This window comes from Botrytis deweyae (genome assembly GCF_014898535.1).
Source record: "Botrytis deweyae strain B1 chromosome Unknown BDEW_048, whole genome shotgun sequence".
Taxonomy (NCBI): Eukaryota; Fungi; Ascomycota; class Leotiomycetes; order Helotiales; family Sclerotiniaceae; genus Botrytis; species Botrytis deweyae.
In genome coordinates, this window is record NW_024066255.1 from 1 (window position 1) to 271,105 (window position 271,105).

The window sequence follows — 271,105 nt, forward strand, 5'->3', positions numbered from 1 at the left end:
AACCCTAACCCTAACCCTAACCCTAACCCTAACCCTAACCCTAACCCTAACCCTAACCCTAACCCTAACCCTAACCCTAACCCTAACCCTAACCCTAACCCTAACCCTAACCCTTAGGTAGTATTCTTATTAGTATTTTAGTATTATCGACGTTGTGATCATGTGATTCAGTTACCCCACATCACTTTTTGGTGGTCACTACCGCTCTCACCACCTATATATTGAAACCTTTTTCGAATTAGTACAGATCGATCAATTTAAAAGATAATTAAAATCTGTTTTCAGAATTCGATAAATTCATTAAAATAAACCCTAGCTTTCTATAAAATATTTATCAATTTCCTATTATATATTGAATTTGAAGTGATAACCAAATTCCCTTATTTCGCGGGTCACCACTACCCTGTTTTCGAAAATTACCATAGCTTCCATTCGACCTCTCCAACCCTAAGCTTTAGGGTTAACTGTACAGATCGATCAATATAAGGAATATCGAAAAAGTAAGATCAGATGTGAATAATTCAATTGAATCTCTATCGAACCCTTTTTTTAGATTTTCGAAAAGCCCAAAATTGGAGCGTGGAGGAGTGGTGACCAAATGGTGACTTTTTGGGAGGGTCACCACCCCCCTTAGGGTAGTGGTCACCACCGGTGCTGACCACCAAAAAAATCCTTAGAATAATAGTTAGAATTAAATTTTTGAATAATTAATTTTTGGTTTCTTTTAAGGAAATTAGATTTTTGAACAATCAGTTTTTAATTCTCTCCAAAAAAACCAGCTTTTAAATAATTAGATTTTAATCCCCTCTAAGAAAATTAGATTTTTGAATAATCAGTTTTTGATTCTTTTTAAGAAAGTTAGCTTTTAAACATTAGATTTTAGTTTTTTCTAAAAGAACTATTTTTGATTTCCTTTAAGAAAAACAGCTTTTTTGATTAAATAAATTTATTAAAACAAAAAAAAATCTTAATTAGAAAAGTAATAAATAAATTAGTAATAATATCTATTATATAGATAAATTTATTAAAATAAAAAAAACCTTGATTAGGAAAATAATAAATAAATTGGTAATAATATTTATTATATAAATAAATTTATTAAAGCAAAAAAAACCTCAATTAAGAAAGTAGTAAATAAATCAATAATAATATAAATAGAATAAAAGAATATTTGAATAAAATATTCTTTTTTTTTTTAGAGTTATAATATATTTCTTAAATATTTTAAGAAATATATAATATTATTTTTTAATCAAAAAGCTATTTTCTAATAGTTTTTCGATTATAATTATTAATATATAAATATAATAAATTCTTTTTTTTAGAAGTTTTTAAATAGCTTGATTTATATAACTAGAAAAGTTCTAGATAATTTAATTTATATAATTAAAATACTTAATATAAGATTATACAAAAATAAAAGAATGTTTATTTAAACTTATATTTATTCCTTTATAATTAAAAATCAATTTAATTCTTAATTACTTTATATAATACCTCCAAAGAATATTTTATAAAAACAAACTGTTTTTGTTTCCGGTTTAGATTCCGATTCTTTATTCATATTATTCAAAAGATCTTACTAATCGATATTAATCAAAATAAAGCTTGTTATTATATATTATATTATTATAAATAAAAAAGAGATAAATAATATTTTGTGTAATGTTAAAGTAGAACTACAACAAAATATAATAAAAAACAGATTCAAAAATAAGTTAAATAATTAGAAAACAGAAAGTTAAATAATCTATTAAAGAATACTAAATATATTATAGCAAATAAGCAAGGGGTATAATTAATATTTTATCAAATAAAGCTAATCTTATATAAAAAAATAATATCTATAAATAAATAAAAAGAATAAGTGAATAGAAATTAATTTAAAGTTATAATAAAAGTTCTTTTAAAATATGTAAATTCTAAAGTTAATATCAAAAATTAGAAATTAATAAATAGATATTTTGTATATTTAAAAAAGTATTAAAATATTTCTTTTTATAGTTTTATTAAAAAATAATTATAAAAAAAAATAAAAAAGCTATTGAAAATAATAATAAATCTATTTCAATATATTCAAAAACAAATATTAAAAAAGGTTGAAGAGATTTTGAATTCTAATAATTTTATAACTATCAATAAGATTTCAAATATAAATTATATATTGAATTCAAAAATATATATAATTAAAGGTATAAAAGAAATTCTTTATATTTTAAATTCTATATATAATTTCAAATATATTATTATTTATTCTTGATATAGGGATAGAGTTTAATATTTTAAATCTATTCTTATCTTTAAGCCAAATTCTAATATAATTAAAAAGAATTAATATATTAAGAAAATATAATATAATCCTAATTATATTATTTATTAATAGATTAATTATTTTATTAATAAAAAGATTTTTGAAAATTAATTGAATACTTATTAGAATTCTATAATTACAGTAAATCCCAATAATACAATATTATATATATATATATCAGATGCCAGCTCTATTCATAATACTATTTTTATTAAAGAATAGTTTTATAAAATAAATTATATTAATACTTTAATTCTTACTTCTATTATTTCTTTTCTTCAAATTAGTAATATTTAATTTCATACTATATTAAAGATCAATCTTTATAGTTATAAATAAAAGTAGCTTATTATAGATTCGAATATCTATAAATTCTATTATAGCGAATATATTCTTAATAAATAATATATATTTTTAATTAAATAATAATTAATTATATATTAAGATTTTTATAATAATTATTATAATACTTTAAAAAAAACATTTCGAAAATTAAAATATATTTTTAACCCAGCCAATACTAAAAATAACAAATTAAATATTATTAATTATTTAAATATAAAGAATTATTTAAATATTAATATATTAAACAAGAAGTTTCAAAATAATCCAATAATAAAAGAAGCTGATGAAATAAAAAAGAAAAAGGAAATATAATAAAAGAAAATTGATTTTCTTAACAAAGATATTATTAAAAAAGAAAAAATGGGTAGTAAAAATAATAATTTTGAAAGTTTAGAGATTATTTGATTATTTGATAAAAATAATAATAAAAATGATAGTAAAATAATAAAATAAAAAGATATATAAAAAAAAGGATTTAAAAAAGAAAAAAAAAAAAGAAAAAAATCATTTATAACTCAATAAAAAGGAAAAGGAACAGCTAAAGCTTTTTTAGTATTTGATTAATAAATTCTATAGTTTTTTTTTTAATAGATATTTATTAATATAAATAAAAAAGGCCTCAAATTTTATTTTATTATAAAAAGGGTTTTATAGTAATCCTTAGATATAACAATATATTTTCAATTAAATAATTAACAAACTTTTATTATTATTAAAAGACTAAAAGTTATTAATTCATTTGAAATAGTATATAAATTAATGAAGATTCGATTTGGAAAAGTAGTATACAAAAAAAACCTCGATTGGGAAAAGGGTAAATAAATCGATAATATCAATTATATTCTACATTAATAAAATTGTCCAAATACCAATTGCTTTCTTCAATATAATATTAATAATAAAACCAATACAAATCCTTCAATTTAAAAGATATTTAAATTTTGAAAAGATATTTGAAATCCTTATTCAAAACAAAATTAGAAAGCATATAATAATATATATATAGCTTTTAGGATTAATGATATAGGTGGTATGCGAAAAAAACCTCAATTGGGAAAGGTGGTGTACAAAAAAAACCTCGATTGGGAAAATCGGTAATATAAATATTTCTTATATTATTAGCTTTATTTTATTTTACTAGCTTCTACAACACTTTTATAATAATAATAATAATATTATTGAATTCAGCGAATTAAGGTATATCGAATGTATTATTTAACTTTCAATTTTTTTTCCTAATCTTAACCGTATATTTGATCTTTATATCACATATATCTTTCCGATCAAAACCCTTTTTTTCTAATCCCAAAAAGTTTAATAATAATTTCCAGAAATTTGATACATGATTACCTTCAATTTAAACAAAACTATAAATAAATAGTATTATAATCAGCAATTTTACAACTCAATTTTACTATATTTATTTCAATCTCAAATCTTATATACAAACTATAATTTTATTTCAGCTTTCTTTTTTTAATCAAAACATTTTATTAGATTATATAATAATCCTAAATCAACTCATACATATCTACAATAATTTAAATAAAATTCAAAAAGCTAAAAATAAATTATTTAATCTTAAATAAAGAACTGATTTTTTATATACTTATATTACAAAATTTAAAAGAATTTTTTATAAAATTAAAGAATAGAATTAATTTGATTCAAATAAGATCTCAATCTTCCACAATAGATTCAATATAATTCTTAAAAATTGTTTTTTTCAATAACTTTCTTTATTTAATTCTTATCCCAATTTTATTCAGATTATACAACAACTAATTATATATACAGTAAATAGATTTTTTACATCATTTTACTCTAATAAACCTAGAACCCCATATATTCTACAGAATCTATTTTATTTTTGTAATTACAATTTAATAAATATTAATAACCTTAATATTATTAATACCTTTAGTTTTTTTAATACCCAAATCAATTCTACCCCAATTTCACCCCACTTTTGCATACCCAAATTTTCTTTTATTAAAAGAATTTTTTTATATAAATAAAATAAATATATTCAATATAAAAATGCTTTCTATTAAAAATACAATCCTATTTATTTGATTCATATTAAAACATCTAAAACCGAAAAGAATCTATCCTAATTGTTATAATTACCTCTACTAACTTTGAATATAATAATAATAAAAATAAGGATCTAGAAAAAATTATTAATAACCAATATTTTGAAAATCACTTAAAAAAGATAGATAATTTCCAAAATACTTTTTATTTAATTATTATATATTTAATATATTAAGAGTTTTTATTAAAAAATAATAAAGAAAATAATAATATTAATAATAAAAAAGAAGATTAATAATTATATTTTGTACTTAAATTATTTATTTAAAGCGAATTTAAAACAAACTTTTCAAAAGGGAGAGATAATATTACACTATATATATAATTATATTTGATCAGGTTAATACAATATTAAGCTTCGAGCCAATCGCATATATAATTTCATAATATATTCTTTTTTATTTTATAGCTTTTAATTCTAAGATTAATCTCTAAACACTTGTTGAGTTCGTTACAGTACTAATATAGATTGAAATTTAATTAGTTTATTAATAAATTCCACCTTATATATCTCCCCATCTATTCCAATTAGGGCATATAATCCAGTCTACTTATCTGACGTATTATCACTTTTATTTTCTCTTTATATTAAAACTTATAAATTAAGTAATAAAGTAAGGACTAATATTATAAATAGTCTATTTCTTATTCTAAGTGTCTCTGTAATCTGTCTCTTAGCTTGTATAAGTCGGTTACCCTACTTTCGGGCCAACAGGGTTTTGGGCCACCCTTTTACACCAAAAATCACTTTTTAGGCCTATTAATATCTCTATCAATATATAATATAATTCAATGAAAATTTGCATATATATAATTTAGATTGATTTAAGCTTATTCTGAAATTTTTAGATTTTTAGGATTTTTCTGTATTGAGAGCTAGAGCTTCAAAATGTCGATTTTCAAATTTGTATGGGAATCACATACAAATTTAGAATTTTTATAAAACCTTTAATAACTTTTTAACAACAATTATTAAAAGAAAACTATATATATTTCTGAGATATTTGAGCTTGAATCTATATAGAAATTCAAAAAAAAATTCAAAAAAATTAACAGATATAGAGATATAGTATACAGTGAGTTTAGAGTAGTATAAATAATCCCTGTCATTTTGAGGGTACCCCTTTAAATATTTATTTATGAGAATTTTTTTATTTTTTCTGAATCTATTATATGAAATATATTATAAAGTGATAGTGAAATTTTACAATATATTTTTAGCAATTTTTATTCGAAAGTTATTAAAGATTTTATAAAAGTTTCAAATTTGTATGTGATTCCCATACAAATTTAAAAATCGATATTTTGAAGCTCTAGCTCTCAATACAGAAAAATCCTAAAAATCTAAAAATTTCAGAATAAGCTTAAATCGATCTAAATTATATATATACAAATTTTCATGAAATTCTATCCATAAATGAGAGAGTTAAAATTTCCATTTTTGGTGTAAAAAGTGGCCCAAAAGGGGGGTGGCCAGAAAGTGGGGTATCCGACTTATAACGTACTTCTGTTATAATCTTTTTTGTGATTTTTATACGTTAAATAATTATTAGGGTTGGGGGATTGATATTATTTAATCTGGGATACATTCTATAAACTAGTAATGTAGAAACAAGCTTATTAGGTTTTGCTATATTATTCACAGCTTTCACTATTATTTATAGAATTATTAATTTCGTTAAATTGTTATTCTCAAGTTTTTTTATTAAGATTTCGTATATATAATATAGTAGATAATAATATTATTCTATAATTCCTATTAAATTATATACCTTTATTGATATATTCTTGATAGTAATTAATATGGATTTTGTATTTTAAATGAATTCTTTATTTATAAAATTCTTTCCTATATTATAAATAATATAATCCAATGATTTTATATATATATCAATCCAGTATTTCCGGAGGTTATCGAATATATACTTAATTAAAATGTTTTTAAGAAATCGAGTGGCTTAATATTATATTGTTTTGTTAATAATATATAGAATTGATTTTTTCGTAATATATATAATATCAATATATATAGTATAATTAAACTCAGTATCCTTCAATAAAGTAAATCTAAAACGTTTTGGTGATTTGCTATACATTTGATAGTATTTACAATATTTAATAAGATACTTGATAATATTATTACTCTCATTATAACCTACTTGTTATAATATATAATAAAAGCATTATATAAATAAATAGTCAAATTAATAATATAAACATTATAACTCAGTAATTATTAAATAATAATCATTTTAGTAAATCAACTCTTAAATAAATTAATCCATATTTATCTTTTATGTCAAAAATGTATATTTATATCTTTTAATAACAGAGTATTAATCAATTGGATTAATAAACTTATTAGTAATATTATTATAAAATACTTTAAACTGATTTATATTCTTAAGTTCTAATAGAAATGAAATATTAGTATCTATAATGTAAAAATTAATATATTCAAATAGTATATTGATATAAAATGATTTTATTGATATTACAATTTCTTTTCTAAAATGTATATTTGTAGTTTTTATTATTTATGGATTATATATCACTAAGTATATTTATTACTATGTATAATATTATTTAATCCCAATTATAAATTTTCTTATACAAGCTATATTAATATATATATTATAGAATTTTTTACTTATATAATTTATATAAAAGATGTTTATTAGGTTTTTTATAAATAAAATAATTTCAATAGAATCTCTAACAGTTATGTATAGAAAAATATTGATTAATAATTAATTGAATATTTTCTAATTATTGATAAGTTTTGAATTAATAAAAAATATTTTTTCTTTATTATCATTAACATTAAGATTTATAAAGAATTGATTTATCTCAATTTCTAAATTAGATTCTATATCAATAGCCTCTCCCTTATATTTAATTAATTATTAATTGTAGTATTTATTATATATACTATTACTATTAATCTTAATCTTTTCTTGATATTTATAATAGTTTTTATCTTACTCCTCCTGAATATACTTTATTAATTAATATCCCTTTTTCTTATATATCTAGTAATAATTATATTAATTTGAAGAATTAGATTATTAGAACTTATTATAAATATTACCCTTAAAGCTATTATATCTGAAACTATTATTACTTTTAGAATTCCTAGAATCATTACGATTAGTATTATTACAAAATCTCCTATTGATAAATAGTACTCTATTTTTCTTATTTTTATATAATCTTTCCCATATATTAATGGATTATTACAATTAATTAATTAAATTGAATATTTCCTTTTTGAGATTAAAACAAGCCAGATTATACACCTCCATATCCTTATATACAAGTATAAGCTTATTATATAAATAGAATATTTGCTGTATAACAGAATCAAATTAATATTATAGCATATGTAATTCCTTAATTATAATAATAAAATATTTATTAAACAATTTATTTTTATACTCCTTTTTAATCGATTTGAAAATAATATTATTTTATTTGAATAGTATATTATATTAATACTCCTCTCCCTCAAAATTACTTTATATATAAATATAAAGTTTTTTAAAAATCAATAATAATAAAATATAATTAGTATAAAAAAACTAAAATATATTATTTTTAAATATAATTGGGAATATTTTATATTATAAGTTTATAAGTACTTTTGTATATTATAAGATTTTATAGAATATTAAAAGTTTAAAATCGAAATTATTATTATCCTCATTATATTTCTTTTTATTAATATAGAATTTTAATAGATTAATAAAAGATTAATTATTGGAATAATTGAGATATATTAATAGTTTTTTATTTCTATCATATTATCCCTTCTTTTCACTATTATTATTACCACCATCATTATTATCAGAATCTCCTCCTCCATTACCATTTCTATCATCATTTCTATTATCATTTCCATTACTATTTCTATTACCTCCTTGATTATTATTATATTTGAAATTGTTTTTAATAAATCTTTTAATCATTCTGAATTTAAATTTAGAATTCTTAATATTAAAATTCTTCAAAACTTTTTAAATCTGGTTTTTTGTTTATATTTTTATAATAAACTTATAAGATTGATTATATAAAATCATATATACTTTAATATCTATCTTTAATATCAATACTCCTTATATACATAATACTATACATAGCTTTTATATATCTATTTAATAAATCTTCAAAAACTATTTAAATATAAATATATTGAAATCATTATAAAAGATCTTGGTGAACTTGTTATTATTAATATCCTCATAATTATATTATTTACATTTGAATTTGATATATTTAGTAAACTCTCTAACATTAAACACAACATCTTCCTTATCAACCTATTATTTCTTTAATAGACTTAATTACTTCTTACAATGCTTCTTTTCCTTCTTTATATATAAATCCTTATTAATGATCTTCTTAGAGGTAATCAGATTAATAATATTATCGCTGTTCGATATAATAATATATAAAAGTAAATATTTCGAAAATTGTAAATATAAATATAAATATTTTTAAAAGAATATTTGAAAGAATATTTAAAAAGATATTTAAATAAAGATTTATGAATTGCCCTATACAATATACAATACAAAAATCAATACATAATAGATATAAACTTGATTTATTATAATTAATAAAATTAATCTTCTTAAATATATCTTTCTAATACAATTATTCAAAGCACACTTTTTAGTACAACAAAAGAAATAGCACATTATATTAAGTATAATAATATTTTCCTTATAGTCTCTTTAGAATTTCTATCAATCTCAAAAACCACCTTAAAACACCTAATACTTTATAATAAAATCCAAAACCCTAATTTATAATATTACTAATTAATATTGATATCAATTTGATTAATAAAGTATATAGTACTTCAATTTATTATGATTTATTCGTTTTTAATTATTATTACTATAAGAAGCTAGTATTTAATATAATAAAAGTACTAGCGTTAGTATATATGCTAGTACATACGCTAGTTGCAATACAGTGCCCTCTTAGATCACATGATCGATATCCCGACACATACTCATATATAATTGTGACGCGGAACTGAAGATTCTCATGTACCGGCTCCTTAACCTGGCTCCCCGATGAGTTTAAACATAGTAACAACCTTAAATGTGAAAGTTACTTAATCTTAAGCCTCTAGATCTACAATCTAGAGCTCCTTGAGTTTCTTAGCTACGTTTGTAGAGTCTTGGAAAATGCAAGTAGAGATTTTGTTCACAAAAAGCTTAGCAAATATTGAATATTCCACAAATCATGAAACGTCAAACCGAATCATACAATAAAAAGCACAAACTCCAAGGCGTAATTCAAAGTATCAAATGTGAAATTGAGGAGAACCCCGCATAAGAAAACAAGGAGATTCATGTTCGGGCCTACCTGTCACTAGGCTACGCAATGGATACCCGCAGAGCGGACAATGACGCTACCGAGTGATCTACAGATAATCCATTGTAGAAAAGATGATTCGAATATTTGAATGAATACTCGTGCGGCAGAAAGTATACAACACTACACCTAAATATAAACCACTAATCACCTTACATTTTATCATCTTATGAGACATGTCCGCGAGTAGAGTGTGATATACTTTCTGATCGCACAAGTAACCTATAGAGTGTCTGATTATTTATAGATAACTATTTATATATATAAAAATCATTTGGCTATACTTGTATAATTTGAAAGTATACAACTCCAGCGTTATGAGAATCGAATCAGTCCTCGTATAGTTTATTATCTTTTGATGTATACATCTAGCATTAGAGTCGTATACTCCCTGGTCGTATAAGCAGATAATTGTCTTATGTATACAGAGTAGATAATTTTCAAGGCTCTATAGATAATCTATAATGCGGTCAGAACCTCCAGCGGGTAACCTGCAGGGCAGATTGACTGTAGATTAAGAAGGACTGTCCTGTGATAGCCATATATTATGTAATTAGATCGATCTCAGAGCCCTAAGGGGTAAGGCTGGTCCAATGGTAACCATGTCCATTACAATAAAATCCATTTTTCTGAAGCATATACATTACGCACTTCGGAAGACACGGAACCATTGAAGTGGGTCTCCATCACAAGGCTTCACCAGGGGAAGCACGGTAGCGCCACGCCCTACCATTCCCGCGCCCAGAACTACAAGTACCGCGTACTTTCGCAGAATTGGCCGACGCTTGTAAGGATTAATAATTTTAGGGCCAATTGGCTTGCCTCTGAATGAAGTAAACGCCCCAAAATAGAAGTGTTTAATAGAAATACAAGGCGTTTAATGAATAGCCCATCGACTGATCAAATCACACAGCTCCGGTGTTTACCGCAGCCCTAACCCATGATAAGCTTAAATTATTAATCCTTGCAAGCGTCGGCCAGTCTGCGAAAGGACACGGTAAGTGAAATTGTGGTCCCCTGGTTCGGTTGGACATGGGCCCTCCTCCAGCCATCCAAAGTCTGAAGGGTTCACCAACCGAGCCAACCTACCGGGGTAGATGAACCGAGGTTTACCCGAAAAATTAAAGATTATGAAGCACGATTCCCTCTTCATCTGCGGATTGTAGGGCATACATAACTTTAAAACTGCCAAGTAGTAGGGCAAGGTAACAAAGAAATCATCCACGCTGCACAGCATGAACGAAACATCTCAGCAACAGCTCCCGCTGCAAATTCGCACTAACAATGACACCACTATTGTCAACTCGATCAACGACCATAGTAAACCATTGTCAAGATCAAAAGACAGTGATTCAACAGCTACTGTTCAATTTAATACCTTCAAAGACCAGCAGTCGAACAATCTCCCGCACAAGAAGCTCATGCAAGTATTCCCACTCTTGGCTCTAGCACAGTTTACAGCATACCTAGACCAGACGTCTATCTCAGCAGCCGTGCCCACCATCGGAGAAGCGCTACACCTCGGCCCTCAGCTATCATGGGTGGCGACGTCGTACCTCATGGCAACGACGGCCGTACAGCTACTCAATGGACGACTTAGCGACATTTTCGGGCGCAAGCAGTTACTGTTGATGTCGCTTGGCATCCTTGCAACTGGTAACTTGGTATGCGGGTTTTCAAACAGTCCGGGCATGTTGTTTACTTTCCGTGTTGTATCTGGGCTAGGGGGTGGTGCCATGTAAGCCGTCCATATTCTTACTCAAGTAGCCTTCTTCCTTTTTTCGGTTTCAATTAACTGATCATTTCACAAAAAAAAAGAACGGCTCTAGTCCAAATCATTGCCAGCGATGTTACGACGCTACAACAGCGAGGCAAGTACAATGGCTTCATCGGTCTAGCAGTTGCCTTTGGAAGTGGATTGGGGCCTTTGCTTGGTGGTACTATGGCGACTAAGGTTTCTTGGAGATGGACGTTAGTATTTCCACCCATTATGACCACATTTTAAGTGATATAGACTGCTGACGACAGCTCAAGCCTCTGGTATGATGTACCATGGCTAGTTATCTTGTCTATTATGCTCTTCGTGGTGCTTCCAAGCAGCAAAATGGCCGCTGGTACCAGGGCGAAACTCGGTATGATCGACTGGATCGGTGTTGGTATGAGCGTTGCTGCTATTGTTCTATTGTTGGTAAGTCCTCTCATTTTAAAATTTGCCGTTTGTTTTGTCTGATCCAAGTCAATCAGGTACCTTTGTCTCAAGGTGGCTCGACCTTTGCGTGGGACAGCACCCTCGTCATCGCTATGCTCGTGGTCGGAGTCGTCACTTTTGCTGCTTTCCTAACTGTGGAGTGGAAGGTGGCTAAATTGCCCATCATGCCTAGTGAGTGCTTGCTATCTCGGCTATTGTGTTCCTTGGCATCTACTAACATGGCAAAGTACACCTCTTCCGGAATGGTCTATCCTGCAACATCCTGCTCGTCCAAAATGTCCTTTACGGTATCGTCTTCTGGGGTAACCTCTTTTACATGCCCATCTACTTAGTCAATGTCCGCGGTTACACGGCTATCATGGCAGGTGCTATTATCATGCCTATGGCAGGATCTCAAGGGCTGGGCTCCATCTTATCAGGTCTTATCATTTCACACACGAAGCGCTATAATCCCGTAATGGTCCTGGGCCAATGGTTATGGGCTCTACTCCTCATCCCACAGGCCTTCTACTCACGCACCACGCCAATTTGGGCCATCTGCGTTGTGGGCTTCTTCCAGGGCCTAGGCACAGGCTGCTGCTTCCAGCCCAGTCTCGTAGCTCTCCTGGCACACTCGCGCCGCGCTGATCGCGCCGTGCTCAACTCGTTGCGCAACTTCCTGCGCAGTATGGGAGGTACGCTGGGACTGACGCTCGCAAGTACTATCTTGAACAACGTGCTCAAGGCGCGCCTACGAGGCGTGGTAAGCTCATCCGTCGCCGAAACAATAACGACTTCTATCAATCAACTTGACTCGCTGGGTTTGTCGGCTGCACAGCACAACGCGGTCCTGGACGCTTACATGGCTAGCGTACGCACCGTCTTCATATTGTACGCGCCGCTGATCGGAGCTTGTGCTTTGGCTGCGTTGCTTGTTAGCGATAATGGACTTGAGGAGAAGGATACGAGTATGACCTTGTCTCCTGGGACTCCAGCACTGAGATCTTAAATCAAACCTATATACATTGCCTGCTCAATTGTGGATTACAGAATAACGACTTCGGCGGCGAAGAGAGTGGCGATTGCTGCCTGGTCGTCGGCAACTCATCAGTGGGGTTCTTGGTCACCTTGAAGCTTAGTTTCGATCAAGTGTTAGGACAGTTCTGGAATTTCTGAATGGCCTACATTTACAATAGGTCTACCGGAGGTCTATATTTGTATCGAAATGTTGTATAGATGTGTTAGGAAGTCTTTCAATTTTATATTTACGATGAATCTAACGAAGGGGCTCAAAAAAGTTATACCGGCGCTACTGAACTTCGCTAATGATATCTCGTCAATACTATCAATTATCCCTCACTTTGTAGATTATAATAATAATTTTCTACTATAAATATAGGGTCGTAATATTCCTCTAACGTTTTTTACTATTCATTCTATGACATATATCTTTCCATCGTACATTACAGGTATATAACTTTACCGTATAATATACATATTATAAACAAGTATGATTTTGATATATAATAACATTATATTCAGTCGTTATAATAGAAAAATAATTCCAAGTAAGATATATAAGTATAATAGATTACAGTATTCAAACCGTAGTATTTCTATAAAGTAGTTCAAAGCTTCTATTATGTCTCTATTTCTTTATTAAAATCCTAATTATATATCTCTATATTATTAACTAGTTGTCTCTTAATTAATATACTCATGTTATTATTATTAAACCTCTCTGACTCTAGAATAGTAGTATTTCAATATATAGTATAGTAATCTGTTATTGCTTTAGAGTACTTACGAGTGTCTCTAAGATAAAGAGCTGTATATTAAATAGAGCTATTAACTAGTACTAATTACGACTATCTCTCTCTACTCTAGTATTATATAAATTATAGTTTTAATATGAAATTAGAAAGAATATTTAAAGGAGGTAATAGTTTTAAGATGAGTTACTTTTTATACTAAGAACTAGATCAAAAGTTGGTGTCTCTAAGAATTAATAGCTCTAAGAAAAGTTAAAGTTTCTTAATTTAAGTTTAGATTCTATAAGCATAGTAGAAAAATAGAAGTAGATAAACAGACAAACAGACAAATAAACAAATAAATAAACAAACAAATAAACAAACAAATAAACAAACAAACAGATAAATAAAGAAACAGACAAATAAAAAAATAGACAAACAGATAAACAAACAAATAAACAAACAGATAAAAAGATAAACAGAAATCCAGCAAGGTGATAAAATAGCTACAAATTTTCCCCTCTTAATATACCTTCAAAGAATGGCGATAATCCAGTAGGCAGACCTGAGCCGAACCCGCTTCTACAACTCCAAAACAACAACTAAACTGAATCAATCCAATATTCCTATCTCCATGACTATTGAGACTGTCTGCAAATTCTCGGACCAGTGCCCTCGGTAAGGGTTGTGGCTCCGGTTACACTCGAGAGAGTTATCGCAGTTGTATCCGTAACTTTAATTTCAGCGCCGTAGATAACCACTTTATTGAATGTGAAGTTGGGCTTGACGGCATCGATTCCTTTTTTTGCTTCAAGATATTTTTCCCGAGTTTGGGCCCCGATAGTGACACTGTCAGCGCCAATAGCAGCCTGCATTGCAGTTTTGGCATCTGTTTCCTCATTACCGCACAGGATATGGACGGCGCGGACCTCAGTAGCGGCGATTTTCAGCGTCCCAGTTTGGGTTGGGAATGCAGCAATCCCATTGAGGAGAAGGGAGGTTGAAATGAAGAGTTTCTTGAAAGACACCATAGTGAATGTGTTTTCAATTTTTATATAACAAGAATAATGAGCGAATGAAAGCGCAAAAGAATGTGATACTAGGTGAAGATGAGCTGACGAAAGAAAACTGACACTCGTAAGAGAGTTTTTTTGTTGTTGATGGAGCTGGACAGGATGACAGAGACCGGAAACAAAGCAGACTGCACGACTTATATACTCGCAAATTGATAGTATCCCACTTTCTCTTCTCACGCAGTGATGGCTACGTTGGTAAACATCATGTCTGGATTGTACACGCCGTAAGATTCCTCCTTCTAATCTTTCTATTTGTGAATTCTTCATCTGTAAGTCGTGCCATAGTCTACAACATCTACCATCCAAAAATGAAACATTGGAACTTACTCATGGTTGGGATGGCGGCGCCGGCGGCACAGTCCTCGTCTGCTCGTACGAATGGCCAGCTTCCGCCCCACCAATCCTACAACTGAGATTTGATGATTGTACTAATGCCTTGAGTGGCACTGTTTCAATCCCGTGGGGTCTTCTGCTTACTTACATGTGGCACGGCATAGGGGCTTGGTGCTCAATCTGATACGCTCCTGTGAAAGGTTCAAATGCTTTTAAAAGTTACTCTTTTGATGGATACTTAGAAGATGGAAGCAGCTATGGAGTACGCTTTATGATGCAGGCTATCTCAAAACATTCCGCTAAGTGCGATGCCTTTGCACGAATCAGGAAATTTAACCAAGAAAGCCTACACTATACTTAGCTAATATCATGTTTCTGAAGCAGTTTATGAAAACACAGTTTTGTAGATTTGATTGAACCAGAGATTCTTCAAGCGTAACGAAGTATCGAGGCCTTGGGGGCTCATTCTTACAAAAATAGAATATAGGAAATTGTGGTGTGATGTGGTATTATGGATATTTTTTTTTACTATTGAAATAAATTGGGGGCTTCCCCTACGACCTCACTCCACTCGAAGAATCTTACAGGTAGAGACCATAGAAATGGACGATAACAGATGTAGACGTTGGAGAGCCTACATTTGCATCGTCTGTAAAATCGTATCATGATACAAGGGATAGGACGATAGATATGTGATATTCTACAAGGAGAGAAGGAAGTTCTCAGGAGAATGCTGACTATCTCGAGACCATGTGTGGACACCTGAGGCATCTATACTACTGAGCCCGTGATAATTGGAATGTGAAATTCGATTCCAAGTACCTAGGTAGGTAGTTGAAATCATAATTTGGAGCAACTATATATAACCGTGTACCGTACCTCGAAAATGTATTCGTCGAGGCTACTAGTTGTTTAAGGTTAAGCCTCGTCGATTTCTATTACTACTTGCACGGTTACTTGATTTAATGATTAGTTTAATAATTGGGCAAATAATAAACCGTTATGAGGTTTCAATCCTACATAGGAAGATACGATGTAGAAAGGCACAATGCAAGGATATACGACGTGGGAAGGTACGATGTGGGAAGGTACGACGTGGGAAGGTACGACGTGGGAAGGTACGACGTGGGAAGGTACGACGTGGGGAGGTACGACGTGAGAAGGTACGATACCATTGCATCAATCAGAGAGTTTGACTAAAAAAGTCTATGCTATACCTATCTAGCTGGTATAATATTCCTTGCGCAGATTGTGGAAACAAACTTTTGTAGTTTTGATATGAATTGGGATGTAAATTTTGATTTCAGGTAATACAAATACTAAGAATACCTAGGTACTGAGATTACTATCCAGAAATGAAAATAATTGGCTTAACAACAAACCGCTACAGGGTTTCAATCCTACGTGGGAAGGCGCTGTACCAATCATGTACCGAAGCACGAATTCCGGAGTATTGATACAGTTATAGCGTGGCATCAGCGCCGTGTTACTTTGCGGTTGGCTAAGCGCTACTCTGCATTTGACTAAGCGCTGCCTGGGTAAAAGCCCCAGCCGAGTACCGTTATATCAGATGAGCTTTCCTTACATCGACTGTCAAAACATACACTCAAATAGTTACTCGTTGAATTTGGAAAGAATCGGCTTTACTAGCCTACTGTGTCATTGTTTCAACACAGGTTGCATTTAGAGATTAATATCTCGACTTAGTCTCAATTTCCTCAATTATAATTGTCACTCATAGTACACAGTACCCACAATTACAAGCGCGACCAGGATGGCTTTTCTTTCCTTCCCACTCGAAGTACTACAAAATATCGCAGTCTTCCTCGAAATAGCGCATCGGCCTAGTCTCGACGCTTTTACCTTGACAAACAAGGCCTGCCATGCGGCCGCAATCTTTCTCGTCTTTCGGCAAATTGTAATCACAGTTGACGATCGCAAAGAACTGCGTCGCGATGTTGATGGACTTATTGAGACTCTCTCTCGCACAGATTCATTTCGTCACATCCGACGCATCACTATCAAAGGGGCTCTAAGGCCCAGCACCAAGAAGACAGAAGGATTTGGTCCACAAACGTGTTGGTTGGCTCAAACTGGCCTTGACGAGGTACTAGTGGATGAGGAAGCAGTCCAGTATGGCGGCTTATATACGGTGTATGATGGGGGCGTTATTGAAAAGTTTTCTGAGGAGGATATGGCATGGGCTCCCGTTGTGAACTTGCTCCAAGCTAAAATTCACCTGGAAGATCTGGTCTATGACTGCCAGAGTCAATTTCCGCCAAGTCTTCTCAGAACACTTCACGAGCAGCATCCTCAATGCAGGCTTCATCACCTCACGTTCCGATTCCGGACTCTATTGTGGGGCATCCCCTATTCTTACGAGATGGAGCTTGCTACATCACCATCTTTGTATAGAGTAAAGATTACTTGCGCTTTACGCGATAGTGAATACGACGATGATTTCAACTTGGAGGCTATGATGGAGCTTACATCTGGGCTTGCTCCCAACTTGAAGGAGGTAGTTGTTTTAAATCTCCTTCCAGGACGCTCTTTAAAACCAGTCCGTCCCCGAGGGTCGTGGCAAGGCCTTCCAGGCTTTACTGGCGAGAAAGTAGGATCCCTGACATCACTGTCACTCAAGGGATATTCACGTTTGGATTCCCCAAAAATGCTACAGAATTGGGCCAGATATACAGACTTTGCTTTTCTGCGACACCTTACCCTCGGAGGTTGCTACGACGCAAAGATGTCTGGGCTCAGTGGCGAGACAATGGAATGGGTTGCCCAGAACCATTTCTTTCCCCGAGTCAAAACACTCAATGTTTATCTTACCCGCAAAAATTATTTTCACGGTGACCCGAACTACAGTGAGCACGCAGTTTCCTTTTTCCGTGCTTTCGAATCTCTTGAGGAACTATCCATCGATGGGTCGATGGACTCACCAATCCTGGACACTGTTCTCTCCCATCATGGACAGACACTTAAAAAACTCAGCTTTAATCCTTTTGAGAATTTTTTTCGAAACGCTGCTGGTCACAATCCACTGGATCTGCCCTTAGAGTTCACCCATAACCGTATTTTGCAAATCGAAGCTCAGTGTCCGATACTAGAAGAGCTTGCTGTTCCAGTCAAGCGCAACAAGTCCAGTGTATCCGAAGCTAAGATGTACAGATGCTTCGGCAGGATGAAACGCTTACGATCCCTCTTTCTTATCCTGGATTGTTCGAATTGGCGGGTTACTCGGGACAGTACATACAATCCCGAATTCGATGAAGAAGACCAAAAGCCTATAGACAATAAGCCACACACCTTTTTGAAGAGGGGTGAACTGAAGGAGACATTTATCAATTGCGCAGTAGACGAGGCGCTAGCTCGTTCAATCTGGGAGACCATTAACCAGAACAAATCCGGTAGACGGCTGGAGCGGCTTAAATTGTGGCCTACGGGAGCGGGCGAATACGGCGTCAGCGACCGTATGGGGAGCACCTTTAACGCGATGGCTGATAGTCTGATTCGATCATGGCTATTTGAGCGCGTTCCGCGAGATGATGATGAAGAAAGCTTCACTGTTCGGGAACTGGGGCGACATGGGAGGAAGGAATTGGATCAAATGAATCAAAGCTATTTGTCCTACTTTCATGATCCTGAGATTTGGGAGGTACTCCGTTCTATTTGGCCAGCCAAAGAAGGTAGCAGGGATTGGCTAGATGACTGTTCGAGCTTCCCTCTGCAGGTAGAGAATTTTTCTCACTAGTTATAAAGCATGGGGGTCTAGGTGTAAGTTTGGCCTAACATTTTATCATTGTAATCACGTCGTAATTCATTTTTTGCTTTGTAATAGAAAGATCGAAAGACCTATAGAAAGCATGCTAAACGCATTAGGCGTATTAGATAATCATCTTGATTGATATATTCAACTCGATCGTATATAGCTTTCAATAGAATATATACTATATGTCACGGTGTGGATACACGTGACCGATAAGTGGGTAAGCTAGGCCCTGTTGGGCTAGCTTACATCTGAAAACTCTATATATCTTTACTCTGGAAGATCCTATATCGTAGCTCTTCGAGCTACGTCTTCGTCTACACCCTGTACCTACTGTTATTAGCACTATTTATTATAGATTCCTGATCCTGCCCGCCTGCCTCGTAATACTATACTAGATACTAATAAAATAATTCTTCTTTACGTCTTTTCTCCTATACATAGCTACTAGAATTATTAAACTCAGTTATATAATCAATACTAAGTAAATATAGTTTGAACAACTTTTTTCTTTTTCTCAAATCAATTTCCTACTTATAAAGATATCTTGAATTCAATTTAGATTCTAAAATCTTATATCAAATAAACATTAATTCATTATAGAGTAATCAATACTATAAGATTATCAATTTCTAAGCGAATTAAATTCATCGATCGTATTATATTTTCCGTCGAGTTATTACTCCTTTATTAAGATTAGTTACTTATTATAATTAACTTACTAACTAAATCTTACTAGAAGAATATTATTTTCTATAGTCTTCTTTGAGATTATAGAAAGTTATTTAATTATTTTCAAATCTAAATTTTTGTTAATATAAATTTTTTCTAGAAAAAAAAGATTATTCTTATATAGGGAATTCTTATCCCCTAGAGTACGAGTAAATAGTACATATTAAAGTCCGTATAATATATCTTATATAAAGAAATATAATTAATTAGATTGACTTTTGTAATGCTTTTTTAATCACTCTATTTATAAATAGGAATCTTGATTTCAAATTATAGTTTTTTAAAAAAAATTCACCTTTTGAAAGACTACAAATTAATATATATTATTCTCTTTAAAGTTTTAAAATAGAAGTAATATTAAAAAGATTTTATATTAAAGATTGTATATAAATATATAATTAAATTCTTAGTTTTTTAATGTTCTAATTGATTACTAAGATACCTATTAAGCGAGGGCGCCGAATTTTCGTACTCTAGGGGATAGCGAGTTGTAAAATTTAGAATAGATCTATTAATATCTTTATTAGGAAATTGAAGATACTTATATTAGTAATTCTATCGACTATTAGATTAATAGTTAATTGATATTAAGAAAAAAAGAGTATATATAAGAAGGGAGTAATAAGTAAAATTAATAAATATTTAGAAGGATTATATTAAGATAGATTTCGTTTATATATAGAGATAAATATATATTAGTTTGAAAATAAATAGGTAAATAATAACTTTATTCTTTATTTATAATAATTCTTGATTTTCTTTTTTAAATCAAAGAAGATGTTATATAAGCGGATATAATAGGAGTTGTAAGCTTTACTACTATACTATATACTCAATCTGTTCAAAAGATATAGTATTAGGGATCGCTTCCTAATAGCTTACTACTATATATACCCTGTAACAGAAGAGTTTGAAATCATCTTACTGCTTATTAGCTATTTATAATATAATCAACTACTAGTAAGTAATTGATAGTGTGAGCGAAACTTGGTACTAGTCACGTGACCTCTTTCTGTAGCTAGTATTTATAGGTCTTCTTTATATAGTTTAGAGAAAGTAATCAATTCCCACCCGTCTTTTCGTATATTTTGTAATACACTATGTAGAGCCTACTCTTCCTCTCCTCTACTAAAAGTACTATATCTCAGTAACTTATTTGTAGTATTTATAAAGAATAACTTTACAACCCTCCTACCTTCTACTCTTTTACAATAGTATCAACTCTAATCTATAGCAATTCTAATATAATGAAATTGTTTTATAAATCAATAATAAATCAACTATATAATATATAATATTAAATTTTAGTATAGATTATAACTTTAATCAATCTTTTAATCAAACGTTAAATTTCTAATAATATGTAATTGATTGAAAGTTGTTATTATAGTTTTTAGTAATTCGTAATATGTTAAAATATAATATTTTTTTATCAAATTTAGTTCGTAAAATGAAAACATTATTTTCTTAATCCTAAAGCTTGTATTATATAGTTATATAATATTATATATTTTTTAAATTGATTTTATAATAGAATAGAATGAAATAAAAGTATATAGAAAACTATTAATAAAAAATAAATCAAATTGATTGATATACTTTCTTTTTATAATATAATATAATTCTATAAGATATAATTTAAATCGATTTTATTTATAAGTATGAAAACTACTAGAACTTCATTATAAGTTATATAAATCTATATAATTCTTTAAAGAAAACCTAGGAAAAATCAAGCAATTTCATCTTAATTTAGCCTAGTTCTTATAAATTGAATCCAATTTAACTCTTATATTATATGTTCGATTCGTTACTAAGCTTGAATTGACTAGAGCTTTCACTATTATTATTATAAAAGCAAACCTTCAAGAGTAACAATACATCGTGGAGCCATGTCCGCTGAGGGTGTTGTTCACAAGAAATTTGAAACATCCAGGTGTTGTAATTTCCTAGTTACAGGATGAGGTTCATTATTATATGTTATTTGATTTATTTGCGGCTGTATCCATTGACGAGCAAGTCGACTGGATCCCTATATATCCCCTGATACTTCTACCAGATCCGAAGGGTAATAGGGCATAAATCAAAAAATTCTATATCTAGGTATAGCCACTTCAAATACTCGGTCCTCCTAGCTTGGTTTCTAGGGCCAACCAAGCTGGTGTTGAAAGTGTTGCAGACAAGTATTATGTCAAGAATTTTCACAAATCCGGCATAATTCTGTCTTTGCTATAGAGAACCATACATAGCCTGACGTCTATTCAAGAACCAGAATCTGTTCTTGAGCAGGTTCGATAACTGCCAACAATCTGCTTCACTTTATTTCCGAAGAGGGGCAAAAAAGGAGCACCAAGAGATATAAACTTAGCTTCCCATTACAAGCTGTTTGAATATTCACATTTGCGAGCAGATTTCAGGTGAAGCGGATTTTTTGCCGATTTCCTTTGAAGCTATTATGTAAATCTTGAGAGACAAATTTTTCTTCAGCTTTCCTGACTTGATGTTGAATCTATCCCAATACAAGATACGATAAATCCGATATTTTGCCATTTGTCTGTATGCACGTATATATATGTATACGTTAATCAGTGACTTCGATCATAGCAATCCTCTTCATCAATCTGCCTATCCTCATTGGCCAGAAAACTTGAGAGTGCCGACATCATGTTATTCAACACCATCACGCTTTTGCTCTCATGGGCTTCCGCTCCTGCTTTAGCACTTGCAAATCCACCACACCAGAAACCAGAAGCATTTTCTTCTGGAAAAGAAACAACCGTTCGCCTTCTTTACGAATACCCACTCGGAACATTCGTCGAGGCTATCGCAGTTCGCCCTAATGGCGAGCTTCTTCTTACACTGCCTTATAATTCTTCAGTCCATAGCATTGACCCCCTGTACTCAAACTATACCCCGAAAGTTGTGCATGACTTCGATGGCCTCACCATATTTGGCATCACCGAGTATGATCGTGATATCTACGCCGTAAATGGTGGCGGCTTCTCTTCGAGTACAGGTCCAGTCATTGGCACTTATCGTGTCGATTCTTTAAATTTAACGCAGACCACAGCAACGTCGTCCACCATTGCAAACATTTCTTCAGGTTAATTTCTCAACGGCATGACTTCCTTGCCTCGGCGGGGCGTTGGGCCGTCTAATGTGCTCGTCAACGATGTCGTCGCTGGCGTGGTCTACAATCTAGACCCCATCTCCGGCAAATATTTCATTGCCATCAACAACACCTACACACAGGCACATCAACACACCAACCTTGGGGCTGTAGGCGTTAACGGCATCAAAACTGAAGACGGAATGGCTTACCTCACCAATACAGGTCTAGGCATGCTTGTACGTTTTCCCATCCACGAAAACGGCACAGAAGTTACAGGTGGAGCAGTTGAAATCTTGTCCCACGAGGCAAACTCTACTTGGTTCTACGACGATTTTGCGCTCCGCGACACCATTGCTTATATTACGACTGGCTCTGGAAATTCTATCGAGCGCGTGGTTGCGCCTGCGGTAGATTCACGGGGTCCGATTACTTCCGAGATTATGGCAGGTAGTCTCAATTCTACGATTGTAGCAGGACCAACAGCTGCGGCTTTTGGACTCACGCCATGGGATAGTCATATCTTGTATGTTACTACAAGTGGGGCGTCGAATGTACCTGTGAACGGGAGGGTTAGGATTGGCGCACAGGTGCTGGCTATTGATACCAAATTATGCTCATGGTCTTAGATAATTTGGTGTTAGAATCTTGACACAGATTTTATAAAATTTATATATCATGAAAGAAAGAGAAGGGAAAGAGACAATAGGGAAAAGTTGTACTTTCTGATTTGTACATTGATTGTCGGCACACGACTTCATGTCCAAGAATATTGAATCTCAAGCAACGGTTAAATAAAAAGAAAGGAAGGAAGTAGATATCGGTATAATCGTACGGGTGTAGTAGTTGTATGATATTCTATTGTACCGAGTGTAGTATTTTCGCTATATTTTAGTCTTAGAAATATTATCTAATCATTTCCTACTATATAATTAAGAAACGATAGTGAATGTCAAAATCCTAAACATACAAGTTAAACTTTAAAGTGGGGTTTCAATTGAATGATACAAGGAATTGTCTTCATTTTTATAAGTAAGTAGAAAAGCTTCATAAAGTAGTTTAATTATGATCTACGTCAATTATCGAAATTGGAGACATTTGAGCTTAATTCCCGTTCTAACGTGAATGTGAGGTTGGTCGATCAAGATTCAATCTGAGACAAGTCGTCTGGGGAAACAACATCACAAAATTTATTTTCCCTTACAGTCGGAGAATTTCCAACTATCATATTTGTACTGATCGTCTATGATCAGAGAATTTCAAGTCTAGATCACAACTCTATGACATCTTCTTGTCATTGTACTGATTAATATTCTCAATGAAGAAACATGTCTACCAAATAATTCTCTACAAACTCCCATTAAGACTGTATCATCATAAAATGTCCTATATCTGACTGATAACAATCTTATGGTTACTGTATATATTGATCATCGATCCATAAAGAAGTACTAGAGCATGGTTCTAAATGGAGGTGAATTCTCTAATTTCAGTCTCACCGCCTTCGATTTACCATCAATCGACTCATTCTGCGCATACAAATCAACATTGAAATTCGAATGCGGTGAGATAAGATTGGTAGTATATACCTCCGTGTATGATGCAGAATTCATGATAATCATAGATTACAGCATTATCATATTTTCTTGATGGAGGTATTCTCAAATGAAATATGAAACACGGTACATTAGAGCCAATTTTCATTTCGTCTATTTCCGCCTTGTGTATAGTCGTTGGACGATCGCCACCCGTGTCTCAAAATGTCAGAAAGCTTATACTGAAATCATCTGTATATAGTTTACACCTGATTATCTTCACCTCAATTAGGAGAATACTAGTGCCGAAACGAAATCGAACAAAGTGAGGCTCATTCATGATTACCTTCAAGTTAATGTGTATAAGAAGGTGCTTATATCTTCTTATTTTTTCAATCATTCAAGTCGTCCATACATACCATCAAGCTTTCTTTACATACATTATAACAGTGCAAGCCTACCAGCCATCAATAAATCACCACCATGAAGCTCCTCTTTGCAACTACACTATTCTTGGCTTCGGTCATGGCCATGCCCAGTCAACTTGCAGCCGCGCCTGATGCCACTACTGAGATCGGATGTATGTTTGACGTAATCTCACCCTTTTCCCGGCATTCCAGCTGATACCGTTACAGATGTTCAAGGAGCTAGAAGTGGGCCTCAAGATGACCTGAGCAAGAGAGATCTCGTTAAAGAGAGTAGAGAGGCGGCGAATGAATTCTGTTCAGGAATATATGGTAAGTCACAAAATCATACGGCTTCTTTCACAGCTTGTATTTTCATATTTCGACAAACGAGACTGACCATGGGGGGTTTGAACAGGATATTGCTCAGATACCGTCAAGTGCTGCGATGGCCGTGTCTGCACACGTTGCGTAGGGGATACTGCCCCGATAAACATTTGCCATCCTGCTCAATGCGCAGCCTTTAAAGCCTAAATGGCTACATTAGAGCCATAACGGTTGCTTGAATACTTTGTCTAGGTGTTGGGAGTTGTATCTGTTGGCAAAAGATGTTTGATTTGCATGTGGTTAGTATACAAGGTGGTAGGCGGCGGTGGGGCAAACAAGAATGGACTTTCACAGTTGTAATCTTCTATAATGTAAGGTACTTGTCTTGTATCATGGGACTCTTTTAATCAAGTACTTTGTCACTGCTTAATTCAACATTTTATCATTGCATCCTCTGTTTATTCCATGCAAAGTGCACGAATGTAACCTTGCTTCTTGCGATATATGATAGAACCCAATAGTCCCATTGCCTTGTAAATCTCGTCTTCACACAAACAAAACGCGGGGAGTTGGTTGTACATGTCCCATTGCTCAATCGATCATGGACCTATATATCTCAAACGAATATAGACCCGAATTAACACAGCTTAATTCCGGTAAGCCCCATTATTGATAGATCCAGGACGCAGAATCCGTTGCTTTGATCCATAGGGAACCATTTCACTCGAATCCACTCCTTACACCGCGAATGCGGGTCTATTTAGTAGCTTGCTATCGCGACGAGACTACTGCATTACTACTCTTCGATGCGACTTGATGTTTCTCCAGATTCCAAAAAATACCAGCATACGGCTAGGTGTAGTGGAGTGAGTCGTAAAAAGTATTCTATTGCACATACAAGATAACATACTTTTCTGTGTTGGAAGATGTTGAAAGATGTTCAAATAGGAAATTTCACTTCAATGATGAGGAAATTAACTGCTATGTGGTACATGCTGGTTCAAAATGACAGAATGGGCGCCCACTTTGAGCATTTGACAACTAACCTTCATTTTCAGCCATTAACCATACTATCTCAATGACATTGTTTCATTCATCAAAAACTACTTAAATAGTGAAAACCCTGACCGGCCACCGTTACCAAAGAAACGCGCGCAAATTTCAGATAAAGGCACCATCTGAAGTCCTACATCTTGAAAACTGGTTCGACTGACAATGAGCCACGATTAAACCTTTTCTTTTGGTCTAACTTCTTGAATAGCATCACCAGTCCTAATTGGCTCCCTACGTTCCACCGTCGGTTCCTCACCCAAAGTATCACCGACGCCACCTCTAACATACTCATCGTCATCAAGGTGCCTATACAAAAAGTAGAACCAGATTGCCATTAAAGTTCCCAATACCGCTGGTGCAACATAAGGCCAAATCAAATACGGGTCCACTAAACTCGGGGTACAAGCTTGTGCAATTGCGGCAGAGAGAGCTGTAGCAAACAAGTACATGGAAGTGACAAGACCTTTCATATTTGCAGGAGCTCTTGAATAGGCGAGTTCGAGGGCAGTGACATTGCAAAAGCATTCAGATATACCTCCAATCATCCATTGAGGAAGTTGCCACCAGATACTGAGTGGAGCAACACCGGTTCCTATTTCGCAACCAGTGGCATAATACCCACACGGTGATGTTTCATAGATTCTCCATTGAGTGATCGCGCCAATGGCAGATGAAACCGCGGCAATAAGAAAACCAAATGTTATTCTTTTGATAGGACCGAAATGAATCTTATGGCGACGGAGAAGTGGATAAACTCCGTAGGAAAGAATGGGGATGGAAACGATAACAGTAAGAGCATTGAAATTATTGAGAATATCATTAGGTGCATCGTTGGTTACCATTGCTGAGCCTTGGGATGTCGTAATGTTTCCTATACCTCCATCGTTCAAGATGTAGATTGGGAAGAACAAGAAAATAGTGCAGGCTTCCAAAGATCGTTTGACATCCTCGACAAAATTGTCATCCCAGTCTACTGGCTTACCATTATGTTCACCAGTGATACCTTCTGCAGCGAGAACGGAAGGTTTTGCAGCATCGAGATAACCCTTGCGCCCGAATTTCTTCAGACCATTTCTTCTCAGGGAGGTACCGATAACTCTGAAAAACTTTCCGAGATCGCTTCCTTGCGGTGGATATTTGACCAGTCGTTTATTTATTGCCCATAGCAATATCGGAAGTAAGAGGTAAAGAACCATTGGTAATCCATAAGCCAGCCAGAACCCAACTCTCTTCTCGGAATATGTTGTAGCAAGACCAAAAAATGCGCCAACATTGACCATACCATAGAAGGCTAGAGCGAGTCTCTGAGCAGTAACTTCAGGGTCAAGAATAACACGCTCCCCATCGGGGAGAGTCTTGACTATGAGTCCCTTTTGTGTGTCCTGGTCGAGAAGCATGGGAGAAACGTTACTCTTGAATAGACCTGAGGTTTCACTCAGCATTATACTTTTAGATGCATCTCATAAGACATACCAGCTCCCAAAGCCAAGATCAAAATTCCAATAACAAATGGTGCCATGCCGTGACCAGCTTGTAATACACTAGGTAAGGCTCCAAGAACCAAAACAAGATGCGCAACTCCGAAGACAAAAACTCCGATACAAATAGTTTTGAAACGTCCTAATTTTGTATCTGCGAGCCATCCTCTGTAGGTCTATGTAAGCAAGAGATAACCAAAGACGAAGAAGTGCTGAACGAACCCAAAGACAGGTACTGTATATGCTAAAAATTTGAACAAGAGACCAAGGGCAGATGAAACAGTAAGGCCTTTACCCAAAGCGCCTGGTGTAAGCTGAGTACCTTTGGGGGTTGCGCCAGCTCCATTTCCTCCTTTGCTATTATTTCCGTCAGCAGTGGACGAAAGTTAAAAATCTTCGTGGAGATATGGAGACATACGGGAGTGGGAATTGAACAAAGTTCGAGAAGACAAATTGGCAACCATAATAGCTTGCGCGCTCTGCAAATTCGATGAGACAGATCATATAAGCAGTCCATGGAATTGAGCCAGAAATTCTGCGGAGTGTAGTTCTCTCTTCTTCAGTGGGACGTAATAGTCCATCCTCATCGAGGGAAGGTTCATGATCGAACGCATGAATTTCGCTTGAGATTTTGGCATCAAGGTTATCTGGCGCATTTGCCAACAGACCGGTCTGATATACTGGAGCACTGGTGAGCGCATCAGTAGTAGTAGCCATGGAAGCTAACAAATTTTGTGTTAGTAGATGGCGCCTTATCAATGGATTTGATGTGATGAGGAATAAGTACTCATGTTTTATGCCTTAGGTAAAGAGTTTCGCAGTAGAGTTCGAGATGGGTGTCAAAATGAGGTTCATGAAAGCCAAAATGCAGTACGATCAAAGTAAAGTACCATCAACAAGTGACTCTTGAGTTCATACAGCCGAGGGTAGAGTTCGCAGTGAAAAAGCTTGAATGAATCACAAGTATGATAACAATGAATTAAAATGGGATGATATTGAGGGGAATCAGGAGAATATATCATGGGTAGCACGACATGGTGTCAAAATTCACTAACCATTTTCATGTCACCCAATGCAACACTTGGCATGATAAATATTTATTTCCATTCCTTGGTATTTGAAGTCGTATTCACATGCAGCATCCCTAAAGGTTACATTTCCTGCTTATTGGGTCCCGATGATAGCCTACCATCATGATTTTTGGTTGAGGAGTCTCGACACCCTACCCTTCATACTGCGATATACGACAACCTCAATTCAGAGCCCCAAGAGCTTTCTCGGGCCTGTACCTGAATTTGGAAAATTAACATATTCTCGAGATGCGTGCCGTGCCTCATGATCACTGGGAGCATCCGCCCTTCTTGATGAGGAAGGTGGTTAAGAGATGAGAGGCGGTTCTCGAAGTTCTTGTAGTCTTAGGTCTTTGCGCCGATGTCTTGTTGCAATCCAGAATGATCAAATCAGAATTATTTGTGGTACAATATTTCACACTTGTGATTGGTACAGCACATTGATGGCTGCGCTCCAAGGCTCCCAAGTCCTGCCAAGGGCGAGCAGACGAATCACAATTCATCGTCCTATCAATATCGCATTTGATGCTGCTAGGAACTCAGTGATAATATACGCTTGTTAACGTCGAGATTCTTGCGGCAAATTCTTGGTAGGATTATTGAGCCAAGTGAAGACGGTCCGCATCCCCTCAAAATATTCATGATAGGGCAACATGAGCAATAAGCAAGCAGTCAATGCCGAAGAAGGCTTCACGCTCTTGGCCATCCCGTTTCCGCGACCACAGAGATTGAAACAAACATTCTCGTCCTTATTCTTGCGTTGCCATCTTTCTTGCAAGGACCTTCTTTTGAAGAACGATTCCAGAATTCTGGTCGTAAGAGTCAAGATCAGCTCATCTGCCCACGAACTCACAATTGATATTTTTTGAGATACTAAGTGGTGGACTTGGTAAGGATTTTTAATGCTATGAAGGAACAACACGATTCGTAATACTGCACAATGGCTTGTAATGAAGAGAGGATCTGGCATTTGCAATTGGTAAGACTGTGTGATGCACAAGTGGAAAATTACTAGTACATTGCGTGTAAAGTCTGTATCACGTACCGTACCCTAGCTACTAGGTGGTGGTGTGTCGAAAATCAATCTATTACGGTAACTTGGTCGCGCTAAGATAGAAATCTTCGTGTTTTTGGCAACGCGACGTGGAATTTTTGACGACTCCTGAATTTATGCCCCTCCAGAGTAAACAACAACAAACAATTCATTAATCAACCAACCCACTCGCCATTCCTTCAATTTTAGCACAATATGGCATCTGTAATGATGTCCGATGCGCCAACACCAGACTTTGGAAATTCTTCAAGAGCTGGAACTCCAAAGGCTCGTAGACATAGGGGGTCTTCAGCATCTGGTAGACCAAGAGGTCCCCCATCTGAGAGCGCTGGTGCTATGAGTGATGATGAAGGTTTCGCAGATGATGCTATTCCACAAAATACTAACCGTCCGAGGAAGAGTGATAGGCCAATACCAAGAGTGGAGGATGCGATTGGGCAATATGTACAACTCACATTTGAAGAATTTCTTGAGTCGTGAGTTTTGCCCTTGTTTTAACCATCGCACATCTAATGCCTTTACAGATATGTTGAAGATCCAATACTCTCCGGCGCAACTCCTTCATCTGCGATGACCACCGATAAATACTATATTGCGCAAATTCATGGGCTGAGAACATATCAATTGTCTACTTTATATGTCGATTATACACACCTCTCTTCATACAAAGGTGGCGCATTGGCAGAGGGTATCGTTGAAGAATACTACAGATTCCTACCATTCCTTACGAAGGCTTTACACAACATGATCGCCAAATACGAACCGAGATATTTCAGAGATCATCGTCAGCCCACTGCATCGAGTAATCAAACTTCATCTGGGGCAAGCAATGCCGCATCTGCAAGTCAATCCGATTTCCAAGGAGACAAGACCACAAATCAACAAACGGATAAATTGTTTGCATTAGCCTTTTATAACTTGCCTTTAGTTACTCGAGTACGTCATTTGAGAACTGCAAACATTGGACAACTTCTATCTATCTCTGGCACCGTTACGAGAACTTCGGAAGTCCGACCTGAACTCTCTCTAGCCACTTTCATATGCGAAAACTGCAAAAATGTTGTACCAAATGTCGAACAAACCTTCAGGTATACCGAACCTACACAATGTCCGAATTTGGAGTGTAACAATCGTCAAGCATGGAGACTAGATATCAGACAGAGTACATTTGTGGATTGGCAGAAAGTTCGTGTGCAGGAGAATAGTTCGGAAATCCCTACTGGAAGTATGCCAAGAACTATGGATGTTATTCTTCGTGGAGAAATTGTCGATCGTGCGAAGGCTGGAGAGAAATGTATTTTCACGGGTGCTCTTATTGTGGTTCCCGATGTTAGTCAACTTGGTTTACCTGGTGTTCGACCAATGGCGATTAGAGATACACAAAATCGAAGTGGCGATGCAAGCGGTGTCACTGGATTGAAAGCGCTCGGTGTAAGAGATCTTACATACAGACTTGCTTTCTTGTCATGCATGGTTACACCCGATACTTCCACCCAGGGGGCAGCAGCAAATCAACAACTCAACGGACAATCCAATAATATTCTCGCATCCCTTAATCAAACGGCTCCTATTGACCCTAACGAGCCTGGAGATCATGCCCAGGAAGCTGTTCTTGCATCCATGACACATGCCGAAATTGAGGATCTCAAAGAAATGGTTCATTCAGATCACATCTACTCACGTCTCGTCAATTCACTCGCTCCCATGGTCTACGGACATGAAATTGTTAAGAAAGGTCTTCTCCTTCAACTTATGTCCGGTGTTTCCAAAGTTACCCCGGAAGGAATGCAACTTAGGGGTGATATCAATATTTGCATTGTTGGTGATCCCTCCACCTCGAAATCTCAATTCCTCAAATATGTTTGCTCTTTTCTTCCTCGAGCTGTCTATACATCTGGAAAGGCCTCCTCGGCTGCGGGTCTCACAGCTGCTGTAGTCAAAGACGAGGAGACAGGAGAATTCACTATTGAAGCTGGAGCACTGATGTTAGCAGATAATGGTATTTGTGCTATTGATGAGTTCGATAAAATGGATATCAGTGATCAAGTCGCCATTCACGAAGCTATGGAACAACAGACCATTTCCATTGCCAAAGCAGGTATCCAAGCCACGTTGAATGCTCGAACCTCGATCCTCGCAGCTGCAAATCCAGTAGGAGGAAGGTACAACCGAAAGACGACATTGAGAGCTAATATTAACATGAGCGCTCCTATTATGTCGCGTTTCGATTTGTTCTTTGTGATTCTGGATGAATGCAACGAAACTGTGGATCGCCATCTAGCAGAACATATTGTAGGGATCCATCAACTTCGTGACGAAGCAGTGCAGCCCGAATTCACGACCGAGCAACTCCAGCGCTACATCCGTTTCGCCAAAACCTTTAAGCCAGAGTTCACGGATGAAGCTAAAGAATTACTGGTACAAAAATACAAAGAACTGAGGAATGATGATGCTCAAGGGGGCGTTGGTAGAAACAGTTATCGCATTACAGTCAGACAATTGGAGAGTATGATTCGATTAAGTGAGGCTATTGCAAAGGCGAATTGTGTTGAGGAAATCACCGAGCCGATGGTTGTTGAAGCCTTTAATCTTTTGAGACAGAGTATCATCAGTGTTGAGAAGGATGATGTTGAGGTTGATGATGATGAGGAGGAATTACCAGCTCCAGCTGCGAATGATGATGCAGATGACGCCATGGATGAAGATACCCAGGACGTCAATGAAAGTGTACCGCCAGCTGAAGGAGATGGAAGACAAAAGACAAAGATTACTTATGACAAATACATTGGAGTGGTCAACCTATTGGTTAGGAGGATCAATGAAGATGAGTTGGGTAGCGGTGAAGGGGTGGAGGGAGAGAAGTTGGTAGAGTGGTATTTGGAGCAGATCGAAGGTGATCTAGCTGATGAAGAGGCATATCATGAAGAAATGAAATTGTGTAAAAAGATTATCAAGAGGATGCTTAAGGTTCGTTACTATTTTCATTCCTTTTCTACTCCTCTTCGTGGCTTCAGCTCGTTGTACATGAAAGGCTCTGTGGATTTTGGACTAACATTTGATTCTACAGGAAAATATTTTGATGGCAATTCGTGGGCAAGGATTGGTTGATCAGGATAACACGAATGGGGAGGGCAGTTCGAGGTCAGAGGAATCAGTTGTTTATGTATTACATCCTAATTGTGCGGTGGAAGAATTTTAACTTTCGACTCTGGGTTTAAGGAGCATGTCATAGTATGTGATGATGCATATATGAAGGCGTTAGGAAGAATACCTCAAGGTGACAATAGTTTATCCACAAATGAATTGTAACATTCAGAAAAGATTACACGCGGTAATAATGTACCCGTTTTCGTATCAATGATTATCCATTCTATTTTCTATTCGTATCCTAGTGCCATGGCATGTGCAATGCTTGCCCTTTTCTAATCCATCAATACGCTATTCTGTGGTGATTCAATGTACACCACAAGACCTACCATGCAACTATCCATTCATCCGTAAACCCCCCTTGCAACTTCGACCAATTTATTAGATACTTCCCCAGAAAAAATTGCGACTCCCAACTCCTGGCTAGTCACCCAACTCGCCCGATCCATATTGCCACTCCCAAGAATGGTTATTTCATTGTCAATTATCGTCATTTTGAGATGAAGTTTGACTGGCTTGCTCTCCTTTCCCATGCTCTCAAATCCTCTCGCCAGTGTTCCATCAGTCATCGTATTCCGGTTATGGGAATCACTCATACGAACGAGAGCGGGATTGAAATACACAACTTCTAAAGCTCCTATTCTAGAATTACCGGCTTCAATGTCATCGACCCTCCGTGATGAGCGAGATACAAGCTTACGATATCGACGTTTCATCTTCCATACCTCCCATTCAGTGATCGTGCCGGCTGTTACTAATTGCTCTAGGATCATCAGCCTTCTCGAGACCACAATGCGGACATCAACACCTTTATCTAATGCTTCGAATATTGAATTTATGACTGGTGTGTATGTAATATTTGGAGTGTAGATTGTTATTGATGTTTTTGCTGCTGAAATTTGTGATAGCAAGAATTTATTGAGTGGTGTTGAGGGTATTTTTGCATTTGGTCTAAAAATAACAGAGAATGGATTATACGCAGAGTGAGTATGTGGAAGGAGAAGTGTTTCGGTATTTTGCGGAAGGTTTGATAAGTCGACGACACTTAACAATGATGAATCTGGATTCCATAGCTCGGCATGTATCGATGGACTTCTCTCTGCTAGCTGAGTCGACGTCCACGACATTTCGGGAATTGTCATTTGGCCATCGCCGTTCCAGATCCTGCTCCAATAACTCCGCAGATCTTCTACCAGTTCCCCGCGTTCAAATCCAATACATCCTTCTCCCCATGGTTCCCAACTCACATTACAACTTGGAAACCAAATGCGTCGAGTATCTTGTATGATATATTTCCCATGCAAAACATGACATGGACGGAAAAATATCGACTTGACACGTAGATCTAATCCCGGTATATCCGACTCAGATGGAAGTCCAAGTGAAGGATACTGAGATGATGGGTACAAATGTCCGTCAGGGGAAGGGGTGTGAAATATCTTTTGCGATATTGAGAGAGATGAAAAACAAATCCGGATATGGATAGTTTTCTGATCTGCTACCGCACGTTCCGATAGTCTCAGGAGGAGTTGACAAATCTCGTGCTGGCTAGAGGAAGAAGCCCAAAAGCAGGTCACGAGAATGAGTTCGTGGTTTGTGGAAAGGAGTTGTGGGAGGAGAGAAGACCATATTGAAGTACCGGTGCCAAGTAGGAAGGTGGTGGGATGTGTTGTGCTATGAACATAGCTAGGGAGCTGGGTGGTCATGTGCCTGAGATGATTAAAAATCAATAGTAGGCAATGGCAAAGAGTTGGAGGGGAGATAAGATTAAGAATTGAATGATGAATTATTGATAAAAATGAATTTAGGAATTCAAGCTCGTTTGATTGTTGATGTTCAGAGGATACATTTGTGATTAAGAGTAGTAGATCACATGATGAAGGTTACCTTGCAATTACCTTTTGGCCGGGGTCATTCATTTTACTCAGCTTGGCACCCATGAATTTTATCACATCACTCAAATTCTGGAAGATCACAGCAGCCAAACCATTTATTCTGGATCTTTACATGTTTCCATCAATCCAAGTCTGACTGAGTAAATCTACTCTTGCAAACGAAGGCCCAATGGATTCTCATTTCGATACAATTCATCGTTTTAATGTTCGCGCTAAGGTTACCTTCTTCTTTGCGGTTGCTCTCCTTCCTCCTTCCTCCTTCCTCGTTCACGATAGTAACTGTGAATATCTTCTTCAACGCGGCTTTCTCTCATTGATAAGATCTTTTCAGCAAAACTCCCATCTTATATCAAGTGATATATGGCACTGGTCTGAGAAGTATAGCGACTTTCACGCCCTCAACAGTTGCATCTGTGCTACGTCAAATAAATATCTTGTGGGAATTTAATCTGGTTTAAAATGAAAGACATATAGGCCTGGAAAGTTTTCTAGTCTTGTACACCAAAGCCCTATTGTCATCATTTTTCGGCATTCTCTATTTTCTTAAATTTCTAGATCTAGTGGATGGAAAATAACTTTCCTTGAAGTTGAATGACTTCTTTGGAAGGCATCACCATTATACCATCACTCTACGATTGATTTAAAATAATATTTCAATGATGTAAAGTAATGAAAGATCTATAATATATTTAATATACAAATTCTTAATGTCGTCAAAACTCCACTGTATTCAATTCAAATAGAAGATCACACCAACAGCATTCCAACCAGAAAGGAACTAAAATATTGTTTACGTGAAATTATACGAGAAACTGACCCTTTCAAATTTCACACTGCTGTTCCCTATCTCTGATTAAATACAACATATAAAATCTCTCGTTTTGTTCGATATGGATTGATCGCATTAGTTATTGGATTCAAACAAAGACTTATGATATAGAGCAAAGTCCCATCTATCTTTTGCGTCATCCCGCGCAACTATGCTTTGTCTCCATAGGTGTTCAGATTGACTCAACCTTTCCTCCGCTTCGCCTTCCTCCTCCCTCAGAAAGCTGAGATTATACGTGTCGTCAAAGGAAAGAATATTGTAGTAAACACTTTCCAATGCCTGTCCTAATACCTGCTTTCTTTGCTGAGTATAATATAGACTTCGCGCGCCTACCCACTCTTTCTGTCGATATATCCTATGATTGACCTCTTGGGTGGGATCAGAAGGTAACCTATTGTATTCCTCAAGGCTAATTATATGATCGAGCTCGCGATCCATTACCTCCAACCTCTTCACGTACAGCGATTGTTCATAGCGCTTGTATGTTTCGCTTATCGGTTCCTTTCCCTCGCCTAAGTTAACAGCCATGCGACTGTTATGTTCGTCCCACTCAAGGTCACTTATCTTCGACGCCTTTTCTTTCATGCTGTACTCACTGCCTTCCACTTTGAGTCTGGCATTCAAAAGATCTTGTTGATTGCTCAACACACTCTCGTACAACTCTGCAGTTCTTTTTTGAGTTTGATTGAAAGCCGCCTCTAATCCACTTATTTCCTCATCTGTAGGAGGAGGCTGCGCAAGAAGCTCTTCCTGCACTCGTGGGCGTTGAGGAGGAGCGATCGCTTGTAACCATTCTGGCCATGGGCCATCATTCTCTACTGATATATCAGGCAATGGACCACGGCATTCATCTCTGCAGATGGCGCATCCCTTGAACTCGGCCATCAGTGCAAGACAATCTTTGTGGTACGTGTGGTTACACTTCAATTTTAGACACACTCTGCTATTCAACGATTCCAGGCATATCATGCATCTATCAGTTGAAGGATTAACGCAGACTTCTGCAATGAGCGGGGCGTCCGCACCCATCGCTTGTCTCCATTTTCCTTCCTCTTTCTTCTCCTTGTAATTATTCTCTGCAGAGTTAAATGCAAGATCTCGAAGTATAGCCTGCCTTAACTGCAATATTATAATTCTATGCTCTCGGGGAATTTCCTGTGCACGACCAGCTCTAACAGTGAGCCAAAGATGAGGTAAAAGTTGTTGGAAAACGAGGAGATGAAGATGACTATAAACGTCGAGGTTGAGTCGCTTGTTGGAACAAAAGATATCAAGATCATATCTGACATCTGGCTCAAAGTTCATATTTACAAAGGTACGCGCTCGATTCAACGCAGCATTGGCTTTCTCCGGTAAGTTGGAGTCTTCGAAATGAAGTCGATCAAACTCATACTCTTCGCCGAATCTTTTAACCGCAACTTGATTGGGAAGGGATGCCGTGGGATCTTCCAACATGAAACATTCGGGGCAGAAGTCGACGACAGAAAACCTCTGAGTGAGTATCCTTTCGCAAATTCCAAGAGGCTTGCATGATTGTATAATCCAGGAGTGTGGCGTCTGATCACACAAAAGGTAATGGCACATCGTTCGTAAGCACATGTTTCAATAAAGGATAAAACTCCGCAAATGTTTGAAATGGAAGTCGGTTTTCAACTCTCAACGGGTAATATGAAATTGTATGAAATCTTCAAAAAAATAGAGTTGTCGAACAGTCACTGAGAACGTTGATATGACAGGCTATCTCACTCCTTTGTCTTACAATGTTAGCAGTAACATCAGCCAATCGTTGACCGAAATAAAGGATTTCACGTTGAGGAAAAAGACATTCGCTAGTCCGTCCCTCTTTGTTTTACTCAACAGTTGAGAACAAACAGAGTGACAATTTCATCGAAATACTCTTTCATTGAGTTCCGCTATATACCAAAGCTAGAATAATAAGCTGATAACTAACATCAAGCAGGATCATGAATCTTTATATCTCAGTATAAAGAATTTGACGAAAAAGTATTGCTCTGGGTGACAATGACTAAGTAAAAAGAAACTGAGGAATCTAGTTCAAGGTTACAGTCAAATCAATTCGTCGAATAATACTGCTTGTATGATTCCTTTGAGCCGACTCATCTTGTTCTCCTCAGTGCTCCGGACTCCAGTCAACTTCAACTTTCTACCTTTGAGGTTCCGACAATAGGATTATAAATCTCATGAATCATTTCAATGTCTAATAGAATTTGAGGATCCTAGAGGCTTTCAAATGATGAACTGTAATCTGAACTATTGGATATCCTGAGTTATCTTGCAATAAGACTTCTAATGATTCTCTTATAATCATCTACACCTTTAGCAAGCCCATCAGCAGTTATACATTCATGATCCGAATGTGCCGAAATTACAGATCCAGGTCCGATTAAATAACGCTTATGATTTCCTTTCAGGTTTGGAACATCAGTTCCTCCTCGCTTTACATCCGTCTCGAAACCTAAAATTGAGTATCTCAGCACCGTCCATGTCTTGGGAAGCTTTTGTAACAAACCATCTATATCAACGTCACAGTCCACAGGACCGAAATGACGACCAAGCTTCACCTCCACACTCCCCTCATCGATATCGAGGCTCGCGATGATAGATTCGATCCTTTTCATAGCTTGTTCCGGTGTTCCGGCTGCCAATCTTGTCAAGACGGAAGCTGATGCTGTTGCCGGAATGACGTTCAATGCCACACCGCCTTGTATCATCCCAATACTTGTGGTCGTTTCACCCAACTTGACACTCCCAGGTAGTCTCATTCTATCAATCTCGGCTAGTGCCTTTATCAGAATACTAATTGCGTTTATTCCCAATTCTGGATAGGAGCTATGGGCATCCTTCCCATGAGCAAGTATCTCAAACGCTAGCGCACCTTTGTGTCCAAGAACGAGTTTGTGCTCCGATGGTTCCCCGAAAATGACACCCTCCCATGTAATGCCATCTTGCTGGAATATCTCACTGGCTCTTCTCATACCAGCACCGTCTGTTTCCTCCCCGACCACAAACAGTAATGCGATATCACCCTCATGAATTAAATCCTCAGCTATCAATTCTTCAACGGCCATAATTTGAGAAGCAATACATCCCTTGGCGTCGGTACTTCCTCGACCACAAATTTTATTCTCGTCTCCATCTGAGGAACGTGAATATGGAATGTATGGTCCGACCGTATCCATATGACTTGTGATTAAAAGTCTAGTATTTCGTGTTGTCCCTTTATATGCGAAGATATTGAGTCGTGATTTGTCATGCACGTTCTGGACATTGGATACTGACTGGATGGGAGAGACATGTTGAGTTTCAACTGTAAAATTGCGGGATGAAAGATAAGAATACAAATATTGACCAATATCATACTCATTGCCAGTAATGGATTCGATAGAGATGAGATCTTTGTGAAGCCCAATGAGGTTTGATTCAACTTCGGTGAGGCGGGGATTTTCTGCGTTCGGATTCATGGGTATTTGAGAAGGACTAAATGAAGAGCTCTTCACATACGAAATGAGATGTAAACTTCCCAGAAGGAAAGGAATTAATGAATTAATCATCATGAATGTTGATTTGTTGATGGTAGCAATACTTCTCAAAATCATGATCTAAGAACGTTGTCGTCAAATTCCTTTTCGTGTTACTCTTGCTGTGTACTCCGTAATTAATCAGCAATTAACCTATCAGCCAACAGCTTTGGATTGAAAGTTAAAATTCTCGATATTTTCACAACGCTGTCGTCACGTCATTGCCTCGATAAAAGCGATGGCGGCATCTTTATTTTCTACGGTCACACAACTCGTGAGGTATTTTAGGTCAAGACTTTCAAATAAGGTATATGATTATGCTTCAAATTTCGAGTTCATTTCTAGAAGATTATGAGAACTGCCATAGCTTTTGCTGAGGCCCTTTCCTAGCTATAAAAATCACGCATCTCTCACACCAAAGATATCTCTCCTTCGAAAAACCCATTGCCAACATGGCAGATCACAATTAATATCAATCCCCGAAAATTTCTCTTCTGTGCTCAGAATTCTTCCACAGAAATTCCCACCCCCCTCACAATGCTGTTGAAAACTTGCTTTGCAGCTCTAAAAGTTAAAATACTTGCTCGGTATCGGTAGGCAGAAATAACCTCATCGCTCAATCCATAGGGGTTGTTCTTTCGCAGAAAATCGTCAAATACCTGCAGTGTATTTTCAACAATAAGGTGTCGTCGTTCCTGGGTGCTTTGGCTTTGCAGAAGGTCACTGCCGATAGCAATCGTCATACATTTTACGGCCTTTTCTGCTGCCTGGGAGACACTCTCGTACCAGCTTTCGACTTCCTTCGCGGTTTGCATCTCCTCCAAAGTTGGTTTATTGAGAATCTCAGAACCACTTTCTTTGGCGATAATCCAAGGAGCATATTTCAAAGTCTCGCCATAATTGTTGAGGACTTTGTTGTTTATGCAGGCCTTACACATACATGTAAATCCGTATTTAGATAATAAGATCTTTCGGCGAGCGAGGGTGGTGCCAAAAGGTACTTGGTAGAAGGTAGTCAATTCCTCGCCCCGCTTGATGTCCCGTACAGTAGTAAAGACCAATTCTCCATTCTTAGTGTTTCCTCGAGCCATGTTAGGGAGACACTCGTGGTTAATGCGTGATGCAAAGTGGTAAATGTAGTTTGTGCGTTCCGGTTTGTCATTGATGATATCGAAGCTATTGACATCGTAAATCTTCATGAGTGTTGTTTCTCGGCATGGGTTCTCGTTGCAGCTACAATGACTATGAAGAGACTTCAAAACATTCTTCTTCTCCTCATTGAGGGACATGAAAAAGGCCTCTTTTAGGAGCCAGTTCAGACCACATTTCATCAAAGGAGCTTCCCTCAAAACCTCTGTTTCTTTTTTGATATCTTGTGCGGCGAAAACCCCAAGACCTTTTCCGGGGGTTGCCTTGATTTCGAACATGGCGTTTGAGAAGTATACTGAATCAATGTCAGTATTTGCTGTGTGGGCAGAAAAAAAAGGCATCTATTACCTTCGGTCTTTTCCTGTGCCAGAACGGGGCTTCCAACAACACAATCAATGCTACTGCTGCCATCGAAGCAATCACTTGCAAGAGACTTTGAGACCTTTCCACTTCCAACTGATGATGGAATTTTAGTGTCTTGACTCGCGCTTCCCAACAATTCTCGTTCTTCGAATTCTTGTCGGGCTTTCTCAGCCTTGTTCTTCCTAGCATTCAATTTCTTTCGTCGATTACGTTCAGCTTTACGCTTCTCAGCCGATTGATCTGCTGCATCATTGAGTTCCAAAGTTGCTATTTCAGACAGCTAGAAGTTTACCATAGTTAAATAAAGTTTGCACACTCAAGCAGAAGGAATGTTCTTACAATAACACTCTGATCAACCTGGACTTGGGGATCATCTGCCCGGTGTGGACCGCCTACTTTGCCTGAAGTCATGATTTCTTGTGGATCTATCGAAGAAAAGAGAGGCTGTTCGAGTTTCTTGTTTGAATTAGTGTTGAAGTCTTTGGGTCAATCTTGAAAGAGATTGGATTGTAAAAGAATCGGAAGAGCTTGAGGATCTCGGTTGTACAACTTGTACCTCAAGATTTGTGATCGTGATCAATAGGAGTGGATCTCGTTGGTTATATTCACTACAGGTTATGTGTAAAGGTGAAGTCAAATTCAAAGCATTATTACATAGTATTTCAATCAAATAAAACCCCTCTTGTTTAAACTAGACAATGGAAGATTGGTCTACATCCAGAGATTCTTATTCTCCTCTGCAAACTCATCAAAGGTTTTAGGTTTGTGGCCTCCAATCTTTTCTACCACATCATTTCGTCTCACTTCCCCGCCATTTGCAGTCATAACTTCCAATGAAGTCAAATAACATGCAAGACCTTCAGGCAACCCCATACTGACATAGATTTGTATTCTCTCTTCACCTGTTACTTTGACGTGGGTAATTGTTCGTCCTAAAATTTTGCTCAACTTTGCAGCAATCTACAATTGATAAGCCATCGTTTTATTGAGCTGGAGGATAACATACTTACCTCATCATAATTGAGCAATTCAGGGCCAAGAACTCTGTAGTCGTGATCTGGGGGGTTCTTGCTAGTGAGTGCAACCATTGCTACTCTGGCAATGTCACTCACTGATACAAATGGAGCTTGGCCATCGCTCATTGCGGAAACGAATTTGTTTTCTTCTTTAATGCTCTGAACATATGGGCAGATGATGAAATTGTCTTCAAGGTGATTAACAACACTAGATCATAGTACTACACGATGGATCACGTACCCATGACCAACTGGCCTTCAAAACTGAGTATTCCACGCCAATATCATCCAAGTGCTGCCAAACACCTCCAGTACCATCTCCACCTTTCTCCGTATCGCTACCACTTAGTAAGACAAATCTATTAACGCCATTCTTAATTGCGACGTCAATAAAGGCATTCATGACAGGCACTGGGTCTGGAACTTCTGGAGCCACTAGATACACGGCTTTGATGACTTCATCGTGTGGAAAGGAATGAGTAAAGATAGCCTGATAAGTTGATGGATCTGCATAATCAAAGTTGATGGCTTGCATTCCATCAGGAGCAGTCAATTTGGCTTTTCGAGAAGCGAGAAGGAAAGGGATGGAGGCGGACTGAAGATGGTGGGCCAATTGAAGAGATGTTTTGCCTGTACCGCCGGTGACGAGAACTGCCATAACGAAGATGAGAAAGGATTGCTGTAATTATAATAAAATAAATTTGAAATGAAATAATTAGGGGAACTCTAATGAAAGACATGTAACAGAGAAAGGTAGCTTAATTTATAGAAATTGATGTGGTCAACTCAGAACCGTGATACTTCACCATACATCATCTGGAGGGTAACAACTATGGACCATGACGTGTAAAAGTGCTGATTCTTCCCAAATAATAAAGATGATTCCGGATCTAGAATGAGACATGTCATTTGAAACTATAAATCCAAGACTTTTGAGGGACTTCATACTTCAAAGAAGCATCTGAAAAAATGAAGAGTGATGCGGGGAAATGCGGGGAGATGCAAAAACCTACAGCTTGGCCTTATAAATCAAGGGCGATGGCAACATCAAAATGTTGTGTGGAAACAAAGCCAAAGCAGTCGCGTCACCAAATACTCTACTATTGAATATTACTTAACACAGTCAAGAATCCAACAGTTCTCAAGTATTGAGTTCTATGCATAAGTTCTTGGATCGATCATTTGTTTATTGTTCAATTTCAATGATATGAAGCTAACTTAGACTTACAACACGTCATACCTAGGTAGTTGGACTTCATTGCCCCCTCTGTCCAAGGGCAATGCTGTATCACAATCATGTACTCCGCCTCCAGACTATTATCGAAAAAATCTAAGTCCACTAGAACCTCCAAAACATGATACTTGACTTACTAGGTATTTACTATACGTAAAATAGCACCCAGGAAGAAATTGAACATTCACAGGATATTTCACAGTACACAGGCACAATTCTCAGCATCCGGCAAAGTAACCACCACAACAATGCCACCACGTTCCTCCAAATCTATCGACAATGTCCTGCCTTCTCCCGGTCAATTCACCCGTCCTCCTCCATCGCAATATTACACCTATCGCATTCGACGAGGAGAACAGGGAGTCCTAACGTATGAGCCTTACAAATCCTATCTCCTACCTCTTTGGCGATTCCGAACTCCCTCGATTGCAGAAAAGTCTTCGAACGCCTTGTATGGAGAATTTCTACGTTTTTACAAGGAAGATGATTTTGTAGGTATGGATATGAGTAGAAAATTTATACAAATGGGTATGACGCGATCGAAACGCTATGCGAATCATAAAGGGGGACGAAAGTACGATATTGGAAAGGATGGGGAAAAAGTGGAAATAGAAAAGAGTCAAGGGCATGAAGGACAGGAAGACAAACTGATTGCTAGTGGCATATTCAAAGAAACGTGGGCAAGGTGCCGGGGGCATGAAGGGTACAAAGCTTTGAAGGAAAAGTTTCAAAGGGAATTGAAGGACTGGATTAGTGTCCACGGAGAGAAAACATGGAATGCTGAAGAGGGTTTGGAAGTAAAAGAGCGGGAACAAAGCGAAGAAGCAAAATATATAAAACAAGAGGGCAAAGGGATAGGGAACCTGAAGAGGTGCAGACAACGAAAGAGGCCACGGAGTGAAATAAAAGAGGAGCGAAAGGTTAAGAAGGAGGATAGTGTAGACGAAACCTCGAGCAACCCAAGAACGAAGCGAAAACGAATCGATCTTTGATCTGGCGCTATATGTATACCTTTCGATTTGATTGTAAATCTTAAAACATATTCCCATTCGATCTTTGAAGAACCGAGTAGCCTTTCAACCCTTTCCAATGTACTCCAGCAATGAAAACTTTGACTTGATGTTGTTTTGTAAATCCTCGCTCAACACAAATTTGTGTGTTTGGTATGATACTTGATCCAACATAGAGTAACTATCGATGCATCCTTTGTCAACGCCATAGAACTCCCCTGTATCCCATTATAAAGATGTAGAGATTCGTTTATTAATTTGACTTTTCATCCTCCTTGCTAATCTCGTCCTCGCAGCTGTGGATCTATGGGCAGAAGACAAGTTAGCACAATTCATTCGACATAACTCCCGAGCACAATTTGATCATTCCTCATCTCCTGCGATTCCACTACCAAAATGATCGAAAGAGAAAAACATACCACACTCGCCCATGCCATCCACTCTTCCATTCCTCTGACGACCATATCACCACTCGCATCAACCAAACACTCATGCCCCCATACTGTCAAGTCATCAAAAGCACCTTCTTCATCAACTATCTTCGTTTCGATTTCCTTTTCTGCCACTTCATCTTCATCCTCTTCGTCTTCTTGTCTCTCATCCTCAGCACTCGATTCTCGTGGCATAATTTCTTCGCCCACTCTCAAAACAACACCCCTCCATCCTTCCGGAACCTTAACCTTCCTTCCAATCAATCTTCTACCTCTGAAATATGACACCAATTCTTCCTTTCCCCTTTGATTCTTTGTAATTTTTGGATCCCAATATCTCTTTTCGATCTTAATTGGAGCCGTGTGATTTATGCGACATGGGATGAGATTAAGTGTGTATTTTTTCGAGGGTTTCGATGAAGATTGACTAGATGGTGGACGTATCGCGAGCATGATGTTTAGGTTCCTTTATCTTTTGCGATCTGTATGCGAGGACAGTTTCTTGTGATTGAATTGTGCAAAGTCGGGTTGAATGAATTGAGTTGATGTATACGAATTTGCAGTCCAGAATTAAAGTTTTTGGTAATCTGTATGAGTGTGGCCGTGAGAGACGCGACTTTGACGCGTGTGCGATAAAGTGCTTGCGCTTGGATCTCAGACTGCCTCGCCCCACTTAAGCTAACATCATGTTACAGATCGAGCTACCGAGTGGTTCAGTAGCATTCGTCTGAATTGGATCCAGATTTGAACGAAGCTTGGCTTTCTGTTTGATATTTGTAGGAAGGTTGGAAGGGTGAGTATTGTAAAATACATCTAAATGTGTTCGCACTTTAGGTTTTTGAAGTTGATAAAAAGCCAAAAAAAAGTCTCAAATGTTGAATTCTGAAGAGGAATAATTCACCATTTATTCAAATCGTTTAAAGTGGTCCCAAAATCTCTAAAAATAGCAAGACCTCAGTAAAAGTGGGGTTCATAAGACTTACTCTTCCAACCTTCGTAGTCTACAATGCTTTTCAGTATACATACAGAGTGAGATCTCAAGGGAAAGAGAGATAAAAAAAATTACAAAACTTCAGGTCGAAACCCTAATGTTACAACTCTCCCTCAAACTCGTCTAACAGGGCACCACTCGGTAACAAACGCCCAAACACAGACGAAGGCAACCGGCTCACCAATACTGCCAAACTACTTTTCAGTCATTTGAATTGATGGAGGTTGGCGAAGTGTTTGAAAATATACACTCTGCTTTCTGTTATCTTCTCCATACTCTGATTCTTAGCATTCCTTTCGAATGGAAGGAAATTTCCTACTAGGTAGTAATCATTTCGATCACCCATATGCCACCATCTCATGTACACTCTTCTTTCGGGTTATTAGATCCGTCTTGAATGTTGTGATGTTTAATTTTCAGTACCCAATACAAAAGAGATTACACGATATTTATATCCACGAGTATGTAGGTGCTACATATATATTATCGTTTCTTTCCTTCTCTCTCATAAATTCCACTCATCTCTGTGGTTCAAATCATCCTCTAGTAACGGGGTAGTATGGGTAAAGACCATGATACACTCCACCCTTTTCACATGCAACATGCAAGATGCAACATTATCTTACCAATACAAACCTTCTGCACCTTCTACACCTCCTACTAATATGTTTAAGGTATATCCTCCGTACAGCAATAGAATCCCTCATGTCTTCTTCCCTACCAAAAGACAAAGACTTTCCCTTCCTGGCCAATTGAATATAATCCGATCCGCATAGAGTGGCTCGGGACGTTCTCAATCGGAATTTACCCCTGGCACATTACATAATCACCCACATTTTCTTTCAAATGCCATATCCCAAGGTTACGTTTCCCGTTTCCCATTTCCCATGCCTTCCACTCTTGACACTCTTACACTCGATCCGGACTTTTTTTGGGAAGAGTGGAAAAGATGTATTCAAATCGTTTCACGCCGGGAATGTACGGACTCCGAAGATACCGTTCGATAAGTTTCATTGGGAGATATCCATTGGGAAAGATATACCTTGTTACATATCCCATAGAACAATCGATTCAAGATACGGGAAAGGATCAATTGATGATGTCAAGACTTTGATTTCATAATCAGATGGATAGTAGGTGCACCACTCACATCAACTTACTACATCTCTCTCTTTTCATACTAGCTACTTTTCGCTTTGTCTCCCTGCGCTGAGCCTTATACGAACACGTTAATTATTGCACGCAGGATACAAGTTCATAGCTATGGCCATAGCCACAATAGGTACTCATACTCATACGTGCTTGGGGTTAGCTACTTACCAGGTATCGTAGAAGTACAAGTACAAGTAGGTATGGTATGTGCAAAAACAAAAGAAAAGGTCTAAACTCCTACCTCCATAGCTACCTCGGCAGAATAACTCTGTTGGAAATCCTTGTGTGTAGGTACCTAGTATATCCATACATATATACATCCTGCATGCTTTGAGAAGAGAGGTATCGACTATCCATGTGTTCGAGTATCCTAGATACACGCGAAGCAGTATTTATATTTACATGTTAACGATTCAACCTGTTGTCCTTCCAACTTCCTTTTCTTCTTACAAAAAAAGCTTGATCAATTGATGTCTGTGTTCAAAGCCCAAGCACATCCTAATATCGATACATTCCACACAGATCTCCCGACAGGATACACTAATAGCGGGGCTCCCCATCTGCATGAACTATTTTCACCCCTCCCTAAACCGTATTCTTACTAGCCCTTGTTTCCTTTCCATGTACTCAAGCATTGAATGTTTGGCGGTCTTCGGGAAACATCGTCATCCGGGTCTTTCATGCTTCGCTCTCTCTTTTTTTTTCCGTTTTGATCTAGATTCACAATGTGAGTATTGCCTCTTTCTTTATATCTCTCTCCTCAACTTTGTATTGTGTCGTCTGATGCTGATACTGCAACAGTGACAGAAAGATATATACCAATTCCTCTGTTTCCTTCTCACTCCTTCTTGAAAGCAATCCCAATTAAACCAGTGGTTGTGCACAGCTCAAGCTCAACATCTAGCGTGGTGATAGCTTAGTCTCCACTGCAGAAAAGGTTCCCACCCACGGCACTACCCATCTAGTACCTCGACCGAGTAAATAGTTTTCTCTATCTTCACCTTACTGTCCCTTCAATTGATATTTTCATACCTTCCCCTCTACACGCGCAGGTCGTTAATGCAATAATTTCCGAAGTTTGTCATTTGAGTATTTCCAAACAAGCTTCCCTATCACCATAATGGCTTCCTACCTCCCCGACGCCATCACCGCGCCCATAACGAGGAGTACCGATTATCTCAAGAGTACAATCGGTGGTTTAACTTGGGGCCCAGCTCTATCTGTCTCAAAAGCTGCTGTAACTTCATTGTTTGGACGAATCGAGCGTGGAACACTACTCGTTACCGATGCCGAAACTGGAAAAACAATATGTTATGGAGCGAAGATTGCAAAGGAACACAAGGCCAATGGAGTGAATGGCGTGAACGGACATCATAACTCGCGCAAAGCTGGTGCAGCAAGAAAGATAGAATTGAGAGTTATCAATCAAGCATTTTGGGTGCGACTCTTTCTGTTTGCCGATATGGGTTTCGCGGAAGCATATATGTTGGGAGAAGTCGAATGTGATGACTTGACTGGGTTCTTCGAGGTATTTTAAGCTTCCCCCATGCCACGCAATTTCACAATTTCATACTAAAAGTCATTTCTAGCTTTTTATCCAAAATCGGAACCAGCTCGCAAATGCCACAACTCTCACCTCCTCTATCGCCGCCACTATTACAGGACTGGCCCGGAGTACCAACACTTTGTCCAATTCTCTCCTCAACGTCTCCGCGCATTACGATATCTCCAATGAAATGTTCGCTGCATTCCTTTCCGAAGACATGACATATTCATGCCCGATATGGAAATCTATTTCTAGCGCCTCATCCGAATTGAAGGAGGAGACACTTGAAGAAGCGCAGAGAACAAAACTCGATCGATTCATAGACGGGGCAAAAATCAAACCCTCGGATCATGTATTAGAGATTGGTACTGGATGGGGCTCATTTGCCATTCAAGCTGTTAAACGAACAGGATGTCGTGTAACAAGTTTGACCTTGTCCGTTGAACAAAAGGCCTTGGCCGAAAAGCGCATTTTCGCAGCCGGTTTTGCGGATAGAATTGAAGTGAAACTTATGGACTATCGAGCACTACCCATCCCAAAACAACCTTACGATAAGATAATTTCCATTGAGATGCTCGAAGCTGTTGGGGCAGAGTATCTCGAAACGTATTTCTCCTGCATCCATCGATTACTGAAACCAGATGGAATTGCCGTGTTCCAATGCATTACTATGCCGGAGGGTCGATATGAGGCATATGCAAAGGGGGAGGACTTTATTCGAAAATATATCTTCCCTGGAGGCCATCTTCCTTCTATTACACAATTAATTGATAATATCACCAAAGCCTCAGAAGGAACATTGGTTGTTGAAAAGGTGGAGAATATCGGAGGTCATTATGCGAAAACGTTGCGATTATGGAAAGAAAAGTTCTTGGCAAATTTCGAGTCAAGGATTAGACCTGCCTTAATGGCGGAGCACAAGGAAATGGGTGAGAGAGAGGTAGAAGTATTCAGAAAGAAGTGGGAGGTACGTAGTTCCACATACATCTCACAAAGTTATCCCAATATCGCATGCGCTAACATGCTCACACAGTACTATTTCACATATTGCGAAGCAGGGTTTGCAACAAAAACCCTTGGAGATGCAATAATCACAGTGGGCAGAGAAGGAGCATTGGAATTGATGGACGGTATTCCCTTATAATCTCGAGATCTCGGTTCATATTGAGGGTAATTTTCTTGGAGTACTTGGAGTCGATGGATGGGAGAGGTAATGAAGTTCTCTTCTCTCTAATTTTCAAAAGTCATAGAAGAATTGGCACTGCATTAGAGTGGCAGTGTGTTAGACCATAGACTTGACTTTTTTGTCATGGATAAGCCATAGTATATTATTAGTGCTGGCTGGCTTTTCTTGTCCTTGCTAATGAAATAGTGCCTAGCTGGAATGTAATTGTTTTATTGATGCTCGTGAAAGTGTTTTTGAATTTTTGAAACCATAGCTCGAGTTGATGCGTATCTCTCTTAACGCCATCCAAACTCCCAACTCCATTGAATGCCAATATTTGCTTGAAAAATATACGTGTCAACCTATTTACAATAAAGTAGAGTCCCTACACCATCACCATTCAAATCGTCGTGACCCTAAAAATCTTCAACGCTTCCCTTTCTTCTTCTTCTTATTTGGCTTGGACTTCGAAGACACACCGGAGTGCGGAGGATGGTGCTTTGCATGTTCAATATCGAAAGCCGATTTGTGTTTCCTAAACAAAAGTATAGTTGCTCTTGCATCCTCAATACTAGAATGTTCACCACCTTGTATATCCACACCCAGAATCTCCTTTGACAACTTCTTCAAACTCGGTGTCCTCCCATTACTGTATTTTCTGAAGCCTGAAAATTTCGACGTATCTCGTATGTCTCTCTTTGGATGGCTCAGTATCATGGCTTCCAAATCATTCTTTATCGCATGTCCCACCAATATCCTCCCCTTCAAAATCTCGGCCACATCTCTCTGCACCTCATCAAATTCCCTCGCCGTCGCCATATTTTTCGTCGATACACCAGAAACATGAGTTCTCCAATCCGTAACAAACTCTTTGGGTCGCACAAAAGAATCGTATATCTGCGTGCCATGGAAATTGACAATACTAACTCGAGCCAATACCGATCTATCTTCGGAACCCCCCACACCTACCATTTCACAATCAATTCCAATGTATTTCCCTATGTCGACGTCTTCTGAAAGCCCGCCATTGATTTTGTCGGCTCGAGCACCTTGAATGGTGGTATCTTTCAAACTTCCTCCATAAGCTTCCGCAAGATCTTTCGCCGATATATCATTGTCTTCCGCCCAAAGGGCCAAAGAAGCAGACGGTGCATTCTTTGGGAGTGGTGTATCATCTTCTGTTGAATCTAAAGCTGGTGAACTCCCCATTGCTCCCATCTTTCCCTTCCTCGAAGTTCCCTTTGCGTCTGCAATTGGTCGAGATTTTACTGCGAGGCCTTCTAATCTTCTGCGCTTTGCGATACTATCTTTCGTTCTTTCCGAAGGTTCTGCAGCTTTTCGTTTCTTCGCATCTGATTCTGGTTTGGGGGCTTTCTTTAATGCTGCTTGAAGATTTTTCCAATTACTTGATAAAACAGGAGCCATGACTTTTTCTTTGCATATTCCGTTGTTGATGTTGTCAATATGGCTGCCAAAGAAATAAAATTTGAGGGTTGGGTTTTCACAAAGTAGGTAAATAAAATAAATGTATTCCGATAAGGCAAGGCTCTGGCTGATAAAACTACCTAGTACCTACGATACCTACTCGAGTACCAAGTAAGGTTATCGAAGGCTAAAGAAAATGCGAGAACATTATTTTTACAGCCTCGTTCTATCAATTTTGCCCCTCCAAGAAAGAAGAATCAACCTGCAACTACATAGTGATAAATCAATCAAAATCAATCCAAAATCAATTCATAACCATCAAAATAATTATTTGATTCCATCATGACAGGCCCGTCGCAAGATAAAGATAGTTCTGTAGGAACTCCAGTACCTAAGCAGAAGAGTAAGGCGACAATTGATACATTGGGGTAAGTTCCAATACCATTTCACGGTCGCAAGATTGATGGTGCTAACTAATGCCTGTAGGGTAGGATGTATAGCAATGGTACAGAAGGTTAGTAACCACATGCATTTGCTTCACCACTTGAACGTCAATCATCCTTTTGTGGCCTTTACTGCCATTTCTCCATCCTTTTGGAGACAAGGAACTTATTTATTTGCTCTACCCAAAAATCGATGTACTAATTCCACATCAGGATGGTGCGCTTAGAAGAGCAGAAATTCTCAGTATAAAAGAGACGAAAAGTGGTCGTCAATTTTATTGCAATTTCGATAATTTCAACAAACGTCTAGATGAATGGGTTCCAGCTATCAGGATTGATTTTACTCAAGATGTTGAATGGCCAGCTCCAGAGAAACCAAAGGAAAAGGCAAAAGCTCCTCCAGCTGGGAAAAAGACAATCGTTGCCAACAAGAAGAATCAAAAACGACCAACTCAAGCAAGCAAAAGAGAAGATTCTGTAGTTTCAGAATCTGGTTCAAATGCTCCTCCATGGTCTGAATTTGCGGAGTCTCAGAGACAGACACCAGATGCTGATGGAGATGCAAAACTTACCATGGCATTAGATCTTGATGCTACTCCTGAAGCCAATGATCCCATGGATGTCGATGAAGCTGCAACTGAAGCTGCAAATGCAAAGAATGAACCTGCTCAACATTTCAGTCCAAAGGAAGAAATCGAAAAATTACGAACTAGTGGCTCAATGACTCAAAACCAAGCCGAAATCTCACGTATTCGAAATATTTCCAAAGTTCAATTCGGTAAATTCGAACTTTACCCCTGGTATTTCTCTCCTTACCCGGAAGCATTCACTCAAGAGGATCTCATGTACATTTGTGAATTCTGTTTATCTTACTATGGAGACCTCAAAGCTTTCACTCGTCATCGAGGCAAGTGTACATTACAACATCCTCCTGGAAATGAAATTTATCGGGATGACTACGTCTCTTTCTTCGAAATCGATGGTCGACGTCAACGAACTTGGTGTCGAAACTTATGTCTCATATCCAAGATGTTTCTGGATCACAAGACTCTTTACTACGACGTGGATCCTTTCTTGTTTTATGTCATGTGTTCTCGAGACGAAAAGGGGTTTCATTTGGTGGGATATTTCTCAAAAGAGAAAGAAAGTGCGGATGGTTATAATGTAGCTTGTATTCTGACACTTCCGCAATATCAACGTAAAGGTTATGGACGACTTCTGATCAATTTCTCCTATGAGCTCTCGAAAATCGAAGGAAAGCTCGGCTCGCCCGAAAAACCCCTATCTGATCTTGGTCTCCTCTCATATCGACAATATTGGACCGAGCGAATTGTTGAAGAGCTTTTGATTCACAATGAAAGGGACGAGAGAATTAGTATAGAAGGTTTATCGCAAAAGCTCAATATGACGAGTGCTGATGTAGAACATACACTACAGGCGCTGAAGATGCAGGTTTACCACAAGGGAGAACACAAGATGGTTTTGCCGACGGCGTTGATCAAGAGGCATGAGGCGATGAGGGAAAAGCAGAAGTTAAAGCCGAAAAGGGTGATTGATCCATCAAGGATTGTTTGGAAACCGTTCAAGTTGGTGGATAGAACGTGGGGGTGGTAGAGTGGGTTCAAGGGGCTGATGGACGCTCGATAGAGAAGCTCTTGGCTCTCTATGGAGAATTGGCGTTAAAAATCTGTGATGCATATTATTTGGCGTGCGATTATTGGAGAATTAATACATTAATCATTAGATGCAAGGCCTTGGGACATATCTGCAACTATATGCGTGAGACATATCACTTCGAAGTGTACGAAACTTACTCCATTCCATGGCACTGATTATTTAAAGGAATCACATGTGTAACAGCACCAAAGCCAACAAGGTAAATTATCTCGGATATCGTATTGATGAACGACGACAAGGTTCTCACAGACAATTCCAAAAAATCCAAATGCGGGTCTCAGTCCATAAAATGAAGTCTCCATAAAATAAAGTGTTATGGATCAATTGACCTGGGTATGTTTGATGAACGAACTTTATTTACAGCAAAACCTCTCCATAAGGATACCGGTTTTTGTAGTCTTTTTTAAGGATATAGAGAGGTATCCTTATATAGAGATTCCAACTAATCCCGATACAATATTAATTCACTTCCGCTTAATCCCAATCAGACCGTTTCCATAACATTTTTTAAAATTTCAATTAAATCTTTCGAAAATCCTAATATATTTATTATATAATAACTAATTCTAATGATTTTATTAGTTCAATAAGAATATATACATGATTTTGAAACCAAAAAATATAAGGATATCCTAATAAAGGGGTTTTAAGGATATAAATCATTTTTAACCCTGAAAATTTTTGGGACCGAAAAATATATCCTTATAGAGAGGTTATCCTTATAGGGGGGATCCTTATGGAGAGGTTTTGCTGTATAATGTTATTTTGACCATGTGGTGAATATAAAAGAATGATTAGTACGAAGATAAGAAACGAGCTTTAAAGAGACGGGATGATGCTAGAATTTTATATTGGCGTACGGATGGGTTTGGTGGTGGAGGAAATTTACATCGTGGGAATGGAATTCAATGAATTGGCAATGCGAGTATTTCGACTTTTTTCCCTATGATGTATTTCACAACATGCGACCTCATAAGCAATAGAAGTAAAATAATGTTGTAAAAAAGTTGGTTCAATTCATATTTGAATTTGGCGATTGGGAAAATAATTACAAGAAGGTATCTTTCATCATCTTTAGCCAGGCTCTCTACCCAGCCATCTGATTCATATCATCTATCTCTACCTCTACCTCTACGGTTCATCAAACTCCATTCCATGTCGAAACTCCTGGTTTTCGTAATTTACTCGGCATCGCAAGTATCATCGTCATCGCCAGCCGAAGCAGAGGTGGAATGAGGAGCGGCGACACTGGTCTTTGCGGATTTAGTGGCGGAAGAGTGGGAAGTAACTGCTGGGGCAGAGGAAGCCTTGGAAGAAGGGACAGCGATGTGAGGGACAACTGCTGCAGAAGTGCTTGCAACTGGGGAAGCGGATGCACTTCCCGAGGCATCTGGAGCTGGCATGCTTGAATCATCGGCTCTCTTACATCCAGTGCTCTTGGTCAATGCTGCTGGACATTCGACTTGTTTGAAATCGACGGTTGGGTTATCGGCACCTTCGAACCAATTGAATCTGAAGTTGCAACCTGGCTGAAGGGCAGCTGGGAAGGTTGAGCAGGAAGAAACGGCGGAGACACCACCATATTGTGAACCCCATCCAGAGGAAGGAGCACCAAATTCGGTTGTACAACCATTGAAGATTCCAACACCTCCACCTGGGATAGCCAAATCAAATTGGTTTGAGCCAAGATCACCACCGGTGTTACTATATTCAGAGTAATGTTAAAAGACGTATTTAGGGGAAAAGGGGGTGAAATGAATGGGAAAAGTGTTAACGTACGTAGCTTGAACGATCATCTTCTTGCCAGCAAGAGCAGTGCTGGTGAAAGTCAATTCATAACAAGCACAACACCATGAAGCCTCGCTTCCACCAGCGATGTTAACGGCAGCATAACCATATGCCAAATCATCGCTAACTGCCCAAGGAGATTGGTCTGAGCACATGTAAGAGTTTCCACCGTCGCATCCAGAAACAGCAACTGCGGTAGGGTCTGAAAGAGGTGAGTCGTTAACATCGCAGGTTCCGACTGGTCCAGAGCCAGATTCGAGAGTAGCTTTGCCAGACCAAGCGCAAGATGGCTTGCAACAATCCCAGTAACGAGTGGTGGTGCCGGAACCAGAGGCTTGAGCACTAACTTGAAGGAAGAAAGGGAGGAGAGCGACGAGAGTCTTGATTGGGAGCTGCATTTTGAATTTGTTTGTGTGATTGAAACGGCGGGAGAAGAATTCTTATTTTTATTTGGTCTCGGACCGGAAACTTAGATATGTGCTTGAAAATAGTGAATAAACTCGACTTGGAGTTATGTATGAAAGGTGCGAAAGGCTTTCGAAAAGAGCGTGATAATCAACAATGAATGTGAGGAGCAAAGGTGCTTGAAGGAAGAAGAGAAGAAGCGCTCATGATAGAGAGGGATTATTCCTTATAAACATATAGGCATACTCCATTAAATTTGTCTACGGTAGAAGGCTTTCCAATTAATCTATTCATCTCTCCGATTGTATATTGGAAACAGTGGCGTATGAAAGGAACGGTAAGCGACTTGAGCTTCAAATGAAAAACCAATTGAATGACGGCCAAAATGAGTATACCCCTGATCGCAATCCTTGATGACAGACAAGGAATTAGATGATCGTTTGTTCGGTTCATTCGGATAGGATGAATTTGTTTTAACCGACCCAGTAACATCTAACCATATTTTTAAAGGTTGGGTCTCCTTAATTCATCTCATCGTTCGTACCTGCATATGATTTTTGCGGACTGTACCTTTCAAGTTCCAATCAAGTCTTTTTTTGGAAATTGGATCACGCCAAGTGATAGGGGGAAAATCGATTGGCTTTCTAGACTGCAATGTTTTCTTGATTTGCTTAAAAGTAAAAGCAAATTGGGAGATTGAAGTGGATTTGTGATAAGCTGTACATCCTGTATCATTGCTCTTTTAATATAAATCTAGACTGACTCAGGATTATCCGTATTGGAATTGAATTAGACGCTGCTTCATCCTGAACTTTTCAATTCAAGAAGAAAATACCAACAAGTACTTTTGTTGATACCCAAACTCAGTCAGGTCATTCCATTCCAAATGAAAGATAGCCTGAAGGCTGAATTCGAAGTGGATGTAAACTTCATCGTTGCCTCCAAAATGAGACTGAATGTAAATTCTGTGGCACAGTACCTAATCTCGTTTCTTGACCCTTAACATAACAAAAGGAAGCCGAGGGAAGTTTACATTGTACTCTTCGTTAGCCCCACCATCAATAGGCGCAGCAACAAGTAAGGTAAGCACCTGAATGTAACAATATATCCATGTATCCATCCCATCTACAGAGGTTGACGGCGTAAGTATTGTAAAACACACCAAAAAGCGACCGAGCTTTGCCCCATTTTTATCATTTGGACCAATCATATCATCACACTGATTGAAAATTTATATAATAAACTCCAGATAATGAAAATATTATAAATTTATTCTACCCCTAACAAAATTACTCAAATTTATCGAAATTCATATTTTTCTTTTTGAAAATACTATTCTGAACCTATCTAAAACCTATTGAAAGCTTTCAAAGCTTTAAAAGCTTTCAAATTCTAAAAATTGAAAATATAAATAAAAGAATTCAAAATTCAACATTTTAAAAAGGATAACTAAATATCCCTAACATATAGGATTTAAAACACAGTTTATAACTAATCCCTAATATACAGAATTTAAAATACAATTTATAACTAGAAGCTGATTGGTTGAAAAAAAGTACAAATATCCTATATACAAACATTAAAATACTTTATATCAAATTAATCAATAAATTAAGAATAAAGAATTTATAAAATAGAATCAAAAGGAATTTTAGAATTCTATAAATTGAAAGCTTTTTAATAATATAATTTTTATATTGATAAGTTATAATTAATAAGAAAAATAATTAATTAGAAAATAAATTGAAGATTTAAAGAAATTAAAGATTTTGAAAAATTGAATAAATATTTCTGATTAATTCGGAGGTTTGGGATTTGCAATAAAAGAAATAAGGAATTAGAAAGGGAAAGAGATTAGAAAAAGGAAGGAGAAAAGAAAGGGGATTAGAAAGAGAAGGGGATTAGAAAGGGAATAAAAAGGAAGGGGGGGGAATAAAAAGAGAAAGGAGAAAGGAAGGGGGATTAGAAAGAGAAGAAAAAGAGGGAAAGGGAGAAAGAAAAGGGAGAAAGGGGAAGAAGAGAGAGAGGAGTATTAGAAAGGGGAGGGAGAAAGAAAAAGGAAAAAAGGGAAGGGAGAAAGGGGAAGGGTATTAGAAAGGGAAGGGGTATTAGAAAGGGGAGAGAAAGAGGGAGGAAGAAAGGGAAGAAAGAGAGGGAGGGGGATTAGAAAGAGGAGGGAGAGAGGGAGGGAGAAAGGGAAGGGAGAGAGGGAGGGGGATTAGATTTATTAGATTTATTAGATTTAGGCTTAAAGACGCCTTCGGCGCCCTTATGCGAGCTAGAAGCGAGAGGCTAGCGAAATCTATTTATTATTATTATTATTATTATTATTATTATTATTATTATTATTATTATTATTATTATTATTATTATTATTATTATTATTATTATTATTATTATTATTATTATTATTATTATTATTATTATTATTATTATTATTATTATTATTATTATTATTATTATTATTATTATTCGAAGTTCGAGGTTGAATATACTCCATTTAAGCCTGTACACAGACTATCACTCTAAAAAGCTTATAATCTCTGAATAGTTTCAAAATTTATATTTTAATTAGAATTCTAAAAGCTACACAGCATAAGTATAAGCGTAAATCTTGAGTAGCATTAAAAATAATTATAGAGAGTACTAACAAGGCCATTGTTATTTTTAGCTATGAAGGGCTGAGAAAAAGCTCGTCTAATAAAATTAGTAAAAGTAGTATTGAAATTTCGTAAAACAGCAACTTTTATTAAAAATAAGGCTTACACGACTTACGCCTTCAACCTCCATACTGTACTTCGAATTAAAACGGCTAACCTTGGCCATTTGATTAACCGTCCATCCGAGATTCCTATAGTCAGCCTTGAGATCTTCGATCCACCATTGAATGGATTAAGATCCTAGATGTTAATTGTTCAACTGCTTGAAGTCTGTCAGATTATTCTGTACAAGTAATCGTTCGTATGAAATGTCAAGTCCGATGATTTCGACTATGGGTGCGGCAGCAATAAACTTAATGTCTATCCTCAGTTTGTACCACTTCGAGGAACTAGAAAACAGATATAACACTGCAAGATTTCTACACATTTCATCACTTCTCTGTCCGAAGGATTTCTTTTAGTATCGTGGATGTCGCTGTGTATTTGATATATGATTGTGAAGAAGCGAAGTTGGTCAAAAGATGTTAGGATTCGAACATCACTTTAAGGGGGGAGGAAAGAAAGAAGGACTAGAGTGAGCTAAACGTACTTTTGATACTTTTTGCTGTGAGTGTTAGATGATCGAACGATCTCAAATCCTTTGGAACCATGCGATGCATATGCACAAATAAGATCTATGCCAATGTTTCATCGTTGGATATCATCCATCGACTCGAATAGTATTAAATGTTAGTATATCTCACAATATATGAACTGCTGTTAACCTTTCATTATACGATGCATAATGTATAGAATCTATCAAGACTGCAAAATGAGATGACGCTCCGCTGGCTCTCCGAGGGCCACTGCCGTGGAGGCAGACTATTTAGAAAGAGATATAAAGAGTTGAACGTTGCCTACCTACCGACCTACCTCCATATAACTAGTACTTACATAAAGACATACTTTGTAGATAATAATGAATATATAAATGATATCATGTGAATGGATACCAAAATAGGTTCGAAATTGGAAAAGCGGAAATAGATACGCACGTGATCTGACAGCTATCTTTTATCTATTTCCAATCCCTTATCTCTATCGCTTCACGCCTTCTCATTCGTCAATTTTCTCGATTCTGGGGTAAGTACGGGTCTAATGAAGATACTAGCTTCAATTGGTGATAGCTCGCGTGCTTTTTCAATCATGGTACGAGCTTCGAAGCTTATGAGGTCAACATCGAAGCATTTAACTTTCACTTCTTCCGAGGTCTCCTTCATCCGTTATTCCAAGTATCAACCATCAATCCGCTCACCGGCAACTCATTTGTGAAACCATCTACTGTCCATTTTTTATATTCAACTCAAGATCCAAACCACAAGAATAAGATTGAAGAGAATAGTACAACACAACATAAAACAGCGAGAAAGCAGCAAAATGGCGCCACCAGCTCGAGCCCTCCTCTCGTATGTTTATCTCCCCCAGTCTCCCTTCAATTCTTTTCTGCCTTGTTATGTACTCGATACTTGATGTCTATAACTCGATCGTCTTTATTGGCGAGTGCTACAAATATACACTTGTTCTAACTTCACACTCGCAGACGTCAAAGATTGATCCTTGGTACCTTTCTTGGTGGCGGAGCTCTTTTCGTCAGTATGAAATGGAAAGCCGTCATGCAAAGAAGTGAGGCCGCGAAGATTGCTGGATCAAAACAGAACTTTGCTGTTGCTGCTGGTAGAAGCGGTGAGACTTTGCAATAACCCTGAATTGTTGATTGTTTGCTAACTGACGGTGAAGGTGGTGGAATTTGAACTGTCTAATGGACTCGATCGACAACTGGTCAGAATTATAAATTGGGAGAACATTGGCACACACGGAATCGGACATTACATGGCAGATATGATAGATGATAAACACGCATATACAAATGAGGCTGCATTAGGTTCACGATGAAACAGAGGAAGCATAGTCTGGGGCGTTTGGGAATCATTTTGGTGACGAAGAGAAAACCATACAGAAATGCCTTGAGCTGGATGATAAGATCATATTACTCCCAATCATGACATTTAGCTAACATGCTCATACTGATAAAGATTCTCAACCTTCTCAGATACCATTTCATTCCAAGACTTCACCAGTAGGTTTCTTTTGGGGTTCGTTTTTGAAAAGGAAATTCATGTCAATCAAGTGAGAATATGAGAGCGTTTCAATCATTCAATTGAAATGAGAGAATCAGATTCTGTGTTGAAACAACACAAATTCTGGTCATCTAAAGTCTACCTGAGATCAAAGAGAGGTACGCTCATACACAGTGTAAAGTTAATTTCATCTCAGTGACAAGGAGCTGATATCTTTCAATCCCATCACACAAGTCTGTCAAAGACAATCCGTTATGATCTCTGTCTCCCTTCCCTCTTCCTCTTTCTTTTCCCCTCTCTCTTTCTCTTCTCCTTCCTCTTCCTCTTCCTCTGTCTCTTTCTCTGTGTGTATGTGTAAGTATCATTCAAAGATTCTTGAATGTGAATTATTCATTGACGCCTAAGGTGTATGAAGGTAAACGTAACAGTTTGTCATATTAACTCATGATTGATTATGTTCTGACTTAGTAAATGCTACTTGGCAAGTAGTACATTCTAAATTCTGCTGAGCTGATGTCATTAGCTTGGCGCACAAATCCAATTATCCAAATCCTCTGGGTCAAATCTACTTCTACTTACATTTCATATATTGAGAACATCATCAAATTCACGTATTTCCCTTCTCTCTTCAGCATTCTTCCTTCATCCTTCATTCATTCTTGATCATTCCTTTTATATCCAGTTTTCTGTCTTTTATTACACTATCATTCTTTGACCTACACACGATCAATCTCATCGCACAAATTTTCTACACTGTTCATTTCTCTCCAAATATATCACTGAGTGATTAATTGGCTCTTTTCCTCTACAATTACTTCTCATCATTCTCATCATTCTCATCATTCTCATCATTCTCATCATTCTCATCATTCTCATCATTCTCATCATTCTCATCATTCTCATCATTCTCATCATTATATTCCTCTTATATATCACCAACATTCGAACATTACCAAAATAAGCGGGCACTCGAAAGTGGTCTCTTATCATATTGAAACCTCATCAGAAAATTTCAAAATGAGCTTCAATCTTCCGGCAGAGATCTTGTTGTCAGTGTGCGATTACTCATCTTCTGTATCGGCAGCTGCTCTCTCCATATCCTGTAAGGCATTTTATCATAAGCTGAATGGTCATTTTACCAGAGATTTGAATGAAGAAGATAAGTTGGCATTACTGGATCGATTGGCTACTGAGGATGAAATTGGTTGCCCATACTGTCTTCGTCTACATAGTATGTCAAATGCAGCAAAATATAGCTTGGGATCGGTAGAAGATAGACGCCAGTTCCAGGAATTGACACCATGTGTTTTATCTTCCTTCAAATCTCTAAATCATAGACCTGCCAAAATTTCTGGTGTTATCTTCAAAATGGCCATGAAACGTCATCAGTTCAAGCCAGAATGCAATGAGCTGTTGAAGTTATTGTCAAGAAATTCACCAACTCCAGAGATCGACAACAGTGATGGTGTCTCTTGGCAGATTCGGACAGATTGTAAGATTACACAAGGCTTGATGATCTATCGTAGACAGGAATCAGTCCTTTTCTCAAATTTCATGGTTGACAAAAGGTCTTGGCACGTAGATATAGAGGTTTGCGCGCACCTCACTATATCTTTGAACGCAGAGCGTGTACGACTTATGGACTTGGGCAATAAGAGACTATTAAATTCCTTCTCGGAAGTATTACCACTGCCACTTTCACAGCTCCCAGGTTACATTCAAGCACCACAAACTCCCGTACCAGCAAGACCAACATGTGTCAGATTCCAGGCGATGGCTGATCAGGTCAATGGTAATCCTGATTTCAATTGGCCCGTTCACAGCACAAAAGAACCTTTGAAATGCGATGATTGTCCCACCGAATACTGCCTCGAGCTTGACTTCAATGACAGTCGAGGAGTTTTTGCAACAGTCACTACTTGGGCCAATCTGGGAAGCGGGCCTCATGATTGGAGGTATTTGATGAGAAATGTTGAGCCACATGCTGCACATAAGCGTACTTTGAGTCAAGGTAGAAATTGCTATGACTCCTCGCATCAGAGGCATTGGTCTGCTTTCCAGATTGAGGAGGATGGAGAGGCTAGCTTACTTTCATCGGAGGAGAATAAGGAGAGGATGTATCAAGCACAAGTTGACGGCGCTACGTCTTCTGACGAAGAAGGATATTAGGCGTTTGGTGCCAGAGATTTCTACCATATAATGTTTGGATCTATTTGGATATTTGGACGCGGATCATGGCATATTAATGAGGTTGTTTTGGATTTTCAGGATAGACGGGCATAGTGACAAAAGCGGTCATTCTATGATAGTAGAATAATCAAATGTTTAATGTAATTCCTCGACTTCCAATATCAGGCAGTGATGATAAATAGTCTGAATATAGGGCACATTGTTTCCGCCTCAGAATCAAGGACAATTCTTCCGTCCACCAGTCAGATTGAGTATACGAGACAAAACTATATATGTCTATATGTATTTAACTAACTTCTTGGACAACACGGACATGTTATCCAACAGTTTAGACTGAAATACTGTATATAAATTCTTATCATCTCATAAATCAAGCTGTTTCACGTAGTAAAATTTGGGGTTTCATTCACTTGGAAATAGTCTAATTGTTTATGGTAATCTAAAGCTTCCGATTGCCGAATTGCGACCCGAGTCACTTTAAACTCTAGATAGAGAGATAACAAAATGATCTAGGTGCTCAGGACAACAGCTTACAAATGAAATATCATGACGATGCCTCACCCTTCCTGAACGACACCCTGCAAGGAAATCCATCTGCAGGATGGGCAGCTCCTCCATCAACCTGATATGATCTTTCTCCGTCTATTTCTTTCATCCCCTTTTTATCACCGAATTTCTTATCCCATTCTCCATAAGCATCCTGTACATCCAACTCTCTGACGACCATGGACAATATAATTTTCAATTCCATCATCACCAAAGCCTGCCCGATACAATTCCTTGGTCCCAGCTCAAATGGCCTCCAAGCTCCCTTGGTATCACAATACAATTCATCGCCTGGCTGCGCAAGCCATCTCTCAGGTAGAAACTCTTTAGGACGTGCCCAATATGTTGGATCATGTTGAATTGGCAAGTGGAGCGTGTATAACATACAATTTTCAGTCGGATAGATGTTTCCCTCTTCATCAACCAAGTCCACATCTTTTAGTCCTTGTCTAATACTCGATGCGGGTGGGAAGAGACGAAGAGTTTCTTTGATGACGGCGGTTGTATATGGCAATTGATTGATCAGAGTTGAATCCTCTTTGATAAGTTTCGGAACAGCGGTAATATCAGTTCCGAATACTGAATCGTGTTCTTGGATGAGTTTTTCGAGGGCGGAGGGATTTTTAGAAAGAAGATAGTAACACCAGGATATGGCACTACCTGTTGAATCATGTCCGGCGAAGAGAAGGAGTCGGATGTTGTGGGTAGCGATAGTGCGGAATTCTTGGTCAAGATTGGTTGCATTGACTCGAGCAGGATCAGCCATGTAGTCCTCGATAACTAGATCAATGATTGATTTAAAGGGTTCTGCTTTGTCGTCTGATTGGCCATTTGTCTCGGAATTCTTAGATAGCTTGTAAGCCTCAAAGCGCTTATCAAGTTCTACGTTGATATACGCATCCATTTTCCGACCATTGCTCCACTCTTTAATTGGACGTACGAAATTGAGCCATTGGACAGGATTTACTTCTTGATTCGCAAGTTTACTCTTGATTTGATTCAACATGGTATCTGCAAGAGGGTTGTATCCTCTCTGAGCGTTGAGCTTTGCGTTCCTAGATTGTGTTAGAATTTCTCACTTCGCCTATTTTGACTCTCCTATTCCACGCATACCACCTTGCAGTGAATGTAGCGAAACGAATTGACTTACAAAGAAGTATTCCCAATCAAATCAATCATAAATCTCAAATTGATCCCATCTAGCTCAATCATCTCTCCCTTTCTTGCCTTTTCTCTTAATCCCTCCGTGTAGATTTCAACCTCATCTGTAATACCGGGAACCAAATTCATTAGATACTTGTTGCTGAACCCCCTGGCAAAAAGACCTCGTAGATTTTTCCACTCATCATATTCCGCATCAAACATACTGATACCACCTGCGATGCTCCAGAACCAAGTTCTCAGAGCATCAGGTTTACGATATGATATCGGAGTAGATTGTACAGCTTGATTTGCGAGAAACGGAGAAGTGATGATTAGGAATGGGGCAGCGAAGGGATACAGATCAAGGTAGAATGCGCCATTGCGGGAGTATTTACGGGCGAGAGCAGCAAAAAGGTATACTTTTAGTGCATCTGCTGGGAAACCTTTGATGACATTGGCTAGCTCGATAAGATGGCCAGCGAGGAAATTATGAGGTGGCATTGGCTGAGGAGAATGTTAGTGTAACAGATCACGTTTGACAAGGAAAAGAACTTACCAAGCCACGAGTTGATAATTTTGTGAAAAAATTCCGCGCGGTATATAGTTTAGGTAGAAGCCATAGCATGAGAGTAAGAAAGAACAATAAACCCGTGGTCAATATGAGGCCCATTATCGCGTTTTGTCCCAAGTAATTGCAAGCAATCTGGAAATTTTGGACTTTGTACTTCGGAATGCTTGAAAAGATGGAGAAGAAGACAGTTTTAAGGGTGTTGACAGATTGATTGGATGTGATTGGGTATAAGTACTGGCAATGTACGCACAATGTCGTTCTTTAAGCGCCAATGATGCTCTTATCGCCCTAGCGAACCATGAAAACCGTAACCCCTGAAAACCGTAAACTACGATTTTTAAAACCGTACTCTTTACATTTGCAACGCCTGTAGGATACAGTCACACTGCCCGTATCTCTCAAATATTTGTCTGATTTAGCACAATAGGGTTGAATGACTAAGCATGACCCCCTTCCAGTTGAACCTCGTTCATATATGTTTTCTAGCTTTATTGTTCGTTCTTCTGACCTGGAGGATCGAAAGATCCCGATATCATATATAAAAATTATCAGAAATTGAAGATATACTATACATTAACTGATATATCAGTCAGAGAGGGGGGGGAAGCGAATAGAAAAAGAAAAGAAACTTAATCTTGGTTTGAATTATTTACTTTAGTAAATTTCATTTGAAACTTCTTTTCTTGAGTTGTGTAGAATTCGATAAGATATAAGGTGTATTAATTTACATAGTAAGATCTTATATTCTTAATATCGGACTATGATTTGGTAGTATAGATTCCTCTATCGAAATCATAATATTCGGCTTTTGAAGTTTTATAGGATAGGATGGTGATGCCTCACTGAGTGTAGTGACGATCACAGTGACTATTTATGAGTAACACTCAAGTCACTACATTTAAATATCTTTTGCAGGAGGTGAATGAGTTCAAGGTAACATTCTTATCTTACTGAGTCTTCCAGAGCATAATAGAATGTAATCATATCGTCGCCAGAGTGTTCAGAAAAATGCGGATCTGACACGTTCCCAATGGTGATCTGCTAAAAATGTCAGAATGGAAATGAATAACCCTGTCTTCACGTAATCGAAAAAACGGGCAGAAATTGATACCCCTAGGAAGGACTTCAACAACTTGGGGGTCTCTTCAAGATTGTTATGTACATATGATCCCCATTTTTGATATTAAGAAGGCTCAAGTTTTCGTTTGGCTTCTTCAGATTTTAGTATTTAATTTGAAATGAATTTATAATTCAATTAAAGAGGTTTGTCAAAAAGGTACTTAAATTCTTCCTGTTTTTTCCGCGTACCTAGAAGAAGAGCCTGTCTGTCCTGTCTGTCTACATTCATTCCCGATGACAATATTATTCATTGGTCCGACCCATATAAATCTGACAAAATCAAAAATTTGACTGGATAGATACTCGTGCCACTAGAAAGTGTGCAACTCCACTGCTAAGGAAACCAGGCTCGAGCCAGGTTCGTCTTCTTGTACTCTGTAATTTACCATCTCGGCACAGTGCTTCGGAGCTGCGACGGTTACATAATTTCTGGCCCCACGATCGCGAGATTCTAGATAAGTTTAAACATCATGGAACTGCCAATCCGACTTATGCAGGGCAAATAGGTTACTGTCAAGATTAGTGGTTGATTCAGGTTGAAGCTTCTTTTGAAGCTTATACACGGACTCCGGAGGAATGAGAACTGCACTTTTCAAGCATGGGAAAACTGCGAACTCCATGTACAAGCTAGAGTTTACCCTTATCTCGTATAGGTGGACTTTTAAGGTTCATCCATAGCCATCTCTTGTCGATCTTGTACACCGTATGAGTATGGTTTTCAGATTCTAGATTCAAAAAAAATCTCAAAATTCACCACTCACGGAGTCACGGCTGGATCGACCTTTGAATCTTATAACCCGATCCGTGAGGCCATCAAGTTTGGTTGATACATTTTGACTGGTGTTTGACTTCAAGTTCGAGAACAACGCCATCGACCTTTGTGGTTCTATCCTCTATCTTTACAAAGGTAGGTCATTATTTGAATGAGCTTTATCACACTTCGCCGTGGAACTGAGTAGGTCAATAACTCAAGAATCAGTACAAATAACGTTAGTCGATCCCGAAAATCCAAAAAAAAAATCAAATCGCATATTGTATCTCCCGACTCTTGTATAACTTCACGGCATGTGAACGATATGATATACTAAATCACTCAAATCGGATCGTCTTTTGAGAACACTCACGTTTCAGTATCCTCTAATGAAATTGATTCATTCCAAAATGTAGATCATATAATCTTCATAACAAACTAAAGGTCATCAGATGTAGTTGTTTCGTTTTTGATAACAATTAATGTTTGTTGTCGAACATTGAGAAGGGTGTGTATTTTTAGTATCCCAGTCCTTCGGTCCTGCTGCAAGGCACAGAGTCAATATAACTAGAGCACACCAGTCCACATAGCAATTCATCCACGGCTGAACTATGAACTATGGACTTCAAGACTCAGCTGAGAACACTCATTATGAGAGCATGCTTTGTTAGACCCAGTAGGTATAATCAGGGAACGAAAAGTTAGGATCTGCCGGAAGTTGCCATTGGACGGGTTGTGGTTGACATACGTTCTGGAATACAAGAATACGATGTCCGATATGAAATTTTTCTATTGTAGATGAGATTGAGTACCTTTTCGCCCCTAGTTCATCTGAGAGTTGGAATTTATCATGTACTAACGTTAGTTTGAAGTGGACGGTAACGTTAGTTTGAAGTGGACGGTCGGCAAACAATCAGTGGAAGTTATCATCCTCGAGTCATCATCATTGGACTCCTCTCTATTCACTAGGATGATACCACTGGAACATCAAATGATTACATATTCCTTTTCGGAATCATACATCAAATAATTCTGTATATTTTTGGGGAATGATCTGGACAGGAATTTTTGCAAGCTCACAATTGATAAACCTTGAGTATCTTATTTTACAAGAAATATTCGTTCACATCGCCTTGGTGTAAAACAAAGGTGTTCTTGAAAGGGGGTCGATTTTGACGAGTTTGATGCCCCGCTCTACCGGTTTTAATGTCCTTGTTGGAGCTCCTATGCACTCCACACTCACCAAGCAAATCTTCATAGAACACTAGAAGCATAATAGACCCTGCACTGCGGCAGACAATATACACTATGAATCAACAAATATGTCTTGACCCCAATTCAAAGTGGACGGTGAAGTGGAAGTGCATTGGCATTACTTTGCCAAGAAAAGAAGAAATTCATCTAGCGCAATGAGTTGCACTTTTTTGGTACTTGAGAGTATTGGCGAATCTTGAAAAGAGATTACTCCATATAGTTTGGGTACTACTAACTATATACAGTCGGATCCTGCGATGGTACTGTTAGGGTTAGGCGATTTGATGATATATAATATTGTATATTGCTTAGTCAAATATAATATATAATATCGTTCAGATTGTATTATATTATAATTAATTATAAAATCCTATAAAACCTTATTAAAACTTTATATAAGGCTATTTTGAAGCCATTTTGAAAAGAAGATAATTAATATATAAATCATATAATTAGTATCTGACTTTTAGATCTAATTATATATTAAATTGAAAATTAGAATTTATCAAAAACTTTTTCCAAAAACGATTTACTTTTATTTATCCTGATGATCTTATTGGCTTGAAAAACATGTGTATAAATTTGGCATAATATTTTATATGCCTCAAAAAGCATTATAATATAAAATTATATAATCGACCCCTAAATTGTATAATTCGCCCATCCCTAGGTACTGTAAACGATTCCGTGTATTGCGTTCTCTATCCCAACTCGTTCCTGAATTGATTAAGCGGCCACCTGGTACTAGGATATACTGGTTCAGTTAGCTCCATAATCTCCAGTGGCTGTCATTACCAACTGCCTTCAGATGAACATTCCTGTTAAATGGCCGAAAACTTATTTTTCTCTGTCTATCGGCCAGCGTGGAGAATAATTCAGCATGGATGAATGGAGAAATGGTGATGGTGGATCTCGAATGTCACCGTCATACCAAATAACTTCAGTGAGCTAGTTATTATTATAAACTAAAGAATCTCTTAGCTGCATTTGTAAGTACTTGCTTTTCAAAGATATAAAGACAAAGTTGAAGACTCAAAGGTAGTTTCTTTCCCATTCAGATTCACTTCGGTATCTAAGTATCCGTTCCATTCTTTATCCAAATTCTCACATTCGTTCAAAATGCGTGTCACTAAAGGTCTTATATTGGCTGCTACTCCTTTGGTGCTAGCTGCTCCTACTCCCTCCTTATTCGGTGATATCCTCGCTTTAGAAGCTGGTATCGCCAAAATTATTACTACTGTCGTAAGCACAGTCAAATCGGATATCGAAGTTGCTGTTTCCAAGCTCGACGCTACTCTTCAAACCAATGCCGCAAAGCACGGTTCTGTCTGGAACTATGGCAGTATCTCTTGTCCTGAGGTTGCATTGTCTATCCAGCGATATCTCCATGACATCTCTTGGACCAAAAAGTCGACCAACTACGTCGATTGGACCACTTACAAGGCCAATGGTGTTAACTTTGGTGCTTGGTTAGAACAGTAAGACTATCCCATTTTCTTCCCCTTTTACGTGCACAGAAAACTAACAGTGGCCTTAGAGAACAAAACTACGATCCTGACTGGTGGAATGCTTATGCACCTGATGCTATTGATGAATGGGGGTTCTGTGAGACTTTAGGTGATAAGTGTGGCCCAGTTCTCGAGGCTCGTTATGCTTCATGGATTACCACCGCCGACATCGACAAGCTCGCTGCTCAAAATATCAATACGCTCCGCATTCCTACTACATACGCAGCTTGGATCAAATTCCCTGGTTCCAAATTGTACCATGGTAAGCAACAAACCTATCTCCGAAATATTGCCCTCTATGCTATCCAGAAGTATGGAATGCACGTCATTATTGGTCTCCACTCTCTTCCTGGAGGAGTTAACTCCTTAGGTATCGGTGAAGCTTTCGGACATAGCGGATGGTACCAAAATGCCACAAACTTGGAATACTCCTTCCAGGCCATTGATGCTATTTTGTCTTTCATCCAAAGCTCTGGTCAACCACAAGGCTTCACCATTGCACCAATCAATGAAGCTTCAGATAATTTTAGTGGCTTTGCCACGGCTTCAGGATTGACTGCTAACGGTACTAACTGGATTAACACGTACATCAATGGTGTCCTGACCCGTATCGCTAAAGTCAACAAAAAAATCCCCCTCATGTTGCAAGACTGCTTCTTGGGAGAAGCTTTCTGGTCTCCATTCTACGCTGCTGGAACAAATCTCGTCATAGATTCCCACATCTACTTCTTCGCCGCTGCCGGTATATATTCACAATATGTTGCCCCAGCCATCTGTGGACAAGCGCAATACACCGCAGGCGATGGCAAGTTCCCTGTTTTTATCGGCGAATGGTCTCTTCAGACTCTTTATAATAACACCCTTGCTGGACGTAAGGTTATACACGATACTCAAGTCTATGCTTACCAGAAGCATGTTTCCGGTAGCGCATTTTGGAACGTCAAGATGGTTAACAACACTGCTGCTGTTGATGGAGAGGGTATAACTTCTGACTACTGGTCATGGGAGCTCTTAGTTGATCAAGGTGTTATTACACCCACAATCAACGGGTCTTATTGTTAAATGTCTGAGTATCTTGTGGTCGGTAGACGATTGATACAAGTCCTCGTCTGACTTCTTTCACATGTATATATAAATTTAACGGAAGACCAACTTAATGAAAGTAACGAATTCAATCTGTAGATACAAAGTTATGTATTACTGATGGTAAAGTGGAAAGTGATGACCCAAATTCGCGACCGATCATCCCCCCCTTGACCCTCTCGGGTAATTTTTGTCTCGTTCAAAATATTCCTGTTTACTCGGGACTGCCGAAATACTTGCCGTATCCTACAAACGAGAGCTATCACTTTGTCATTATCGTTATATGGTGCGTCACTTTGTAAGCAATCTACCACAGGGCTCACGATACAGCTTCGTATTCGATAACAAAAATCGGTGATAATGATAAAGAGTAAAGACATCTCTAATAAGAATTCTCATTTCAACACTATCTCCGAACTCTAGAATACTTTCAGGTTGTCTCTATCCCGAGGATCCCTATCACCCCACACTCGAAACGGTTACACGTTGACGATACCCCGCTTGCCCCGCACACTATTCCGCCCTCATTCCGCACATATTTACTGTAAAAAACATATGTGCAGCAAATACCTAGGTATTTATAAACCAGTTCAATTGTTATCCCAATATTATTGACAGAATTACATACTCTCCCCTATTCCTCTAATCTCAACCACATCTCAAGCCCCTATATTATCCGAGTCTAATATATAACGTCCCAGAAGCTATCCTTGACAAGATGGAAGGTGAATGTCTCTGCGGCGCCATCACCGTAACAATCAACGACTCGGAACTCTTCTCTCGTCCAAGAGGCCATTTATGTCATTGTCTGAATTGTAGAAAGACAGCCTCATCGGGTATGTGGAACTATCTCAACTCATGAGAAAGCGATTAACAATGAGACTAGCATTTGGGAGTAATCTGGCAATCGAGAGTGAAAAAGTGACGATTAAAGGGGCGGAAAATATGAATGTGTATGAAGACTATGATACCTCGAGCGGAAAATGTGTTAGGAGACACTTTTGTAAAACATGTGGAAAGTAGGTTTACCATTTCATTTTCCAATTCATGCCTCCTGACATTTATTCCTTGAAGTTGCGTGAAATCGTTAACAAGATCCATAGTCCAATTCAATCAATCGCCGAAGCATATCCTGGTAAGACCATTTTGAAGATGGGAATCTTCGAGAAAGTAATGACGCCAGAATGGGAAAGTTTCGTGAAGGATAGACATCCATGGGTACCAGCATTGGAAGGAGCGGTGCAATTCAAGTCGGAAAGTGGTGGAGAGAAAATGTAGTGATGTTGGGTTGTTTTGATATTTCGAGTTTAAGATACACCGTATATGGCTATGGTTAAAATGACAATAGTTGGAAACGGTTCATTTGCTATAAAATGTCGGTAATCTTATGTTAATTTGAATGACCATGTATTTCCTATTTAAAATTTGGTAAATTTCTCAATGATTGATCTCAGCAGACATACCAACCAGACCCAAAGTTTTGCTACGAGCTTCCGTGGATTGCCGCCATTTAATATCTTGAGCAATGTACTGAGTTCCTTTTCAGACGTGCGTTCAAACTCTGCTTTGGTCGGAGTTCTACGCATCCTAGAGCAAGATGTAGTGCAATAATTCAGCTCTACACTAACCTTTGCCTTGCGAATATGAGACCTGGGACGAGTGCTGCGACACACAATCGAGTATACTACGAGTAGTAAGTATGATCGTTCAATATGGTCCTTATCCAACCTCATTTTCATCTTCAAGCTCATTCTCCTTTAAGTGAAGCTGGGGAAGGCGCAATCTCAGGCCCAAAATGATCTTTGAACGGTTTCCTAAGTAGTAAATCTTGCTGTAGTTAAGATATTAAAGAATCACTTACATTACATAGATGATTAATATATTCAGCAATTGTTAAAGATCGAGGTATGACTTACTGTCCCAAGGGTTAAGGCATTATCGTCGTCGGCTGTTCTTCGAATGAAGCTAAGGTACTGCTTTCCCCAAACAATTTTTTTGGATAGTTAAGATGTGACCAATCCGGCCAACCTTACTGTAATACCAAGAAGACATAAAGGTTTAATTCGCAGTCAGATTCCACCCACTAGATGGAAACCTCTTATTTTTCATCGTATGATCAATCGCATGACTTTTAGTACTTAGATCGAGGTGATATTTGGAAGGATCGCAGAATGCGACTTCTTCATTTGGCGAAACCTGCGATATCACCAAGCACTTGTTTCTCCTACAGATAATGTACCGTAAATATATCAATCGTCCTTCAGAGCTCAAACACGACATCATAAAATGTCCCCTGGAGGTATCAAGATTATTTCATTATATCACTGCATTTCCATCTAAGCTAGTAAAACCCCATAAGTCTCCATATTGTACAATCAATAGATAAACCCAGTCCTTAACCCCAAGTTCCACCTCCACCGCTCCTACCCTGCCTCTTTTGCGCACTCAATCTCCAATCATCTTCTGCTGCAAATTTATTATGAAGGGGTTGAATTCTCTCTGCCTTCTTTCTCTTTGACAATTTCCCTGCATCCGCCACCTTGAAAAAACTTGGTGCCGCACTCACCAACCACTTAGGATCAATAGTTGTTGTGCAATGCATGTATTCTTTCGTCGTCATTACAAGGGTATGATAAATGACCCATTCGGCTTGTTTACCGAAAAGAGCTGACGAAGGATGTAAGTATACAGGCGTGCTTTCGATTAATGTTTTGTATCCTTCCTGAGGATCCTTTCGAGCAGAATTTCGGAAGAATCCAGAGCACAGTGCTTGTCGAACTTTATCTGTGTTACGACCACAAGATACAATGGGATGCTTGTATCGTTCCATAATTTTCAGTAATTGATCGCGAACATCTTTTGCGCGCTTCATACTTCGTGCTTGAATGAAATTTTCAAAACACCACGGACTTGCAAATTTATTCTGCTTCCAACTGTTGTAAACATTCAAAAGTGTGAGATGATCACCATGAGGATCGTGAAATTTGGCCTTCTTCTGATCGGCCTGTGCTTGTTTTTCCTTGGGTCGATAAAAGATAGTTGGAATAGAAATCATAGCAACAATACTGAGCAATTCATCAGAGCAACCGAGGTCAACAGCCGCAATAAGAACTTTTGAAAGAGATGGTTCCATGGGAAAATCTGCCATCTTACGACCCAAACGAGTAAGAAGTCCTTCGTCATCCAATGCCGAAAGGGCATATAGTTCTTCCAGGGCTGTCAACATAGTATTTGTTGGAGGTGGATCCATAAAGTCGAAATGAAGCAAATCATTGATGCCCATAGCCTTCAACATCAAAATAGTCGTGGATAAGTTTTGTCTCTGAATTTCCGGTATACTAGTAGGTAACATCTCGGATTGGAAAGCTGCTTCTGTGTAAAGACGGAAACATTTTCCTGGGCCTGTTCTTCCAGCACGTCCTGCACGCTGTTTGGCCTGTGCTTGGGAAATTGGGGTAACTATCAACGAGTCCATACCGAGTTTTGGATCGTAAGCATTCTGCTTGACAAATCCAGGATCGATAACGTAATAAATATGATCGATAGTAATAGAAGTTTCGGCGATGTTGGTGGCAATAACCACTTTTCGAGCTCCAGGGGGTGCGGGGTCAAAGATCTTACTCTGCAACTCTGTGGGAAGTGAGGCATAAACAGGAAGGATAATCAATTCCGGAACACTAGGTCCAAGTGCTTTCATACGCTCGTAAAGAATTTCACAAGACGTGTCAATTTCCTCACTACCAGTTAAGAAGAGTAAAATATCTCCAGGAGGTTCTGTCAAATGAATTTGCATAACCGTGACCAGAGCAGCATCAAGATAATCAGATTCGGGCTCCCTTGAGTACATGACCTCTACAGGGAAAGTTCGACCAGGAATAGAGAAAATGGGACACTCATTAAAGTATGACGAAAATTTGTCAGCATCAAGAGTCGCAGATGTGATGATGATTTTCAGATCTGGTCGACGTTTGATAGTTTTCTTCAGTAATGCAAAGAGAACATCTGTAGAGATGGTACGTTCGTGAGCTTCGTCCAGCATAATAACCGAATATCGCTTTAAATCAGGATCCATCAATACTTCTCTCTGCAACATTCCGTCTGTCATGTACTTGATCTTCGTGGCTGGGCTAGTACAATCTTCAAATCGAATGGTGTATCCAACCTCTTGACCAAGCTCACAGCCAACTTCTTCCGAGACACGCTTTGCAACAGACATAGCAGCAACACGACGAGGTTGGGTGCAACCAATTATGCCATTATTAGCAAAGCCAGCCTCCGCTAAATATTGAGTCAATTGTGTCGTCTTTCCTGAACCAGTATCACCAACCACGATCAAAAGTTGATTCTCATGAACAGCCTTGATTAACTCGGAGCGGAACCTGAATACTGGAAGCGACTCTCTTTGATCTTTGATGGACATATCCGTGCGGCGACCTAGAGGTTCATTCTTATTTTGAGTAGCCTTCTTCCAAGCAGGTACGACTTCACTACTGGGTGCTTGTTGTTTTGCAGTTCTAAGATCACTAGCAAACTGCCTCTGGTCTGGATTCGCCATCGGATCATTCCATTGTGCAGAAAGATCAACCTTTGCTCCATCTTCCGTAGCTTTGTCTTGAGCTTCCTGTTGTTTCAATTCCCTACGGTCTTTAGCTAGAGTCGTGCCTGCCATAGCAGCGCGATTAAGTGAGCCATCAGGAGCCTTTACGACTCTGATTGGAGACAACTCCAAAGACTGCTTCGTTTGCCCAGTCAAGAAAGGAGGCTCTTCTTCCCGAATCTCAATATCAACATCTTCTTCGAGCTCCATTTCCCCTTCGCCGTTCAGTGTCGCATTATAGTCTTCGTCTAGATCTGGGTAATCCGATGCTTTTACCACGCCGGATGCGATCAGTTGACGAATCTCCCATCTTTCAGGAGATGTCATTCTCTTCTTGTTCTTCCTCGAATTTCGCGACATTTGCCCTTCGAATACCGGCACAGGCTCGTCAATTAAACCATACTCGTTCTTGCTACCAAGAGGAGCACTGTTAGCCCCAGAATGAAACTTCTCTTGAGGAGCTAAATCCATCCCAGTTTCTTGGTCAACCTCCTTCATTGAAAGTCCGATTCTGTTACCCTCCACTTTAATGACTTTGACCTTGACGGGTTGATTTCGTGAGACTAGATCCGATGGGTGATTTACTCGCTGCCCTTCCACTAATGCCGAAATATGCACAAGTCCATCAACCTTTCCCTTTACACCGTGTATATTAACGAAAGCACCGAAATCCTTGACACTAGTGACATGGCCGTCATAAATTTTCTGTAAAACAACTTCATCGTCAATTTCGGGGGTGCGTGGTCGTTTGTAATCATCATCTTCTCTTTTCCTTCGGCTACTTTTGTGACTCTTTCGCGTCCTCCCAAATTCGTCTTCTTCGTATTCGTGCTTTCGACGCCTCCTTGGTTCATCTCCGGACCGTGATCTAGATCTACGCCTATCCCTGCGACTTCGTCCTCTATCGTAATCTTGATCTGGACTCCTGCTTCGTTTTCTATTTTCTCTCTCAAGTTTCACCGGTTGCGACTTGGGTGCCAAACCTTCTAATAATGCCAGGGTATCATCGACAGGTTGCGCCTTGGGTGCCAGACCTTCTAATAGTGCAAGGGTATCGTCGATCGCATCAGTTCCATTCATTGCGTGACCGTTCGAGGATTCGTCTTCGTCTTGCCATGCCGGTTTCTTGTCAGGTAATGCCAGACCTCTAAAGACCTTCGTTTTCTCTTCGACTTTGAAATTCCCATTTTCAGTCGATGCGCCATTTCTACCTTTGCCACCTTTGAACTTTGGATGCATCGTCAAAACCAGGCGATCTACACTCTCGACTAAACTTTGAGGAAAATCTCCGCCAATTGCCTCGAGCTTCTTCTGGAATTCTTCGAGGGAACTGCATTCTGTACGTTGCGCAATAACGAATTCGGCGAGGGTTTTATCACTTATTCCAAGATGATTATGCAATTCAGAGGCCACTCTCTGGACCAAAGAAAGGATTTCGAGAGATTCGAGGTCGTCCATTTCGAAGATGGCAAGGTAGGTATTGCTGCTTGTCGATAAACTTTCGAGATTCAGCAATCAATAAGACGCCGAGGCGCGCTTAAACTTATCTCGCTAGTGAAACAAGCGCCAATCTTAGAGAGCCTCAAACTCCACTTCCTTCCACTGTCAATTACTATGTATTTTGTAAAAAATCTAGTGAATTCACATGAGTATACCTTGATGGTCTTCTTTTTGAATACTCACGGGTATAGAAAGTATGAATTAATTGTATTACAGGAAAGTTCTTAAGTCATCCAGGAGCCGTAGGTAACACAAGATGGGACGACTAAAAAGAATTACTTTCTGCAAGGTCAAATCTTTATCTCGCTACTTGGAAGTTTCAGGAAATAGAATTTAGTTGGAAGCATAGTGTAGTACCGATCTAGTGAAAGCAGTATCTCAAACGATTAGGTAGTGCCTATTCATTGACACTAAAAACTGAAGGGAGAAGTTCAGGAACATCTACATTTGCATGAAAAAATTCCAAGCACGTCCGAAATCCAAGTTCATGGCACGACTTTCGAAGGGAATGATATTATACCACAGCTAGCATACTCCTAAGTCTTGCTTGTTCCGCAAGCAGGAAATAAATTCGATCCTTCACGTCAACAAGAATGGATGTGAATTCTTATTTGAAGACTTTTATGTCAGTGGCTTGAGTTGACGCTTGATCGTATTGAAAATAAGGAGGATGCAACGCTGATCTCCTTGTCTCATTCCAAGTTTGGTACCAAATGTACATTCCACCACAGAGTCACTGCGCACAAAATTGTTATAAGTTTTGAAGGCCACAATTTCAGGGGTGGCTATGGGAAATGGAAGGGCAATCTTCGAGATCCGGTACAACACATACCAATTTCTACTAGCATTGATGAGGTTTCGCCAAAAACTTAATATCAGTTCGTGCATGTTCACTAAACAACTGTGTCGTCTGTCCGTTCCACTCACGACATATTTGCAACGATCATCGATAAATTTGAGCATTTTCTTAAATCTAAGCCCGGAACTTGTATGTGCATCAGAATTACTATTGTACGCGAATGTTTCTGTCCCAAATATGCTTTTAGACCAACACCAATTCGCAAGAATGACACATGATCTTTGCTGCCTTCACTGGTTGCTTATTGATTTGCCACAGAGCTGTTAATACCACTAGTTCTCTTTTCCTTCTTCTCGCCAATGTATAAAAATATGACGATGAATTGTGGCCACACCTCTACAGCCAGCTCACAACATTTCTCACTGCCCAAGACTCCCTTCCAGCATGGACTTCAATAGTGGTTATTTTTGAGTTTGAACAGCTGTGTCTTTTTTGGAACCGGGTTAAACAATGAAAACATCCAATGGTCAAGGTGGGACGTATATCACGGATATTGACGCTGTGGAAGAAATTAGGATTTGTGAGCGGGGGATCGAATGCGGGGTTGTCAAATATGTCATCTTTCAACAACACCCTCTCCGTGAAGGATAGTATTTACAATTTTTGAGAATGAGAAAGATCTTTCCATGTCAGTAATTTCTGCGGATGCAAGAGTTAACTTCAATATGGACAGTATAAGTCATGAAGATATCATGGACTATATGACAAAACACGAAACTAGTTACTTTGACAAAGATGGCTCATGTTAGAAGAGGCAAAATAAATCGAATGTTCGAATTCTAAAAATTTAGACTACTTTTTGATTGCATCAAGATTTCTGGCATTATTAATGTGTCAATTTTAAATGGCAGATGGCAATCGACTTGTTTTCGAGAATCCGGTACAGTTGGGAGTTTATCATAGATGCTTGATGCTGTATCTCACTGCACAGTATAATATTCAAAACTTGGAAGGTGCGACAAATGCGGCTAATGTTTAGATGATTTACCTGCCTCATTCAAGACACTATAGAAACGACGGCCATACCTTCCTCAAGTTACATCATAGCCACAATAATTATCCAGATACACCACGTTGACAACCCCGAACGCATAAATATCAGATATGTTTGCACAATCTACCCAGTCAACGTTCACCCTTTTCGAATTACTGGGACCCATTCTCATGCATCAGGCCTGCAATTTGATTTCTTCTGCTCGACCTTCATATTCGAGGACAAAAGATCCTATCACAAATTCTTTACTCATTGTTATATTCTCAAAACTTGACTGAATCATGATGCTGCTTCTAAGAGAGTACAGCATATTCAGCATTGACTTGAACCGTGGGAATATGAAATGCACTACCGAGAATGATATTTATGAAAATTTGCGATATGCAACAAACTAATTTCTGATATCACTAGCGCTCATTAAGGTTCTTCACTTTTTGGCTTCATTTGATGACCTGAAATTTCTATCATTTGTCTTCAAGGACGAATGTCTACTTTCTTGCTCATCTGTTCGTGATGATTTTAGATTAGAATCCTAATTTTTTGCTTATGGTTAATCAACCTATAGGATTTTGGGATTGTCAGATTGCCTTGGAGTGATGATATATGAATCTGAAGAAGCAGTTACTTTAAAAGGTGCGTCGTGCAACAAAACTATTCCAATGTAGCTGGCGTTCTTTTAACCTTTTCAATGAAAACTTTATTTCACATCTGCCAAACCGCAATGTTTCACTTTGAACATAGATTTTGAAGACCATACTCAATATGGCGGTTTGATTGATATAGAATGGTGTAATTTTGCTTTTGCCCATACCATATATGTAATTGTTAAGAGGACTGAACGTCAGTAGAATTTTCTATATGGGTTCGAAAATCGGGTCTCATTTCAAAGTGCGATATGCAACAAGACAGACGTTGTCCTCGCTTGAGAAAACTCTATTCCCGTATTGAAGAAGGTTCAATCATCTATTCTGTGTTTGAAATCAATTACACATGAACCGGGTGTTACATACTTGTAGCCTTTATATTATAAATTTGTTTTGCGTTTTCCATTGACGAGTATTTCGTTTGGAACTTTGCAGATAATTTTGCGAGTCTGAAGTTGGTGGTCGAAAGGGGACCTAGCTTGGGAAATGCGATATGCAACAAAACTTATTCCCATGAAGTAATAGAACTCACTTTAACCCATCTTCTAGTCTGGCTTTGGTAGCGGAAAATGAGTATCCTTCTAGGGAGTCCGAAGTGAGAAGAATCATGCTGATCAGGTGAAAAGGTCTTCTCGACTCACTTCACTCTTGATAGTTTCCTAGTAGTAGAGAAGAAGAATTTTATGTATGAGTAGAGAAGAAGTCATGAAAAAATGCAATGTATTGGGGAATGATGTCTGGTAAAGAGCTGCGGGATAACGCGCGACATCAAGGACATCAAGCTCCAGAAACAGTAGGACTGAACAAAAGCCCTGGCTGGCAACTTTACACCACTCATGTATTTGCATCAAAGTATGCGCCGTAGCCAGTCTATGTTCCTCGTAGTCGCTATTTCGATAGAGTGAGGAGAATCCCAATGCTTTTCACCACTTTTCGCTGAACGAATAAAAATTCAATCATAAATGCATCTTCAATTCAAGCAGCTAAACATGTCTGCCTCGCTCATCCGGATATGTACAGTCCCCCCCCCAGGCCCAAAGTTTCTCGTTTAATCTCGCCATGGATCCTCTACTTTGTCCTAATATGCTTCAACTTCTTATCACTCCATAAGAAATTGTTTGCATATGCCTTTGGCGCAACCTTCCTAACATTTGGCTCTTGAACGAAATACTCATAACCCTGCTTCTCTGCAAACCTAATCGCATCCTCTTTGGTTTTGAAGTTTACGTGTGTGCCTTGCATGAAATCGGCCGATGATTGCCAACCCATAAGAGGATTTTCCCAACGGTGGCCCTTGGACAAAATATCCCAGTCCATACGCCAGTGATGACCATGCCAATCACCGGATTGTGTGGCGGTTTTAGCAGGTCGATAGATACTAGATAAGTTTGTATTAGTTATTTACTCGGGAGTTTAGACATTGGTGTGATCGTTATGTTATGTAAGGCTTGGTGTTGATGGCGAACATACCGAACTGTTCGAGCTTGCAACTCGATAGGAGCACCAGATAAGACTGCAGCTGGCAGAACATCTCCCTCTTCGCTACCATTCATAACACGCTTTGGGATTGGTGTGAATAATCTGCCAGTTTCCCATCAGTAACTGTCCTTCCTTCCAATACACAATCTCCTATTCCCTTCCCATGGAAAACTCACGAAGCAGCTTGGTCAACCTCCACTCCATAATCTGGTTGGTTATGCTTAACCAGCGTATCCTTTGATTGTGGGTGGTTGATCATCGATGATTCTCCTTCTTTACGTTTAGGGTTTGGCATGTTCGTAGGTGTGAGCGGGACACCAGATTCGCATCTCACTCCATTTGGTATGGAGCGCAGCCCAGTAGGACCTGCAGCGCGCAGTAATCGCCCTGCGATTGAAGGACGAAGGAGTGACATATTGTGTATAGTAAGTCGCAATTGAGGGGAAGATTATTGGATGTTTGAGTTCGAGGTTCCTTGAGGCTCCGGGATGTGCTTACATAAGCGCACTAGTGGAGGCTTTCGGAACGAGATTTGAGGGAAGGTTGAAGGCAACATCAATTCACCGTTCCCAGATTTCATCACGACGTCAGAAAAGGTATGTTATTGCAGAGCATATAATTAATGACATTGCTTATTGCGCAAAGATCAATTGGGCTGATTTTAAGTGGTAGTCTCCAAGATGAGTTTCGTTACACGCAGAGCTCTTTCCACCCTCATCCCCCCCAAGGTATGTCCTCTATACCCCTCCACACTTCTCACTTATAAACCAAACTAACTCGAGACTAGGTTGCCTCTCCATCTGTAAGTCATATCTATCCGCCAACGTCTTTGTTTCCCTGTCTCTGGGGCTCTCCATCGTCCACCACAACCCCCGAATTACTAGCCGCACAAATATCATGTCTAACGATGGGCTAGGGACTCGGAGCTGCCAAAGATGCTGCCCGTATGCAACGTGTAGTTAGCTTCTACGAGAAACTTCCCCGCGGACCAGCACCAGAGGTTAAGGCCAAGGGATTGTTGGGTAGATACCAAGCCAAGTACTTCGGAAAGAACCCTTCTGCCACACCTATTATTCACGCCTTGATCTTCTTGGTTGGTATTGGTTATGCTCAAAACTACTACTTCCACTTGCGTAAGCCTTTACATCTTTGAATTTTTATGGATTACTAGACAACTAATAATACGGCGCAGGTCACCACAAGAACAATGCTCACTAGATGGATGATTAAGGAAGGAAGAAGGTCGATGGAGAACATACGCGGGCATTGTGTTACTTGGGTGTAAATAAGGAAAGGAGTAGATGAATACCAGACAAGCCGTTAGTTGGATCTCATGCATTGTGGTCATTATAGAGGGTGTGACGCAATTTGTGCCCTTAAGCAACCCTACCAATGATTACCCTGTGTGGTGGAAGAACCCATTTCAACTCGACAAGCCTACAGTTACATAGCACAATCATAATAGGCAAGGCGATGGCTACCACACATACCCAATTCGAAACCTCTTGAGATTCATTCCATGTTTGCATCCCCTCTATCGAAGTTTTGTGGGGTTTAACAGGCGATGATCCCTCTAGAAGTATGCAAGACTGCACCCTTCATTTCATATCATTGCCTTTACTATCACAGCCATACCTTATGAACAGTCTTTGACGTACTAAAAGTGAAGGAAATGTGCCGTGGGAGGAAATGAGTTCAGAAATCATTTAAAATCTCATTACTACATCACGAAAATTGACTGGCTCATCGCTTTTCGCAATGTAACAGTCGCATGTGTCACCCCGAGTTTGTCCTACCTTTATGTTTTGGGTTATCTCATGGATAGAAGAGCCGATGTAGCTGTGACTCCAAGACCGTAAGATAGCCCCATTGGAGTTGTGAACATAGAGAGCCTTACCACCTGACTTTTGTTCGATATCAAAACGATGAGGTGAGTATATTTCATTTGGAAGTATCTATGTGTGTTATTGTATATTCTGTACTGTATTGATCCAAATCTGAAATTTATAGAAATTTATCATATCAACAACGATAAAGAAGTGATATATGACTGATTCACAACATGTCATTACCAAGGGTGCACACACACACTGACCTTTTTTTTGTTCATGTTAAAATTCACTTCAGCCTCGAGGAGATTCAAACGCTAACGCTTAACATTATCACGCTACTACTCAAATAGGTTAGAGTCACATTTTGAATGGCCCGTACCTTAAACTTCGACATGATACATAATAGTGTCCGTATCGTATGAAAGTCTCCCGCAAGAAGATAAATCAACTTCAATACTTCCTCCCATTGTCTCCTCCCTTCTTCTACTTCTCCCGATTTCAGTTACTTAAGATATTGCGACCGCCTTTATTGAGGATATCGTACCTAATTTGTCGCAAGCCAACCTCACATTTACGAAAACGAATGCCCCCCACCATATTTACATCTCCAAGGTTTAGAAAGCTTGTACATTCACGGAATACGATCGGGTCAACGTATGCGCAGTTACTTCGATACCAAATAAACATTTTGAAGACGTATGATGGCAACTGAAGCCACTCCTCAGAACTTCGCGACGTCATCTATAACTCCTGATCATGAGCTAGTTAGTCTAAATATTCAATGATCCCTTGCAGTTAATCGGAAAATGCTGACATGCGCCCAGAACACTACTGAAGCTAAGAGTCAAGATGTCCCCTCCGACAAATTTCTCTCTGTAGATGGAGCGACTGCCGATAAAGATGGAAGTAAACAAGATTCAGATTCTGTCGAAGTCACCAACAATAACTCGGCGGAGGTCAGTGTTAATGGAGGATCGGATACTGAAGCTACAAAAGCGGAAACCTCGAAAATTGGTGATGACAAAGGTAGTCACATTCGAACAACCTCGACCCTCAAGAAACCAGTCCCATCTTTCAAGGCAGTTTCAGTAAACAAGACATTTTTGGCATCGAAAGCTTCCACGGCTGCAGTCCCATCGAAGGTTGGAGATAAAGGTCCTGCAGTTTCTAGTACTGCGCCAGCAACTTTGTCGGCTTCAACCTCAACCACCCCAAAACCTAGATTGGTCGCGAAATCAGGCAGTGGCCTCCGTGATTCAACTCCACGAGCTTCAACTACCGCAAATGGTGGAAAAGCTGGTGGTGCTCCGGATGCAAGTGCCGTGTGGAACAAAAATAGACGTATGTTACACAATATGTTGAAAGGTGGAATATTCTAACATAAGACAGCTGCTGCCCCACCAGAGCCAAAGCGATTTACGGATGAAGAACTCAAGCAACGTTATGGTATTCATTTAGCGACTAGATTACAATCCGATGACCCGGGTAAGCAGGCAAATTGGGCAGATATCGACGATGACGATGATGATTGGGCACCCGAATCGATTGAATGGACGGATGGCACGAAAATTACTCTGCCGCACGCAGATGATGCACCCCCTCCACCTCCCGAACCCGTACCAGAGCCTGCGCCAGTCGTAAAGGAAATTAAAAAAACTGAACCCGCACCAAAGCCATCAAAATCACCAGCACCTCAGGCGATAGCTGCTCCTGCCCCTCGACTTGGGTCCGGAAAAGCTGGGTTGGTCCTCAAAGGTGCTCCCGAAAAACCTACTCTCGTTGCAAAACCACCTGGACCTCCAACACCTGTCAAATCTCCATGGGCTCAACTTCCTCCAGTCGAAAAAGTGGCCCCTGTCGCAATTGACGTTCCCCAACAATCTCAGCAAAACAGATTTAACCAACGCGATCCTCATGGATTTTCTGGTATGCCACAACCACCTGCGAAGGAAATTGCGGCCGATGATTTCAGCCGAACGTGGAGAGAAAGCAACGCACATGCTAATCGGGAGCTCTATAATTCGCAATCTGGTCGGTATGAGCCTGTTAATGAGGGTCGACGTGGAGTTTCTAGATCCGATGGACAATCTCGTGGTCCTGCAGTCCTTCAACGACCATCGCATCAAGATGGGCCTGCAGAGCCATCTGCCGCTTTTCAAACTCATCACACGAGCGCGCAACAAGGCAATTATGGACGCCGTCGCACTTCTTCTAATGTTAGCGGGGGAAGTGGAAATTTTGCTAGACGTATGAGCCGCGGTCATGATATGCCACCACCTCACGAAATGTTAAACGCACGCAGAGGCTCATTGGCAGCTTTAAGTGATGCGCCGTCTTCGCCAAGAAATTTCTCCCCATCTGGTCAAAATTATCCAAACCAGCAACATCAGCAACGAGGTTATCAAAACCAAAGTCAACCATGGCAATCTCGCGCATCGCCAGCTGTTAGTCATGCGTCTCCTCATTCTACTTATGGACAACTTGCTTCAGGTTCGGGTGATATGCACATGCATGGTCAAGGTCCGCCACAGGGCCCACCAGTGGGCACTGCACGTGACGATGATGCTTTGGAAGAACAAAAGATTATCATGAGACGAACCCGTGAACTTGCGATTAAGAGAAGACAAGAGGCTGAAGCCAAAGAGGAGGCTGAGAGAAAGGAGCGTATCCGGATCAAGCTTGAAGCAATGGGTCCACCTCCAGAGAAGAAAAAGGTTAAGGAAGAGCCGGTCAAAGAGGAAAGCGTACCTACCTCAATTCAATCCCGCGAAGGAAAAACGCCTGTTTTGGCCAAATCAACGGAAACGGAAAACTCTAATGATGCCCACGTGCCTAAATCGGAAATCACGAATGAAAATGATGATGCAAGTCACATTGAAGGAAATTCTACTGCCACCGATTCACGATCGAATGGTGTCTTTCAGCCCAGTGCTTCGGCGCCTACGCAACACACTATGCCCGATAACCGAAATTCACAATCATGGCAGAGAAATTCAGCTTCAAATTACCCGGCTGATAGATTCACTTCATGGTCGGCTGCGCCCCCACCACCACAAAATTCATCTTCGCGGATTTGGGGACCTCCCACAAATGAAAAAACAATTGGAAACGGTACTTTTAATCCAGAATTGAATAGGCTTCCTGAGATGTCTCGCCAATCACTCTCAGATATGCCTCATTCATCTGCTCATCCAGGACCAATTGGACCACCTGGCGCAAACCGTGGTAATGGTTCTTATCAGGCAAATCGTGGTCAAAACCAATACAACTCCCGACCACCTCCAATCGGACCTCCATCGGCGAACAGAGTACCTCAGCCACCAAGATCATACGAGGATGAGCAGCGAAAAGCTATGGCTAGACAAGTTTGGGGTGGTGTACCTGATAGAATATCACAAGAGGATGCAATTCTTCATCAACAACATCAGGAGGAAATGGAGCGCAAACGCGAATTAGAAGCAGCTGGTATTGTAGAGGAGCTTCCTCAGCCTGTCTACGAAGACACCTGGAAGCAAGTTACATTAAATGAAGATGGCACAAGAAGTAAGACGAAGAAGGTTTCGACTGCTTTAGTTGATGGAAGATCGTCGACTCCTTCAGTTTTGACCGAAAATACTTCTCGTGGTAATGCTCGACCCGATTTGTCTCGAACACAGTACAATAACAATTCATGGCCGGGTCAAGAGACTAACGCATCAAGTGCACATCGAGAGTCAAAGTTTTTCCCGAGCCACAATCGCGACGTTCGCCTTGAAGAGATGAATGGCCATGGTTTTGAACGATCATCATCACCATCTCCACCCCCACCTACCATGGATGGTCACCCGGCTTATGATAGCGACTTTGCACAACCACATGTTGCTCTACCACCTCCATTACCTGTGGTTAGATTGCCACCTCCGACCATCGTTGCACCAATTGCTCCTCCACGTCCAACATCTTTTGCAGCCGCAGCCGCAGCCCCCGCAGTCCCTGCCATCAGTCAAATTCCTGGTATGGTAGCCCGTCAAGGACTCGTACGGGCTGGGTCAACTTCTTACGACATTCGCAGAGGTGTACCTTCATCCACCCAAACAGGAGAATGGAAGGAAAAAATTGATCAACTGTTCGGCAAGAAGTCACCACCAAGAATTCATGCTCTTGCTGTCGATTCTTCTAGCAGACGTGCATTTGATCATTCATCAGAGTCGCACGCTTCTACTGCCACTGTGGTTTCCCTCCCTGGCTCCGTCAACGATAATTTGTTTGGCGAACAAGAATCACTCGACACGAAGCCGGCTGCGGAGGAATGCTTTGAGGAACAAGAGATGGGCTCGTTACCTGTCATCAAAATGCCACAAACCACTCCATCAAATGCCTTTCAACTGGCTCCCCCTCCAAGAAATATTCCTCGAAAGTTCCTCATGTCTGATACAACATCCGCAGAATCAATGCAATTTCCAATGGAAATCAGCAACAATTTCGGTTCTCTAACAATTTTGCTACCCGGTCAGGAAAAGTCTAAAGTGGTTCAACTTCTAATATCTCGGACTAGAAGCAACCCGCGACGTGGACGCGGCGGATCAAGACAAACTTCGTCAACACATCCAAGAGGTAGCCGTGGTGGAAGAGATAGTAACAATGGCTCTTCATCCACCCCTCGTGAAACTCCACCTTCAAATACAAACAATACTTCTGGGCGTGGCCGTGGTGGAAGAGGATTTGGGAATAATACTAGCTGGAACCGCCATGCTGCCACACCAGTTCACACTTAAATGTCAGAATAGTTCAAGGAGACACGATAATGGTCATCATATTCTTTCATGGATATTGAACCTTTAACGTGTATTTATAGGAGCAACCTTTTTCTTTCTACACAACATCACTTTTTTTCTTCAAAATATCTACACTTGTAACTTCAAAATCCTCATGAGTGGGTTTTTGTCTCGTCAGCGATCATTAAGCAATTTGGGTTGCATTATGGATCGCAATGTACATTTGCACGCAGTCATGACTTGCTTCTTACTGTTTTTCGAGAGGCATAGGCATAGGTTTGGATGACATGAAGGTCATTATTTACGAAGATATGAGGGGTAACAAAAAGGGATCATCTGGACATTGAAATATTCATGAGGATTCCTGAGAAACTCTCAATCATAACAAGTACTTCATCGCAATATGTTTTGCTCTATGGCTGTACATTCGGGATGACAGCAATGCCAAATGGAAATGGCTTCTTAACACAATTTTCAGATGAATAAAATATTTTAAAATCATGAAAACATACACAAAAGTCTGATGAGAAATCATGAATATGATGTGATTTCTATGTGAATGATGAAAGCAACACATTCAATCACCCTCCCTTACATCCATCATCAACCCCCACTTCTGCTCGATAAAGGGCGTACTATTTATGTCGATCTCAACGAAAATGATTGAACTTGGTAGTCATACAACCCCTTCAATACCCTTTTGATTATCTCGAAATCTAGATTGATGGTTTATTATAAGTCAAATAAAAATGAGCTCCATTTTAAAAAAGATTAAATGAATCCTGAGATGATTATGATTTATTAAATTGATTTGTAAAGTTGATAGGATAGGCGCTCTATGAGTCCGTGCGCACATTATTATCTCATACCATCAGATATCAAACATCTAACCTTACCTCAACGACCAACTACATTATACATTGTCCATCATGACCAAAAATTATCCCTCAAAGTCTAAATCAATGATCAATCCACCAAAGAAACAGATTAATCTACTGAGAGGCTGGCCTCATACTTCTCTTCTTCCAACTTCGCATATTCACAATGCAGCAAATAAAGTCCTTACAAACCCAGATCTAGCTAATCCGGGATTATTGTATGGACCGGATCCAGGATCACCAAGTTTGAGGGAAAGTGTTGCGATATGGCTTCGAGAATTTTACTCTGAGTATTATCCAACTTCTGGCTCCAACTCAGGCGAAGAAAAGAATCATCGGAAACCATTAAATAAAGATAATCAAGGTACACAGATGAGTCCAGAAGCAGACAGGATATGTATCACAGGAGGAGCATCGCAAAATCTAGCATGTATTTTACAGACATATACAGATCCTCTAGTTACGAGAGTTTGGATGGTTACGCCAGGGTATTTTTTGGCCGGGAGAATCTTTGATGATAGTGGATTGAGAGTTAGAGCTGTTGGGGAGGGTAATGAAGGGGTGGATTTGGAGGGATTGGAAAGAATGATGAAGGAGACAGGCAAGGAGGATAGTAGTGTCGAGGTATGTTAGGTGTTTGACGTGATTTGAAAGATTTCAATATCTGTTCTGGAGTTGTAAAATCTGGTACATGACAGGATAGTAATGAATGACGCTAATCAACGTGGATAGCCTATCAAAGACTCAAAATCGAGATCATGGGGTAAGATCTACAAAAACGTTATCTACTGCGTCCCAACCTTTTCAAATCCGTCTGGAAAAATAATGACATTATCATGTCGCACTTCTCTGGTTAAACTGGCTCGCAAATACGATGCATTAATCGTCACAGATGATGTCTATGATTTTCTTCAATGGCCTACTTCATCATCTTCCTCTGATGCTCCTCTCAAAAAGGCTTTACTTCCTCGTCTCGTCGACATTGACCGTACACTCGAACCTACGCCTGATGCAGCCAGTTTCGGAAATGCAGTCAGTAACGGCTCATTCAGTAAAATAGCAGGACCAGGTGTTCGTACCGGATGGACTGAAGCAACTCCTAAATTCGCGTTAGGATTGAGTTTAGTGGGTAGTTCAAGGAGTGGTGGATGCGCAAGTCAATTGACTGCTACTATTGTTGATCAGGTTTTAAGATCTGGAGATTTGATGAGACACATTGAGGGGGTACTTCAACCTGCTTATAAGGAGAGATGCGAGAGGATGATGGGTGCAATTAAGAGGGAATTGGGTCCATTAGGTGTGACGGTTGAAAATACGGGCATGGAATCGGGTGAAATAAAAGTCTTTGGAGGCTATTTCATTTGGTTGAGTTTGCCAGGTAGAATTGATGGTGATTTGGTAGCGCAGATGGCAGTGGAAGATGAAAATCTTGTGGTAGCTAAAGGAAGTATTTTCGAGGTGCAAGGGGATGAGAGTGTGAAGTTGCCTAGCGGATTGAGACTTTGTTTTTCGTGGGAGGAGCCGGATTATTTAGAAGAGGGTATTGTGAGATTAGGGAGAGTTGTTAAGAAAGTTTTGGAAGGAGGTGGCCTAAGAAGTGGGAATGGAAGGGAAAATGGAAAGAGTCTTGCGGAATTCAAGTGATTATGATAAGATTAGAAGCAGGCGGTTTTGAATAGCATCCACTTTACAAGAAACTTGGCTAGAATCAATCTTTGGCGAATAATTGGACATTCAAATCCAAGTCCTACGGATTCTCAAGATTTGGCGGTGTATGATGACTCCCAATTGGGCCCATCTATCTAGCAAGCGATAACTCAGAGTCCCGAGGTCTATCGATATCACTATCGATCGAATACTTTTCCCTTGTTCCAGCAAGACAAAATGACAACAAAGATGGAGAGGAAGGGCTTTTGTTTAGGTCTGTTAGAAAGAAATATCACTTATTTCGAACCAGAATAACAACAAATAAAAGCAACACCTTTTCCCTAACCATAAACATCTTTTCATTCCAACGAGGAGGTGATAGCTCAGAAATTTATTCCCATTCGAACGGGGGCAGGAAGAAGCGCATAGATCATAACAGTATTGAGTCTTCGCAAACAGGCTTCATCGATGTGATAACTTTCACGTATTGAAATAAATTAGAAACGAATCTAATACCCTATTATATACACAGAAATCAAACTCTATATACTGTAAGCATAAATCTTCAAATGCGCCAGCAACTATGGTAGCGACCGCACCTCCAATCCTATCTTTGTCTTCTTCCTATATAAAAGTCTAGTAGACAGCCACAAACGAGCGCACTAGCCGTCCTATTTAACCTCATCACGTCATAACAATCGACATGAATCATCGGTCAAAGAAACACACACACTGACTATACCCCATAGCCTTTAACTCCACATCCCCAACTCAACTTTAACTCTTCTAATCACCCCACACAGCCCCCTATTGTTGATAAACCTTAACCGAATTAATCAACCAATAAGCTGGCGCAAACGCAGCCGGATTCGCTCCTACATAGGCGTTACATGTACTCGCAACAGTAGCGCAATTCCCACTAGACCAAACAGATCCCGCCCAGTCACCACAAAATGTCGTATCGAAAACAATTTGCTGATTCGCAAAAAAACTATCGATATTACACCCACTTCCTCCATTAAATGCCACGAGGGGTAATCCCCAATTACCCGTTACAGGTTTTCCAGCAGTGACATCAGCGGGTACACTACCTCGAGGCCAGAACCAGACATAAATACCGGAGGATTCCCATTGCATGGCATAGACACCGCCACCGACAGAGTTGAAACCATTTCCGTAGGAATTGGCTTTGTTGGTAAGCACGCCGCAACCGTTGTAGCCGCTGTTAGAATTACAATTCGGATCGCTTAAGGTAATACCGGGTTGAGAACCAGCCGTATTGATTACGCAGCCGGGTCCGGTGTGTAAGGTCATGCTGTTTGTGCCGGCGAGATTAACACCTTCGATGACGTCGATTTCTCTAGGATATAGTCAGAATTGGGTGTGCGGTGGAGAAGTCCGGTGATAAGCGAGAGAAAACAAATGTGAAGAACTGACCCTCCATATGGCCAATTAGGACCAACAAGCCAAACTAAAAGAAGTATTAGTCAACCATTTGACCTAGACTTTTCGAAAAAATTACTCACAAGCGGGCCATACTCCGCAGATTGATCCAGGCATATGAGCAATATCAGCAATGAATAGACCATGATTATATGCCTTATTACTCGTAAGTCTGACTGATGCACGACCAGCTGGAGGGTTAACCGTTTTATGATCAACACCTAAATAGACCTGGCCATAGTTGGTGTTGATGAGACCTTGTGCTGAGGCAGCTGATTGAGATTGATATGATACATATCCATGAGTAGGATCTTCACCCGTGAAGAAGCTAAAGGAAGAGAAGAAGTTGGCAGAGTTGTACGTATCCTTGAGGTTATAGGTAGCAGTTGCATACTGCTGATAGGTTCCTTGAATATATGGAGCAAGAGCGGTAATCGTGAGAGGTAAGGATAGTAAGATATTTGTATAAAGGAAGGTAGATTTAGGAGACATCTTGATTGATGAAGGATAGATGTGTGGAATGAAGATGATTACACAAGCATTTGCAAAGGCTGTAAAAGCCAGTGAATGTTAACGCTTTAAGGAAGGAAGGGAAATTCAAGAATTCAAATCAGAAGGAGTGTAAGATCTGCCATTAGAAGATCTAAAGTGGAAAAAGATGAGCACTTATATGCTCACTATAAAAAAACTATCACTTTCCCAAGACGAGAATGAGTGTTTAATTAGATCACTTGCCATGAACCACACCACCGAGTTTAAAAATCATTTCCGTCTTGTGAGTGTAACATGCTTCCTTGCTCATCAGAGTTACAAGAGAAACACAGCGAAGGATTGCAACGTAATCAAAGTAGGTATCTTCTGATATCAAAACCATGTGCGAAAATCCGGGGTAGTGTCCCAATAGTCCGGATTTGAGTCTGACAATTGAGAAACTTCCAATTTCTCATTTCAGTGAAACGATTTAGATAGTTCGGGGTATTAGATTCTACCTCGACTGAGATGTTACTTTCTTTTTGCACAAATAGTTCTGAGTCACAAATAGTTCTGAGTTGATGGAAAAATACTGAACATTGTAAACATTTTATTTCTTTTTGAATATCAAGAACTTGCGTTCAATCTACCTTCCGGACTATTAGATGCTCTAATCCGGAGTATTTGATCATCTCAATTCTTGGCACGCCTCGACCTGAATAATTCAATATTCATTCGCTGAATTCTACTTTCCAATTTGACTTGCAATATCCGAATCCATGAAACTTGTGCTGGAGGAGAGACGGAAGGCAGAAGGCAGGCAGTAATACATATGAGTGACCAGAACATGAGAACACTATCCCCACGAATGAAAGTTATGAGAAGACTTATTATATCTTATCATTTACGCCAACATCAAAAGCCACAATGTTTGTAGTTCAATGTTGATCGTTTCAAGGTTCCCGTGTATACTCTTTTTAATTAAGGGGTATTGCTACGGAAAATTTATGACCACTTGGGACACAAAGATCTGAGCCTCAGCCACTCGACAATCTGACAGAAGTAACTTGAACACTAAGTGAGATCTGCAGAAATTACAGATTACCTATTGAATTGTCAAATGAGTGTTGAAGATTTCGTTTCAAAGAGTGTCAGCAGCGTAGTATCGATCTTTGAATTATGCGTTGTTTACCCTCGTGAACCAAATTACCGGACCCTTTTTTATATCGGCTGATATCTTCATCTAGTAGTTCACAATCATTTGATCGTGTATTACCACCGAGTATAAGTCCGAATGATTTTATTTACACTTGTCTTGTTCTTTCTTGGTATTTTTTGACCATGGGGAAAGATCCTAGAAAACGCGGGGATGTAAGACCTCGGTAGTGGTTGTGTGTGGTGTTGTGGCGTTGTGGCGTTCACAGCATGAAAGGTAGACTTTGCTAATTATAATTTAATAAGCATGTTTTTAACCGTACAAGTAGTTCCATATTGACCTAGTTTATTGATCCTTCCGAAGTATGAGATTCAGTCTAGTTTACAGCCCCGTCAACATCTAGTGATATACGATAGATTGTATTGATTGTTTAAGCGGAACTGAGTCTTAACCCTATAAGATCCCAGTAGTGATTTTCCTGCCCGGCGAAGTAAATAGATCAATTGTATTCTAAGAATTGATCATGAAGATCTGATCAGATTAATTTTGTATATCCGAAAACGGTTAGTTGCAGTTCCAAGAAGTTTCAAATTTGGATCTTATTTGGATGGTGGGACTTATTTGGATATACTAGATACTTATTTGAATAACGTTACATATTTGAATACATATTTGGATACATATTTGAATACTTCTCTTGAACTGTCAAAAATGTGTCAGAAATTCTTAAACTTGCTATAATTCTTGTCTGAATTAATAATATTAGACGCTAGTTTGTAAACTACTTTTCATCGCTATTGATCATTACAATACCTCCACCTCATAACCAATTCATCATCAGGGCCAATAATCAGTTCCATACCAAGCTGGATCCCAAAAGGTACGTGGTTGTACACCTTCGCCTCTTTCATTCATCAAATGACCTCGACTAAGAGAATTCAAAGGCAAAGTTACAGCCTCAGTTGGATCTTTAGCAAGAGCAATGCAACTACACATAGTATCCTCATCACTATCAGTATCAACAAATCCTCCCATACAAAATCTCAATATATCATCAGTCAAAAGATCTTCATGCTCTTTCAATCTTGGTTCCCTACGAATAGGACCCCCTCTACTTCCATCCATTTCCCATAATGACCCATCTTCCCCCCTTACAAAAGCCACAAAATGACGTTTCGACTTCTCAACTTTCTCTGTTGATGATGCTTTATCGGCTAAAATAGCAATGGCCTGGTGAGCATCTTCGTAATTTTGGTCGTTATATAACATCGTTGCTCGGTCATCAGGTCCTAAGGGAATAGATCGTTCATAGAGTCTTGATAATATGGTATCAGGAAGAATATATCTATGAGCCTGTCCATTTAAAAGGCAATGTAAGAGACCCATAGAGCCACAAGCATCAGCAATTACTTGTTTGAACCAAATCACAGGCTGATCAGGTCCACTCCCTTTATAAGGTGGTTTTGCCAATTCCTTTGCACGTGTAATTAATTCCCAGGTAGACGTGAATGGTATGGAAAATAGGAGAGCATAGACTGGACGAGGTATGTTCTTCATTGAATCCGTTCCAGTAAATGAACAGACATCATAAAACTTGAGAGCGGGAGAAAGGCCAAGTTTAATGGCAAGTGCATTCATCACTTCTGATTTGTTCTCTGATTTGTTGTCAGCTTTTTCTTTCTTTATTTTTTTTCTTGCAAAAATGAACGAGAATGCAAGTTTCCATACCTAGTTTCGTAAAGGTCAATCTGTTGTTAATCATTCTTGCACCTGATGGTCTTGAGATTATTTGGGAAGTCAGATTCAGAGAAACCCCAGTATTGATATCCCTCGTGTCTGGCAATATCAGTACTGCTTTTACTGCTTTCGAAGAACACTCAGGATCCGTATTCTGGGATACCATTGTTCTTATCGGGAATTCCTCAAGTTCTGAATCTGAAGATACTGATGATCCTGTTGTTGAATCTTCAAATTCCAGTTGCATTTCAAAGACCTTTTCTTTTGGATCATCAAGATCCACCTTTTCAATTGATTGAAACAAGATATCCGAGGTATCATAAATATCAAGGTCGTCTGAGTTCGGATTGAAAGTCATGATGAAAGGATGTATAATGTGGTAATATGTAAAACTACTTGATGATATTGAGTTGTCCAAATTACTTGATTGATGATGTTGATTTGAGGTATCGTGAGTGTAATGAGTGTAATTTTAGTGGTCATGAAGTTGAGCTATAAGTAATATGTAAAAAGTTGATAATAACAAGTCATGTCACTTCCTTCCTCTTTGATAGACTGTCACAAGGGTTTAAGTTCGTCAACGTATTTTCCAGAAAGCAGGATTCGAACAACATACCAAGGTACTTTTTGTGTTATGCCACATTGAATCAATTCAATAGTCATCCATAATGCACTCCGATGATCTTTTAAACCGGAACCACATCCATTAAATCATCGCATATATCATTCAATCGTAATCATAAGAATCATCTCTCGTATGACACAAAACTACTACCGATCCATGGTCATCAAACTTCGTTACACATAAGTCACTGCCTTGCACCTTCCACTTTTACCAAAGTGCAATACTTCCATCTCGACTCTCACCCCCAATTCTCCTTTCCAATCTCACAGCGACCAGCAATCCCAATCTCAACAATCCTGCTGCCAAAACAAATCCACCTTTCTCATCCATCCATCCCTTTAAATCCCACCGTGAGAAATCCACCTTTCTCATCCATCCATCCCTTTAAATCCCACCGTGAGAAATCCACAAATCCATCATTTCCACCCATCCCCTTCGCAAATCCTAAACTCCATACCCCTGTCCCCAAACAAGCGCCTACTTGTTCCAATATTCCCATTCTCACATAGAATTTTTCTATCTCTGATCTTCCACTTCCTTTTTCTTTGTAATTGATTCCACCCACTTCCAATTCCAAATCTTGCAAGACATTCTGAGCTGTAGTTATATATCTCCCTTCTCTCACATTATTCTCTTCCTCAAAATTATCAGAATCTCCTGAGCTCGAATCAGAAACTAATCCACTCCCCCAAGCAAGCAAAGCAACTTGTACCGGACTCCCCGCTACACTTCCCCCCATAGCCAACCATAATGCTGTGCCTCTTGTTGTCGGAAGTGCCAAGAGTATTAAACTCATAATATTAGCCAGCAAACTCCATTTTAGAACCAGGAAATCATTTTCCTCATTACATTCGATTCCTTCTCTTTCTTCTTCGCTGCGAATAAACAAGACTCGTAATTTTCTCCTCCGATTCATGAATTTTACGATTTGTGGGAGAAAAATTAGTAGGATACTAGAACCCAATAAACAAAAACTGTAAATGGTTGTAGTAACATTGTATGGAAGATTTTGAGAAAGACTAGTGAATTGAGGGTAAAGAATATGAATCTTTAGCGAGAAAGTAATGAGGAAAACAAGAGATAAGAATGAAGTTTGTGGATTAATGCGAAATTTTGGTATCGGATGCGATGGAAAAGTATTTATATACATAGTTGATGATACGGATGAGGTGTTGTGATTTGTTGAAGTTGGTATGGTTTCTGAATCGTTGTCTTGCTCGTTTTCTTCATCGATGGAATCTCTATAACTTCCCCATTCCATACCTGTATCCCTTTCTAAATTTGGTATGTTGGTATTTGACTCAACGAATTTACCTGAAGGTAAAAGCATCGCAATTCCAATGGAAAGAACTCGGAATCCAACCGCAAACGCACAGATAATCCAAACACCATATTCATACTTCAAGAGAAAGCCTGCGAACGAAAGAGCTTTGAAACTACTGAAAAGTTGTAGAGCCACGAGACGATACAAGGTAGAGGATCTAGATTATTCATGATCAGCATTTTGATATAAGAAAATGTTCCAATGTAAAGAGACACATGGGAAATGCAAGGAAAAATATAATGTGGTAAATCCAGGTACAAAGTCACTAGAGATAAAAAGAGAAACATACAAACCCTCATTTCCACCCTCAGCATCTGCTTCCTCACCAATATAAGCATACAATAAACTAACCATAACCACTTTTCCACCACCTATCAAATCAAAAATTGGTATGAGATAAATCCATCTAAGATCCCACGTATCAGAATTCCAACCTATTCCCTCATCAAATATTAGCATCTTCACAAATTCCAAACTCTAAAGACACAGCTTATAATTCTCCTCAAATTTAATTCTCCTCAAATTTAATTCTCCTCAAATTTAATTCTCCTCAAATTTAATTCTCCCAAATTTGATTCTCCCAAATCAAATTCTCCCAAATTTAATTCTCCCAAATCCAAGTACTTAGCAATAGACGAAAAGAAAACTCACAAACAACACCCCACCACACTCCCCCCAACACCCCACTCCCAGCAACCAACCCTACAACCCCCCTCCTCATCCCCCATCTCCTTGCAATCCAACCCCAAGATCCCGTTAAAAAAATCCCCGGAACATAGCTCAAAAATTGAAATATCCCATTTATCTCCGCTATCCGTGATTGTACTGGTGAGGATTTACACAGTTCATCTGACAATAAAAATACATCCGAGGAAGACAAAGGAAGAGGAGAAGAAGAAGGTGTATAAGTGCTACAAATGTATCGTCCGATGAGAGGGAGAAATGTAGAGTTGAGTAAGAGAGAAGAGATAGTTGAGAGGAGAAGGAGAAGTGTTGCTATTTGACTTGGAGTTAAAATTTTCATTTTTGATGGGAGTGAAAGGGGTGAGTGAGTGAGATTGGGAGGAGGAGCGGGAAGAGCAGGATAGAAGATTCGGCCGAGCATTTGTCTTGGCTGGTTGTGGTTCGTTTGGAATGAAAGGTCTATAGGGTAGAATAATTGATTTGTTAAAACTCAATGAATTATATCAAATCCTACCTCTCGCTTAGGTGACTTGAAAAGGATGAGGACCTCGAGATAAAATTGGATTTGATGAGAGAAAATGCTAAATGGAAGCATTTGTTATAAGATAGAATATGACAAGAATGTAGCGCATCTGAATAGATAAGATGAGACGAGAGCAATGTAGTTACACAAACACGAGTACAAGCAGATACAAGCAGGTACAAAATACAAGTACAACAGATTTTAAAAGGTATGTTCCCATGCATAAAATAAAGTCTTGAGATTGAGAGTACAATCGATAAAATAAATACCGACTCGCCGATACCAAACCGTTTACTCTACAGAAAAGGACATTTGTTTGTAGAAAAATCGATGCTGTACGGTCCCAAGTCCCACTTCATATCCATCTTTCCCCTTCCGTACCCACCAACCCCTCTCTTCCTTCCAACCTCAACCTCAATCTCTCCAAATCCCGATCTCCAGCCTCCACCGACATTGAGGTTTCCTCGTCTCTTTACGCTTGTCAAAAAGCGACGATTAGACTAACAATGGCCTCCACCCTCAAATTCCAACTCCCTATCTCTCTATCTCACAAATCCACAAACCCCATGCATCCACCCGCTCCCTTCAAATCAAGAAAAAAAAACACCACACTTCTACATATCCATGCACAAACTATACACACAAAATATACAAGTAATCCCTCAGCTGAAAAAATCAAGACGATGCACGACTTCGCCTTTGTACTATATCATCGTCGTACTAGCATCAAGATTCTCAATCCGATTCTTCATTGTGAGATGAGATAAGATGGAAAGATATGATGAGGATGAAGAATGAAAAAAGAAGATCCGCTTGGTCTACTGTAACCGTATTAGAAATTTCTTAGAAATTTCACATCTCTATCCATGAATGCTTAAATGAAAAACGATAACAGCTGATATCAGAATCAACCTAGATGATACATAACTCCCATTTCTAATTCTAAAGCTTCGAATTTTAATATCAATATGTCCTTCCCACCGGATCAATATCCCAATAATGTCCATCTTACCGACTTCCCAATGAAAATCCATCCATACAAACATACATACAATATCAATATCAATGTCACGAAACACAACACCACACCACACCAAAATCTATCAAGCGCTCTTCCCTTCTCTTCCCGTCTCTTCCCTTCTCTTCCCGTCTCTTCCCATCTCTTCCTTTCTCTTCCCTTCTCTTCCCATCTCTAACCATCATCTCTAACCATCTCTTCCAATCTAAACTCCTCACTCTAAATACCCAACCATCCCTTCCCCCTCTCATAAACATAAAAGCTCACCGCAACCATCGGCACAACCTTAACATAGCCAATCGTCAACCCCACAAAGAAACCTCTCCATCCCCTCTCCCTAACAATCATCCTCGCCGTCTCCCCAATATGTAGCCTTCTCCCATCTCCTACAGTTCCTCCAACCTGCATTCTCCTCCTTATCACTTCCAAAGGATACGCGCTCGTTTGAGACACCAATCCCGCTACACCACCCGCAAATAATTCCGCCCACGATCTAAGCGGTGCTGGTTTATTCTCCGCATAATGTGCTGGTTTGGGAAGTGTCGTGTACTGTTTTATACTCTTGTGTCTTAATAAATCTCCCGCGGTATCATGCGTTAAAAATGACATTCCAGCATACGGCAACATTCCCAATATCGTCGCCGAAAATCCTCTATAAAAATTTGCCAATCCACTTTTAGGAACGATACTCTGCACCGCATTTTCTGCTCCGGCAACTAGACCTCCTACCCCAGTGGTTGTAGATAATTTAGGCTGTGGCGGAACTTCATGATATATTCTCCTACAAATTTCTCCCAACCCCGCGCTCCGTCCTTTGGTCTCGAACGCTAATCTAACCCTCATAACCTCCAAGGGATAAGTGAAAAATACACTTGTTACTCCCGCCAAACTACCGCTGATCAATCTTCTAAATGGGGTTTCGTACTCATGTCTCGGTATTATCGCTGCGCGGATTTGTTCATATGCTAGAAATTTAATCGCAGCGTATGGAAATATACGGAGAATAGTCGCAGAATGTCCGCGAAAGAGTCCACGCAGTCCCTCATCGCTGTGAATGTCTCGCATGGCTGTGATGTAACCAAACCAGGAGCCGGTGTATTTGGCGAATTGAGGATTGCTGGCTTGAAAGAGGATTTTTACTCGGTCGAGGGGGGCGACTACGGTTTTTGCCTGGGGTGAATATTGTTAGCTACATCGTTCTTGATGCTCTAGATATTTTTTCCAGTAGAATCCGCAGATAGAGTCCGCGAGAGATTGAAAAGAGAATACATACTGCACTACCAGCCAAGCCCCCCGCCAACCCCGTTCTCCAAATATAATCCCAACTTTGTTTATTTCTAATCTCCTTGCCCGCGGACTTTAACTTCCCCTCCTCTCCATGCCTCTCCTTCTGCCCCATCCTCGACTGCTTATTTCCCAATACTACCGTATCATCATCCGTGGGACAGATAGCTGGCGCGGATTTCCTCCTTTCATCAGCGACTGCGCTGGCCATTGTTTCGACTGTATTGTTGTCGTTTGTCTCTCGTGATCCGTTCTGTTCTGTAAATATATTTGTTGAGCTCGATGAGGCATCCTTGGTCATATCATTCCCATTTGTTTGATTCTTATTCCTCTCTTATCAATCAATGTACCGTGATAATTTCTCTCATTCCACGGAGCAAAGTTTCTTTCAAGATACCATTTGTAAATTTGCCAGTTATCCAGTTATCCAGTTATCCACAAGATCTTAAGAGATCGAATTATTCGTAATGTTTTGAAAAGATACCTTTAATCAAATCGCATGTGTGTATATGTATCGTCTCGGTTTTCTGTTTCTCTTCTAACTGCACCCTTCACCCGCAAACGTCATACTAGCGCCGTACAATCGGTCGGTACTCGGTAATCTTCCCCTCGCAGAAATGGATCACATATGGATGTTTATTTTGCCATTATCAAATACACCTGATCTTTAAAGGTTTGAAATATTGCTTCAAAATTCACAAAATTCAAACCAAACAGAAATCTTCAATTCATATGTATATGTACATATATATACATATATATTTTCTCTCTGGTAAACAACGGTTCTCATTTTTTAAAACCGAATTATTCCGTAAGTCTTTTTCCACCTACCTAACATAAAGACCAAAATCTCAATATCAAACCTCGGGTCTACGGTATTCATCGGCTTAACTTTGTCAGCGTGATCAGCTGAGAGTTGATTCGTTAATATTTCCCCAGATATCAGAAAAGAGCATGATATCTAAACGTCTAGCTAGAAGTCTCTATAAAATTCATAACGGTCAATCAATAATCAGTCAATTATCAATTAACAGCATTTTCATATGAAAATACATCAGGAGAACTAGTGAACGAACTCCAGAGATGAGTTAAAAATTCAGAAGAAGAGTGGTATTTGCAAATTCAAATATTCATATACACCCTCAAACTTTTTCATCAATGTAAACCACCCATCCCTTTTCCCATTCCCATACCATTTTCATACCGAACACCTCCAATGAAGATGATAGATGAAGCAAATAATCAATCATCATCGACCATCCCATAAAAAACAAAGTAGACCAGCAATCGCACAAATTATATACGTTTTTCCAACTCCCCATCCCCATTCCTATTTCCATCCCACCCAATCACCATTTTTTTAAGATTCGCTTCCTTTCCTTCCCATATGCACTTGATTCATCCATCAATCCAATCAACTCAATAACTTTTTACTTTATACAAATGCTCTCAACCCTCTCAATCCACTCCCTTTTTTCTTTTCCTTTGGACTACTCTTTGGACTCTCTTCCGCACCACTCCCACTTCCTTCCTTCCTCCCTTTATCTTTATCTTTACCATTATCCTTCTTCACCGCTCCGATATTTCCAACTCCTCCTATTTGAATGTTAGATAATAATTATAAAGAGTCAGAAAAACACAAGAGAGAAAGTATCATTTTTCTTCAACTTTGAATTTAATGTACGATTTACTAGACTGGAGATAAAAGTGTACTTACCACGACCATAACCCCTCATTTCACTTTGCGGCTTAACCTTTGGCTTGGCCTGAACTTCCAAAGAATCCCTATCACTATTGTTGCCATCTCGACTCATTGTCCCATCCGAATGCGACGAACTTGGCGCTGGGCCAAAGTTACTTGAATGAGAAAATCTACCTCCGTAAAAATCAGGACTTGTAGGTGTACTTGTTGGTGTTGACCTAAATGCGTGGCCTGATGTTGGACTGTGAGAATCTATCCTAGGCCGAGCAATAAAACTTGATGTGCCTGTGAGTGGAAAAGTTGCTTTAGGTACAAGACTTCCCGGTCTTGTCGAATCTGAATAGCTATGAGTTAATCGACGGTGATCTCTTGGAGGAATATGTGGCCCAGGGGATCCATCAATACTCATAGGTAAATCAGATACTCTATCTTGCGCTGTAAGTGCTTCCAGGTGATCTTGTTGTAACTTGGTATATCGTTTCAAAAGATTAGAATGAGCTTTCTTCATATCATCCATGCGTCTTCGCGACCCAGCCAATGCCTCATCAATGATCTTTTGTTTTGCAGGATCGAGTTGTTTAAAACCAATTTGATTGGCATTTTGTGCTTCTTGAACTTCCTTTTGACATTTGACAATCAATTGTTGGATTTCCGCATCCTTGGCCTTTAACTTCATATTGAGGATTTCGATTGTATTGTAAGCTTGTTCTTCATCCTGTTTCGCTTGATCCATTTCAACTTCTAGAGCTTCATATCTTCGTAATTTCGTAGTGAGCTTTTCGGCCTCGATGCGTAATCGCTCCAATTCTTCCTTATTTGATTTCACCACTTGAATTTCTTGCGTAGCATGAGAAACCTTATACTCAGCTTGAACGACCAATTGCCTTAGATTGTGTATATCAATCTTTGATGCAGATAATTCACGTTTTAATTGATCACCCTCCACGATCCACTTCTTTTGTTCCTCCTTCAATAATCTCAGTTTAGCCGTCAAATCAGATTCCCATTTCCTAGAATGATTTCGACTCTTGTCAAATTCTTTCTTCATTTGTACCATGGCTTTCTTGGCATCTTCCAATTTGGCTCTCAGAATTTTGTTGGAATTGATCAAGTTCTGAGTTTCGGCTTCGACTCTTGCTTCACGAATAGCCTTTCGACGAAGTTGTCCAATGTGAGTAAGATGTTGCTGTTTGAGATAGCGTTCAAAATTCAAGTCATTCTTCAATAACATAATATCTCTCTGTAAGTATGCAACTTTCGTAGAATCATTTGTCCCAGGTCTCAAAGATGGTGAACGCGGTCTCAAAGATGGTGAACGAAGGGCGTGTGCACGGGTGAGTGATTGTAAGTATGAATCAACGTGAGAAGTATTATCTTGAGCATGATGACTCAACGCAAGTGATTGTACGCTATCGTTCGTCAGAGTTTGATAGATACCACCTCTGATTGAACCAGCTCGTTGTGAATCCAACATATCTTGTAAGTGAGTATGTGAAGGTGATGTAGCCATGACTGGAGGTAATGTAGGACTATCTAATCGTCTTTCCGGTCTCAAAATAGGGGAGTCCGCAATTGAAGGCATTGATTGACTTGTGAATGATGCCCTTCTCAGTACAGAATTTCGTAGTCCTTCTGGTGACGCAATAGTAGGTGGTCCAGCATATCTCCAACTCGCATGTCGAGATTGAGCAGGTGTGAATGCATTATGTTCTGTCAATGGTTGATCTGGAATGTCGGCATTAGTATCAATGTGTAGATTTGGTAATTGTGATCTTGATAGTGGAGCTTGTTGAGCATATCCTGGTATGTATAATGCCATACATTCAGTCACCACATCCGATGCTTCACTCTTCATCCATCGATTAGTATCTGATAATTCCTGATCAATAGTCATTGTGAAGAAATTTGGATGTAAAAGATGGAGTCGTCTGAAAGGTTCCGATCGTTGTCTTATTTCCATAGGTTCAACTGCGAATTCATTGGCTCCTGGAAATCCTTGATGCCTTAGGAATTTTTGAGGTTTTCGAATGTAACTCATAAAATTCATCGGATAGAGGCCGTAAAGAAATGTGTAATAGTGTAACAATTCCGGAACTGATACATCTTCCGAATCCAGCAAGTAAGAGAGTTTAGTCCATGAGCTTGTACTGTGAGTACTTCTGTCATCTTGATCGTCAGATGCCGAATTATCCTCATACTTTCGTTCCCTATCCCAAAAAAGCATTCTACTGTAGATATTGAAAAGCGCAGGGAGATGCTTGGAGAGAGAGCTTGGAATATGAGGTAGGAACATAATCAAAGCTGTCATAGCCAACGATACCACTCGAGTCGAAGTATCTATTTGTAAACATCGTAGGAGATTCTCGAAGAGGGGAGTTTGAAGGAGTTGATGTAAATGAGGGGGTTGATGTCGAATGAATTCGCAAAGTAATGAGAGGGCAAGAATTCGACTGTCTTTCTTGACGAAGAATTGGTTGATGGCAGTCAAGAAGTTCTGTAAGTCGTTAGAATTCCACCCCCATTCCTGAATTATATAGTCTACATACCTTTGGTCTCTTCCTTCCAAATGATATGAGTATACTCCTTAATTGACTCTCAATGAACTTTGAATTCTCATCAAGGTTTGTAGCGACACTATTACACTTGGCCAACCAAATAGCAATTAAATTCTCTGCCACAGTATCCGAAGTAGTAATGGCATCCTCTACATGTTCATCATCTTCGTCGTAAATAAGGATGTCCAGTAAAGTATTCCTAGCTTCCAACGCCAATCCCTTCTCTTCTCCAAGATGACTCAATACTGGTATACATAATTTATCCCACCATTGTAGCATTCTACCACCACCCTTTATCGAGGTTCGCAGTTTTCGCAAGATGGATAGAAAGGGGGCATAGCGGGTAGGATGGTCGCAGATATCCTTTTCATAAATGGAGAGTAATTCCTCCTGAATTTTGGTGGCATCAGATTCATCGTGGGTAGGATTTTTCTCTAGGTAGGTATGGATAATTCGCACAAGGTCGTCTGGAAGTGGTAATCGGGTAGAAGTTGTTACTGATGTTTTGATCGCTTTCGTCAGGTCCTTGAGTGAACTGTATTAGATATTGTTAGTTGAAGACATATCACAACGAACATGGGAACACCATACCCGGAAGACATCTTGTCTTCTTCATTGATAGCTCTAGCAAATAATGCTCCTCTTGAATGCTTTACCAAGCTTTTGTGTCATGCCTCTAAGCTCTTCTAAGATGCGGGGTCTTGATCCTATATCTCTATTGTTTTTCGAATCCGTCCGATCAATCAATCAATCAATCAATCAATCAATCTGTGTGTTTCAATTCCTTATCATATCATATCATCGAAAAAAAGGCACCGTCTACCACTTCCTCGCTTGGCACATGGGGAATAATCTCATTGAAAGAAATCTAGAAATAAATTTCGGCATGCAACAAGGTATCGTAGATCATCTGCAAGTATTCATGTTGGGAAAAAGTGGTGCGGAATTTGGTCAATCTTTGTTGCTGACGTTGGAAAGAAAATGTCCCTCAAGTACATGATTCACAAGGGTTCACCTCCGCCTTGCAGGAGCTTTCATCCTTGTCCATTTATTTTCTTTTTTCTTGGAACTTTATATGGGGAAAATTGATTCATTTGTTCTGATAAGAAGGAGAAGCGAAAGACGGCAACATTATTCTTATCGCCGAATCAGCTGATGGGAAGTTTGTTAAACGTCATAGAAGGGAAGAGGGAAGGTTAGTAAGTGAACATCTGGAAATGTGATAGGTAGGAGGGGTGTATCGTAGGAGGGGTGTAGAAGGGTGTGAAAAAGTTAGATACGATATACATTTTCCACTACGAACTTAACCACTATTTTTTAACCTTTCGTTACATCATATAACACAAAATTTCCTCTAATTTCCAACTATCATGCCAACCTCAAAAAGACTGAAAACCATAGATACCACAATGTCAGACTGCCTTACCCCCTTCACTCTTTCTTCCCCTGAAAGGTTATTCGCCCTCATCCAAAGAATCTCGATCACCATGAGCATTTATACCTCCAGAATTAGTCTAATGAGGTGTCAATGCAAGTTTCATCCTCTATAAATCGATTGTCTCACCCCTACGACTAAATCCCCCACACACTACTCAACTCTCTTTGAGTATACTCGCCTCTTTACCCCTCAATTACCGAGCTTCATTGTTCCTTGCAACGACATAATACATGATTCACATCTACTAAACCTCTTCTGTTCTGAATCTGTATATCAAATCACTCATAAAACTATTCATGGATGATCTAACTATCCTCGCTCCATCCTATCCTGATGAACTAAGTCGTCCTCGATAATCGCAATTCATATATCACACGCTCTCAGTACTTTTCCAATTAACACCTTTCCAATCAACACCTACTCACCCCCTCCAAACAATTCCTACCTCACCCCATCCTCCCACACATAAACTTTTCCCATCTTTGCCCATCACAATCCACTCCACCCCTTACCTTTCCTCCAAACCCGCTCTCGAAGAGTTTACCCGCCCATAACCTCCAGGTCAATTCAAACAGTACCACCGTAAAGCATGATAATCCATCCATCCATCCATCCGTTCATAACCAATACAGTAAAATTCAAAACACATCATCAATCCCCCTCATATATCAAATTGCATAACGAGAAGCAAACCAGTCAAAGAATAGATGGGATAGTCGATGATATCGGTACTTAGCAGGTGTTATGGCTGGGAAAGAAGTAAAAGGTGTGGATAATGGGAAAGGGAATGGGATAGACTGTAGGTACCTAGTATGGGAATTCCCCGTCCCGTCTTGGCACAAACACTAGCTAATATCGATATTGGTGGTCTACTAGATATATATTGAACACCGTGAATGCGATAATTGGACATGATCTAGTGTATTCTCGACCTCTTTATTTGGGCTCTGTAAGAAGTACTTACAGATTACCATTTCCTCCCATGATTAACCTCGAATTGGATTTCGCTCAGTTCCTATTCTCATCCATCATTGCTGTTATATATAGTATCGATATTCAGGTTTACTCGCATATAAATAATTCACTTCCAGATTAATCTTTCGTACCATGGTTTAAAATTCATTAAAATTCATTTATTCGCGTTTTCATACGCCCTTCTTCTTCAGAAACTCGCGTACAACCTTCTCTGAAGATTTTCCCTCCCCGTTACTTCTTTCACTCTTGAACCCTCTTGTACCCTCTTCCTCTCACAACTTCATCCTCAATCTCATTCTTGCTTTCTTTAAATCAAATGCTCATCAAACCAAGTCACAGCCTGGATAAAAGCTTGTTCCTTGGCATATTTCTCCACCTTCTTACTCAAATCACATCTAACCGAGAAACCATGGACAGTTTGACTGTACAAATTGATTTGATAAGTAGCACCGATTTCCTTGAGGATCTCTTCTGATTTGTGACGTTTTTCGGATGGGAAAATTTCATCGGTTTCAGCGGCTGCGATGGAGAAGGGTCCCTTGATTGCGCGGAGTTCATCTTCATCGACGAAACTTGAGAGTTTGTTAGTTTGTTACTCAAGGGTTGGGGTTGTGTTGGGGTTGAAACTAGAGTATTTTCGGGGATTGGAAAAAGGGGAAAGAAGGAAATGAAATGAAAAACGTACGAAGGATGAGCAACATATCCCACATCAATACCCTTTCCTTCAGCCATAAATCGAGCGACATATTTAGCACCAAAACAGTATCCGACAGCTCCAATCTTGGTATATCCCTTAGACTTCAAGAAGTCAATGGACTTTTGAACAATAGGATCAACATGTGGGAATGTATGTGGGTTGTTTCCATCAGAACCTTTGGTTAACCATTGCATGAAGTCGAAACCTTCGGGACGATTAAGAGACATTGGGTCGCCATTAAAGAGATCGGGGATGATGGTGTAGTAACCGTTAGCGGCATATTGATCAGCCATCAATTGGGAGTTTTGCCCTGGTTGAAGGAATTCAGATTAGTTGCTTGAATCCTGAATCTTGTGAATATAATGAAGGAAATACATACAGATACCGATAACATCTGGAAGGTAAAGAATGGCAGTATCCTTGTGAACCTTTTCTTTAGGCTCAGCAATATAGGTCTCAATGGTATCAGCAATCTTGATAGTTGATCCAGTTGGTGTACCCCTAAGATAATATTTCCGTAAGCTTCACATTCACATTCACAGATCCGAACCCCATCAAGAGCTCATTGAGAGAATAAAACTTACTCGTGCTTAACACCTAGAGTACAACATCTTTGAGGTGGGTTTGAAGCCATTTTTATATGTATTGAGGTTTGGAAGGTAGATTGGTATTTAGGTTTGGATGTAAAAAGGTAGATTGGTATTCAGGTTTGAATGTAAAAGGGTAAAAGAAATCAACAAGATTATCGATCAAAAACACAACAGCAACAATCGATACTTATAAAAAATTACGCAGACACACATAGATCTGGAATGACCAAATCTACCCCTCCACTAGACTGTTTATTACTAGGTAGGTAGTGGAGCCGACGGGGCCATTGTTATAAATGCTTATCAAATTCACACTTCACGACTGGGAAGAAAGAGGTTCTCACTTATATCCGTGGTATTAACTCCATCGCAATGATATAATTCCGAAGAAACTCATCGGAGTAAAGGTTTGCGAAGCTCGCTTTTCGCGGTGGATGCTTTTATAGGAAAGTCATTGCGGAAAACTGTGGTTAATGCGGGAAGGAATTGTGAAAATCAATGAAAGTCATATGATTGGTGATTTGCCATGAGATACCTAGGGTAGATACTAGGTAGGTAATGATGGGATGGATGACGATGATGTATGAGAATAATCGTTCGGATGTTGGAAAATCTAGAAGCCGGGCAAGCTTTACTAAGGAAGTATGGATCCGTGATCCAAGTCGAGATATGAGTGGTGGGTGTGCACATCTTAACAAAATCATGACTAAGCTTCGCACTGGTAACCCCAAGAGAAAGATACTCGCGGGTAATTGTGCTTATCGCGTCAAATGAATCCCGATAATATTTCCCGCGCTTAATTTTATCTGATACTGGTGATTTCAATCAAATAGCTTCAAATCCCAATTCCATATCAACCATGGCAGCACCACTTGCAGCCGTCGCTCGAGCGCCCAAAATGGGTCGCAAAGAAGTATTTCTGTAAGATTTTCCCTCACCATCCCCTTCTTACCATCTGGAAACTAACTCTTCTTCTTACCACAGTCCCAATTTCACCATAACTCTTCTCCGCACACCAAATCTACCACCCTCATTCGCTTCTTTTATCGTACCCCTCAATTTGAACAAATTAGATTTAAGAGATTATTTATGGAATGCATATGGAATAGAGGTTCGAGGAGTACGAAGTTATATCCAAGCGCAAAAATTGAGGGAAGGAAAACCAGGAGCGAAAGTACCAACACCTAGGAAATGGTTTAGGCCGAGGAGTATCAAGAAGATGATGGTGGAGATGGATAGACCATTTGTATGGCCTGAAGAACCTAAGGACTTTTCCGAGTATGTTTTATTTTCGATTTCGAAGGATTTCTATATCTTTGGCGGGGAAGTGATTGGTGTAGTGGGGAAAGTCGAGGGAATGAATGTTGGGAAGATAATCTTATAATGGAAATTGGAATGCACAAGCACAAAGGCTAATCATACGGTACTTATAGTTGGGATCAAGAAGGAGTCAAGCAACGTCAAGAATACGAACAAGAACTACAAGCAGGCCAATATCCAGATGCCAAACAAAAGCCTAGCAAAGAACGTCTATCGATTGCGGATCAAGCAAGGAAGATTTTGCAAGGAAAAGAGAAATGGGCACCTACGAGAGATACTTGGATGAATGTAGGAGAGGAAGTTGAGGTTGAGACGGATGTGAAGGTTCCTCGTATTGGACGAAGGGAATAGATGATGATTTGAGGAAGTGTAACCATTAAACTTTGGAAGAGCATGTATATTGCGAGATACATTGTATGAATAATTCATTGAATGGGGTATATGAACATGAAGAATAAAAATCTATACACCAACCTAGTTTTGGCACTTTTCGTTCAGGGTTTTAACCACACAAATTTCCATGGTTTCCACTCGCAGCTATGTCAAGTCATTGGACTGATATACTATAAAAAAAATTGGAAGAACTACTAGGTAGTTGGTGGTGTTGTAGCTGATTATAACCTTCTCGGCTGCCCCTCAAATCATCCAATTGTACTTTGACAAATTAACATCATTCACATAGTTTCCCGCCAATATCAGCCCGAACGTATTTCCAAATTCTACAATTGATATCCTTCTCCCTTCACACCTCGTCACTCTTCTCATCCTCCTTATCCGGTCCATTCTTCACTTTCAATACCTCATCAACTACTTCATCAACAACATCATTACAGCCTTCCTCAACCCAAGCCCCATCATCTTGAAATTTCAAAACTTCATTTCCCCACCCCCACCACCCAGCCGTAAGATTCCTCGCGAAGATTTCCAACCCCCTATATTCTTGCAACCCTAGTAGTTGACCAAAAAGAAACCTCAGATTAGGTTTTCGTGAGTGTAAATCAGGAACTCCAATTATAATCCTTCGTTTTATGGAGAAGTTTGAGTTTTCAGATTGAGATGGAGTTGGAGTTGGTGAGGCTCGTGAGGGTGAAGATGAAGGTTGATATGATCCTTCGATTTCATATTCTTTCTTAATATTCAATTCCTCATTCCCAACAGACTTCTTGAATCCAGAGTCTCCTACATCAACACACACTCTCTCCTCCTTCTTCCGTCCCACAAGTAAAATCTCCCATGGTTTCCTCCAAGTTCCTGAAATCTCACACATCGGTTCACTATTTGATGTAACTTTAAGCCAAATCCATTCTTCAATTAATTCAAGACCCCAATGATCGAACAACCCTCCTTCGTCTAAGAGCATTGAGCGGAAAGCGGGTTTATTAGTTATCCATATTCCAACGTAGCCATTGTGTTCTACCTGATGACATGGTAGGCTGTATTTGGTGAGAAGAATTAGCTTGAGACTATAAAAGAGGTGTCATTTATAGATTCGGATATACATTGGAGCTAAATTGGAGCTACATTGGAGCTCTGATTTAAGATATAAATGCCCATCCAAAACGTAATCAAACAAGATAAAATAAAATCAGAGTAATGTCAAAGCCGAGGGAGAGCTTCGAGAGAAGAACAAGGAACCAGAAACTTACGATCTCAATAAACTCTCTATTCCTCCAAATCCCGAAGCAATATCATAAGAATCTTTTCGTAAAGCAGATCGATTAGGCCAAGGTGGATCGGCAATTATTACATGGAATTTTGGAAAATCTTCATGTATTTCTATATTGGAAGAAAGGTTCCTTTCAAGTATATTGCCATGTATCATTGTAGATTTAGGTGGCATTATCCCCGAAACCCCATCAATCTCAACGCGTTTTGGAAGCTTGTAGACATTTTCAACCTTGATGACGCTTTGCTGAGATTTCTCTGCTTCTTCTGGAGCTGATTTTCTTTTCCTTTTAGATTCCTCTAAATTTTGAGAATGTTAGTAAATTTCCAAACGAATCTAAAATTTATACAATTCTACAATCATCCTAAATTAAAATGAATAAATAGAGACAGAAGATTATAAAGACAAAATTCAATAAACACACCATTCTCTCCCCAAATCCTCTCTAAACAAACTTTCCCTTCCCATCTCTCATCCTCCATCATCTCATCAAGCGCAAGTTGAACATAACGCTCCAACATCAATTCTTCAATACTTTTTCCTGGAGCATTCCTAAGAGCTTTTGCAGATTTGGGTTCAAGTGATGGATAGGGCGTATCTATTGGTTTACAAGATATCAACCTCTTCGCAGTCTTCGGACTAGTAGTGTATTGTTCGGTGGATAGTAATTGAGCATCTTCGATTGATCGTGGGATATCAATTAAAGTGACAGTTTTGCTTGAATTTTGATAAAGAATATGTGAAGGGAGGTCGGATTTTTGATTACTTGGTACTGTCGACTTGGCCATAATCCTACATGGCTTTTCGCATGTGTGAAACTTCATACTCGAGATACTGTAGATGTGAAGATTGTATCACGTGATTAACCTTAGACATCAACGTTACCATTCGCGAAATTTGTATGTGGTTTTTGTATGTCATTTCATCAGTTACCACATCGTAATACCACCACGGCTCTAGATGACACGGCTCTAGATGACACGGATTTAGATGATATTTTGTACGGTCTCAAACTATTGACATTGATTTACTACTTTTTGAAGTTTGATTTGAGGGGTCAGTATTTTTTGACACATTTTCCACAATAGAGCTAGAGGCCTCCGCCGATCGCCCTCATTTTGAAGTAGTCTTGAACACTAACAGTGTGATCACTAGGTAGGCTCGAGGTAGGCTCGTGGTAGGTAATGCTAACAAGCTAAATCGATTGAGGCTGGTGAATTTCGAAGTTTTGATTCTATGATTAGAATGATGGTAGTTCCTGACACACTATGAATTCTTTCATTACGGTGTGACTTTGAACGCATTGAGGGTCTCCTGTCATGAATATACATAAGGCTGAGTGACCTCGTACAATGGGATACTTTATTAATATCATTGATGTTATATTTCTACCTTGAATCAATCATTTTCGAGGTATCTAAAGGGTCATTGTCTTTTTCTTTTAACTCACTGGATCAGTCCTCTAAATGTTGACTTTCAATTTCAACAATCAAGTTACATTTGTGTCATCAATCACATCCATACTCGACTCGACCACTTCAAAATGCAGGTTCATGGCTCCCTCTACACTCTAACGCTAGGTCACCAGGGTCTCTTTAGAATACCTTTGGAGCTTCGTACAAAGATCTTTAAATACTGTTTAGAAGGTCACATTGTGTATGTAGGATTTGATTCTTACAATAAAAATAACTCGCTTCTAAGAACTTGCCGTCAAATTTATGATGTCAAACCTTTTATGTTATCCAATTTTTTATTTCATTTCGTCAGTACGATACTTTCTTTGTGGTTGTTACACTTATTATTGGATTGCCAGTCCAGGAAGATCAAGGACCCAAAAGTCAGATCAACGTGGATAGGAATTCCAAAAGATTACCATCACTGCCTGAATTAGGCTTTCTATCGACAGGTACTCGTTGTCGTTAAAAGGGGAAAATGTGCTGATTATGTGAATGACGGGCGCCATGAGTGTGGAAAATTGGAGACATTATTTAACAATATGACTTGGGATGAGATCAAAGAGACCAATTACTCTCCACCTAAATGTAAAACTACTCATCTATCCCTGTGATTTAATATATTATATGAGGATTATTTGACTACAATTGCATCCAACTCTTCACTGAAGAAAGGCGGATGAGACGACTATTTATTTAGGATGGACATTATATTTTGAATAATCAAAATGATGTATTTTCATATTCATGCTTCAAAATTAAATTACTTTTGACAATCAAGTTGTACTTAGGTAACTTTAAGTATTCTAAGGTTTGCCAAGAGAAGTTTCATTAGGTACCTATGGATTTTCAAGGTGTTGACACTTCGGCCGAAATCTAATTCATGAGGAAAGTTGGCCTTCGACCTACTTCCAAACATTAGAGATCACTGACAATTCCTTCAACGCATATAAATTCATTTCTCATTCTCATTCCTTTTCAACCAACCACGTATTCTACTCGAGTAATTCTCACACATGTAACTCTATAACAAGACCCGGGAAAGTTCTCTACCGGGTACTATATGTACCCCGGGTCACCGACATTAAGACGTGTGCCCCGCATTGCGGGGATGCGGGGGAGTGACATTCTCGATGATCTTGTCAGAATATAATGACATTCTCGAGACATTATTCCCTGTATTTGCCAAAGCTTTTAAATGAAATGGAGATGTCCTTATCCGATACTAATACTATGTTTATACCGCCAGCATGGATGATCAATTAGAAAGAGTTTGTCTAGTATCGGTTTATTTACGGGCGACCCCCATTCATCTGAACTTTAATATCACTACGAATCACTACGAGTATAAATTGAAGAGATGTTCGAAGCTTTTACCTTTAACTACCTAGGTAGTCAGAAGAAGTTTCGTTTCATAAGTTTCGAGTCTTTTGACAATTCAATATGTTTTCACCATCACTTCTTCTCGCCTATTCCTCCTTAATTCTTCCCACTTTATGTTCTCCCACTCCCAATAAAAATGGCCTAATAGTCCAAACGACCAGCGGTGAACTTCACGGCTTCATAAACCAAACTACACCACAAGTTCGTCAATTTCTAGGAGTACCATATGCTGAACCCCCTATCGGAAACTTGCGATTTGCAGCACCACAAACGAAAAGTAAAGGATCCTCAATTAACGCTACAACACTCCCTCCTTCGTGCATGCAACTTTCCAGTAATAGTTCGACCATATATACAAATGCTGTACCTCAATTTTTAATAAATGGAGGACAAAGTGAGGATTGTTTATATTTAAGTATTTGGACTCCTGCTACCCCGACAAATCAGAGTCTTCCCGTGTTTGTTTATATACCCGGAGGTGGATTTACAAGTGGTGGACAAGATTCATTATACAAGATTCCAGATCAATGGGTTCAAAAAACTCAATCCCATATTGTGGTTGTGATGAAGTGAGATATTCACACTCCTCATTTCGCGATTTATATACTAACTGTAACCAAAAGTTACCGTGTAAATGTTTTCGGATTTCCAAATGCAAAGGCTATTACGGAGGATCGAAACCCTGGTTTACTTGATCAGAGGAAAGCGTATGTCATTTATCTCTCCTCGCATTATTCCACGTGCATTATTCAGTGACTAACAATTTTCAGTGTCGAATGGGTTCACGAAAATATTGCCTCATTCAATGGAGATCCTGATCGAATGACTCTCTGGGGTCAATCTGCTGGTGGTGCATCTGTAGATAGTTACGGTTATGCATACCCCAATGATCCTATAGTAAAAGGTCTTATCATCGATTCTGGCTCCGCATATCTTCTCGGTAGTACGGATGCTCCTCAAACAAATTTCACTTCTCTCGCTGGATTGGTCGGATGTAAAGATCTTGCACCAGAAGCAGAAATTGGATGTATGAGAAATGTTTCAGCTAATGCAATTGAAAATGCTTTGAGTGCGTATGTGAGCAGTGGCGCGACTCCCAAACTTGCATTTACACCTTTTCCGGATAATGTTACCGCATTCTCCAATCCTGCGGATAGAGCTGAGAGAGGACTTGTGGCCAAATTGGTAGGGTCTTCCCTTTTGTTATCTTTGTTATTGTCTAGTTGTGGAATTTGAGGAAATAAAGCTAATCAACATTTATTGTACAGCCAGTAATCATAGGATCCAATTCAAATGAAGGAGCCGGCTTTGTATCTTTCTCTGAAGATGGTCCTGGTGAGGCAGTATTGTATGCAACAACTCAAAGTATAATCGCTTGTCCTGTTGCACAAGAAGTTAGGTAAGTTACTACTGCTTTTGGTATTACCTACAAACAAAATTCTAACATATAATCGATATAAAGAGCTCGAGAAAATGTAGGCTTAACAACATACCGCTACCAATACACTGGTAACTTTACCAATATTTCCCCTCTACCTTGGATGGGTGCTTATCATAGCTGTATGTTATTTCTTCCCGTTTTATTTCATTTCATCATTTCTATTTCCTCACCCACTAACAAACTCAGCCGAACTCCCTCTCCTATTCGACACTCACTTTTTATACCGTGGTAATTCCACTCCGTATGAATATGAAGTTGCGAACACAATGCAAGCACTATGGCTTTCATTCGCAAATGATCCACAGAAAGCACCATCGACAAATGAGATAACTTGGCCTATTTATAATAGTGAGCAGGATAGTATGCTTTTATTTGCAGAGGGGGATGTAAAGACACAATTTGTAAGTGGGGAGAGGATTGATGGAAATTGTACTTTTTGAGAAAAGAAGATGAGGAAGAAGAAAATGAGGAAATGAGGTTTAATTGGATGGAATTGGATGGAATTGGATGAAATGAGGTTTAATTGGATGGAATTGGGTGGAATTGGATGAGATTGGATGAGATTGAATGAGATTGAATGAGATTGAATGAGATTGGATGTAATTGATGTAATTGAGTAGAATTATCTCATAAATCTGTACAATTATCATATAATTTGAGATGATGCTAATATGATTATGTGGATGTCTATTTTGGATACAAATTACATTCTCAAGATATAAAAGTAAATACAAGAATTGATTAAACTAACACAATACAAAGTAATAATATCAAATGAGGTTCATGAAAATTTATTTCCTTAATATGCTCATAAACATAATTTCCTCCAATGATTAACTATATACATCTCGCTCAACGACATTATCATATATAATACCCGTACAGACGATGCTGCTTCCCAAACGCCAATATATGCATGCATTACTTAAATCCACTCATTTATCATCCACTGCTCTTATCCCCTTTTATTCATATCATATTGACATATACTCATTCACCCTTCCCCTATTTAATCATTCCTAGTATGAAGCTAAGTAAATACTTAAGCATTCATAATCTCAGGTTTGTTTTCATGAGCAGCAGCTCCTCCAGGAGCAGTCTCTGGGAACATTCTCTCATCGTGTTCCAACATTGGTCGTCCAGCCATTTCACTCTTCTTAATATCCTTTCCACCCTTGGTCAAGAACATACGATCAGTATCAACACCATTGACACCTTCAGCACCAAGAGACTTGGGGTCCCAGCTAGCGGATGTCAATGGGTTAACGTGAAGAACGTACATGGTATCAATTTCCTCCAAAGAACGATCCTTGGTCTCAATGACAAAGAAGAATACAATCCAGAAGAGAGCAAAGAGAGAACCAGCGAAAACGAGACCATAGTAATAATCGATATCGTTGGTGATGAAAGTGGTGAAGAAAGAGATGAGGAAGTTGAAGAGCCAATTGGATGCGGTAGCGAGAGCCATACAGGAAGCTCTGTAACGGGCTGGGTATAATTCTCCGACAATAGCCCAAACCAATGGTCCCCAAGTGGTAGCGAATCCAACAATGTAGATACAGGTGAAACAGATGAGAACGGCACCAGGAGCTTTAGCATCGGCTTGTCCTTGAATCTTGAAGTGACCAACGAAGGAGTAGATCAACATACAAACGAACATCTCTGCAGCACCAACCATAAGAGCCTTTCTACGACCACAATTCTTAACAATCCAGAGACCACCAATGGTAGCAACGACGTTGACAGAACCAAGAATGATAGATGTAACATAAGAATCGGAGATACCACCAGACTTGAAAATGGTAGTACCATAGTAAAAGAAGAAGTTGGCACCAGTCAATTGTTGACCAGCTTGAAGAACCATTCCGAGAAGTGTACGGTACAACATTCTTGGTCCAGTGAAAATTTCGTACCATGGGTGATCACCACCTTCTCTCTCGGCTGCGAGCTTAGTTTCGATTTCGAGAATTTCGGCATCGATAAGTGGGGAGTAAGGGTCGACACCATTAAGGAGAGCCATGTTTTTACGAGCTTCATCTTCACGTCCAATACGGTATGCGAAACGAGGGGATTCAGGCATGAAGAGGACAGCGGTACCGAGGGTAATAGCCCAGAGTGCGGAAAGACCATTAGGAATACGCCATTGAGCACTGTTGGTATAGGTAGAGTGAGTTCCGTAATTGATCTATTTTATGTTAGTAGGTTGTCATTTCTTTTTGAAGGGATTTGATTTCTTTTTAAAGAGATTTGATTTCTTTTTAAAGAGATTTGATTTCTTTTTAAAGAGATTTGACTTACCATATAAGCAGTCCAGATACCGAGAGTAATCAACAATTGATAACTGGAAACGACGGCACCACGAATATTCTTAGGCACAGACTCAGATTGGTACATGGGAACACTAGTACTCAAAGCACCAATACCCAAACCAGCAGTGAATCTTCCCATAGCGAATTGAACCCAGTGAGTAGTAGAAGTAATTTCGATAATAACACCAATAATATAAAAGAATGCGGAACTGGAGATGGTGTAACGACGACCGATTTTATCGCAGAGGTAAGAAGATCCAAGACATCCAACGAGAGTACCGGCACAGAGAATAGCGACAATGGTTCCTTGACGGACAGCAGAAAGTTCACCATTTTCACCGAATCGAGCTAAGAAATCGGACATTTGTACGAAACCTTGAGACTTTGTTAGAATTTTATCACTTCGATACTATATTGGAGTGAAGACAAACCTGAAATTTGACCAGATTCATAACCAAACATGAAACCACCGATGGATGCGATAGCACCAAGAGTAATGGCCAATTTAGTAGCTGGAAGGTCATCGAGTGCTTCTTCAGGTGAGATATCATGATGTTCTGGTGCAGAACCATTCAAGGATCTAGCGACACGAGGAGTATCGGCTGGTGTGTGGGCGGCTGGTGTTCCCTCTGCACTGCTGAGGTTTTTGTCAGAGATAACCGCTGACTCTGTAGTCTCCTTCTTCTTATTGAACAACCCCATGATTGCGATTCTTTCAACTTCTTTTTGTAGAGGGAAGTTAAAAGTATTGATCAACAACTTTTTCTCAAAGGCACAATCGTATAGCCCCAGATAGAATGAGAAGTTGAAGAGTTAAAGACGCGGAGAATGGAGAGAGGGGGATATGGGGATGAAGATGGATTTATATAAAAACAAACAATCGGAAATGGCAACAGATGTGAGTGGAGTACGACTCCGTCAAAATATCTTATTAGGGGGCCCCGAGGTGATGCCTCCATGATTTAGCCCACATTCCCATCATTTTGTCATGCGGACCAGATAGAGATTGGAAAAATGACTCTAGCCCCCAAATTGGGGAAGCTAGTCAAAGAGGTCTCAAGACATTACAAGATTTTTCTTTAAGATGGAGAATGTTACCAAAAGAATGTTCGGTATTAGGTGGAGTGAAGAAAATAGAGGACCTAGTCAAAGTGTTCAAGATTAGCCATAGCTCCCCGTCCCGCTAGTCAGAACATTGTCAGTGGTCACGACTACTAGTCACGACAGAGTAAGGTATTGCTGTACACAGAGTAGGGTATTGCTTGTACAGCATTGGGGTTTTTTTTTGGAATTTAGGAAAATAGACGATTACTGACCGTGATTGGTATGATGGACAAAATGGCCGAGAGCCAAATAGTTTGAATATCAAATCCGAACAAATATGAAGAAAATCGGGTCCATCTTAAAGTGACGACCGCGATAGCACCGAGTACTAAAGAAAGGAGCGTTTAATCCCTTCTCGTGGGATATTTTGTGAAATTGTGAAATCTGATTGACGTATGTTTGATTCATGTTCATTTCTACGTGGCACTTTGATCCTAGATTATCCGATTCGTATTGTTGTTGAAGCATAATGAAGAATTTCCTCACATATCATGACTTTTGAGATGCCGTCTGAGATATCAACACACAGATATGAGGTCGGAGCATTATGATGATTTGCCGTTTTCACTTGTCCCTTTTTGGACTAGATGTGTCGATTAAGTGGATATTGAGGCTCAAGGCTTGTCCTTTCGGATACCATGATCCTCACTTCACTCTGGAACGGCTTAATTCCTGGACCCATAAAAACCAGTAAAGCCTATGAAAATTGAAGAAGAAAAACAAGGTTCCACGAGTTTGCGGCGGGAACGAAGCGGCAGTCAAGAATGGTAAAGCCAAGCATCTATGATCCGACAAGCGAGTGAAAAAAAAAGATTAGATTTGCATGGCATAAGGATCTTGAATTGGCGCCCGTCATCCAAGACTACATCCTTTGAGAGGGCTGCGTGTCATGCGTATATCGCGTGTTTCTTGATATTGTTTTGGTTTCTAGAGCCGAGCGGATGAAAAGGATAGAGTAGTTTTGAAGAAGAGTTTCGAAGAAGAATCCGGTTATTGAGTTTTTTCCAATTAGCCATACAATTCTTTTCTCTTATCAGTAAGGTTACCTCCCGAGGACTAACCGATTGAATCGCTCATCTATTTCCCAGAATAGTACAGATATCATTCAGAAAATAAGGCGAACTTTGATTTTTTGAATTGTTTGGTGAAACCCACATCAAAAAGGTCATATTTCGGTTTTATTTCAACGACAACCCATTCAAAACTCCACCTCGTGGATATTCTCTCGGCCATACTCTCATCTCTAAAGATCAATCATGTAACGCATAAACATGTTACCAGTATGAAATCTCCAGATAGTATACGGATACATACGTAATAATCATCAAGGAATGTATGAAATTTGGCCGAAATGTGTTGTTCGATGGAATTCTTTTCTTCTTTTTTGTGGTACCACGACGACAAATGTACCACATCGTCGCCCATGGGACCTCCTCATTTTCTCCCAACTTTGGTTACTTTTACCCATGGGACACGAGAAATGGAGTATGCAGTTTGGGGTGTACACTGTACTCCGTATAATCTGGATTCTCGGGGCCCCCCCTTTTTGATACTTTTGATGTCGATGGTGCCGTTATGCCGGTGGGTGGTAGTTCCGTAGTGGACGACAATGACGATATACATTTCGGGGTTTTGCTTCAAAGTTGATGAATGAGGAAATTCTCGGAATCACCCCACCGATGATTGATTTACATCACGTGAGATCTTCGGAACTCGAGTCATGTTTTTGTGAAAACTTTTTCTTTTTTGCCTCTTTCGTGTGAAATCTATTCGGGATGTGTTTTGAAATATTCAGATGAATTTTATACCTAGGTAGCTAGTCAAAGGGAGGTCTTAACATCGAAGGAGTATCATTCGGTTATCCCGTATACTTTGTTTGAAATATGGTCCCAAGCTCTACGACGTCTACAAAGTATGTACGAGAGAAATAGGCCGTAGTTGATAATTAGCGAAAATATTAATGATTGAATTATTTCCTTTAAATTCAGACAAGATAATATTTCGAAAGATGATAGAAATAGACATTGTGGGATCTTATTGCTATCACCAGTACATCATGAAATATATTTACTTTATTTGTGATTGAATTTTTGTAGAATTCAATTACTCGTACAATTACTGATATCAAAGTGATCTCGGTGATTAACCCGTCGTTATTCTTCTCCTATGAGAGCCAAGCCAACAAAGTCACACCATTGCCCTGACTATCAATCCTTAGTTGCCGTTCAAATTCCATGCTAAGATCATTAAATCGTTCTAGAAAACACCAAGAGTTTGGTTTCTTGGACCCTTGGAGTTGGCGGTGAGTTTTAGAATTTTGTATGACTTCTTGGAGTTCTTGTATTTTTTAGTACGTATAGTTGTTTGAGTTTTTCAATTTTAAAGTCATATTACGAATAGTAAAGGAAAAATAATGAAGAATCTTAACTGGTATAGAATATCCGTTGGAATATTGGTTTTTATTACAATGTAATTTTTTCAGCAAAGTCTACGCCGAAATCATTACCATTACCATTATCATCATTATCGTCGTCATCATCATCATTATTATTATCATCTTCTCCGTTGCCTTTCTTTATTGACATCCTCCATACTAGTAAATCTATAGGTTCTTTACTACTAAGATAAAATATAACTATTAAGACTCGTTCACATTGTTGTATACTTTCTATAAACTTAATAGGATATTTGGATAATATATCAATGTAGAATGGGATAACTGACTTCTGATATACCGTAAGAACCATTGAAAAGGGGTTCGAATAAGTATAAATATAAATGCAATCATTTTCTTCAATCATACACCGTAGTTTCGGCATTGAATATATCAATCGGTCTAATACTTCGTATCCTTATAGACTTTTCAATATAAAGGCCCTACTCAGAATATATAAGTGAAGCTAATTAGGGTTATCAACCAAGCTTCAAATATATGAGTGCGTATTGTCTTGTCTGTATTTTTATTGAAGTAGAATTTCAAGTGTCAGTCTTCCATCGTAGGATATTGTGATTATTCGACAAGAAATAGGCCCGTCGGAATTGGGTAAGTGAACAAGAAAGCGAAGGGATGGACATACTTCCAGGCTACGATTGAGGAGATCAATTTTTTTAACGATAGATTCTACCTATCAATTCGGATTGTACTGAAAGTTCGATACCTTTACGCATTTAGAAATGAATTTTATTATGTTTTATTGTAGTTGAGAGATGGTATTCAATAGATAAAAGATAATGGGTTGTGATAATTTTGTATTGATCGTTCTTGCCTACAACCGAATCGCCGTCAAGGTCTTTATTTACACTTTCACTTATCTCACTCTTCTCATTCGTGTCCGCAATCAAACACTTCATCCAATGACTATATTCATAAGATAAAAACAATTATAGATCAAAGATGTCGGACCTATTGAGATCTTTATCAATTCCTTCTCTTTCTACTCGTTCTGCATTTTCTAGACGTCGATTTGTTACTCTTCAATTGACTGATGTTTCATTACCCGGTTCTTCATCAGTACCCCCTCTATCAATTGGAACTTCGACAGCTACTTCTTTATCGGCTGGACCATTGTCAGTTGGTTCATTACCAGTTGAGCTTCCACTTCCATCAATTGAAATTCCATCAATTGACCTTTCATCTATCGAACTTTCATCGATCGAACTTCCATCAGTTGGACCTTTATCCGTTGGATCACTACCAATTGAGCTTCCACTTCCATCAATTGACCATTCATCAGTTGACCTTTCATCTGTCGACCTTCCATCAATTGAACTTCCATCAATTGACCTTTCATCAATCGAACTTTCATCAATCGAACTTTCATCAATCGAACTTCCATCAGTTGAACCCTCATCAAAAATACCTACATCAGATAGATTTCCATTTGCCGAATCTTCATTAACTACATCCTCATCACTCGAACCACGATTACTTGAACCTAGATCATTTGGTACCCGGTTACATGGATACCCCATAGCTGGTCCAGATTACCAAGTATCAAATGGATCCAATCCTGAAGTTTATCATATTGATGTCAAAACATTCCCAAGTACTTCTCCATGTACTGTCTATAATTTGCCCGCTCTTGGATATGATGCTTCTGATATACTTGCTGTCATTGGAAAGGTACAGGGAATGGGCAAATTTGATAGTGATACTTGCCACCATTATGCTAAAATTTGGGAGATGTGTACAACACCATCTACACTCAAGATTTTTTCTGAAGGTACAGAAGGTGTCTTGGGTACTCATGTTACTTTAGTTTTGAAATCCAAAGAACCTACTGGTCTTTGTGCAGTTATTGGAAGAACTCAGGATTTTCTTCTAGGAGAATTAGGTACATCGGATCATGCACTCATTGTGAGTTCGTACGTTTCAACGATGGCAAATAAATTGAATGATTTCACTGGGTGTTTGGAGGATTCGGAAAATGACGTACAATGTAATATGGTTTTTATAAAATGTCCTCGAGGATGCAATTCGGAAGAATCTAGAAGATCTCGTTATGCTTGTGCTTTCGGAGTGTGTCATGGTCTGCATGAGGTTCCATCTCATGGACTTCAAGGAGATCTTCCCAAAATAAGGGCAGAAATTAATATGGGATACTGGAGAACTTGGAGCGAAAAAGCTTATTGTGTTCCTTCAATTGAGAGGGAAGATTGTGGTTTACTAATGATAGCTACAAATAGTAGGACAACTGGTAATCTCCGAGCAATATCTACCGTCATGACTCATCCAATTGATGTCAATCCAATTCAAGAAGCTTTGAAAAAGATTAAAGATGATGGAGGAAATTTAATACAAGTTTTCGCAACAGTCAATCCAAATAAAAGGGGAGCCGGTGGTGTTCAATTTTCCAATGAACAAATCAATTCTGCTTTTCATTCAATGAATAATGATCCTAATATGTCAGGAGATCAGCATGTTAGAGCAGCTGTAGGAGGTCAACTTGCCGCATTGTGTGGAAATACAAATATATACGTATCCGGTGGTGGAGATGGACAAGGACCATGGGGAGGTGGAAATTTATGTTTTATTTACAAGATTGATTCACAGATTAATGAAGTACCGGTAGATTGGATGGATTTGGATATTGAGTTTGACTTGAATGAAGCTGAGATGAATGCTTTGGCTTTATCTGAAGGTAATAGTGGGTTGAATGTTATGGCTATACCTGGAGTCAATGACCAGGATATTATGGTCATACCTAGGGTCAATGATGACCAGAATACTATGGCTATTCCTCAAGTTAATAGTGGGTTGAATATTATGGCTATGCCCGAAGTCGATAGTGGGCTGAATACTATGGTCATACCTGGAGTCATTGACCAAGATACTATGGTCATACCTCAAGTTTACAGTGGGTTGGATACTATGGCCATTCCTCGAGTTTACAATGGGCTGGATACTATGACTATGTCTGAAGTCAACGATGAGCTGAATTCTATAGCCATTCCTCAAGTAAATAATAGTCTAAATTTCACGACTATATCTGAACTCAATACTGAGCCAAAACGCAAGAGGTCTCGATTGGAATAAACCACAAAATCGACTTCTTTACGCATAGTTGATTGTTTTATTGGTTGTAAAAAAGATGGAGTATCAGAATAGTAAATAAGGTCGGGTTGTTTTATTTCATTATTAGAATACTGCTTTGATTCTCAAGTAGAATAGTAAAATGTGTATTAGAGTAGAATACCGCGGAGGTGTTTTTGTGTATAACTAGTGTATTGAATTAAATTTCAAACTGCGCCAATCTTGAATACAAAAATTCATGTGCCTCTCGGAGTTAATGAAATATATAAATCTTCTTGTGATATAATGAGTCTGTAAGTAATGAGTCTGGCGATTGTGGAAATTGATTTTGTAATATTTATATTATACTCTTTAATATGTAAGTATTAATTCTTTATAGATTATAGATAGATTGGAGAGGGTATCAAAATCACGAGCTTAAGAATTGATAATAAATAATAATTCATGTCGAAGAATTAGCGAAGTTGAAAAGGGGTAATAGAATTCTTTTATGATGGGGGTTATCATTTGAAAACCCGGGAATAATAGAAAATATAATTTAAAAGAATTTAGAAGAATTTAAGATCAAAATCAAAATCAAAATCAAAATCAAAATCAAAATCAAAATCAAAATCAAAATCAAAATCAAAATCAAAATCAAAATCAAAATCAAAATCAAAATCAAAATCAAAATCAAAATCAAAATCAAAATCAAAATCAAAATCAAAATCAAAATCAAAATCAAAATCAAAATCAAAATCAAATCAAATCAAATGTTAAGATGTAATAGATATTCTCGAAAATTACAAGAAGGTTTTTTCCCTACAAGATGTTAGTTTCGTCTAATAAATATCAAAGAGGTCGAAAAAGTATTAACAATTGATAAGAAAAATAAAATCTAACTCGATGATAAAAAATAGATATCTAATCCGATAATTCTCACTACTGACAGTAAAAGGTATAGATAATTCAGATGATAAAAATATGATGTAAATATCATACTTAGAATTATGATGAGAAATGAAAATAAATTATTACGATGATATAATACTAAAATGATAATCCATTTAGTTACCTTACTGTTCTCTTCTTCATACACTATTTCCTTTATTTTCATTCCGTAGGTATGCTTCAGGTTATGAGAAGAGTGGTAGCTCTTATATATTACGAACCTTGAGATTTTTGATTTGGGATAGAGTACGCGAGTACCTAGGTAATAATACGGAAAATCATACTCTAATTTCCCCGCACATTCACCACACACATTACCCCACACATTACCCCACCCAGAAGATTATCATCAATCAGTACCTAGCCCTCATACTCTTGAAGAACTATACAATCATTCACTTCCAAGATTTACATACAAAGCATCGAAAACATGAAGAATCTTCAAGACAACAGTACTTATTCATTATCGGTATATTAATGTACAAAAGAATTACATAATCGCCATATCATACCACATCATTCATTAACCCCATTCCACTAATCGCAATAACTATCATACAAAAATATCATCAAATCTTTTCCAAATCCAATAACTTCCAAGGTTACCTAAGTATCCATTTAACCAGCTTGATACATGGCCAAAGCAGCCACATGTGGATTAACATTTGACAAATTAAAAGCAGTATAAGTTTGATTTGTATCCGTCAAAGCCAAAAACATAGTACCATTAATAGCTGGATCACCCTCATATGTTGAAACATCCGGTTGAATAGTCATAGCATAATTAACACCATTTGCTGATGAAACATTCATGAGTGGTGAATAGGTAACATTCAATTGGGAAACCCACATTGCCCATGATGGTGTACCTGCACTAGTCGATGTGACATAGGAATTATTTGGTCCAATAGCTTGACCAGGATTATCCCATTGAAGGTAAACTTCACGTCCTGGGTATGAGAGAGGAATAGATCGATTTTGGGAAATGGATGCTGAACAATCAAATCCAGTGACGTTATTACCAACACATGAATCGATTGGTGCTAACTTTGAATCACTTGGTGCCGCAGGACCAAATCCAGCAGTCTCGTTGAAACCAGTTTGTGTAGCATTACGACGAGCAATGTTTGGTTGGTTAAGAATGGTAAGTTGTGGGAAGTTTTGCCAAACAAGACGCTTGGAATTGGCTGGACATGAAGAAATATATGGTGCGAGAAGAGTCCACGCCCATGATTGTGGAATACCAGTTTCGAACCAAACTGGCATAGGGAAGAGACCAGCAAATTGACGAAAGATCATTTGTTGACGAGCTTCAGTTGCAATTGATTGATCGAGAAGTTGTGCAACTTCACGTGAATCGAGATGAGCTTGGAAACCCCATACTCCAGATTCTCCATATCTAGTAAGCTTTTGAGTAAAGTCAAATGCTTCAGTAACGGTAGTGAAAGGATAATTATATGTGCATTGGGGTGTTGCTCCACCTGGTCCTCCAAGTAAATTAGAAAGCAGAGTAGCATGACCTGCTTCTTGATCTGCCATAAATTCAATGAGGAATCTATCGCTAGGTGTGAGACCAGCAGCCGTAAATTCTTCTTCGGAAAATGTAGCCAGAATATTATGAAAGAGATCGAGTTCAATCCACTCTTGGTAGAGACCCAAAAGAATTGATTGATAATCAAAATCAGATTGAACACGATAAACTGGCTCAGTGCCATTAGTTCCAAGACCACCAGCTGGTTGGTATGGAACTGGTTGTGGTTCGTGAAGTGTACCATCAGGTACATATGTCGTTTCTGCTTTTCTAGCTGGCAAGATTGGTACCTCACTGGCTAATGCGATGGTACTTAAAGCTCCAGTGGTGGTAGGTGTACCACTGAATGGACCATGACTTGTAACACCTGTAACTTCAGGACTGATGACTGGTGGGACTGGAGCAGTAGCACCTGGAATTTCTGATGCTGGAATTCCTGCAATTGAAGCGACTGATGAAACCGCTTCGCTGTTTACAGATGGTTGTTGATTGTAGGAATAGATACCGAATGGTGAGGCAGAACCGGAAGCTGATGGTGAGGCAGAACCAGAAGTTGCTGGAGAACCTGTGGCAGCTTGGATTTGACCATCATTGATTTGACTGATAGAAGCTGGAATAGCCGCGACCGCTACAATGAAGCTAGCGGTGATGCTTGCCTGATAAAACATTTTTAAAAGTTCAATGTGAATGAACAAGTAAATGGCAAGAAATTGTTGATTGAATTAAAGAAAAATTGATTGAAGATAAGTGATTGATATAGAAATTCGATTGCCACGGGAAAGCTAAGGAGCTTCATGACGCTTGTCATAGAAAGCTCTTGTGGAACTATGAAGTAATGAAAAATATTAAATATACCCTTAGCGTATCAAAATTATAATTATTGATTGGTTCCAAGAAAATTTGTTTTCATAAATCGTGGAAATAATATCAAATCCTCAATGTCATCCTTTACGTCAACATATTAATGGAGAAAAGCTGGAGAAAGCGGTTTGGTATATGCGATAGTACGCAACCGGTGGGAAGCTATTGATATCGGTATTTAAATCTTGGTTATGGGAAAAGACCTTGAAATGTGGAATGTATCGGGATTAAAGATTGTGTAAGAATGATTCGATTGACTGATCGATTGATTGATTGATGATTGATTGATGAAGGAGATTTACTCCGCTCTTAACAGTCAAAGGGGCAATTGACTGGTTGCACCAGGAACCAGGAACGGTCAATAAAGCCTTTCGAGGAGTAAATGTTCCGTCTATATAAAATATTAGCAAAGAGATTCAGTCGATCAATATTTCCATATCAAAAAATGGAGGGACATAGATGTGAGAGATTCGCCTCAAGTTGTGTGAATATTGGGAAAGCTATCATACTCCATTTGGTGAAGAAAGCTAAGAAAGTTAGAATTCTCGATTTGATATTAACGTCATAGCTACTCGTATTATTTCATCTCGAGTTTAGCTACTCGAGCTCTGATAAACTTTTAGTGATTCTATGAGAGTGTATTTAAGACTCAAGTGCTTCCTTTATGCCCGTGGGTTATAATATTTCACTGTCTAGATTAATAGTTAACCCCAGAATCTTCATTCTATTTTGGACCTAACGGCAATGTGGTAGATAGTGTCGAATTAGTTTCCTTTATCTATCAAAGCACCTTCATCTATCGAAGCACCTTCATCTATCAAAGCACCTTCATCCATCAACACACCTTCATCTATCAAAAATACCTTCATCTATCAAAAATACCTTCATCTATCAAAATAAATCATAAAGCTAGATCCCTCATCGAGATAAATCATAAAGCTAGATCCCTCATCGAGATACTACTAGACATTTCGTATCATATCGCCCTAATTGGTAACATATCGATTCTCGTTTTCGGATCTGATATTTCTCTCTATTGATAGGTACTCGGATCAAAATTTCTATGTATGAATTCTTATGAGTTCTCAATACAATCCAGTCCAGAGCCAGTGAGCCAGTCTCGAGCAAGTATAAATCTCATTGAAAGTACTCGAGTAGATTGATCTCGAGATTGATGTGGCAAATTCCGAACTTCGAATTTTGTCCGATGTTATAAATTTAGCATGAGATGAAATTACCCCTTGTAGATGATCAGCACAGGGAATTCAAATCTGGTTTTATCAAATCCCATTTATTTAATAAATGCCATAACATCAGCCGAATTTATGGTCGATGACGCTTTGAAGTGATTGCCTCTTAGGTACCTAGGTATTGAAAGGAAATCATAGCCGATAAAGCTGCTTTCTTGGAGATCTGCAAAAGACTGTGCAAAAGACTTGACCATGAGGGGAAGAAATATTGTTACCGCGCCGGAGGTATTACTCTCGATTTAAAGAATAAGGAGTTGAATAGCGAAGAACAAGAAGAACGTCGTCAATGATGACTTGGGAATAAATAGAGATTTTTGAAGTTGTATCCGTGATGAATATTACATGAATATTAATACCCTTCGTATTCGTAAGTCCTGGCATATTGAATTGCTTGTTTGTTAGATGAATATACTAGCACGTGACTAGGTCGGTAATCTAGGTGGAGGTGATGGAAAGCTCGAGACTCGAGAAGCCGCTTTAAACCGAAGATGACCCGTCCCCATCATTGAAGTCAACCACGAGACGACGATAATATTAATTTCTACAAACAACTCATCCTCTCCCTCTCCACTTCCACTTCCATTTTCACATCCAAAATATACAAATTTTCTCATATACTACATGAGGTTAACTTCAAATCTTCTTTTTCGTCCTTCAATCCTCAAAATGGCACTTCATCCTCCACCAAATAACTCCAAACTCATTTGTAAGTTTTACCAAAACCCCTCCATAACTACCTACCCACATATCTAATCAAGAGTCATATCACAGTCGCTCCCGCCAACGATAAAACCAATGCCCAAGCAGATCAATTCGTAAAAGGTGCACTCGATCGTAAAGATCTCGATTCCAATCCTCTCACACAATTTCATTCCTGGTTTTCCCACGCACAAAAAAATGGGGTTTACCATCCAGAAACCGTTTGTCTATCAACTGCCAATTTACCTTCCGGTCGAGTATCAGCACGTATGGTATACTTGAAAGAATTAGATGCCAAAGGAGGATTTGTTATATATAGCAATTGGGGAACAAGTAAAAAAGCGAAAGATATTGCGGAAAATAAATGGGCAAGTCTTACATTTTGGTGGCAAGAATTAGAAAGACAGGTTAGAGTTGAGGGAAAGGTAGAGAGATTACCTGATGAGGAAAGTCAAATTTATTATGATTTAAGGGCGAGGGGTAGTAGGATTGGTGCTTGGGCTAGTCCGCAGAGTCAGGTATTGAAGGGGAGAGAGGAATTGGAAGAGAGAGTTAAGGAGGTTGAAAAGAGATTTGAGGGTCAGGAAAAGATACCAGTACCGGAATTTTGGGGAGGGTTAAGAATTATACCGGAAATGGTAGAATTTTGGCAAGGGAGAGATAGTAGATTACATGATCGATTTCAATATGAGAAGAAAGAGGATGGAGAATGGGATATTCAAAGGTTAAGTCCATGAGAAAGGGGGAAATCAGACATGTAAAAATAAGATTTGTACAACACAACTCAATTGATATATTAATATACTGATGATACTGTGCTGACTATACTGCGTAGAAAACTTTAGAATGATTCTATAATGATTGTGTGTTTTTATTTTTCTTTTCTCCTTTTTGAAATTTGGGCAAAATATAGTATCATCGTTCATTTCCATAGAAAGTTCTGTGAATAATATCAAACATTACCTACCTACTAGGTACCTAGTACAGGGCTCCCTTTGAATGTTCACGTCATCGCTTGCATGCTGAGAATTTATAATATCATTACAACATAATAAGATTAAATTGCTCCTTCAGCACATACGACCATAGACTGAAGAGAATTGGGCATCCCGTCCGCTCTGCCATACACAAGCTTCAGATCGGTGGATTAGTAGTTGGGTGGGTGACCACCAGCGAATCCCCACTGTTGTATGTCTTTTTTTTTTCTTTTAATTATTTCATATGATACTTCATTTTCATTCATTAATCGGTTTGATTATGGGGGCAAGCCCCCAAACCCCCATAGCTCGCTGCGCTCGAGTTTATATCCATGTCATGAAGATCGAATTGATCATGGTTTTTGATTTCCAGAGGTTGTATCAGTATGTAAAGTTTGAATGTACGGAGTACATGTTATGGAAAATAAATCACCTTTTGTCTCCTAAAATGATCCTAAGATGATGATATTTATATAAATATCCAGACAATTTCATCACTCGTTTCGAATACCCCTCATGTCTAGAGGTGGTCTGGGTAGATTTGATCATGTGATTACATTATCTCCGGTTCCGTTCTGTATACGACTTTTGGTGTATGGTAGATTCAGAAATTGGCTCATTGGGTATGCCGTCGACTGCCATCGACTTTAGGTTGTATGGAGATTTCGTTCTACTCGATATCCTCACTTCCAATGAATCAGAAAAAGACCTTCAAATGAGGAATACAATGATCAATTCAATTCAGACTGATCTTTCTAATATCCCTTCAACTACTTCCTCCTCAAATTCAGAGCTCGAATCAACTATCAAGTGGATTTGAGAACAATAGAACATCCAAGAAACATTCAAAGATAATTGCATCATCTCAGAACCTGTCAACTCTCACAATTTTATACTTCAAATTCCACCCCTTCACTTTCATAATCCTCTCTCAAAACATTGGCTTCTGTCTTCTTTGCTTCTTCCCTATCCCCAACCAAAACATGCATCCAATAACCCTTTGATTTCACCACATACTTCTCTCCACTCTTCAATACAACTTCAGGAGCTTTTATCTCAATCTCCTTTGTTTCTTCAGCTCCCGCAGCGATAGTAATTATATCATCATCCGAAAATACACCTTCTCGTGGCATCTTTCGATTGAGTTTTAAACCCAAACATGGAGCCAAATCTCCCGTGTCCAAAGATTTGAATTCAAAAATTCCCATAGGAACCGCTCGGAGGTCAAAAGGAGTAGACCATCTGAGAAAGGATACCGCTTCATCTGATGGGTTACTTAGTGTAACTTTCAACTTGATGATTGGTGAATTTTGTGGCTCGCTGTCGATGGTCTTAATATCCGAAATTGATATTTGAATGGGAACATCGTGTTGATTTGTCGAGGGTGATTCCATTTTGATGAATAAGCCGCAAAGTATAAGAGCGACAAGTATAATGATAAGCTTTGGATTGATTGGGAATCTACGATGAGATGGAGAAATCGGATATTGTTCACGACGATGTAACATTTTGCGAAATCTCTTTTTCCGCAAGTATGAGAAATGAGATCCTCAAACAAATGAAGAATTGTCTCTTTGTTTGGAAAAAGCAAAGATAGACTATCTCAATATAGAAGGTCGGATATCAAAGTGTGGGGTTGTTCCCGCATCCGCCACAACTTTATCCGAACGGCAGTTTTCTTATCAAGATCAAGAGTGATCAATGTAGATGTTGTGCATTTCGGCATGATTTATTGGTTGTTATCCATTTGAAGTGGATTTTTCTTCTTGTTTAGTGACAAGTGAGGGACCATAATTTACAAGAACGCGAACGGATGAGGAAACTCGAGATCCGGATAAATGACTAAATTTCTTAATCACGAGGATACATTATCAATATGTTGAAATCTCAACTCCGAGTACCTCAAATACTGAGAACTTTACTCTTCATTGGTACTCTCCATTGGTTTACCCATCTTTGCTCTCTCCTATCCTTGTATACTCTCGGGCGATGGAAATTCATTAATACATCGTCGCTCAATCATCAAAACTTTGATTGAGGATCATGTCTCTTTTTAGAAGGTGAAATTAAGCCAGCAAATATATAAAGACATTCGCCAAGCCCATTTCTTCATTGAAGCCAAGATACACATTGTCTTGGTCTCCTTGGTCTCCTTGGTCTCCTTGGTCTCCTTGGTCTTTTCAATTATTTGGTAGTGAATGGTAAATCTATTGCCAAAAGTAGGTATTCAAAAGTTCAACTCCCGATGCCTAATACCTCAAGTTCACTTGGCACTCGAGTGTTACCTTCAAAGTTCTCTAATGAAACTGCATAATCTTACAAGATAATGATAGAAAACTTGTTGATCGATTTCAAACTGCTTGGCTGCAGTATTCCAAGCGCCCGCATATCACCAAAAGCTTCTAACATAGGATATCTTGGCCTGATATCTATCAATCACTTTCTATAGCTTCCTATCTCGGTTAAAAAGTTCATCCATTTTGACAACAACGACCACTTGATTCACGATACTTGAACTAACTAATCATAACTTTGAAAAATACTTCCAATCATTCAATGTAATGACATCGTATTCGGAGTTAATCACATGGATTATGAGTGGAATTATATTCTTCATTATCACAGGGGGAGATTAAACATGTCAGTGTAGTTCACCGATGAGGCAGGCAGATTCGAATTTCGGCCGAGAAATTATGTGAAATGACGATCAATTGAAGACAATGAATGAATTATTCTTATCAGTTACTCCTACCTTCCATTTATGACTACAAAAATCTATGTACCGTATTTTGCGACGGGAGAAGTCTTCCGATTTCAAAAGTTTGAAAGAGAACGACGGTTACCTAGGTAGTCTTGGAAGTATCTATATATGAAGAGTCAATTCCCTTCAATTTTAAGTATCTCATCATCTTCAGCAATTCAAGCCTCTGAATAGATAGCATCATTTATCATCTTCTCATCTCTTCTCATCCATATATTCAATTCAATATGCGAACTTTCTCCAAGATTTTGGCAATTGCCAGTTTGACTGCCGTTGTCAACTCTGCGGCTGTAAAGAGGCAAGTTATTTTGATTTTATTTTCCAATTCGATTTCTGGATTTCCGTTCTCTGGATTGAATGGTCATAAATCGATTCCATGTGCAATTTGATCTCTTTGGAGCATTTCATTTGAGGATATTCACCTCATTTGGGATGAAGATTCAAAATATCAAAATGCTACACCAGACATTCAAATTCCTCGAAAATTTCAATCTTCATTTTATCATATAAATCTCAAACTAACAATTTTCTAGGGATAACAATGTCCTTGAAGTCACTTTGGCTGCTGGTGAAAATGCTTTAGTTCATGCTTCTGTCAAGAATGTCGGAACTGAAGACTTGAACCTTTTGAGTTATGGAACTCTCTTCGATACTGCTCCAGTTCAAAAGGTCAATGTTTTTGAAGGCGGTGAGTTTCAATTATCCTTTACTATCCTTAATTATTCAAAATACAATACGGATAATTCTCAATATTCCATGTCTCATATCCTTAAAATCAATAACTAATATAAAATAGAAACTGCCGTTCCATTCAAAGGAGTTCTTCGTTCAATTCAACGTACAGACTTGGCTCCAGAGGTTTTCCACACTCTTGCAGCAGGTGAAACCTTTGAGACTACATTCAACGCAGCTGAAGTTCACGATCTTTCTACCTCAACCTACACTTTTGTAGCTGAAGGTGCCATTCCATTTGCCAAAGCTGGATCCACCGAAATTAGTGATTCCATCATCTTCAAATCCAATGCCATCTCTGTTTCCGTCGATGGTGAAGCCGCCAAATCCGTCGCAAAGGCTATCCCATCCTCTATCGATCGTAGAACTGTCCTTCAATCCGGATGTTCCACATCTCAAAGATCTCAAACCACTCAAGCACTTTCCTACTGTGCTTCTCTCGCCAAAGCAGCTTCTACTGCCGCATCTTCAGGTTCCTCCACCAAATTCAGTGAATACTTCAAGACAACCTCAGCCAGTACTCGTTCCGTCGTAGCAGCTCGTCTTAACGCTGTTGCTTCCCAATGTAGTTCCATCACCTCTGGTGCTACAAAATATTACTGCACTGATGTATACGGATACTGTGAATCCAACGTTCTCGCCTACACTATCCCATCCACCAACGAAATTGTCAACTGTCCTATCTATTACTCTGCTCTTCCAGCACTCTCAGGCACTTGCCACGCACAAGATAGAGCTACCACCACTTTACATGAGATGACTCACGCACCTGCTACTTACAGTCCAGGAACTGCTGATAATGGTTATGGATATGCAGCTGCTACTGCTTTGACCAGTGCAAGAGCTGTTTTGAATGCTGATAGTTACGCTCTTTATGCTAACGGTATGTTTTTTTTTAATCTTTGTGAACATATTCTTTTGAATTTTTACTAATTCTTGAAATAGCTATCTATGTTGGATGTTAAATCAGAAATGATATTAATATCTTTAATGGCTTTGATATTCAAAAGACCGTCTAAATATCAAGCTGTTATTTTTTATGATGGATATGATGATGATGGTGATGAGATCTGATGAGATGTGATAATGGATATGATGGATATGATGGTGATGAGATGTGATGATGGATGTGATGATGTGATAATGATTCCGACAAATTTTCTTATTGGTAATTGGAATGGAGATATGAGTGTATATATATATTCTAGCTTTAGTTAAATTATATACCTCATTCGTTAACAAATACTTTGATTTATTCTTTAAAAATCCTTGCTTTTCAATCACTAAGTTATATTTACAAATTATGATATGGAGATACGATTGAGATGCGATTGAAACTCTAGAACCTGTCAACTCAGGTATGACAATTTATCAAGGTACGATTTAATCGGGTACTCTGACCCCACTCGGTACTTTGTATACTTTCGTCAATTAAGGAGACAAGCGAGGAGAGATAAAGTAAGATACTTGTATCAAAATAAGTCTGGCTTGTATTGTAAAGCTATATTTCAAATTCAATTCAATTTCAAAGAAACAGAGTATGATATCTTGAATATCTCGTTCGATTGGAGTTTCGAAACCCTCAACGTTTCATCACATCTTTAGGGGTTGGAAGTCTTGAAGTGTGAGTATGGATGATCACGTGTTCATCAGATCATGATAGAAGTAGCACATGACTACTCAATAACTACCTTCATCATCACTGAGTATTGCTCTGAGAGTATCATATCTTTTGGTGAGAGCTGAATCCATCAATAGTAATTGGAAAAGATAGCCTCGATTATCACCTCGAACTATTTCTCCCATCTCAATTACTCAACCTTACAACCAGTTAACCTCCTCATTTCTCCATCTCACAACTACTCAACCTTACAACCAGTTAACATCCTCATTTCTCCATCTCACAACATTAATCCTGTTGTATTGCCTTCAGACGTAGGTTTCTTATACAGTAACCTCGATTGTGGGATCATTTACTCAGAATATATGTATATTTCATGACTACTACATATGCATAGCGAGGCTTGGTGTAATTGAATACGTTATTTTATATACAAATATATCGAATCACTTCATAGTGGAACATCGAATCATGACTTACCCCGCATCAGAGTCTATTGAAGTTTCTTTCATTCAAACATACGATTATTCTTCTCTCAATCAATTTTCTCTCAAGTTTTCTCGTCATATATAAATATATATATATTAGATTGTATAATCTTCAGAACGCTTCTTAATTCCAAGATTGCCTCCGCAAAGACTCTAGTGCAACTATCAACAATCTCAAAGTGCAAAATGAAATGCGCTATAGATAAATGCTATAAAGATCGGGTTCGGACCCGGGGAAGTCTCTACTGTGAAGCACGTAAGTCTATCAAGAATCCTCAAATGGGATTTTCCCTTTGTGCTGATATGAATTCTATGAGTTTTAATTATTAACATTAGGAATAGATGAATGTAAAATACCCAAGTGCCATGTTATCATTTTAAATAGCAGTAAATACTGTATTGGACGTGAGTGTGTCATTTCAGCCCTTTACCCTAGATTCCACATGCATCACACACGGCTGTAATTACTTGAGAGTTGGCAGCGCGACAGCTTGTATCGCACACAAATGTCATGATGCTTCATGTCTGAATGCGCGATTCGATCTCTCGAAATTTTGTGGTGGCCATAAATGCCATTTCAATGGATGCTTGAGGAGAAGGTATAAAGCAAATCACGTATATTGCGACCTTCATAAATGCGCCCGTGACTCACATTGTCCAAACTTGAAGGAATTAAGTGGTGGGAGAATATATTGTCTAAATCACAATTGCTCCATATCCGGGTGTTTATCACATAGAATTAAAGGAACAAATCTTTGTGAAGATCATGGTCGTGTGAATTAAGTAAGGAAATTCATCATTATTGATAAAATTAATAACAAAATCTCTAGGTAATTTCAATTATATACCTCGTCATCCATCTCCATGAAATGAATACATAATTCTCTCTACATATTCACTCCTCAATTCTCCAATAATTTAAAATCTACCCCGCACCAAAGCCATAATAATTTCTTTCTTCATTTTAATCAAGACTTGATCATTCTAATATTTTCTTGCTTCACTCGTGGATATCACCTCACCTCACTTACCTACCTATCAATTCCATTCTTTAAGAGGATCAAGAATCAAGAATCAAGAATCAAGAATTCCCCGACTACGTTTCTCTCCCTCTAAAAAAATCAACCAACAACCAACAATCAATCACCTCAACTCAACATGCCTTGTCATTGGCAACCTCGTGGAGAAAGACGATGTAATGGACCCAAAGAACCTGGAACCATTTTCTGCGATGAACGTAAGTATATTTCCGATTTATCTATCTATTTATTCATCTATCTTTCTTCAATACCAATCTTTCTTCAATACCAATCCTTCTTCAATACCAATCCATAATAACCATATCAATAGATTTATGTCACAATGAAAAATGTCCCGAGCCAATCCTCAGTTACGATACATGGTGGTGTGAAAAACGTATGTAAAGTATTTCCTAATCCCTTCCTTTCCTCCAATTCCTGTTCCTCAATTCCTCTTCCTCAATTCCTGTTCTTCAATTCCTGTTCCTCAATTCCCCATCCTCAATTCCTCATCCCCATCCCATCCTCTCCCCAATCCCCCAAACAAAACAAAAACTAACCCCTCCCCCCACACAGACTCCCCCTGCCCCATCAAATCCTGCACCACCCCCCGCTACCACTCCACCGGCACCTGCCGCACGCACGCCTGCCAATCCGCCAAATGTCCCTTTGTACAATACCTCCCGTCCTCCTACTGCAGCGGACACAAATGCCACGTGGACAATTGTCTACGCATGCGCACGCCCACGAATCGTTTTTGCGATCGCCACGAGTGTGCCAAGGCAGACTGTTGGAAGTTGAAGGAGATGGTGGGGGGGACCGTGTATTGTGCTGCGCATACGTGTCGGACGCCGGGGTGTTTGGAGGGGAAGGAGGGGGAGGAGGTGGAAGTTTGTGAGGGGCATGGGAGGGGGATGGAGAGGGGTGGAGGGAAGTGGTAGATTGGTGGGAGGGGGATGGAGAGGGGTGGAGGGAAGTGGTAGATTGGTGGGAGGGGGAGGGGGATAATTGGTGGGGGCAAGGGGTTGGAGGAATGTAGGGGATTTTTTGATGATGATGATGATGATGATGATGATGATGATGATGATGATGATGATGATGATGATGATGATGATGATGATGATGATGATGATGATGATGATGATGATGATGATGATGATGATGATGATGATGATGATGTGAATTGGGGATTGGATTGGATTGGATTGGATAGAATTGGGATTTATTACCTTTATAAAGGCGATATACATATTTGATAGTAATGACAGTGGAGAGAGAGAGAGAGGAACCAGCACTCAGAAACCAGCACTCAGAAACCAGCACTCAGAAACCAGCACTCAGAAACCAGCACTCAGAAACCAGAACCAAAAACCAAAAACTAGAGGCAGGCACTCACAGGAAAGAAACTTTTCAATTTTCAATTTTCAATTAAAAATATCCACAGAATTCTAGAATTCCACTCCACATAAAAAAGAGAATACATTCAAGGAACTACCAGAGATGAATGCATTTAATGACACCTGTGATATGACATATCATGGAAAACATCACAATACACCCAACAGTAGCACATAAAACAAAAGAAAAATCCACACAATAATTCCGTATCAAAAATCGAGTCGAGATCTATTCTTCTTCCTTTCATTCCCTCATATAAGTATCTACCTATAATAATCCTCCAGATGAAATAGCTTACGCTTCTAACCTCATGTGAATCATGTGAATCATTTGAAATCTAATGACTCGCATCTTCCTTACCACAATCCCAATCAATTCAAACCCAATTCAATCCTACTAAATGAAATGCCTTGTCGACAAAATCTCATTTTCTTTCGCCCATTCATCATTTCTTCATTCCATCCCAGTGCACCATCTAATCATACCAAAAATTCATTTCCTCGATTCACAACCACCGATTGTATCTTTCATTCGTCATTCCCAATCACAACCACCACGGTTGTATCTTTCGTTCGTCATTCCCAATCACAACCACTCACATTCCCTCTCAACCACTCACAATCCCACAATCCCAAAATCCCACAACCCACACCCACACCCATCACCCATCACCCATCATCTAAAGATGAGAACTCTCTTGTTGTGTCTTCCTAACAACTTTATCAACTGCCTTTGCAAAATAATCAATATTATTAGTATTCAAACCAGCCATACTAATTCTACCATTCTTTGTCATATAAACATGAGCTTCACTTCTCAATTCCATGACTTGTTTCTCAGATAATCCTGTAAATGAAAACATGCCAATTTGTTCCGTGATATGATTCCATTTTCCTGGTGTACCCATTTCTTCCAATTTTGATCGAAGTTCTTTACGCATGGTAATAATTCTTCCAGACATTTCTCTCAAATTTGCTTCCCATTCTTTGAATAATGTTTCATCATTCAAAATAGTACTGGCAATTCTCGCACCATAAGCTGGAGGATTGGAAATTTCCGATCGTTGTAGGATCGTCAATTGACTCGAGATTCGACCAATATTCTTCTCGGCATCTTTTCCTGCTCCAGTAACGAAATGAAAACATCCAGTACGTTCACTGTATAAACCAAGATTCTTGGCAAAAGATTGAGCGATACAAAGTTCAAAACCTTGTTCAATAAAATAACGAACGGCCCAAGCATCTTTTGCCAAGTCTCCCGAAGCAAAACCTTGGTATGCGCAATCGAAGAATGGGAAATGTTGTTTTTGTTTCAAAAGAGCGGCAAGTTCTTTCCATTGATCTTGAGTTGGATCCACACCCGTAGGATTATGTGCACAAGCGTGTAAGAGAATAATACTCTTATCCGGAGCATTTTGAATGGTATTCTTCATTCCATCGAAATCGAGACCTTTGGTGGATTTGGAAAAGTATGGATATGTAGCGACGGGTAGATGAACATTGGAGAAGATTTGATTATGATTTGCCCATGTTGGATTACTGAAATAAACCGTAGGAGAACCTGGGTAAAATTTCTTGATGAAGAGTGCCCCGAGATGAACAGCACCGGTTCCGGATATAGTTTGAACGGAACAAGAACGTTTTTCTGCCAGAGCTGGGGAATCTGCACCAAGCATAAGTTTCGCGGCGGCGGATGTAAAAGTGTTGAGACCAGCGATAGGAAGGTATTCGTGATTGAGAGCGGGGTCATTTCGAAGGATTTCATCAGCCTAGAAGTAGAGGTTAGTAGATGTTAAATAATCATGAAAGTAATTAAATACCTTTTTCACCACAGGTAAAACCCAAGGTTTAGCATTATTATCTCTATAAGCTCCAATACCCAAATCAACCTTTTTATCAAAAGTATCAGCACGATAAGCAGCCATTAATCCAAAGAGGGGATCTTCTGGAGCTTGAGGAACTGCATCCTCTGGAAAACTTGTATTGGATAGGGACATGATTTGAAGTTTTTCTTTAGGGAGGAGATTGAAGAAGAAGATTGAAGAAGATAATTTAAAGTCTTTCTTTAGGAGAGGAAGTTGAAGAAGAAGAAGAAGAAGATAATGTAGAAGATTGATAGAAGAAGACAAATTGATAATCAAGGGAGGGGAAGAAGATTTAAATGTTATGATATACCGACCGGTAATCTTGGCGTAATGATTGTTGCCTCTAAAACCACGCAAACATGCGGGACCCGTGTCTCGCTTGGCGGAATCTGGGGTGATTTATGAAACCGGTGGACTGACTATTGAGCTATTGATACTACCTGATACTACGTTTATATAATTGAGTTATATTCGTATCAAATTGTAGCTATGGTAATGGTAAGTAATGATTAATAAAATATTGACTATATTTTGTATGTTTTAAAAGAAGAAGAAGAAGAAGAAGAGGAAGAAGTTAAGAATAATTATTATATTCCAATTAAGACCTAATCTTTCCCTTATACTCGAGTATAGCTGGAGAGATCAATGTTTGATGAACCGAGGTATGGTCTTCTCTACTCTCTCTCTCTCTCTCTCCCTACATACTACTACTCCATACACTAATCCAAGGGTTTCCAAGACCAAGGCCCGTTCAGATACATCCACGAATACTCTCTCCATACAACTACCTACATATTCAAATCCAAAGAAAATCAAAACATTCTTCTGAATACCTCAACTTCTCTTCAAAACTTCGGCATTGACGTTCAACTAAATCAAATACATATCTTGACCCATAAATAAAATCCCCGTGATGGATAGATTTCCTTCATTGGAATTCGGGTAACTGGCCAAGCATGTCACGATAAATGTTCAGGTAGTTTTCCATGTGAATGAAATAGATATGATTGGTACGGTTCTACGGATTACGACGGTATGAAAAGTTTCAGATATTAAATATACTTGGTATCCCACTTCTATTCATTTTTATTTCCACTTCATTGCTTCATTAGTACAGTGTTATGGTACACTTCATTGCTTCAATACTACACTGCTATGGTACACTTCATTGCTTCAATACTACACTACTATGCTACATCGCTTCATTGTTTCATCATCCTATTGCTTCATTATTCCATTACTCCATTGCCTCTTACTCATTCCCTCTTACTCCATTACTCAATACTTCATTACTATATCACTAAATCCCATAATATCAAAAAAGCACTAAGACCACATGATGCATAAAATACATACTTGGCTGTACTCTTTCGTTCCGTGGCTCTTTTCAACTCTTTATTACCTCCCCCAACATTTTCCGTAGTTTGATAAGATTGTTCGGCTAGAATTTCAATTTGTTCCGCTTGTGATGCTACACTGTTTAAGAGTTGAGTTTGAAGTTCCGAAATTTCAATCAAGGACTTTTCTGCCGTTCTAGGAAATAGTTAGTATGAGGTTAAGAAGAAGGTGAGGAAGGGCAAGAAGGGCAAGAAGGGCAAGAAGGGCAGGAAAGGCAGGAAGGTCAAGAAGGGCAAGAAGGGCAAGAAGGGCAAGAAGGGCAAGAAGGGCAAGAAGGGCAAGAAGGGCAAGAAGGGCAAGAAGGGCAAGAAGGGCAAGAAGGGCAAGAAGGGCAGGAAAGGCAGGAAGGTCAAGAAGGGCAAGAAGGGCAAGAAGGGCAAGAAGGGCAAGAAGGGCAAGAAGAACAAGAAGAATAAGAAGAACAAAAAGGATAAGAAGGACAAGAAGGACAAGAATAACGTCAAGAATCATCCAAAATCATCCAAACCACAATACTTACTTGACTTGATCCAATGTACTTTGATAATGTTTTACCATATCATGATTTTCTTCCGCCAACATTTGTAATTGTTCCAAACTCAATTGAGGATCCGATGATTGTGATGGTAGTGTTGGTGATTGTACCTCAAGATGAATATCTCCACTTGATATAAACTTTGATGATGAATCTCCCAAATTCCCAAGATCTGGCATCATAACTCGAGATTTGGCAAGATTACTCTTATTCTTTTCCACCTCTCTCATAATTCTAATCTCCATCATTGAAGCTTGAAGTTTTCCACATTCCGAAAGTTTTTGTCGTAAATACCATATAACATTCTCTCGATGCATCTTGATGGCATTTAATTTTGCTTCTTCCAATTGTTGTTCCAAAGATTTTGATTGTTCTCCTCCTCCGGCTGCCCAATTTCCAAATCTTCCAAGAGCTCTGGCATATTTACTTTGAATTATGAGGGATTCGGTAGTATATCGTATTCCTTCAGCCTCATCCATACTCTTGATATTGAAATTTAATTCTCGTAATAACTTTTTAGTTTCCGCATCGATTTCTTCTCTTTGTCGATCGGTAAGATGTCTTCGTGGTTTCGTCTTGGAAGATGGATTTGTTCGTCTTGCTGGAGGTGCTGTTGTTGAAAGGTAAGATTGTCGAATGTCTTTGAGATAGCTATTCAATGAAGCTATATGGGAATTCTAATAAGGGGAATGAGTAAATTAAATGTGCGGAATAGAATTTGGTATAACATACTATTCGATAAGCTTCCTTTAAGAATTCATCAATATTTTGAAGAGTCAAAGAAGGATCAACTGTAGGAGGGGCATTCAGTCCCATTAACAATTTATTGAACTCGGGAGTGATGTCTGTCATGATTGAGGATTAGGTAATGTATGAAAGAGTTAAAGGCATCAATATATTGAATGATGTTTGAAGTTGTTGTATAATTAGAGCTTGAATTGAACCTTGGAAAGCTTTGAATACCTGAGTAGCTGGTGGCTTCATGTCAATAAAATTGGTCTGGCCAGATGCGAAGACAAGGCTGAAATAAGAGTAAAATTGATTATGTAAGAATTTAAGCTTTGCCCCGCGAATGAGAATAGCCGACGATTTTCAGCCTGATTGACAATAGTCTACATGATACTATGTACTGCGGATGTAACAAATGTACTATGTAACTTTATTTATTACCTACCTACTAGCAATCTCCTTTATTTATTTCATCTTTTCTCTCCTTTCATCTCCCTCCTTTCTATCTCATCAAGCGAAATTCATCAATTTACTCGAGTATGAATCTACCATTTATCACTTACCATCTATCATTCATTATCCACCATCTCACCGCATCACCGCATCATCTCATCTCTCCTCTCCTCTCCTTCCCAATTCGCATTAAACTTTTGCGATTACCGCACTTGGTAGGATTCGAGCGATCAATGCATTACCTCAAAAGAATTGCGATATCGGTCCAAATCTTGCGAGTGTCGCTTGACGAATGAAAATCTATTCAAGGATGGATCGGATCCAAAGTGCCGTCAAGTACCACTAAAATGATTAGGATTTGATATTGATTTCCATCTTTCATGGCGATAAAATGGGAATAACTAAAATGTTTTATCGGCTTTAATTACCTAGTATGTCTCTCTAATCTTCTCTTCAATGGTAAGTGATTTTCATCATCTTTTAATATCTCCTATTCTTATTTCTCTACTTCAATATCAATTTCACATGTTTCAATTTCTTCATCATGATTGAAGATAATCGACTAGAAAGTATGGAAAATGTGGAAAAATCAGAAGAGATGGTAGCGAGTACTATTCCTGGAGAAGAGAATCTACAAAGTACTATTATTCCTGGAGGAACGAACCAAATACCAAAAGCTATCATTCCCCAAACGAACCAACAAAGTGCTATCATTCCTGAAACGAATCTACAAAGTGCTATTATTCCTGGAGAAACGAATCATTCCACATCCCCCCAATCCCCATCCTTATCCTCATCCGCTTCATCAATTGCAGAAGATCATGATGAAACACACGACCTCGAATTATCTCCTGTGGTATCTGGTCCACCATATTCGGCTTTTGGTGTATGGAAAAAAAGATATATTGTTGGAATGTGTACATTGGCAGCTTTCATCTCACCTACATCGGCAAATATTTACTTTCCAGCTCTCAATCCACTCGCCGCTGATCTCGGTGTATCAAATACCCTCATCAATTTAACCCTTACATCTTTCATGATCTTTCAAGGTCTTGCTCCAACAGTTTTTGGAGATTTAGCAGATATGGCTGGAAGAAGACCTACTTATATTATTGCATTCATTATTTATTTGGGTGCAAATATTGGTTTGGCTTTACAAAATAGTTATGCTGCTTTATTCATCTTACGTTGTTTACAAAGTTGTGGAAGTAGTGGTGCTATCGCTTTAGGATTTGGTGTGGTTGCAGATGTATCAACAAGTGCTGAACGTGGTTCATATATGGGAATTGTTGGAGCTGGTACAATGATGGGTCCTGCTATTGGTCCTGTTATTGGTGGTATCTTGGCTCAATTTTTGGGTTGGCGAGCTATCTTTTGGTTTCTCGTTATTCTCGCCGCCTTATTCCTCATTCCATTTACTCTTACGGTTCCAGAAACTGGTCGTAATGTTGTTGGTAATGGATCCATTCCACCTCAAGGTTGGAATATGACCATTATTGATTGGTGGAAATATCGAAAAGATCAAAAATCCGAAAATGAACTTTCTCGAACGGCAACAGCTGAAAGTAGAAAACTTGCTCAAGCTGAACTTGCAAGTAAACGACAATTACGATGGCCAAATCCTTTAAAGACGGTTTATATTGTCATGGAAAAAGATGTTGCCGTGGTATTATTTTATAATGCTTTACTTTATACAGCATTTTATGATGTCACAGCTTCTCTACCTCAACTTTTCAAAGAAATTTATCATTTCAATGATTTACAAATTGGTTTATGTTATATTCCATTTGGAAGTGGTTGTGCTTTGGCTAGTATCATAAATGGTAAGATGCTCGATCGAAATTATCAAAAAATTGCTCGAAATATTGGATTTAATATCGATCGTAAGAGAGGTGATAACTTGAGACATTTTCCAATTGAAAGAGCTAGATTAGAAATTATTTGGCCTCTTTTAATCATGGGACTTGCTTGTTATTTATGTTATGGTTGGGTTTTGGAAAAGAATGTTAATTTAGCTGCACCACTCATTCTTCAATTTTTCTTGGGACTTTTCATTAATGGTTCTTTTAATATTCTTAGTACACTTGTTGTTGATTTATATCCACAAAGTCCATCTACAGCAACTGCAGCAAATAATTTGGTACGATGTTTACTTGGTGCAGGTGGTACAGGTATTATTACTATTATGATTGATCATATGGGAAGAGGATGGTGTTTTACATTTATTGCTCTTGTATGTATTGTTACGAGTCCAATGTTATGGATTGAATTGAAATGGGGACCAATTTGGAGAGAGGAGAGAATGATAAGAATGGAGAAGGAAGAGGAGAAGAAAGTTGGGGGGGAGGAAATTAGGGAGGGGAATGAGGAGAGAGTTAGGGGGGAGGAAGTTAGGGAGGGGAATGAGGAGAAAGTAAGAGGAGAATGAGGAGAAATCAAGAAACGAGGAAGAGGAGGAATCAAGAGGAGAATGTCAGAGGAGAAATCAAGAGAGGAGAATGTCAGAGAGGAGAAAGTAAGAGAGGAGAAATCAAGAGGAGAATGAGGAGAAATCAAGAGGAAACAAAAATACTAATACTCAAGTAATGTCAAATGAGGGAAAGACAAACGAGAAAGTTTAATATGATCTTACGATATTCAATGGTTTTAGCGTTTTTATTTAGCATTGAATGATTTGATTTTAATACATACCCATTTGAATTTATACTTGAGATTTATTGGGAAGATGATGAATGGTGTATTGAGAGGAATGATTGAGGTTGTGGTTTTTGATAATTGATAGCTTATCTAGATAATCAATAATAAGTATTATTTATTTGATTCATATATGATTATACGATTGTATAGGATGTCCGATTATGTGCGATTATGTGCGATTCGTATAAGACTTCCAAGGTTACTATTGTGTCATTCATGTATCATTTATGTATCATTCATATACCATTCATTCACTATCCACATCCCATTCATTCCATCAAATTTCTAAACTTACCTCTACACCTTCAGTTCATCCAATACAAAAAACTCCATCCCCCTAGTTCATTGCCTTATACGTAAGTACGTAAATAATATCGGCGTAATCGGATATATTATTTTACCCGGATTTACCGGTTTAACGATCGATCGGATCTCTTCTATCTTTTGGTAAGCACTATGTATATACATATGAACAATCAATCTTTTCATTTCCCCCATCTTTTTCTTTCTCTTTTGATGATATCAAAATTCCGATACTTTTAAGGATACCTAGTGTTTCTTTTAATTGGAAAGTTTATTATGATTATTTATTCTTTTGATGATTCTAGAGTTCTTGAGTTCTTGAGTTGTTAAGTTCTTGATCTTGAATCCTCGAGTGAATTGACTAGTATTTACTCTTCATATACTTCTTAACTTTTCCATATGTGGAATTATTTATTGAATGAATAAAAGTTAATCAAAGATATTATATATCTTCAATTCATTCTTCATAGTCGAGATATTCTATACCTTCAATTCATTATCAATTCCTTCTCAATACTCTCGAGATTAATCATATTCATATTTCACCTACTTTCATCGTATTCAAACTCTTTTACAACTCAAGCGCTCTTACCATTATTCCTTTTCGAGATATTCAACACAAGCGCTCATCATAATTCCTTCCAACAACTACATCTTTATATTGTCTTTATTTAATAAATTAATATCTCTTTCCCCTACAAATCCAACCTCATCATTTCATTACGAATCAATCCATTCTCACAAAATGATGGAAAAATCCAAACTTCCCGATTCCGATCTCCCCAACTTTCAACAATCAGAATGTGAAAAACCACCCAGTCCACTTATTCAATCACAAGATTCACTTACTCATTCACAAGATTCAACTTCTCCTTCTCCCAAATGTTTAATCACATATGATGATCTCCCATCATGGCATCAAGATAATCCATCAATCTATACATCCTATCGACCTATCACTCACTCACTTCGGGAATCCCTCAAAACATTCTTCACACTCCATAACGAAACACTTAATATCCATACTCATTCTCTTCCCTTTTTAATAAGTCTCCTCCTCACCGGACTTATCTTTTACATCTTTTCCATTCATTTTCCCACAAGTCCATTGGTGGATCGATTTATTTTTTCTCTTTTTTTTCTCACAACTATGATTTGTATGGGTTTTAGTATGGGATATCATACGTTGATGAATCATTCTAAAGGGATAGCGGAGATTTGGTTAAAGTTGGATTTTGTGGGGATTGTATTGGCGATTTTGGGGGATTTTGTAACGGGAATTTATGTTGCATTTTATTGTGAGTGGAGGTTTCAAGTGGGATATTGGGTTATGGTGAGTTTTTTTTATTTGTGTTATCATCGTGTTCTTTTACTGTACATGTTCACACTTCCGAGTTCTCTTCCGTCTCCTTTTACTGTACACCTTTTCTCTTCTTAATTCTCTTCCGTCTTCTTTCACAATATACCTTCCCCCTCTTCCGTCTTCTTCTTTTACTATACAACTTTTCTCTTCTTCCCTCTTCTCCTTCTACCATACACTTCCCCTCTTCCTAATTCTCTTCCGTCTCCTTTTACCGAACGCCTTTTCTCTTCCTACTTCTCTTTCGTCTTCTTCTTTTATCATATACCTTCCCTCTTCTCCATCCCCTCCATTACCATACACTCCCCCCTCTTCCATCTTTTCCTCCTCCCCTCCTCCCCTCCTCCCCTCCTCCCCTCCTCCCTCCATCACCACCCCAAACATCCAAAACACCCACAAAAATAACCAAAAAACTCACATCATCTAGATCATAACTCTCACTTCCGCAACCCTCATCCTCCTCCTACATCCACACTTTCAAGGTCTCCGTTGGCGTACCTTTCGCGTATGTATTTTTATCGGAACCGGATGTTCGGCTTTCGCACCTATTATTCATGCCATTGTTTATTTTGGTTGGCATCAAGTTGTGAATGGAACTGGTATGCCTTGGTATCTTGGAGAAGGAGGATTTCTTGTTTTGGGAGCAATGGTTTATAGTGTGAGTTTTTTTCTTTCTTTTCCTGTTTTTGTGTCAAGGTTCCTTTATACTTTGAAGTACCTAGGAAGAGATAGAAATTCTACACAGGTCTGGTGTCTTACTTTATCAAGTAAAATTATCAACAGACAAATAAAAAAAACTAACATCAAAAAAGTTACGTATACCCGAATGTTATTTCCCTGGTAAATTCGATATATTAGGTCATTCACATCAAATTTTCCATCTTCTTGTGGTGGCAGCATCGGTAATGCATTTGGTGGGGTTATTAAAAGCTTATGAATATGAGTATTATTATCCGAGATGTTCGATGAGGTAATTTTTGGGGGTGGGGATGTTTGATGGGGGAATTGGAAAGGGAAGTTGGGATGAGGGGATTTTGGAAGAGGATGTAGTGGAGGTTGAGAATGAGAATGAGAATGAGGATGAAGATGAGGAGGTAATAAGAAATAAAAGGGGTTTTGGTGTTCGGTTTGGAGATATCATGGTATAGCATGGAGGGATTGAGATGTATATCTGGAAAAGTTCATGGTGATTAATTGATTGGTAAAGGGTTGGATGTTGAGAAATTCCCTGGGTGATGATAAAGTAGAATGTGTATGGATGGTTGTTGTATGAATTGCGGATAGATGGTAGATTGGGATAGATATGATGAGTAATGATAATGAATATGAGTTATGATTTTGATGGGAAAATAAAATTTGGAGAGACTTTGTTTTGATTGGTGTGATGTCCCCCTTAAAATTATATATTCGGCCTCCACGGCAGTGGCCCCCGGAGGGCTAGCGGAGCGTCACTATTGATTGATGAATATGGAGAGATGTCTTTGGTTCCGGATTGAGTTAAGTCACAATTACCGAAAGGCCAAGGGGAAGTATGACACTATCAACTATTAGCACATGACTCTTGGATCGTACTCGGGAGAAAATAATTCATCACGAAGCTAGAATCACGAGAAATACCCACAAGTCAATCTACTCAGCGGTATCGATACTTGGACTTTGTCAATCCCTTTTTTTTCTCCTCAAGATCCACGAGATTTATGGAATACCATCACAAAATCTTGACTTGTTAAGCCCTTCATTGTTTACCGTTTTTTGTTGAGTAGGTAAGCATCACAGATTGTTCAGGCGAATGATGTCCTCAATGGATGTTGTTGTGGAATGACCCCTTCATGGCTCGTCAAAAAATTTCCCCTTCATAATTCGGCAAAGTTCCAACCCCTTTCATATGTCCAAGTCCTTCAATTTTTCCCCAAAACGAATTTCAACACAACCACTGGATGAATTTTTGGGAAACTTTGGGAATTCGATGAGAATCTATAAGTTTATGGATTCCAAGTATAATATATCGATCGGATGGTTTTTTCGTCGAGATTCTCTCTCCTTTGTTGTATTTTCGTCAAATTTCCACCATCTCACATTCTCCGTTTCTCAATGACAACTCCAATAATGGATGAAATCTTTTGAAACTTGGGTGAAATGTCCCTCTTTAATAGCTTTATCGAGTCTGCAAAAAAAAAAGTTAGTCAAGAGCGTTATTGTTGACGTTTCGCTGGATTTACTAGATTTTTCTCGGAAAATTCTCCCTCATTCCAGATTCCAACACAACCAATGGATGAATCCTTCTCAAATTTGGGTCGCAGACTCTTCTTCAATCTATTTATGATTGCTCCTGTGAAAATCTGATTTTAAAGGTCTTGTTGATTATTCGGAGCGATTTTTCCTTGAAATTTGTCTGTTTTTTAGTTAGAACCTCGACAACTTTCTTAATATGATGTGCGAAATAAAGATATACATACCAAATGATGCAGAAAGACTCAATGCATGTTTCACCCCTAAGTCCGATGATTATTTCAGGTTGTTGTGGTCGTTGATGGTGTTGTCGCTGTTGTTGTCCGAATTGAAAATTGGCAAAATGGGAGTTTGAGAAGACCTTTGATTCGTAAAGTCGAGCGGACCGCGAAATAATTGTTAGTCCAGTTGATTAATTGAGTAATGAAGAATAGATGGGTATAATTTGAATTAATTTATCTCAAGTTTTTGTGATTTCAGTGGTGGTTTTGAATTTGATGTTTTTGACGTTTTTGGGACTTGAAGTTTTTCGAATCTCAAAATTTTGGGGTTTCGAGATTCTGAGATTTTGAGATTTTACAAAATGAAAAATTTGGGAATCGAAACTTCACTCCAAACAAGAACATATTTTTCTATTTCAGATATTTCTAGAGGTAAGGCTGAGGCAAAGACTGAGAAAAATAGCGCTTCCCAATACAAATAATCAACACCGAATCACAACATCTACCAACCATACCATTTTTATCCGATTCGAAGGAGTCCGCTTCTCTGCGGAAGACGTATTCAACCACTATTGAGAATATTCGACTGCAATATTTCAGATTCGAACGATTTGGATGCGATACTTTAGGTTCGAGCGGGTTACATGCGAAATGATGGATGATCTGGAAGGGGCGATTCGAAAATCGATTTATAAATCAAATCAACAACAACTGGTATCATTCTGGATACGATCCAAAGGAAATAATTCGAGAAGCTTTCATGGAAATGAAGTTCATTCGAAATGGAATAGAGGTGTTGAAGTTTGAGAATGCATGTAAGAAACTGGACAGAAAACAATCTTCTGCGGGGTCAAATATATTTATAAATTTGCTAACGGAGATCGAAACCAGAGATTACAATCCAAGGGATCAGACCGTTCAACGAGAACCGTGTAGCAAGTAGGATGATAATACCATTCGAAATCATATGGGAGGGAGGCGGGGCGAGAGAGCGGGCGAAGGAGGGCGAAAGAAGTTATAAAAAGAATGAAATCGCCTACATTCCTTGGATCAACAAGTCTGCCGCCTCATAAGTCTCCTGCCTAATAATATGGAATATATATTTGTATCGACAGATGGTAAATTTTTTCCATTTCTCTCTTTAAAAAAAAAACTTTTCCTAACCCCCTCTCTAGGGAATTTCTGTTCGGCAACGGGTAGATAAGAATCTTTAAATGGCTTCACCCACATGCCAAGAGAGAAGACAGGCACACCAAGTAATGAGTACACCAAGCGATGATGAGTTGAGAAAGCCGAAGCAATGAAGAAGATGAGCACTCCAAACGACGAAGAAGAGGTCACACCAAGCGGATGACGAAGATGGAACACCAAGCGGATGATAAAGATGGAACACCAAGCGGATGATAAAGAGGGCACACCAAGATGGCACATCGAGCGACGATAAGATGAGAAAGCCGAAGCAATGAGCACACCAAGTGATAGAACATATCTTTCAAATCGTCCTTATATTTAGTCAACTTCGAATTGAGATCATTCACTCGTTTCTCAAGTTGTGCGATTCTACCTCAATGATAAGTACTACACATAGAACTCTCGGAAATCGTACCCTGAGCCTCATTAGCTGTCTCTCATATTCCGAATTGGAATCCAAAGCGGCTCGAAGTTCATGTTGGGTGACTTCAACCAGATCATTCAATCTTTGAATCTCTAATTTCAGACGTGTTTGATAACTTTCTCGTTCCGAAATCTCACGAGACTGTTGTGAAACCATATTTTCCAAGCTCGAAACCTTGTCCTTGAATTCTTTACGACACTCCACTAATTGGTAATCTTTCTCCGCCATAGCTTGAATATGTTCTGCCATCATCTTTTGCCTAGCAAGTTGTGCCTTTTCTCGAGCAATTGCATTGCCTCCTCTATCCTGTTCCCGAATCTTTCTGGAATTATATAAAGCTTTTTTACTTTGTTCCAAATCAGCAGATAACTTTTTAATCTTTTGATCATATTCCAATGTCAAGCGATCAACATCATCCGAATTCTTGATTCTAGATATCATATTTTCAATATGTAAATCTTTGGTAATGATTGAATCCGAATATTGCTTCAAAAGTGCTTCATTACTCTTCCGAATACTCTCCAAATTACTTAATTCGGACTCTAATAATGTAATCTTCGAATCTCTCTCCAGAACATCAGCATTTAGACTTCTATTATCTGCTTTGACACTCTTCAATTCTTTCTCTAATTCTTCAACATCCATATCCCATAGCGTTTTTTTCAATTTTTGATCCTCACTTGAGTCCTCGAGGGCTTTGGTTAAGTCCTCAATTCGAGCTTTCAAACCAGGCACTTGCTCTGCAATGGATTTCACATTCATCAACTCCTCATTGGTCTCTTTCAATTGAACCTTGGATGCATTCAATTCATAATCCATAGTAATCGAACCAACCTCTGCTTTTCGCAATGCTTCTTGACGTTGCGTATCTTCCTTTTCCAATTGTTCAACTCTTACCTTTGAAATTGAAGATTTCAAGATTTCTTGTTGCAAACTTTGTTGCCCCTCTTTGATTAATGCTTCCAACTCTGTAATTCGAGCCGATTTGGTAACAAGTGAACTATCAACTTGTTCCTTATCCTTGGAGAGATTATGATAATCCAATTTCTGCTGTGTGATATCATTCTTTAATTCCTCATTCTCACGAAATAATCTATCCTTCTCCTCTCGGAATCTAGTAGATTCCTCCCGAGATTGCATCAATTCTCCATCTACCCTACCTTTCTGCTTAGAAATTTCTTCATTTCGACACGATAATTGTTCGTATTGTTTCCGATAATTCGCAATTGCTTCCGTTTCGATATTCTCCTTGTTTTGGGTTTTCAAAGCACTGAGATTGTCTTGGAGAAATTCCTTTAATTCATCACATTCAATGCTGGTGGTAGATGAATTTTGAGTAAGATCCGTAATCTTACCAGTAAGCACTCCAACTTGTTTTAACAATTCTTCGTTCTTACGTGTCAATTCGATAACTTGACCTTGTCTCTCAACCAGTAAACGTTCCAACATAATTTGAACATCAACAGATAGAGTGGAAAGCAATTGTTGATACTTCTTTATCTTCTCTGCACATTTTTCCGTCATCGAATCATAGGCTTTAATTCGGGCATCAATCCAAGCAATAGCTTTTCGAGATGCTTCCAAGATTTTATGTCCATTCTTAAGAAGTTGTTCACGCCTTTTAATCTCGAGTCCAACGTCAAGGCCTTCTTCGGACTTGAGATCTCTAATCTCATTCAGCAATTCTTGTCCAGCAGATTCCAATTCGACTTTACATCGATCAATTTGAAGTTTTGGCGCAATCATTCTAGTAAAAGCATCCCTAGTATCACGTTGTGACCTAGGAAGGTTTCTAGATCCGCGACCTCGTGGTGCAGGAGTTTCATCTTCATCTTCATTCTCATCTGCGACTGCGACTGCGACCGCAGCCACTTGGCTATTGCGGTTCCTTCGATTCTCACTTTGAGTTCGAACGGTTGGTGCTCGACCACTACGAGTCACACGTCTTTCGACTTGGCCAGAGCCATTGTTGACATTAGATGCCATGGTAAAATTCGAGTCTGTCTATGACAGGAGCCAACTAAGTGAATAGTTGTTGAAAAGGGAAAGGAATAATCAAAATTACTAAAATTGGCACACTAAGTTAGGAACAAGTCCAGGTTTAGGTTCCCAATAATAGGTCCAATTGATTATGAAAGTTTAGGTGATATCAAATGAGACTAAAACATGAGCCGTGAAATGAAAATGCGTTGATTCAAAAGGAAAATCAGACGACAACAATGTTTGATTTGTGGGGTGGAGAGAAATCTGGGAAAGAAAGAAAAGCTTACGTAATCAAACGCTAGCGGCCGCCAACGTCGTTCCCCCAAGATCCTCATGTTGTATGAAATTGAAATTCACTTTGTTATTTTTCCTTAACTTTTATGACAATTCTATCTTAAATTCAATTGAGAATAGAACCACAAGTAGTTGATCATTCAAATTATCAATCGACAATCCCCCTACCTCAAATATCTCCTTCCCCCTTTCAAAGAAGTACCTTAACCTAACCCTATCAGAGGCTTGTTTCTCTGAACTGTGGGCGGATTAGGAATTCTTTTGAAAGTTTCCTTCCACTGTTTATGTGCTTAGCACAGCTCGAATCTTACTATAATCAAGATGGAGAAATTCCTCATGATCTTTAACCCAAAAGGGCCCAAGGAACCATCAGTTGATGCTTTTGGCAACTCAGTCTACCAACTTTGGAAGATTCATGATAAATGGAATAGAGAAGATGGATCATCTCTATATGAAGTCCAATTTTGGGAAGATTTTAAAGATAAGAATGAAATCTATTACTTTGATGAAGAATTTATGAAGAATAGGTATGGAGAAATGGTTGGGAAATGGGAAGCCTTGTATGGTGAGGACTGGAAACAGAAGTATGGTGAGTTGGGGCATATTTTGAATTCAAAAGATGAGAGATCAATATCAACTCCAAAGAGAAGATTTGAAGATACACCAAGTAAGTCAAGATCGATTGAGAAGAAATCGAGAAGTGGGAATTCTTCCATGTCGGGTGGAAATAATACAGGTAACTCTCCAGTTACTGGTGATAGTCATCCAAAGTATACTTCAATGCCTACATCATTTTCACCCGCATCAAGAAGTGAAAATTCTCCCATTTCAGGTGGGAATGATTCAAATGTGAGTAATCCTTCACTGGGTAATACTTCTCGTCCGAATAATGGTAATGCATATACTTTACTGCCTCCACCATTATTGCCAGAATCTTCCCAATCTTCAAGAAGATTGGCTACAACCCAACAAGGTAATGTCGGGCTATCTGGTAACTCTTCTGTCCCTTCTAGATTTACAAGACGATTAGCCTCAAGATCTTCAGGACCAGTCGAACAATCTGCGAGAGATCTCACTTCGAAAACTGGACATCCGGAATCTCCATCTACATCTAGACAACCTGCGAGAAGGATACCAACATCCTACCCCTCTTCCCTTGGACAATCTGCGAAGAGTCCAATTTCATCGTCGAATCAATCAAGGTCTGTGCCGGTAATTGGTCCATCTGCGGAGCATTCAAAAGTAAGATTTTCTCCTTTACAATCCGAACCTTTGGATTCTCCCGATCCCATGGATATCGATACGGAAATTCAACCGGCAGAGCAACTGAGGGAAAGTAGATACCGTCTTTACTATTCAAAATTCGACGATGACTTTGAAGAGATGGTCGACAAATTCGACGAAAGAGCATTCAAAGATATAATCAATTCCATACTTGAAAAAACTGGAGACGAACTTGCCGCCATTGAACAAGAAGCTATAGACGAATTAGGACCAGATGGGAATGTACAAATGGTTGATGTTGATGGTGGAGAGTATGCCGAAAATCCTGGAATGATACTTGATGCTTATTCCGATCGACTCATCGAAGCACATTCAAAAGGTTTGAGAGAATTGGTGGATGCTGCTTTGGATTTAGAAGGTTTACCTTGTGATAAATGGGTCAACAAAAGAAGGGAAGATGGCAATCTTGAGGTAATGAAACTCGAACTACTTTTCATGTCGGCATGTATTCATCCTGATGTGTTGAAACATCTTGTTCAAGGAGATTTGCCAAAAGCTTACTCGGATCCATCAATGATATCTATGAGAGCACATATGGCATCTATGATGGAAGGACATAAGAAAGAAAAGAGGATTTTCATTTATATCCATTATTTGGTCAACGAAATTGGAGTACCCCCCTCACCCTCAAAATTGGAACATGTTTTGAATATCGCTGACATTTACATTAGGGGATTCGGTAAACCTAATGATCAAGAATCATATCGAATTTCCAAAAAGATTGATGAAATTATTGGTACTCACAAGGCTGAACCCGATGGAAAGAGAAGGTATATCAAGGGCAATACTCAATATGAAGTTATAAATGAGTGGATTTCCCTTGTTCGTAAGAGGATTGAATTTGATCAATTCAAAAATCGATGGGATGAACCATTATCTCGTCCCATTTCCGAAGTCGGATTTGCATCAAGTCTTCAACGTTTGGATCAACATAGAAAGCATGTTAGTTCCAATTACATTATGAATTTGATTGAAGCTATCTTTGCAACGGAAGGTGGTATTTATAAAAATCATCAATATGTTATTTTTAATTGCGTTGAACCATGTCATGGAACATTTGGGGAAATTTTATGTTCCAGGTATGCTCAAGCTTATTCATCACATGGTGGAGGATTTTCCCATTTCGTTGCTGGTGTAAGTGCTGCGAATTTATATAAGCATGAAGAACAATATTGGACTTTAGTTAAAGAAGATTTGATAGAATCAAATTGGTTCAAACCAAATATTCGAAAGGAGATGAAGAAATTACGGGAGGCAACAAGGATTCATCAAAGAATTCAAACTTCAGCAGAAGAACAAGATGAACAATTGGAAGAGATGATTGATACAACGAAGAAACTGCGAGATTTGAAAGGACATTTGGCGGATAGTAAAGAGAAAGTCTTGAAAAAGACGGATGAGTATTTGAGTGAGATGGATTCTATGTTGGAACTTTTAGAATTGATTGAATCTGGTGATTTAGATGATTTAGATGATTAGATAGTTGAATAGAAAGATTATAACAAAATTATGAGTTAAGGAATACTTCCTTTGCGTCCATCCTATCGGTTTTCCTGCAATTTATTCAGCCCGGTCTTACCTGTTTATCTTAACCTCAAAACTCCTACCCATCATAATTACCCCGCCATAATTACCCCGCCATAATTACCCCGCCATAATTACCCCGCCATACCAACCCGCCATACCAACCCGCCATACTAACCCGCCATATTTACTCCGCCATATTTACTCCGCTATGCGTGCCCTGTTACACCTCACTCACTACCCATGATGTCCTAAATGTTATCTCATATTGTGTGAATTGATAATAAAGACAATCCATTCCTCCTCACTTAAAGTAAATTGTAGTGAGAAATACCATAAGAGAGAGATAGGTATTAATGGAGCTATAGACTAGAGAAGGATTTTTATAATTATTGTACCCAGGAGTGTAGACACAACGATAGAACCACCAGTAAACCCTCTCACCCCTTTATCTTCAGATAGCGAGTTGAATATCGATTCCTCCGGCATTTCTTCTTGGCTTCCCACTAACTTCATACCGAAATTAATTCCTGAATTCCTTCCTAATCTTATGTCTTCTACTTCTTCCTCTTCCTCTTTCCTCTCGATATTTTCAGAGTTTTCGTAAGGAAGGTAATCAAGCAATCTTTGATTAATGACAAACAGAGGTTTTGTGGATGGAGAACACTCTGCTTTCACCTGCAATGTTGTTAGCATCTTATTTCTTAGGGATCGTGATAAGTCTCACATTATTCTCCTTCACTACAACACCATCGATACTCCGTCGTCCCAAAGACCGAAAGAACCCCTCATTTCCGCATACGCCCTGTGTCTTTGTTAGCACCTTATATCTTTTGGATTGTAACAACACTCACACCATCCTCTCTACTCTGCCACCGACACTCCATTATCCAATGACAAAAGTAAACCTTCGACTGCCCAGTTCATCCTGTAACATTGTCAGACGCTAATCTCCAGGCAGATGTTATAAGTTACGCACTTCAACCCTGTACTTCCATTGGCACCCCTTCCTTTGGGGTCGGCATCGACTTGTCAACATTCGTCCACCCTGCATTGCTGTTAGTATCTTATCGTTTTGATATGGTAATAGTACTCACGCTATTCTCTCTCCTTGCACCTCCATCAACACCCCGTTCCCACTTGACATTATCATCGTCTTTCATTCTGCGGCTTCGTTAGCATTTAATCACCTGCGAACAAAACTAGACGACACTCTCCCATCATTCTGTCTTCATATCAAAGACCCGCCTCTCATTCGTTCCCCTTATTACCATCCTGATCGAACTAATGTAATCATCCTCATCATCACCTAGCGTATTGGTCCAGCCATTTGAAGTCAATCTCCGTCCATCATCAAAAGAACAAGTCTTAAGTAGGGTTAAGAAATGAAAACCTTCTCAAACAGCCTCTTGGTGTATTTATTCCCCTCATTATAAAAGTAAAGCTAAGAAAACTTCCTAACCTCCCACAGCCGAGAGAAACCAGTCTAACGTAGGGTTTAGAAAAGAAGTCACCGAGCTTTTTGGTACACTCATTCTCCCTCAATATAGTGAAGGTGCTGAACCATATTTACTGCAAAGTCTAGTTACACTAGCACAAATGCAGGGTCTTCAGAAGCCTGGCCTTCCTGGTATATTGATTTCGCACTTTTCAGAGCCTCTTTTCTGCCAGTGTCAAAAGAACAAGTCTAAAGCGGGGCGAGAAGAAAGACTCCTTTTGAAAAGACGAAATTAATGTACCATTTATCGACATTGAAGGAGGGAATAAATCCGGGATACAGCCGAGAGAAGACCCACGAAGATGATGATGAGGACGTAACAGGAAACAACCAGGATCGAGATGTCTTGTAAAGTGACGGCAACGTCGATTCGTGAGCTTCGCGCGACTGTATGAATATGTTAGATAATTGGTTCTGCAGGTTGATGTATCCAATCAAAAATCGGGGATAGGTGTTACCGTTGAGAGAGGCTTCTCTTGCTTTATCTTTTGCGGTGGTTGAATTTGTTCGATCTATCGTACTCATTGTCAGTTGACGTATTAAATACTTTCTCTTATCAAGATGGACGAGGTGAGAATGAAGGAGATATGTAAGATACTCAACGAAAGTCTTATGGCAATTTTGAAACCACTTAGGAAGAAGAGAAAATACCTTTGATGGAATGACTGATGGATATGATCAAACTTTTCGAGGCCATTGTCATGTCGTGTCTGTCGAAGTTGCCGAAAAACTGAGGTAACATATCGAAGTGCAGAGTAAAAATGCCTAGTAAAGAAGAGATGGTTGGTGAAAGCGAAACAGTGAACCGTTTCAATACCGATTCTATTGTAGTGGGAGCGGCAGCGGATGTTGTTGATTCTCGATGTTTTGTTGTGGTTGTATATGAATATGATCAAAGATCAAATTAAGACAAAAGGTGGTTCCCGCAGTATGGGTATCTTGCTGCCTTCTAGGTAGCTATCTAGTACCTAGTCAAAGTAAACCACACTAAGAACTAGGTACTATCTGGGAATAACTCACTCATAACATACCTCAAATCTCAGCCGCAATCAAATTCTAAGTGATGATAGAAATAATTAGGCGGCAAGGCTAATCGTGCACCTAGGAAAGGTATTTGCCAAGGCTACTAGCCATCCCGCCCTTCATATTTCGTTTCGTGTCTCCAGCATAAAGCTACGAGAAAGTTATATTCACCGCTTAGACAATAAAATATACTCACCGACCGAAGATAGAGGAAGTGAGCCTCAGCCTTGTGTGTTGCAATCACGTGGTTCACTTCAAACTTCCCGCACGATGTATCAACACAAATCTTAGATCTTTCGCGATCTTCTTTTTTTCTTCTTCGAGCGACGCAACTTAACTGTAAGTTACCCCCCTTTTCTCATTCTCCAGAACCTGCTGCAAACACACGGAGAACCTCCTACCTGGATCAAATCAATTGAAATCAAAAACTGGAATGCGCTGTTGTTGGAGACTTTGAGCGCATGTGCCGGTCGTGTCGCTGACTGCAGATATCAATGCCTCAGCGGCAAGTCGACAACCAACTCATGTCGATACCTCAACTGAAATGCGACATTCAGCGCATGTTAAACTCTCAAGCTACCTCCGACATTCGATTATTTCGATACCACAAATCAACTGCGACATTCAATAGCAGGTCCCAGCTCGAAGCCCAATAGGAATTTACAAGAGTCTCCGCTAACGTATTCTTCTTTCGCAGTACCAAATATTTACCAATAGTATCTATTGGTAGAACTAGCATACCTTGGCGCAGAACCCACTGCTTCCTAGAGAGCGTGGGCCCTATAATTATCGACCTTACCCTTTTTTAAACTTTCCTTTCGGTGCAATTCACCAGTCGACGAAAGTCTTCTGGTCTTGCCCGTTGGAACTTTTATAAAAGTTTCATCTCCCTTTTTTAATTCGATTATTATTCCTTTCAAAGCAGATTGCCAGTCGACGAAAGTCTTCTGGTATTGCTTGATTGGATTTTTTTTCGAATTTCTTCACCCCCCGCTCTCTTTTGAGCAAAAAGTCGGTCGCTTAACAAGCCCGAATAATAAATACAATGGCATCTAATGCTAACACTCCTGCCGCAGGTCAAACTGCTGGTAATGGAGCACCTGCCGCACCTGCCGGACCACCTGCTCCTGCTTCAGCTCCAGCAGTAGAAGTCGACATTGGCATAAATCAACAACCAGTGATCGAAGAAACCAGAAAGCGCAAACAGGAAGGTTTCGAAGACACTCGTCCAAAGCGATTAGGAATGCCCAAAGATGAGGCTAGTCCAGAAGAGCGTGCTTTGGCTGCGTTCAGGATCATCAAAAGTGATCTTGGGAATTGGTACGTTAGAAATCGAGGACGTGATTACCCAGGTCCAAAGACTCTTGCTGGTAAGATTAATGGAAGCAGATCTGCCATCCTAATTCTCAAGGAAATTGGGAGAGGTGCTACCGAAATGCTTAATGTTAGAGTCAAGTTTGATATGTTCAGTCAAGCACCAAGATTGAGAATATTCGCTGGTGAATATCACTTCTCTTTACATAGTCACAATTTTGTTGCTATAACTGCAACCAATCAAATCTGGAAGCAAAAGGTCCATCTAGTTACTGGAGCGAGTGATGAGGCTAAGAATGCCAGCAGGGCAGAAATTGCGAAGATTCTAGCGACAGACTTCCAAAGTTCATGTCAAAGAGATGTTGATCGATTGATCGAATTCGCCCAACACAATAGAGAACCGCTACTCGATTTTTTTGGATTTAATTTAGGTGGACCATTCTATTGGGATGCGAAACCAGAATCAGCCGTCGATCTCGCAGTAATGGAAGTGTTCATGAGTAAACTCAGCCATGGTAGATTCCACGCAACATTGGTGCGCTCTCTTAAACCCGTCGCTAGAGCGGCTTTTGAATACCATGACGCGCATTGGAAATCTCAAATGGAAGCCAGCATCAGACATGGTACTTATCCTTTCTATAGGAAGGTCATTGGAGATACAGCTGGAGAAGTATTCGAGGACTGGGAGAAGGACCCCAACATCACGCTTATGCATCAAAGATGGATGAGACATCCACATTTCGCAGAAGAATTGAAGATTTATGCATCTCATGCAGCACGAAGATCTTTCGGTTCACCAAGAGATATGCAAATCGGCTTGAGTCTTGGTGTCATTTTTGAAGGCATGTGGGAGAAATACAACATCAGCCGTTACTTCAGTCCTGAGTTTACACACCAAAGTACAGTCAAGAGCAGAAAAGGACCTTTCATACAATTACACGTAACTGTTGAAAAGGATGAGAACTTTGCCATGCCTGATGTCGCTCCAGGTACTCACATGAAGTTTACCGTTGTACCTCTGCCTATTGATCCAGAAGCACCAAAGGAACCAGTAGCCGATCTTGGATTTATCATGGTTAAGGGTATGAAGCAAAAGAGAAAGGCAATGCCACCTGGTGGTTGGATGCCTGCAACTGAGGTAGTTAACGCTCGTGTCCTATCAGTCGACACTCAGATGGACTTCGTTCTTGGATTTCAAATCGTCAAAGCAGACCACCAAAAAGCATTCAGCAATAATGCTAATTTAGAGATTTGTATCGAGATGGATAGAAATACGATCCCCGCCAATCGCATGTTGATGGCTATTGCGAAAATTTGCGGTCCACCCAGGGCAGTAAACGAATTCAGGCAACGAGCGTTTCTCATGGGTCATGGTGTCGAGAATGTAGGTTCCTCTATTTATACTGAATTCAAGGATCAAATGACCAAGCAACAGAGAGGTGCTTTCGACTATTTGTGCAAATCAATGGACATGAACAAGCAACAATTGCGTGCATGGGAGTTGATGTTTTACAGCAACTGTCACACCAGCCTTCTTCAAGGTCCACCAGGAACTGGAAAGACAAAGACTGTTGCTGGTCAAGGTTTAGGACTTGCATTATGTGGAGTGAAGACTCTCATTACTGCTCCTTCGAACACAGCCGCAAGAGAAGTAATGATCAAGCTTCTGGATATGTTGGCCACTGTCCGTGAAAAGTTCCCTCAAGTTGATGAATGGTTTGACATTGTTTATCTTCCAACTCGCGGTACCACCATATCCGATTTGAAGGAAGCTGACATTGACTGGGATTCTCTAGCCTATGGTATCGTTGTAGAAGGAGAGAATCAAACTGGTCAAGCCGGCCTTGATAAGAACGCTCTCTGGAAACACGTGGTTAAGTCCTTTGAAGAGGATGCCGAGAACAGAGATGACGCGGAGAAACAACAGGTTGCCAAGCAATGGTTGATTACCCTCAAGCATTTCAAGAACTGTGTGCCCATCACTTCAAAGGAGAAGAAGAAGTTCTTCTTGAGAGCCGAGAGTAAGACACAGGAGATCTTTACTTCCTTGACTTCCACGGTGAAGATTGTGATTTGCACTTGCAATACTGCACATCTCCTTCAAGGATATGGTTACAAGCCACAAGCCTGCCTCACGGATGAAGCTACATTCGGTGCTGAACCAGAAGTCTTGATTCCAGCCGCACTGTGCGCTTCCAAGAATCAATACTCTGGTGATCACAAGCAATTGCACCCAGTCGTTAAATCTGCCGGTCACAATGAGTTCTCAAACCAGTTGGGTCTGTCGTTGTTTGAGAGATTCTTCAATCATCACAGCGTTAAATTGGTGAGATTCAACATGAATTATCGCATGCCCAAGGAGATTGCAGATTTTCCAGGTACAGCAATCTATGAATACTTGACTACTCATTCTTGTACGTTGGAGGAAAGCGATACGTATAGATATATCCGACAGTGGTGGGATTCCGACAGTGCAGAATCATACAGAGAAGCTCGCCGCGCACCAGAATATGGCGGACTTAAGAACCTTCAAATTCGTCGCCTATTCATCAACGTGAAGGGAGGTAAATCGGCACACAAGCAAGGGAAAGCATCGAAGAAGAACTTTGCCAACATCAACGCCATCAGCGATTTCTTGATGAACCTGTTCAGTCATGAGCCTACCAATCAGATTCCGAAGATTGATCTTGATAAAATCACAGTCTTGTCACCCTATAAGGAGGAGGTTACTGTGTTATCGACACAGATCCAAACATCACTCGGAATCAAGTATCGTGGTCTCAAGAGGTTCCCTCGGTTTCGAACCATCGATGATGTTCAGGGCGGTCAAAATGAGCTGGTTTTACTTAGTATCACACCTGCTGATCAGCATAATGGTTCTCTTATTGGCTTCTTGAGCGACTGGCACCACATGAACCTCGGCTTGACCCGCGCTCAAAGTAACCTGGTAATTTTCGGAAATTTGGATATTTGGCGCTCACAACTCCCAGCACTTACTAGTACTTGCAAGAACTTTGGCTTCATGATTATCGACCTTCTAGACCGTGGTGACATCATCGACGTTGATGGACTCAATGCCCTGCCAAAGAACAAGGCAGAGAGGCTCGCTGGTCCTGATGCTTATACGGTTAAAATAAAGGAGACTCCCGCCGCTGCCTCTAGATTGAGCTATCGGTTGCAACAGTTGGTGGATGGATATAACAAAGAGGAATACGAGAAGCTTCTCCTCGATGAATGGCAAGCCAAAAGAGATAAGGCCATCGAGTACCAGAAAAAGGACATTGATGAAGTTGCTCTTGATACGTTCGCTTTAGGAATTAGTGATAGCTATGAAGGCGAAGATGATTCTATAGATAGTTAAGAGTTAATTTACATTTCCTCTTCGAGAGTATTGACTCTTAATCGAAATGACATGTGACGTGACGTTGAGAATGCAGACGCGCTAACCTCAACAACGCCGGCGAAACGTGATACCGATAGGTTACCCGAGGTACTGCCGAGCGACGTAGGCCAAAATTGATCACCTCAAGAAATTCTGTCAATAGTATGAAACAAATCCTTAGATATTGTTAAGTTATAGTACCATTTAAACTTTTGATTCTCTGAATTGAAATGGAACAATCGATCTATTGAAGGCTTTTGCCAGTGGCCAATTACGGTATTTCCTCATACGAATAGCCTCTACATCAGCGAAATGACAGGCAGCAATCGCCCATCACCAGCACCATCAGTTGCAATCATTACCCTCGCATGAATTCAGTGGCCACCTTCTCCAGGATATCGAACTCCAAGATAGCTACCAGCGCGTCAATCTCCGTCGCATACACCTGCAATGAATCAGTCACCTAGGTTTGAATATCCAATTCCTACCCTAATGCAAGCACATTTCGGAACCAATCTCGATCAAATCAACCTTCGGCATCTACCTAGTACTAATGTCGTTCCACCATGTTATCAATTTTTGATGAGTAGAAGGTTAGATGGGAATATAACGATAACGAATGTTCCACCTGTATTGATTCAAAAGATGATGGATCAAGATATCACGCATACTAATATATCATACCACACAGACTCTTTTCACACTTCATCTTTCATCAGACTACGCAAAACCCCCGAAAATTTAATGACCTGTGTATAAGATCTCTCTCTTTTTCATATTCTCATATCTGGGTATCTATTCTATACATTGATATACATTCATTCATAAGTTTTCATTTATCCTCCGATTTTGGCTTCTTCTCCCATTTAAACTTGTATGGTGGACCATCGAGTCTTGGTCTATGGATATCGCGGGTAGTGACAGGTTGTAGTGGTTCTAAAGCGGTAGAGCCATTGTACATACTACCGGTACCTTTAAAGAAACTTCCGTTGTGACGTACAAGATACTGAGGTTCTGCAGGTTGCTTGGGGACTCTTGGAGCACCATGCATAGAAGCAGAACGTCTGGAAGGAGCTGCATTTTGTGGTAACTGTCGTTGAGGCTGCTCGATTGGTCTTGGAATATTCTGTGTGCTGGCAGAAGTACCATGCTGTACCTGGTTTTGTGGTTGTCCAATTTGTCCGATCAATCCATGGTGTCCCGATGGTCCCTGTGGTACCCGTAGTCCAGCTTCTCTTGCTACGCCCGGAACATTCCGCATACCATAACCTCCTTCATCAGATACATTTGCTGATCTATAACGAGGATCAGGATGTCCAGAATTTCTTGGGAAATAACCTAACTCACCAAGACTTTTACCATTACTTCCATGTCGAGATACGAAGTATGGTTGATTGGTAGTAATTTGTCGATTAACTCTGCCATACCCAAATTGTGTGGCAATGAGCTCCGCATCTGTCATTGGTCTCATTCCTGGTGTACCTGCCAAAGTGTTGCCGGTAGGTTGTATTGCTTGTCCCGGCGTATTGAGAATCCTACTGACTTCCTCGTCAAGGTTCAATCGTCTCTCGGAAAATTGTGTAGCTTGTTCTGGATTTGTAGTGCTGCTTCGCGGTACCATATAATCACGATAATCAATGAAGCCTCTGGTCTCACCGCCTCTTGAAGGCTTCATCACTGGAAATGGCGAGACTGTAACTTCCTCCACTTCACTATCATCATCATCGATAACAATAGGTTTGTTGATTCCACCTCCGAGTTCTTCTTTCCTATCCACGTCCATCTCTGATTTCTCAATAGCTTCTCCGTTAACGGCATTCAATTTTTCCGATTCTTCAGCCCACTTCTTCTCGGATCTCTCGCAACTAGCCTTGAATTTCTCACCGGACTCGAATTTCTTGGTACAATCTTGACATTGAATGAAAAATGCAGTTGGGGCCTTTGCGAAACCAAGAACATCAAACTCAGGTAATGTATCTCCGATAGGTTTGAAGGTTTTCCAGTCAATACAATCCTCACATTGTGCCTTTTCGCACCATCGACACCTGTAGAGCATTCCTCCAACATCACCGACCTTTTGCTAGATTAGGGGAATAGACTAAACAGTTTAAAATATTTACAAATACTTCATAGACTTATATAGTAGGGTGATCATCTGGTTTGAACCACGGAATTCCTGCTCAAACTCGTTCATTTTTCGACCAATAATCATCCTCCTGGCTCTTACATTTAAATCTTTCCAATACCTGCATTGGCTAAAACGCTAGCCTTGACAACACTGGCCGAAGTAGGAGTAACCAAGTACTAAACATCAGGTGGTTAGCAAATTTATATACCAAAAAACATTAAGATGATTTAGATGGAAATGAATCAAGTCAGTAGAGGGACTAGATGATGGAGTATACTCACAGCTGCATCATATGCCTTAAATTTAGCCAAAGCCGCTACGACTTTAAGACTGGGCCAAGTACCAGAGTTTGTAATGGTGTTGACAGGACAATTGCGGCCAAGATAAGATGCACAAGCAGTGGAAGATGCAGAGTCTGGAACATTGTAAGTGTTACCAGCTGTACCATCGAAAGGTAAAGTAACACCTTCGAGGACGTTGCCTTCGATGAGTGAATAAGTTCCGTCATAAGTTTCGAAATCGTGACCAGCGTTATTGGCCATGTAGTTATTGGTAACTTGTACGACAGCACCGGAACCACTAATCTTTGGTGCACGGCCTGATAAGTTGTGCCAGTAGTTTCTGTCGAGTGTGAGGAGATCACCAGGTCCGTTGATCATCATAGTCCCTGATTTGAAGAGAATAAATTAGTAAAATTCTTGACATGTTTCTATGAACCTTTTGATCTTTTGTTTTCCTTTTCACGTAGATCCGGACGCGTAGAATTGAACCATAATTAATAAAGGATAACAACTCACAGTAATGATTGGCATTGCAGGTAGCGGAAGTTGTGGTGGTACCATAAAACTCACAATTAGAAATTGTGAATTGACTGGCGGCAAAACTGGTAGGGAGGTTAGTACAGTTCAAAAATAAATCTTCAGGATGATATCTACTCACTGAGAAACAATCATTTGTCTTCCAATCAGACTGAACTTGCAGTGATCGATCCAAACACCTCTGCTTCCCTCCAAAGAGATAGCATCTCCACCCCAGACATGACCAGGATTGATGTTGGTAAAATGAACATTCTGGATAATGATATTGGTACTAGTAGCAGGAATTCTAAGTCCCTTACCAGCGATAACACCAGCGCTACCAACACCCAAAATGGTTTTCGAGGAACCGACATCTAGAGGAGTAGGTCCGGCAGCATCGTAAGTGATACTAGTGGAAACGATGTTGGTTCCGGTGCAACTAAGGGTACCAATGTAGTCTTGACCACCATTGGCAGGCTTGCAGCCTGATTGATAACAGCCTGAAGCAGTAGCTGATCCTTCGGTACCAACAAAATTGAAAGTCTTGTTGATAAGAATTACACGTGGTGTACTATCAGCGAGCCATTGTTTGAGTTGAGCAATATCAGATGGTGCCGCAGCTACTGCAGAGCCGCCACCAGAAACTCCTTTGGCAAAACCGTATGCGGATCCTGAAACAGTAGTTGCAGCATTGATGAGAGGAGCGAGAGCTAAAGTAACGAATGAAATCAACATTGTAGGCGACTTCATTGTGTCGACTGGTAGTTTGAAATGATGAAAGTGATGATAGAGTGACTATTGAGTATTCCAATATATAAGTACTCAAACGGGTTCTTCTTATAAGGAGATTCATGCCAAGATTTATTAATCTACCTCTTTCCCCCCTCGTGGTCTAAAATATCTAGCTGATCCTATTGGCTATTGTACCGATAATCCATAATATCCTTCATTAATTAATTTATTACTCTCATTGTTGAAGTCACACTCCGCTTAAAAGCTTAAGCGTTTAGTTAGATTGAGAAAGTATAATTTGCAGTTGCCGTTCAATAACGTTTATACAGGGATCTACACCGACCCAAATCTGTGCCCCTCGAAACGGAATAATTATTTATACATTGAAGAACGCGTGTTGAGAGGAACAAGAAGCTCCCGTGCCTGTGATTTATTTATTTTTGACTACAATTTAGTTCATCTGATGACATGCTGCTAACCTATTTAAATTCTTGGCACTTTAAACGAAACACTAGATTCAATAAAGATGGGGGCGAGCATCAATCAAAACTGTGAGTACCGATGCATCGGAAAATAATTATGAAGCTAGAGTTACCCGAAGAGTCGGTTGATTGACTTTTCTGGGTCGAGTACCGTATTCTTTTGGAATATTGGCCGCGCGCTAGGAAGGGCTAATACTTTAAGGTTAATTTAGAACCAATTGGCTCGCTTTTCAGTGGAGTCAAATGCCTCAAAATAGAAGTTTTTAACAGAAATACTAGGCATTTGATGAATAATCCATTAAAGAAACGAATCAAATAACTCCGGTGGTTACCGCAACCCTAACCCACGAGCCTTAGTCCTTCCTAGCGCGCGGCCAATATTCCAAAAGAATACGGTACGTCTATCATTCAGGGATCTTCTTTCAAAATGACATCCTCTTCATAATTTTGAAGAGAAATCATACATAACCCATGTAGAACAGCTGACATTTCGATATAGGGAGGAGAACTTAAGCTTTTTTAGTCAATCATCATATTCGATGCATTGGCCAAGAAGAATGGGGTTGATTCAGAGCTCGCCTTAAATTTAGTATAAAAGACCCTGGAAATGGTACGGGCTATCGAGCCAAGTCATAACTGGTGTGAGGTCTCGACTAAAATCTCGATAATATGAAACTTCATTCGTCATTCCACCTCGTAGAATCCCAGGAACTCTTTTGGATATAAATACTTAGAACGAAAGCTTTTATTTCCAAAAGGTATGACGGCTACGACTATCAGCGATGATGGAAGTTAGTATTTTTTTGGAGTAGATGTTGAAACTATAAACTCTGGGTTAATAGATTTGAAGTTCCGAATGAAATAAATTGATGGACAATTTGAGAAACATTTCGGCATTGTTTCTTCGGGGTTGTTGTTATTTGCGCATAAATTCTGTTTGTTTTCCATCTCTTATATTAAGTGGTAGTGAAAAGAAATTATCCAAGTTTCATCAAAACGGAATTGAGATTCCGTGATGTTTATGGCAAGATGATCAACTTCGATTTTCCAGGAGAATTATCCAGGGCTCCTGTAATGAAATCGGAGTTATTTTTTGACGAATAGCAGCGCTTAACATGAATATTTACTAGTCTTTATCTCTATGATGAATTAGATACTGAGTTACGTATTTATCCCAGTGGTGGAATTTATTATGTAGTTACGGAGGATATATCATACAGTTAACTTTTCTAGATGTAAAAACCATATCACACGCACAAATAGATAGTCACCTTACTACCCAAGAAAGACTAATTTCTTGTCTTTCAAGGTAGTTTGAAAACCATCATAGGTGTAGTACTTGGCTTTCAGATTCATGACCTTATAGTTACATTCTTCATCAATTCTCCATCAATTCTCCGGAGTGGCGTTGTCATTTCCTTTCCTTTCCCAGGTTTGATAACAGCATTCAATTTTATCGAAGAAAATATAACTTAGTAAAAGAAAATCACTACGAGAAAGCACTTGTCTATAAACATGGAAGAATTCATTCCAACATTCTGACAAGAGCACACATATATGAACATTCATCTCCTTCTCTTCCGTATTCAACTTCAAATACTTGCGTTTATTGGAACCCACACGAACTTCTCTATTTAAATCTCTCTCCACACTGACCCCACTACTTCCCACAAACCTTGTGGGGACGGAAGTTATCGCACCAAACATATTCACTAATCTTCAATCAACGTGATGCTCTCTAACACACTACTTCCATTAACCTCTTTACCAAAGCAAGAGTCTCTATCTTCTGCTATCCATCACAAAGTTGTCTTTTGATATGCAGAGCAAGTGGGATTATTAATAATGTGTACATTCAAAGCCAAACCAAAAGCCAAATCAAACCCGAAATCAAGTATTAAAAGAAGATTATGAAATGGCAATGACAGACAGCCATTGAAGCTCATTATCATTATCAGTGAAATTGTATGAATGACTATATTCATTACCGACACTTGTCGTATCTATCCACGTTGTAATATATTTCTAAATTTGGAATGGAAGAAATCGAAACCAGCTCAAAATTCCGATTTTCCTCTTCAAGTCGATCTATGAAGACTTTCCGAAAAGACATAAAAAATGAATCTTTCCTTGACCGAACCATTTCATTCCAATTGGTAATTTATAAATAATTCCGAAATCATTCAAGCCGAAACCTAACATTTTCCACCATCCCATCGTCTCTTGTGATGGATTTTATTTCAAAATCCCCAACCCGTCAACACATTCGTAAAACCAAGTCTTCTCGAATTTAAATGCAAATTTATTATTAGATACATACCTGCTATCCCATTTACACCCGTTCATATTCGGGGTATCGTTCTCTCCTATAATACACATCCACATATTCGTATGTCTATCATGAAACGCCTTTTGGTAATTCATCCATACCATCTTGTAATAAATGAAAATTCAACTCTCATCCACACCATAGTAACAAATTCAACCCATCTCCATCTCAGATAATTCAACCCAACTCTTCATCAAACATTCAACCCCAACTCTTCATCAAATAATCAACCCAACTCTTCATCAAACATTCAACCCCAACTCTTCATCAAATAATCAACCCAACTCTCCATCAAACATTCGACCCCAACTCTTCATCAAATAATCAACCCAACTCTCCAAATAATCAACCAACTCTTCATCAAACATTATACCCATTACCAGTTCCAACACCATCTAAATCCATAAATTGATCAATATCTGGTATAACAACACTTGATTGTGAAATTATTGATTCAGGAAAAATATTATCAGTTGGAGGACCATCTAAACCTCTACCAACTTGATAATTATCTGGAACGGATTTTCCTAATGTTGTTCTTCTATTCTTTTGCCTCTTTCCAGTTCCTCCAATAGTATCACCTCTTCCATTCATCCATAAACTAGCATCACTAGTTTCACCTCTTCCAATACCAAGTTGATAAGCTTCCATACCTCTTAAAACTGGTAATAAAAGTCGAGTTTCATACCAACGACCTTTTATATCAGCTAATCCTCGACGAGCTGCTGGTTCAAGTAATTGCCATTCATACCAAGTACGTTTCTTAGCATTATCTGCTACTTCATTTCGAAATCTTAAATCAGAAACCATTCGAGGAGGTAAATCTGGTGTTGGCCATTGTGATCGATTATTATATGGCATTGGCATTTCGACAAATTTGTAAATATCTCCCACAAATGTTACTACAGTCAAAAGTGGATTGGTTTGTACTGTACGTTCAATGAGTTTTTGAATGACGAGAACCACAATTGATTCCCCATCAACACGTAAACGAACTGGTTCACCAACCCAAATCTTTTCGGCTCCAAGAAACATTCCATTGTAATGAATTTCTCCAGGAGATACGATAGCTTTTTCAAGTCTATCAAATAGAGAATAACTTCCATCAATAACTTTTGCTGCCAAGATACTACCATCAACTTGGTAATCACCTCCACCATATTCACCTCGAACAATACGATCCCAAGGTACTTCATCATAAGGAATGTTGTTAATTGAACTGATTGTCGTTTGAGGTACACTCCATGCAAGCCAAGGTCTAATTGATTCTTGATCCTTGATTTGAGCAGGTGAATGTGAAAGTGGATGAGAAAGTGGTTGAACCAAATATTCCGCTTGAAAATGTTCATATCTTCTCTTTGATACAACTGCGAGACCCCAAGCATGTCCTCTATTAAACCAAACCAATTCTCCTGTACGATAAATGAGTCCAGTATCAGGTGTACTATCGAGTTTTTGTTCTTGTGATCGAATTATTGAAGTTGGTTGAGGTGATGATTTTGATGATCCAGATGTTACGGATCCAGGAGTTGTAGATCCGGAAGAAATGATCTTTTGAGGTATGCTAACAATTGGCATGCTATCCTTTTTGATTTCCTTCTTTGGAGCTGGTATGCTGACGACCGGAGTTGTTTTGTTTATTTCCTTTTTCAATATTGCGCCATTATCTCCTTCTTCTTGTGATTCATCCTCTCCAAATGGTGAACAAACTTTACATGAACAATTCCTTGGGTCGCCATCTGGATCCGTACTTAACCAAAGTACATGGGGGAAAAAATCTGCCGGACTTCGATATCTTTTCTTTCGACCTTGTGGATGTCCATATAAATATGTATCTTGTCGTTCGTAAACTCCGGCTGTGTGTCGACCCTTTTCCTTTTTCATCTCTGCTTCCAATTTATTCTTATTATATTTGAGGTGTTCCCATAAAACATATCCTTCAGGTAGATCTTTAAGTACGTAATTCCGATCTGCGATGAAGTTAGTTGATGATGATGAAACTTTGGGAATGTTATATATTACCAGAATGTTCTTTTCCTCCTAAATAATTCATCAACATGCCACCAATCTTTCTTCTCCAATCTATAGCTTTTGGTTCATCATAATCGAGTTTCTTGTAAAAATCAACAATTCCTTCGGCATCTTCTTTATCATTCAATTGAGCTGGTGTTGGTTGATTTAATTCTTTGATTCCTGTCTTTGTAATGACTTCTAATTGACCATCTGATCTACAGATAGTAATAGGATGAAATGGTGCCATGATGGCAATTGTATGTGGTAGAAACAATTAATTGTTGATGATATGATGGTAACCTTGGATCACTGAGATAAAAAGTTGTGGGGTTGAGCTAGGTTCTAGTTTGAGTGAATCTACATTTACCTAGGTAATTATTACTAAGAGATTACTTATCCAGTGATGGTCGGATTAACTTGTTTCCGACTACCGGATTAACTTGTTTCCGACTACCGAAAAAAATAATTCCCCCTTTATTTTATTTGCTTCCAAGGTTCACTACAGATGCATTGTATAAAGACTTTGGATATATCTTTAGATTTTTGATGTAGAACTCTAAGAGTTGTTATTTGAGTGGGTTATTACTTAATCTATGTCTATTCTACCTCAAGAATTTACCCAAGTAAAGTTCCCTTCCATGTATTTTTATTTTCATAAATTCGAGTACCTCTTTGGGTAAACTAGCGGGGATGTTGATTGTGATGTAGACAAGGTGAATGTAGACCTTGTTCTCAAACAAAAGAAAATTAATCTCATCATATTGCTATCAAGATAAGATACCTTTCCCATCTAACTTTCATTCTCAACCTTCCATTACTTGCTATGTACCTTTGAACTTGTCATCATCTTGGCTCTCTACCACTTCATTTTGCTTCTTGTACTGCAAGAAACACTCTCCCTTTGATAATACTTAGTCTCTGATTAACGTTGCGCCTTTAATCAATACTTTTGTCTTTTACCGGAAGTTTTCGATCACGGAAAGAGCGCAAATTTTGGCCGTCAATTATGGACAATCCAGGAACCCCGCCACAGGGTGGTATCCTATCTCGCAGTAAATTTGATCTTTTATACTTCTTATTCCACAGATCTAATGCATTCCAAGGCATGCATAGATCAAATCAAGTCTCTTTCTTTATCATATTTCCATGGCGTTTCCCCCACACTATTCTTCTCATGACCCCTCCTTTAATTCTTGTACGGTACCTCTAAACAAACTTATACACCATATGATATCGAACGTATGTATTTATGCATTCTAACATCTACTCCATTCCTATACACTCTCTCATCTAATCCCCTAATCTTCATTTCCTATATCATTTCTCCATCTCGCACTTAGCCCCTTTTCCCACCCGATAGATCATCCACCCCACACACCCCTTCCACACACCCCTTCCACACACCCTCCACACACCCCCTCCATACAACCCAAAAATCTCAAAACATAACAAAAAGGTATCAATCAATCCTCCCAAGCCAAAACAAATAAAAAATAAACAAATTCCAAACTCAAACTTAAACTCAAAAATGTTAATGCGCATGCATGCATCCTATCCATACCTACACAATCAACGCTCGCTAATTCATCACCTCATAATTTTTTGTAATTCTTTCGAAAAGAATAATTTTCCAACATCTTCTCCCATCAATCCCCTTCTTTCATTCATATTTCCTATGCTGTGCAATGCAATGCAATGCAGAATCCGAACAATGCAAAAATGTAAATGCGTAAATGCTGTGAAAAATGTAAGAAGTTCCGATGTATATTTTTGTTGCCCATTTATCCGTCCATGTATCCGTCTTTTTCCTTCTCTTTCATTTTCTTTTTGGTCATTTTCCCCTTTCGATCATGCTCCTCGCTTCCCGCTTCCCACTCTCCACTCTCCGCTCTCCACTCTCCACTCTCCACTTCCCACTCCCCACTCACCACTCACCACATCCATCGATACCCCAAACCCATCAAACAACCACATTCACAGTCATCGGTCGTCTAATACTCAATCCCCTCAATTTCTCCTCCACTCTCCTCAACACCTCTGGATCAGGCTCCGGTACCACTTTCCGGGGAATAGCTATCATACACATATCACATCTAACATGCTTACACCTTGTACATTCTTGCATGTTAATTTTTGGATCCGAGGAGGATTGGTGAGGGAAAGTTTTATCGCATTTATGACATGCGAATTTTTTATTTGTAGAGGATGGTTGATCACCAGGGTAACCATCGGGGTATTTCTTTTTCTTGGATCTATTAGAATGAATTTGTTAGTTTGTGAATTTTAGATGAGAGATAGGGAAGGAATTAATTTTCTTTTCGAGCGAAGCGAGCTATGGGGGTTTGGGGGCTTGCCCCCATAAATAATACAATGAAATGAAATGAAATGACGCTCCGCTGGCCCTCCGGGGGCCACTGCCGTGGAGGCAGAATATTTTCCTCGACTACGAGATTGAGATAGAGAAATAAAAGTAAAGGGAGAAAAGGAAACTTACGGATTTCGAGGACAATCAGCACAACGAGTATGAGAACAAGTTGTACAAATTTTATTTCCAGCTGTGAAAAGAGTTGAACATTCATGACAAGTTCTTCTAACTCTTTGAGTAGGTTTTTTTCTAACCAAAGGTTGACCACCGATTTTTTGACTTGGTAAAGTCATGATTAATTTCTCGGGTTTTTTCCAATCTCTATCAACTTCGACTTTTGTTGGACCAATATTTGCAACTGTAGTTTTTCCTTTATCCTTTTTCTTTAAAGGATATCTAGGACATTTTGTACATCTTGGATGTTCGCAATTGGTACAAATTTTATTGGCACCATATGTTGTATCACATTTATGACAAGTTCTATGAATTCTCATTCGAATAGGTTTTTCGATTCTCCAAACATCTTTTTCTCCCGTAAGAGATTGCCATTCATGTGGTTCGATTTGTAATTGAAAACGTTCAGCTAATTTTCGAGCTCTTTCAGCATTAATTTCTGCTCGAGAAACTTTTGTTGGTTGAGACTGAGGTTGAGATTGAGGTTGAGATTGGGATTGAGATTTTGTTTTAGATTGTTGTTGTTTTGTTGTGTTAGAAGTAGTAGTTTTGGTATTGGTGTCAATAATTTGTTTCGTTTCGACGACGACGGGAATGGAGATTGGTATTTCCTTGGATGGTTCTGACGTTGATGTTGGTATTGGTATTGGTTTTGATTTGGATGCTTGATCAGTGGATTTGGGGATACTAAGAAATTTATAAATGATTAATAAATATAAACTTCAACAGAATGATATATATGAAAATATTTATTACTTACCTTGGTCCTGCTGGTGTAGTTGAAGTTGAAGACTTTCCAACAAATGATAATCTTTTTGATCCATCACTTCTTTTTAAAACTGTCTTCATTCGTCCTAAAACTCGACTTAATCCTTTCTTTTTATCATCATTTGATGTTGTAGGTATTGTTGATATTGCCGGTGCTCTCGGTGCTCCTTGCGCTGAAGAACTCATTGTTGCGGGGTCTTCTAAGATATATTCCGTAATCCGTAATCCGTAATTTGTAGTCCGTAGTCCGTAGTTCGTCTGTAGTCTGTAGTTCGTCGTCCGTACGTCGTCCGTAGTTTGTCGTCCGTATGTAGTCTATAGTTAATGTCGATCTGTCGAAATTGATTCTTGGATTTATTGAAATTAATTCGTCAAGGATTGAATTGATGAAATTGATTGAATCAATATTGAGGAATGTATGTCGAAGAAAATCCCTAGAAACCCCAGATACCCAACACTCGAAAGTAAAATTCGAAACCCTTAAATATCAAATTCGAGATTCCATCAATCACTTATACTTTTTTTTTCCTCCTCTCTTATCAAAAGTGGCGTATTAATCTCCTTATAGAATAAATCCCCTTTCGATTCTTTGAGTGTGAAGTGTTACTACGATTAAACTTCAATCGATCATCTGCCTCGTGCGTTTCGGAACCAATGTACCGGTATACAGGGAAAATATTAGAGACCAAAAAAATAGGACGATAATTATATGTTGTGTCTTCCCAAAACTATTTTGTAAAAGGAATTGGAAGGTTGTATCGAATGATTGGTGTGGTAATCAATTGTCTTGAATAATTGTATGACAAAAAGATATATCAGGATGAAATGTTTGAGGTGATGGTTGGTGATAGTTGGTGATAGTTGGTGATAGTTGGTGGTAGTAAGTTGTAAGTGGTAAGAATCGTAATAAGTATATGAGTTGATGTAGTAATGTTGTGTATGTGTATCTTGACTATGTATATTATCAAGATGACTGACCTCTTTTATCAAAAGTTCAACTATATGTAGGTAGATATCGGTTGAAGAAAAAGAGGAGAGAAAAGGGAGATGGATGGGATGATTGGAAATTAGCGAGCCAGCGAGGCAGCGTGCCAGATAGACGGGACAAGAGAGAACCAAAAAGTAAAATAATGTGGGGGCTTGATAGTTCCCGAATAATCAAAATGCTTGGTATTTTTGATGGCTTGTCGTTGGTGGAGAATGGTGGAATTGCTTGAATTTTGTTTGGATACCGTGGGTATTGTTAAATGTATGTAATGTATCGATCGAGTTGGTTCCAAATGGATGGGATGGTAAATAAGATGATGATGGATAGAATGAATATTAGAAGTAATGAGATGATATATAATGATATGTGATGAGTGATAGATGCGATAGATGCGATAGATACAATAGATATAATAGATGCAATAGATGCAATAGATGCGATAGATGATAAGATGAGGTAAATGAGTTGAAATTTCGAATGATTTAAAAAAGTTGAAATCAAAACTATGGCGAGGTTGATTTCAAAAATGAAAATGTGAATGTGACTGTGATTGTAAAAGTAGGTAGTCTAAGTTCTTGAACCTTTCCTCGCTGACATACCCTCCTTGTACAACTCGAAAGAAAAAAAAAGTATTCGAGGGTTCACGAGTGATGTGTGAGTACTCGTATTTCGATTCGGGTGATGGTGGTCTTGATTGATTTTGGATTTGAATGATTTATAACAAAGTTATACAATTAACCACCCTTAAACTCCACTTCTCATAAGATTGTAATTCTGACACGTATCGAAGATTCGAAAGGAGGAGGAGTATTTTGAGTTTTGAGGTAAAAAGAGTTGATAATGTACTTGTGATTACTTTAGGTCTGGTTTGAAGTTTCTGTTGATATGCAACAATGAGGTGTAAAGTAAAATCATTCGATCTAGTTATTCGATGAGGATTTTTTCTAACAAGAAAAAAGGGTTCTGTTTTAGAAGAGGGGGGGTAGGATTGATTTGAAGGATGATTTAGAATAATAATAATATTTCATCATTCAAGGATTCCAGGCCAAAAAAGGTTTATGTCCGTAACTACGATATATACGATTAATAAACTTATTAGAGGGATAACCTCAAAACATATTTGTTACCTTACGGAGTATACTAGGGTATATTTTCACTATTCGTAGGGTTGGAAAACTTTAATCTATCCCTATTGTCCAATATCAACTTGAAAGACCTCCTCCTTTTCCCCCACTCACTCACCCACCCACTCACTATGTAAGGTGGATTTGAAGGATGTAGAGGAATAACTACAGGAGTAACCTCACAATTAGAACCTCTAGATGAATGTATGATCAAATTGTATAATTTTGGTATATGTCTGTAATCCTCTATGAATCAAAATACTAGAGTATTTTTGTTAATTATTCGTAAAATCTGATTTAATTTCTTAAGAGGTTATTAGGTATCAAACGGAATAGAATATTCGGATTTCTAGGAGTTCTCCGATTTCCCGAATTTTCATTGAATATCAAATCTACAACGGCTCGAGAACGGTAAACAGATACCGAATAGAGTCAAATAATCATCAAAAAAGTAAAGAATTAATAAAAATCTATATTTATCACTACCGGTATCTTTAAATCTTTAGATACCTCGGTAGGAGTAGATTTTATATGTTAATGATAGTTGATATCTACTATCTAAAGAGTCGAGTTCGATGATAGGTAATATTCCTTAGGGTATTTTGATCAATGAATAATATTTTTGTTATAGGTTAAACTCGGTCGAGACTCGAGAACCATAAAGATCTTTAAATATATATGATGATTGGATAGAATATTCTTTATTTGTTAATAGCCGTATCTTCCGATTTTTTGATATCTGATCAAATTAACTACTCTGTAAATATATAGTCAGTAGTATAGTTATGATAATCAAGATTAAACTCATTCGGTTATTCCTCCCTTCATTAATCGCGAAAATCTCCAGACAAGATAGTCAAAATATTTAATAATTCAAAGTCCCTCAAGAATATCATGAAATTATTCTTCTCAATTGGTATCTGAATTCGTATCTTAACAATCGAATCTCAATTCGTATCTTCAACGATTGAATCACCAATTACAAAAATCATCAACGCGTTCGGCAAATCTTCACATCGGAGCACCATTACTCAATTCATGTGAAAGGTAGGGTAACTTTTTGATACCCGTTTTATCTACCTATCGACCACGGAACCACCAAGTAGGTAAGTCAAGGATAAATAGGTAGAATGATACTATTCGGAATTTAGTTAAACAAGTCTACACCTACTGACCCACGAATTGAATATCCTAGTTAATGGGTGGTGTGGAGTGAAAGGAAGATATGTGATGATTTGGGAAATTGATGATTTACGTGTCGACCATCGACGACAAGGACGGATATCGTTTCAAATAATTTCTTCTTTCATTGATTCCTTGTTTACATACTCACCTCGATACTTCATTCACATACTCACCTCGTACTCCATTCACACACTCACCTCGATACTCCATACATCATCACATACTTCAAAAATCAGACAATCATAATATCATGAAACCAAACCCCCCATACCAAAGAAGAACGAAAAATATATATATCACAAACTGACATCACTCAAAGTATAAAAAATGGAATCTCCCATCAAGGATTTAAGAATTTACCTGTTCACGGCTTTGCATACGGCACGACCATCCCGTTCATCCCGCCATCCCATCCCATCCCATTTTATAAGTTTCAACCCAATAAACGGTAAAAAGCAAGATCCTCTCAAGATCCTCTCAAGACCCTCGACCCTCAAGACCCTCAACCCTCAAGACCCTCAACCCTCAATACCCTCAACCCTCAACCCTCAATACCCTCTCAAAAACCATTCCTTCTCTTGAAAATCCCTAAAGAATTATCAAATGGAACGAGCGTTGATTTGATCGACCCTAAAACCCCACTTAATCAGATCCATAATCGGATAGTGAAAGGATGTCACACACCCAAAAGTAAATATTATATTACCAGTGTGGCATTGTCCCCAAAAAATTCAAAATTATCCATTATGATTTGATACCCAAAAATCAAACCAGTCATCAATTTCTTTGTCATAATCAACCGGTACTTAAGTTGGCTTCTTTGGTGCCTTGCCATGGCATTGGTATTTTTCCCAAGAAATCCAAATGTGTACTCCGGTAATATTTTGGAATGGTCTTGGCTTTTTTTTACCCTGTATTTAACCTAGATATGGTTTGATCAATGATTTTGATGTGGATGAGATGAACGAATGAGGTGAGAGCTTTCGTATTTTACGACACGCATGATTCTATTCGTTACTTGTTCTTTCTTAAACTTTTTGAATTTACGGAGTACCGGTAGAGGGAAGTAAAGTTACTTGGTATGGAATAATAATAGATAAGGCATTCTTTGATGTCTACGAAGGAGATAGAATCTCATGTGAAATAATGGTAGATGAAATCTATAATTGTCGAAATATATACCACATGGTATTGAACAAATGATTTCACTTTATTCAATCACGATACAAAAACTAACAAATATACAATGTCATGTCCGCTGTACCTAGTCCTTCTCCTCTTTCTTCAACATATTAGTATACCTTAGTCTAGCATTACAAGGCATCACAAGCCCCCGAGCCCCCCTCACCCTCACCCCCTCAATGTATCTATCAACGTAATCGTACTACACTCCAGCCAGCCAGTCAATCAGCTTAGGTGCATACATACATACACATACACACACACATCCATACATACTCCGTGAACATACATACATTCATCCATGCATTCAAATTCCAACACAACATATTTACAAACTAAAATCATACAGAGTACTATCATCCTCGGCCTCGACCTCCTAGAGGTAAGTAATCCGGACCCATCCATTCCAAATAAACATTTATATAAATTAACCCCATCTGTACGCCAACACATTTCCAGAAATTCTTGCATCCCAATGCCATGCGGTATGAAGTCGTAGCATTGCAGGAAACGGTATCACAATGGAACATGAGTGCATGAAAATACATTCTATCCGTGTACGGAGCATATACATAAATTAATCCATCACACACACATCAAAATCTAAAGAGGGGTTAGATTATAATTGATATCTAAAGAATTGATTGGTTAAAGTACATTGGGGGGTGTAACGTAAGGTTTTGGGAATCTTCAATCGTTGGTTAAATCACGATTTGTGAGGTGTGGTGTGGTAGTACGAAGTACGAAGGACTGATGGATTGAGTAATTGACCAAGTACATAAACACAACATGAATCGAAAGGGGTGAAAACACGAGGATGGGGATACGATACGATACGGTTCGATACGATGCATTTACATACGCAGCACATCCATCATAGGAAAAGGAAACCGGCTATTTTTTCCCCGAACGAATGAATGGTAAATCTTCCTATTGTACAGATAGTACAGATTGTACATTTATTGATTGTACAGTAGTTGATTGTTTGGTTCTGGTGGTTGGTTGGTTGGTTGCTTGTTTGGTTGCTTTCTTGCCTGCTTCCTCTCTTCCTCTTGCTTTATTGCTTCCTTGCCTTCTTGCTTTCTTGCTTTCTGCCTTCTTGCTTTCTGCCTTCTTGATACGGAATAACATCGCACAAACATAGTACTCGCATCACCAAAATCAAGCTTTCAAAATAAGATCTTCATGTGATGAGTTGTAATCGGTCTGGTAAAACTACGGATTGATGCTTCTCAACTTCCATCCATTGCATTATCAAACGTAGAAGCTTCTGTCATGTATCGATTCTATCGAAGCTCCACTCCGTCTAGGGTGGAATGTAGTCATGGTTATAGTTTGGGACATACATACATAGACAGATAGTATATCCATACATACATAGTACATACATACATACAAACGAACATCCATATATACCCGCAGCATATACATGCGCATGAAATCAAAAAGAGAAAACATGAACGAAGATCTTGTATCCAAAGTATCTCCATCCCCACCCAAAGAAACGGTTTTAGAAATTCGAAGGGTTTAGAAATGTATAATGACGATATATCTATCTATTCATCCTTAAAACCCTTTGTAAATCGGTATGAAAGAAGAGGGACCCAACATTTAACTTTTTGGTCCCAAAGAAAAACTTATTTCTCAACGGTTGTTGGGCCCAACCTAACCAAACTGTCACACCATTACAAGGCTGGACTTGGTTTTGGAAATGGGGATTCATAAGAATTTTTCATAAAATTGATATAACTTTCGAAACTCTGAGAATTTATGTATGTATAGATGTATGTATATACATTATATATTGAAAGATCTTACATTGTACATAGTTCAAATATCAATATCTATAAAATGAATAATTGATATATCATTCTCTATGGCGCCGGGCTAGATTCTTCAGTGTGAGACATCCTTGCGTGGCTTTTTGAATGGAAATGAAAATGGATGATGAATTGATAGATGAATGGATAGATGAATGGATAGATGAATGGATAGATGAATGGATAGATGAATGGATAGATGAATGGATAGATGAATGGATAGATGAATGGATAGATGAATGGATAGATGAATGGATAGATGAATGGATAGATGAATGGATAGATGAATGGATAGATGAATGGATATCTACGGGTTAATGATTGAATTGAATCGAATCAAAGAGTGAGTGGATTATTACCTCGAGCTTACCATGCCATCCATACATTACATGCCCAATGCACCGTTACCGTACCAGCTATTCGGAAAAAACACGGTTTTTGGTATCTCCCCGGGAAAGAAAATGGGGCGGCGGAGATAGGTAAGTTCAAGGAATTCATGTATGAAAATGGAGAAAAGAAAGAGGACATAGCTTTCTTCGATAAGCTGAAGATATATTTTCTTGGGTATTACTATTGGATCGGATTGGATTGGGATTGGGATGGGGTTGGTTGAAACATGGAATAAAACAAAGCAATATTATATTTCGTACTTTGTACCAATACATTTCATGAATTGGAAATTATGATTTGATATTTGATACATACTCATACTCTATAATATTGTCCTTGTATTCCCTTCGTCTCGAATTTCCATATTATATAGAATAGAATACCTATCTAGATATAAGATATTCAATCTACGCCACATCGACCCATTTCATCCCTCTCTTTGCCGAAAATCCTACCCATCAACATCTACAATTTCCAAAATCGGATGATTCTAGCGGTACAAATAATTTCTATCCTAGTCATCTTTATTTCTTTCTTTCTCTCTTTTCTTGATTTCTACCTTTCTTTCTTTCTTTTTTCCTTCTCCCCTGATTACCTCTTACACTATGAATCTCATCTCATCACATCACATCGGATACGGATATATCTCCTCTGAACGGATGTAGGTCCAGAATCTTTAAATTTAGAGTTGAGATTTCCACCAATCGCAATTTGTACTTCGTAAATCTCAATTTTGTACTTGATCGAAGTTGTTTCTTTATTTGAAATTTATCTCGTTATATTAATAGATAGGTAGATAGGTTGATAGGTACGAGGAGATAGATATAGATAGATATAATAGGCTTTACTTACTTACTTCAGAAATCAACTCATCATAACTTACAATTGATTGATGAATGTCAACTTTCTCCTTCACATGTCTGTGCTTTAGGGTTCATGACGGGAAGTCTAAAAATTAATTAGCTAGTCCATCCATCAATAGGGTAAAAATTAATTGCTTGAATCTCTAACAAAATGAACCAAATGGATAGCTTTTAAATGGTGGAATGAACGAGCTCTCAAAGTGGAAAGAATGGGGACGGATAGAACCGCCATTAGAACCGCCATGTTGATCGGCGCTGAGATCATTTCTTGATCTTTACTTTGAGGCTTAAGGAGGCTTTTGGGGCTGGTGACGGGAGGTTAGTATGGTGGCTCTACAGCTATTTATAAATTGTGTATACGATAGTTATAAAGTATTTTGTAAAGAGAATTAAACGAAGATTGTAATGATGAATGATGTATTGAATATTTATATATATAAAGATAGGTTTACGACAACAAGAGATCATTCATCTCTCGATTTCTAGAATTTCTAGATATGTAGATTGATTATTACAGCTTAATGTCACGTATGTCCACCTGGTACTCCAATCCAACAAACCGCAACTCTAACCGAATACCCTGAATTCCCATTCAGCACACTCCACCCCGCCTAACGCACGCCACTTTTCGCTAATCAAATTCCCAAGCCTCATTATTCCAAGTTTCATCCCGACACAAAATAAGCAATCATACATACATGACATTCAGATCCAATACACAGGGTCTTGGGAATTTTTGATACGACGTTGGTGAAAGGTACTAGGTAAGATTTTTCTGATTGATTGTAGTATAGGCGGAGAGATTTTAGAAATCATAATACAGTGATATTCTTAGTCATTCTCTATATCGAATAATCATGATTAAAGATCAATTTACGATTGGAGATGAAGAGATGAAAAGATGAAATAAATGATTCGGTGATTAATCATTTATTACGACTGGATTTGATTTGATTAATCGAAATGATCAATAATCGAAATGAAAGTATACTAATTCTCGTACGAGATAAAGGATATGTGGTCGAATTGGATATACATGAAGCATTTATTACGAGATGAGATGAGATGAGATGAATGAATAAATGAATGAGGTTGTTTATTATGTTTTTCTTTATTTTGTCTTAACTTTATACAATAAACTAAACTGGGTGCTTAAATCCTAAGAATGATCAAGTGAGCAAGTTCTTACCTCTTACCTGTTGGAATGTTCAATTTTCTTCAAAATAAATTCAGTGAGAGTTTTCTCAATGTTCAAAGTATATTTCTTCACAAGATTTTCCCGGCTGAGAGGACTAGAAAGATATAAATCTTGATGTTTCGAAAGAACACTCACAAATTATCGGTAGCAATTGCAAGTGCATCTCCAAATTTGGTTCTCGAATCTTGACGCGGTCTCATTGTCATCTCATAAGTGATGAATGATTAATTGAAAAACCGTACGTAAGTTAGTGCGTTCATGATATCCCATCAAATTTCATGAAGCAAGGAACTAGGTAGGTATTCGGGACATTTGAACGATTGGAAGAGTAAACATGGGATTTCTTTAAGATTTATCTTCATCGGATGTCTAGATTGGTGGGGTGGATTGAATTGATTCAATTGGACTCAATTGGAATGTGAGGGGAATCTCAAGGGAACATTCATATATTTTTATCGTATCGTCAATAGAATTCTCCTAATAGTATGTGAGTTGGTAATGAGATTTCTAAACATATTAACTTGTATATAATTTGTAGTTACTTTTATCATTTCCCTATTCTATCTTGTAATACTTAAATCTATTATAATAAAAACTTTAGTCTGATAATAGTATAGTTCAACAATAGAACTTACTTTCATTTCTTTAATAGATTTAAGTCATAAAGACAAAAATATATTTCCTATTCTATTAAGATATCTAAAATTAGACATGAATATATTATAGTACTCATAGGCCATAAACAATTCAAAATATTCATTTATATAATAGTTACTCGCCTAAATTTCAGTACTAAAACTTTCCCCTTTATTATAAGTTATAATTATATCTTATAGTTCTCAAAAAGATATATGATTGATTAATACTGCTTATTAAACAATTGACTTATATCAAAGTTTTATTATATATTTAATATTAGGTGCGAGTTTATAAACTTACTTCTTAATTAAAGATTAAGTGATTTCTTCTTAATTCTAACTATAATTGTTTAATCAAGTAAACGATTAAGGTTTCTCAAAATTTATATTATACATCTAGAATTGGGCGCGAGTTCTTGAATTCGTTAGTAGAGAATTTATAGGGGTGAACCCCGTTGACGAGTATAAATTTCTTTGTTGTTATATATAGTTAGCTTAACAATAAATGAATCTGATACGCCTGAGTATATTTCACCTAGGAAACGTTTCTTAACAAGGTCATCTGTGTAATCATTTCATGTATAGCACTACTGCTTTCCTTTTCCTATAGATAATGTAAGGTAGGGTTACATTTTCCTCCAATTTTCGAGTTTAGGTATGGAAACTGTGTACATGAGAATTATATGAGAAGATAGGTTTCATATTCCGTCTCCATTTCCACCTTGCACGTTAAGCTATTTGAATCATTTGTGAATTCATGTGACTTAAAATAGATTAAACATTATATTTCGGGCTTCTCGCTTATCATTTGAAATGTTGATATTTTGAACATTTACTTCATGATCTCTCTACAGATACCTAGGTACTCAAACATATCTCTGATTGGTTTTCAATATAATTCTTCATGCAAACCATTATAGTTATCTTTGAGTATGCAAATAAGATAGAATCAAGTAACAAACCCGAAAAGAATGTCATTTTAAATCACTTGATTCGGAACGGAGAATAGATATTTACCCGTACTAAACTAGTTATACAAATCAAGAGAACTCTTTAGTTATACAGCCACTCGTACTAAAAATGAAAAGATCTAGCCAATTACTTCTTTAAAGTAGTTTCTACCAGTGATTTACATTCACGTGTCGAGATTTCCCCATTTTCTCCATACCAAATAAAGTATGAGGGGTAGTAGTGGGGTAAACCATACATCTTCAATCCTAAAGCGGGACTTCTACATTACAATTCAAATGATTAAGCTCTCCTTCTTTCGGTTTATCATACATCAAAGTGGATATTCTACCCACAATAAACCTCAACGGAACTACATATTCTAGGTAAATGTAAATCAAACGACATTTGACAACACGTGGAGTATAAATAACCAAGTCATCATTACAGTAGTAGAAAAGAAGGCAGTTGCGGCAAAATAAGATATGCAACAAATTATTAAATATCATAATGTAGTAACACAAAGTAAAGTCAGTGGAATCAGTGGAATCAGTGGAATCAGTAGAATCAGTAGAGTCAGTGAAACTCTATATAAGTATCCCCGCCTTAAAACTAATACTATAAGTAATACAAGGACGATAATTTATTATGTTGACACCATATAGATGGTGGATAGATGGTGGATATACCGCGGAGCAGTCCGCAAATCGAGATATGCAACAAAAAGATATCAAAAATATGATAAATGTATGATAGTTAAAAGTCGAATAAAAAGTATACTACGTTACATTTTAAGTCGTACTGAAGTCTGAAATTGATCAAAATGTAATACAAATGATATAGTAATCCCCGTAATATGAGACTCGATGTGCAACAAACGTGGTTAAAAAGATGGAGTTGTAAAATTTATGCGTGTTTGCGTAAGAGGGGAATTTTTATGTATGATGATGTGGTTTTAAGAAAGGAGGGGTAAAGTTTGAGATAAGGTTAAAAATGATTCGTGATTGTATGTGTGAGTGTAAGTATATTGAAGATAGTGCGTGAAGTTAATTATTTGTTACTCTTCTTACAGTGACTTCTCTCACAGTGACTTCTCTCACAGTGACTTCTCTCACAGTGACTTCTCTCACAGTGACTTCTCTCACAGTGACTTCTCTCACAGTGACTTCTCTCACAGTGACTTCTCTCACAGTAGACTCCTCTCACAGTGGCAGACTCATACTTAGGATACATCGATTATGCACCTCATACCTAATTTATTCATACTCGCATATATCCCTTGAAAAATGACCATCTCTAACTCGGGCTCATAGTCAAATTTTTAATTCTTACTAGTAATTTTAAGGAGATGCCCGAAACCTAAGATATGCAACAAATAACCTGATGCATCATGCATATTACCAAAGATTAAACCATGGAATGATCCGCAGATTACGATGTGCAACAAAACCAAGTTCTTGGGAAGTACCCGCATACATTTATGGTGGCATGATTGATGAAGTAGTGTAACATTATTAGAAAGGCTCGTGATGTATATTAGTTATCGAAAATTATCTTGAATGTCACTGGTGTGAGCCTTGTCGTCCAGGAGAAGTTATACGAGGATTAATTTGTAAGGCTGTATGTATAATAGTTGATGAAGCTGTGAAATATCTGTTTGATTAGAAAATTTCTCATGATTTATATTTTGGAAATAAAATAGATGGGACATTCTTCGGCAATTGAATACATTTTCTACTCCCGAGAATTGTAAGCCGAGGATTTATCTCCTAGATTATACACAGCATTGGGTTTGAAAGATGGTTTCAATATTTAATAATAAACAATCATCACCCGTCTATGTTTAACCTCGTGTTGTTAATTTACCTGAAAAGTGATTCTAATTTTTGAATGAATCGTCGTTTCAAATTATCCGACTTACCCCTATTGCCCCTATTTAGACGTGTTAAATTATTAATCGCTTCCAATTAAAGCTATACGAATAGATTGTCTTAATTAAATACTCAGAAATAAAGTCATAGAGTGTTTCTAGACTGAAGCTGGAATGATATTCAACATTACAATCCGAACTATATATTCAAGTTGAGTGGAATTCAAACCAGACGAGACATACTTATCGATTTTGACAGCGAAGTAATTCAGGATTAATTCGATGAAAATTGGGAAGAAATGTGTCATAAATGATAATATTCAGACATGAGTTAACAATCAACTGGTGCAACAAGTGTTGATAATATCGTGGTATCTTCTGTCGTCGATTTCCTCCTTTTTCATTGAAAAAATAGAATTCTTTAAATTTAACTTGAATTTAGATACCTCAAATTGTATCACAGTAGAAGGAAACAAAAGTGAGCCGCTACTATTCTTGACAATCTCTCGGATGCTACTTTCAATTTTTTTGAAGTCTTGCTTCGAAGTTGTTGAGTTTAAATAGATACTATTAATCATTTTGAAAATACCAAACTATATACGTCGAGAGTTCCACGTGAAGAGGGAAAGATAAAGAATCAACCTGCTATTGTGAGACCAGAAGGATTAGGGAGTAATTGATGGGTAAGTTATTTCTTTCTTTTGGTCAAAAATGAATTTATATTGACTGGAGTTTAGTATGTTAGAAGTATCGGAAGGTAAAGTTAGTGCAGGAAAATTGGTTTATAAAATTGATGAAACCACAACGGATGAAGAGTTGGAGAAGATGAATAATGAGGAAGAATAAGATCAAGGGACCTTATCTTTCCAAATCTCAATGGATGAAATGATTGATGATCAGAGTATTGAGGATATGTCACATATCACATGTCATTTGAATCGTAATGATCTTATTCATCGAGAAAGATAATGGACTTTCATCTCTTTTTGATTTACTTGAGAAAGTTATCGTGTCAATTAATATTTTTATTCAATAATTACATTGATCAATGACTCCACAAGTAGTTCATATATAAATTCAAAGGAGATAGTTATTATTATCACAACAACAATCATTAATTATCCTCTCGAGGTCTTCTAACTAGAACCTATGCCATAACAGGACCAATAAAAGAATCTTCAACCCCACCATCCCTATACCTCCTTCCTGCTACCCTAATGCCTTGTATGGATTTTGCACCTGGGTGAAAGAAATCCTTAGAGCAGACGAGATTGTGAAATAAAATGCAAAGAATAATATACTTGTGTTCAATTGAGTTACCGGTGCCGACTCATGGATTCGTCTACTCATCTCCTGGATCTTGGAATTCTTGAGTGGGGTGGGGTACAGATGACTACCAATGTAACCAAAACTCTTTTCAATTCAAACTTCCGAAAGTATTTACAACTGAATATCAAAAAGTTAGTACGAATCCAACTAACATCAAAAGATTAGTACCAATAATAAATCTTAGAATGAATGAAAAAACTCACATCACCACAAGCATATTCAGCATAACACTCAATCCACTCGTTGAGTTTGAAAAGTACCCCTCTTTCTTGCTTGTAACAATTTTTTACCCTAACAAAATCCGGCGATACAGCACTACCAATGATATTCCCAATGGATGCTTGTGGAGAATCATAATCAATTTCGATTGTAACAGTGAATGGATCTACGGGTACTATCACTTTCCATGAATTATCATGCCATTCGACTATTTCGTATAAATTGATAGAGGCAAATAAACCGGGTGGTAAATGGGATTGGGCAGTTGATAAAGATGAATAGTATGAGATTTTAGAATAGGAGATTGAGTAAGAGTATTGTAACAATTAGTAGGGTAATATACTTCCAAAGTATCTCTAGTTGAGAGAGAGCTCTAGAATTGGAGATGGAGAATGTAAAGAAAGATAATAAAAACAAGTGAAAATTGATGGATTTTGGAGAAAGCATTTTGATAGAAGAAATTAAGAAATGAATGACATGAAGGGAGTTTCAAGATATCCATGGAGATTTTATATGAATTTTAGACCATATATCTTGGAGAGATGGATACCTTTATGGAAGGACTATATTAGGACGGAATAATAATTGACTTGGTCTATCATTAAATCGATGTGAAATTCACAAACCAAGACTTGCCTGCTTGACATTTAATATGTATTAAACCTGAATGGTATCGATTGAATTTCATTATAAATCAACAGTACGATAACACTTGATCAAAGTACGACGAGGCTTTTCCAAGAATCCTTCCAGCTGTAGGATAACGATCAATTGTGGATTTGAAGATCATGACTGGACTTGTGGCTTCCTGTCTCCATATACTTATAATGATGTGGAGAGATCCGGCCAATTGTGAATATTCTAGTTCTGTAAAAGTTTCTAGAATAGGTGAGACGAGCTACCATATCAAAATAATCACAAATTCAAGCGAAGAATGATCGTTTCCAAGTCGACCTTGATATCAGCTGTTCGCCTCCATCGAGCAATGACTAAATGACGGAAAACGGAGACATTCCAACCACGAGGGAATGATTGAAATTGAATAACCTTTATTCGACTTCCTTAGATGAAGACTTCATGAAGTAATGAAGTCAAATTAAGTTTGTAATTCCGAACTTTAGCATTAAATCTCTCCACTCATATCCGACTACTCACATCCGAATATTCATACTCAATTACTCATACTCAACTACTCATATTCGACTACTCATGCTCTCCACTCATACTCTCCATTCATACTCTCTACTCATACTCTCCACTCATACTCTCCACTCATAATCGACTACTCCAATAAATTCAAGACCTCAACTATAGCATTGGCCAAATTTCCAGTCTCCCAGATTTTGTTGTGAGTTCCCTTCAAATGATTTTTGAGATTTTTCACCACCACTCCATTAATACCATGCAAATTTCTCAACATAACATCAATTTGTATCTCATCAACCAATTCATCATCTGGTGAAGTAGCAAAAGCAAGAATCTTTCCACTCTTTTCAAATTCCTCAAAATTGGAATATTTCGCTGGTGAAACTTCATCCCAAAGTTGTTCGTCAGACCCAAATGCTTGAGTGAGAAATTGATTGTATGCAGGATGAGGATGTGTTTGACGAAGTAATCTTAAATCATAAATTCCAGCTGCTCCAAGAACATATCGTGGGAGTTTGAAATTCAATTGCTCATCTGGTATACCACAAGAATGTAAATATTCTTTCCCCATCGAAATTTGCATTGACAGTGTTGCACCACATGAATGACCAAGGAGTAGATATTGATCTTCGATGGAGTATTTCGATTGTAAATAAGATAGTGCAGAACATATATCTTCTAAGTGATCAGGGTGCTTAGCATCGCGATATTCGTGTTTCGGAATTGATGAAGAATCTTGAGGAAAGGATGGATGAGAAGATAGACGATAATTGATGCTTGCAAATGATGCAATCTTGGATTCAACAGATGAAGTCACAAGATTATTGATCGTTGGAATGAAAGAAGAAGATGTCACAAGTGGATCACGCCACGCTCCCCCATGAATATAACTGAAGAGATGTTAGAATGATGAATTGATGAAAGTCACGTGATATATATAAAGTGTGACGGATTTGGGAGTTTTTACATTACCCAAATCTTGGATGGAGTTGTGAAAGGTTCTCCAACGCCCGTGAGAAGCTTATCATCTTTGGTTTGTCTTGTAGTGAAGATACTCAAAGTCTGCAAGTCATGCTCTTCTGCGTATTTGACATCTTCTCTTAGAAAGTCCATAGGAGTATTGACTGATGGATCATCTAGATTAGTCATTTTGAATTTGACTTTTCAATCTTAAAACGTGGTGATGTGAATTTGGGAATGTCATCAAGAAGTAAGGCAAGACATCACCAATAATAAAGCTGTAATGTCGGAAAGGCTACTTCAGCGGGTTATCTTAGCAAGGATTGCGGGAATCGAGCTGATAGTTGGTAACACGCTAACGGATCGGAAGCGGAATGTCTTACATAAGTCATGATAAAGGTCTTATTCCAACAATTTGCCAATTAATCCCATCTTCAAAAAGTCAAACTATTTACACAACACGGAAGCGGATGCGGAAATCATTCAGCTTAGATGTATCTACGAATCATTCCTATCTCGACGATAAGTGAGTGAGGGGTTTCATTCTAATGCAAGATGTTGCAGACTGCGTTTAACCAATTTGGAATTGTACCAGCTGTATCCATCATAGGTAAGAACTCTGGTGATGCGACAGAGGAGTTATAAAGAGAGTCAAGGTAAACAAAACACTCTTATGTTTTCATTTCTGGTCAAGTAAATCTTTTATCATTTTATTTGATTTCAATTATTTGATTTCAAACATATCAATATCCGTGAATTCATTTTGTCGAGATTCCATATCATCCATCTTACAATTTTCATTATTCGGCGTCGATCAATATTAGCTCAATGGAGAATTCCTGGAGAGAATTGGATATTGGTGTGATTGGTGGTGGAATAGGTATGCATAAATCCCATTTGGAATTATTCACAATAACTAACCATCTGATAAAATAGGTGGTCTCGCTGCTGCCACAAGTTTACGACAAGCCGGACATCGAGTCACAATATATGAACGAGCAGATTTCGCTGGAGAAGTTGGTGCTTCTATATCTTGTGCGGCGAATGGCACAAAGTGGCTTGAAGAATGGGGTGTCAATATCTCAATTGGACGACCTGTGGTTCTAGAAAAACTTATATCGCATGATTGGAAAACTGGAGAGGTTCAAAATGTATATGATTTGGCCGACTATAAGAGTAGATGGGGATACGTTTACAATATGTTTCACAGAGTCAATATGCACGAGATGTTGATGGACTCTGCTACTGGGTCAAATCATTCCGGCATACCAGCAATTCTTAAATGCAATCACAAATGTGCCGAGATCGATCATGAACAAGGTATTGCTACTTTTGAAAATGGTCTCAAAGTCAAACATGATTTGATTATTGGCGCAGATGGGATTGGGTCACAAGTACGAAAAACTTTGGGAATTGTGCCGGATCGAGAATTATCTACATCCACATGTTTACATTGTATCATCGAAACAAAAGATGCAAGGAGATTAGGACTTCGAGATCTATCACCGAATAGTGCTATCGAATTTTGGGGTGGACAAGGAATTCACAAGATTGTCTTCTCACCATGCCGAGATGGAGAAGTTCACTCATTCTATTGTTTCTTTCCAACAAACGAAAGTCCTCACGCCGGTGAAGGTTGGAATATTAATCTTACCGTTGAAGATATTCTCCGACCATTTCCTGACCTCGACCCGGAACTTCTTGCATTATTCAAGAACTCAACGGACGTCAAACCATGGAGATTATTTGTTCATCAACCATATCCATATTGGCAAAAGGGTTCTACTTGTATTCTTGGTGATGCAGCACATCCTATGCTTCCAGATCAAAGTCAAGGGGCATGTCAGGCTTTAGAAGATGCGGCTGCATTGGGTATAATTTTTGGAAGGAAATATGAATTTGCCAATTCAAAAGAAACCATTAGCGAGGGGTTAAAGTTGTATGAACAAATTCGTAAGCCTAGAGCTTCACGGGTACAAGCGGCTAGTGCTCGTGCTAGGGTAAATATCAATGAACGGATTGGATTTTCATCGAATACCAACAATCCGAATTACAAAGTATTGGATGAGAAGAAGAAATTAACAATTGAGGAGATGAATGAATATGATATGGATTTGGATATTAAGAGGAATGTTTTGGGTACACAACCAGAAGTCGAGATGAGGGCTAGCTTATAAATTTTAGTACTTGCTTTTCATGGGTTGGGGGGACATCAAGGAGTACATTGAGGAGTACATTGAGGGGTACACTGAGGGGTACATTGAGGGGTACATTGTGGAGTACATCGAGGAGTACATCAAAGTACATCAAGGAGTCACAAGGTGTAACAAGGAGTCAACATGAAGTCAACAAGGAGTACTTGATTTCTGAATACTCTAGATGGTATAATTTTCATTATTTTAGAAATTTTGATAATAGATTCATGATTCATGATTAATGATTAATGATTCATATTCAAAATTAAAATCATTTATAATAATTTTGAAATCTTATAATGACTACACAATTTATATTGAATAAAATATTCCTCACCACTCGGGTAGAAAAGGAGGATGATCCGAATAATATCCGTTCTCCGCCGGGAACCCCTGCTCCTTGATTTGACCCAAATCTGGTTAGTAACATAATTATGACTACTACTAGTGCATTAATTGCACTGACTTCTTTATCAATAAACTAAGTTTTATCCCACTCACGCATTTCAATTGATAAATAAACACCATGATAGATGAACGACCTCAATCTTTTTGCACATTTCATCGAAAGTGCTTCAATGTCAGAACGTCCAGCAAAACGTATTCGTCAAGCATGTGAGCCATGTCGGTACGTAATAGTTCTTTTCATTTGGATTAAGGGATGGCCGGTATGAGAAGTGGGAATCAGTATGAGAAGGGAATCAGTATGAGAAGTGGGAATTAAAGAACATGAATATATAAAATTGTTTTGACTAATGAATAACTTGGAATAGGCGCAAGAAAACGAGATGTCCGGGTGAAAAACCAATATGCTCACATTGTGCGAGATTAAGACAAAATTGTTATTATTCTGATGATGGTTTAAATCATGTCAATGAGAGAACCTCAATTGAGAGAACTCCATTACCGACACCGACTCGAATACCAGAGAAACGCCATGTGAGATCATCAAATGATATAAATTTAGTAAGTCATAAATGTAAGACTATGATTATGAATATGAACGCTTACCAAATTTACTAGGAAGAGAGATTGAAATCAGTTGAGGCTCAACTTGCAGAGGTCCTTTCAAATCAAGTATCCATGAGTAGGAGTGCGTCAAGACATATATCAAATTCCCCTGTTTTATCACAATTGGGACAGACAATGAGAACACCAAATGTTTTTAGGCTTTCGAGTAGGTGAGAAATTTCAATGCAGTAATTTATACGATCAATAAATTGACCAAATCAAAGCAAGCTTCCGCCATATGAGGCAGTCATAAGTATTGCAAAAACTTACTTACTATACTGCGATTGTCAACCACTTCCTGTATTCTGTCGGAAGAGATTTGTTGAAACAATCAACGACCGTGATCCAGAAGTAATTTTCTCAATCCTAGCTTTGGCAATACGCTTTTCAGACGATGATATCTTCCGAGATAATCAATCTGAACTCATTACGGGATATGTAGAGGCAGCTCAATTAATTATCTCCGCCCGAATATTTGGAGGTCGGGTAGAACTCTCAACATTACAATCTTTATGCCTTCTTAGTTTAGTAGACTTCACTAGTATGTATGATACGTCCACAAAATACCACACAGCTGACACTTTTCAGATGGTAACACACGACAAGCAAGTGTACATAGTAGTCTAGCCATGAGTTTAGCTCATAATGCTGGTCTCACGACAGAAACTCACGCTCCTTTATCTGATTCGCTACGTGAAGAACGCCGACGATGTTTTTGGAGTTTATTTCTCCTCAAAAGATTACACGGAGCAGAGTTCAGTGTTATTGATTTCGCAGGTGAAGATAAATTTCCATGGTATCCAGAAACCACTGGTAAACCATTGAATCATGGCCAATTTACGAATGGAGAAACTCCCGATCTTTCATCTCCAGAGTTTGCTATATCTGATACTCAAGATAAAGGTGTCGTTGCTTATGCCATTCAACTTAGTGAAGTGTGGTTTAAGATTACCCGGTACGCGAGGAGACGTGGAAATCCAAGTACCTTACCCCCATGGTCTCCTCAATCAGATTACGCATTAATAATGGCTCAACAAATGGACTTTGAAACTCGTACCTCACAAATACATCGCTTCAAATCAGCCAAATTCTCTCAAAGAACATCTGAAGAATTACATGCCAATCGAGATTATTGGGGTCCTTGGTTGTTCATTCAATTTTTATATCACACAAACCTTTGCCTATTAAATAATCCACTTTTATTATCACTTCGATTAAAACATCTCAAATCTAACATTCCAGAAATATTCTTACAACATATTTCAGATTTGATCTCATCACATGCTAGTTGGGTCATTAGATATATTGATATGTTGGAAGTTAAATCTTTCAAAGTCTCTGATCCATTTCTTGCTCATTGTGTAGCAATTATTGCAACAATCTATTTACAAGAATGTTTTGCCGAGGATCCAATTGTACGACGAGAAAAACGAGATAACTTTGATAAGTGTTTGAAATTCATACGAGATTTCAAAGAATGGCCTCATGTTGATCGAATGGTAAGTTAATTTATCCTTGAGAATTTTTGGGGGTACTAACATTAATTCAGGCGGAAAAACTTCAACGTCTTTGTGATACAGTTTCATCCACTTATACAAATCCTGATGCACCACCACAAACTCCTAATCGTAGTCTTCTCATTGATCTAGGTCAATTTTGGGAAATTCTGGAATACTCTTCCTCGAGTGAAATTCCCGCATTAGCTCGTCGTCTTTTTGGACCATCATTATATTCGGCTTCAATTCCTACTACTCATGAAATTAGTCATGCTTCATCACTACCAGAACCAACTAGAGTTGATGGACAAGATTTTGAGGGATCTGGTCCTAATTCTGTCAATACTAGTGTGGTGAATTTAGGAAATGGAACGACAGATCCAGAACGAGAACAAGAATTTATTCAACCACCATTTCATTATTCTGATGATGAATTGGCGGTTTTGGCGGAAAGTTTTTTTCATCAAAGAGGTGATGGAATGGGTCATATGGAGGATTGGTGGAGTACTGGGAATTTTAGTTGAGTCTTTTGACTTGAATGATTGGGATTAGGTTGCGGGGATGGTAAATGATTTATATCACTTGTAAATAATTTGGTAAATACAAAAGGAAATTCATGAAAATTGAAATCGGTATTTGCATGTGAGCATTAGATACTGTTTGGACTAAGTATCATTATTCCTTTTATACTGAAAGCTTGAGGAGTAGAGGTGACTGCTTGTTTGGTGGTAAAATGCGACATTCTTATGATATTGGGCAGGAACGACAAAGAGATGCGGAATCCGTAGTGACGAATCCAGGACTACCTACAAAATGTCAAATCAATTATAATGAAACTCATCCCCTTGGTAATGGGAAATCGTGCCCTTGAAACTTTTCTGATGGTTGATAATTCGGAAGCAGAGTACACTAAATAAATTCGCAGTAACAATTTCCGGTTCTCAGCACTTGATGCGATTCAAAGACTTGACTAGAATAATGGATTGTTCTAAAGGTAACTATCCGCCTGTTCACCATTTTATCACAATAAACAAAGAAACCCTGCTAAACTTTGGAACATACCTCAAAGAAATCTCGAACAAAGCTTATCTTCATAGAGAATGATGATGAAACATTACCTAGTTCAGTCTATATAACTCTGGTGTTTTATAATCATTTTAAAAAATTATCCTCGTCTATTTGACCATCTCTACACTACACTACACTATACTACACTTCTCAGGTAACTAAATTAAGTATTTCAGGCTTCAGCTCACAAGAACTAGAAATTACTTTCAAGATGAATTCTCAAGATCAATCATCTGATCAAGCTCTGGCTCAAGATCAATCTAATGATCAAGCTCCGGTTCAATCCTCTGATATTCAAACCCCAGTTGATTTCACACTTTTCCCACAAATTCCCCTAGACATACGAGTCATGATCTGGAAGCTCACTTTAACTCCTCGTTTGTTGAATAGACGGATCTTGAGCGTTAACAGCGACCAACCTCTAACTTCTATTAACATTCCTTCTTTACTTGGTGTTAATGCAGAGACTAGATATGAATCCCTAAAATGTTACCAAAACATAGCAATTTCGGCCGAGCGTCTTCAGGATTTAAGACTTTTAGGGGATTATTGGGTTCCAAAGGGAGAGAAACTTAGAATTCTCTTCAATTCTGAAATTGACACTATAGTCGATGAATATCTTCGTTGTGATACTTACGTACCTAGCAGAGATACTAATTTATTATGGCGGCCAGAGTGTCCACTACTCATAAACCCAGACTTTGTCAAGAAGGTTCAAGTATCTCCCGATGTTTTCATGAATTCTTTTAGTCATGTGATGCGGGCTTCACCTTTTCTACATTTTTATTATCACTCATTTGAGGACATTAGATTTAGGAGGTACGATCCAAATCGGACCATATTCACAAACTTGCTGTATAACAATTTGAATGAGTTTATTGTTCAGGATTTTGATTGTGTTCGTCCACATAAGTTTGATTCTCCGAATAGGAGAGCCATGTGGAAAAATGTTTTGAAAATCATGTTCAAGGCCGAAACAACTCGCACTTTGAAAGCCCACATTCAAGTCTCAATTCCAAAAATCAGGATACGTCCGGGTGCAAAGGTAGGCCTTTGTGATCGTTGCACTGTTCGATTCACCCCATGGACCGAGTGGCCATTGGAAATTATCCGCCTACCCAGAATGGTAAGCCGACGAACAAGAAATTGAGAATGGAGTGCGAAGAAGTTGAGTAGGGATAAGTGTCGCTGGCGATAACATCCACTGGGTGTTGAGATTTTTCCTTTTCTCGCGATTTCTTTTTCAAGTACTTTCTTGAATTTCATAGTCAATCCAAAATACCTAAACCCCCCAAATAATACAAAAAATATAAGTTTCCTTATTACACCATAAGTATCCTCTAATAACCCCATATGTCTTCAATATATGTCAAGCTCCAAGTGAAATAAATATGCAATTTGAAAATAATCAAGATTTATCATCCCTCACAAACTTTGGCTTGGGTAGTATCAATGATACACCAAAATTACCACTCAGAAAACCCCAAAACTCTAGAAACTTCACCGATAAATTCTTCAATGTTGAAAGTAATTATTCAATGAAGTTACAACACATTCTCTTATGTCCGACTAACTAGTCATTCCCATCTCATTATGTCCGGACTCAATGTGATTCGGAACGTCACTAGTCGACCGAAATTCCGAGGCCCCTCTCTTCCTAACCGAATCATGTGGATCTTATTCTGTTTACCTTGAAATCGACGTCTCCATCTCGATATTATAAATCAAGGTGATTTGAACTGGTGGAATAAAGTTCTAGACTTCTTCTTTAAACTTTAAATCGACATCATATCTCTTGTATATAAATCCCATTTCTCGTGCAGTTTGTTGTTATACCGGTATATCTGACCATTCCTATTTCTACCCCGCATTGCATCACATCAAACCTTGAACCCAACAAAATGACAGACAATACACCTACATTTCACCACCTCAATGTAAGTATTAACCATTCAAATTATTCAATGATACCTAATCAAATACTAATAATCAAAGGACTCACAATCTCAACGAATCTTTTGGCTCCTAGAAGAACTTTCCATTCCCTACAATCTCCAACTCCATACCCGCAATCCCATTACCGATCCCAAGGCTCCTCTACTCGCACCACCATCTCTTCAAGCCACTGGTCATTATGGAAAAGCTCCTCTGCTCATCACTGGTCCCAAAGATGGAAATCGTTATATCCCCGAATCTCTCGCCATAGCCACTTATCTTATCCGTACTTTCGATTCCGCTGATACCTTTGGTCTCCGTAATGGCGATTGGATCCGCGATGAAATGCTCATTTCTATTACCTTGACTGATTTGGGAAGAGCAGTAAATATCATGTTGATGCTTGATTTCAATGCTATAGCTAATGGAGCTGGACCTATGGGAAAACGATTCGATGGACCCGCTTTGAGGAAATCATTGGGAGATTTAGAGAAAGAATTGAAAGAAGGTCCTGAGGGAGGATTTTTCATGGGGAAGAATCCCGGAAGAGCAGATATTATTTTAGAGTTTCCAATGGCGTTGATTAAACAGAGAGGATGGGTAGATTTGGACAAGGAGTTTCCGGCTTTGGATGAATGGTTAAAGAGGTGTTATGAGAGACCTGCTTGGAAGAGGAGTATTGAGAAAGGAAATGGGTATGATTTTACTACATTTCCACAAAAAGCACATTTGCAAGCGCAGTTGTAGATAAATTGGCGAATCGTAAAGTATGAAAGGACTTCTCAGCATTTTTTTGTGTTATATGTCACATGTATATCACGTGGCGAGCCCCCTATATTATTTTCGGTGTGACATGGTCTAGATTCTATTCATATGTAGATGTACGATTAAATATATTTGGTATTGGAAGTAGAATGACGATTGTTTCCAATGGTCACATTCATAATCAATAGATGATCAATTATTTCATGTAGAAACCTTGATGGGTATATACAATTCTTCTCTACTTCGACATTTCAGGCTATAGTCTCATAATGAGAAGTCCTTGATTTCAACAATCTTTCTCGCATAAACAATTCATCACTTCATGTACTAGATTTGTGGCATAGTTGATCAAACCAATCAAACTATCTTAAAGCCTTCGTTCCTGGTAAACAAACCAATGCATACAATATTTCATGCTGCCAATTGTTCATACTCTACACTAGCATAAACAAAAGGTCCAGCACCCTTCAAATCATTCTCATCAATAGCAATCGAGGTATAGTACTATCCGAAAGTTAGTCAAATTTCCAATAAAATTTCACACACAAGACAAACCTCAAATGTAGCATTCGATCCCAAACTTCCCACCACAACTGTTCCTTCCCAATTAACAGTACCATTCGTTCCATTAAAGGCGACAAAAGTTTCCGCAAGATATTCATAACCCTTCTTCATTGGTGCAATATATTCACTTCCAAGATATCCCTTTCTAACACCCTTCAAAATCGCATAGATGAACATTGCTGAACCGCTAGATTCGATATAATTGCGTGATTTTCCTGGATATGGTTCATTCATAACTAACCACCAACCACCTGTTGTATCCTGTGCAGCAGCTACTCCTGCTGATGCAGTAATGAACCAATCAAGAAGCTTTGCATGTCCTTCATGTGATTTAGGGAAGTAATCGAGAACATCGACGAGGGCCATTAAATACCATCCCAATGCTCGATCCCATACATTAGGTGATGCTCCTGTTACAGGATCAGCCCATGCTTGAGTTTTACTTTCATCATAACCATGAACGATAAGATTGGTGGTATGATTGCGACAATGTTCTTCAATAAGCGAATATTGCAAGAGGATATCATCCCAAGCAGTAACATTTGCAGCATCAAAGTAGGATGTCCATTGAGCATAAAAGACATCAGCCATAAAAATACCATCCAACCACATTTGATTTGGGTATGTAGGTGCACGATGCCAGAATCCTCCAGATGCAGTTCGTGGATTGTAGTTGAATTGTTGACGTAATTTGTCGGCGGCAACTTTATATCGTGTTTCGTTGGTTCGAGCCCATGTATCGAGGATGATGGTTCCAATTCGAATATCATCAAGGGAAGCTGGGTAGGATGGATAACCGAGAATTGATCCATTTGCAGATACAGCAGTATCCATTTGTGATTTTAACCAATTGATGTATGTTGCGTTTCTGGTGGCATTGTATGCCAGTTCAACACCTCGATAGAAGACTGCTTGAGCATATTGGGCGGTTTTGGGCACCCCCCTTTGAATGAATGAATCAGAAACCAAGGTAGAATACTTGATAGCAGTCTCTTCGGCCCTTGAACTAATTACACTTGCTACAGATGCGGATGCATATGCGAAAAGAAGAGAGTACCGCATCTTGATGTGATTATGAGGCGTGATGAAGAATAAAAAATGGAAAAGAGATAGGAACTTACCAGCTTATATAGTATCAGCATATTCACAAATCATCATCAAATATGTTCTTACGCAGATTGACATTATGCTTATTCACATGTAATCAAGGAACAGGAGATCATTGAGGGGTATAGATATAATTAAGTCTTGGCCTCACATTCTCATCTTGAGATATCTTGTTTTCAAAAGTTTCTCCGTCGGGTCAGGGTTATGCCGAGAAATGAAATTCGTACTCCTCAGGGTTACTTGCACTTTCATTCGAAGATAAGATCTACTATGATCAGACTTGATGACTTGATGACTTGATGACTTGATGAGGAGAATTCTCCAACGTACGTGGGATGTGGGGACCCCGGACGTATTAACCTAGTGAAACGCGGAGAAATGGCTAGATGAAGAACGTCTTAGCCGGAAGGATCAAGTTATCAAAAGCGATAAATACTCTCATGTAGCTTGAATTAATGATTTGAAAAAGATATAAAAAGGAGAAACATACACAATCTGCAATACAATAAAAACATGTTGTTGGGCATATCAGATCTACCTAAAACTCTCGGACCAATACACCCCAAGAACTCTTGCAACATACCTGCCGGAGTAAGGCCATCCTCAATGCTTGTACACCGTATGTTTGTGTGTTTGTATGAAGTATGTGAGTTTTGAAGACGTCAGACCTAGACCACAAACTTAAGAAAGTCAAATATACGAAATCAGACCCAAGCCATAACTCGAAAGAATCATATATAGAACATCAGAGCTTGGCCAAACATCGTTTCATGATAAGAGTGGTGGACGAACTTCAACAGAACATTGCAGCCAAGGAAAAGGTAAGATGAGAGTGGCTGGAGTGGGTAAGTTGATGGGAGAAACATCAGCACTTTTGTCCCAATATGATAAGTTCTCTTGATAAATTCTCTTGGTTCATTTCCAATTGTTTTCGATTGAGATAGTCCATGATAAGTAACTGTTATTCCAAAAGCTTGGAAAAGCGCCTCTCAAGTACTCTTTCGTAGAATTGTTTCTGATAGAATAAACGCCAATATTTCCCGTTATGTATATAGTCGGTCAAATCTATCAACCCCATCCCACTGAAAATCCCCAAGAGCCATCGAAAGTTTCATCCTCATCCTTCAATGGTCGTAAACATCCCAAGTCCCACGACTTATCCTTCATCTTCTGTAAACAATGAAATCGTGGGACTTGATTTGGGGCGTAGAATCTTAGTAGCATTTCCATATCTTCTTCGTTCATCGCATGTAGGTCTTCCAAACTATAAGCGTCGCTAACTTTGATCATCCTGCTTGTTATAAGTATGGTGGCAAAATCATTGTCGAGAAATGCTTACCATGCCATCCTCTTTGGTCCTTCTTCTGGTCCTGGTGCAACCTTCCTGAGCATCTGCCTCAACTTTCCAATCTTCTCTATCCCTTCTCCAATTTTGTCTGGTAAATTCGAAGCAATTTGTCTCCTTACAATATTGGCAAATCGTGGACCTTTCCCATTTGTGCTAACCATGATTTGTAAAGGACCATCTCGATGAACACTTCCAAAGTAGAAGTCACATTCAGGGGGCACATCTGCAATGTTCGCTGCTATTTTCCTCTCTTTACATAACTTCCATATCTGTGAAGATGCTTCCGGGTCATCGACGGCAGTCAATACCATGTCAACATTGTCGAGATCGGATGGTTCGAACTTTCTATCCACAAAGTCGACTTGTCCTTCTTGTACTCGATATGCGACTTCGGGGTTTAGACCTTCTCGAGGTGATACAACAGTGACCTTTGCATCTGCATTTAAAACGTTCAAGATTCGACCTGCCGCAACCTTTCAAATGATGAGTACGGAAGAATGATGATGGAAAGGAGTTTTTTTTACCTCTCCGCCTCCAACGACTAGTACCCGTTTATTCTTGATTTGCCATGCCAGTATCAATGAACCGCCACCCTCAACTTCTGGAAAATTTTCTTCACCCATCGGTATTGACATTGAAATATTGGATGTTGTGCATAATAACCAATTCTTTATTGGATATAATTCTGTGCTTTATTGTAAATGTGAATGCTTATCGTTGATGACATTTCCGATAAGCAAATGGAATTCGGTACAGTACCGATAAGGCACAGCCAGAGAGCAGAGCTTCGCTTACTCAAGACATTCGAAACCACCGTCACAGAATGAACAAGGCGGAGGGAAAGCCTTGGAAAGCCTTGAAGACAGAGAACCTTTAAATAAATCAATGTCTTGAATTGGTGAGGATTCGAGGTAAAATCCCTCACAATTTTGATATCTTTACAATCATGTCCAGCAGAAAGCTGGGAGGTGGGAGGATTTTGGGTAGTGGGAAGTCATTGGCACCTCCTACCCCTCCGGCGCAACAACGAAGTTCCAGTTTCATTCCCCCTTCAGAAAGTACTCTTTCGTTAAGTTCGACTCATTCAATATCTCCTCTTGCGACTTCGCCTTTACCAAACGATAGTCAGGATTTAAGGTCGAGAGTTTCGCTGGAAAATGGTCGCTCTTCAAGTGTCACCGCTGTGACCTCGAAGCTCCTCTGTCCAATATGTAGCGAAGAAATGGTAGGCTAGCCCCTTGATATATTGTAATGTGAGAGCAATAATAATGTTTGGCAGATGACTTTATTGCAATTAAACCGGTATGCCACTTGTATTTCGAAAGTTGGAAAGGAAACTCACTCTCAATAGACATCTCGATGATAATCACCAAGAACTTCCAGAGGTAGAACAGGACGAAGTGAAGAATTGGTTCGACAAACAGGTTACCAAGGCAAAAAAGTTCCAACCATTGGCAGTCATAAATCAAAAGCTCAAGGGACTAGATGTATTCGAATCAAATGATGTATCAACATCATCGACTCCTATACCGAATACACTTTCTGGAAATCGCATGTCAAACCCCGAGCCAACGAGACCAGATCCCGACGAAGTAATTACAAGGACACATTGGCAGAAGTCAGGATTCAATGATACATGTACGGAACCTATCTGCGGGAAAAGACTTGGTGCTGTCAATGGAGCTGTTAATTGTAGGAAATGCGGTCTTCTATTCTGTGAGGATCACACGATGTACCAAATCAAACTCTCGAGGTCGGCACAACATGAACCTGTAAGGGGATTATGGTGTAGAGTTTGCGAGACTTGTTTCAAGTCAAGAGAAGGATATAATGATCATAATGGTTACTTGCGAGATCATACAAACGACTTTATGGCAATGAGAAGGAAGCATGTGGATAAAGCATATTTGGAGATCTCGAGGTTAGAGAAACGACTCACTAAATTAACTCAACTACTTGCGAACCCACCCGAAGATCTGGTCAGTAATGGGACATTATTATCTTTAGCAGGACAGAAGAATCCGCGCAAAATACTTGAACAATCAGTGGTAACTTGGGAAGAGGATGCAAAAGTTCCAAAATGTCCTTTTTGTCAACAAGAATTTGGTTCATGGTCATTTCGACGGCATCACTGTCGATTATGTGGACGAGTTGTTTGCTCAGATCCTAGAACTGGATGTTCCTCTGAAATTGGATTAAATGTTACAGCACGTAAGTTTTTATCTTTTTCGATATTCCCAACATTTCCAACATTTCCCTATACTTTCAGTGTCATTCATTGACATATTCCAGTGACTGACATTCAGTCAGAAAAACATTCGGAGAATGTAAGTCTCGATATACGGATGTGTCGCGATTGTAAAATTACAGTCTTTTCCAAGAAAGATTTTGCTGCAGAAATCAAGGAGAAGACACCATTACAACGGGCTTATGAAAATCTTCTACAATTCGAAAAGGGCATTCGACTATTACTACCCAATTTCCAACGATTATTAGTTGCACTTCAAGATCCAGAAAAACCACCATCACATGTTCAACTTGCTGAAGCAGCTAAAGTTCGAAAGAGATTAATAGATAGTTTCGGAAAATATGATCAAGCTGGAAGACGCATACGTGACTTACCAACCACATCACCTACTCAACAAAAGATTCAAAAATCAATCTATCAACAATCTTCTAGTTTCCTTCATCTCCATATGCTTCCTCTTAAATCTCTCCCCAAAGTTCTCAAACATGCTACTCCCTCTTCAAGTCACTCATCTTTAAGACCTCAAAATGGTCGTTCCGCCCTCTCAAATATCAAATTCAACGATACAGCTACAGAAACATCGTCACAAGTTTCGGATATTTCCCAAATATCTCAAATGGAACAGGAGGAAAAGGAATTACGAGAAAAATTAATAGTTTTAGAAGAACAGAAATTTTTCGTCGAAGGAATGGTAAAAGATGCGGGGAAGAGAAGAAAGTTTGATGAGGTGGAAGCATTAAAAGCGAATTTGCAGGATGTGCAGAGAGAGATTGATACGGTTATGGGGTGCATTGGACAATTGGATTTTGAGGGGGTCTATAGGAGAGAGATGGATGCTGGTGGGAGTGGAAGTGGAAGTGGAAGTGGGAATGGTGTTTTGGGTTTAGGGTGAACGAATAGATGGGGTTGAGCTGGATATCGAAAATTGTGCACTTGAACCTTGGAGCAAGAAGGAATTATCGCACTTAATTACATACGATACGCACTTTTACTTACATACCATATCGATCGATGCATTGCTGGGCGTTGGATATATTATATGGGACTGGGTGGCTTGGGTAACTCGAGTGAGTACTATGGGATGGAATCACAAGTCATGGGTGGATGGTATTTGAAAAGGGGGTTTAGGTTCAACTAGCTAGGTGTTGTTAGGATTGGTTAGGATTCATTATTATATGTATATTAATACATATGTAATCGTATTACTTGAGTATGGGAAGAGTGTGGAGATCCACGGATATTGATTGATTGATTGATTGATTGATTGATTGATTGATTGATTGATTGATTGATTGATTGATTGATTGATTGATTGATTGATTGATTGATTGATTGATTGATTGATTGATTGATTGATTGATTGATTGATTGATTGATTGATTGATTGATTACTTGCTTGCTTGCTAGCCTGCCTGCCTGCCTGTCTGTGTCTGTCTGTCTGTCTGCCTGCTTACTTCAAACGAAATGTGAGCTCATTGAAAGTAATAATTTATGAAATGAAGTATAACTCAGAACCAACCAAAAATATCAACAGTGACTTTTGCAAGGTCTCTTCGGCTGATATTGTAATCGCAAATATCAGTGTCAATCATTGTAATTAAGTCTCACATAAAAAGCATACTACGACGAATCGTTGATTTGATTATCGTACAAGAAGTTACATGGGGGAATCTCTTTTCTTCTTTCTTTCATCGGTATCATCAGCCTACACATCAACTAACCTCCCTAAACATTCCATTCCAGCCAGTTCTAATCCTGTCCTAGCCCCCGAATTCATATCACATCACATCACATCAATTCTATAGCAACAACTCCAAAGGATTTTCAACAACCTTCTTGAACTCCTTCATCCATTCAGCACCAACAGCACCATCAACAACCTTATGGTCGAAGCTTCCAGTAACAGTAATTTGATCATCCCATTCAATTCCTCCATCTGCACCTTGGATAGCTGCCTTTTGAGTGGTTCCTACAGCGAGAATGGCGGCTTGAGGTGGGTTGATGACAGCAGTGAATCGATCAATAGCGCTGTTCATTCCCATGTTGCTGATGGTGAAAGTTCCACCTTGATATTCATCTGGCTTGAGTTTACCATCACGAGCACGTTTGCCAAGGTCCTTGACTTGTGCTGAAATGGATTCGAGACCGAGTCCTTCGACATTCTTGACAATTGGGGTCATGAGACCAACTGGAGTGGCAACGGCAACCTGAGAAGAAATTTTAGTAATTTACAGTGAACTTGTAGGAGAAAAAGAACTTACGCTGACATCAACGTTGCTGAATTGACGGATGAAACCATCTCTCCAACTTGAGTTGACAGCTGGAACCTTCTTGCATGCAATAGCACATGCCTTGATCAAGAAGTCATTGATTGAGAGCTTGTATTTCCCTTCTCCGGAAGCGTTAAGAGCTGTGCGGAGCTTGATGAGCTTGGAGACGGAAACAGTAGAGGCGACAAAGTAGTGGGGGTTTTGGTTCACAGACTCGGTAAGACGGTTGGCGATAGTCTTACGCATAGATGTGATAGGAGTATCGACGTAGCTGGCAGTAGCAGCAGCTGGTGCGCCACTGCTTGAAGCTCCAGAAGAAGCCTTCTTGACATCAGCCTCAGTAACTTGTCCACCGAGTCCAGTACCCTTGACACCAGTAATCTTAACACCGGTATCAATTGCCAATTTAATAGCCGCAGAGCTAGCATTGATTGCTCTATCCATAGCAGGTTGTAATCTTCCACCACTTGAAGCGGATTCCTCCGGAGCTGGGGTCGATTCGGTTGGGGGAGGGGGAGCAGTTCCAGATTGTGTATCAGATTTCTCGGAAGATTGACTGGCTTCCTCCTTTGGTGGTGGTGGTGCAGACTTCTCTCCTCCTGCATCTGCGAGTGTGAAATCCGCGAAAGCCGATGTATCCTCTCCTTCTCCAACCATCACAGCAATTGGCTAGTTTCCCGTCAGTACTCGAACCTTTCTATAGCTTGAAGTAGTACAAACATTTCCAACAGCAACATCCTTCTCTCCAGATTGCTTCAAGATGGCAGCCAAAACACCTTCCTCTTGGAACTCAAAGTCCATTTGCGCCTTATCGGTCTCAATCTCTACCAATACATCACCAGGAACAATTGCATCTCCCGGCTTCTTTTGCCACGATCCAATGTTACCTGAAGTCATGGTTGGCGATAAAGCTGGCATAGTGACTACGGTATGGGGAGGGAAAGATTTCGAGGCATAACATCTTGCTAATTGATATGGCAGAGATGGTGATTGAAGGGCACGCTTTCTCAACACTGCGGAAAACATCTTGATGGGAATATCTAGAGGAAAAGAGGAACGAAAGCACTAAAGGTAAAGGAGTGAAGAGAACCCAAATCAGTATCCAGACAAATAAAAGTCTTTGGATATTGTGAATCCGGTATTGTAGGATCAGGGCGGGAAGGTGGGTGGTAAATGTTTGGGGTGGAGTGGGAGGAAGTTATTCGCGACAAAAACACAGATTTAAATTGTTCTGTTGAATATCGGAAAACCTCGTAGGTTGAGTTCCGTTGGCAGACCGGAGCTCCTTGAGATTAGTACAAAAGTAGTATAGTGGTAGAGTATGCGTAGATTATTCCACCGTCAAGAGTCCTATTGGTGGTTAAGCGCGGACAGAGAGGGTCGAGGGTTTGATTGGTGGTGAAGCGCTCAATGGATTTCCAATGGACAGGGATCCACGTTCCCAATGAAATGGCCGGACCAGATATGTGTTAATGTGTTATTAATGTGGCAGCTAAGGGTTCATCGGGAAAGAAATTGGTGATTATGACCCGTTCTCTTTCCCCCCTCGAAATACAACCCTCACATACAGATACAAGGGAATTATTAATTTCATAAATTTTAACCCAAGTGTGAGGACATTACATTCATGGGATCTTTTCTTCTTTCTCTTTAAAGAATAGGATACCACACTACGACCCACGAATGGAAGTTGGCGCAATCGATCGACCACCATGAGCTCCATCGTCTTTGTGATTTCGGCTCTGGAAGCTATACATAATTCAAAAGAGGCCCAAAAAAGAAAGGGATTAGGGGAAGCGGTCGAGAAAGCTTTGAAGGATATTAAAGAACATGAACCTCAATTACCTGATCCCGAAATCATTTTCGATCCATTACAACAAGCTACACGATCCGGAAGTATCCCATTGACTACGACGGCATTAGATTGCATTGGGAAACTGATTAGCTATTCTTACTTCTCAGTTCCTTCATCGCCAAACGCAGATAGAGAAGCAGATCGTGCGCCATTAATCGAACGAGCGATAGATACAATATGCGATTGTTTTCAGGGAGAAACTACCCCAGTCGAAATCCAACTGCAGATTGTGAAATCGTTATTGGCAGCAGTTTTAAATGATAAAATTGTGGTTCACGGTGCGGGATTGTTAAAGGCAGTGCGACAAGTTTACAATGTCTTCCTACTTTCGAAAAGTAGTCCGAATCAACAGGTTGCGCAAGGGACATTGACACAAATGGTTGGCACGGTTTTTGAGAGAGTAAAGACAAGGATACATATGAAGGAGGCCAGATTGAACCTTTCGAAATTGGATAAAAATATCGAAAATACTAGCTCATTCACGGTCGATGCACCAGAGTCAATAAATGGAGTACCCAGAACCAGCGAGGGAGAGGAAGCAGTGGATGAAACTGCGACTGCAGAAGAACCATCCAATGGAGATGCGCCAAAACTCACACTCAAAGATCTGGAGCACCGAAAAAGTTTCGACGATTCACAAATGGGAGAAGGGCCAACTATGGTTACACAAGTCAAGCCTGCGAAAGCTTCACCTCGTTCGGCATCAGAACAAACCGCTCCGGACAGTGGTACTGATGATAGTATAGAATCCGAGGATATGGAAGATGAGGTTTATATAAGGGATGCATATTTGGTTTTCAGGTCCTTTTGCAATCTCAGCACCAAAATCCTTCCACCGGATCAATTATTCGATGTAAAAGGCCAAGCCATGCGCTCAAAGTTAATTTCTCTTCACCTCATTCACATGTTACTCAATAATAATATGCTCGTCTTCACTTCTCCATTATGTACGATTACCAACAGCAAGAGCAATGAGCCTACCGGCTTTTTACAAGCCATTAAATTTTACCTATGTCTTAGCATTACTCGAAATGGCGCCAGCTCTGCTGATAAAGTCTTCGAAATTTGTTGTGAAATTTTTTGGTTGATGCTAAAATTTATGAGAGCTCCTTTCAAGGTTTGTATACATGAATGGACAGTCCTGATCTTTTAACTAACTATCTAACAGAAAGAGATTGAAGTCTTCTTAAATGAGATTTATCTAGCTCTTCTAGAAAGACGAAACGCGCATGTTACTCAAAAACTTCACTTCATGGGCATCCTTCATCGCTTTTGCGCTGATCCTCGTGCGCTCGTTGAGACATATTTGAATTACGATTGCGATCGAAATGTGGATAATATGTTCCAGACCTTGATTGAAGACTTATCAAAAGCGGCGAGTGCTGCTGTTATGGTAAGCCCTCTTGCCCAACAGCAATATGAAGAGAAGAACAGTAAAAGCTCAGGTGGTGATTGGCAATCTCGAGGGACGCTCCCCCCGCCCCTGTCTACAGCACATTTGAGTAGCCATACCGAAAATGGAGAGACCGAAATTCCAAAAGAGTACATTGTGAAGCGACAAGCTATGGATTGTCTCGTGGAGACACTTAGATCGCTGGTGAATTGGTCACAGCAAGGAATTGCTGATGTTACCAGTAGCCCAGAAAGTGATATCAGAGGCTCCGCCGATGTTAGGGAATCCTTGGAACCTGGAAATGATAGCTCAACAAGAATCACTGGTGAAAATACACCAATGCCTTCAACGCCTGTCTTGGATGATGACCCGGAACAATTGGAAAGGGAGAAGCAAAGAAAGACCGCAATGACAAATGCCATCAAGCAATTTAACTTCAAACCCAAGAAAGGCATCAAGCTTTTACTCGCCGATAAATTCATAGCGGAAGATACACCAGAATGTATTGCACAATTTTTACTGCGAGAGGATAGATTGGATAAGGCGCAAATCGGAGAGTTTTTGGGTGAAGGAGATGAACGAAACATTGCGATCATGCACGCATTTGTAGATGCAATGGACTTCACCAAACGTCGATTCGTGGATGCTCTACGTCAATTTCTACAATCCTTTCGTCTTCCTGGTGAAGCTCAAAAGATTGATCGTTTCATGTTGAAATTCGCAAATCGATATGTCATTGGCAATCCAAATGCATTTGCTAATGCAGATACTGCTTACGTTTTATCTTACTCTGTCATCATGTTGAATACAGATCAACACAGCAGTAAAGTTGCAAAGAGAATGACCAAGGAAGATTTCATCAAGAATAATCGTGGCATTAACGATAATGCAAGTTTACCTGATGAGTACCTTATCGGCATCTACGAAGAAATTCAAAAGGAAGAAATTGTGCTCAATAGTGAACGCGAAGCCGCTGCAGCCACTGGCAATGCTCCTCCACAATCTACTGGTGGTATTGCGGCAGGTCTTGGACAAGCTTTGGCTACAGTTGGACGCGACTTACAGCGTGAAGCATATTTACAACAATCTGAAGAGATCTCTCATCGATCCGAACAATTATTCAAGAATCTTTTCCGAAATCAACGAAAGAATGCATCGAAATCAGGGGATAAATTTATTCCTGCTACTTCATTCAAGCATGTCGGCCCAATGTTTGAGGTAACTTGGATGTCATTCTTCTCCGGTCTTTCCGGTCAAATGCAAAACTCTCACAATATTGAGATCATCAAATTATGCATCGAAGGAATGAAATTAGCAATTCGTATTGCGTGTCTTTTTGATTTAGAAACTCCACGGGAAGCTTTCGTTTCCGCTCTCAAGAACTCCACTAATCTCAACAATCCCAAGGATATGATGGCAAAGAATGTGGAAGCATTGAAAGTTATTCTTGAAATAGCACAAACAGAAGGAAATCTCTTGAAAGGATCATGGCGAGATATTCTCATGTGCATCAGTCAATTGGATCGCTTACAATTAATATCTGACGGAGTTGATGAAGGGGCTATTCCAGACGTTTCAAAAGCTCGAATCGTAGCTCCATCACGATCAGATACCACTTCGTCAAGAAAATCTACCGCTTCTCAACGACCTAGAACTCGTCCAAGGACAAACACGCAAAGTACCATTTATTCAACAGAAATCGCAATGGAAAGTAGATCCGATGAAGTTATCAAGGGAGTGGATAGAATATTCACAAATACGGCCAATCTTTCTGGTGAAGCCATTGTCCACTTTGTCACGGCTTTGTGTGATGTCAGTTGGGATGAGATTAAGATATCAGGTTCCAATGAATCTCCAAGGACATACAGTCTTCAAAAGCTTGTGGAGATCAGTTACTACAATATGCTTCGTGTGAGATTTGAATGGGCCAATATTTGGGCTGTTCTAGGTGAGCACTTTAATCGAGTTGGGTGTCACAATAATACCGCTGTGGTATTCTTTGCTTTGGATTCTTTGCGTCAACTTTCCATGCGATTTATGGAGATTGAAGAATTACCTGGATTCAAATTCCAAAAAGACTTCTTGAAACCTTTCGAGCATGTAATGTCAAACTCAAATGTTGTATCTGTAAAGGATATGGCTTTGCGTTGTCTAATACAAATGATCCAAGCTCGTGGAGAGAATATTCGCTCTGGGTGGAGAACAATGTTTGGAGTATTTACCGTCGCAGCTCGAGAACCATATGAGAGTATCGTCAATCTTGCCTTTGAAAATGTCAATCAAGTTTACAAAACTCGATTTGGTGTTGTCATCTCCCAAGGCGCATTCGCAGACTTGATTGTTTGCTTAACTGAGTTTTCGAAGAATATGAAATTCCAAAAGAAGGGGTTACAAGCCATAGAAGCATTAAAATCAATCATCCCCAAGATGTTAAAAACACCGGAATGTCCACTGTCTCACAAATCGAACGCGAATTCGGATGGTTCGATTAAAACTCCAGATACCGCCACAAATCCTATAAGTCGTACAACTCAGGAAGAAGCATTTTGGTTTCCTGTTTTATTCGCTTTTCATGATGTTCTCATGACGGGGGAAGATTTGGAAGTTCGTTCGAATGCTTTAAATTACCTTTTTGATTCACTGATCAAATATGGAGGTGATTTCCCTTCTGATTTCTGGGACATCTTATGGAGACAATTACTCTATCCTATCTTTATGGTTCTCAAATCCAAATCCGAGATGTCCAATGTTGTCAATCATGAGGAATTATCTGTGTGGCTATCCACTACAATGATTCAAGCTCTTCGAAACATGATCACGTTATTCACTCATTATTTCGAATCGCTTGAATATATGTTGGATAGATTCCTCGATTTACTTGCTTTGTGCATATGTCAAGAGAATGATACAATTGCTCGAATTGGTAGTAATTGTTTACAGCAATTAATTTTGCAAAATGTCACAAAATTCAAGCCTCAACATTGGTCCAAAATAGTTGGAGCATTTGTAGAGTTATTCGATAGAACAACTGCATTCCAATTATTCACTGCTGCAACATCATCTGCCGCAGGAGGTTCTATGGAGAGCTCCACAGCACCAGTTGAAGATATTGATGATGGTCAATCTCTAAAGATCAATGGTACAAATGGTGGTGCAACCTCGGATGCAGAAAGTATTGCTGAACCAGAAGGTCAGACACCTGTTGTAACTCAAACTCCAGAGTTAGAGGACTACAAACCACAATCAGGTCTACAACAACAACCTGTGGTTGTCACGGCAGCTCGTCGACGCTTTTTCAATAAAATTATTACCAAATGTGTTTTACAACTTTTGATGATCGAAACTGTCAATGAGCTTTTTTCCAACGATACCGTTTATGCTCAAATTCCTAGTCCGGAACTTCTTAGGTTAATGGCTCTCCTCAAGAAATCTTTCTTATTCGCCAAAAGATTTAATGAGAACAAAGAATTACGCATGCGTTTATGGCGTGAAGGATTCATGAAACAACCACCTAACTTGTTGAAGCAAGAATCCGGTAGTGCAGCTACATATGTTTCTATTCTTCTTAGAATGTACCATGACGAAGGTGAAGAGCGAAAAAGAAATCGAGCAGATACAGAACAAGCTTTAGTACCTCTTTGTGCCGATATCATCCGTGGTTTTACTCAACTTGAAGAAGAAAGTCAACAAAGAAATATCATTGCTTGGAGACCAGTTGTCGTAGATGTGTTGGAAGGTTACATGAATTTCCCACGAGAAGGATTCGAGAAGTATGTTGAAGTATTCTATCCATTAGCAGTGGATTTACTTTCTAGGGATATGGGAGTGGAAATTAGATTGGCGTTACAAGGACTTTTAAGACGGGTAGGGGAAGTCAAATTGGGTCTTCCACCTACAGTAAGATCTAATACACCTACTAGTCCTACTTCATTATCATTTGGTGGGAGACGAATGAGTCGTAGGGATTGAAAATATTAGATTTACAAGCGTATAAGGATCTCGTGATCCTTTTCTTTTTCTTTCTCTTCTTCTTTCTTTTCTGGGATCTATTTGAGCGTGTCATATAGGGTAGTGACTAGGATGGGAGTTTATGGGGTTTGATTGAGGTTTACTTGATCTGTCAGTTAATGATGACATGATGGAATTTATTTAGAGTTATCGGCTTGTATGAATACAATTTTTTCTCTGATATTGAAATTAATCAATTGATTCGTATTTCGTGTGTATTATATTGTATACTGGTATGGTAAGTTTTTATATGCGTGATATATTTTCCAAGGGCTAATTTGGAGTTTCGACTGTTATACTCGGTTCATTATAAAGTCAATTTTGGGACACAATTTCTTTTATTTACTCTCATTTATAGATTATCTATTAATTCGAAGTATTCTTAAGTTTATCTTCCTTTATGGTTTTTTGTTTTTTGGTTTATTAATTATCGAATACTAATTTTAATTATCGAATGTTAGTTTTAATTACCGAATGCTAGTATCTTTAACGGCAAATCAATTAGTATTCAATAAGATCTTACTTCAAATACTTATTAGAATTTATTCTTGAATAGGTAGAGATTAAAAATAGGAATATTCATCTATATTTAATTTAATACGGAGATTCAACTCATTAGAATATATATACATGAATCATAATGTCCCTCTCCCAATCATCTCAAAAACTCCTTTATCCCCCTCGCTTAATAATTCCCCCTCCGCAAACAGCCAATCCTCACCTCCTCCACAAAGGATTTTCTCCTCAATCTTCACAACTCTTCAACTCCAATTCCTACCCCTTTATCACATATTCAAATTCTCATCTCTAAACAATCCCCTCCATCACCTCTTTATCCATCCACAAAGAAAATTTAATCGTATAACTCGCGCTCTTAATCATTCGTACAAACAAGATGTTCGAATTTCGATTCCAGTCGTGCAAAGAAAGCTCAAGCTCAAGGAATAGCGCACGTTCAAGCTCAGGATTCACGTCACTGTTCGAATTAATTTCTCCTATTATATGATTATCTATCTGTCATATCCTGTTCAATAACTCGCGCTTCAATTATAATCCCATTGTCACTTTATTTTTAATCATCCCTATTTTTACGGTCAATTTCAATCAGATATGACTGGCTATGGTCAAGGTCGAGGACAAGGCGCCGGTCGAGGTGGAGGTCGTGGTGGAGGTCGAGGTGGAGGTCGAGGTGGAGGTCAAGGTGGTCACGGTGTAGTTCCACCAGGTCCCGATCCACACCCCCCTGGTCATCCTCTCAATCCCGGACTCGAAAATGTTTTGGGCCGACCCGAACATAATTTCCGCTCGGAGACTCCCATGTTTACTCCCGCTGGAGGTTGGCGCGGTGGGAGACCTCCATGGGAACAAGATAATTTAGCTGCATGGAGAACGGGACGGGATCCCTTGACTGGTGGTTCGAGTAATCAATTCCAACATATGGAAGAGGAATATCGATCTCCATGGCTTAATGTACCGGATCAGGATCAGCTTGTGGAAGCAACTATTGATCCATGGGATCTTATTGGGGGAATGGATGCGATGGCACCCGTGGTACAACAACCAGTTATTCCGCAGAGGGAAATACATTGGCAAGGACCTCAACCAACGTCTGTTCCATTGAGTCAAGTTTTTGAGAGTGAAGCAAGAGATTGGAGGAGTGGAAATCCACCGACGATGCAAGAACAAAGAGGACTTCAGAGGATCATGCCGCAGAATCCAAGCTATGGAGGTCAGATGGGAGCTTCTATGGCTTCTGGGCCGTATTTTCCCCAGGCAGGATATCAACAATTCCAGCAACCACAACAGCAAAACCCTCAAAACGATATACAGAATGCAACTTATGGACAAGGTATACATGCCCCAAGGATCCCAAAAGGTCCCACATATCAACAATTGTATCTTCCATTACCACCGGGAGGCACGGTATGGGAACAGCAAGGGCTCAAACGACCACCTGGCCCACTAACCTGGAAAGATACACGAGCCTATTCCCCTGGACCAGATGGAGATTTTGATCCCTTCATCGTCGAACAACTCGAAACCGGTACTTATTCCCCCTGGTTAACTGAAATCGCCGCCAATATCGAAGCGATAGATGAACGACCCAAACAACCCTGGGAATCCATGACGGCATGGCGAGCTCGAGTTTTAACGTCTCGAAAGGCAATTGGGATCGAATCTTCAGAATTAAGAAGACGTCCATTTTCATTTCCTACGACTGCAAAACTAGCGGGTGATACTCCGGCACAGCTTAAAGCTCGAACGGCTGCTCGTCGAAAAGTAAAAATACAATGGGAAAAAGATAAGGAGATTCATAAGAATAAAATGGATCATACACATAAAAATTTCGATCCAGAATATGCGACGCAATATCGAGCTGAAAAGGCATGTCGACAATTGGAAAATGCTAAGAGCAGAAAGACGGCTTTATTAATTGCGAGACGCATTGCCGAGAGAGATCATCAACCAAGACCTGTAACACCGGAATTACCAGAGGATAGTAGTGATGAAGATCTTCCAGCTATGCCTCCTAGAGATAGAACTGGTGCGCTTGCAGCTCCTGGTCCTAAACCCAAACGCTGTTTACGTTGTCAACATATGAGACAATTGTGTTCTTTAGTAGGAGGATCAGCTCAACCTTGTGATCGCTGTAGAAGTAGTGGAGCAGAATGTAAAATACCTCGGGCTAGCCCTGCTGGCAAACCTGCAAGTGGAACTACCGGTGGAACTGCAGGTGGAGCTCCAGGAGAATATACAGCTCAACGATCAGGACTCGCACGAACAGCCAAACGTTGTTTATATTGTACACACATGAGAAAACCATGTACATTAGTAGTAGGATCACCTCGACCTTGTGATCGCTGTAAGCAACGCGGGATAGTGTGCGAGATAACTCGGGATTTGGAAGATCCCAATGCACCCAAACCGGCATGGAAATTGAAACCACAGAAACCCGGTCCCAAAAAAGTGGGTGATCCGGATGAATTTTCGGATTCAGCGATGGATGAAGATGAAGATGAAGATGAAGATGATGGAGAACCAATTACGGCTCAACAGAAAGCTAGTCTTTCCCGAAAGAAGAGAGCTGCATTTAATCAAAGATCGAGAAGACGTACTTTTTCAAGCCGTCGACGTCGAAGTGCCAGTCCCGAAGTGGGAAATGCTCCTAGTATTCAATGTGAGCCTTGTAAAGATCAATCTCGTCCTTGTGATGGAGAACGTCCTTGTGGAACGTGTAAACTTAATGGAACAGTCGATATGTGTAATCCTGTCTCTGACTTTTCAAAATACAGAGAACGGGATTATCAAGGAGCAAGAGGTACTTTACAACGTGCTGATGATGATGAGGATTTAGATCTTTCGGTACCGGAAAGAGGATATAATGATGTTAATACTGAATGGGATAAACTAGCTTCGAATTTCGAAGAAGCAGATCAAGCGATTAAAGATATGGATTTGGGACCTATGATGAATTACAGTTCACAAGTCATCATGGATTCATTCGAAGCTGGACATCAAAATAGTTTTTTCTCGCAAAATGCAGAAAATGACATTCCTGCTATGGAACCATATAAACCCGATCCAGATGGTCCATCATATAATCGTGTCGCTACAGTCACGGAACCAGATGCATCATATAATAGTCTTGCGCCAGGAGGACCAGAATTTTTATCCGAACCATTTGGGGATGTGGCACATTATGCTGCTATGACTTTTGATGGAGAAGGAATCGATTTCAGTACACCTAGGATTTCACCTCAATATAGTGTTGAAAATCCTGATGTAGAAATGCTTGATTTAGATGATGTTCTCAATTCAGTCGAAGAACATCGATCTGGATTCGAAGTAGTTGTTCAAGAAAAACCAGATCCCGACCCGAGACTTCAAATTCGTCCTCTATCCGATTATCGTCAAGAATGGAAACAAGATTTGAAAGGAATTCTTAAAAATAAACATTGCGATGAACTTATCGGAGTCGATATTTGTTTCAAATCTCCAGCAAAACATTGCGATTATCTTCAACATGGTATTGAAGGAGGTGATTGGCATACTTGTGTACCTTGTCACAAAGATCAAAATGTTCGAGTGTCAGATTCCCAATCAACACTGATTGAATACACCAAATTGTATTATTGTGACGTGTGTGCGGCTGAACAAAGACCACGAACAAGAGGGGGGAAGGTAGGTGCAGCTTTCAAGAAAGAATACTGTACATGTACATCTCAGATGAGAAAATCTTGGTTATGTAATACTCATCGGGATGAAGCTATTAGGGATGTGACGGAAAGAGCTCTAGCTGTGAAGAATTGGTTGTCTAGAAAAGGTTTGTTGAAATGTAATGGGTGTGAGATTAGACATCTTGGTTATAGGTCGGGTATGTGGGCTTGTGCTTCTTGTAAAGATGTTGTATATGCTTAAGTATATATGAATGGTTCAAATAGCATACTAAGAGCAAAAAATATGTATTTTTCATGCTATTGAATGGGGGCCAGCCCCCAAACCCCCGTAGCTCGCTACGCTCGAGATTTTCCTGTTTGCGGGTATAACTGTTATTCCAGAAACTCAAATTTCCATTGACGAAAAACATCACTTAATGTAATCTTACATTCATTTATATTATTATCCATGAATATTTTAAGGAAAGAGTTAGTCAGTCTCTCTCCCTCCCCACCCTACTCAGAACCGACCACCATATTGACCTCTGTATTCATCCATCTATCTATTTACATCTCATCATCCCCACCCAATCCCTTATCCGCCATAAACAATCTTGTTAATTCCTCTATCCTCTTTCCCAATTCATCAACTTTATTTTCTAATCTTCTTTCTCTCTCGCTTGTCCTCTCTTCTTCTGTCCTTTGTATTCTTCGTGCTGTATCATCATCCTCTCCTCCTAATCCACTATCTTCTCCCTCGAATGTCAATTTCTTATTGAATTTTCCATTTCCTTTTCCATTCGCACGTCCACAATTACCCACATCAGAAGGACATCCTTCATTTCTCCCCCTAATACCTCCCTCCCACTTTCCACCAACAAGTGGACTCGCCTCTCCATCTCCAATACCCGGTCCATCCATAAAATGCAATGAATGATTTGTACCCGTCCTACTTGTCAAGAATTTCTTCTTCGCTTTTCCTTTATATGCTGGTTCTCCACTCATACTTGTCATTCCACCAGCTCCGCTATGAGGTGTAGATGGTACTGTAGCAATTGGTGTGCGTGGGAAAGATGATGGATCTTGTATATGTTCATTAACACCTTCGAAAATCTTAATTGCGAGTACAATTGGAGCATGTGTTGCTTTTAGTAGCCCTATTCGAATTCTACGCAATGTAGAAGAACTCATGAAGAGTCTAAGTGGTCGGATGAGAATGAGAGGGATGAGATTGAGTGGTGGGTAAAAGTGTGTAAGTCGATTAGAGGTTGAGGATTCAAGTACGTATACAGAATATACAAAGAGATATTCTTCTTTGGCGTGTGATATAACTCTTGAAAAGCTGTCAGACAATATTGATATTAAGGAGGTAATCAATAGAATCTGGGTTAGGATAACGAAAATAATCATGAGCGGAGGACCGAATTGGGGTGAGATTTGGTTCATTATATCAAAACCAAGGTATGAAGATCCGAAAAATACTTTGAGAAGAACCCAAGACATTTCGCCCAAGGTAAATGAATCGCGGGCCAGGAGGGTAAAGGTTGTTAGGAAACCGAGGTAAAGGACCAGGACGACAACCATAAATTTAATGAATTCTGTGGCCATGGCCTTTAAACAAGGAATCAAAGTTCCAAAATATGGATGGAGACTAAGAAGTGAACATATTCTGAAGTAATGTTAGTCCTGTATCAATCTAGAAATCTGGCACACGTGACAGTAATAGCCGAGATTGGGTTTAGCGTAGAATATAAACGAGGCGCTAAACCAAATACCGGCATTTTCCTATCACGTATACCAGAGCCCTCACCTGGCACGTAAGGTCTGACAAAAGCCAGGAAGACACTCGACCTTTAAGATTGGTCCTGTTTCTGAATGAAATATCACGAACTCACCTTGGAAATAAAAACAATGCCTCTAGGGACAGAATGTCAAAAGCCATATCGATAATAATCCCATCATCCTTCGTCAAACCAATGACACCTAGGTAACGTTAGAAATGTTCAGGTATTAAAACAAGGAGTACTAACGAGTGAGTAGGAAAGCAGCTCCTATTAAGATAATCATCAAATCACAAGAATTCCATATATCAACTGCATAGAATATCGAGCCCGCATCTATGAACTCTCCAAGCTCATCATAAGCAAAAGCAGCAAACCATACATAGAGAACAATTTCAAGGGGCGTAATGTAATATCTGAAAAGATGTTAGACATTGGAGGGGCGGATAGGATAGAATGACAGAATGAGAAAAGACAGAATGACAAAAGAAAGAATGACAAAACACAGAATGACTTACGGATTCCGTTCAACAAGAACTGCATAGTATAGAAATAAGAAAGAAGCAAAGAACAAAACTTCAAAAGCTTTGATATATCTTGGTACTCTCAATCTCGAAAAAGGATCGGACTTCTTCCTATTATAAAATTGAGCTTTCTTTTGAGTATGCTCACTCAAACTTTCCCAAAATGTTATATCTCCTTTCCAAATACCAGTTATAATTTTTTGTACAATTCTCTGGCTTAAAAACTTTTTGCAATCAGCTACTACACCAATTTCAAGAGCATTCAATCCTGTGAAAGAAGATGTTGGATCATCCTCATCATCATCCATATCATCATGAGTAAAGAATGACCCCATATGTGAAATAGACCGTAAGAGTTCAGTCTTTTTATTCTGACTAGGTGGCCTTGTACCAGGAGGAGAATCCCTTTCTCTGAATTGTGGCAATAAAGTCGAATGTTCCGTAGCTTGACTTTCCTCTGGTTCTTCTGCTGTACCATCGGTTGATCGTTGAAGAGTAGGTGAAGGTAATTCGTATAAGCAAAAATCGACAGCATCTCTTTCCGATACACGACTTAGAAATCTCCATGCCACTATTTCACATGCGCTCGCTCGAGTTTCATTGATTCCGCGATCATCATCTACATCGAGAGTAGAAAAATGCCACTTGAGGGTTCTGTATAATCTCAATTATTACTGGATTCGTGATGAATAACGATGTGCTACTGACAAGATTGCATTGATAATGGCGGGATTCGTAACATTTTCGACGAGATGCTCAACAAGTATTCGAATTTTATTGCCCGCAGATGTAGTTCGTAATTGTTCAAAGGTTGAAGGAAGGACAATTTCATCGACAAAGTATCTAGTAGAGCAGTACACGTTAGATGGATATCATAGCATGCCAAGTTTCAGAGTAAATACATTGATAAAGTCTTTACCACTTTGACAAAGGGGTCATCGTGAACGATCGTTGGTAACTTCACCAATTTCTGTCCCTCAAAAAGAGACTCAGTTGATTCCATCCTGTGTAGAGATGTATTGAATAACGATACGAAGATTATTTGATGCAATTGAAAGCCATGGAATAAAGTTGTATAAAGATGTTACTGGCGCGTTGAAGTTTTTACATGTTCTAGGCCCTGTACAGAGTACGAAGTAGTTCGTTCCATTTAGCTAGAGCTACCAAAATAATTGCAGGGGTATTTTGGGTATTTTGGTGACCCTGAGGCTTGAGAAGGCTGCGCTATGGTATAAAGCGGACTTTGACGGGGTATGCCGCCACCCAAACGTCACTAAACATAACATGGGTTGATAGCTTCAGGCAGTAGCTTGACTTCGCCATGCACCCCCGCATTCCGTTGGTTTCCTCATATCGTACAATTAAATTCATTTGTACGACTTTTTATCACTCTTCACTTCAAAGTTTGAATACATCATACATATCACATCGCTCTACTTCACCGCAGATCGTCAATATCAAGAGATATCAATACATCGACATTCATCAAAATAATCACAGACAAACAATCCAACCTCATCCGCCAAAATGGCAAATAATCCACTCAGTCCAGATTCCATTCTGCATCATATGGCAGAAGCTTTACCTACTCATCAAAAAGACGATACCGATTCCGATATCAGCAGTTCATACGAAGCCATCGCCCTATTCTCTCACGCATGTATGATCGCAGTCGGATTTCGACTCATCGGATTTGCAGAAGGTCAAGAGAATAGTTGGTCTTCCAGTTTAAGTCCTTATTCAAAGTACAAACGTTAACAAACCTGCCAGAAACCGAATGCGCACAACTTGCTCCCAGATTATCTTCGAAATGGAATTCTTCCTTTGGATCCCATTCATTCCTCTACGCTCACTCCCAATCCTCTATGAATTACGTCGTCAAAATCGATCGACTAGGTGGCAAGGCTGAAATCCGAGGAATAGGACTCGGAGATGAGAAAATTACCCGCCTCGAAATTACAGCCAGAGATTACGTTTCCACGTCTGCGCTCCCTTTACGAATTCCTTTCACAAACGACCAAGAAGATCGTTCAAATCTCAAATCAAGGCTCAAAGAAATTTTCGTCTCTCCTCCCAGAATCGCAGATCTCGCTTCCCTCTTCAAAATAAGTATCATCCAAAGACTCATTCCATCTTTACAGAAAGAAGGATACGAAGATTCTCAACAAGGTGCGGGTGAGGGCGCAGGTGAAGCATCCCGGGTTCATGACGAAAGAGAAGAAACACAAGCTCGACGAAATCCTTTACCAACTCCCACAACAGATCCACGTCTTCCAGAACCAGCTCGTCCATATCCATATAATGATCCCCTTGCCGACCCACCACGTCGTCCCATCCCCGCCGGAGATTTCCCTCCTCCTGGTTTCGATGATGAATTAGATCTGAATCGTCTTCGACGCTTTGATCCTCGGGGAACGATTTCCCCTTTCAATATTGGTCACGATGATTTAAATCCTGCAGGTCTAGGACCCAACGATCCTTTCCCCGGTTCTTTTACAGGTGGGGCAGGCGCTCGAGGATTAGGTGAAGTGGGAGGTATGCATCCTACATTTGATGATCCTCTATTTGCAGGACAAGGACAGAGATTAGGGGGTGGTAGAGGAGTATTCAACCCGCAAGCTCCGCCAGGTGCAAGATATGATCCTTTAGGACCGGGTGATGGACCTCAAAGAGGTGGAGGTGGAAGACCACCCAATCCATTTATGAGGTATGGGGATGGAGATTTTATGTGATTATGATGAGAGAGAGAGAAAAGACCTAAGTCAAGGTATCGAAGGGAAAGGTAATAGGATGAAAGGGAAGGACCGGCCATGGTTGATGAGATAGAAGATAAAGGATGGAGGGGAAGGAAGGGAAGGCAAATGGTAAGTATTATGATTTCACGAAGTACAGAATTACAACGAACCAAACCAAACCATATCACGCAAGCGATCAAAAATGCAATCACGACAATACCACGACAATACCACTACAGCATATCACATCACATCACATCACAATATCAAATAATAAAATTAGAAAATCACAACTCATGAATAGCCAAAATATGATATATGATAATCCATAATTCTTTGTCCTTTCCCCTCCAAATCCGTGTATGTAATGTAATCCCATAAGTAATGTATATAATAGGTACCTATTCAACGCTCTGTGCTAAGGTAAGCTAAGCTAAGCTAAGCTAAGCTGAGCTGTGTATATAATGCTCTGCTCTTCTCTTCTCTCTCTTCTCTGCTCCCTCTTTATCTCTGTCCAATCCCAAATAAAACGCGCTGGTACTTTATTCTTTTCTTGTACTTCTTCACCACACGTGCCAACCCATCATCCACCAACCACCAACATGAGTAACAATAACAATAATATATTCTCCCAACTCCAAACCACGTACGTACGTGTAAGTATTAGGTATTAGGTATCTACTTTCCGTGTGTATCTCATCTCATCTCATATGGTCTCATCATCTCCATCCATCCCATCCATCCTATTCCATCTCATAAATTCTACACTCTCAAATCCCATCATGCTGTTTGAAACAACCCCCCTTTTCCCTCGCCACCTATTTTACCCCTCACTCCAAACCCTCACTCCAAACCCTCACTCCAAACCCTCACTCCAAACCCTCACTCCAAACCCTCACTCCAAACCCTCACTCCAAACCCTCACTCCAAACCCTCACTCCAAACCCTCACTGCTCAAATATCACCTCAATGATGACCTGTTAATTTCCCCTTCAACCCCCCCAAAAGACTCTTCCTCTTATCCTTTTTATCACTCACACCAGGCGTACTCGAAGTTTCAGAACCACCAGCCACGGAACCCGCTACAGGAGACATAGGTAAGGCTGGTACCTCATCATGAATACTTTCCTGTTGAGTTGTCGCTTTTGATAATTCTCCCGCTGCTACTACTGGTTCGGCTCCAGCTCCATCATGGTTAAGATTTGGATCTAATTGATTTGCTGTTGTTGTGGTGTGAGGAGATTCTGTTGTTCCATTTACGAGAACCTCGTCTGCTGGGGGACTGGTAATGGATAAATTGTTTAATCCATCTTGAGCTGTGTGAAAGGTTTCTAATTCAGGTCTTGAATTAGAGACTACTTCACCATTTTCAATCGCGAGATCATCTATTGGAATTCCTTGATTCAGAGGAGAATTGGTCCCGGCGGTAGTATTTATGACGGCGGGGGTTGCGCCGGGTACTTCGAGTGTTTCTGATTGAACGGGTAATGGAGTTTCGGTGGTTGCATCTGTAGCGATTGTTCCCATATTATCATTATCCTTGATAGTTTTCTTAATAGTGCAAACTTCTTCTCTTCTCTCCTTCTTTTCACTACTTCCAACTGCGATGGCTTGAATCGATTCTTGATCTTTGGTATTGACCCAATACATGGGCCCTCCTGGAAATGAGCCAGCTCCATTCCAAGTGGTAACTGCTTCTAATGCCGGATCCAACGTAGGCATATCTCCAAATTCGAATTCTAATTCACCGCCATATTTCTTGGGAATATTTCTAGGCTCGATAAAGGCTTCTAAAGTTGACTTGACATCGTTGTGACTGATAATGAAGATTTTGGATGTGGTAATTGGATCAAACCATTTTTTAATCCAACCCCAAACTGTTGGAAAGAAACTTGGTGCACCAATAATCTGAGGATACAAAGTTAGTGAGTTTCCAATATTCCAACTCATATACAACTTACAAAAATGCGGTCAAGAGTTTCTGGATAATGAGCTGTAGCCAAAGTACTTGCATCTTGCATATGCCCTCTCAAATTCCAAAATTGTTTCAATCCAACTCCAGAAATATCAACAATATTATTACTTTGTGTGATGGGTGTTCGAGGATGATCTCGATCGGTAAGAACTGTACATAATGGCATAACAAATCGTGTAAGGTTTTCGTATAAAGCGAATAAGCGCAATAACTTTCCAGAGGTTTTGCCATCTTGTTTGGTTTTCGTATGTGTATCGACGGCGGATTTCTCATATGCAGACATTCGTTTACCAGTCAAATATGATACTTCGAATACGTATACAGGAATACCACGTCGATCGCGTCGTCCTGTCCATTGTGGGTACTATATCGAGATAATTAGGAGGGGTGTCAATGAATGTAGAGAATGGGGGGACTTTACAAGTCTGCGAGTCTCTTCGTAATGTTCCAAATCGATAGTCTCATACAATTGATCTAATTCATTCTCTTTTCGCCATTCTTCTGTCTCTGAAAATTGTTTAAGGGCATCCAGTACAATAAACCGGCGCGCTCGGAGAAATCGCCTAAGGTAATCATCAGTAGGCGCTTAGGAAAGAATCTTGAACGGATACATACAGAAGGGTAGCATCTTCGTGCGATGCAGGTTCATCACTTCCATTTCCAGGCTTGTACAAACCCTTCTCTGCGCAAACAACCTTGAAGTTATTCAAAGCCGCCTCTTCCTCTGTTGTAAGATGACCGAGATGCCCTTGAGGAAATCCATACTCGACCACTGCTGACTGAACTCTATGAGCCGGTCCTGAAGACATAATTGATGAGATATTCAAGAAAGTTTCCCCAAAAATCGAAGAAGAGTAGAGGAATCAAAGTTAGAAATAGTAAGCAGTAAAGACTTGAGCAAAAGAAAAAGTATTATATTTTGTTTACGAGTAACAGCTCAATGTATAGGATTCGGCTTTTTGAGCGGGTCCGTCGGACGTCTCGTCATACCAATATGTGATATGGGTAATCGATAATTGATGTTCACTTGTTGGTAAGAAAACAAACTTTTTTTTTGCCTATGACTAATCCAATTCAACGTCTAAACTCCGAGTTAGATAGAGTGAAGAGATTGTCTTGGAGATAATAAAGCCGTTCCGATATATAATCTGATGTGAATAAAAAGGTCGAAAAAAGAGAAAATTTGAATATTTCATGGATTTTCCATACTATCTTCCGTTATTCGTCCGTTCACCAAGGCTGATGTTGTCATTTTTTAACGATAAAGGCGGAAAATTGGAAGAATCCGAGCATCCGACGGAGATTGGATGTGTTTGAGCATAATCTTTCGTCTTGAATGTGAAGGTGTCTGTGTACAGAGTAGGTAGGGAGGTAGGTGAAGGGAATTTTGGGAGATGGAGAAAAGTGTGTGTAGAGTATAGAGTATAGAGAATAGAGGATAGAGCATGAAGAATGGAGGATAGAGGTTTGAGAGAGAATGGAAAATAGAGAATAGAGTACATATTGACTCAATCCCAACCAGACTATCATCAAGATCTCTCAAAGAACCATTTGAATTCCGTTGACTAGATTAGATATCTGGATTCAGTCATCATAGTCATTATAGACAATGAATATTGAAGTTAATATCATAATATCATAATACTCACAGGAATGTCTTGCCATTCTGATTTATCAGCATTCTCATCCACGATAAGAAAGATATATAAGTGATAATTGAAGAGAAGATGAAAGAGCTTCATGAAAGAAGATCCAACTCTATGATATTTCCGGGTCCCTTTCCTATATTTATAATCCTTCTAACCTACCCAAATAACTGATAGCTGACATATGATATGACATCGGAATCTTTTCAACATGCCATTGATCTGTTCGTATCCCCTCCAAAGTATCGCATCACCGGTAGCACCGGTAGTACCATACCATACTCGTCGTACTCGTAATCCACGCGGATAACCCCGCCAAATAAATCCAACCCTGGCGTAACCTCCAAAGTTCAAAACACCCCTCTCCCTCTGAAGCTCCATTCCACTCAATCACTAAAACCTCACTCACGATCAACCAACCCCACTTCAATACATAACCCCATTGATTGTTACAAAGATCTCTCTTCTTCTTCTCCCCCTCTCCTCTTCTCACTACATATATTTCCATCATCCATGTTCTCCCGCTTCTCTCAATTAGCCAGACATCTTTCTCGTCCCTTACCAAATTACGCTCACAATTCTGCCGCTGCATATACATTTTCAAATAAAGTCATGACATCATCAGTATCTGCCGACGAACGTAACTCGAGAACCATTCACACGGCAGCATGTTTGATTATTGGAGATGAAGTACTCGGGGGAAAGGTCAGTGATGATTGGGAGTTTATTCTATTGAGGATTTCAAGGGCATCATGGCTAATATATATGTGCTCCTATACAGACGGTCGATGTACGTTTGAAATATAAATGAGGAAGAAAATTTAGATATTGATAGCATTGGCAGACAAATTCGGCTTATTTTGCAAAGTTTTGTTTCAAGCATGGAATAGTAGGATACCTATCCAAAGAATGCATACTGAAGGAGGAGATTTTGACTCTTGAATAGAATCTAAAGCGTATCGAGGTTATTGCAGATGATGAGGATGAAATCATTGAAGCGGTTAGACGTATGTCAAACAACTATGATTTTATAGTCACATCTGGAGGAATTGGTCCAACGTGCGTTTTGAACGCATATCGAAATATACATATACCCCAACTAACAAAATGTAGACACGATGATATCACTTATCAATCCATTGGAAGAGCATTTGGACTCGAATTGAAGCTTCATCAAGAAACTTATGAAAAGATGAAGAGATTATCCAAACCTCATCCATCTCAACCAAACTTCAATTGGGATGAAGATTCTCCCGCGAAGAAAGCTAAACTTCGCATGGTGGAATTGCCATTAGATGAATCTCGGGATTTGTCAAAGCAAGTTATATTCCCATGTGAAGATCTTTGGGTTCCAGTTGCTTGCATCAATGGCAATATTCACATCTTACCTGGTATCCCAAGACTTTTCGAAAGATTGTTGGAGGGATTGAAACCATTTTTACTTCCTCGGTTGACAGATCCTGAAGGCAAGGGTATCTGTCGAGTGATGATTTCGACTCCCATGTCAGAGAGTGCTGTAGCACCATATCTGACAGAATTGGCTGCCAAAGTAGAACCAAAGGGTATCAAGGTTGGAAGTTATCCCAGATGGGGAAAAGCACACAATACCGTTACTTTAGTTGGAAGGTAAATATCACTTGAGTGTCAATGACCATCCTTTTGCTCCATCGCTGACAATTTAACAGGGATCAAGAATACTTGGAAAGCTTAATAGCTGAAGTAGAGAAGAATGTCGATGGACATCGTGTTTTGATAGAAGGAGAAGATGATGTTGAAGGCGAACACAAGGAGTGCGATATTTCTTAAGTTTTTTTCCTCTCTCCCAAACATTTTCCTAATAATTTCTAGAACATCTCAATAAGGATTTTCCTAGTTGGATATTAAATTTCGAAATTTCCCCTCATTTCATCTCATCTCTCGGGATTCCCGTCAGTCAAGGAATCATAGGGTCAAAGTACCGATACAAGCGCTGTCAGATTAAGAACCATCAAAAATGATTGCGTTGACCGTTGACCGTTGACCGATAACCGTTTAAATTTCTCAGATTTGGATGTGATTTGCCCCAGGCTCAGGGGGAAGGGTCAAATTCCATCAAATCAAATGCAAATCCCAATGTACATAGTTTAAATTTCTAGCCGTGCACATGTCGACATTCAGGGGAAATTATCGGCTCCCCATCAGAGTTTTTAAGATCATGACCCATTCTCATCTGTGTATCGATGTTGGATTTAAATTATTGTGAATCATGTTGCGAATTGTCATTTTAGAGATTAGGATAGGAGTGAGGTTATGGATTTGGATTTGGATTTGGTTATGGATTTGATTTTGGGTAAGTGGGTGAGGTAAGGTAAGGTGTAGGTGAGGTGAGGTGTAGGTGTGAGATGATTTTTGGAATGGGATTTATGTATTTTATGGTATGTATGAGTTGAAAATAAGTATGATGTGAATATTCCAGCATACGGAATACAGAATACGTATACGTAGTACAGTAGATATCAACCATATCCATTCTAGAATTACGATGTACATTACTTACATGCCACTACTCGAGTACTCTATGAGTCTATGTAATTGTACTCCGTAATGTGATGTGATGTGATTGATGTGATTGATGTGATGTGACTGATGTGATTGTGATGGGATCGGAAATTAATTTATTAATTGCTTCTAGAAGATGGATGGATGGTGGATGGATGGATGGATGGATGGATGGATGATTGGATGGATAATTAGAGAGAGGGGGTGAAATGAAAATTGGAGATTTTGGGATTGGGATTGGGATAGGGATATTGGAATTTGGGATATTTGGGTGAGGGTTGGGAATTGTTGGATGGGTGAGTGGGTGTTTGGGAGAGGTGAAATGAAATGAAATGAGATGAGATGGGAAGAGGGAAGTGAGAAATATGAGTTGAAATTTTTCGGGTTATGTTTCGGAATGTTAGAGGTTGTGGTTATGGGATGGGGATGGGGATGATGATGATGATGGTTATTATATACCTATGATGATGCTGATTATAGAGGTGAGGTGAGGTGAGGAGGGGAGAGGGGTTCTAGAATCTAGAGAGAGAGAGAGAGAGAGAGAGAGATTTAAAAAAAATTAAAAGTTTAAAAATTGACATTACGTTCTCTATTTATAATTATATACTATACAGAGTATACTCATATCGTAGTAAGTAATATATAGTAAAATATTAAATTCTTTAATTCTTTGATTCTTTGATTCTTTAATTCTTTAATTCTTTAATTCTTTAATTCTTTAATTCTTTAATTCTTTAATTCTTTAATTCTTTAATTCTTTAATTCTTTAATTCTTTAATTCTTTAATTCTTTAATTCTTTAATTCTTTAATAAATAATTAGGATTAAGATAGAGATATAATATAAAGTAAATAAATAGATATATATTATACGATATATTATATCTAGTAGTTATAGATAGGAGAATAGTAGGTATTAACGATAAACAATAATATAAGTAAGGTATAATATTAATATAAACGAACCGAAACGGAACGGAACGATGCATCCGATAGTTATTTACGGAGGAGATAATGAATTGGAAGTGGAAGTGGAGTATGAATGAATATGAATGTGTCTTATATTTCCACCTCTTTACGGGATTTTTATTTTATTTTCAGATTTTCTATTTTTGCTTCTAGAATGTTGAGGGGGGAGGGGATGGGGTTGGATTTGAATTACGTAGCTGGCTGGCTGGCTGGAATTATACCGTCTGGTTAGGAGAGCGCTTAACCCCTGAAATGAATGATTGACGATGGATTGATTGACGGTTGAATGATTGATTGATGGACTGACTGACAAACTGGTGATGCCTACCTAGGTGGGTAAGTAGTATTAATATAATATGATGATTAGTGAGTTATAGAGTTATAGTTATAGTTATAGTAATGGTGATATGATATGATGTGATGTGATGTGAGCTACAGAGTAGAATAGAGGAGAGCCGTAAGTAAGATAGAATATGTATATTATCTATCGTGTCATTATTCGGAATACAATAGGATTCTGAATGTCATATATGAAAAGGTATTCTATAGGGATGGAGATGATGTAGCTGGGTATGTAGGTACGTGAGTAGGTAGTTGTACGATAGGTACATCATGGTATGATATTACATCACCATATATCGATGAAAAAGTCAATTGCGAAATACCGATACGCGTTTGAATTTTGCGGCGTTTTGGCTTATGGATCCATGTGGATTGGATGGGATGGGATGGGATGGGATGGTTATGTGAAGGCGTGGCGAGGTACAGTACTGTCGTTTAAGGTTACCTACCTACGAGCTACCTACCTCGTGGGATTTTCAGCCACGGATCGGATAGTATGGGATGGGATAGGATAGGATAGGATACTACCTAGTAGGTACACGAGGTACAGACTGTAGGTAGGTAGGTACCGATTGCGCTTGGGGTACGAGCTGACTTGTTCTGACCTGACCTGACCTGACCGGGTCTAGATGGGGTTGTGGTTTGATGGGTGTGGTGAATTTTGATGGATAATTTTTCACACCGGGGATGAATGGGGAATGGTGTGGTTTTTTGATGGGAGGGGGAAGAGGGAAGAGGGAAATTGGATTAGATTGGGTTGGATGGTTTTGGGGAGGGAGGGATGGATGGATGGATGGATAGATGGATGGAGAGTGGTGATTAGATAGATATTAGATATTAGATGAGAGATGTTGGTAAATTTGATAATCATAATGATGTTGATGATGATATTGATGAGTGGGTTGGTTTGAATTGAATGGAAAGGGATCGTTTATGACTTGAGTATTTATCGATAGAAAGTAGAATGATAGAGTAAAAGGAGCTAAACTATATACCTAGATGCTTCTATGTCTTTTGGATCTTAAAAGATATCTAGAATCTTACATACCTAGAACCTAGAGTAATCATAATCAATATAAATCTATGTGGATGACAATAATGTATCAATGAAAAGCCATATACATACGGTATAATACAGTAAGATACAACGACGGGATTAAATATTTGCCAATTCATCTATTTTTTTTTTCTTTTTGGATGATTCGAATGTAATGTAATGTAATGTCCAATATCCAATATTCAATCTCAACCTCATCAAATCATTAATAAATCATCTTAAAAACATCTCCACTTTCAAAGTAACCGGTAAGCACTCTCACTTGATGAAGCGGTACTCTACTCCGTACATGATACATCTCCATTCGCGATTTCGGTTATGGATCCGTTAATACACTCCCCGGCCCCGTTCTACTTTTATTTGACTCCGTCCAACCTCACAGCGAAGAGTTGAAGATTTTCATCACTCTACGGAGTACCTAGTAGTCACTTGTGATTTGATGAGGTCTGTTCACCGTCACCGTCACCGTCGCCCCATTCTTCCCTCTTCCCTCTTCCCTCTCTCCTGCTTTAAGCTTGCCCTGACCTGACTTGCCAAGGATTCCCGCGTGAGACTTTCTCTGGAGATTCATCTGCATCTACGAATTTCCTCCCACTTGCGTGCATTAAGCTTGTAACCTGAGACCTGCAACTTCTAACTGTGAACTTGACCTCATCGTTATACCCTTTTCCGACTTTAGAAGTTTGGAGATAGCTGTGAGCTGTAAGCTATCAGCTTCACTTACCTAGTATATATTGTATGTACCCTTTACCTACTAGGTACTATAAGTAAATTTTAATTACCGACCCTACGAGTAGAACTCCTATCAGTAAGTACCCTTTCTCTACCGGTATACTCTCTCGATGCTCTCGACTCTTGAAAAGGATCTCGGCAGAAGGTAGAAATGATATCTGGATTTTCATAATTCATATACTTTGTTTTAGTCTAAACTGTAACTTCTACTTCTTACTGGATGTTCTCTTCTCGGAATGTAAAATCTATTAAACTACTTGATTCGATACGGCTTATATTGATTTATTTCTTCGTTATTTTATGTTTTATAAGTTATTATTCATTCAACATATCAAACATATATCAAATTTATATCAAACTTATATCAAATACATATTATATCAAAAACATATCAAATTCATATCAAATACCTACCTTATAAATTCCCATAAAAAGAATTCCCTTCCAAAAAAAAAAAAGCACGATCCTCTTCTGTGCACAAATATCTCCTCGTTCATTAAGAGAATAAGAAGAAAGGATCAAAGTTTCTTTGTCCGAGCGATCATCTCCCTCATCTAAACTTCAACATTAACATCAACATTCTTTTCCTATCCCATACACTATCTTCTGATCTCTATCGAAAAGATACTTTCAATCTTCAACTTTCTACATCATAAAATTCAGACTGGTCTGATCTGAAGAAACAAAAAAAAAGGAGATTCTCAACTTACCAGTAGAATATTAAGTGACGAGAGAGAGTCGAGAGAAGAAGAGGCAAAAGAAGAGAGAGATTTGAACAATTAAGGAGAACGAGAGAGAGAGAGAGAGAAGAGAGAAAGGAAAGAAACGAGACGAGACGAAACGAAAGAGAAATTCTTCCATTCATTCACTACTTTAACTACTTTATCTACTTAACTTTTACTTCACTTGACTTAACTTAACTTCATCCTTCACTTCCATTCACTTCATACAAGTTCGCCTGTACTATTTATTTTTTTCCCTTGTTACCAAAATCAATAACGGCTTTCTGTACCAATTTCCCATTATCTTCCGTTCCGTCGTCGGTTTAATTATTTTATCAATTTCTCCCCTAAGCTTCCAACGAAATATCAATTGTCGTTTCACATCTACACCCTTTCACCCTTTCAACCTTTCAACCTTTCAACCTTTTTGGGGACCATCTTACCAGAATCAAGATCAGAATCCATCTGCGAAAAGGCAAAGACGGAGATATAATACATACACAAGCAAACCAACTTCGATAATCGATACCTTTTTGATAAATTACCCCAAAAAGGGACTTCTTAGTAATATTTGGGTTCTTTTTCTTCCTACCCTTTTTACCTCACACTCACGCTCACGCTCACGCTCACGCTCACGGTTCATCAATCATCCTTTTCTCATTACCAACGATTGAAGGAAAGCAATTTCAATCTCGAACCATCAATTTCTTGATTCCTATCGAATCGAATCTCTTATCAATCATCAATCATCAATCAACAACCATCACCCCATCACCCATCATCTTACACCTTATACCTTACACCTTACACCTTACACCTTCCCTTACCTTACCTACTTTCAAAATATTTCAACCTTTTTCTGACAGGGTCGTCACCTTGTCGCGCAATCCATATTTCGATACCTCAAACTTTTACTCTTTCCCCTTTCGACTTCGATAAGCATTCGAAGCTTTTTATTCAGGGGGATTTAAGTTGATGATAACTACATCAATCAATTCATACATTTTATTCATTAAAGATGGCTTCAAAGGTAAACCTCTCATCTTTTCTTTTTCCTCTCTTATCATTTATCATGTAGCTTGATGCTTCTCGAATCAATTGACTAACGTGCGCTTCCTCGACATAGTTTTTGAGAGAATATAAGCTGGTAGTAGTTGGTGGAGGAGGAGTGGGAAAATCTTGTTTGACCATTCAATTGATTCAAAGTCATTTCGTCGATGAATATGATCCGACGATTGAAGGTAAAAAGATTCATCTTCTCTCATCTTCTCATCTTATTATCGCCTGGCTTGACTAACATGATGTTTTCTCTCTCCATTCAGATTCCTATCGTAAGCAATGCGTTATCGATGAAGAAGTCGCTTTACTGGATGTCCTCGATACGGCTGGACAAGAAGAATATTCTGCCATGAGAGAACAATATATGCGTACGGGTGAAGGTTTCTTATTGGTATACAGCATTACCAGCAGACAAAGTTTTGAGGAAATCATGACATTCCAACAACAAATTTTGAGGGTGAAGGATAAGGATTATTTCCCAATTATCGTGGTTGGTAACAAATGTGATTTGGAGGGTGAGAGACAAGTTTCAAAACAAGGTATGTTTTTTTGTTTGTTTGTTTGTTTGTCTATTTGTCTATTCATCTATTGCATCTATTCATCCATTTCATTCATTTGAAATTTATATCGTGAGACCCGATATCGCTGGTCACAACATAGACTAATCATATCATCACAACAGAGGGTCAACAATTGGCAGATGATTTCGGATGCAAATTTATCGAGACATCGGCGAAATCGAGAATTAATGTCGATAACGCTTTCTACGATATTGTTCGCGAAATCAGACGTTATAACAAGGAAATGGCTGGTTACACGGCAGGTGGTGCTAGTGGTGCAAATAATGGTGGACCACAAGGAAAGATGGAGGTTAGTGAGGGTGAGAAGGAAAGTGGATGTTGTGGGGGTTGTATTATCATGTAAATGGTGAATGTGATGAAGAATTGGGGAAGAGAAGATAAATGTAAGGATTGGTGGTAGTTGGGGCTTATATTATGGAATTTGAAGAGATGTTGTTATATTTGCAAAGGAAAGATACCAAAACAATTTTCTAAAAGGGGATAGATTGATGGATGGCTGGATGGATGGGTGATCCAATATACGAAGTGGATCTTTGAGGATACAATGGATATTGATGGATGGTATGGATGGATTGGGATGGGATTTCACAAATAAGATGTTAGTAATTTTGGGGGGATTTGAGTTGTTGTCGATATACATATATTGGTGGGGTGAAGGAGAGTGGAGTGAAGAGAAGTGATGCTTCGTACAATATGTTGTTTGAGGGATGGATGGATGGATGAATGGATGGATAAAGAGATAGCTGGATAGATTGATGGTAGATGGTGGCTGGTGGATGGTGGATAAGTGAGTGGTGAAGGGAAATTCATGGTTTAAGGAATATGTATTCTTGAAAATAGGTAGTGAGAGGGAAAGAGGGAAAAAGGGGAGGAAAAACCCAGAGAAGGATTTGTGAGATGGGAGATGGGAGAGGGGAGAGGGGAGAGGGGAGAGGGGAGATATTCTAAGTTCAGCCTCTTCTTCTTCTTCTTCTTCTTCTTTTTTTTTATAATGATACTCCTTTTTAAATGTTATGGATGGGATTCTTGCTTGGATTCTTGCTTGGATTGTTTGATTATTTTGATTGGTGATTGGTGATGGTGATGGTGATTGGTGATTGATGATGGTGATGGTGATTGGTGATTGGTATTGGTGATGGTGATGGTGATGGTGATGGTGATGGTGATGGTGATGGTGATGGTGATGGTGATGGTGATGGTGTTGGTGATGGTGATGTATTGTATTGTGTGAGTAGGTATGTATATTTGTAGTATAGTGTATGTTATGTGTGTTGTATATGTTGTGTGTGTGTATGTGAGTATATGGATATGTGTGTGTATATATATATGTATGTGTGTATGTATGTATGTGTGTATGTGTGTGTGTATGTGTGTGTGTATGTGTATGTGTATGTGTATGTGTGTGTGTATGTGTGTGTGTATGTGTATGTGTATGTGTATGTGAGTATATGGATATGTGAGTATATGGATATATGTGTATATTTATCTATATCTGTATCTATATCTATCTTTATATTTGTATCTATATCTTTATTTGTATTTGTATACAAATAAGTAAGTAAGTAAGTAAGTAAATAAATAAGTATACGATATAAATACAAGTAAATAAGTATGAGATATAAATACAAGTAAATAAGTATAAGATATAAATATGAGTACAAATATAATTAACCCAAGCGTAGATAACATTACTGAATTTAAATATTAATTAAAGGAATAGATACCTAGGTAGAATTAAGGGGAGGGGAGGATGAATAGAATAGATAGAATTAAGGGGAGGAGTAGATAGAATTGAAGGGGAGGTATTGAATTATAAGAAAGGAATAGATAGAGTTAGAAAGGAGGAATAAATAAAATCAAAAAGAAGGAATAAAATCAAAAGGGAGGAATGGAATTTTTTTTTAAAAAAAAAGGAATAGAATTATGAGGGAGGTATTAAAAGAGAGGGAGGAATCTAGTAATTTTACATAGTGTTTAGATATGTGTATAGATGTATAGATGTATAGATGTATAGATGTATATCAATTTCTTCTTAATGGAGTGAGGGAGGTGTGAGTGTGAGTGTGAGTGTGAGGGAGGGAGAGGGAGAGGGTGTGAGGGGGTGAGGGGGTGAGGGAGTGAGGGAGATGGGGGGAGAGGGAGGGAGAAGGGGAAAGACAAAACAGATAAATTGCATATCTTTCGAAGGACGCCAAGCTCCGGCGACTAGGAATTGGAAATAGACCCGATAGCGCGAAGACGGAAAGCCCCGAGATCCGCGCCGAAGCCAAGGAACCCTCCCGTCACCGCGAGCTGGGATTGCCACTTGAATTTCCCCTTGCCCGTTCCCTTCCCGAAGAGATACCATGACGCCTCCGTGCCCTCCGGGGCCACTTGCCGTGGTGGCAGATAGTTAGCGTTTATTTGGGGTTGGTTTTTTCTGTTTTTGGGGGAAGGAATGGGGGACGGTTTGGAGGATGGAGGATGAGATGGGAGGGATGGAGGGCTGGAGGGCTGGAGGGTTAGACCGTGAAAGTGGAGGTGAAGGTGGAATAGGAGGTTGAAGAGGGAGTGAGGGGGTGAAAAGAGAGATATAGAAAGAGAGATAGAAAGAGATATAGAAAGAGAGATATAGAAAGAGAGATATAGAAAGAGAGATAGAAGAGAGATAGAAGGAGGAGATTAAAAGGAGGAGAGGAAATGAAAGGGAAACAAAGGGAAAGGAAGAGGGAAAGAACTTTCGATGTTGATACCAACATTGGTATTAACATCGATTTTGATAATTGGTTATTGTTCTTGTTTTGATTCTTGAGAGGGGGGATAGGACTGGTTTGAGTTTGGGTTTGGAGTTGGAGTGGAGTTGGAGTTGGATTTGGGTTTGGATTTGGGTTATAGGGAAATAATAATTGGAGTGAAGAAGGGGGAGGAGATAAAAAGAAAGGAGATGAAATAGAAAACGATGGATGGAGGGGAGAGGTGGTGAAATATGAGAAGGAGAAGAGGAGAGAGAGGAAAGAAGAACTTATTTTATAATTTTATCTGTATGTGTATCTGTATCCTTCAAGAAAGAACCGAAAAAAAGAAAAAATAAGAAATCAACGTATATCGAGAAGGGAGGGGCTGGCGAGGAGCAAGCTATTTTCGTTTTCTAGCTTTTGAAATGAATGAATAGATAGATGAACAAATGGATTTTGGATTTTGAATTCTGGATTATAGATATATAAATAGTTATAAAAGAAAATTAAAAGAACCAAGGGATTTTTTAAAAAAAAGGAAAGGAAAGGAAAGGAAAGGAAAGGAAAGGCAAGGAAAGGAAGGAAAGGAAGGAAAGGAAAGGAAAGAGGGAGGAGAGAGAAAACCTATCTCCTTTCTCACAAACATCTATAAAAGAATAATAAAACAAAATAGAAATGAATCAATATACATCAAGTAATATTGTTCATTAATAAAACTTTTATATTCCGAGATAATTAATTCATCTTACCTCTCTCTACGTATATTTGAGATTGATAAATACTCAGGGAGTATAATAAACTATAAAGTTTAAAGAAAGAAGGGAAGTTGTAGGTTTATGAAATGAAATGGAATGTATTACTGTATTTTGTATTATATCAGTTATTAGATTATCATTATGTATATCGAGAGAGTAGCGAGATAGTAAGGGGGGGAGGGGGGGGAAGTTACTAGGATACTAGATAGATAACGAATGAATAAAGGAGAGCGGACAGTTTTAATAATGATATCGTTGATACAAGTATCGAGCCTCTTCATCATAACACATTTAACAAATTGATATTTTTAATACATAGCTAGCTAACTCGCAAATGAATAGCTAGAAAAAGAATAGCAAAGAAATACTACCTATGATATGCGAAGAAATGGGATATCTATCTATGTTTGGTGTTGTATCGTAAGGAACTTTTGATGTTGGTCGTTGGTGATTTGCTGCCTGCGCTTGTTTTTGGTGTTTGGTGTTTGGTGTTTGGTGTCCGATGGTTGACTGATTGACTGGCTTTTGCTTTGCAAGTGGAGAGTTTTCTTTGTGGTTTTTGATTTTGGGCGGATGGTGGATGCTGTAGGGAGCTTGTAGTATCGCATCGTTTGTTTGTTTGCTTGTTCGCAGCCTGAAAAATTGGCTAGGGATATGGTGGTGGTGGATTGATATTTCAACTCCACGTCAACCCCAGTATATTCATTCCCCTTCCTCGTTCCTCTCCCCTTTTCTTATAAACCCCTTCACCACCCCCTCACAAAATCCCCACCAAAACTCCCAACAACCTCAATACCCACGGCAACGCCGCTCCCACCCCACTCAAATTCCAAAGCCCAAACGCATTCGTCTTACACACTCCCACCTTCCCCCACTTCACCACTCTCTTCTCCCATTCTCCCAGTGTTAAACTTCCCGTGAACACTTTCTCCAACTCCAACGCTTGCATTGCGCTCTGTGTCGTACTAAGCGCCATATGCGGACGCATAAGGTTCAAGGCTTCACCGGTAATTAAAACTCTGTTATCGAAACCCGGGAGTAGCGCACACGGAAGCGCAGAATCGTTAATGGCGGTTATGAAGGGAGAGGGGGTTTTGGATATGATTTCTGCAAAGGGCGCGCACATGATGGATTGGGAGAGGGTGAGATAAGGGGTCCAGGCTGTGGGGTTCATGAGGCCGGCAGGAAGTGTGGTGCGGTGGAGAACACCGGTAGTGTCGGTCATGAGGGAGGTGAGGGAGGGAGAGGGGGAGATGGGGTGGTACCATACCCAATTGTAACGGCGGGATCCAGGGGCCAGGGAGCCGTTTGGGCCGGGGATTATGTATCTGATTTTTTGTTAGATTGGGGTTTGGAGGTTTAGGTGGTTGGAGATGGGAAGATTGGGAGGTTGGGAGAGAGTGAAGGAAGTCAAGAAGTAAGGAAAACGAGGAGGAAATTGAGTGAAAGGAAGAAAGGAAAAAAGGAAGAAAAATAAGACGTACAAAAGTATATATCCCCCCTTGTAAGAAAAATACGTCAAACTAGGATCGAATATCTTCTTTGTCTCTTCCGAAACCTCGGATTCCAAAACCGTTCCTCGAAATGCTACATAGCCGGCATATTCTCTCTTGACATCTGGAAAGTATTTTGCTCTCAGAGAGGAATTTGCTCCATCGGCTAGTATCACCATGTCGGCATTCATTTTGAATTCTTTATTTGCCTCATTTTGATTCTCGTAGGTTATCTCGACGCTGCCGTCTGAAAGTTTGCTGAGAGATGTAACGTTCATTCCAGTTAAGAATTCACGTTTTCCTTGACTTTTTCCTTTTGGGTGATCTTCTTCTTCATGATCATCATTATCTTTTCCTTCTTCCGATTCGGGAACCACTACTTCCCCATCACAAAATTCACTCTTCAAACCATCGAAATTCCGTCGAAGACGATAATAAATGACGCTCCAACTCGTCATCTTTAATTCCCTCTTCATCTCTCTCTTGACACTGGCATCTTTATTTAAAAATTGCACGGTGGGAGAGTGGATAGACCAGGGTTGAGCAACACGGTCGTGAGATTTCATGAAGAGTTCGAATTCGGGCCAGGTGGTGATACCGGCGGCGAGATCGGGACGGAGTGAGGAACTGTGTCGTTCGAGAATGGTGAGGGTGTGGGGGGTGGGGAGGTGGGAGAGCATGGTGCCGTGCATGAGGCCGGTGCTGGAGCCGCCGATCTTTAGGTTTGGAGCGGGAGGTTAGTGGGGAGGGGTTAAGGAGGGGGTGGAAAGGGGGAGTGGAAGACTATGGAGGAGGGGGTGGAGTGGACATGACGGGACGGGGCGGGAAGGAAGGGAAGGGAAGGAAGGGGATAAATAAATAGATGATGGGAATTCGTATTGGACATTGGATGATGGATGAATAGATAGTGTACTTACAATGACGATATGCATTGGTTTTGAGAAATCCATCGTGTTGATGATGTATGAAGAGAGTGATACTACTGATATGAAACCAGGTGAAGTATGAGTTATAAAATTCGCCTGGAGAGATCAAATAAATAAAGGTAGGTAGGTAGGTAGCTCTCAACCTCTTGGTCCTTATCTCAAAGAAAGATCACGTTCTTCTCCTCTTTTCCACAAGACAATTGGTGAATTAAGGTTACCACGATAGATAAACTCGTAGTCAAGTATCTCGTAGTCAAGTATCTCGTAGTCAAGTATCTCGTAGTCAAGTATCTCAACGCTTCTTCAACAGATTGATAATTAAGAAATCTCAGAAATAAAATTTCCAAGAAGAAGCTGTAATCGTTGTGAAAAAAATTAAACGCTCAATTCAAAGAGATAGATTTGTTTCCCCTAGAAAAGTGGAGAGCTTCCTGTGTGATTGCGGCACGGCATTGAATTCTACACTTCCTGTTGGGAGGACCCAGGTGACACGTGAATTTTGATTGGAAGACGGTAGATGGGATCACGGCATCCACGGCATATGGTGCTGATACCGATTTGACATGAATGCTACGATGTAGACAAGGTAAGATGGCGAGTAAGATGGCGAGTGGGATATGGGAGAGTAAAAGAATGTCATGATCGATAATGATGGATAATGACTACCACCTCGTATTGTCTAACTACTCTCGCTCCTCTTGGCGTGTGATGAGAATGGCATGAGGGAATTGAGGGATGGAGATCCGATTAGTCAGTTTTGGTTGCGTCTTTATCCATGACATGAATATCGTTGGGGTCGAGAGTAAGCAGAGATGATGTGGTCGCGGTCAAACCATGTCGTCGGTATCACCAAATATGATGACAAGGAGGGGGAAATTCATCCGATGATAACCTTATGCCTTCTGCGGTGTTTCAATGGTCCATCTGGTGATCTTATAATTTATATATTTTATATATTTTATATATTTTATATATTTTATATATTTTATATATTTTATATATTTTATATATTTTATATATTTTATATATTTTATATATTTTATATATTTTATATATTTTATATATTTTATATATTTTATATATTTTATATATTTTTTATATCGTAACCTACAGAGCAGGTTAACACAACATAATTCAATTCCTCTCACCGGGTAGTGGTCCTACCCTACCCTACATACATATATCAGAAGTCTAGAGGGTGGGCGTCTCGGCGTATGGAGTAGATTTTAAGTGATGCCTACTCCCATCGTTACCCAAAATGGCAGATGAGAGAACGAAATGGGAGATCTACAATGTATGAAATGGATATCGACTAGGTATACATGTAACATCAACCAAACTACTCCACATATAATTCAATATCCAATTCTCAGATGATCCTTTACAGAAAATATACCCTACCTCACGTCCCCGGATGAAATGAAAAATACTTGGATATATATGTAACCACAATCGACCTATCATTTTCCATCCTCCATTCTCCGCCAACAATAATTCTTGGATTTTAACAAGGAACACAACATGAATTCGTTGTACAGACTCCGCTAATCCTTACATAAATTTCCCACTCGTAACAGTACCTGCCTATCTCTGAGCGGCTGATGATAAAATGTGTGATACAGACCTGGATAGAGAAATGATAAGATGTTGGTCCATCCATCTTTTCGTAGAAATATTCTCATGGGGGGTTCATTTCATCGATCGATAATACATTTTCGCTCCATGAATGAAAAGTAGTCATGCAGAATGAAAATTCTCAACATACAACGACTGCTGCTCTCGTCGTTACCATCTTAGCAGTAATCGCCGTCATTCTTCGATTCCTGACACGAAAATTAACGAAAGCTGGTACTGCGGCCGATGATTGGTGGATCTTGATTGGGGTCATATTGTTGATTATCACGGGTAGTCTTCTTCTCTATGGTATGTGATAGAAAATTCATAGTATCAGTACCAGTACCAGTACCAGTACCAGTACCAGTACCAGTACCAGTACCAGTACCTAGGTTTTCAGCATATTCATAATCAATCTTCATAGGCGTGAAATCGGATCCAAGCGGCGGCGAGACTATCGATCGCGATTCTCCTACCTTCGATTATAAGCCTCATGTCACATATCTTATAATGTCATGGGTTTGCGCCATACTTTATTTTTCAGTCGTGACGGCTATAAAAATCTCAATCCTTCTCATGTATCGTCGGATATTCTCCTCGAGTTTGGTCCGGTCTTTTTGGGTCTTTATGGGTTTTATCATCATGTGGTGGTTGGTCGGTACTATCGCGACAAGTATCAGTTGTGTTCCAGCAAGTCGATTTTGGATTGGACCTTCGGCTGGTGGATGGTGTTTTAATTTCAATATCTATTGGATGGTTATGGGTGTGGTTGAAATTGTGATTGATATTGGGATTTTGATTTTGCCAATCGGTGTGGTGATTGGACTTCAAATGCCAAATTCTCAGAAAGTCTTGGTTGGAGGTATCTTCCTCTTAGGAAGTTTGTATGTATACCTACATTTGCCTTCCGTCTCAGTTCATACTAACATTATCAAAGTGTCATCGTAACAGGTGTTGTACGAGTCGTTCTTGGATATGCTCCCGGTAGTCAAAATGTCGATTTTCCCCGAGCAGAACTTTGGTCGGCAGTTCATGTTGGAATGGCAATCGTGTGCGCTTGTCTCCCAAACTTTCGTCCACTCTTGAATCGCATCACTGCATCAGCTCGTCGTCTATATGGATCTGCTATGACGAGTGATAGGGATCATAACGCAAGTGGTTCCAGTGGAAGTCGAAGTGGGACATCAAAAAATAAAACTGCAGTAGAATTGATGACATTGAGTCATATTCGACGTCGAGGACAGAATGAGTTGGAGGATAGAAATGCAGATACAAGAGGGTTGACTAGGAATGAGAGTGGAGACTTCCAGTCACTTCATCATGCAGAATTGGCGGGAGGGGGAACAGATGAATCTAGACCCGGAGCATTAAATGATGGATGATGAGCCTGTTTTTGAAAGTACAAAAATGAAAATCGTATTTCTCTCATCACTCGATAAGATTGAATGTTTGTAAAAGCATGGAGAATGTTTGTAAAAGCATGGACACTGTTGATATCATGGAAAGTTGGATATTGAGAGAAGATCTACGAAAAGCAATACAAATAACATTCGAGTAAGGGACCCAGCTAAACATTGTTAGCGGATGTTTCTTGCCAAAAATGGTAATCTCGAATCCATCAAAATGGTTCAGGGTGGTTCAGGGCAGGGTAGCGCAGGGTTTAGGCTTGTTTCCCCTCACACGTGATCATGAACGGCCCGAAGTATATTTGGACGTCGACGTCCTCCAACTTTATTTGCAGGTATGATGAGGAATGATACTGCGCTGATATCTTTTGTTATTTCTAACAGCTTCTGATTTTCCGTATATCAAAGGTATATCCAAGTAGGAACCAGTCAGCCATTGATTAAACGGAGAGGTAGAGGCTACTCGCACCAAGTCTCTCACCAAGTCACTCACCAAGTCGCTCACCAATGTGTCTATCGATCAATGTTGGAGAGTGACCCGCTCATGACGAAACCCAAGAAAATTATGTGCATGTTGAGGGAAGATCCAAAGCCCTTCTAATTGAGTCGAGAGTACCGACAAAAATAATAGAGACTAAAGGGCACATGAATGGTGAACGTTGTTGAGGTGGACCAAACCAATAAGAAGTTTCCGGCTCTTGGACCATCTGTTCTCATACAAAAGCCACAAGTTCTACCCTCAGACTCTCTGTAGACTTCGGTAGATAAGTTTCAGATGACCACATCCGCTACCCCGTCTTTAAAATGCTCATAGCTTTATAACTTCAGCAGTTGACAAACCAATAAGATGTGTTTGATTGTGTGCTTGAGTGGTTCTGTGGTATCTGTTATTAAGAGGGTGTGGAGGCTTTTTCCGAACAAGTACCGATTTGATGAACGCCGTTATCATATTTAGCACAAGTCATTAACCGGTAGTCTGGAACAACTTGAGTTCCAGTATTCTGGTTGCCAATTATCTGTGCTGCCAGAACATATTTTGAGTTCTAGCTAGAGCTCGAAATGTTATTACCGACGTGGACATATTTTAACTTTCGGATCCTGTTCTGTTTCATTTGCTTGAATGTTGGATCTGCTTTTGATGGCTTAAATGTTTAGCAATTCGTTCATGTTTAGTATGTATTTATCGACAAGATATTCATGTACGTTCTTGGTTGAGCCTGCAGGTCTGGCTTGTTTCAAAGAAAACTTTCTTATTTGAGGGATGAATTGCCACGACACTTGAACTGTTCATTATCTTTATGTTCGAATTGTTTTTCTTTCAAAAATCTTACTCTGTGTAATATCTTCTCAATGATCTAACACTTCAGAACATCTCATGGTCCAGCAAACATGGCACCAACCACTATTATCACAGCTGGCAATAAACCAGTAGTAGTCTTCGCCCCAGGAAAGAGATATATTGCTGCGTGTACTTCTATTTTGATTGTTAATCTTGTTTGTGCACTCGATGCCACAACAATAGCAGTTGCTCTCCCAGTCAGTTATCTCTTTCAACCATTCTATTGTTTAAACCCCCTCTAACACTTGAATCTGAAAACAGACAATATCCGAAGCCCTCAATGGAAATGCAATTGAGGCTTTCTGGGCCGGTACCTCTTTCCTCCTCACTTCTACCATTTGGCAACCCGTATTCATAGCACTATCACATGTATTTGGACGCAGATCGTTACTCTTGTTCTCACTCTTCCTTTTTACAATCGGCTCCAGTCTGGGGGGAGCAGCACAAAGTATGCCTTCCTTGTTAGTAGGCCGTTGTCTGCAAGGAAGTGGTGTCGGTGGCATTCTTGCACTCACGGAAGCTTTAATAACGGATATGGTACCATTACGCCAAAGAGGAAATGCAATGGCACTTTTAGGAGTGGTATGGGCATTGGGTAGTGTCACTGGACCACTAATTGGTGGGACCTTGGCTGATAGAAATGCTTGGAGATGGATATTCTACCTCAATCTACCCATAATCGCAGTAGGCTTTGTAGGATGTGTTTGGTTCTTGAAATTGGAGAAAAAAGAAAGAACGATACAGGAGAAGTTATCTGAAATCGATTACATCGGATCAATTATCTTTGTTGGGTCACTAACCTCATTTCTTATCCCCTTGACTTGGGGTGGAGTGAGTTATTCATGGACAAGCTGGCATACTTTGGTTCCACTGCTGATAGGAGCTACGGGACTTATCATTTTCTGCATATATGAAGCAATTTTTGCAAAGAAACCCATCATACCAACTCGACTTTTCTGCAACTCTTCAACAACCATTGCTTACATTTGTACTTTCTTACATGGGATGATCCTCTGGTCAATCGTCTATTATGCCCCCTTCTACTTTATGTCTGTCCAAGGCTACACATCAATGATGGCAGGTGTGGCTGCCCTTCCGGAAACCCTTACTATTGTACCTACAGCGATGATCGTCGGAATTATCGCTGCAATAACAGGAAAATATCGTTGGAGTCTATGGCTCGGATGGGCTTTCACAGCTTTTGGTTGTGGTATGCTATATCTTCTTGATGTTGGAACGCCGGTTGTGGCGTGGGTTTTTTTGATGCTAGGAAGTGGTATTGGTATGGGACTTTTGTATCCAGCTATGAGTTTAGCTATTCAAGCTTCGGCTCCACAGGAGGATGCTGCTACTGCGGCAGGATTGTTCACGTTCTTTAGGGCGTTGGGTCAGACGGTTGGGGTGGCGATGTAAGTTATTGTCTTTTTCTTTCGTGTGGTTCGTATGTTCCTTGATGATTTTCAGCTTTTGGTTCTTGAATTATCGCCCAGTGGTTGATTTTCTGTTTTCTTCCGTATTTCGGTACCTCTTCCATGTCACCAGTGGCTGCGGGGTTGTCGTATTTGCTTTCTGTCACTCTTCAAGTATTGCCATTGGAGTTTATCTTGAAGAGCCTGCACACGTCACCATTCAACCCGACGTTACTTCTTCTCCATATGTCACATCTGCCGTTGTCGAAGGTTGAGTTTGGGCTTTTATAGATTTGGGAAGTTCTTCCTTCCATGGCAGCTCTTTGCTATTCTGCATGACAAGTAGTGACTCGAATTGGCTCTTAATCCGCATTCCATGTTTTCCCCAGCTCTCATCCGCTTCTACTTCACCTAGACAAGCGCTTTTGAAGTCGTTTCCATCGAGATTTGATTGACATTCCGTATTGAGCGTGTGCTAACAGTAATCAGTGGAGGCGGCATCTTACAGAATAGAATACTTGCCGAACTCAGGGCCACCCAAGACTTTGCCATAATCGTAGCAAAATTTGGATACACGATCGAGCAGGTAGCTGCCAATGTAGTAGCTTTGATTCCATTGATTAATGCTCTACCACCCGACAACCTGGAAGTTGTGGAATTTAGGCTTGTATCTGCAGCATCTATTAAGACTATCTGGTTCGCCATGTGTGCATTTGCTGTAATTGGATTGATCGCTAGTTGTTTCATTAAGAGCTATTGTCTTGATCAAGCTCTTGTAACGGATCAAGGTTTTGCAATTGGGGTAAAGAAGGTCGATATCGAAAACGCGGAGATGAGTAATAAAGGTAGCGAGGTTGAGAATTTGAAATCATCTGTGAAGGAGGAAGTCAAGGAGGTGATTGATTCCACTCACTTATCAGTCAATCGAAGTATCGGCAAGTTGAGTGAATGGGAGAAGTTGGACACATTCGGCAACCGGAAAAGCGTCAAGTCGAATGATATAGAAAAGTTGAAGCTTTCTACTGGTGAGAGAAGGGAATACTTGAAGATGTCAGAAGACACTTGCCCTATGTTTGGAAAAGACTATTAGTTGTAAATCTTTGAATATGAGAAGCCTTACCATTGTTTTTTGACTGATTTTATTTCCATTGATCCTACAAACTCATACCTCTTCAAACTATTTGTGCGATACTGAATGATAATGTTCAATGAATTTTCTACATGAATGCGTTGGCAATGAGGCATCTCTATCAAAAAAATCAAGTAAATCAACATCTCGGTACCTTCATGAATTTCTCTCAGTGCCTAGGTAGGTATTCATTCTTTCCATGCATCCGTATCTTCTCTTGTACAGTGAATTCAACATATTCTGTTTAGATTAAAGTCATTCTATCTTCAATATCTGGAATTGTCGAATTTTGATTGGCTCGCTAGGGATTTTCGTTGTTTATCCTCCACAGCTCTTTACAGCCTCTGCCGTTGTTTATGTTTTCAAATCATACGGCTTCCTCCTAAAACAACTCACAGAATTCCTCTTGAATACTATTTATCTTATCAAAATCCCTTGTTCTTCTTTCCTCGATTTTACAAGTTCAATATACAACCTGCGGATATTTATTTCAACCACCACGCGCAACTTGAAGATTTCCATCAATATCCGCGTACTTTCCTCAACATGACGGACAAAATCTCATCTGAAACCAATTTACCGCATGGCGATTCGTCCAAACCTGCGCGAAAGAAGTATCCAAGAACTACAGAGCGAAGCAAAGTTACTCAAGCATGCGACCAATGTAGAAAGTAAGCTTTTCCGCGATTCACCCCCCTGAATTCAACATATATTCACCTCGAGATAATTACAAAACTTGGTATGAAATTACTAATATTCGCACAGAGGAAAAGCTAGGTGCTCTGGAAACTATCCATGCACCAATTGCGTTTATGATAAGAAGGATTGCTCCTTTAACAACGACTACGTTCGTGGTCGAAGATTGCAAATTCAGCCAAATCCAAATTACAAACCTGATCCTCAACACAAAGTCTTCGTTGGTGGATCCAAATTAGTCAACTATGATTCTCCAATGGAAAGAGACGCGCAAATGCCACCGGTAATGGGTCCATTCGGCGAGAATCTTAATTTCAATCAAATGATGTCACAACCTCAGCAGTTGGTGGGTAGTAGTTCAACTGCTAATCGGGTCCAAGGAGCCCAACAGATCTTTGATCCTAACGCGCCTGTTTCTGTTCTTGCATATGGTGATCTACCAATGCCTATCAGTCAAGCTGGATTGGTTACTCTGCCAAGTCCTGATGATGGTGCTAAGCTTGTTCAGATTTATTTTGACAAGTTCTCCCCTAGCATATTGTTTTTACATAAGCCTAGTGTTGAACGCTGGACAGATGAGTTGCTAGAGGCTGGTGGCAATATCTTGCAAACATATTATCTCAAGAGCAGGAACGCTATCGTTTTCATGATCTTTGCGTCTGCTCAAACTTACAGTGCGAAATCGGAATGGGTAGACACCAGGTTAGTAAACCATCCTTCCTTTGTATTCTTCTGCTAACCTTTACATCTTCAATAGTATGCTCAATTACCAATTAGCCGATGAGCAATTACAATCAGAAACTGGTCCACCACAATTAACTAGCCTTCAAGCTCGACTTCTCCAATGTTACTATCTTATTGCTAGAGGTCGAATCAACCAGTGCTGGAGCACTTTTTCCAACGTCGTCAGTTTGATCTTCACACTTGAATTAAACAGACATTATAGTAACAGAGGTATTATTGATTTGGTTGAGGTGGAATGTCAAAAGAGAACTTTCTGGGCAGCTTTCTTTTTGGACAAATTCTTGAGTTATGCTTTGAATAGACCACAACGTCTCAAGATTGATGATATTGATCAAGTAAGTTATTTATTCCTACTAAGTTAACACGCAAAGTTCTGCATACTCTTTGTTGGCAGATTTGTTTGTCAATACTTTGTCAAGATGCTGGCCCCTTTCCTCGAGTCAAGAGCACCTGCCCTCGAATACATGGGGGCTCGGATAATCTGTTTAGTTGACATTGATTTATCAACTTAACAATCATGGCAGACTTAACAATCATAGCAGACATCAGAACGTCGACTATCCTTTGTTTACAATGCTAGTGTTCAGAGATGGATGGATGAATATAACAGCACAATGAAAATACTTGGATCAAAGGATTGACTAACAATTTAATTAGGAATTACCAAAAACCATCAATGACAGCCAATTTAACTCTAACAATCTCATACCTGCTTCTCCAGATGATCTCTCCTCAAACCTTTCATCTAACCTCCAATTCGAGTAAGTAACTTCTTTCTACTGCCTGCTTCAAGAAAATCACTCACCAAAATACCCTCCTCCAGACTTTCCATTATTGCAAGCAACATCCTTGACCAATTCTACGGATTCCACAAATACGAACCCGAAGAACGTTTCCACCTCGTTCAAGAATACCTCACCAGCACCTTTCCCGCCTGGAAGAACAAAGCAGCCCCATTGATTCAACTTTTACCCGAAAACCTAAACGAAAAACAGAATCGTCAACGATCAGAATTGTGGTTATCTTATCACCATACCAAGATTCTTCTCCTTCGCATTTACCTTCTCGCTCCCGAGTGCGATGCGGCGAGAGATGAAATGATCAGCAAGCTTACAAATGCGTGTAAATACATTTGCGAGATCGTGCAGCCACGTCCCAGAGGATTTCTCAAAGAAAATGAGGAAAAGCTTCGGAAACATGAGTTTCCGCTATATGCGGATTTTGCCAAATCGGTCGCTTTTAGAAGTGCTTGGGTATGTTTTATTTGGTGGCATCTCTTCAAATCTTCTTTTTTCATTTCTTCTTTCGATATGCTTGCAAGACTTGAAAGCTAATCTCCTATCCACCAGTTTCCTCAATACATCATCTTCGCCGCGACAACCGTAACCTGTATCACAGGTGCCAAGAACCCAACAGAAGCATGCAAGCCCGACAATCCAATCATGCGCAAGATCGAAATTCTCTACGAACCTCTTAAGAAGATCACATTTCCGGGTTCCTTCATGGGACTATGTGTTTCCGTTTTGGATGAGTTGAAAACTGCGATTGATGAGAATATGATGCGCCGATACGGTAAGTTAGATGATATGGACTTTGATGATGAGGAATTGGCCGGGGAACACACGAATCTGGCGCGTTGTCTTGATATAATTAGGGAGAATTTGGAGGTTGGTGAGGATGGAGATATTGATATGGGTGCGAGTAGAGAAGAATCTCATGTTATGATTCGGTTTCGTTGTTGGGGTTTTGCGGGACTTGCTAATCGGATGTTGGAACGTGGATTTCAGGGTAGGTTGAGCTGAAGTGGGAGGGATGTGGGTTTTATTGAAGTGGGCTTCGTGATGTTAGGGCTATGCTTTTTTTGTCTTGGCTGGTGCCCTAGTCGTCATTCTTGACATTGTCGTCAACTTTGAGATGAAATGGGTTGATCAAACATCTTGCAGATATATTGGGGTGCGTCGAAGCATTTCATATGGATATGGATATGAATACATCATACATCACAATTTACGGTTTTTACAAGCAAATCAGTAGATAATTCAAGGATTCATCTATGGATTTGATTGATTAATTAGTTAATTTATCATTTCATGAATTGAATGACTAAAATGAGATGAGAGATTCGATGAGTGATGCAATCTGGGTAATAATCAATGGCGGACATTAAAGACAATATGAGCAGACATAATTCTTCTACCTCGAGGGTCTTTGTAAATACAAGAGAAGCATAGCTGCAGAGTGTGAATGAATGAGATTAAATGGATTGAGTAGTAAGGCAGGTCAGTCTAATGGGCAAATAAATAAATCTTCCTACCTACCTAAAAACGAAACACTAGATAGAGCAAATATTCGAATTGATGAATGAATGAACGAATTCGTTTATGTTCTTTTCAAGCCATCTTTTTTTTTTCGTCTTTCCTAGATTCTTAATTTGCTTGCTAAATAGGCTATATAGGGGTGGCTGTCTGTATGTATATAACAAAGTTCCCAAAATTTAGATGTATTGAATTAGGTGGAAATACCGGGCCAGTCTGGTGGGTGAAGAAATGGATATGGTTAGCTGGGTTTTGGACGTTGTGGTTGTTATATCATTAGGGAGAAGAAAAAAGAAAAAGAAAAAAGAAAAAGAAAAAAGAAAAAAGAAAAAAGAAAAAAGAAAAAAGAAAAAAGAAAAAAGAAAAAAGAAAAAAGAAAAAAGAAAAAAGAAAAAAGAAAAAAGAAAAAAGAAAAAAGAAAAAAGAAAAAAGAAAAAAGAAAAAGAAAAAGAAAAAAGAAAAAAGAAAAAAGAAAAAAGAAAAAAGAAAAAAGAAAAAAGAAAAAAGAAAAAAGAAAAAAGAAAAAGAAAAAAGAAAAAAGAAAAAAGAAAAAAACTAAACCTACAAAATCTCGTCCTCTCTCCATTTCTTCTCGAAACTTGCACTGCATCACCAACTCTCAACACCTTCCCTTCATTCACATCTCCATTTCCTAGAAATCCGTAGCGTCCAAATATAGGACTATATTTCATGCCGTCATCTACGCGTCGATCTTTCATGAGGAGTTTTAGGACTTCTTTTTCTTTGGGAGCGGAGGTACCGGTTTCATGGTCCACGTTGAGGGAGACGCAACGGCCGCAGTTGGCGGTTAGGATGATTTCTTTGGGGGAATTGGAGTCGGAATTAGCATCGGAAGGGGAATTAGAGGAGAAGGTTAATCCGCCCCAGTAATCTTCATCGTATGCGCGGGGCGAACCGGAAATAATGATGTTGGCGCGGAACTTTGTAATGTCCATTTTAGGGGTTGGCGAGGGCCCGGAGGGGAGACGACTGGTGACGTCGTCACAGGAGGATTGGGTGATGATGAGGTAGGGGGCACAGTCGTTGAAGATGATGGAGGGAGGTTTGGGGGTGGGGAGAAGGGAATTGAGGAGGGGAATTTTTTGGAGGAGGGGGCGAGTGGGAGGGGTGTAGGTTGCGGGTTTTCCGGGGAGATTGCCGAGAACGAGACGTCGGTTGAGCCCGGCGTAGGCGAGGAGTACGGGGTATTTGAAGTGTTGGGAAAACCAGCTGTTGTAGGTGGATCCCATGTCGTAGGCTGTCATGGGGCTTTTGTGCATGGTGATTGAGATTTCTGGGAGGTGGGAGAGGGTGGAGGGGGAGAGGTCAATGGTTAGGGTTGGGTGGGAAGAGACTGGGGTTTGGGGGGAGGAAGAGGGAGCGTGGTAGGTTACGTGAAGAGTGGAGTCTGTGATGGAGGTGTGGAATAGAGCCATTTCTGGAAACTCGGATATGTGCATATTTTGATAGCGACCCCATTTGGAATTGGGATCGTGGATGCGAAGGAGCATGAATTTGCGATCGTAGGAAAATCCTTCTTTGGTTAGGGTGGCCGAGGGGAGAGAGCATCCCCGGAGGGATTTGATGGGGTAGATGTAGAGCTTTATGGTATTAGTTGGATGTGAATGTTGATTGTGATTCTGGGGAAAATCATGTAACATACTTGACTAATAGTCATTTTTGGACCGGATGGAGAAGAAATCGATTTAGAAATGTCTTTCTGTTGGGCAGTAGCCGTGGCCAGTGAAATCCCATCTACTTTTTTCACAATCGAAGCCAGCTCATGGTCATTCTCAAGTATTCCCGATCTCCCTTCCAACATCCCTTTAAGATCCGTAGCTATCTCTGCAACTTCTTTCCGGGATTTTTCATCTCGTTGAATCTGCGCTTCGGCATTATGAAGCCGTTTTCTGTACTCCTCAAGCTGAGTACTTCGGGTTGATAGCTTGATCACAAGATACCATATCAAACCGATTTGGAAAATCGATCGGAAAGACCACTCTCCTAGAATAGGTATGCGGATTGTGTTCATATAATGAGTGGCCTTTTCAATCATATCCCACAAGGAATCGAGAAATGGTTCTGAGGTTGCCATTCCTTCGGAGTGGGAGGTATTCGTCGTTATTACTGGGTATGTTATGAACCGCTCAGAAGTATGCAGTAATTTAATCGAGGAATCTGGAAACCGAGGAGTCTTATTGTCTAGATGTTTTCATATCAAATAAATTGCTGAGATGGATGTCGTTGAGATGTATAAAATACGCTTGCTTACAATTCCCTCATTTTGGTGTGAAGTGTTAATCTTATCTGACGAATCAGAGAAAAGATGGATATTCTTACCCGATAAGGCGAGTTTATTCCTCAGTATCATGAGTGTATTTCATCTATCGCTCTCCATTTGAGTTCTATCAGTTAATAATGATATGTATATCTTTCCATCGACAGTACGAGCGCAATTAAACTTCAAGGACCTGCGAGGTCTTGAATATTTCGGATAGTCACGTGAACGGCGCCTCACTGATTCTTGGTCTCTACTGCCGACTCGAACGACACAACTTAGCGAACATACATAGCGAACATGCGTTGTGGAGACTTTTAAAGATCTCGGAGTGAAATTATACAAAATGTCTTCATTTTCTTTCATTTCATCAACTCATCACGTGTGTCAAGCTGTATAACCTTCGGCTTCACTCACTACAAGGGAAGCATCTCCGAAAGACCTAGTATCCATGGATATACCCCGCTTTTCCCCAAGAAGCTAAGTGGGATATTCTCCTCCACGTGCATCAACCATAGGACCTTAACTTCATCCGAACTTTTTGTACCTGCAGAGATAATTTACTTTTTAACATTTTTGGGATGCAATTCAATATGGATCCTAGATGCATATGGAGATTAGGTTTTTACATTTGTATATAAAAGGAAGATGAATTCCTGCTCTTGGCAATGGAATATTTCACTTGTCGATTCTTGAAATTAATTATCATATCGTTTGTCATTATGCATTCATTAACGATTTGGTTGAGCTTTCTCTCGGTTGTGGGTGCGATTCCGGGTGCTCAGTTTCCTCATGCTACTCCAGCTCCTTACTATGACGCTCGATCAAATTCCGGATCTCATGATAAGAGTTGGATAAATTATACTGCTGTACCGGGGTTCTTTTTACAAGATGAAGCAACGACTGTTCCGTCGACTTTCGATTATGTATGAATTCTTATCTTTTCTTCATTCTTTGGATATACATCATTCATTACACATGTGTTAGCTTTTATAAGGCTAATCATATTCACAGACTCAATGGAACTTTGGTCTCCTAAATCGAACTTATCCTACAGATTCCCGTGCCTCTAAGAATACAAGTCAATGGGAGAGATTTGAGAAATATGTGACTTCTTTAAATAAAAACTCGAAGAAGAATGTGAACTATAAAGTTTTATTTATGGGGAGACATGGCGAAGGATGGCATAATGCTGCTGAGACTTATTATGGAACTCCTGCTGTAAGTTTTTTGATTGAAGATATGTTGATGAATTAATCGCTAATGGTAGATATAGTGGAATGTATGTACTTGTTTTGATAAATTAATCTAGCTTCGGAATGAATCTAATGATTGTAGTGCTATTATTCCGAGTTGGATGGTAATGCCACTGTTACCGTACGTACCACGAGTCCTCCGCCTACTTCTGAAAGTATCAGAATGAATCTAACATTTTTTAGTGGGCAGATGCTCATTTAGATCCTAATGGGATTACTCAAGCTCAAAAAGCATCAAACTACTGGCTTTCCCGAATTCAACTTCAAAATATTCCACTTCCACAATCTTACTATACTTCTCCACTCTATCGCTGTCTTCAAACTTCCAACATTACATTCTCAACTCTTCCTCTTCCTAAATCTCGTCCTTTTAAGCCATTGGTCAAAGAACTTCTCAGAGAAGGGATTTCTGGTCATACTTGTGATCGAAGAAGTAATCGTACTTTCATTCATGAATCATTCCCCTCATATAAAATCGAGAAAGGGTTCGCAGAGATTGATCCATTCTGGAAGGCATTGGAGGGTGAAGTTTCTATCGATCAGGATATTAGAAGCAAGAAGGTCTTGGATGATATTTTTGGAAGTGATGATCATACTTGGTTGAGTGTTACAAGTCATTCGGGGGAAATTGCTAGTATTTTGAGAGGTATGATTTCTCTATTCATTTTGTTGAATTTTCGCCTCTGGTCATTACTTTTTCCAGTAGGCAGTATATCACTCGATGTTTTTTCGATGTCAAACTGGGCTGTTGGGAAAGGATTTGGACCCGGTTGGAATAGGTGGGCATTTCAGTCCAGCCTGTTCTCTTGGTGTCAACTCCATCCAAAATTATTTACTTTCCTTCCAAAATATCGCAGAGTACTAACCTCATACCACACAGTTCTCCACCACCAAGTCTTCAGCTTAGTAACTGGATCCATCATTCCAGTCTTGGTAAAAGCAGAGACTATTTCCGGAAGCCCGACTTCAACTTCCTCTCTACCTGTAAGTATTTTCACTACTTCTCTTACCATTTTTCTGGTAGACACAAAAATATTTTGTAATAATACTAATGACAATGGTTTGATTGCAGTGGACGACTATATCGACGTGTACCAGTCCTCCAGCCAACACGGCTACCTCATAAGGTGGAAGGAAAAGAAGAAATTTGAGGATAAGGTGGAAAGGAAAAGGATCGTAATACCATTCTCATAAGAAGCACACTATAAGTCCGATAAATTAGTAATACCAAATATGTTTCTCTTTGCTTTCTCTTCTCTCCTGGTGTATGTACGAAGATCATCGCTTTTGTTTCCATTCCCCACGTGTGACAGGTCCTTTATTTCCACGAAAAAGTCAAGCTTCTCCGAAACTTTCAAGAAAGTATCGCAATATAATCCCATTACGAATGAGTACCATAGTCGATGATCTTATTTACGATCATGATGATGAATTCCCTTATTCTCGCAGCAAGAACACGAAGAAGAATTAAACCACAACGTTCAATCTCTACGTGTTTTGTATCATCATTCCATCCATGCGCCTGCGTCTTATCATGATTACTTTTTTTCTCTTGATCGATTTCTTTTTCTGCGAGGTTGCGGGTTGTGGTGAGAGATATGTGATTAAGAGTTAGAATAAGTGATGTGTATATGTCGAGTCGAGAGTAGTGATTTATGGATCGTTGGTTTGATTCTGAATTATAAATTTTTTTCGTCTGTAATATGTATCTTGAGGTAGAATCTCTGGTATATCGAGGATGCTGAATTATAGCCTAGGAGAAGGTGTGCTGATATCCGAGAATGGAAATCGAGTTGCGGGGATTAACATTTTTGAGTTTGGAGACTTTGTATTGGGGGAAGTAGTTGGAGGGGAGAGAAGAGAAAGAAAAGTATGATGTAGAGAGGTACATTTTATGGAAGAATACTGTGGGGGAAGATAATGAAGATATATATAGGAATTTAGGGAGGTTGGAGAAGTTATACGTGAGCGATTGGTATGTGATGGATGAATGAATGAATGATAAATTAATGAGAGGAGTGGATGATACAAGGAGGGGACTTCGATGGTCTTATAGTAAAATCAGAAGAGGATATGCAGTGCATGAGTCATGTGTAAAATAAGCTCAAGAAGTTGGGGAAGACTAAAAGTAGCGAAACTAGGAATTAAGTTAAGTTGAGTTTGGAGACTAAAGTCTTGTGGAGAGTGGAATTGTAATAGACTATTGAATTTATGTTAGTGTTAGTACGGAGATGGTTATGAAGGGGGGGTATAGGATGGAGTTGAGTGGAGTAGAGGAATATTTTGGGTTTCTGGTTTTGTTTGTGGAAGTTTGTAGAAGGGGAGAGAAGGCGGAAGTAGAGAATAGAATTGAGGAGAAGGGAAAAGAAGAATAAGAAATCCAAATACGGCATGAGAAAGAGAGTAAAGTGAGGACAAATAAGCAGTAAAGTGCTAAGCGAGGTTAAGCGAGGGTTTGTCTCCCCCTTGATTTTATTGTAAGTATTGTTACATACAATAGGGAAGATTGTAGATCTCACATCATAGTCATGAAAATTCTATAAATATTATTCAAATTTTCTGCGTTGCTAGATATTAGTTTGATTGTAGACCCCATGAACGAAAATTTCCAGGAAAGATTTTGAATTGATGACGAAAATAACTAGGAATTTCATAATAACAATTGGTTTCACAGGAATAAATATCGGTCTTTAGGCTCTAATTCATTGGATCATTGAGACGTCTCAATATACTTATCTATAGGGTTAGAAAAATTTAGTCACCGAGTGAAGCTCACGTTCTTTCAAATCTCAGAAATTTAAAAACATGTAGTATTCCCAGAAGAAAAAATTCCAACGTCTTTCCATTGACAGAAACTCAAATAATCTACCAAAATAGTGTGCCAAGATGACATACTAGATAGTGTCACTAAGTGACACCTTTGATACCAAGACAGGCACGCTTTGATTGGGCTTAAATAATAGTACTTTTGTACTCATTGAAAAGTCGTGATTGTGAAATCATTAGGTATCGCAAGCTTCTATTCCCAAAAAGGAAAAAGAAGCGAGGTACTAAATCATACTGCTTAAAAGCTGGAGTAAAGAAGAGAAAATATAGCAAACAAGCATATGCAAAACTATAACCGTAGAATAGTGGAGTAACACATACTCCTGAACATGTGGAAGAAGGTATGAAGACCCACATCATTACTCGAGAATCAAACGTTAAAAGGCAAAAAATGTACTGAATGACTTATCGAAGTCATATCAATGAGTCGAATATTCTAAGGGTAGTTGTGACGGATATCTTGGCTGAAATATCGACATAAGATAGTCATCACGCCATACCAAAAAGACTCTCAAAATTTCAATCTATCCCTCCTTTTGTTGCTCTTCCTCTCTAGTGCCGGGACCGTCGAATGATGTATGGACTAGTGTCGATGCTGTCAAAAAAAACTTTATTGATCACGGGTGACGGCGTTGTCCTTTTTGAAATCATTATTAGCTTTTAACTTTCTTGTTCCAAGATTTTGACGAATAAAAAAAGGGAAAAAGGAAATCAGGATACAGTGCAAACTAATGAGATTGTTCTCTTTTAGTTACCCTCCGATCTTGCTGATCGTGGGCTAAAAAGTGGAGGTAACCATGACAACATACTTCTCATTGAGGTCTACATAAATGAGCAACTCCCCTGTATTCACCCTCTTTATGTAGGTTCTCTGAGATTGATGATCAGGAAATCTCAGGGAGTGAATGCATTATCCCAAGGTTCTTGTTAAGAGGTTTGGAGAAGGGGGAGAGGGAAGAAAATGAAGGGGATTGTGAATACCCTCATTGAATCAGAAACTCAAGTTCGAGGTTGTGGAAGAGACGTTGAAAACAAAACAGAATAGTGGGTATGACAACTTGCAAATATGGCAGATGGCAGAAAGTAGGAATAACAAGAATAATAGAAAATTAAACATACCATATCACCATTTGAAGATGATCCGGTGACCTGATCAACGACTACATAGTCATTCGCTCCTTCCTCGCTTCCGTCATGCTCATTAGAGCTTCCGTACGTGGCGACAGAACTGCCACCTGTTGAGGAAGATGAAGTACTCGAAGCATCAAAGACTCGAGCATTCATAAATGTAGAACTTAAGATAGTGCTTGCAGAGGAAGTTGTAGTGACGGGGTTGACTGTCAAAGAATTAAAGGCAACTCTAGAAGGGTGAACGGTGATCACAAGAGTTTGAGTGGCTTGAAGAACAACTCGGTTATTGCCAGCAGCTGGAGCATTGCCAACAGTTTGAGCATTGCCAACAGCTTGAGCACTGCCAACAGTTTGAGCATTGCCAACAGCTTGAGCACTGCCAACAGTTTGAGCATTGCCAACAGCTTGAGCACTGCCAACAGTAGCTTGAGCACTACTACCACTCTGAGCGTCTCCAGTGACCTGGGCAGCGCCAATGTTAGAAACATTTGTCGCAGCCATTGTAGGATACTCGATCGGTCTCTCAGCCGTAACCATAGCGTGATAACGGGCTCTTTGAGCTCGGAGTGTAAGAGGAACATATTCCTCGGCAACTCGTCGAGCGAGATGAGGACGATGGTTCATTGGGGCTGGAGGACCAGCTTGATTGTTATCAACTGGTTGATTGTTGTCAACTGCTTGATTATTGTCGACCTGTTGATTGTTGTCGACTGCCTGATTGTTGTCGACTTGTTGATTATTGACGACTTGTTGATTGTTGTCGACCTGTTGATTGTTGTCAACTGCCTGATTGTTGTCGACCGCTTGATTGTTGACGACTGTCTGATTGTTGACGACTTGTTGATTGTTGACGACTTGTTGATTGTTGACGACTTGTTGATTGTTGACGACTTGTTGATTGTTGTCAACTCCTTGATTATTATCAACTGCCTGATTATTATCGACTGGTTGATCCATTTTGGCCGCTGGAATAAACTTGATCGGTTGACCCACGTAGTGTAGTTGGCAGGGAAACGTATCGACAGGAAGCTTGACGCCTTTAACAAATCTGCTACTGCACCAAATAGTATGATTAGTATTCGATCGAGTAAAGGACAGCAAGGTCTCAGGATTCTTTCGTAACACGTACCAATGCGAGCACGATTTCTTCTCTCGGATTCCTGTTGTCGCACAAAGAATTGGAGTGTCAGGTTCGGAAAGAGGGGGGACACGTATGCTTTTTATACTGTTTGGATGATAGGGAAGCGTGATTGGAGTGTTGACCTCGGAATGCTATGTCAAGAGATAAAATCTACTAATGACTGGCCTGAGAGAAAAGAAAGAAGATTGGGACGGAAGAGAAGAGTTGATATCAACCGACGCTTGTGTGTATTAACATGTGTGGTCACGAGTGTATGTTCTAACAGAAAGAATATTGCAGTCCGTCTCTTCTCTGTTGATGACCATAAGTTAAGTGAAGAGCTCTACGCCTTTTCATTCGTTCGCTTGGATCTTTTTCTCGATGAATTCCACTTTTCTTCGAACCCAAGATCAATCAAGTGGTCCATTGTATCTTGGTGATTATAGTTGGATTGAGATCCTTGGTTTTCCCATAACTATATCCAACAGCATCCAGGAATTGGTCGAAAGATTTGTCAAACTTCTCTAGTGTCGGGTTGATCTTCCAGATTCCGTTAAGGGTATCGGTACATGAACGCTTAAATGCACAGACAATTCTGTCAAGGAGTAAATGTCACGCGAAAAGTACGGGAAGAGCGGGAGTTGACACTCCCAAAATAGAACAAGAACGACAATTCTTTTTGGATGAATTCCATTCAAAATTAATACCACATGAATGAAATGGTATTTTGATTTGAGAATTGGTATACAGATACTTGACGCTTTTCTCTCATTGACATACTCTACAATATTTTTGGATGGCTGCTTTAATCAAGCGTTATCTACTGAAGTTAAACCCTAAATTTGGCCGTTCATTGTTGGTACGGCGACCTTGTGCTCAACTTTTAGTTAGATCTAGGTTAGGCGAGATGCAGATCTGGGTTAGGTGAGATGGAGTGCGTGAACCCCTCTTTCCAAAACCCACGTTTTGACATGGTTACCTACAACCAGATACCCAAGTCGACAGAAAACTGATTCTCATCACAAAATTTTCAAATATTTGATATCTTCATAATTTATACAGACGATTTCTTGCACGCCTGAGTCTGGGGTGCATAGGAGTTTATTCGGCACACCTCGGTTAGCAGCTTGGCCTTGATTCCCTGCGGCGATCATAACGCTAATCAAGAGCCTCACCGTAATCCAGCAGAAGAAAATACCTCAAAAATCGATCCAGAATAATAATAATAAAGTCTATAATTTGTTCGCAAACAAATTTCCACATTAAATACAACCAAAAATAAAGGAAATATAAATTTTCTCGTCATTAGATAAAAACTTCAAAAGCAGAGTAGAAATTATTAGATCTGCTTACTAAGTTATATTTGCTTGAGTCAAGAGTTTGTCTATACATATCAGACCGTAATGATACTTGCTAGGTGAACTCTATGTTTAAAAGCTGGAATGGACACCCATATAATTTATGAGCGTTATGTGTCCTTTTCAGTTTTGAAACCCCAATACCTTACCTTGGGTGTATATTTTAGGTCTCGGTACCTAGGTAGTATTACATAACTCCTCCGGTCATTCTAATAATAAAGACACCTCACGTACCATACATGATTCTCCACCGAAACAAAAGACTATCAGGTATGATGAATAGTTATCCGTACTGAGATATACCAGCATACTATTCCTCAGAGCGTGCTGGATGAGATAAAGAATAGTACTTTGAGTGGAAAGAATTACGTTAGAATTGTCACGTTTACAATTATTCGAATACTCGAGTAATGATAATAATCAATCCTTATTTCATACATCTACCATAAAAGCAGCCATCAGATGATCATTAAATGATAACTACAATTATCTCCGCATCCATTCAAATCCATTCAAATCCATTCAAATCCATTCAAATCCATTCAAATCCATTCAAAAACAAATCAATCCCTCAAAATTCAATAGGTACACCCAACTCATCATCACACCATATCACATTATATCACATCATATAAACCTTCCCGCAAAACTTTCATCCACACACATATACCAAAAATATATTTGATTTATTTTATTTCATCTCATCTCATCTCATCTACTCTTATTTTTCCCCTTCCCTTCCACTTTCTATTATTCGCTAATATCCCCCATCCATCTTCATCTCCATCTCCATCTCCATCTCCATCACTTCCACCCTTTCATCTCCTCCATTCCCCAATCCCTCCCACAATCCAAATCCAGATCGTTATCCACCCCATCCCTCCAAACATGAAAAACATAAACTTTGGTATCATAACATTATGCATGCATGCACATCCAAATAATTTCTCCAATCAATCCATCACACAATCCATTACCACAAACAAATCCATCCCTCTACAAAAATTCAACAAGATTTATCCATCCATTCATACATCCCCCTATTAAATGCAAATTCCCCCCATTTGCCAATAACCAAACCATGCGTCCGTCCATCCCCGTCCCAGAACCCAAATACACGAATGCTATGGGTATATCGAGAAAAAAGAAGGGTCGAACGCCTGCCAGTTTAGCTACAACCAAACCAAAACAATGCCAAATTCGACAAAAAAACAATATTTGCCGCCGATAGAAAAAGAAAGTCATAACGACATAACAGCATAATTCATTACTTTGTCACCTTCATCTCACCTCTTCCCATCACTTCTCTTACCACATTCCCGAATCTTCATCTTCACCCCTCACACCTATTGAGGCGCCCCAGTTCCCGCCCCTTCTTGTCCCTTCAACAAAGTCCTCAATGTAAGAACCTCTCTCCTCAACCTAGCATTTTCCTTCTTAACTCTCGCAGCTTCCTCACTACTTTCTCTCATTCTCGTAACCAATTCTTCTTTCGCACTCATTGTTCCACCCACACCATTCCCATCTTCACCTCCAGCACCACCCTTTCTACTCGCTCTCAAAGCCTTAACAATCTTCCCCAATTCTGCATTGAACTTCTCATAAAGTAACTCATTCTCCGCACTACTCTCCTTATAAAGTTGATCCAATCCTTTAACCTTGAACTCACTCGCCTGTAAACTAACTTCCAACTCCTTTTTAACCGCATCATTTCTCTCATTCAAATCTTTCACAATATTTGGAATCTTCGTCTCCAACAACAAAACGGCTTCAGAAAGTCTGGCAATATCTGAAGTTCTAGGAATGGCAGAAACAGCATTTAATTTTGCCATTTCTTCACCAATCTTAGACAACTCATTTTGAAGAGAAGCTTCTGCTTCATTTATTGCTTTGGCTTCATTTTGTAAACGTTCGCGAAGTTTTTGTGGACTTTGAAGACGAAGACGTTGAGGAGATTTGATAGTTCCATTCAAGTTGTTTGCGTGTGATGTTATTGGACGAGAAGGATCACGAGGGGTTCCACGAAGAGTAGGGATGTTTGATGAGAGAGAAACTGTTTTGTTATGACCGGCTCGCCATTGTTCTTTGACCGGTGATGCAAATGGTGTAGAATCCAGAGAAGACATGATATTCTGAGCTCGTTCGGTTAAATTACCCATACTGCGATCGATCCGATCAGGGGATGTGATCATAGGTACGTTTTCCTTGAGAGCAGGTGAACTTCGGTACATTAAAGATCGATCTCTATCCATGATTGAACCGTTTGCTGGAATTTTCGTAATCTTTAATGGAGAGGTTAGAACCTTTACAGGTGATGGAGTTCTTGGTGGAGAATTTGCCCTTTTATTTGGCGGTGTAATCGTAGCAGGTTGTTGTTCGGGAGATGGAGTCATTGGTCCAAGTGTTGCTTGAGCCATCAAACTTTTCAGATCAGATAAAGAACTTCGACGTTTCTTTTTCGATGATCTGGTAGTACCATCATCCTTCGAATCTTCAGGTGGTGGTGATGCACCGATAGTACTAAGCCTTGATTTTGGTGCAATTGAATCAGAACTACCAGGTCTTTCATCAAATGCCCCCATCACTGTAGGTCTATCACGAGATGCTGGTCGACTTTTACGATCTGGTGATTCGATTGAATGAGCTCTTCCTAAGGATGGCTTTGATGTATATTGATCTCCAGTAGCAACACTACGAGTAGTCTTACTCAATGTTCTCCAAACTGAAGGACGATGATCAGCATCAGCTTTGGTACTACCTTGACGAAAGACAGTATCGGCAAATCTTCTTCGCAATGATGTATTTGATGTAATAGATCCGGTGGCTGAATGGATTGATCGACTTGCCACGGAACCATAGTTACTACCACCTCCAAGACCAATACCAGGTCCAGGTCCCAGATCATCAAACAATTTATCGGAATCTTCGACAACACGATCCAATAAATTAATATAGTTATGTGGTTCTCCATCAACGACTAGTAACTCAGCAAAAGCGACTGTGAGAGAACCACGATCACCATCATTACCACACCCATCCAAGAGATCCGCCAATAATTTGATGATGGCAATAAATGCTCTCCTATTCTGTGGTGCCATTTCTCCAAATATCAATCTGACATATTCATTGAAATCTCCAGGGAATAATTTGATAGATCTTTCTTGTAGAGCGTCAAGAGAATCGAGTGACATGACAGAACCCATTTGTTCCTTCCATGCCAATCGGAGAAACTTCTCAAATGCCACAAAAATAACATCAAAAGAAGTTTCAGAAGCTGCTCGAGTATCGAACGGATTTTCAATAAAAGTGTTATATAAAGCATTGACGGCCAATTCATCAGCAGCTCCTCTATTGCGTAAGTTTTTTCCAACAACGTTTCCTTTTCTTGATTGAAGAGCTGCAATATAACCAGTGAAAGTTTCCTCCAGTCGGACAAGTGGATTGACCGGTCTACCCTCTTCAAAAGGAGCTCGAACACTACCTTTACCATCCGAGAAATCTTGGATTGAATGTAAAGATCGATTACTACCCGTTCGAACGATTTGTGGCGATTCCAATGATGGGATCTTACCCATTATCATAGGTCGAGAGATTTTACCAGGAGATGCCAACCCATTGAGACTCGTAGTTGATGGTGAGCCTCCGAAACCACTATTGAGTAGACTGGAAAGAATTTTGACAGGAGAATGTGGTCGATACGATTTTGATCTATCACCCTCACACAGAACGTCGATAGATTTTAGAATTTTCGAGTAAAAAGAGGTAAAAGGTGCAGATAAGGCTGGATTGCTGATGTGATGTTGAAGTCGAAGTAGATCGGTTACTAAAATGGTTAGTCATGTCCTCACAAATAATACACAGCCACTTACCTCTCTTGGCAAATGTAACCATCAAGTACTCAGGAAGTACTTCATCCACATACACCCTATCATTAAGTCCGTCTACCTCGAGTCTATATTTCTCTCCTCCTGCTAATGTTGTGACATTGGCTACGATATCAACACCATAATGACCCACGGGAGCACCCTTTGTACCTTTCTCGTGATCAACCACTAAACGAACAGGAGCAGGTCCTCTCCGGCCTTGAACCAAATCGTCAACACCTTCAGCAAAAATGGCACAATAAATATGAATTCCAGCCGGCTTAATCGATCGTAAACTCCATCTATCGGTTTCGCGCTCAGCCTCCGAGAATCTTCCTTCAAGTCTAGCTTTGATCAATTCCTCACCCAACCTAGATGCCTTGGCTTCGTAAGCTCCTTGTAACACAAAGTTTCGAACTGTAGCAGGTTGATTACGATCCCGTCCCATATTTGCGTCTTTCAACTCATGTAAGGAGGTTAACCAAATAGATCGATTATCATCAGATGATGTAACCCTAGTATCTCCAAGAACATGCCAGCCAGTAAAAGAAAGGTCATAGAGATGTTTTTGTCCACCAGCTGCTGCGGTAACTGATGCCATCATAGTTTGCGCAGAAGGTTTATCAATCTCCGCCATGACACCTCGAGCGGTCTGTAAACAATCCTTATTCTTCTTCAACAAAACAATACAATCAGCGAAGAGTAGCAGTATACCTTCCTTGGTCATACCTGCACTGCTACCTGTCGTGACTTCAACATGATATGGAGGTGGCAACTCTATCGTATCAACCGCCGTGATTAGACGTCCTTGAGGATGTAGTGTAGAAGGCCAAGCGTCAACCAAATATCTCAATCGATTCACCACTTGTGACTTATCAGCTGCTGGAGGATCAAGTGAGCATATCGAAGTAATGATATCTCTAGCCTTCAACATAGGTTGTAAAGCTGGATGTAGCACTGGAAGCGAATTGACAATATTATCAATAAAGAGACTATATCTTGGTAATCTCTGAACCGGCTCAATTACAGCCGATCTCAGACGTTGTTCCCCGGTAGCTTGTACCCGACTTGAGAAGCTACTTGGCTGCTTCATGAAGCTCGAAATGATTTGTGGAAATTCCTGGCTAGCATGGATATATTGTTGGTAACTCTCGGAAAATTGTGGGAACCATTCAAGTAAGACTTTGGCAAAGGCCAGTGCACCCGTAGGGTCCTTCAAACGACCCGAGCCACCATATCGAGATGAGGTGGAGCTGACTATTGGTGTTTCCAGATCTTGCATGGCTTCTTCCTCGGTTTCATCCATCACTTTTCGTATCGCTGATAAGAAGGTGGAATTAATTTGTAGGATTCGATCCAAGCATCGTGGGAATAGCTTTTGTAGATCATCTTCCGAAGGGCTGAAACTTCCAAATGCTCGACTTTTGGCTTTGGCTCGAAAATCATCTGCGATATGATTGACCAATTCATGCATCTTTATCACATAACGTTCTTCCGTATCTACCAATTCTCCCATCTCTCGTCGCAAAGCCATCTTTTGATCCTTCTGAAATGATTTACTTCGATTCAATGATGTCGGTTTCGACGGGGCTCGACGTAATTTTGACGTAGGCAGGAATGCCACTTCTCCAAAGACCTTGACCAATGATGCATATGATCCATACTGCCTCAAGGTTAGATCGGGATATTCTTCCTCATCCAAATCTCCCTCCAATTCTTGAAAAGGTGATATCGAACCCGGCGGCAGAACCAAATCCACATCCACATAATTAATATTTTGTATTCGTAACGCGGCTTCAATATCTCTCGTCACATCTGGCGTATTTTCCACCCTCACCATCGAACTTGCCAAATCTGCCGCATGTTGTTCGCCGAATAATGTCGGTGCCGAACCTGGTCTTTGTTTCCTTGACGTATTCGCAACTTGTAATATTAATCCACTCTTCACCACCTCTGGCAACTCTTTGAAATATTTGAATAGACCGAATGCTAGACCGCGACATAATTCATCTCCTTGTTTATCGCGCGGGAGATAATTCACGGACTCGTATAGCGGTGAGTTTGGTGAAATGGTTATGCGCTGGTAAGATTGAAAACCCGCAGCGGTGAAGATGTGAAGTTGAATTCGTGAACTGTTGAGGGTCGAATTGGTGGTGGTAGAAGGACCATGATATATGAGGACGGGTAGGTTTGAAAGATGAGGGTCGTGTGCGTAGAATAGATTTAGATGATCGAGGGACAAAGCCAGCTCATCTGTAACTCGAACCATTGTAGGAGAAGAATTGAGAGGTTGTTGAGATGTTGAATTCGGATTGGGATTTGAGAGGATGAATGGTATGGTATGGATGGTATAGTTCCGAAATCGTGGGTCTCTTTAATGTGTGGCCTCCTTCATGGCGAATGGAATGAAATATATGACCTTTTTCTTCTTCTTGCTTTTCTCTCAATATTATTTGGCAGAGGTTGAAGAACACAAGATCAAAAGAACAGATGATTACTTTTACCCTTGTTTGTTTGTTTGAAAAGATGGTGGTGATGTTTTTTGACAAATCTAAATCAAAAAGAAGGTCAAGTATTTTGTGGTGGGTATTGATTTGTGGTATAGAATTCGTTGAACCCGACTGGTTGATTGTGGTTGATATGGTACAAGCAGACAAGCAGACAAACAGATGGACAGCAGATGAAGGACAGAAGACAGAAGGCGGAAGGCGGAGGGCAGATGACAGATGACAGAGAAACAGACAGACAGATGGAGAGAAGAATTGTATCATAAAATTTGGGGAGGGTTGGTAAGGTACGGGGAGTGGAGTGGAGTGGAGGGGATTATGGTGGTGATATCAAATTATTGCGGCAGAGATGAACTTGATGAGTGAGTTGGAGTGAGTGAGTGGATAACGTGAGAAAAATAATAAAGAAGAAGGCCGGCGTAATAAAGTAAAATGCAGAATGCAAAATTTAAAATATAGTCAAATGTGGTAATAAATGAGGTATTGATTGTGTTTGATTACTTGTCGATAACCTTTTTAAATAACAAATAGAGTATTTTTATTAATCTCGTGAAGTTGTTTATATCATCATTTTGATCTACATTTTATATTTCTGTCTTTTCTATCTCTTCTACCTTTTCTTTTCTTCCCTCTCTTTCTTCTCTTTCTTCTCTTTCTTCTCTTTCTTCTCTTTCTTCTCTTTCTTCTCTTTCTTCTCTTTCTTCCCTTCCCTTTCCCCTTCCCCCTTTCACCCCTTCACTCCTCTTCACTCCCTTTACTCATCCACCTCCACACGTTCCTCCAACATATTTGACGTTAAAAAGGAAAAAACGCGTTGTGGCGCATTTCGAGTATATTCGTATAGATGTGTACTATGTAGGAGGTAGGAGGTAGGAGGTAGGAGGTAGAAGATAGATATGTATGTATGTATGTATGTATGTACAACACTTCAAACATCTATCAAGTGATTGTGGATCTCCTGTTTAGTATTCCCAATGACATGTATATTATATGATGGCTGGTCTTATTGATATTGATCATTTTATATAAACAGCTGAATCCATTGGTGTCGTGAGATTCATCGTTATTCCTTGATCTTTTATCGTTATCTTTATTATTATCTATCTATCTATCCCTCTATCTCTCCCGCTCTTCCATTTTCCTTCTTCCCTTTCCTTCTCTCGTCTCTATAAAAAGAATTCATCGTAGGGAGTATATAGTATTGTATCATCCATATCCATATTCACATCCCTCCCACCCATTCATTCATCCATCCATCCATCAATCCATCAATCCATCAATCCCATGTAACCGCGTCCAGCCCCTCGATTTATTCTCCACGCGATGATTGGCCTCGTACTCCTTTCCCAATTCCCATGGAACACGAAAAAGTTCCTCAAGTCCACTCACTTATTAATTACTTACCCCGCCGTCCAGCTGAGCTTGGTTTGTTTGCTGATGATTTCTTCACTTGACTTGACATTTTTGCATCTTTTTTTTTCTTCTTCTCTCACACTCAAAAAAAGAAGAGGTTGGTGATCTACTTAAGGCTGAGTTGTCTTTGATTAAACCAATTTAATTTGAGTTACCTCTCGTTCCCTTCTCTGACGCCATACACTAAAATTAAAACTAAGAAATGGAAATGGAAAAAAAGATTATTCGAGAATGAAATCATGGGAGATGAAAGATTGGAATGGGTGTGGAATGGGTAAATCTCGATTCTCGCGGGATGAATGAGGTCAAGAGGAGATTTGGTAATGAAGATCTTATACTCGGGATGAATGAGGGGCAGTTATTATAGATGAATATTATAGATAGATTTACTGTAATATTATTTTATTATTCCATAATAGAGATCCTTTGAACATACGAGTATATTATTATATTAACCTTGCACGTGCCTTGCAACATAAATTCGGAATATCTAACATGCCGATAAGATAACAAGACAAGACAAGATACCTACTAGGTAATTACATAGTCCCCCTCGTCCCCATTTCCAATCCCGAATATTCTTCATCTTCAATCCCGAAAACTATCACTCAATCTCTAATAAATAAACGCCGAAAATAATCATCCAACTCATCTCCCTTCCCGAATTTTTCAAACCTCGGCGCGCTCAACCTCCCAATTAATACAAATCAATACAAACCAATACAACACAATACAATACCCACGACACTCAATTCACCCAGCCGAATCGGAATTCCACCTCACCTCAATCTCCAAAACTCCAATCTCCAACCCACCAACATCCAACCTTCAAAAACAAATCCTTTCTCCAACCCACCACCCACCCACACACCCCCCAAAATGTCAACCGAAATCCCCTTTACAGCAAACCACACTCAACAACCCTTCAAACTCCTCGAACTACCCCCGGAACTCCTCACCCTTCTAGAATCCGATGATCCTCCCACGTAAGCCAATCTCATCCGCCCCGCTCATTCCGGCCCCCTCCTCTCCCAACCACCAATCCCACACACGCTAACCCCATTCCCTCTCCACCCACAGCCTCCTCCTAACCTCCTCCCCCCAACCCCCACACCACGCACACCTCCTCGTATCTCCCTCTTCCTCTTCCTCTTCCGCCTGCACCTCCACCTCCACCAAAAAAACCTACCTCCTCCGCCAAAAAAATACTTCCAATCCGCTGATGCTTCTCTCTCCCTCCTCCACTCAACATTCTTCTTCCACCTCCTCCCAACCAAGCATCACGAGAATAGGAAGTATATCCGACACCATCGAACTCATCGAAAAAGAAGAAGAAGAAGAACCCACGGAA

The 271,105-nt window shown here is 39.1% G+C and overlaps 81 protein-coding genes across 81 annotated transcripts; 39 read left to right on the forward strand and 42 right to left on the reverse strand.

The window, feature by feature from the left end:
- Window positions 1–11,376: 11,376 nt before the first annotated feature.
- EAE98_011402 (uncharacterized protein) lies at window positions 11,377–13,338 on the forward strand (the record flags this gene model as incomplete). Its single annotated transcript, XM_038959024.1, has 5 exons — window positions 11,377–11,879; window positions 11,960–12,112; window positions 12,176–12,329; window positions 12,386–12,521; window positions 12,578–13,338. 5 exons carry the CDS (start codon window positions 11,377–11,379, stop codon window positions 13,336–13,338), a joined length of 1,707 nt encoding a protein of 568 aa, XP_038804537.1.
- A 1,380-nt stretch (window positions 13,339–14,718) lies between these two features.
- Window positions 14,719–15,111, reverse strand: EAE98_011403 (uncharacterized protein; the record flags this gene model as incomplete). The annotated part of the gene is made up of 1 exon (XM_038959025.1): window positions 14,719–15,111. One exon carries the CDS (start codon window positions 15,109–15,111, stop codon window positions 14,719–14,721), a length of 393 nt encoding a protein of 130 aa, XP_038804538.1.
- A 2,152-nt stretch (window positions 15,112–17,263) lies between these two features.
- Window positions 17,264–19,243, forward strand: EAE98_011404 (uncharacterized protein; the record flags this gene model as incomplete). Its single annotated transcript, XM_038959026.1, has 1 exon — window positions 17,264–19,243. The coding sequence occupies one exon, from the start codon at window positions 17,264–17,266 to the stop codon at window positions 19,241–19,243; it is 1,980 nt and encodes a 659-aa protein (XP_038804539.1).
- Window positions 19,244–22,654: 3,411 nt separating this feature from the next.
- Window positions 22,655–23,728, forward strand: EAE98_011405 (uncharacterized protein; the record flags this gene model as incomplete). The annotated part of the gene is made up of 2 exons (XM_038959027.1): window positions 22,655–23,093; window positions 23,193–23,728. The coding sequence occupies 2 exons, from the start codon at window positions 22,655–22,657 to the stop codon at window positions 23,726–23,728; spliced, it is 975 nt and encodes a 324-aa protein (XP_038804540.1).
- A 1,389-nt stretch (window positions 23,729–25,117) lies between these two features.
- Window positions 25,118–25,572, forward strand: EAE98_011406 (uncharacterized protein; the record flags this gene model as incomplete). Its single annotated transcript, XM_038959028.1, has 3 exons — window positions 25,118–25,214; window positions 25,270–25,371; window positions 25,457–25,572. The coding sequence occupies 3 exons, from the start codon at window positions 25,118–25,120 to the stop codon at window positions 25,570–25,572; spliced, it is 315 nt and encodes a 104-aa protein (XP_038804541.1).
- Window positions 25,573–26,591: 1,019 nt separating this feature from the next.
- Window positions 26,592–28,687, reverse strand: EAE98_011407 (uncharacterized protein; the record flags this gene model as incomplete). Its single annotated transcript, XM_038959029.1, has 5 exons — window positions 26,592–27,841; window positions 27,892–28,064; window positions 28,119–28,253; window positions 28,315–28,618; window positions 28,684–28,687. 5 exons carry the CDS (start codon window positions 28,685–28,687, stop codon window positions 26,592–26,594), a joined length of 1,866 nt encoding a protein of 621 aa, XP_038804542.1.
- A 1,528-nt stretch (window positions 28,688–30,215) lies between these two features.
- EAE98_011408 (uncharacterized protein) lies at window positions 30,216–33,219 on the forward strand (the record flags this gene model as incomplete). The annotated part of the gene is made up of 3 exons (XM_038959030.1): window positions 30,216–30,496; window positions 30,545–32,987; window positions 33,088–33,219. 3 exons carry the CDS (start codon window positions 30,216–30,218, stop codon window positions 33,217–33,219), a joined length of 2,856 nt encoding a protein of 951 aa, XP_038804543.1.
- Window positions 33,220–33,511: 292 nt separating this feature from the next.
- Window positions 33,512–34,294, reverse strand: EAE98_011409 (uncharacterized protein; the record flags this gene model as incomplete). The annotated part of the gene is made up of 1 exon (XM_038959031.1): window positions 33,512–34,294. One exon carries the CDS (start codon window positions 34,292–34,294, stop codon window positions 33,512–33,514), a length of 783 nt encoding a protein of 260 aa, XP_038804544.1.
- Window positions 34,295–35,966: 1,672 nt separating this feature from the next.
- On the reverse strand, window positions 35,967–37,346 carry EAE98_011410 (uncharacterized protein; the record flags this gene model as incomplete). Its single annotated transcript, XM_038959032.1, has 1 exon — window positions 35,967–37,346. One exon carries the CDS (start codon window positions 37,344–37,346, stop codon window positions 35,967–35,969), a length of 1,380 nt encoding a protein of 459 aa, XP_038804545.1.
- An 833-nt stretch (window positions 37,347–38,179) lies between these two features.
- Window positions 38,180–39,373, reverse strand: EAE98_011411 (uncharacterized protein; the record flags this gene model as incomplete). Its single annotated transcript, XM_038959033.1, has 2 exons — window positions 38,180–38,367; window positions 38,422–39,373. 2 exons carry the CDS (start codon window positions 39,371–39,373, stop codon window positions 38,180–38,182), a joined length of 1,140 nt encoding a protein of 379 aa, XP_038804546.1.
- A 557-nt stretch (window positions 39,374–39,930) lies between these two features.
- EAE98_011412 (uncharacterized protein) lies at window positions 39,931–41,353 on the reverse strand (the record flags this gene model as incomplete). The annotated part of the gene is made up of 3 exons (XM_038959034.1): window positions 39,931–40,874; window positions 40,928–41,222; window positions 41,282–41,353. The coding sequence occupies 3 exons, from the start codon at window positions 41,351–41,353 to the stop codon at window positions 39,931–39,933; spliced, it is 1,311 nt and encodes a 436-aa protein (XP_038804547.1).
- A 300-nt stretch (window positions 41,354–41,653) lies between these two features.
- Window positions 41,654–42,616, reverse strand: EAE98_011413 (uncharacterized protein; the record flags this gene model as incomplete). Its single annotated transcript, XM_038959035.1, has 4 exons — window positions 41,654–41,902; window positions 41,953–42,146; window positions 42,200–42,214; window positions 42,274–42,616. The coding sequence occupies 4 exons, from the start codon at window positions 42,614–42,616 to the stop codon at window positions 41,654–41,656; spliced, it is 801 nt and encodes a 266-aa protein (XP_038804548.1).
- Window positions 42,617–43,440: 824 nt separating this feature from the next.
- On the forward strand, window positions 43,441–44,184 carry EAE98_011414 (uncharacterized protein; the record flags this gene model as incomplete). Its single annotated transcript, XM_038959036.1, has 1 exon — window positions 43,441–44,184. One exon carries the CDS (start codon window positions 43,441–43,443, stop codon window positions 44,182–44,184), a length of 744 nt encoding a protein of 247 aa, XP_038804549.1.
- A 271-nt stretch (window positions 44,185–44,455) lies between these two features.
- EAE98_011415 (uncharacterized protein) lies at window positions 44,456–45,086 on the reverse strand (the record flags this gene model as incomplete). The annotated part of the gene is made up of 2 exons (XM_038959037.1): window positions 44,456–44,506; window positions 44,622–45,086. The coding sequence occupies 2 exons, from the start codon at window positions 45,084–45,086 to the stop codon at window positions 44,456–44,458; spliced, it is 516 nt and encodes a 171-aa protein (XP_038804550.1).
- A 2,810-nt stretch (window positions 45,087–47,896) lies between these two features.
- On the forward strand, window positions 47,897–49,466 carry EAE98_011416 (uncharacterized protein; the record flags this gene model as incomplete). The annotated part of the gene is made up of 3 exons (XM_038959038.1): window positions 47,897–48,304; window positions 48,366–49,289; window positions 49,356–49,466. The coding sequence occupies 3 exons, from the start codon at window positions 47,897–47,899 to the stop codon at window positions 49,464–49,466; spliced, it is 1,443 nt and encodes a 480-aa protein (XP_038804551.1).
- Window positions 49,467–49,913: 447 nt separating this feature from the next.
- On the reverse strand, window positions 49,914–50,912 carry EAE98_011417 (uncharacterized protein; the record flags this gene model as incomplete). Its single annotated transcript, XM_038959039.1, has 1 exon — window positions 49,914–50,912. The coding sequence occupies one exon, from the start codon at window positions 50,910–50,912 to the stop codon at window positions 49,914–49,916; it is 999 nt and encodes a 332-aa protein (XP_038804552.1).
- Window positions 50,913–51,171: 259 nt separating this feature from the next.
- Window positions 51,172–53,102, forward strand: EAE98_011418 (uncharacterized protein). Its single transcript, XM_038959040.1, has 3 exons — window positions 51,172–51,340; window positions 51,399–51,426; window positions 51,569–53,102. Exons 1-3 carry the CDS (start codon window positions 51,255–51,257, stop codon window positions 52,967–52,969), a joined length of 1,515 nt encoding a protein of 504 aa, XP_038804553.1. The 5' UTR covers window positions 51,172–51,254; the 3' UTR covers window positions 52,970–53,102.
- Window positions 53,103–54,023: 921 nt separating this feature from the next.
- Window positions 54,024–55,521, reverse strand: EAE98_011419 (uncharacterized protein). Its single transcript, XM_038959041.1, has 2 exons — window positions 54,812–55,521; window positions 54,024–54,736 (listed from the first exon to the last, which is right to left on the reverse strand). Exons 1-2 carry the CDS (start codon window positions 55,216–55,218, stop codon window positions 54,214–54,216), a joined length of 930 nt encoding a protein of 309 aa, XP_038804554.1. The 5' UTR covers window positions 55,219–55,521; the 3' UTR covers window positions 54,024–54,213.
- Window positions 55,522–59,034: 3,513 nt separating this feature from the next.
- EAE98_011420 (uncharacterized protein) lies at window positions 59,035–60,407 on the forward strand. The gene is made up of 3 exons (XM_038959042.1): window positions 59,035–59,330; window positions 59,465–59,607; window positions 59,662–60,407. Exons 1-3 carry the CDS (start codon window positions 59,302–59,304, stop codon window positions 59,673–59,675), a joined length of 186 nt encoding a protein of 61 aa, XP_038804555.1. The 5' UTR covers window positions 59,035–59,301; the 3' UTR covers window positions 59,676–60,407.
- A 612-nt stretch (window positions 60,408–61,019) lies between these two features.
- EAE98_011421 (uncharacterized protein) lies at window positions 61,020–62,171 on the forward strand (the record flags this gene model as incomplete). Its single annotated transcript, XM_038959043.1, has 1 exon — window positions 61,020–62,171. The coding sequence occupies one exon, from the start codon at window positions 61,020–61,022 to the stop codon at window positions 62,169–62,171; it is 1,152 nt and encodes a 383-aa protein (XP_038804556.1).
- Window positions 62,172–62,736: 565 nt separating this feature from the next.
- EAE98_011422 (uncharacterized protein) lies at window positions 62,737–64,551 on the reverse strand (the record flags this gene model as incomplete). The annotated part of the gene is made up of 3 exons (XM_038959044.1): window positions 62,737–63,793; window positions 63,889–64,385; window positions 64,438–64,551. 3 exons carry the CDS (start codon window positions 64,549–64,551, stop codon window positions 62,737–62,739), a joined length of 1,668 nt encoding a protein of 555 aa, XP_038804557.1.
- A 4,144-nt stretch (window positions 64,552–68,695) lies between these two features.
- On the forward strand, window positions 68,696–70,146 carry EAE98_011423 (uncharacterized protein; the record flags this gene model as incomplete). Its single annotated transcript, XM_038959045.1, has 2 exons — window positions 68,696–69,054; window positions 69,114–70,146. 2 exons carry the CDS (start codon window positions 68,696–68,698, stop codon window positions 70,144–70,146), a joined length of 1,392 nt encoding a protein of 463 aa, XP_038804558.1.
- A 617-nt stretch (window positions 70,147–70,763) lies between these two features.
- Window positions 70,764–71,587, forward strand: EAE98_011424 (uncharacterized protein). The gene is made up of 3 exons (XM_038959046.1): window positions 70,764–71,003; window positions 71,054–71,186; window positions 71,271–71,587. Exons 1-3 carry the CDS (start codon window positions 70,886–70,888, stop codon window positions 71,443–71,445), a joined length of 426 nt encoding a protein of 141 aa, XP_038804559.1. The 5' UTR covers window positions 70,764–70,885; the 3' UTR covers window positions 71,446–71,587.
- A 975-nt stretch (window positions 71,588–72,562) lies between these two features.
- On the reverse strand, window positions 72,563–76,222 carry EAE98_011425 (uncharacterized protein; the record flags this gene model as incomplete). The annotated part of the gene is made up of 1 exon (XM_038959047.1): window positions 72,563–76,222. One exon carries the CDS (start codon window positions 76,220–76,222, stop codon window positions 72,563–72,565), a length of 3,660 nt encoding a protein of 1,219 aa, XP_038804560.1.
- Window positions 76,223–79,829: 3,607 nt separating this feature from the next.
- Window positions 79,830–80,655, reverse strand: EAE98_011426 (uncharacterized protein; the record flags this gene model as incomplete). The annotated part of the gene is made up of 3 exons (XM_038959048.1): window positions 79,830–80,139; window positions 80,232–80,342; window positions 80,417–80,655. 3 exons carry the CDS (start codon window positions 80,653–80,655, stop codon window positions 79,830–79,832), a joined length of 660 nt encoding a protein of 219 aa, XP_038804561.1.
- A 265-nt stretch (window positions 80,656–80,920) lies between these two features.
- EAE98_011427 (uncharacterized protein) lies at window positions 80,921–81,458 on the forward strand (the record flags this gene model as incomplete). The annotated part of the gene is made up of 4 exons (XM_038959049.1): window positions 80,921–80,968; window positions 81,028–81,042; window positions 81,157–81,373; window positions 81,433–81,458. The coding sequence occupies 4 exons, from the start codon at window positions 80,921–80,923 to the stop codon at window positions 81,456–81,458; spliced, it is 306 nt and encodes a 101-aa protein (XP_038804562.1).
- A 1,062-nt stretch (window positions 81,459–82,520) lies between these two features.
- Window positions 82,521–87,330, forward strand: EAE98_011428 (uncharacterized protein). Its single transcript, XM_038959050.1, has 3 exons — window positions 82,521–82,836; window positions 82,897–83,413; window positions 83,462–87,330. Exons 1-3 carry the CDS (start codon window positions 82,771–82,773, stop codon window positions 86,824–86,826), a joined length of 3,948 nt encoding a protein of 1,315 aa, XP_038804563.1. The 5' UTR covers window positions 82,521–82,770; the 3' UTR covers window positions 86,827–87,330.
- Window positions 87,331–87,755: 425 nt separating this feature from the next.
- EAE98_011429 (uncharacterized protein) lies at window positions 87,756–89,815 on the forward strand (the record flags this gene model as incomplete). Its single annotated transcript, XM_038959051.1, has 2 exons — window positions 87,756–88,328; window positions 88,437–89,815. The coding sequence occupies 2 exons, from the start codon at window positions 87,756–87,758 to the stop codon at window positions 89,346–89,348; spliced, it is 1,485 nt and encodes a 494-aa protein (XP_038804564.1). The 3' UTR covers window positions 89,349–89,815.
- Window positions 89,816–90,158: 343 nt separating this feature from the next.
- On the reverse strand, window positions 90,159–91,286 carry EAE98_011430 (uncharacterized protein; the record flags this gene model as incomplete). Its single annotated transcript, XM_038959052.1, has 3 exons — window positions 90,159–90,711; window positions 90,789–90,822; window positions 90,878–91,286. 3 exons carry the CDS (start codon window positions 91,284–91,286, stop codon window positions 90,159–90,161), a joined length of 996 nt encoding a protein of 331 aa, XP_038804565.1.
- A 1,972-nt stretch (window positions 91,287–93,258) lies between these two features.
- On the reverse strand, window positions 93,259–94,516 carry EAE98_011431 (uncharacterized protein; the record flags this gene model as incomplete). The annotated part of the gene is made up of 2 exons (XM_038959053.1): window positions 93,259–94,076; window positions 94,150–94,516. 2 exons carry the CDS (start codon window positions 94,514–94,516, stop codon window positions 93,259–93,261), a joined length of 1,185 nt encoding a protein of 394 aa, XP_038804566.1.
- A 474-nt stretch (window positions 94,517–94,990) lies between these two features.
- EAE98_011432 (uncharacterized protein) lies at window positions 94,991–97,212 on the reverse strand (the record flags this gene model as incomplete). Its single annotated transcript, XM_038959054.1, is given in 4 exon segments — window positions 94,991–95,119; window positions 95,133–96,264; window positions 96,397–96,541; window positions 96,759–97,212. 4 exon segments carry the CDS (start codon window positions 97,210–97,212, stop codon window positions 94,991–94,993), a joined length of 1,860 nt encoding a protein of 619 aa, XP_038804567.1.
- A 1,339-nt stretch (window positions 97,213–98,551) lies between these two features.
- Window positions 98,552–99,917, reverse strand: EAE98_011433 (uncharacterized protein; the record flags this gene model as incomplete). Its single annotated transcript, XM_038959055.1, has 2 exons — window positions 98,552–99,502; window positions 99,606–99,917. 2 exons carry the CDS (start codon window positions 99,915–99,917, stop codon window positions 98,552–98,554), a joined length of 1,263 nt encoding a protein of 420 aa, XP_038804568.1.
- Window positions 99,918–101,051: 1,134 nt separating this feature from the next.
- On the reverse strand, window positions 101,052–104,475 carry EAE98_011434 (uncharacterized protein; the record flags this gene model as incomplete). Its single annotated transcript, XM_038959056.1, has 4 exons — window positions 101,052–101,212; window positions 101,334–103,812; window positions 103,865–104,408; window positions 104,465–104,475. 4 exons carry the CDS (start codon window positions 104,473–104,475, stop codon window positions 101,052–101,054), a joined length of 3,195 nt encoding a protein of 1,064 aa, XP_038804569.1.
- Window positions 104,476–106,399: 1,924 nt separating this feature from the next.
- On the reverse strand, window positions 106,400–108,180 carry EAE98_011435 (uncharacterized protein). Its single transcript, XM_038959057.1, has 4 exons — window positions 107,568–108,180; window positions 107,363–107,484; window positions 106,972–107,293; window positions 106,400–106,858 (listed from the first exon to the last, which is right to left on the reverse strand). The coding sequence occupies exons 1-4, from the start codon at window positions 107,615–107,617 to the stop codon at window positions 106,594–106,596; spliced, it is 759 nt and encodes a 252-aa protein (XP_038804570.1). The 5' UTR covers window positions 107,618–108,180; the 3' UTR covers window positions 106,400–106,593.
- Window positions 108,181–108,432: 252 nt separating this feature from the next.
- On the forward strand, window positions 108,433–109,244 carry EAE98_011436 (uncharacterized protein; the record flags this gene model as incomplete). Its single annotated transcript, XM_038959058.1, has 3 exons — window positions 108,433–108,494; window positions 108,558–108,851; window positions 109,007–109,244. 3 exons carry the CDS (start codon window positions 108,433–108,435, stop codon window positions 109,242–109,244), a joined length of 594 nt encoding a protein of 197 aa, XP_038804571.1.
- Window positions 109,245–109,635: 391 nt separating this feature from the next.
- On the reverse strand, window positions 109,636–111,347 carry EAE98_011437 (uncharacterized protein; the record flags this gene model as incomplete). Its single annotated transcript, XM_038959059.1, has 3 exons — window positions 109,636–110,326; window positions 110,540–110,858; window positions 110,984–111,347. The coding sequence occupies 3 exons, from the start codon at window positions 111,345–111,347 to the stop codon at window positions 109,636–109,638; spliced, it is 1,374 nt and encodes a 457-aa protein (XP_038804572.1).
- A 2,084-nt stretch (window positions 111,348–113,431) lies between these two features.
- On the forward strand, window positions 113,432–115,414 carry EAE98_011438 (uncharacterized protein). Its single transcript, XM_038959060.1, has 6 exons — window positions 113,432–113,965; window positions 114,020–114,103; window positions 114,167–114,581; window positions 114,665–114,795; window positions 114,859–114,956; window positions 115,024–115,414. Exons 1-6 carry the CDS (start codon window positions 113,457–113,459, stop codon window positions 115,275–115,277), a joined length of 1,491 nt encoding a protein of 496 aa, XP_038804573.1. The 5' UTR covers window positions 113,432–113,456; the 3' UTR covers window positions 115,278–115,414.
- A 465-nt stretch (window positions 115,415–115,879) lies between these two features.
- EAE98_011439 (uncharacterized protein) lies at window positions 115,880–117,848 on the reverse strand (the record flags this gene model as incomplete). The annotated part of the gene is made up of 3 exons (XM_038959061.1): window positions 115,880–117,022; window positions 117,136–117,521; window positions 117,578–117,848. 3 exons carry the CDS (start codon window positions 117,846–117,848, stop codon window positions 115,880–115,882), a joined length of 1,800 nt encoding a protein of 599 aa, XP_038804574.1.
- Window positions 117,849–121,644: 3,796 nt separating this feature from the next.
- On the forward strand, window positions 121,645–123,786 carry EAE98_011440 (uncharacterized protein; the record flags this gene model as incomplete). Its single annotated transcript, XM_038959062.1, has 1 exon — window positions 121,645–123,786. The coding sequence occupies one exon, from the start codon at window positions 121,645–121,647 to the stop codon at window positions 123,784–123,786; it is 2,142 nt and encodes a 713-aa protein (XP_038804575.1).
- Window positions 123,787–125,331: 1,545 nt separating this feature from the next.
- On the reverse strand, window positions 125,332–126,912 carry EAE98_011441 (uncharacterized protein; the record flags this gene model as incomplete). Its single annotated transcript, XM_038959063.1, has 1 exon — window positions 125,332–126,912. One exon carries the CDS (start codon window positions 126,910–126,912, stop codon window positions 125,332–125,334), a length of 1,581 nt encoding a protein of 526 aa, XP_038804576.1.
- Window positions 126,913–128,976: 2,064 nt separating this feature from the next.
- On the forward strand, window positions 128,977–129,859 carry EAE98_011442 (uncharacterized protein; the record flags this gene model as incomplete). The annotated part of the gene is made up of 2 exons (XM_038959064.1): window positions 128,977–129,061; window positions 129,127–129,859. The coding sequence occupies 2 exons, from the start codon at window positions 128,977–128,979 to the stop codon at window positions 129,789–129,791; spliced, it is 750 nt and encodes a 249-aa protein (XP_038804577.1). The 3' UTR covers window positions 129,792–129,859.
- A 1,062-nt stretch (window positions 129,860–130,921) lies between these two features.
- On the reverse strand, window positions 130,922–131,425 carry EAE98_011443 (uncharacterized protein; the record flags this gene model as incomplete). Its single annotated transcript, XM_038959065.1, has 1 exon — window positions 130,922–131,425. The coding sequence occupies one exon, from the start codon at window positions 131,423–131,425 to the stop codon at window positions 130,922–130,924; it is 504 nt and encodes a 167-aa protein (XP_038804578.1).
- Window positions 131,426–133,019: 1,594 nt separating this feature from the next.
- Window positions 133,020–134,489, forward strand: EAE98_011444 (uncharacterized protein; the record flags this gene model as incomplete). The annotated part of the gene is made up of 4 exons (XM_038959066.1): window positions 133,020–133,090; window positions 133,326–133,480; window positions 133,589–134,407; window positions 134,470–134,489. The coding sequence occupies 4 exons, from the start codon at window positions 133,020–133,022 to the stop codon at window positions 134,487–134,489; spliced, it is 1,065 nt and encodes a 354-aa protein (XP_038804579.1).
- Window positions 134,490–136,522: 2,033 nt separating this feature from the next.
- On the forward strand, window positions 136,523–137,908 carry EAE98_011445 (uncharacterized protein; the record flags this gene model as incomplete). Its single annotated transcript, XM_038959067.1, has 4 exons — window positions 136,523–136,870; window positions 136,984–137,049; window positions 137,229–137,542; window positions 137,636–137,908. Exons 1-4 carry the CDS (start codon window positions 136,792–136,794, stop codon window positions 137,906–137,908), a joined length of 732 nt encoding a protein of 243 aa, XP_038804580.1. The 5' UTR covers window positions 136,523–136,791.
- An 821-nt stretch (window positions 137,909–138,729) lies between these two features.
- On the reverse strand, window positions 138,730–140,046 carry EAE98_011446 (uncharacterized protein; the record flags this gene model as incomplete). The annotated part of the gene is made up of 2 exons (XM_038959068.1): window positions 138,730–139,818; window positions 139,870–140,046. 2 exons carry the CDS (start codon window positions 140,044–140,046, stop codon window positions 138,730–138,732), a joined length of 1,266 nt encoding a protein of 421 aa, XP_038804581.1.
- Window positions 140,047–141,206: 1,160 nt separating this feature from the next.
- On the reverse strand, window positions 141,207–142,678 carry EAE98_011447 (uncharacterized protein; the record flags this gene model as incomplete). The annotated part of the gene is made up of 3 exons (XM_038959069.1): window positions 141,207–141,447; window positions 141,812–142,503; window positions 142,559–142,678. The coding sequence occupies 3 exons, from the start codon at window positions 142,676–142,678 to the stop codon at window positions 141,207–141,209; spliced, it is 1,053 nt and encodes a 350-aa protein (XP_038804582.1).
- An 874-nt stretch (window positions 142,679–143,552) lies between these two features.
- On the forward strand, window positions 143,553–145,436 carry EAE98_011448 (uncharacterized protein; the record flags this gene model as incomplete). The annotated part of the gene is made up of 1 exon (XM_038959070.1): window positions 143,553–145,436. The coding sequence occupies one exon, from the start codon at window positions 143,553–143,555 to the stop codon at window positions 145,434–145,436; it is 1,884 nt and encodes a 627-aa protein (XP_038804583.1).
- Window positions 145,437–146,258: 822 nt separating this feature from the next.
- EAE98_011449 (uncharacterized protein) lies at window positions 146,259–148,347 on the forward strand. The gene is made up of 3 exons (XM_038959071.1): window positions 146,259–147,341; window positions 147,796–148,026; window positions 148,181–148,347. Exons 1-3 carry the CDS (start codon window positions 146,754–146,756, stop codon window positions 148,340–148,342), a joined length of 981 nt encoding a protein of 326 aa, XP_038804584.1. The 5' UTR covers window positions 146,259–146,753; the 3' UTR covers window positions 148,343–148,347.
- Window positions 148,348–151,352: 3,005 nt separating this feature from the next.
- EAE98_011450 (uncharacterized protein) lies at window positions 151,353–153,419 on the reverse strand (the record flags this gene model as incomplete). The annotated part of the gene is made up of 1 exon (XM_038959072.1): window positions 151,353–153,419. The coding sequence occupies one exon, from the start codon at window positions 153,417–153,419 to the stop codon at window positions 151,353–151,355; it is 2,067 nt and encodes a 688-aa protein (XP_038804585.1).
- A 612-nt stretch (window positions 153,420–154,031) lies between these two features.
- Window positions 154,032–156,473, forward strand: EAE98_011451 (uncharacterized protein; the record flags this gene model as incomplete). The annotated part of the gene is made up of 1 exon (XM_038959073.1): window positions 154,032–156,473. The coding sequence occupies one exon, from the start codon at window positions 154,032–154,034 to the stop codon at window positions 156,471–156,473; it is 2,442 nt and encodes an 813-aa protein (XP_038804586.1).
- A 302-nt stretch (window positions 156,474–156,775) lies between these two features.
- EAE98_011452 (uncharacterized protein) lies at window positions 156,776–158,403 on the reverse strand. The gene is made up of 5 exons (XM_038959074.1): window positions 157,616–158,403; window positions 157,511–157,566; window positions 157,399–157,446; window positions 157,278–157,323; window positions 156,776–157,196 (listed from the first exon to the last, which is right to left on the reverse strand). The coding sequence occupies exons 1-5, from the start codon at window positions 157,679–157,681 to the stop codon at window positions 156,888–156,890; spliced, it is 525 nt and encodes a 174-aa protein (XP_038804587.1). The 5' UTR covers window positions 157,682–158,403; the 3' UTR covers window positions 156,776–156,887.
- A 1,681-nt stretch (window positions 158,404–160,084) lies between these two features.
- EAE98_011453 (uncharacterized protein) lies at window positions 160,085–163,714 on the forward strand (the record flags this gene model as incomplete). Its single annotated transcript, XM_038959075.1, has 1 exon — window positions 160,085–163,714. The coding sequence occupies one exon, from the start codon at window positions 160,085–160,087 to the stop codon at window positions 163,712–163,714; it is 3,630 nt and encodes a 1,209-aa protein (XP_038804588.1).
- Window positions 163,715–164,567: 853 nt separating this feature from the next.
- On the reverse strand, window positions 164,568–165,791 carry EAE98_011454 (uncharacterized protein; the record flags this gene model as incomplete). The annotated part of the gene is made up of 1 exon (XM_038959076.1): window positions 164,568–165,791. One exon carries the CDS (start codon window positions 165,789–165,791, stop codon window positions 164,568–164,570), a length of 1,224 nt encoding a protein of 407 aa, XP_038804589.1.
- A 173-nt stretch (window positions 165,792–165,964) lies between these two features.
- EAE98_011455 (uncharacterized protein) lies at window positions 165,965–167,410 on the reverse strand (the record flags this gene model as incomplete). The annotated part of the gene is made up of 4 exons (XM_038959077.1): window positions 165,965–166,039; window positions 166,145–166,530; window positions 166,661–166,746; window positions 166,803–167,410. 4 exons carry the CDS (start codon window positions 167,408–167,410, stop codon window positions 165,965–165,967), a joined length of 1,155 nt encoding a protein of 384 aa, XP_038804590.1.
- Window positions 167,411–170,407: 2,997 nt separating this feature from the next.
- Window positions 170,408–172,523, reverse strand: EAE98_011456 (uncharacterized protein). Its single transcript, XM_038959078.1, has 2 exons — window positions 172,226–172,523; window positions 170,408–172,173 (listed from the first exon to the last, which is right to left on the reverse strand). Exons 1-2 carry the CDS (start codon window positions 172,461–172,463, stop codon window positions 170,564–170,566), a joined length of 1,848 nt encoding a protein of 615 aa, XP_038804591.1. The 5' UTR covers window positions 172,464–172,523; the 3' UTR covers window positions 170,408–170,563.
- Window positions 172,524–174,176: 1,653 nt separating this feature from the next.
- EAE98_011457 (uncharacterized protein) lies at window positions 174,177–175,709 on the reverse strand (the record flags this gene model as incomplete). Its single annotated transcript, XM_038959079.1, has 3 exons — window positions 174,177–174,468; window positions 174,711–175,442; window positions 175,516–175,709. The coding sequence occupies 3 exons, from the start codon at window positions 175,707–175,709 to the stop codon at window positions 174,177–174,179; spliced, it is 1,218 nt and encodes a 405-aa protein (XP_038804592.1).
- A 14,542-nt stretch (window positions 175,710–190,251) lies between these two features.
- Window positions 190,252–191,635, reverse strand: EAE98_011458 (uncharacterized protein). Its single transcript, XM_038959080.1, has 2 exons — window positions 191,391–191,635; window positions 190,252–191,313 (listed from the first exon to the last, which is right to left on the reverse strand). Exons 1-2 carry the CDS (start codon window positions 191,570–191,572, stop codon window positions 190,560–190,562), a joined length of 936 nt encoding a protein of 311 aa, XP_038804593.1. The 5' UTR covers window positions 191,573–191,635; the 3' UTR covers window positions 190,252–190,559.
- Window positions 191,636–191,854: 219 nt separating this feature from the next.
- On the forward strand, window positions 191,855–193,837 carry EAE98_011459 (uncharacterized protein). Its single transcript, XM_038959081.1, has 2 exons — window positions 191,855–192,263; window positions 192,320–193,837. The coding sequence occupies exons 1-2, from the start codon at window positions 192,212–192,214 to the stop codon at window positions 193,558–193,560; spliced, it is 1,293 nt and encodes a 430-aa protein (XP_038804594.1). The 5' UTR covers window positions 191,855–192,211; the 3' UTR covers window positions 193,561–193,837.
- A 319-nt stretch (window positions 193,838–194,156) lies between these two features.
- Window positions 194,157–196,609, forward strand: EAE98_011460 (uncharacterized protein; the record flags this gene model as incomplete). Its single annotated transcript, XM_038959082.1, has 6 exons — window positions 194,157–194,206; window positions 194,352–194,544; window positions 194,602–194,759; window positions 194,814–195,130; window positions 195,178–196,088; window positions 196,139–196,609. The coding sequence occupies 6 exons, from the start codon at window positions 194,157–194,159 to the stop codon at window positions 196,607–196,609; spliced, it is 2,100 nt and encodes a 699-aa protein (XP_038804595.1).
- A 755-nt stretch (window positions 196,610–197,364) lies between these two features.
- Window positions 197,365–198,303, forward strand: EAE98_011461 (uncharacterized protein; the record flags this gene model as incomplete). Its single annotated transcript, XM_038959083.1, has 1 exon — window positions 197,365–198,303. The coding sequence occupies one exon, from the start codon at window positions 197,365–197,367 to the stop codon at window positions 198,301–198,303; it is 939 nt and encodes a 312-aa protein (XP_038804596.1).
- Window positions 198,304–199,054: 751 nt separating this feature from the next.
- EAE98_011462 (uncharacterized protein) lies at window positions 199,055–199,835 on the forward strand (the record flags this gene model as incomplete). Its single annotated transcript, XM_038959084.1, has 2 exons — window positions 199,055–199,090; window positions 199,149–199,835. 2 exons carry the CDS (start codon window positions 199,055–199,057, stop codon window positions 199,833–199,835), a joined length of 723 nt encoding a protein of 240 aa, XP_038804597.1.
- Window positions 199,836–200,057: 222 nt separating this feature from the next.
- On the reverse strand, window positions 200,058–201,582 carry EAE98_011463 (uncharacterized protein). The gene is made up of 2 exons (XM_038959085.1): window positions 200,409–201,582; window positions 200,058–200,357 (listed from the first exon to the last, which is right to left on the reverse strand). Exons 1-2 carry the CDS (start codon window positions 201,477–201,479, stop codon window positions 200,265–200,267), a joined length of 1,164 nt encoding a protein of 387 aa, XP_038804598.1. The 5' UTR covers window positions 201,480–201,582; the 3' UTR covers window positions 200,058–200,264.
- A 406-nt stretch (window positions 201,583–201,988) lies between these two features.
- On the reverse strand, window positions 201,989–203,611 carry EAE98_011464 (uncharacterized protein). The gene is made up of 3 exons (XM_038959086.1): window positions 203,397–203,611; window positions 202,864–203,345; window positions 201,989–202,815 (listed from the first exon to the last, which is right to left on the reverse strand). The coding sequence occupies exons 1-3, from the start codon at window positions 203,505–203,507 to the stop codon at window positions 202,593–202,595; spliced, it is 816 nt and encodes a 271-aa protein (XP_038804599.1). The 5' UTR covers window positions 203,508–203,611; the 3' UTR covers window positions 201,989–202,592.
- A 207-nt stretch (window positions 203,612–203,818) lies between these two features.
- Window positions 203,819–206,012, forward strand: EAE98_011465 (uncharacterized protein; the record flags this gene model as incomplete). The annotated part of the gene is made up of 4 exons (XM_038959087.1): window positions 203,819–204,097; window positions 204,152–204,174; window positions 204,224–205,083; window positions 205,165–206,012. 4 exons carry the CDS (start codon window positions 203,819–203,821, stop codon window positions 206,010–206,012), a joined length of 2,010 nt encoding a protein of 669 aa, XP_038804600.1.
- Window positions 206,013–206,919: 907 nt separating this feature from the next.
- EAE98_011466 (uncharacterized protein) lies at window positions 206,920–208,416 on the reverse strand (the record flags this gene model as incomplete). Its single annotated transcript, XM_038959088.1, has 3 exons — window positions 206,920–207,327; window positions 207,382–208,059; window positions 208,111–208,416. The coding sequence occupies 3 exons, from the start codon at window positions 208,414–208,416 to the stop codon at window positions 206,920–206,922; spliced, it is 1,392 nt and encodes a 463-aa protein (XP_038804601.1).
- Window positions 208,417–209,102: 686 nt separating this feature from the next.
- Window positions 209,103–214,607, forward strand: EAE98_011467 (uncharacterized protein; the record flags this gene model as incomplete). Its single annotated transcript, XM_038959089.1, has 2 exons — window positions 209,103–210,362; window positions 210,414–214,607. 2 exons carry the CDS (start codon window positions 209,103–209,105, stop codon window positions 214,605–214,607), a joined length of 5,454 nt encoding a protein of 1,817 aa, XP_038804602.1.
- Window positions 214,608–215,756: 1,149 nt separating this feature from the next.
- Window positions 215,757–219,065, forward strand: EAE98_011468 (uncharacterized protein; the record flags this gene model as incomplete). The annotated part of the gene is made up of 1 exon (XM_038959090.1): window positions 215,757–219,065. The coding sequence occupies one exon, from the start codon at window positions 215,757–215,759 to the stop codon at window positions 219,063–219,065; it is 3,309 nt and encodes a 1,102-aa protein (XP_038804603.1).
- Window positions 219,066–219,370: 305 nt separating this feature from the next.
- Window positions 219,371–222,111, reverse strand: EAE98_011469 (uncharacterized protein; the record flags this gene model as incomplete). The annotated part of the gene is made up of 6 exons (XM_038959091.1): window positions 219,371–220,472; window positions 220,699–220,786; window positions 220,834–221,000; window positions 221,103–221,762; window positions 221,817–221,951; window positions 222,011–222,111. The coding sequence occupies 6 exons, from the start codon at window positions 222,109–222,111 to the stop codon at window positions 219,371–219,373; spliced, it is 2,253 nt and encodes a 750-aa protein (XP_038804604.1).
- Window positions 222,112–222,635: 524 nt separating this feature from the next.
- Window positions 222,636–223,840, forward strand: EAE98_011470 (uncharacterized protein; the record flags this gene model as incomplete). Its single annotated transcript, XM_038959092.1, has 2 exons — window positions 222,636–222,822; window positions 222,879–223,840. 2 exons carry the CDS (start codon window positions 222,636–222,638, stop codon window positions 223,838–223,840), a joined length of 1,149 nt encoding a protein of 382 aa, XP_038804605.1.
- A 969-nt stretch (window positions 223,841–224,809) lies between these two features.
- EAE98_011471 (uncharacterized protein) lies at window positions 224,810–226,627 on the reverse strand (the record flags this gene model as incomplete). Its single annotated transcript, XM_038959093.1, has 4 exons — window positions 224,810–225,751; window positions 225,805–226,182; window positions 226,240–226,381; window positions 226,434–226,627. The coding sequence occupies 4 exons, from the start codon at window positions 226,625–226,627 to the stop codon at window positions 224,810–224,812; spliced, it is 1,656 nt and encodes a 551-aa protein (XP_038804606.1).
- Window positions 226,628–227,977: 1,350 nt separating this feature from the next.
- On the forward strand, window positions 227,978–229,915 carry EAE98_011472 (uncharacterized protein; the record flags this gene model as incomplete). Its single annotated transcript, XM_038959094.1, has 5 exons — window positions 227,978–228,169; window positions 228,300–228,353; window positions 228,411–228,523; window positions 228,578–229,090; window positions 229,150–229,915. The coding sequence occupies 5 exons, from the start codon at window positions 227,978–227,980 to the stop codon at window positions 229,268–229,270; spliced, it is 993 nt and encodes a 330-aa protein (XP_038804607.1). The 3' UTR covers window positions 229,271–229,915.
- Window positions 229,916–234,840: 4,925 nt separating this feature from the next.
- Window positions 234,841–235,805, forward strand: EAE98_011473 (uncharacterized protein; the record flags this gene model as incomplete). The annotated part of the gene is made up of 4 exons (XM_038959095.1): window positions 234,841–234,852; window positions 234,949–235,063; window positions 235,145–235,420; window positions 235,564–235,805. 4 exons carry the CDS (start codon window positions 234,841–234,843, stop codon window positions 235,803–235,805), a joined length of 645 nt encoding a protein of 214 aa, XP_038804608.1.
- Window positions 235,806–239,688: 3,883 nt separating this feature from the next.
- Window positions 239,689–241,374, reverse strand: EAE98_011474 (uncharacterized protein; the record flags this gene model as incomplete). The annotated part of the gene is made up of 3 exons (XM_038959096.1): window positions 239,689–240,259; window positions 240,416–241,140; window positions 241,342–241,374. 3 exons carry the CDS (start codon window positions 241,372–241,374, stop codon window positions 239,689–239,691), a joined length of 1,329 nt encoding a protein of 442 aa, XP_038804609.1.
- Window positions 241,375–242,865: 1,491 nt separating this feature from the next.
- Window positions 242,866–244,392, forward strand: EAE98_011475 (uncharacterized protein). The gene is made up of 3 exons (XM_038959097.1): window positions 242,866–243,273; window positions 243,389–243,848; window positions 243,902–244,392. The coding sequence occupies exons 1-3, from the start codon at window positions 243,090–243,092 to the stop codon at window positions 244,344–244,346; spliced, it is 1,089 nt and encodes a 362-aa protein (XP_038804610.1). The 5' UTR covers window positions 242,866–243,089; the 3' UTR covers window positions 244,347–244,392.
- Window positions 244,393–245,759: 1,367 nt separating this feature from the next.
- On the forward strand, window positions 245,760–248,208 carry EAE98_011476 (uncharacterized protein; the record flags this gene model as incomplete). The annotated part of the gene is made up of 3 exons (XM_038959098.1): window positions 245,760–245,906; window positions 245,971–247,118; window positions 247,608–248,208. The coding sequence occupies 3 exons, from the start codon at window positions 245,760–245,762 to the stop codon at window positions 248,206–248,208; spliced, it is 1,896 nt and encodes a 631-aa protein (XP_038804611.1).
- Window positions 248,209–248,793: 585 nt separating this feature from the next.
- On the forward strand, window positions 248,794–251,489 carry EAE98_011477 (uncharacterized protein; the record flags this gene model as incomplete). Its single annotated transcript, XM_038959099.1, has 6 exons — window positions 248,794–248,918; window positions 249,013–249,645; window positions 249,701–250,022; window positions 250,345–250,448; window positions 250,511–250,940; window positions 251,037–251,489. The coding sequence occupies 6 exons, from the start codon at window positions 248,794–248,796 to the stop codon at window positions 251,487–251,489; spliced, it is 2,067 nt and encodes a 688-aa protein (XP_038804612.1).
- Window positions 251,490–251,902: 413 nt separating this feature from the next.
- On the reverse strand, window positions 251,903–254,265 carry EAE98_011478 (uncharacterized protein). The gene is made up of 3 exons (XM_038959100.1): window positions 253,666–254,265; window positions 252,568–253,603; window positions 251,903–252,218 (listed from the first exon to the last, which is right to left on the reverse strand). The coding sequence occupies exons 1-3, from the start codon at window positions 254,095–254,097 to the stop codon at window positions 252,196–252,198; spliced, it is 1,491 nt and encodes a 496-aa protein (XP_038804613.1). The 5' UTR covers window positions 254,098–254,265; the 3' UTR covers window positions 251,903–252,195.
- A 737-nt stretch (window positions 254,266–255,002) lies between these two features.
- Window positions 255,003–256,662, forward strand: EAE98_011479 (uncharacterized protein; the record flags this gene model as incomplete). Its single annotated transcript, XM_038959101.1, has 7 exons — window positions 255,003–255,206; window positions 255,295–255,501; window positions 255,557–255,562; window positions 255,619–255,657; window positions 255,720–256,182; window positions 256,417–256,520; window positions 256,609–256,662. 7 exons carry the CDS (start codon window positions 255,003–255,005, stop codon window positions 256,660–256,662), a joined length of 1,077 nt encoding a protein of 358 aa, XP_038804614.1.
- A 2,310-nt stretch (window positions 256,663–258,972) lies between these two features.
- On the reverse strand, window positions 258,973–260,450 carry EAE98_011480 (uncharacterized protein; the record flags this gene model as incomplete). The annotated part of the gene is made up of 2 exons (XM_038959102.1): window positions 258,973–258,999; window positions 259,482–260,450. The coding sequence occupies 2 exons, from the start codon at window positions 260,448–260,450 to the stop codon at window positions 258,973–258,975; spliced, it is 996 nt and encodes a 331-aa protein (XP_038804615.1).
- Window positions 260,451–263,317: 2,867 nt separating this feature from the next.
- Window positions 263,318–268,103, reverse strand: EAE98_011481 (uncharacterized protein; the record flags this gene model as incomplete). Its single annotated transcript, XM_038959103.1, has 2 exons — window positions 263,318–265,794; window positions 265,841–268,103. The coding sequence occupies 2 exons, from the start codon at window positions 268,101–268,103 to the stop codon at window positions 263,318–263,320; spliced, it is 4,740 nt and encodes a 1,579-aa protein (XP_038804616.1).
- A 1,498-nt stretch (window positions 268,104–269,601) lies between these two features.
- On the reverse strand, window positions 269,602–269,803 carry EAE98_011482 (uncharacterized protein; the record flags this gene model as incomplete). Its single annotated transcript, XM_038959104.1, is given in 2 exon segments — window positions 269,602–269,729; window positions 269,746–269,803. The coding sequence occupies 2 exon segments, from the start codon at window positions 269,801–269,803 to the stop codon at window positions 269,602–269,604; spliced, it is 186 nt and encodes a 61-aa protein (XP_038804617.1).
- Between the last annotated feature and the right edge of the window lie 1,302 nt (window positions 269,804–271,105).

Excerpts from the sequence above, each read along its gene's own strand:
- EAE98_011464 (XM_038959086.1), bottom strand. The coding sequence starts at position 203,507 with ATGTCAATACCGATGGGTGAAGAAAATTTTCCAGAAGTTGAGGGTGGC. Across the intron at positions 203,346-203,396 it reads TAGTCGTTGGAGGCGGAGAG|GTTGCGGCAGGTCGAATCTT; the intron begins GTAAAAAAAACT and ends ATCATTTGAAAG. Across the intron at positions 202,816-202,863 it reads GGACCAAAGAGGATGGCATG|GATGATCAAAGTTAGCGACG; the intron begins GTAAGCATTTCT and ends TATAACAAGCAG.
- EAE98_011452 (XM_038959074.1), bottom strand. The coding sequence starts at position 157,681 with ATGAAAGACGATGATAATGTCAAGTGGGAACGGGGTGTTGATGGAGGT. Across the intron at positions 157,567-157,615 it reads GTGCAAGGAGAGAGAATAGC|GGTGGACGAATGTTGACAAG; the intron begins GTGAGTACTATT and ends ACAGCAATGCAG. Across the intron at positions 157,447-157,510 it reads AGGAAGGGGTGCCAATGGAA|GATGAACTGGGCAGTCGAAG; the intron begins GTACAGGGTTGA and ends ACAATGTTACAG.
- EAE98_011478 (XM_038959100.1), bottom strand. The coding sequence starts at position 254,097 with ATGGCAACCTCAGAACCATTTCTCGATTCCTTGTGGGATATGATTGAA. Across the intron at positions 253,604-253,665 it reads CAAAAATGACTATTAGTCAA|CTCTACATCTACCCCATCAA; the intron begins GTATGTTACATG and ends AATACCATAAAG. Across the intron at positions 252,219-252,567 it reads TGGAGAGAGGACGAGATTTT|ACTGGCCCGGTATTTCCACC; the intron begins GTAGGTTTAGTT and ends TTCACCCACCAG.
- EAE98_011428 (XM_038959050.1), top strand. The coding sequence starts at position 82,771 with ATGATGGCAACTGAAGCCACTCCTCAGAACTTCGCGACGTCATCTATA. Across the intron at positions 82,837-82,896 it reads TAACTCCTGATCATGAGCTA|AACACTACTGAAGCTAAGAG; the intron begins GTTAGTCTAAAT and ends ACATGCGCCCAG. Across the intron at positions 83,414-83,461 it reads CGTGTGGAACAAAAATAGAC|CTGCTGCCCCACCAGAGCCA; the intron begins GTATGTTACACA and ends AACATAAGACAG.
- EAE98_011419 (XM_038959041.1), bottom strand. The coding sequence starts at position 55,218 with ATGCAGCTCCCAATCAAGACTCTCGTCGCTCTCCTCCCTTTCTTCCTT. Across the intron at positions 54,737-54,811 it reads AAGATGATCGTTCAAGCTAC|TAACACCGGTGGTGATCTTG; the intron begins GTACGTTAACAC and ends CTCTGAATATAG.
- EAE98_011418 (XM_038959040.1), top strand. The coding sequence starts at position 51,255 with ATGACAGGCCCGTCGCAAGATAAAGATAGTTCTGTAGGAACTCCAGTA. Across the intron at positions 51,341-51,398 it reads GCGACAATTGATACATTGGG|GGTAGGATGTATAGCAATGG; the intron begins GTAAGTTCCAAT and ends TAATGCCTGTAG. Across the intron at positions 51,427-51,568 it reads GTATAGCAATGGTACAGAAG|GATGGTGCGCTTAGAAGAGC; the intron begins GTTAGTAACCAC and ends ATTCCACATCAG.
- EAE98_011458 (XM_038959080.1), bottom strand. The coding sequence starts at position 191,572 with ATGACTAATCTAGATGATCCATCAGTCAATACTCCTATGGACTTTCTA. Across the intron at positions 191,314-191,390 it reads CCATCCAAGATTTGGGTAAT|TTATATTCATGGGGGAGCGT; the intron begins GTAAAAACTCCC and ends ACATCTCTTCAG.
- EAE98_011475 (XM_038959097.1), top strand. The coding sequence starts at position 243,090 with ATGCAGAATGAAAATTCTCAACATACAACGACTGCTGCTCTCGTCGTT. Across the intron at positions 243,274-243,388 it reads GGGTAGTCTTCTTCTCTATG|GCGTGAAATCGGATCCAAGC; the intron begins GTATGTGATAGA and ends CAATCTTCATAG. Across the intron at positions 243,849-243,901 it reads ATCTTCCTCTTAGGAAGTTT|TGTCATCGTAACAGGTGTTG; the intron begins GTATGTATACCT and ends ACATTATCAAAG.
- EAE98_011424 (XM_038959046.1), top strand. The coding sequence starts at position 70,886 with ATGGAAGGTGAATGTCTCTGCGGCGCCATCACCGTAACAATCAACGAC. Across the intron at positions 71,004-71,053 it reads TAGAAAGACAGCCTCATCGG|CATTTGGGAGTAATCTGGCA; the intron begins GTATGTGGAACT and ends CAATGAGACTAG. Across the intron at positions 71,187-71,270 it reads TTTTGTAAAACATGTGGAAA|TCCAATTCAATCAATCGCCG; the intron begins GTAGGTTTACCA and ends CAAGATCCATAG.
- EAE98_011420 (XM_038959042.1), top strand. The coding sequence starts at position 59,302 with ATGGCGCCACCAGCTCGAGCCCTCCTCTC. Across the intron at positions 59,331-59,464 it reads CCAGCTCGAGCCCTCCTCTC|ACGTCAAAGATTGATCCTTG; the intron begins GTATGTTTATCT and ends TCACACTCGCAG.
- EAE98_011456 (XM_038959078.1), bottom strand. The coding sequence starts at position 172,463 with ATGGCACCATTTCATCCTATTACTATCTGTAGATCAGATGGTCAATTA. Across the intron at positions 172,174-172,225 it reads AGGAGGAAAAGAACATTCTG|ATCGGAATTACGTACTTAAA; the intron begins GTAATATATAAC and ends ACTTCATCGCAG.
- EAE98_011435 (XM_038959057.1), bottom strand. The coding sequence starts at position 107,617 with ATGGCTTCAAACCCACCTCAAAGATGTTGTACTCTAGGTGTTAAGCAC. Across the intron at positions 107,485-107,567 it reads ACTCTAGGTGTTAAGCACGA|GGGTACACCAACTGGATCAA; the intron begins GTAAGTTTTATT and ends ATATTATCTTAG. Across the intron at positions 106,859-106,971 it reads GGATATGTTGCTCATCCTTC|TTTCGTCGATGAAGATGAAC; the intron begins GTACGTTTTTCA and ends CAAACTCTCAAG.
- EAE98_011463 (XM_038959085.1), bottom strand. The coding sequence starts at position 201,479 with ATGCGGTACTCTCTTCTTTTCGCATATGCATCCGCATCTGTAGCAAGT. Across the intron at positions 200,358-200,408 it reads GATCGAATGCTACATTTGAG|TACTATACCTCGATTGCTAT; the intron begins GTTTGTCTTGTG and ends ACTTTCGGATAG.
- EAE98_011449 (XM_038959071.1), top strand. The coding sequence starts at position 146,754 with ATGATGGAAAAATCCAAACTTCCCGATTCCGATCTCCCCAACTTTCAA. Across the intron at positions 147,342-147,795 it reads AAGTGGGATATTGGGTTATG|ATCATAACTCTCACTTCCGC; the intron begins GTGAGTTTTTTT and ends CACATCATCTAG. Across the intron at positions 148,027-148,180 it reads TGGGAGCAATGGTTTATAGT|TTACGTATACCCGAATGTTA; the intron begins GTGAGTTTTTTT and ends ACATCAAAAAAG.
- EAE98_011459 (XM_038959081.1), top strand. The coding sequence starts at position 192,212 with ATGGAGAATTCCTGGAGAGAATTGGATATTGGTGTGATTGGTGGTGGA. Across the intron at positions 192,264-192,319 it reads TGTGATTGGTGGTGGAATAG|GTGGTCTCGCTGCTGCCACA; the intron begins GTATGCATAAAT and ends CTGATAAAATAG.
- EAE98_011438 (XM_038959060.1), top strand. The coding sequence starts at position 113,457 with ATGTTTTCACCATCACTTCTTCTCGCCTATTCCTCCTTAATTCTTCCC. Across the intron at positions 114,104-114,166 it reads TTACTTGATCAGAGGAAAGC|TGTCGAATGGGTTCACGAAA; the intron begins GTATGTCATTTA and ends AACAATTTTCAG. Across the intron at positions 114,582-114,664 it reads GAGGACTTGTGGCCAAATTG|CCAGTAATCATAGGATCCAA; the intron begins GTAGGGTCTTCC and ends TTTATTGTACAG.